Source organism: Microtus pennsylvanicus, chromosome 4 (genome assembly GCF_037038515.1).
Source record: "Microtus pennsylvanicus isolate mMicPen1 chromosome 4, mMicPen1.hap1, whole genome shotgun sequence".
In the NCBI taxonomy this organism is placed as follows: Eukaryota; Metazoa; Chordata; class Mammalia; order Rodentia; family Cricetidae; genus Microtus; species Microtus pennsylvanicus.
This window is the reverse complement of record NC_134582.1, coordinates 29,730,344-30,018,701: the sequence shown is the minus strand read 5'-3', so window position 1 is coordinate 30,018,701 and position 288,358 is coordinate 29,730,344. Positions and strand designations below refer to the sequence as shown.

Sequence of the window (288,358 nt, the reverse complement as noted above, 5' to 3'; positions counted from 1 at the left end):
AGGCAGGGAGAGAACTCTGCAGGCATGGATTTCACTAGAGTCAAAGAAGATTCTGGGTTATCTGTAGAATCATTAATGTGCGCGTGATATCTGATTGAGTTTGTTTGAGTAATTCAAGTTTGATTTTTATTCCCACAGGCAGGGAGCCGGATCCTCAAAGAGAAGATCGGATCAGTTAGAAAAACCCAGGGATAAATGTTGCTGAGCAATCCAAGTTTCTATAATTAGGGATTTTGCTCGGCATGCTTCTGCGTGCATGTAAGCATCACTCTCATGCACTTGAGTGTGTATGCACATTCCCATAACACAGCACCACAAAGGGCTGATGGATATCGCCAGAAGCAGTTATGATTCTGAGCAATGGGTAGATGGGAAGTTTCTGTTGTTGTTTGCCATTCTACCCATTCATATTTTGTCAATATAGCATAACAAATCAATCATAACTATACATACTTCATGTGCTAAGAGAATTGTTTTAAACATGCTATAGCCTTCAACTCAGGTAGCACCCTGAGTTTACATTCTAAACAGGCACTGGACCTCATTCCTGGTGTATTCTATAAGGCTCCTGGTACAAAAGGCTGATTCCTTTAGCATGTCTGAACCCCAACTAGAAAATGACATCAATGAGCCATTGGCTATAAAAATGTAGGTGTAAAACCAGTGGTGTAAGAGTGCAGATCCTGGCTAGAGAGACAGCACAGTGGTTAGGATTAGTTACTCCTCCACAACCACGTCTGCTAGATAGAACCAAAATTGTCAGGCTGTAAGAGGCTCCACCCCAAGTGAGCAGGCTAGATGCCACGTTTGGGGAAAGATCAGACGGGAGTCTTTACAGTCTCTCTTTCATCCAGTCTATGAAAAGATCCCCAGACCAACAGATTCTAGAAAATATGTATCTCAGCCTAAACTGGAGCCAATACACATAAACACTCTGAAAGATAACTTGCAACACTGCCTTCCAAGTAATTAGAGCTTCTTGGAACCGGCCTTGGTTCTAGCAATGAAGCATCCAAAGCTCTTATCTGACAGGTTAACGAGGATCTGAAATGAATACTATTACTAATGAGAGTCTTTGGAAATTAATCATATCACGCTATTATTAGCAACTGCAAAAGATGAACTCGCAGAGATTAGATTACACGGGATAATTCTGAAATGTGAACAAGCCAATATTAAAGGAACAGAAGGCTACTTCCAAGTGGGAATAAAAAAACAAGGCACTCGATAAAAATTAAAAATGGATTAGACAATTAAAATGCTCCTTTATTTAAATGTCTCTAAGTATTTAAGATGGTAATGTTTTATTTATGATCCTGTGTCTGTGTGTTGATTTTCTATCTTAAGTACCACACAAAAGAAGAAATGAACACTGGCAAAACATTCATGATGGTGTGAAAAATGAGTTACAAGATATCACAATTTGTGTTCTTCAGAAAGCTTGGGGGATGTTATTGTCATTGTTTTTTATTATTTCTCTGGGGACAAGCTAGCCTCAAACTTCCTAGGTAGCCAAAGATGACCTTGAACTTTTCACTCCTCCACCTCCAGACTGCTGGAACTACAGACAGCTACCACCGTAACAGGTTTTGTGTAGTGCAGGGAATTAAATCTACGACTTTATCCATACTAGGCAAATCTTGTACCTATTGAGCTACATCTCTGGCCCCATTGCTTGGAGAGCTTTTCTATAACATGTTAACAATTTTTATTTCCAGTTCTGTTGTTTTCTTTTGCTTGGGTACATACAGTGTTTCTAAGCTGCAAATGCCAATCTATAAATTCTCAAAGATATAAAACCCACATGGCCGTTCCCTTCAAGCGGGCCCTGTGATCAAGGACCAGTATTTAGACTCCACCCACTATTCTTTTATAGGCTTTAAGAAACACTCGCTCTTCCAGCAGGGAATGCTAGGATAGAATTTATTGGCTTGATGTCATCATTCATTATTCGGGGGAACCAAGTGAACTCCAGGTGTGCACATGGCATTGTCCTCACTAGTGAAAACAAATACAGAGATGAACAAAACAGACACACACCCTGAGCTCACGAAGGTAAAATTCTAGGAATGGAAATGCCCAAACAACAAAATAGGTTTCAGTGAATAAGAAGGAGGTCAAGAGTTGGAAAAGACAGCATGTAGGGGTGGACCAGGGTCTGCAGTGTACACATCTTGGAAAAAAAAGCAAGATCAAAATGGAAAGACCATGAGGACATCATAACATTGGTTCAGTAAGGAGGACTCAGCATTTGGGGTCTGAGAGGTAACCATGGTGAGAAACATAAATGGATTCAAGAGTCCTTAAGAAGGATAAGTATGGAACTGGATGTGGTGAAAATGGGATCTTTAATAGTCATTGTCTTGAAGAAGTCCAGGAAGAGCCTGTTGAGACTGTTGTCAACTACAGGTAAGAAATCAAAGGCTCAGAAAGGCATAAGGACAGAACAAAATTCCCAGTCCAGCTCTGGCTCAGAGCTCATGATTTCTCCCCTGAGAAAAGTTTCGTGATTGCCCCCCACCGCTTGTGAACATCCTCTCGCTGTGTCAGTTCTTGTTTTCTGGTCTCAGTTTTGCCCACGGGAACAACCCTTGTTATCATACCTGCTGTTTTAAGAGGTAGCGTGAATCCTATGACGTGTGTCTTCTCATACAACTGCTGCAGTAGAGGTCAAGCTTCCATCATTGAGTGTGTACAGGATGAGCAATGCTGTGTACCCTCTGTTCCTTCTACAGTTGCCCTGAATTCGCTAGATGAGATTCCTATTCCATGGCATCTGTCCATGGGTTTCCTTTTTATACACTGGTGAAAACAGATTCCCCCCCGCCCCCGACTCCCTTGCCTTACTCTCTTTAGCTTTCTCTGCCCATCTGTTAGATATCTCAACAACTTGTTCTAGTCCTTTGAGATATTTTAAAGTCAATTTCAAAGTCAAGGCAGGAAATTGCATTCCGAGACTTCCTCCGCCCACTGCTTTTCCTTCTTTTATTGCTTGCGCCTACTTCCCAGAGATTTACCCATCTCATTCCTTGAGCAGCAATGCCACATGTAATGCTTCCGGGTCTCTCGGAAATCTTATGATCTGGTCAATTTTTTTCAGCAACTGGAGTGGCTTTTTTGTTTGCTTGTTTTGTTTTGCTGTTTTTGAAGCAATGAAGTATATTTGCAACTTTGTAGAGAGTTCTGGAAGCTATTCATAGGCCACCAAAGACAGCCAAATGACCCTTTGGATGTTCATCAATCTTCCAGGACCAAGCTGACACATTATACATGTGAAGATTAGTGAGGGGAGGCATGGCAGCTTAGAGAATAAACTATGTGCTGGCCCTAAGAGTTCGCCCACTTATAGATCAGCCTGACTCTTAGACCCGCCACATTTTCCCCAGATCTTTTTTAGAAAGCAAATACATTGGAAGACCATTTTCTACATTTTCATTCTGCATAATGGTTGCATGAGCTCTTAACTCACAAAGGAGCCTCCCCCTTATGGAATATAGGACCCATTTTTCTAGGCAAGCAATCAACTCCTGCCCCTTGAAGGTCACAGTGACAACTTCCTACTTAGAAGTTTTTCAGCATCTACTTTCTAGATCAGTACCTCTGAAACTTGAACATGCATGTGAATCACCCAGGGTTAAAATGCAGATCCTGAATCCATAAGTCTGAGGCAAGGGTTAATGGGCTCCATTGTTAAGTTCTTGGGTAATGTTCATGCTGAGTGAGAAATCATACTATCCTAAATCATATAAAAAGATATGAAAATCCATTTTTCTATATGCATGACAATAATAGGCATCTTCTCATGTGGCGAACCTCCTTCAGACAATGGCCTTCAGGCCTTGGATGGGGTTAAGGACTAGATAGTCATAGTTACTTTCCTCTTATGACTTAGCCAAGCCACCTCTAGTATAAGGCTTAGATTCCTTAGGATACAATAATTATTAAAACATTTAATATATGTTTCTTGCTTAATATTGTTTATGCTGGATGTAATTCTAACTTTTATAGGTGGTATCTGTTTTTATTGTATATAGTTTTGTATTGGGTTTGGAACTCTCTTATTTAGACAAAACGGGGAGGAGATGGGGAACCTCCTTCAACCAATGACCTTTGAGAGGCTGGACCAGGTTGGACATGGCCTTGGGTACCAAAAAGCACATGGTTCTGCCCACTCTCTCTCTCCCTGCTAGCCACACCTAGATTCCAATCCTGTTCCCTATAGTGATCTGTGAGTCCCCTTTAATAAAGAACCCCTTATTATACCCTATTCGGAGCCAGTGTGGGATTCCTTTATTTATGTCCCCCGGATCTGATGTGTTCCTCTTCATCCTCATTTCCCTTGCTTATTAGCTGCATTTTTGTGCACTATATAATCTCTCCTGTTGGATTTTTCTCATCTCTATTCTCAAAATTGCCTAATAGATGAATTTTTCTGAAGACTAAATGAACCCATTCAGTCTACATATGAAGGGTATGCCATGGTACCTGGCATATAATGAGTGTTGTAAATTCTAGTTCTTGACTCAATTACAATTCAGTTCTAAATTCATTGACGTCAGAGGCTGTGTTTTCTTCGCTGACTGCATCCTCAAATATTTTCATCAAAGACTCTTTATAGTAACAATAGGATACAAATATTAACATTGTTGAACGATTATAGCATCTTTCTTAACTCTAAATAGGGTTTTCCTATGGCATTTCTCAACCAGTATTTGCCTATTTATGAGACCCCCCCTTTCTCCAACCTACTCATTTAAGGAAGTTAGGAATATTACCGATAGGCTTACACAATTGCATGCAAATTGTAATAATGTATTTCTCCATATTTCTCAAAACTATATGGCACGCAATATTAGATACTAACTTCAGAGATTAAAGGCAAATTGGGGTCAGAGATAGCATCCACAGAAAAGCAACTTCTATTGCTAAGTTTAAACATTTGTAGAATATAGGCGTATTAATAAGGTGTATGAATAATCCCATAACAGGATGGAGAATACCCCTGGGGACCGGAAGTCTGGCAGACAAAGCAATCCAGACTTTGAGGCGTCTTTGGTCCTTCATAACTCTAACCCGTGGACCAAATTAAAATTCACACTAAGTCACCCTACCTTCATAGACCATTTTGGCCCCCGTGGAACAATTCAGCTGTCTACTGACAAGACATGTTTCAATGATCTATAGGCATACAACAAACCACCCAATGCTCTGTGGCTTCAAACAAGTATCTTGTGTGTATTATTATATCTTGTGACTCTAGTTTGATGGGGCTTTGTGGAGTGGTCTTCCCACATGGATTCTCTCTCATGCAGCTGCAGTCAGGTGGCAGATGAGGTCTAAATTCTTGACCCAGCTGCCCAACCACAATGGCTTCTCTGCTTACATTCACTGCATTAGCTCACTGGCGCAGCAGTGGAACTGATCAACAGTAACCAGGCATTCCTCTCCTGATAAGTCCTTGCCATGTCCTCACAAGGAAAAATCCCTGGGGAGTTCATCTTCTTTGGTAGAGCTGGCTCCTCCTAGAGAAAGCATCCTAAGAGATGCAGAAAAATGGACTAAGCTTCTTTGTGTGCTTGGCAGTGAGGCCTCGGTGTTTCCACCTCTATTTAACCAGCCTAAGTTCAAGGGGTGTGGTAGCCACGGCTCATATTTCCTAAAGAAGGAGCCATCTTTGGAGAGTAGCTACCACAATCCAAGCTTCTCAGGTGAGTCTTCCCCCGTGTGCTTTGGAGGATGTATTGTAAAGATCTCCCAACCTTCTCCTTCAAGTTCATGGGAAATGAACTTAGAGGCTGCTGCCTCCACGTGGTCCTAAGAACCTTCAGTAAAATTATCTAGCGGGATTTAGAATTACACAACCAAAAGAGGACAGTCTAAAGCCAAAGAAGTTATTAAATATAAATAAAAGTATTTCATATATATTAAATAAATGTAATAATGGAAAGTAAGATGTTGAAGGAGGCAACCATATTGCCTCTTTCCTTTCTGCTCTTTGGTGGAGTTTGACTGCTCTAGCATTCTTTCTTCTGAAATGCTTACCCTTAAAGAAATGTCCAGGGAGCAAATACTATCAATTTTTAAAAGATCATCTGTTTCCTGAATAATGAAGTAAACTCAAAAGTTAAGCCCAATGACTTAACTGCTGATTCTCTCTTGCCAAAACCCCCATTAAAAGCAGGAAAAAAAATAAAAGAGGGTTCTTCCTCTGACCTCTAAGCCTCCTCCTTACTTCCTGGAGGAAAAGTAACCCAAGAACTTCAGGTTTTCATGAGCATGTCTAAGGGTTCATAAGTTAGCAGCCAAACTGTATTCGAATGAAATCACTTTGTCCAAGCAAGGGTTTTGTTTTTCAGGGAGGCTTTTGCATGCCTTATCTTTCGCTCCCATTCATAAATAGGGTAATTAAAATGGATTGCCCATCCGCTGGACATAAGGTAATATATTCAGCATTCTTTCCAAAAATCCCTTATCTTGGTTTTGCCATAAAGTAGAGAATAGACAGACACAGTTGGTTTTGCGGGTATTTATCTATGGACCACAGACAGGTGTTTCAGGCAGTTGTGGAGGTCATAACTGTGTTCAGTGTAAGCTGCTCACAGGTTCCTTCGGCCGCATACACACTTGGCCCCCACATTTCATTCCCATCCTCAGTGACAACATTTCTGCAAACTGTTTAGAGCATTTAACAAGCATTACATCACGGTTCTTTCCGTGGTTCTTTCTTCCTCTTTCTACTCAGTAGCCTCTCATCCTCCAAAGGCTGCCCTTTTCAGAGTTAACAGAACGGTCCTTATTTCCTGGACATAAGTACCCCTTGCACTATTTACACTGTTGGAGGAAGTGAGGAGGGCAGTAGAAGCCAGGAGGCCCCAGGGGAATTTTGACCCATGAGAATAATTCAGTCAGAAAACAAAGCAGCGGACACAGAGGAAAATCAAGTTGAGATCTTGATGGAAAGACGTGGAGTCCTAAGGTATCCTAACTCTAGCCGCGTCTAAAAGCGATCCCTGGGCTTTTCCATTCTAAGGGTTGATAACCCCACCCCCTTCCCCTTTAGGGACGGAATCTTTGTCATCTGTTGCTAAAGGCCTTCCTAAAGCACACAAGGGCATCATGTCCCGAAGCAAAATCAGCTCATCTACATAATAAAAGATCCAAGAACTTGAAAGATTCATCATTTTGGCAACCAGAGAAAGAATTCTCCAGAACTCTACAGTCCGTGGAGCTGTGGAGTGTTTCCGTCACTGTGTAGGTGAGCAAAGCGGCCAGGGCACTTGCCAGCCTCCTTCTGCCTATCCACGTCCCATGGTCGTCAGAACCCAACAAATGCACTTTAATAAAGTGATTCCTTGCAGAGGTGTAGGCAAGATTAGGAGGGGATGAACCCCAAGATGAGCATTAATAAGATGCTTATGGTACCCCATGTCATCAGTGTTCAGGACTGGAACCCAAGGGGCCCAGGGCTCGGAAAGCATTGGGATCGTGGAGGAACTCATTCCAGACACACAACAACACCAAGGCACAGAAGGAGCAGGGGGAAAAAAGACTTGAGCTTCTTTCTTCTGCCCTCTGATCTCCAGCCAGGGCCTCCTATTAGCCGAGCCACACTGAAAGCCAGCTGGCATAGGAGCCCGATGGTGCAGGCATGAAACAGCCCCCAGGGAGAGAGGCCTTTGCAGAGAAAGCCTAAGATTGGCAGACAAAACAGAATAATTGGGAGGTCTACCCACCCGGTGTTTGGGTAAAAATTATGTAATACCACTCAAGAGTCGTTTTGAGAGGAAATGGAAGGCCCTTTCGCTCTGATCCTGCCTTCACTGGTACCACCATGCTCTGTTTCCAAGAAGCTTCTCTCTGACTTTGCCCTTGTGAGCTGCCAGCTCCTCTGAGCTGATTTTAAAGCTTCTCCCTTTTACCGTCTCCAGAAAATGTTTGCCCTGTATTTCCTCATTTGCTCCCCGACGGCCTTCTCTTTTGGAGATAGAGACAGAAACAGAAGAGGGTAGGGGAAACTGTAGCCAGGCTTAGAAACGACAAAGAAATCCTTTGGTGTTCCTCACACTCTTTGAAGAACAAACGCGCCGAGTCCGAGCAGTCTTTAGCAAGATCAATGTACAGGCTAGGTTGTTTGGGCTTTGTTTTTTGGTAGTCTCAGCATAAATCTTCAGGCAGGCGTTTTCCCTTAATACTCTTTGCGGGAAAATTGTTTTTTTGTTTTTAAGGGTTTTTTTTTGGGGGGGGGGGACTATAAAAACACATTAGAAGCTCCAAAGGAGCAATTACACCATGTATTGTAAATGTGCGTTAAGACTAATGCACCACACTTATCAAAACCTCTGTGAATTCAGAGCTGTGGTGTCACAAGTCCAACGGTGTCGCAGATTAGTTCAGGATATAAAGTCGGGGGGGGGGGGGGCGCTCGTGGCGGGGGGAGGGGGCGTTCCTCTGTCGTGTCAATTACAATGACACAGGTGCAAAGCCAGGGCCCATTCCACTTTGCTGCCACTTTTTAAAGATGCTTCAGCACGGAGGATAAGACTGCACACAAAGGAGTATTTATTCCAGAACATTCTCCCATGGTGGATTTCCCAAAGCTCTGTGACTCGGGCTAGCTAGCCCCTGGCACCCAGAGAGCACTGTGTCTCGTGAAGGCAACACATCCATTACTGACGCTATCTATGTGCCTGGTTTTGGAGTCTACATTATTTATTACCTTGTTAAGGCGGGGTGCGGAGGACCCGAACCAGAATGCGCGCCGTCCAATGCTGCTATTGCATTCCAAAGCTCATGTGACCCACTGGATTTGATCTATTCGGGTCCATTCTGGGTTAAGAGGAAGGAAAATATGGATTTTTTTTCCTCCGTCCATATAAACAATGACGACTTGTTAGAGAGTTGTTTCTGATGTTTATGGATTTCTCTTTAGTGCATACAGCCTATGGAAAATTGTTTTTAAGCAATAAACAATAATTGTATTTGGGAACACAGAGGTACAGTACTGTGCTGTATTCAGCCCATTGATAAATTTCTCTGACCTATTTATTTTCTTATGTAGACATAAAAACACAAAGACAAACAATAAATCCCCATCCCCCCGCTGCAGCGTTTTCTGTTTCCTCTTCATTTTCCACCACGTTCCTCGTTTGATATTACCCCCCCCCCTTTTTTTAAGGGCTAAATATAAATATTCCACGATGAATGACTGTAATTAGGTTGTCTGCTCCCCTTCAAGGACTTGTTAGGGAGAGAAAGGGCTTTAATCTAAAGCAAACTAAGAGAGCTGGAAGTTAATTAGAAATTAGCCATATATCCTGGGTAAATTATTTATACTAAGCCATGTGTTACTGTAAGAATAATATACATTTACACTGACTACTGTAAACATAAAATAATTAACAATAAAGGGAAGATATTATCCCTTAATAGAATCCTTTTTGCCAAGACCAGTTTAATTTTCTTCCTCGTAATACTGAATGATAACCCAGAGCCCCTGCTTGGTGTGGGAAGCACTGAGACTTTTACAGCCTTCTTTCTGAATGGGCTCTGGCTCTCCTCAGCTCTTCTCCCCCGGTCCGTATGCACACTCGCTGCCTGATTTATATTACCCGGCAGTGTGCCTTTCTTCTTCATTTCAGCCTCCTTCTGTTTTTCCCCCTTCTCTCAGAGTTTTTTTTTTTTTTCATTTTCATTAAAAACTGGCTAGACCCCAAACAGGAAGCAAACATCTTTCTTCATCCTTTCTCTCTGCTTCCATTCCCCCCCTTTTTTTCATTTTTTCCCCTTCCTCTCTGTGGTGTGTAGTCTTCTTATAGAATGCTTATTGTTTGAGCTGCTCACAGAAAAAGAAAAGCCCTGAGGAGTTGCTATAAAATGCGGTATATTTAAATTCCATCTTCCACCTTCCTTATTCTATTAGCAAGGACATAAAGCTCAAAAATGGACCAGCCCTGGAAAGCCTCCAAAGCCATTCAGGACCCTTTAGATTTCACCCCCAAACTGAAATCCACTTGCCTCCTGTGTTGAGCATGTAACGGTACCCAATTTCACATCATTCCCCTTCGGGAATAGGGCATTTGTATTCATATACTTCTATATGCATAATCAGTATTAAGTACAATCTAATGAAGTGTCTTTGTGTCTAAACCGCAGTTACCTGAGGACTCTCCTTACAAAACAGTCATTGAATTTTTTCCCCATTCATGTCTGACAGCAATAAATGCAGTACAGTTTTTACACGCTTAGTGTAGGTGTTGTTAATATGCCTTCCACACCCATTTAAATGCAAATCTTCATGCAAATAACCACTTGGAGGAGGGGGAAAAAAGCAAGAGAATGTGTTTAGCTGAAGACAAAGCTGGGGGGGTGGATAATGGAAAGCTTGAATAGGGTGTCAGTGGAGGGCTGCACAATGAAACCCTGCTCTGCTCGGGGAAAGAAGGCACATTAGCGACAGCCCAGAGGATTTCTCAATAGGGCCTCACAGCATTGTTGTATGTAAACACGAGTCCCAGCAGGTGAAACAAAATGAATGAATTTGGAAGAAATTTAAATGCCTCCTGTAGAAGGAAAAGGTCAAGTCAGCTATGCAGAAATGGCGCCCGATCAGTGTGTGAAAGACCAACCCACTATGGGAAAATATGCACATTTTTTTTTTGAGTAATCCAAAGTCCAGAACCAGATAGATCCTTGTCCAAATGGTTCAAGTGGGAGCTAATGCTACAGGGAAGTCTTTCAAAAATAAAAATGGAAAGTGAGAAGTGAACTGGAACAGAAACATTGTCATTATACCAGAGAACAGACACTTTGAGGCTCACTTTGGCTCTGGGGAGAGCTGGGTTTCCATACCAAGGACATATCCAACTTACATTATTTGCAAAGAAAATGTAACAACAAAGAAAGGTTAGACACCCGTCTTTAAAAAACAGAATGCCTCAGTTTTTTTGGTTTTGGGGGTTTGGTTTTTTTTGATGTATGTGTGTGTGTGTGTGTGTGTGTGTTTTCTAAGTGCCTACCCAAGTTTCCCTTAGATATGAGCAAGAGAGTTGACAATAAACTAAGAAAATTGCAAACTCTCAAGGCAAAGGGCTGGTCGTAGTGTCTACAGAGGAAAAATGACCTGTTGGTGCCCCCTAATTGATAAGCCTATCTGTGGCCCATCGCTGTTTGTAGACAGGCCTTCAGCATCCCTGTAGGCTCTGTGATTGACAGACTTTCCATTTGACAGAGGCAGTTGGAGCAACAGCGTGGAAGGCTTCATCTGGACACATTACAGTAGACTCAGGAAGTATCGGACACCCACAGATTGGAGTGATTTCCGGTTTCTTGGAGCCTGCAACTAGCTAGTGTTACCTTTGACTTCCTTGGCTCAACCATCTTTTTTTTTCTTTTCCTACGAAGAAAACAGTTTATCTTTGAAATGCATTTCTCCTTCTTGCTGTAGGGGTGTAGGGGAGAAGGAGTGTAAATGGTCTCATGGATTCAGGGGGATTTAGGTCCATGGGCAGTGGGGAGAGCACTATAGAGTTAATGGTGGTAGAAGCATATGGGAGAGGCCCTTGTTGAGGGCTCAGGGCTCAACTCCAAGGTACTACAGCCAGAGGCAGAGCATCTTCCTTTGGCTTGACACATCCAGCATGAATCATAGGTCTTAAATGAATGTGTCATTTGAAAAGGACTTTTCCAAAGAGCTTTTCCCTTCCTCTCTCATCCCCCTCCTCCTCCCTCCTCCCTCTCACTCATCCCTACCTCTCCTCCCCCTCCCTTCTTTGCTCTTTAAGGTGTCAGTAGAGATTCTGAGCTTGCTCTCTTCTTCCCAGTTATATATCCCAGACGGTCTCTGTCTGTCTTCTCTTTACTCACTTTCAACACTTTCTTTCAACACTCTGACCATCCTCAGCTGACTGTTGAAAGGAGTTTGCCTCCATGGTATCAGGGAGTTTCGAACAGAAAGCCAAGGGGAACTCTGTTTCAGTGTACTTAGAAACAGACTGGAGAGAGAGAAAGAGTGGGGAGTCTGCACTTTGAACAGTCTGTGAGGTTTTTAAGTATTACATGGTTCAATGGAATAAAGAATATATAGCTAAATTTCTGTTTAATATTTTGGAACTCATCTGGAAGTCACAATGGAACCCCAGCTGACTTCAAATTCCCCATTGCTTTTTCACCTCTTGAATGATGGCAGTACAAGTGTGTAGACTTGCAATAATACATACATTAAAATTAACAACTTACGGTAAGTTATTGACTTAAGATACTTGACCCTGTGGATGAGAATTCCTGGAAAGCATTTGTGCCTACAAAGACTGACCAATTAGATCTTCATGCAATAGCATGAGGTGTTAGCATGTTGCAGACCCAGAGCCTCAATACATTTACCTTAGACTATCCTTAGCCCCCTACTTAGCCATTCCTTGCCTACCTCTGTGTCAAGCCTGATATACAGTGACTGACAGATTAAAAATTCTTTAGAGTATATGAATAGACCCCAAGTTTCCACCAATCAACAGGCTAAAAACACTGTCATCATCTGAGGCCTACTGCACTTTTTCCTGGTTTCCTATAACTTGCCTACACAATGTACCCACTGATAGACTTGAAAAGGGTCTTGATTATGTTCAGTAATAAAGCTTATAAAGGGTCTGGAGAGATGTCTCAGCGAGCAAGAGCACATACTGCTCTTCCAGAGGACCTAGGTTCAATTTCAAGTACCCAATGGTCTAGGGGATCTGACGCCTTTTCTAGCCCCATTGGACACTGTGTGTATGTGGTAAACAGACCTTCATGAAGGCAAAAACACTCATATTCATAATGATTTTTTATTAAAAACAAATTCATGAAAATGCTGCTTCATTGGAACATGCTATTTGAAGTACCCCAAATCTGTACTTTGGAGTCATGGGCACTTGTATTTGGCTCCAGAATAAGCCATGTCTTCTATTCCTTTGAGGTGAGAGCAGTTTCTTTCATAGACAACCTATTTGCTAGTTTAATTATTTGAGTATCTGTTATATGTTTAAACTAGCGAGTACAATGGTTATATTTATATTTGTGCTTTATCTTGTATGCCCCTTTCATCCTAAGAATAGGTCAAGTTGTAGAATATTCTCCTGAAAAGTGTGACAAAGCTGTAACAACATAGAAGTCCCATAATCCAATAATTTCCAAATTAGCAAATGCTTCTTCTTTTCCAGTGAACAGCCAGTGTGAGTCCAGGAGCATTTAGAAGCTGGCTACTATCCACTACTTACTGACTCTGTCCTAAGCCTCACAGGGGAGCAACTTTCTCATAACTGGACCATCTGAGAATGGCCACACCCCTATCACCCCCCATAGAGCATGAAACACAACAACTCCCAAAGCCTTCGCTAGGCAGTGACACACACAGTGTTTTCTTGAAGGCTCTTGGCCATAACTAGTCCCCAGGCAGAAAGCTGTGACATTCCTGCCTACTCAGAAAACAGAGGGAGCCAAATCTGGATGAGCCGTGGCCACCTGTAATGAAGACCACATAGCAGCCTTAGATGCATCCTCGAAACCTGTAGTTGCTAATCAGTACCTTGAAATGCAGGTTCAGATGTCCTCCAGGCCCACCTATCTCAGTTCTAAGAACTTTGGGATTTCTCCCTGTTTTATGCCTAACTGACCTCAAACAGAGTGAGTATTCCACGCTATTCTTCCTGAGATATATACACAAAGGGTTTTTTTTTTTCTTTATTTTGTCTGGGCATCAGGTCAAACCTTTAGGAAACCCTCAGTGTCTGGACACACAGACGCGATGGGTCCATGTAGGATTCAGTTCCCTGCTGCCCTGCATCAGGAAACGCTGTGCGGCACTCTTCTAAGTAGGATGTTGCCAGTCATTTCCTTTCACTGAAGGAAAATGTGAAAATGGCGCCCTTAATGGAGAGACGCCAGCTGAGCCTGGTAAACTCACTCAGCTAGAGGCTGGAAAATTGAACAGGTCCTGGTTTGGCCCTTAATGCGCTTTGGGGACCTGTGTGTTGACACCCCCTCAACTTCAGCTTCTTCAGAGAGTGGTAGGGTCAAAACTCACATGGTCTTTCTGAGTCACATGCATGGGCTGTAGGACTTAAGACATTTCTAGATATTTTCTTCAGAAAATGCTTCCATGCTTGTGAGTGAGACCTGATTTCGAAGGCTTGCCTGGCAACGGGGCAGTACACGGTACTAGCCAGAAAAATACGTTTTTAGTCACAGCTGCTTGGTGTCACCAACAACACTCCCAAAGTGTGCATGCAGCCATCTATATATTGTCCCCCAAAACTACTAACTCAATCATTATTGTTGCTAATCCTAGGAGGGCTCGGGATAGCAAAATTTGGGTGTTTTCAGCTTCTGGATGGTAAATTTAAGTTTCTAGGAGAGTCATTTATTTGACAAGGTCGATCCAATAATGAGTAAGAGGTCAGAGTTCACCACAAACTCTAATCAACCCCATTTAGACCTTTGTCTCTCTGTCTCTTTCCTCCCCCCTTTTACCCTACCACTCCACCCGTCTCAACAAGAGTTGCTTTCATGACAATAGCCTGTCATAGAAGGTCATTTCTTTCAAGCATGAAAGAAAACATTTCTAAAGTTTCTTCCAAAAAGACTAAGCCCCTTGCTGGCATCAAGGTAAATTAGCACAGCTAATACAGTCACGTTGCTACACACAACGGTGGGCCACATTCGTTCTCAGAAAAAACTGGTAGATATATAAACATAAACACTGAAGAGACCTAGAAAGCTAATGGGTATACTAACCCTAATTCCTTAAAAATATAAAACGTACTTTTTCATCTCAGTCTACCAATTTTTCCTCCATTTTTATTGTGTACATGAGTGTGCGCACGTGTGTGTGCGCACGTGTGTGTGTGTGTGTGTGTGTGTGTGTGTGTGTGTCAGTCTGTCGGCTGACATACATGTAGAGATCAGAGAATGACCTCAGTGTCTGTCTTTGTCTTCCATCTTGTATTCTGCTGTGTATGCCAGACTAGCTGGGCTGTGAGCATTCTCTTGTCTTTGTCTCATGTCTGCCTATAGCAGTGCTGGGAATACAGACGCACACACTCACACACTCACACACACACACTGCCGTGTCAGCTGCTGTGCTCTCTAGGGATCTGAACTCGTGCCCTCCACCCTCTCACAATATGCACTGTACACACGGAGCCCTGTCACGTCCCCAGCCAGTTTCTTCCTTGCTGATGCGACCAGACTGTCTCCCCCTTCTCAGCTGTTTTGACTTTTCTTAGCTCTAAGCAGAGAGCGAATTCTAGGAGCATAAGCTCCCAAATGAAATCAAAGAGGCTTAATATGTTTTCTAAATTTATTTCCACCTGTCTAAAGTCTGCTGCGCACAGTCTTTCATTTTAAACACCTGTTTGGGGCTCGCTCTCTTAAAAGAATGAGTGTGCCTTGAAAATGATACCGTGGAAAATAGAGTGTAGATTCAAAAGTGACCTGGAGGATGCCACTCGCACAAACCAGTGCCAGTGCCTGGTGAGGGGCCAGTCCTTTTTTAGGACTGAGGAGGGGTGAAGCTAGTCTAGGGTACAGATTAAAGTGGCTATGGTTATAACATTGTATTCTGGGCAGGGATAGCAAGAATGACCCCACTGTGGTGGGTGTAGCCTATGTCCCTTTCTACACAAGTAAGTGGCTGAAATTTGAAAACGTTAATTTAGTAACCAGGGCAGTTCATTCATTGGAAGAAGTGGTCTTGAAGAGATTTATCCCTGGAGACAAAAGAAGACATTGTAAGCAGGGCAGGAACAACCTCTGAGAAACTTCTAGATCCCTGCCATCCACAAGGTCTTGTGAGTACCCCTGTTCTTTCTTATCATGGATACCAACAAGAAACTTCAGTTGGATATGGGTTTAGGAGCTTAAGGGTATATACGTATTCATATCTTTTCTTTCAAGTAATTGCAAGCATTAAATCCCAGAAAGATGGAAAGACAAGGACAGCTAAAATGAAGAAAGATGCTCAGGTCACATTCTGGGACCCAGCAAGGAGAAGGAAAGACTTGAAGAAGGAGCTTATGGGAGACAATACAGGAGTCGTTCATGGGGCTAGGTAGATAGCTCTGGTCACATAACCACGAGGACCCGAGGAATCCCAGCACTACAGAAATGGGAACAGGAGGGCCCCAGGGATTTGCTGGCCAGCCAGCGTAGTGGAATTGTCAGCTTGGGGTTCAGTGACAGTTCCTGTCTCAAATAATAGGATGGAGAGTGATTGGAGACACTGTCTAATATTCACTTTTGACCTCCATACACACGTGCATGCAGGTGCATATGTACCTACACACATGTGCACAGATAAGAATACACACACACACACATAGGCACACAGGCATGACGACACATATGTGCACAGACAAGAATACACACACACATAGGCACACAGGCATGACTGCCATCATGATTTTTTTTCAAAAAGACTTATTCTGTCAATTTATCTGTTTTACTATAGACAACCAAGTTCACTATAGCTGATACAAAGGAAGAGCCTACTCAGAACATAGCACAAACTGGTGATTTGAAAAGATACACTGTAAAGCCAGGTTACAAGAAGATCTTCTGAATGTGATCCAGGGACCAGATATTTCAAAAGGTTTGGTTCTATTAGGGTCCTGTGTGGTAATTAGAAAATGCCCAGCCAAGAAACTCCTTCTGGAGCTCCCAGCCCCAGAATGGCACTGTCCTGTCTATTTGCCAGAAGGTCAGAGCCTGCCTAAGAGGTCAGTCCCCCACCTTCCCAATCGCATATGAATGAGTCCATTTGGAGACTGGAGACAAGAGGCACCTTGGCCTGCAAAGAACCTGCCAGACTTCCAGGCCAGCATGCTAGAAGGCCAATCTGGAAGAAAGAAGTCTGTCTCCATGGAATCTGCCAGAGCAATCCTCTGGTAGATGCTCATTGGCCTCTAAACCAAAGGTTGGACTGCCAGGGTATTTGCTTGTTGTAAAGTAATGTGTTTGTTCTTGAGAAATTACAACCCAGATTTCATCTTAAGCACATAAGTCAGTCTCCCGTTGGTGTTTCTTTCCTCTGCAGGAAAAAGTCATCAGCAATATTGGCCAGGGAATTTTTCTAAGAGAAAATAGGCAGGATTGCCCTGGCTGGAACTTTCCTTTCCACACTTTCTGGAGGTGTCTTGACATTAGAGAGAAGGGAAAAAAAAATCCTCTTGAGTTAGAAAGGAATGAAGGGAGGAAAGGAGGGAGGAAAAGAGAGAGAGAAAGAAAAAAAGAGAGAAAAAGAAAGAAGCTCTGTTAAATATCAAGGCAGGGCCAAAGCTTTGATGTCAGGAGCAAGACTTTTAATTAGGAGAATTTGGGCATCAAGTCACCTGATTGGAAAAGTTCTTTTTAAATTCAGGATCTGACACCTTCACACCAATGCACATAAAATAAAGATAAATAAATCATAAAAAAATTCAAAAAAAAAAAACCACCATGGAATGGCCCAGAATTGCAAATCAGAGGAAAGCCTGCTGTCAGGAAAGCGCCAGGCCCTGAGGGACAGAGTAGAGGCTGGGCACTTCATCCCTAACCTAGGCTCAGCTCTTTGGTTTCTCCAGTGACCACAGTACTCTACCTGAGCAAGGTTCCAACAGACAGCAGTGTTGGACCTGCGTTCCATCCAGCTATCTTGCTCCAGTTTCCCTGTACGTAACAAGAAACAAAAAAAAAAAGGACTTCTGGCCAAAGGAAACAGGTTGGCTGTTTCTTACTCCAGCACTATCTGCAAAAATAAGAATCCCATCATCAATTCTAACGAAGATTCATATCAATGCCTGACATTGTTATCTCTAAAGAAAGAGATTCACTGGGTTGTGATGCTGTCCTGCCTTTTCAAATACAGGTGACCCTCTACCAATCACACTTGTTAGCCATTAAGCAGAATTACCAGAAGGTAATGTGTCTATTAATTGGAAATTTGTCTCCTTAACCAAGGCTACCTTCATCTTGAAAACTGTAGGGCTCCCGAAAGAGAATCAATCTTCACTGGAAGCTGCTGTACGGAACCCAAAATGACATCACCCTCCCCAAAAACTCTTTGGCCAAAATTTTGCATTCATAATTATCAGAAGAGCTTATTTTCATCTGAGAAGATGAATTCTTTAGTTCACCAAAGGAGTCTAAAACCATGACTGCAATTTGGAAATGAGAAAAGAAACTAGGCTTTATCAACTAGGCATTGCAGCAACTATCACAGTGAGGGCCTGGGAAGGAGGCTCCGTGAGTAAGAGTGCTTCCTGTGCACACAAGAGGATCTGACATCAAATCATAAGCATGCATATTAAAAAGAAAGACACGGTTTTTGTGACTGTAACACCATTGATGGAGGGAGTCAGACAGATCCCAGTAGCTTGTTGTATAACCTAAACAAAGTAAGCTTTAGGCTTATGGAGAGACCCTGCCTCAAAAAACAAAGTGGAGATCAATTGAGTCAGACACCGAAACAGGCATCCTTCCTAGACTTTCCATGCATTGCCTGGTTCTGTTTGCCCACATATGCATGCATTCATGAGAGAGAGAGAGAGAGAGAGAGAGAGAGAGAGAGAGAGAGAGAGAGAGAGAGAAAGGCAAGGAGGGAGGGAAGGAGGGAGGGAGGAAGGGAGGGAGGGAGGGAGGGAAGGAGGGAGGGAGGGAGGGAAGGAGGGAGGGAGAAAGAGTACATTATTCATGAGGTATGTACCCAAAGAGCTTTCCAGACACTCTTGTATTATGTCTTCTACTTTGAACCTTGACACAATCACTATTTTAAAAAGCATCAGGAATTTGACATGGGCTGAAAGAGAGACACAGCAGCCCTGCAAGGCTCCATGATACCCCCTCTGCAAATTCTGAGGCAGTACATGACTATTTCAGTGGCAAGGACTTTGTTCAAATGGGGTGAAAAAAAAAGTCTGGAAACAATAATAGGATAATTCTCATTCTTGGAATTAAGAAGTCTCTGAGTTTTACCTGTGTCGTGCCCTGGTTTGCAGGTGCACCATAGACTTGTCCTGCCTCGCTTTTCCCCTAGCTGAGGCAGAAGAACCTATGGCCCAGGCTGGCTTAGCCTCCCTCTGCAAGACTCCCCTTTGTCTGTGAAGTGTGCATCTACTTGCCTTCTTTGCCTTGCCTCTTCAGTTCCTTTGATCTCCGCCTTGCTGAGCTTCTATAACCACCTGCGCTTCTTTCCCTCTGACATCTGCTTCCTACTAATATTAAACTGTTGGCCTCTTCCCAGGCTCTGCTCTTCATTCTGCTGTCAATTTACTTTCTTATCTACTCCCCAGTTTCCAGGCTCTCTGGTTATACTTTGACTACCAGGCTCCCCCTCCCACCCACCCCCCACACCTCTCTTTCTGCCTGCACCTGAGTATTCCTTCACCCTGCCAACTCTCCTTCTCCTGCCAGGCCAGAACACCCTGCCTTGCTCTCTCCATAAGAATTGAAATCCCTATCTGTCATCAATATTTCTATAGCTGGATTTTCATTCAGCTTCACGCCTACATTTTCACCAGCTTGAGAACATAATCATACCTTAAAAAAGAGCTCACGGTATTCTTCACTGAGCACCTGGTGATAAATATAAGCGAAATCAAATATAGCTATGAGCTGGATGCTCACCACATATACACATGCTGTGAGCTTTTGATAGGAAGGGTGCCTCTCTAAGAACATTGGGCTTTATGGATGCCATGATTCAAGATGATACAGCTTCAGGTGGGTTTTCTTCGTCCTGTTATTGCCAAAATAAAACAAAAATATTCAGTAGTCTGGGCATGAACATAGAAATGACTGTATCCTTTCCAGTCATCTGGTCTACCTCATTGCATGAACAGCTGGAGAGGGTAATGGGTCTTGGCAGCCACTGCTTCACTTCCATTACTGTGTAAGAAACAGGAAGGTGATTTTGGTGGGCAGTTAGCAATCTTCTTTACAGCTTATTTACTACTTGGTACCACACAGGTCAGTAATTCTGGTTCCACTAAATGTCTTTTTACAAAGAGGAAAACCCCTTATATGAAATTGCGTTATTCCTTTGCAGCAGATGGGATTTTAAATTTCTTAAATTACTCTGTACTCCCCACCTCCCCCCCAACACACCACACTGCAGTTGCTAGTGGAATTTGATGATCCTACCCAACTCAATTTTCTAGTCTGTTGAAAACTGGCTTTCGAAACCAGTGCCGTATAAAAGTGGCCAATGAGCAATAAAGATGTTTGCTAAAGTTTTCTGTTCCACTTTGATACATAAGAAAGTGAGTGACAGAGTGGGGGCCAGACTCATCCAAAGCAGTGAGGGTGAATTCATCCAATAACTACAGTTCTTTCCAAGTGTCTGCTGCAGGCGCCTGTCAGAGTTCATCATCTTCATGTGGGCTTCACTCTGTGTTACTCTTGAGTCTAAAAAGCAAAGACATTTTAAAAGAAAATGTGGGGACCTGGGAGGACTCCTCCCACCCCACTCTGTGTTTTATAGGATCTGGTGTGCTAACTCAACCATACAAGTATTGGAACAAGCTAAGGATTAAGAAGTCAGGTTGGCGGCAATGTGTGGCAGCATGCGGGATATTTATTGCCAGGCAGTTTATGTCAAATGTGCCAGGAAAAAAAAAAGAGCCAGCACATCTATCATAACAAACAACTCCTGCAAGAGAGGTTGGCGTAGAGGGGGCAGGGCAGAGACTAAGACTTTGCCAATATTTTAAACAGCTCCACCCTCTTGTATAAATAGACGCAGAAAATGTGAATGGCTACATAGAAGGAGCAGGGCTCACTACAAAGAAAGGAAGAATGCACGGGACGAAAACAGTCTCATATCTTTCAGAAAAGAACACAAGCACCTGAGTACTCCAAAAGGCCTCGCCTTTAGTGACTGTCCTCAAAGCATCACTGAGGACTGTTCAAAACATCTCTGAGAATCTTTTCTTTTTGAGACAAGTCAACTTTTGAGGATGGCATTATTCCCAACACCAGAAAGTACCCGTACCAGTTCGGGGCATTTATGGATATTTGGCCTTAATATGCAGTGTCTAGAGCATGAGAAATCTATAAGCAGGATTAGACCACAAGATCTGCTGAACTCAGGGCCTCTGGATCCTTCCATGATCTTTAGATAGATACTGAGTTAGAGTCCCAGCAAAGGGTGGCACTTGGTTTCCTGCTGTTCCCTTGACATAAGACCTCTGGGGCAAATCTCATTAGCTTAGCACATTTCTCCCACTTTCAAAAACATCTTTGATATTTATTTCGCTGCTCGGCTTCTAGCATAGCAGGAATGACTTGTTTCTATTATTTACTTATTGGAGGAGAGTTGGCTATATACGTGCAAGTCAGAGAAGAAATTGGGGAAGTCCATGCTTTCTTTCTACCATTTGGGTCCTGGGATTAAACTCGGGTCATCGGGCTTGGAGATCAGCATGTTTTACCCACTGAGATATCTGGCTAGCCCATCACTCATTTCTAAATATGAGAGTTCACTGAGAGTCACATTTGTATAACACATTCCTGTCTTAAAAATGTTCACAGGGCCTGAACGGGCGGGCAGATATCTACAGGCCTGCCTGACACTATTTGGCTTAGGCGGATGCTAGCCACCTACAGGCTAGCCTGGGTCCTTAAGGCCAGGGCTGGCTGGAAGACATCCAAGGGACCATCTGGAGCCTTTCCGCACTAGGCGGGTGAGTGCCACTATGCTGAGCAGATGTATGGTGGAGAAATGGGTGAGAAAGAGAAGCAGAATGATTCGTGTGCTATGGAAAAAAAGCAGAACGGAAGAAGAAAAGGTAATGAGGAGTGGGCTGGTATGGTGACCTGCCTGCCACCTGGGACCATGGTGACATCTGGCCCAGACTGCGGCCAAGGGCCATATCTGTATCTGTCGTTCTACCATAGCCAGGGTCTCTGTTGACATCCATGACCCATGTTGCCACCAAAGACTATAAGAATGCCCAGTGTCTAGTCTGCCACCTATGGTCATGTAGGTATCCAAGAGCCTTGTTGCCGCAGAGGCCATACTGGGTCTGAGTGGCTTGCACTGCTACCCAGGGCCATGGTGACCTCTAGGCCAGAGCTTCACCGGAGGCCCGTGTCTGAGTTCATGGCACCACTGCAGCCAGGGTCTGCACTGATATCCTTGGCTCTTATTATCACCAAAGACTCTGGGGATGTCTGGGGTCTGGCCTGCCACTTGAAGCCATGGTGGTGTCCAAGAGCCATGCTACAACTATGTCATACTGATCTGAGGGGCCAGTTCTGCCATCCGGGTAGCATGAACATGGTAACCTCTGGGCCTGGGCTTCTGTCAAAAGTCACACATGGGTCCATGGTCCTATTGCAGCTGGGGTCTGTATTGGTGTCTTTGGCCTATGTTACCACAGGAGGCCATAGGAACCCTGCCCTTTGCTGGCCCTGGGAAAGTAGGTCCTGGCCCTCCCTGGACACTACAGCAAGAAAGATGGCCCCAACCTTCCCAGTAAAGCTGACCTACACACACACACTGGCGAGAGATGGCCTCTCCACTCACCATGGGCATGGGAGAACTGACCCTGATGGCCTGGCTGTAAGGGAGCTAGCTCTCCCACTCACCTGAAGAGAGCAGCTCTAGTAACCTGGACTGACCAGCTCAGCTACCATCCAGGCCCACATCCAAGGCTTTGGGTTGCCCTCCCCACTGCAACATCTTCTCCATCTATGATGTGTGGAATCTTGTGAAGGTACTGATCCTGTGGAATGATACCCCAGGATCTCCATGACTTGCGGCAGCATTGGGATATCTGAGAGGAGTTTTGATGAGGGTCCAGTGATGATGGTGGACCAGAAACCAGAAGACTTGAACCTGACTAATGACTTGTGGCAATGAACATTTGGAAGTGAAGTTCATATACAGAAGAGTATACTTCATGGCACACCAAGGCTCCCAATGTCACTGAGATGGATGAAGAAATGTTGGAGAGGTGGGAATGAGAGAGAGGCCAAGAGGTTTCTGTTTCTTTGGTTGGTGAGCTTTATTTATTTATTTATTTACTTACTCATTTATATTTTCTCTTGGGGGTGATGCTGCAAGGGTGAAGGGCAGATTTGGGGGAATGGAACGTAAGTGAAATTGGGGTGCATAATATGAAATTCCCAAAGAGTCAATAAAGAAATTATGTTAAATAAAACAACAACAACATGTAAACAGAGATTACTCACTTGTTTCCCAGTTTCCCAGGCCTGAATAACCACACACAAACTATATTAATTACAACACTGTTTGGCTGATGACTTAGGCATATTTCTAGCTGGCTCTTCCATCTTAAATGAACCCATTTATACTATCTGTGTACCACCGCGAGGCTGTGGCTTATTGGTAGATTCCGGCATCCTTCTCCTTCAGCAGCTACATGGCGTCTCTTAGACTCTGCCTACTCTCTCTATATATCTCTGTCTAGATTTCATGCCTGGCTTTACTCTGCTAAGCCATTGGTTGAAACAGCTTCTTTGTTAAGCAATGGTAATAAAACATATTCACAGCATACAAAGGGGAATCTCACATCAACAGCAACAACAACAAAAATGATCAAAACAACTCTTTCATGGAACTACAAGCAAGAGAATTTGTTAGGTTTCACTGAGTCAGATAGGAAAAGAATTGTAGCCAGCCCAAAAAACAAACAAATAAATCTGTATTTTACAGTGCACAAGCCCAGATGAGTAGCATTTCAAAGGCAGGGCTAATTCCAGATTGCAGTAATATGGGGTTTAGGGTCATCTCCACTCATCTCTGTCAGTGTTTCCTTCAGTGTTCTTAGTGGTCTCTGCATTTGGCTGGTGGATGTGGAGGGAAAATTGGGGTGCTGTGACCTTGTTGCCCAGTTCAGCAGAGGTACTGCTCTATTACAAAATCATGGGCTTCTGAACACAGCAGCTTCTTTCATTTCAAACAAGAGCAGCAACTACTTCTGGGAACTGTATCATCCCTACACACCCCCACCAAAATTTTAAGTTTCTTCGCTGCATTCTGGGTGGCCCGTAGAATGAGAGATGAAGTCTTTGACAACCTTTTCTGAGTCTGCCATGTAAATACATTCACACTTAACGGTGTCAATACATTGTCTCATTTTTACACGGCTCCATGTGTAGACTCCCATTCTCATTGCATTTTCCGGGCATCAAGCAGTAGCAAGGATTTAACCCATGATGTAAATAGTGTTGACTGGAAAGATATTACGATGCTTTGACAGTGGGAGAATGAAGCTTGCACCAGCTTAGGGGGAACTCTAGTGTGTTGTATACATTTATCCAAAGTATGTACCTGAGCTTTTACAACAGAAGAATCTCATCTGCTTCTTGAACAGAAGATTCAATTGCAAAGGAGAGCAATTTAAATGTCAGATTTTGGATTTCTCACTTAATAAGCAAGAATAAGTCATTGACAACATATGGGGCATTTTCTACACTAAGTAGAAATTAAGTGTTCTGTCTCTTGTAGCTTACTGTACTCTGCTGTCAGGAAGAAATTTGCTCAAATATAGTTGCCTTCAGGCTTGCATTTCTCTCTCTCTCTCTCTCTCTCTCTCTCTCTCTCTCTCTCTCTCTCTCCTTTTTTTTTTCCACCAGAGATATGAGCCTATTCCACAAGCAAGAAGCTCGAGAAGGGAGTTTTCTAGAATTTCACTTGTGGGAGGCTGAGCTCAATGCTTTCTCAAGCTGAAAAGACCATCGGCAGCTGTTTCAGCGCTAGCGCTAGCAGGGAGCCTGTGTGGTGTCCTGGAAATGGGCAGCCCTTCCACAGACACACTGGTCTTAGGTATGGTGGAAGGTGCCTTAAACAGACATTTCTGGAAGCCTCTAATGTTATCATGGCTTCAAGGAGTCTTCCCAGTTATCCTTTAATTTGGTAAATGGATTCATTCAACCCCCAGTTTGAATGAATAAAAACTTGGCATACCTGCTATGCCTCTCTCCAGCATCACCTATGACCAGATCTAGCACTGGTCCCTCTAATTACTGTGCAACCCTGTTTCTCACTCTTAGGCCTCTGCCCTTGTGAAGGCTATTGTCCTACTTGAAACAGGTCATTGGGTTAGCTCCTATTTCTTCTTCCCACCCATCCGTGCTTCTCAGACACCACACTGCACATTGGGGAGTATTTCTCAGTCACAAACTCAGTTAGCTCTCTGCTCTGGGCTTCCCTTTTAGATAAACTAAAAGCCAAACACTCTACTCCACGCAAAGCTGTCCAGCCATGCCGTGGTGGCACACGTCTTTAATTCTAGCACTTGGAAGGCAGAGGCAGCTGGATCTCAGTGAGTTCGAGGCCAGCCTGGTCTACAACGTGAGTTCCAGAACAGCTAGGACTGTTACACAGAGAAACCCTGTCTCAAAGAGACAAAAACAAACCACTACCACCTGTTTGGCTTCCATATGTTTACCGTGGCCAGCCAGACACCGCAGTGGTGCCTCACGCCTGCCGTCAGAGGGCATGCCAGCTGTTTGGATCCCGTGGCAGACTTCTACTTAACCTCTGAGACCCAATGCAAGCATCATCTTCCCCACAAAATCCATTCTCCTCCCGTAATGATGAACTCCTGTCCTTAGAGATGTCTATTGATATACCTGCTCCCCCTCTTCTCCCTGATGCCCTCCGGGATAGGGACCATAATAACATCCACATACTCTGCCCGATGCCTGTTCTGAATCAATGAAGACGGGATCCATGCACACTGGGCAGGCACTTTAGTAACAAAGCCGCATCCCTAGCCTGAGGCTCAGAATCTTTAGGAATAAAACTAAGAGAATTAGTGGTTAGCTGGGAGCTGAGTTTATTGCCAGATTTGTAATAAAAGTCTACAATGCTGCTCTCTCTAGGCTGTGGCAATGGCCACTTCTCCCTTTAGTAAAGGCACTTAAAGTTGTAAAACTCAGAGCTCAATTTGGCTGCTACCGATCATGGGTTCTGTGTTCCTTATTGCCCAATATTTATACAAATAGACACCTACTCATAATAACAAAGCAACCATTGTGTAGACATTCTGGAATTAGTCAAGAGAATTCCTACATTGGCAATAGGAAAGCTTTAGTTTCAGAAGATTAAAAAGTCCATAGTACCTTCCTTTTTACAGTCACCATTTTACGGGTATGAGAACAATACGGCATTGGCATTGTGCTTTCTGTGCTAATCGCTCTCAGTTGGGCCACAGAAGAAAGTCCACTGAGATCCTAAAGGGCTGATTGTCACGTGTGTATGCTGGGAAAGTAATGTAGGAGCAGCAGGAGACTCAGGACCACTCAGCCACTTCTAGAGGGAGCAATGCAAAACCGGGCGGGCGCTTAGCAGAATGCATAGGCACATACTGCAATGGACTTAAAACTAGCACTTAGGGTTCCAGGTCATTGTTTTTGTCACAGGGAGAAAGGAGTGTGACAATAACGAAAATGTAGGGGCACATCACAGACTTTCCTCCAAGACAGGCCAGTTAAGTCTCTGTAGGCTTGAAAGGATCGTTTGGCAACTTTCTGTTGAGAGAAACGCTGCCAAACATAGCATGACAAAAATGATATCATTTGACACACCACTACTGTGACAGATTCCCTGTGACAAAGACTCCCGCCTCCTTCAGTGTGGCCCTAAACGCTTGCTTCCATGTTCCTCTCTTCAAAGCGAAACACTGCGCATGCTCTGATGCTCAGGGCTGCTACAGGTATCAACCCCGAGGCGTCAGTAGCCGGCACAACGTCTTATGTTCCCAGTAGGTTAATCAGCAACCTTTCTAGTTCGGAAAGTGTCCCACTTCACACTGGCTTAAGGCAAAGGAGGATTCAGGGCCTTGAACACATTGGGAGGGCTGGGGACATAGCTCGGTGGGTTAGGTGCTTGCTGAAAACATATGCCCTCTCCTCCCACGGTACCAGAAGTGTATGTCCTTTCTCAGCTTCGCTTTCTCGAGGTCTATTCCGTATCCTATAAATGCAGTTATTCATCAAGCCACAGCAGAAAGCCGCTGCCAGAAGCACCACCTTACCCTGAAATCCCTCTCATTTCTGTTTGCCCTTCTCATTTCTGTTTGCCCTTCTCTGCTTCGAAGCTGCTGCAGCAGATGCTTGCTCACGTTAACCTGACGTCATTAAGACGAAAATGCCATAGAGATTAGAGAACACCCACAGAATGTGTTCGAGCCCATGTGTTCCTGGAACTGGTGTTTTATAGACAAAGACTTGAGGTCTCAGTAGCCTAGCTTTTGGGCTCCTGATAAAGCCGTAGCGAATTCCGTTGTTAGGATGTAAATTATCGATGAACTGCAGGAACAGACACTCGAAGTAAAGAATTACAATAAAAGAAGCTGGTGAAGGTGCTAGGAAAGCAGAAGTTTCTAAGGATGATCTCTAGACGTTTCCTTGACTTTAAGGTCACCAATAGCAGAGCCTGTGAGTATATAGGCAAGACTTCACCCCATTTTGACTCCGCTTCATGACGTGGTTGAACAAACCAAATGGTTAATAGATGTGGTATGATTAAGACAAGCCACTGGCACTGATGAATATTAGGAACTTTGGAGAGAGGAAGTCATTGTTATTCCTAAGAGAGCAAAGAGTTCTAATGATGGAGACTTCAAAACTGAGCTGTTCCAGGGACCACGCAATGAGATGACGAACAGACACGCCCCATCTGTAGGGGCAGCAGACAGGAAGCTTGAGTTACAGTGTGTGGTCCAGGAGAATTTATTGCCCGCTGTTTCAAAACAACCTGAATATTGAGTTTTCATGAGTTGGCTGATATTAAATGCTGATTCAATTATCGTATTTCACCACGGCGCCCATTCAAACTGCAAAGATGGAACCATCACTGGACAGCTTTTGTCCGATGGGAAAGGATCCAGTCTCTTGCTAATGTTCTCCCCGCCCCTGCTCCCCCAGCCCCCCAGGGATAATTTTACTCATCAACTTATCCCAGAATGCTGCCTCCTCCCTACCGCCCCCAGCAAACAATTCACCAGTCTTCACTTTCTCTTTCAACTACTAAGAAGATTGAAAGCAGCCATCAGCCATCCCAGGACATTTTAATTGAAAGAGTAAATCTCTGCAATTCCTCCACCACCTTCCTTGGAAGCCCGTTTTCCAGAAGCGCATAGAGCTTCCAAATTCTTCCCGGTTTTGTTACCAAAGCTGAAGCCTGGGGTTGAAGGAAACCCACCCAAGGCCTCAGCGATCAAAGATTGTGGTGGGCTGTCCAATTCGGCTGCCCAGCTTCAAAACTGGCCCCACTGGCCTCTGGGCATCTACTCTTCCACTGTTTCCATACACTCAACCAAGGATACATTTTGCCTAGATTTTTTTTTTTCTAAAATGAGCTCTCCACATTCCCAGAGCCACTTCAGCTGTCTAGCCTGACCAAGATAGTGTTCACAGCCAAGCAGACAGGAGAGGGTCGTCAGGTGTTCAACTCTCATGGTGGTGGAGAGTTTTCCAGTCAAGAAAACAGCACAGTTTTATTAAGTACCTCATCCTCTCAAACAAGGCTGTGAGCATTCTGTTCCTTCACAGCCACGCTCCGTTCCTTACACCACCACAGTGTATTTGTGTGCCTGTACCTGCATTGTTGTCTCTTGAATCCCACTGTGGTGACCTTGGGATCGCTGCACTTCCCTTTGAGGCACACAGTTCTGAGTTTTGCAACAACCGAACCCGCTGTGTGCTGTGGTCAATTGAAAACAGGCCGCTCTTTGAAGCTTGTATTTTAAGGGGTCTGAATTAAGGGGAAAACATTTGTTTGGCTTATTTGCTGTGACGAAAGGACTGTTCCATTGGCTCATAAACCAGTCACATTTTGAGAAATGGTCGTTTCTTTCCAGCTTCGGAAAGTGGCCCACCGAGTACCAACATATTTTCCGTGTTGGCTCAGTAATAAAATAATGTTCGGTAAATGAAAGCCCTTGGCCCTGGTTTGGATTTCTTTTCTGAACTTTTCATACAAAACACTTCTGTTCTATTAGTATAATCCTATTTGGCTTGCTTCTCTCCGTCAAAGAAAAGAGGGGAGGGGCCACTATGAGCAAGCCAGGAACAAAGGATTTCCCACCACTCCTTGGGCCTTTGATCCCTGCCTGGTCATAACAGGCCTCAGACAACAGCCAATAACTTCCGGCTTCAAAGGCGGAGAAATAGGCTTCAAGTGAATGTGCCTCCCAGTGATGGCAAGAGGTTTGTGGCTGCTCTTCTGACCCCCACGCACAACCACTTTCCGCCCTGTGTGACGGCTACAATTACCATTTTACCTACAGAGAGATCCCCGCTACTGTTTTATGGCCAGTGAATTTGCTTGCCTGTTTCGAACACACGCATGGTGTTGAACTCTACCATTTCATACTGTGTGTGCATGAAGGTAAAGCGCTGGGAACCTTTTGTTCTGTGAAGAAAATAAAAAGCCACCAATAGATTTTGAAATGCTCTGCCATTGCAAGGCTTTGATACATGAGTTTCTTGACTGATGGAGCAACTGTTTTACCCAGAAAATGAAAAATAAAAAATCTGACACTGGCCTAGATCTTCATAAACGAGAGAAAAAAAATGGTCATAACTTGGGGGAGATTTCTCTAGCCCAGCAACTCTATCAGTGTTCAATTAACCTCGGGACTAAGCCGGATTGTCAGCGCTGTCAGTTTAGCTTGAGCGCCGGCTGGAGCCCTGAAGTCTTTAGGTGAGACTTTATCCAGGTGTTTTTTTTTTAGGCATCTCTTCTCTTCTCTCCATAGCCTTCTACACCCCCTACTCCCTCTCTCTTCTGCTCCTTCTCTACCCACTCCGTCTATGCCATCTTAATTGCGAGGATGAATGGAAGCCACCAACAGGAAGAAAACGCCTGCCTGAGAAGGTTAGAAAAAGGGAGACAATCCCCACTACCCATGAGAAGGTTGCTGCTCACAGGCGGTGCTCAATCTTTGCCAGCATTGTTTCTCTTTTCTCTTTTTCCATGAGTCCTTTCCACTCGCTGCCTGTCTTTCCCCATCCTCTTATCAAATTTCAGTCAAAACCATTCTCACTGCAACCTGCATGCATACTCTGAACCTACTTAGAAAGGCCTGTTCATCTCCGAATGCTGCTGAATTCTCGAACATAATTTAGGCATCAACTAAGACAGCGGACCGTGAACTGCCTGCCCTGCCAGGAATTCATGTGGCGTTCATTCACTGTCCAGGGTGAAAACGTATTCATGTAAAGGAGTTCCTTGGAGTGTCTCCTGTATCCTCACCATGATGCTGAGCCCTGCTCTGTAGCAGGTCTTTTTTAATGAATAAAATTTACCCCAGCAAGAAGAGAAGATGACACCTGACCCAGCATCTCTGTGACAATGCCGAGGGTGACGAGTGTCAGGAAAGATATATAAACTCATTTTATAATTCAAAAGAAGAGGCAGATGACTTCTCTCCCAGGGAATTGCTTCAAGGATTTGCTTATTGTGCCAGCCTAGAAGAGATGCCAGTCTCCATCACATTAGCGTCTGTGGTCCTGGAGTCGTCTGTCTGCTCTTCCCACTTGTTGCCTTTGCGTTGTTCACTCCCATTTGCAGATGCTTCCGTCTTGACACGCGAACTAGATTATAGGTTTACAATGGGATGGAGCCTGTCATATTTTATTCCATCGCTCTGCAGTGTCCTACATAATAGTCGTACAATAAATATTTGATTTTTACCCCCACAAATTCTTATTTAACCCTTCTCATTTTTCCATGATCTCTGGTGTATGGTATGCAGGGCAGTTACAGAAATAAACATAATTGTAATATCTATTGCCTTCATAAGTGAAGTCCACAGTCCAGTACTTTCCTCAATAAAATGCATGACACGCCAAGATGCAGCACCCTGGGAGTCAAAGCCATGGCAACCACCTCTGCAGAACAGTGCGTGCAGAGTGCGGTCCCTGTGGGAAGGTGGAGTCTAAGGCAAGTTTGTAGAGCAGTGGCAATTTGTCAGATGGGCAGATAGAAGTGTTCCTGGTGCAGGAAAGAAATGCCCAGAGGCCTGAAACAGCAGAGGAACAAGAAAGAGAAGTTGGGATAGGAAATGTCTTCATCGGTCACACTAATTTCTTACCATAATGTCAATGTGTATATGAATGATATGGATTTGATTTACAAACCATCCTTGCAGTTGAGTTCTCTTGAGGAATATATCTATCTATCTACTGGTAGGTAGGTAGGTAGATAGATAGATAGATAGATAGATAGATAGATAGATAGATAGATGATAGATTATTTTTTAAATCAGCTTACTTCAAAATAAAGTACATGGAGATTTACTCTTACTTATTAATGTCTGGTCCTAGCTTGGCTTGTTTCTAGCCATCTTTGTTAACTTAAAATTATCCCATCTACCTTTTGCCTCTAAGATTTTAACTTTTCTTGATTCTATATCTCTTTCTTTCCTTCTAATTCTGTGACCGGCTGTGTTACTGGATGGCTGGCCATTGGCGTCTTCCTCTCCTCCTTTTCTCATTCCTCCATATTCTCTCTTCTGATTACTCTCTTTGCCTGGCAGCCCCGCCTATCCCTCTCCTGTTTAGCCATTGGCCATTCAGCTCCTTGTTAGATGAATCAGGTGTTTTAGGCAGGCAAAGTAACACAGCTTCACTGAGTTAAATGAAAGCAACATAGAAGAATGCAACATGGGCTGGAGAGATGGCTCAGCGGTTAAGAGCATTGCCTGCTTTTCCAAAGGTCCTGAGTTCAATTCCCAGTCAACCACATGGTGGCTCAAAACCATCTGTAATGAGGTCTGGTGCCTTCTTCTGGCCTGCAGACATACATGCAAACAGAATATTGTATACATAATAAATAAATAAATATTTTAAAAAAGAAGAATGCAACACATCTTTGTATCATTAAACAAATATTCCACAGCAAAAATGACTGTAACACATCTTAAAATAATATTCCACAACAGGGTACCTCAGCATCAGGAGTGGTCCCACGGTGTCTGTCTCATACCAGAGAGGAAGAGAACCCAGCAGCTGCTTGGGCAGCAAGGCTGGATGCCTCAAGAGTCCCAGTTTGGTCCTAGAGAAATAGAAGGTTCCTGGAGAGCCACGGGTTCTCCATCACTGACAAAAGCCGGAAATGCTGATTCTGCTGTCAGCAAACGATTTGGCAGCATCTGCAACAGGGTGAATCTACCTGGTGGTGAGGGGAAAGCCAATCAAGCAAAATGCAAATAACCTTCCTTCTGTCATGCCCTTTTTTTTATCTTGGGTGCACTGGAAGCTGCCTCCCAAATTTGGGATGGGTCTTTCTCCGTCAATTAAAACAGTGAAGACCATTCCTCAATGGAGACTTCTTGTTTTGTGGAAGTTGACAGAACCAACCATGACAATCCTTAGGCATATCTTCCTCTTTAGCACAGGATTGTTAATTAGAGCCAAAGTTTCTTTAGATTATGGTTTGGGGTCATGAATTTCCCTTTCCTTCTGCCTCATAGGACCTCTTGATTCTGTGTCCCCCTAAAATAAGCATCCTCTTAGTCAGTTACTCCATCCTGGGGCTATGACTACTTCAGCCTGTAAAGAAGAAATAACTTTAGCCCACAGGCCATGGCTCATCAGACACGCTATGACCCCTTATTAAGGACACAGTCCAGGGATGGTTCCTTTCCATAAGTCTCGTAAATTACCACTAGAACTTGAAACTGGTAAGTCAATCAAGAGGCCTTTCCAGCAAGAGTTCTAGACAATGGCTACTTCCGTGAACCTTCTCTGAGATTTTCTAGGATTCCAGCAGGAAGCAAGCCAACTGAAAAGATGTGCACCTTCCCTGTAGTTAGGCTCCAGTGTCACTCCCTACTGCTTGCCTATGCTACCTTCCCTGCAGAATTGATAGCAACCCTCCTAACCTTATGCCATCTGGTGACTTTCTCCAGGGTGACAGAAAAATGAATGCTCTGGATTGGTTAACATTGCACTTCGAATCCCCCTCTTTTATAAGTGCAATCCTAAAAAGAGCAGCTTAGCCAGGATTTCTGAATTCCTGCTGAGTGTGATTTGAATGTAAGTAAGTATCCAATTGAAACATTAAGAGAAATAAAGGCGGGCCTCCCAGCTCATAAAAATTAAGAAACAAATTATGTAGATGATCGGTCAAGGGGAGGAACGGCAACTCACTTCAGAGGTCTCTCCTAGGTGCTCAAGGAATATTGATGATGTCAGAGGGAAGTAAAAAAAATAAATGCAGTATGTGTCAGGGCAGGGTAGGGGTCAGATGTTCACAACATAGATTTCTATTTGTCTTTTTCATACTGACAGTGCTTTCCAGGTTCCTACAAAGCAGTTTTCTCTGGATCATGTGTTTACAAGTTTGGGATAATCCAACTTGATTCTACTCTGCAAGCTGGGAACTCGATTCCTACCATGCAAGCTAGGAAGTATCTAATCCTAATGACAGTTCTGTCCTCTTTATCTCTCTTAGGGTCTGTGCCAGATTGCAGCCACAAGACAAAGCTCGAGCCATATTTTCTAGCTAAGTCTGACTTCTATGTGCTATCTTGTCTTCAAAGGCAGCCAGTGTGCCACTAAGACCTACAAAAGTCCCCACTGTTCCTCACTTCCATTCTCCCATGAAACAGTCCTCTGCACACCCCCCCTCCTACCTACAGCCCTCCTGTATATCACAGCAATGCGGCACCTTACCCAACAACTGTGATTATGACTCCCCCCCACACACACAAATTTCTTCCTCCTCTTCCCCCTCCTCCCCTGTCTCCCCAACCTCCTTACTCTTCATACTCCTTGACCTGGATCTTGGTATTGATCTCTCTAAAACATGAGCATGAAAAATTTAAGAGAAAAAAATCTTAGCCAAAAAACTTAAATTATCTGCAAAATATAGATAATTATTTGTCTGAACACTATATAACACAGTAATGTATTTCTCCATCACCTGGGAATGTGTTGGTGTTGAGGACAATAATTATAATAGCCTGCAGATCTTTGGAAAATCCTCACAAGTGGAGCCATCTGTGATTTCACAGTGGTTTGGCATTTATTGCTCTGCTCTCTGAGATTGCAGCTCTCTGTGATTTTGCTTTACTTGAACCAAAAAAGAGAGCATACACAGATTTCTAAAGAAACGGTTCACATCTGTGCTGTGTCCTGCCTCCTGAATCCATGTTGATGTCTGTGGTCCTTGCTGGTGTTGCCACCCGAGGCCATGCTGATTTGGGACCTGTGCTGCCGCTAATGCTATGATGGTACCTACAGGTCGTTCAGCAGCAGAAGGCCATGGTGATGTCCATGGCAAAGATAATGCTGAGGTTCATGGCACATACTGATGCAGGAGGTCACCTGGAGGTCCGTGCTCTACTGTATGCTCCCACTGACTGTAAAAAGCATGGTAGCTAGTTTTGCAGGGGTTCTGATGACTTCAGACTCTCAGTTGAGAAAGAGAGACATAGAAGGCGTCTGTGACAATCCCTACCCTACCTCATCCCACCCCACACCCCAAAACATAAGAGCCTAGACAGAAAGTCATTGAAGAGAACTCTCAAAAATTGTGATAAGGATGCTGAAGTGTAGCTCTCCATACCTGGTGGCTTCTGGCAAGGGTGCTGGAGGAAGGACTCGGTTACCTTTAAGGGGCTGCCTACCGGGAGTTTGACCGTGCTCCAGTGAGTATAGGAGCCACAGAAATTGGATTTGATTCTTTGTTGTTGCTGTTGTTGTTTGATTGTTTTATTTGGATTTTTGGTGTGGTTTTGTTTTTGGGTTTTTTTTTTTTTTTTTGGTTTTGATTTTCCTTCTTTTTCTTTGCAGAGGGGGAGGTCACTCAGGGGAACTCTGGGAGGAATGGGAGTGAGTGTGATCAGTGTGCATTATGTAAAATTCCTAAATAATCAGTAAAAATATTATGTTGAAAAAGAAACGAAGATTATATGAAGACATTTTTTAAAATGTGTGTGTGTGTGTGTGTGTGCAGAGATGCCTGTGAAGCCAAAAGAAGGCATCCGATCCCAGAGCTGGGGTTATAGATGTTTATGAACCACTTTTTGTGGATGCTGAGGACCAAATTCTAGTCCTCCATACGAGCAGCAAAGCAGACTAACCACAGAGAAATCTCTCCAAGCCCACTCAAGAAAAGTTTCAAGAAAACTTAGTAGTATGATGTCTTTTATAATGCAAAGTGATTTTTAATTAAATCTTTGAGAATTTCATATACACGTACAATATTTACATCATTTGAACCTCTCATCTTTCCCTCCATCTCCTCTCTGCTCATCTCTCCTTTCCCCATCACACCTCTCCTCAGCGCTAGCCCACACCATCTATCACGGAGTGGGCCTGCTCTGTGCTGGCTGTACAGGGAAACACTGAAGTGGGAATAGAGGTCCCTAAAGGTTAGTAGACTAAAGGATATTGACACATCCGCCCTGTGAGGCATGAAGAATGCTGGAAAAGGAAACAAATGGACTGAGACCAGGGCTTAGTTGGATGTCGTGACAGAATCCCAGTCTTGAAGTTATTGCTCTTCTAAAGACACACGATGAAAGAAAATGAGACCATGTCAGTTTATTTTGTCAATAATAGTAAGAATGGCATGACAGGCTAAGTTTGTAGAATGGGGTTTCCCAGGCTTTGATCTCAAGGAAGTTATAGAGTCAATTGTCAGTAGTTCGTTCACACTGAGAGCTGAACCTTCATCTCTGGGGCTTTCTTCAGGGTGTGACTTGCATGGAAATGGCTAGAGGGTCCACTGGTTGGCCCATCTGGAAATTTCCCCTTGAATCGAATGACTGAAGCCTGAAGGAAGAGTGCTCCTTCAGCTCACACAGTCCACCACAGGAGGATTTCAAGATGACCCTCCTTAGGCTCCTTCGGCCTCCCCCTCTGACGCTGGGGGAAAAAGCTTTTCAGAAGGGTCTAAGTAGCCTTGGACTTTAACTGGTTTCTCAGTGTTCCCTCATCTTCTTCCTCATAACCCAGTTAATGCTCTGCCAACATCCCTGCCTCCTAATTCTGTAAAGTCAGTCTAGTCTCCATGATTGTTATCACCTCCATTCAGCCAATCACAGAATTCCATCCAATCTAAATATTCCTTGATCCTGTTTTTCCCTTTGCCTTTGCCTTACACATGTCCTAGGCCACAGTCATCTCAAGTCCAAAACCCGACTATATAAACACACACTTCTGTTACCTGCTCCCAGACTAAAACCTGCGGATGTCATCTCATCCCTCGCCGTTAGGATATGCTGTCTGTATTTCCAGAAAACCTCTTTTTTTTTGTGGCAATTATAACACTGGTCAATGCTGGCTTTTCATGGTCCAGCTCACACCAGGCTTCCCGGTCTTGCCTTCTTGTCTTTGCTATTTATTCCTGTGGACCTCAGACCACTCCCTCTTAAAACACAGTTTCCACCATATTGAGCATGCAGCTCTTCTCTAACCCACACTCTTACTAGTCCCTACCATTGGCCTACCCTTCCCTCCCTTTCTGTCAAGGCCCTCCTTCTTGGGAGCCTTGAGTTCTAGAACTATTCTCGACCTCCCGCTAGTGAGATACACTGGTCAGAGATGTGGGGCTGGGACAAGACGACATGTGGAAACTCGCGGAAATTGCAGGGCTTCCTTCTCTTTTCTCCCCTCGCCCATCAATCATGTTCAGACATGGATCTAGCATTCATATGGACACTGCAGCCAAGTGCCCAAGCTCTGTCCACAGTCTTCCTCTGGAACTCTGTCTCCAGCCAATCCACATGCATGGCAGAGGTGACGGCATTAATAGTATATGCTCTGGAAAGCCGTGTCTAGGATGAAGCCAACTCATGTCCAAGGGACTTCTGAAAACGCGAATGCAGGATATTTTCAGCAATGAATACCCGGAGTAGGCTGAAAGCAGTGTACTTTAGGGAGGAATTATCCTCCCAGCCTCAAAACTTCTTGTATAACATACGGTGGGCCCTCGAGTAGTATATGGCTAAATGGGGGCAGCTGGCCTGACCCAGGGGGTAGGACTGCCCTTGCATGATTACAATCTCCAACTGAAACGGACCTGCCAAGTGTCATCACGACATGTTCCGCAGCCCTTAGCATAGCATGTAGTAACTGTTCAATAAATATTGGCTAAATAAATTAAATGCATTACAAATTTTGAGAGGCAACACAGGGATTCTAGAAGGATTGATAAAAATATGCTAAGTTCAGAAAACATTTATTGATCCCTCGTGAGTGAGGCACTAATGGAAGACTTGAAATAAAGGAGTTGTGGCCCCGCACTTAGCTGGCTACAACAGCAAATGGGATGGTCCTTAACATATATAACTATAGAAGCTCATAGTGAGTGATGCTTACAGACATTCATTCCTTTTTTGAAGAAATTTTTAAACTCTTTTAAAGCATATGTATACAGGTGTATGAGCACATATATTAACATAGGTGCCCTCAGAGTTGAAACAGGATGCCAGATGACCTAGAACTGAAGTTTTAGGTAGTCACAAGCCCTATGTGAGCACTTGGACATTGAACTTGAATCCTCTAAGAGGATAGTATGTGCTCTTAAGTGCTCAGTCATCTCTCCAGTTCTTGACATTTATTTGTCAAAGGAAAACATCTACACAAAGAGATCAGTAGAAAGTTAAAATATTTTCCTGGTACACAAGGGAGTTTGGTACACAATTAACCATGGTGCCGAATTTCTGTAGACTCAGAAAGATCTGTCTTAATGGCTCCTCCAGGATGCATCTATGCTGGTCAGCTTGCAATGTAAAGACTCGGTTTCTTTACCCTTTTCACCCTCAGCAGGAAAAGCCTGCTTAAATAATCCTACCCTTCCTGGGCAAAGTAGTGTCCAGTCAATGGTAACTGTGTAAGCTGGAACACTGCAGGGGGAGGGAAGCAACTCATTGTTCATTGTGTTCCAGCACACACAATGCTCATTACTATTCTTTGTACAAAACATTTGATTGACACAGACTATGGAACACAAAGGATGTGCATTTGCCGGCGACTGTTTACAGAGGAGTGATACAATTGTTCCTCCAATTGCAATTGCGCGTCTCCAGAACTGCACGATCTTGCCATGTTTTTAAAAATCGTCTTTGGTAAGCGTGTCCCTTGGCCTTGAGGTCCTTCCTAGTTAGCTCCATTTGATTACAATTGTTTGTCTTCATTAGGGACTTCACCTGTAATTGAGTGTATTCAAGAGAAAGCGCAGTGTTTGCATTCAACATACTGCAGCTTGTAAGCTTCTCCTTAGGGATCACTTCTATCCCAGGATTTTTCCTTTGGACCACCAACCAGCCTCCAAATCTGGACATGGAAACTTCTTAGTTATGAATGTTTGGCCTTCTCTTAGCTCACAAATCCTAACTTCTGCCTTCTACTAACTGCTCCCCACTTGTGCATGGTGAGATTGGTACAGTCACATTAAATAAAGCCTTCATTCTCACAGAAGGGGCCATAGGGCTGCCGTTGTTCTGTGCTGAGACAGAGGAGGCCATTAGATCGTCACTGTTCTACTGGCATATGGGTTTCTGCTACTGGTTGGAAATGGAGCCCCATACTTTAGACATAGTAAGAAATAGCAAAAGGAATATTTAAGAACATTAACATTCACCCTGGTTTTCTGTGAGGTGAGTCTGGCACCACTGAGCTGACTGATTACACTGAAGCAAATGCCCAATTGAACAAGACGATAGACGTGTTATTCCTCTGTAGGTCCTGTTAGGATGTATGTTAAGACTCTTGATGAGAACTAGAACAGAAGATTACTAAGTAAGCAATCAGAGGAGCAGCTCAAACCCATCAAAACAAGATGAAAGAATGAACATGCCTAGAGGACTCCTTGAAAGAAAGAAAGAAAGAAAGAAAGAAAGAAAGAAAGAAAGAAAGAAAGAAAGAAAGAAAACATGGCAGAAGAAAGTGGGAAGAGATTGAGAATTGTCTGGGTTCCAACAGACACCTAAACACTAATGACAAGGTAGGTTGAGGACTTTCACACTCATGCCGTGAACTTGACATTGTGAAATGCTCTCTCTTTCTCTCACAAAACCATTTCCGGGACCCCCACAGTACACAACCAATAAGGCTAATTACTATTCTCAGCCCACAGGGGGACGCGAGGTCACCCCCTGAAGAGTGTTGCTGTAGGTGCTAGCTCAGCACCAAGGAGAGCTCCAAGCCCACTGTGGACCTGGTCAGCGAGTGGGTGTCCTTTCTGGGTACTGAAGGCAATCAAGCCCACATGTGGCTTCCCTCCGCTCTTAAAGCATATGCTCCTAGTGGAATTCAACCATCTGCCTTGCTCCTGTTTCTGATCAGCCTGGCCTTCCTCACGGCATCAAGCCCCTTCCCCAGAACGTGTTCCAGAAGGGTCAAGCTCAAGTAGAAAAGGGGAGACTTCAATAGCGCAATTAGTGTGGAAGTGTCCCACTAAAATCAGGATCAATAGGGCCCCCCAGATGTCCTGTTTATAACCGTGTGTGTGTGTGTGTGTGTGTGTGTGTGTGTGTGTGTGTGTGTGTGAAGTCAGTTCTCCATTCAGGAATATCATTTTATGAAAACAAAAGTCTACTACCTCTCCAAAAATTCTGAAATAAAATTGTGAAATTGAGATACTACTAAATATTCACCAAGTGAACATGAACACTGAAATTCGAACAAAAGCCAGTTTACATTAGCATTCATCTTAACTGTATCTGTTTTTGTCCGGTTTCACTCCCGCTCCCCGAGATCTGCCTCTCTCGAAAGAAAGGGGGGGGGCTGGAGAGATGGCTCAGAGGTTAAGAGCATTGCCTGCTCTTCCAAAGGTCCTGAGTTCAATTCCCAGCAACCACATGGTGGCTCACAACCATCTGTAATGGGGTCTGGTGCCCCCTTCTGGCCTGCAGGCATACACACAGACAGAATATTGTATACATCATAAATAAATAAATATTAAAAAAAAAAAAAAAAAAAAAAAAAAAAAAAAAAAAAAAAAAAAAGAAAGAAAGGGGGGACTTGAAATAACAATAAGAGCACGAGTCACATTGCCTTTTTTCCCCTTCTTTTATTGCAAAAGAGTAATCTGGAACAGGGAGCACTTTTGTGAGGTAAACCAGATGATCCTCTAAGAGGACTGCACATTGTGTGAGCGTTATTGATTTTTCTTCCTAAGTCATTTCAGAGATACAATCTTGAGCCGAGTGACCATCGATAGTAAACGATTTCCAGCCAGACACTCAATCGTCAGGCTTGCTTCTCTTAAAGGTTTAGCACTTCTGGTGAAAATACATACAGGGATTTGGAGGCAGTAGCAGTGTGATAGGAAACCTAAACTCCAGGGGATTTTTTTTTACTTATTATAATAAATGTTATACCTTGTATTATAGAGGTAAGAAAGAAAAGGTTACTTTATTTCCTGCTATGTCTTTTTAGATGTTTTTATTCAATTCTTCAAAACTTACATTAGTAACTAAATATGTCTCTTCCTCAGCTCTAAACCTAAAGGGACAATATGAAACCATCCAGGATCCGATTTCTCATATCAATGGCCACATGAGACAAGGCAAGTGGCAATGTCTCAAGCAGTAGCAATGTCACCTCCAAAGAGCAGTGACATCGTGTTAGATGGACAACAGGATCAATGGAACAGTCTTTCCTGCTGAGCTCCATTAAAGCTCCACCTCAGCTTGTACTCAACATTACAGTCCTCGTCTCGTGAGTTTTAGAGAACAGCTAGGATTTGACCGGCAAATTCAAAGTCTCTTATGAGTGTGTGTGTTCACATGTGTGTGTGTTTATGGCTCTGCGTATACGTGAATGGTGTATGGTCACGTTTGTGTATGTGCACGCGGGGGTGTGGTGTGTGTGTGTTTGTGTGTGTGTGGTATAGATTGGAGGTTGATATCAGGTCATATCATCAGGTCACTTCTTTGGTTTTGTTTTTTTTTTTTTTTGAGAAAAAAAAATCTCTCATGGAATCAGAAGCTTACTGATTCAGCTAGGCTGGCTGCCCAGTGAGCTCCAGCAATCCTCTTGTCTCTGTCTCCCTGGTGCTGAGAATACAGATGTGCACAGCTGCTCCTGGCTTTTTTTTGTGTGAGTGCTGGGGATGGGACCTAAGGTTGGCATGCTTGTACAGTAGCTGCTTTGCTTACTGAATCATTCCCTATGCCCTGCCCCCAACTCAAGTTGCCACACAGCTCTTAGCAACACTGAACTAAGAGTTCAAACCCATGGAGGTTCAACTTATAATTTCCCAATAACACATATTGTCCTTGGGATGCTTCAGGGTCAGAATGACTCTGGTTGGGCCTACTCAAGCTCTTGGAAAATTGGTGTGCCAGTGAGCTATACTGGACCTAGCTAATGAACATCAACAGCAAGCCGAAAAAAGAGGAGGATTCTATGAGAGGGTAATGTCAGGTTCTAGAAGGCTCTCCCAACGTAGTTTGTGCAAAGAGCAGCGTTTGAGGGCTTTATCAATGAAGTTTGGCAGGAAAGGAAAGAACCGAACAAGACACACGTCCAGGGTTTGAAAAGCCCATGGTGCTAAGCTTCATCACCTGTGTAGAAAGCATTTCCACAGGTTCGTGGGCTCGTCAATTTGGCCAGCCAGGTGGCTGGGTTTTATCTGTGTTTACTGAAAGGCAAGTCTTCTTACCAAGTAGATATTCATTAGATTTGCGTGTTCCAAACAACCCATCGTCTGATATCCAGCTGATCAGCTTAAATTACCACTAACTTCACCATAATTGAGTCTCTAATTATAATGAGGCTGAAAGACTTGGGAAATTATCATGGCTTCGTCTCTTGCTAGCTTTCACCTCCCAAGTCTTAATGATGGGAATCTGCCCACCCATCTCACTTCCCCCCTAAAAAAAGACTCATCGAAAGTAAGAGGGAGGTAGAAATAATGAAATGAGGTAAGTTTCTAAACCCAAAGATTTGTTTGTTTGGAAGAACTGTTTCTTATCTCAAATATAAGAGGACCAAGAAGAGTTTGGACAATTTATTGTAAGATGGCTTACAGATTGCCAAAGCACTTGCCTGTGCCGACAGGTACATAGAAGCGTACTCAGAGATGGATCAATACATTACCTTCTGTACCTACTGGTGGCAATCATCACAGAATAGCCTGTCATGAGTCTCCATTCACTATTATCGTCTCACCTTTGAACTATAGCCCCCAATCTTTAGTTGTAAGCAATAAAATTTCTTTGCAATGTTCTCACTCCTGTCTCCGGCCTCTTAGGATTGGATCTGCTTCCGCCTGTCCTAGAACAAAGAACTGAGAATCCAGAAAGAGAACAGTCAGTGGAGAGTCTGAAAGTCACCTTTGAGCTGAACTTCAGCCAGTGAGGATGACAGGTGGGCGACAGGACCTAGGAAGCATCATCAACCCACGGCCCTATCACTACCCTTGGGCTCTGTCACCCTAACCGGATTTTACCACTTCCTCCCCTCTTCCTAAGTCAGCAGCTACAGCTGAAGGTGGTACTGGCTGTTCAAACAGTAAGTTTCCCTGAGTTTGGGCCAGGTATTTCTTTTAAATTGCCTAAGGGACTCCAGAAGCAAATGTTACACCACTAAGGTCCTTCATCTTGTTCTAATGTGAACCAGGAGCAGATCTTTTCGGTCCGCTGGGTAACATTCCTGTTTATTCCTTTGTATATCATTTGGAACCATTAATCACTCGAACAGCCGTTGCTTCTCATAGGAGATGCGGGGAAATGATAGTGGTTTATGTGAGTAATTAATCCTGTGGCAGATGTGGGGTTTCCAAGACTACGACCATTAGTGAATTGACAGGCTTCCGAACACACACTCCAGTACTGGTTAGTAAGGGTTTTACATATGCTAATCCTATGCTGTTCATAAACAAGAGACATTTGGGCCTTAAATTCCATGCAAGTGCTTTTATTTGTTCGATTTTCTTTTTTTTTTTTTTTTAGAGAAAACTGATGGCAGGCTTTGTATATTCTTGATATTGCTATAAACAGGGTCCAGTTAACAAACGGCTCGAAGGACACCATTCCTCAGTTCTACTTCTTTCTATAGCCGGCACCAGGATTCATTTTGTCCAGTGAATAAAAAATGTTCAGATGAAATAAATTGCCATTTAGGGAAGGTTTTGTTGCAGTTGTTGTGGTTTTCCCAAATAGTGTGCGTTTTGCTCTTAAAAATTCCAAAAAAAAAGGAACAGAGGTGCAGAAAGAAAAGAAAAATACTGACTGCGTTTATTTGAAAGATTTCCCCAATCATGCAAAGCTGGCCTGTGACCCAACCTGGCCTCACCTGGCAGGCACAGGGCAGCGCTGTCTCAGAGTGACATGGCATTCTTAGCTTACCTGTTTACCCAGCCTTGACACCAGCTAGTCAGGGACTTGCCTTTCTTCGCTCTCCCTGGCTTATGTTCGGTAATAATCCCCAGATAGTCCAAGTACCTTCTGTCTGCCTTTCTTCTTGTCACATTTTCTCTTTAAATATGTTTTAGTATAATAATAAATTGCTATCCACGGTATGCGTGCTTCATCATAATTTCGCCTCATCCTGTAAGCCGGCCACTGCGCTGACAGGCAGTCTGTACCGCTAACAGCCACAGCAGCCTGGTGGGGAAGGCTGTTCAAGGTCAAACTCTCAGCTGCACAGGATAAAAAGCCGGCTCTTGCAGAGTATTGTTTCTTATTTTGTTATTTATTGGCTGGTGTTTAACTTGTCAAGAGGAAAAGACTCCATCTACTAGAAAGACAATGTAATAAACATTTTTTAAAAAAAAAACACCTTAAGACAACAAATTGGACAGTATTTTGCTTGCAAGTGCTTGCACAGGCAAAGTGGGGGAAGGGAATTAATAAAAACCAAGGGACTTCAGCAAGAGTGCACATCTCCTTGCTATCCAGACAGATGGGCTCTCCTTGACTCCAACGGATCCCTCAAGGAGGGAGTGAGCTTGGCCCATTTGGTTCAAATAGCGTTTCTACATTTCATAAACAAAATGATCTTTTGGGAATGCCACCCAGGCCAACCACATTGACTCCATGACTATGGTTCAGGCACAACACAAGTATACCAGGGGCCAGGTTCTTTCAAGAAGGGATGTTTTCTGCAGGTACCTAGCAGGTCCCCCGCCCCATCATTTCCTTTGTCTTTTGGCTCAGGGAAAGGGTATTACCATTTGATTAGTGTCCATGAGCTCATCCATGTCCCCAGCACACTCTTTATTTAATGCTCAGAGCAACCTTGGGAGACCAGAGCTGTTTTCTCCATTACAGATGAGCCACAGCGTAGGTAATTAAGTTACGGCCGACCCAGAGATTCAAATCCAGTTTTGTCTGGCTCCAAATTCAGCTTTCATTATTTCCTCTTCTCATCTTCCCAATACCAATCATATTCCCTGGAAATTAGTACTGAAAGTAAAGGAGGGTAAAATTACCACTGCTTTGGAGAAAGCCAAAAGTTAGCTAACAATTTTAAAATGTATTCTTTATGTTATCTGAAGACATTTTCCCCTGACAGGATGTTTGCTAAAAGGAAACAACAACAACCAAAAAAAAAAAATTTTTTTTTATATACATGGTAACTCTTACTGAAATTGAAAAAACAAGAATAAATAAGACTACAGCTGACTTGAAACCAGCAAGGTGGCTCAGTCAGTAAAAGCACTTGCTATAAAGGCTAGCGACCTTACTTTTAGTCCATCTGTATAGTGGATGCAGAGAACCAACTCCAGCAAATTGATATATATATATATATATATATATATATATATATATATATATAGAGAGAGAGAGAGAGAGAGAGAGAGAGAGAGAGAGAGAGCATAACCACACCCACAATGAATAAATGAATAAAAGTAACAAAAAGTTAAAACAACAGAACTGGAAGTGCGGAAACTCGAGCTGACTAAAAACTCTGGACGCCCAGTCTCTTGATTTTAATAACGCTTTTTTTTTTGAGCAAAGTCAGACATCAGTTTAACGAGACAGTAGACTGCCCTACCCATACAGCCAGAAATCTTATGATCAAATTCACCAATTTTAGTGTCCATGGACTATAAGTATACTTCAACAGCTAACTCTAGGTGTGCCTCAAAGAGTAAATATTGCTACATGTCACACGTCTGAAGAAATAAGCTGCCAACTGGTGAGTCAGAATCACCTTAGAGCGGAGATTCTCAACCTTCCTGATGCTGCAGCCCTTTAATACAGTTCCTCATGTTGTGGTGACCCCAGCCATAAGATTATTGCATCACAGCTTCGTAACTGTAGTTTTCCGCTGTTATGAATCATAATGTAAGTATCTAGTATGCAGAATATCGGATATGCAACCCTGTGGAAGAATCTTTTGACCCCAAGAGAGCTTGCAACCCCCAGGTTGAGGAACAGTGCCTTAGGCCCAGCACAATCAGTGCACACCTTCATAGTGTTCTTCCACCTCATTGTCCTTCTGTGCGGTGCATGAAATTTTATGAGGTCTATTAACATGCTTTCTTTACTAGTCCACAGATGCAAACGTCTCCAGGGTTCAGTGCTGTGAGCAGAGGGAAAATCATAAGCTTGACCCCAGATAATGTCTGTGGACTCTTTGGTCCGCTCTCCCTTTAGAAAACTCACATTTCGAGTCGGTGTGGTAGTACACACTTTTAATCCCGGCACTTGGGAGGCAGTGGCAGGTGGATCTGAGTTTGAGGTCAGCCGGTCTACAAAGTGAGTTCCAGGACAGCCAGAATTGTTACACAGAGAAAAATCTGTCTCGAAAACAAAAACAAAAAAAAAAAAGGAAACTCACATTTCTTCAATATATTACTTCACTGCTTCAACAGTGAGATCATGTTGCATTTGTTTAACTCCGTCAAGCTGTGTTATTTTGCCTGTATAAAACACTTGATTAGTCCAATAAAGAGTTGAACGGCCAATAGTTTGACAGTAGAGAGAAACAGACAGGGCTGGCATACAGAGAGAATAAATAGACGACAAGAGAAGGAGGAGGAAGAAAAAAAGAGGATGATGATGACAGGGGCCAGCCACTTAGCCACACAAAAAGGAACAGAGTAAGTAGGTAGGAAATATATATAGAAAAGAGAAAGGTAAAGGTCCAGAGGCAAAAGGTAGATAGGATAATTTAAGTTAAGAAAAGCTGGCTAGAAATAAACTAAGCTAAGGCCAGGGATCCATAAGTAAGAATAAGTCTCTGTATTTTTATTTGGAAGCTGGGTGGTGGAACCCCAAAGAACAAAAAGGAAAAAAAAAACATAAAAACAAACAAAAAAAGCTATGTGTGTCTATATATATATATATATATATATATATATATATTGGTTTTGTGAGACAGGTTTCTCTGTGTTGTTCTGACTACAGAGCTCTCTCTGTAGACCAGGCTGGCCTCGAACTCACAGAGATCTACCTGCCTCTGCCTCCCAGGTACTAGGATTAAAGGGAAGCACCACCACTGCCTGACTGAAACCTAATATATTTTTAGTTAAACTGTTTCATTTAATGCAATTGTAGACTCACAGGATTTTAGTAGAAGTAACATTGGCTCATGATCCAGATTTTTAAAAAAGGGGAAAGAATTTTGGAAAATCTGTGCATCTTTCTCAAAAACTAGAGCAAAGTGTCACAGGTGAGATCACACCTGCCGGCACAGGAGTCCTGCATATTGTCCTGTGCTGACACACCCCCTTCCCTCACAACCTCCACACTGCTCTCAGCCCCTAGGAACCTGCTCTCCGTTCCAATCATGTCTCCTTACCTTCATAGCTTCAGTGAGCAAGCATAACATTCTTCTTAGATTATAATTGCTATTAATACAGCACAGAGAGTCACGTCTGCAGCTATATTTTAAACTTGGAAAGGTTAAAAAATAATAGCATAAATCAAATTTATCCTCAGCAATCGTTAAAAGTAAATAACTGCTTTGGAGATACACACCAAGTCACTGTGAATAAGCTGAGCTGGCAGTGCCTTTTATGGTAGACCAGATGGCTTTGTCTCTGTTTCAGCATCTGAGTAGACACTGACTGATACTTAAGTTATGTATCTTGAATAACCACTGTAACTGACCCTACTACTTGGAGAAAATCAGCAAACAGAAGCTGGCATGGTGGTGCACGACCACAATCCCAGGTCTTGGGAGCTGAGACAAGAGGAGCTGAAGTTCAAGGCCTTTCTGGGATGCACCACAAATCCTACACAAAGATCCTGTTTCTAAGCAGGGTCGTTGTGGTACACACCTTTAATCGCAGCACTTGGGAGGCAGAACTAGGCAGATCTCTGTGAGTTTGAGGCCATCCTGATTTACACAGTGAGTTCCAGAATAGACTCCAAAGCTTCAGAGAAGCCCTGTTTTTTTCTTTTTTTTTTTTGGGGGGGGGGGTCCTGTCTGATCCTGTGTTTAAAAAGTTGTGTGTGTCAAGGAGTGGAGGTGGGTAGTGGGTAGGGGGTGGGGTGGGGGCTAGGAGTGAGAGCAACAACATCAACAACAAAACCACCAAAAAAAAAAAGCAGTTTCTGCTTCCTGTTCCCAGTGACTGCCACCTTTGAACACCCATTGAGCTGAATGTGCTTTTCTGTCCCCCAGAGTCTTTTTTTCGTGGTTTAATGCAAGCTGCATATAGCTTACCAGTACATATGGAATTCCTTTGCTCATCACTGGAGCATTTACAGTGCACTTCACGGTTTGGGTTGAGCTCAGCTACCTCGCTAAAAATAACCAAGCGGCTGCCTGCTTCTGGGCGGGTTCTCTCTATCCAGTTTGACTTCAGCCAGCTGGCATCTGACAACTATATCTGTTATCAGAAAAAATAAAAATAAAAACACTCTTCCTTTCTTTCTCCCTTTCAGCTGACATTATCCCACTTTAGGATTGCAAGTTTTGGCACAGTGCATGAAGAATCTTATCTAAAATGCGATTTTCTGTGTACATTAAGAAGACAAAAAGGCTTGTTTTTTTTTTCTTTTGATCTCTCCTGCAGTGTAGAATGCAAACATCAATGGACAGAATGGATTCCTATACTAAGAATTTTGTTGGTTTCGATTTCAAAGACTTTGGTCAATGCCCAACAAGTCTGTAAAGAGAGAAGAGAGGAAAAGGCACACATTATTCACAAGAAGCTCTTTGGACTAGCAAGTCCACCTACAATAGGAAATGCTCCCCACAAAGAGTAGTGACCTCAGAAACTGGCTTTACTAGTGCTTCCCGGAAAATATTTGAAATACCCAAATGTCTTCTACCTTTTTTCACCCCCGTGCCTTCTAAATAATTTCCTAGTGCAAGTGGAGTGTGTGAGCTGTCCAGAATGTCCCCTCAGATTTCTGTAGTGAGTGCACCTTCCTATCAGGTACTCTGAACATGAAAGGGACTTTATTTCACATCTGCCCAGCTGTACACCCACGGACTGTTAGGAAACAGAAGCTTATATTCCATTCAGGAGTCTGATCCTGAGAGCCCAGCTATGGGGATGAGCAATCGGCCCACCGCCTTTCTGTCTCTCCCTTCCTCTCTCCCTCTCCCCTCCTTCCTAGCTTTTGCATATCTTGGTCTTAGCTCCCTTTCAGCCCACAAACCTGTTTGCCTTTTAAGATCGTTTCTATTGTACCTGCTTCAATCGTCCCACCAGATCGCAAGGTCTCATGAACATCACTCCGGATAGCATGTGTCATAAACCCCAGCACATAGTAGGTGCTCAAAAAGTGCGAGTGAGAATGAGGGCCTTGGGAAATATGCTTATGGCTACAAGTTAAGAAAGTCTGAGATGTCAGCTTTCCACAACACACAGGACCAGATGTTCGGCAATCAGAGCAAGCAGCTGCAGCAACTTTTTAATGCAGGATGAGGAATGTGGGAAAGGGGAATTCCGGTAAAGGAGAAAGACAATAGCAAAAAGCAAAGCTGAAACAAAATCAAGAGAATAACAGCATCAAATCTGAGGCCAACCAGAGAGTGGAAGAGTAGGGTGTGTTTCAGTGATACAGTGTCTCTATCCCAGGATTCAATTCGTGGCATCCCTAAAACTAATCCCAGGGCTAAACTCCAGCTCTAGTACAGGACCAGCTCAGGTGGCCAAATCTTTTGATTGCTGTAATTGGAGAACTGAGTCTGGAAACTGCATGCTAGCTAGCCTGGGTCCTCCTAAGAGCTGGAGGAGTCTTAAGTCAGTAGCCTTTGATCCTAAGCTCAGAAAGAAGTAAACTCAAGGAATGACCACTGTGAGCTCACCTCATTCGTGGAGATTCAGAAGAAGCTAGGTGCTCACGGCAATGAGAAGTTACCAAGCACTCAAGAGACAGTTCTCAGGGTATTCACCAGAAACATAAACCTGTACACTCAGGATCACGATGATTTCAATATCGGGCCTTAAGAACTGTGGCTGTGATCAGGTGTGATATAAATCTGCAGTCGCAGCACATGGGACTTGGAGACAAGAGGTTCAACGCCAGGGTTTAAGGTTCTCCAGAAGTGTGTTAGAACAGGAAGGAAGGTTTCTAGCTCTGTGTGTTTTGCATGTTATTCCCAGAACAACAGATCAGATCCTTCCATGAATGAGAGGAAACTACATGCGATTCCCCATGGCCCTAGAGATGAGTCTGGATTTCGTGGAGTGCTTCAATACACATCCTCCAACTCACTATGAAAGATAATAAACAATCCCTTCTTATTCGTTAGGCAAAAGTTGAAACATCAGGTGATATCAAGTGTTGTGCAGGATGCAGAGAAATAAGAACCTCCTGTATTTGCAGGAAAGAGTTCCTTTTGGAACAACCTGTTTAGTGAGAACTACTGAAGTTAAGGATGCAATTCCGTATAAGCCATCAATTCTTCCACAAGAAATCCACTGTAGATGTATCCACACTTGATACCACATATACAGCGTGTTTGTGTAAGAAGTCTTTAGTGTAAATATGCAAAAATGTGGAATAGTATGCAGCAACCAAAATCAACAGATTATGTCAATAGATAGCAACACAAATAAGGATGAAGAACAGCTTATGTTTTAAAAAATAAAATTAGCAAGTGTACAGTATTATGCAATTTAGTAACATTTAAATAGTAATTTGTAAAATAAATGTTGTTTGAAAAACATGAGTGTGGTTTAAAAAAAAAGATAAATAGCAGAATGTTATTGGTCTCTTAAATGGGCTGATGTAGGATACCAAAAAAAAGAAATCAGAATTAGCAGTGGCTTATACTCATTAGAATTTTGCTTTTGTTTGTCAAATAAATATATGCATATGGATATAAATAAGATGTGATGTGTGTATGTGTATATGAGGTATGATATTTGTACATGTATATAAGGTATGATATGTGAACTCTAAAGGCAAGGAAAAAACAATAAACAGAATTCTTCTGTTTTATAACTCCATCATCCTTAACACAGTCTACATGGTAGACCAGGCTTTCTTACATTGCAACCCAATCCAGCCAATGTGAAGGAGAAAGAGGCAGAGGAGGAGCCCCCTTCCGTGGCATTGTCTATACGACTCCCATCTTTACTGCACTCGTCAGAATTTAGGGATCAATAAATACAGCAGCAAACCTATTCCAGTTGGGCTGGAAAAGCGGCTCTGGGTGCAACAACACTTACCACCAAGCATCACAGCACGAGTCTGGTCCCTGGGACCCACACGGTGGAAGGACCCACTCCTCCAAGTTATTTTCTGACCTCCACACATGCACGCAGACACGCTGGTGCAAGCACACAGACGCACACACAAAGAAATCAATTACCTAAATAAAAATACACCAACTAAAAGTCAAAGATTACTTCTCTGTGTGTGTCTCTGTGTGTGCACACTCATCAGTGCACAGGGATATGTGTCTGTGTGTGTATAGTATAATTATACTACATGTGTGCATGGGGGTACATATGGGCACATGTCTTAGTTAGGGTTTCTCTTTCTGTGAAGAGACACCATGACCTCAGCAATTTTTATTTACAAAAAAAATTAACAGGGGTGATTTGTTTACAATTTCAGAGATTCAATCCATTGTCATCATGGGGGGGAGCATGGCAGACTTGGTACTGGCTACATCTTTATCAGTCGGCAACAGGAAGTCAACTGTAACACTGGAAGTAGCTTGAGCATCAGAGAACTCAAAGCCCACCCCCAGAGTGACACACTTCCTCCAACAAGGCCACACCTACTCCAGCAAAGCCACACCTCCTAATATTGCCACTGTCTATGAGCTTATGAGGGCATTACATTCCAACTGCCGCAACACATAACCAGAGGTTGACATCTGGCATCTTCCACTATTAACCATCCGCGTTATCTTTTTTCTCACTGAACCTAGAATCCGTAGACTGGGTAGGCTAACTGGGCAGTGAGTTCTAGGACCTATCTTTCTCCATGGGTCCACTGGCTCTGCCCCTAACTCTTGCACTAGGGTTACAGATGAGCACAGCCATACCTGAATATTTTTCTAAGTGGGTGGCAGAGATCTGAGCTCAGGTCGTCAGGCTTCTGCAGCGGGCTTTTTACCAACCAAGTTAGTTATCTCCCCGGTCCTAAGGGTTGTTTCTTAAAAGGAGACAGGAGTGGGCTAAAGGGTTTTCCTGTAAGTTTGGCTTACTGGTACATTTTCAAGGAGAGATCCAAAGCGAACCTGGCAAAACCTAGCCTCAATTCTGTCCTTGTGGTGACTGAAAGTGTGTTTTTAAAGAACTGTATGGCCACCAAGGATGGCCTCCCCTTCTCTTGCCCTCGCCAGCCTCTGACAAACACAAATGACTTCATCTCTCTGTACGTTTGCCTGTCCTGGACATGTGCTATGGGTGCAATCACACCGTTGTTTATTTTTAGCATGGGAAATACAGAAAATCAACACAAAAGGGAACCCCCGCCCCAGCAGGGGTTCACCTGCAGGCCTCACGCACACATTTCAAAATCGCAGCATTGGAATTGGGGTAGCAATTCCTTCCATCTTTCTCTTGTACAATTTTTAAGGCAACCATTGTATCTTATTTATTTTCTTTTGGCCCTTCTTCAGATAGAATTTTGCTGGACAGGCCAAGCTGGCCTTGAATTATCTGTAATCCTCCTGCCTCAATTTCCCAAGCGTTGCAATTGCATGTGCACGGGCCTCACATTCAGTCTATAGCTGAACATTTAATATTTATGTATTTTTTATTTTCTTTTCAATTTACTACACCATAAGTATTTCCCATAAGTTTTTTACAATTCTTATGAAAGAATATTTAATATTCTTTTAAGACATCATGCCAACAGCTAATCTACGACAGAGATACATCATGATTTAACCTCCATTGTTCAACATTACAATTTAGATAAAATTTAAATAAATATATTAGTCAGGGTGCACTAGAGGCACAGAACCAATGGAATGGACATAGATACATTATATATAATACATCTATTATATATGTGTGAGCAGTCCCACAGTAATTAAATAGCCTGATAGTTGTCCAGTTCCCAAGGCTGGGTACCTCAGCAGTCCCCCCAAACCAGGAACATTCTTAGATAACCACCAATCTTTGGCCCACAAGGGAAGCCTAGGAAGGCTGCTTTTGATATCAGTGATCAAATCAGCAGCAACAGCAGCCACAGGGTAATTCGACTTATCTCGACCGGGGCCACCTACAATCTGGATAGGTCATCCCTCATCACTTAAAGGTCACAGCACAGTTCTTCAAGTGAGGTTCCCTGCGAGGGCGATTCTAATTTGAGACAAGTCGCCACTAAAACCAACCATAATATCCTGCCATCAGGAGCTCACAGCAGTGGCAGTTGCTACACTGGGCCTGACCAAGATTGAACCTTCCAGCAGTCAGTCATTCCTAGGAAAAAGGCTCCTGAGAGCCACCCTCCTTTGTGGAGTTGTGGGCAATGGATGGATCCTGGCTGGGGACAGAAGAAGTCATTGTCTTTAATTATGTGGCTGCTCCGGGGCTGGCCAGCATCTAGTGAATCAGTTCACACCTAGGGTCACGTGAAATGCCCCTGCTAAACCTAGTGGATTACAAAACCAAGTGAATGTGGAAAAGGCTTTGTAAGGAGGAGCTGTAGTTGGTGGGGTAAGAGAGAGGTAGAAGAGTAATCAGGATGAATTAAATGTATTTCTGGATTTACCAAAGAATGAATTTTAGTACTTTTGGGAAAAGAAAAAAAAAGATGAAGGTTATTATTAGTACAGCCTCTCGAAGAATTTATTTTAGGAAAAGCTTTCCAAAAAACTCTAACTTGATTTGGTCATTCCTTCAACAAATAGTAAACACACATAGGCTCCATTGCACATGCTCTAGAAATTGAGAGACTAAGTGGGGAAGGATGCCAAGTAGACAACTGAGACAATGTGACAGCTATTGAAGGCCGCGATGTAAGCTGGCACCTGTGTATGAAATGCATAGAGAATGAAGACCTCCTCTTTCCTGTGATCTATGCGCAGTTGTTAACATCCACTTAGAAAAGCTCTCAGACTTAAAGGTTCTGCAAGACTATGGGAGAGCGGCTCCCCTCTTCTGAGGCCCTTCTTTGTTGCTCTTGACTCAGCTCTCCACAACTGCCCCTCCTTCTCCATCATCACCTTTGCTCAGGTGGACTCTAAGGATATGTTTCTTGCCTCGTTCTTACATGAGCTATCTTCAGTGAGCTGTACTTCGAGACTGTGTCTGCCTGGATCTCTCCAGTGCTGATGCCACCATGGTACTGCAGCAATGGAAGAAATTTAAAAGAAATGGAACCTGAGTTTAGGACATTTTTCTAAAACGGGGTTGTTTTCCAGGACAATGTCTCCTGGGCAGATTCTGTATGGAAAAGCACACAGAACAAATTGGATAAACTTCAATAGTGCTTGAATTATCGTTAGCCAGGTTTTCAAAAATGGACATGGTAAATGAAACCCACAGTACAGAACCAATAAATATTTGTTCAGGGGAAGAAAGAATAAATCAATTATGGAGCTTCTAGTGTCTGCTTAGCAGAAGCCTGAGCACACAGCCTTCAATACATTTATTTCCCTTGCAGTGTGAAATTATGAATGTGGCAATAGAATTCTTTTTTTAAAGCTAGATACTCCTTCTCTGGTGATGTAGGTTGATGATCTGTATAAAATATAAATTCAGTTAGCCTGGTAGCAACTTTCCAGCATGTGTAGTTAGGTCTACCCCTCGGTTCTGAGGTAACAGAAATGAAGCTTTGTTTAACAGATGCCCCACCCTAGTCCAATGTCTCCAGAGGCTCACACAGGCTAGAACCCACCTAGCGATGTTCAGTCTCTCTGAAAAATATGTCAAAGTCCTTCTGTGTGTCATCTGATGAGATTTCTCTTTAGGAAGAGATATAGTACACATACCAGGGTACCCAGAAGGTCAGAGAGAAATTCCCAATTTGCTTCCATACAAGAATCAACAGTGTGGCTGGGCAGTGGTGGCTCACGCCTTTAATCCCAGCACTCGGGAGGAAGAGGCAGGTGTAGCTCTGTGAGTTAGGCCAGCCTGGTCTACAAGGGCTAGTTTCAGGACAGACTCCAAAGCTACAGAGAAACCCTGTCTTGGGGAAAAAAGCAAAAGCAAAAACAAACAAACAAACAAAAAAGAATCTACAGTTATATGTTCTGTTTCTCTTCATACAGCCTAGAGAGAATGCTCTCCAAAACACTACCTACTACTTCAAAATGAAACAGTCAGAGGAAAGATCTTAAGAGAGATACTGAAAAAAAAATTAGGTCAGTAGAATAGGCTCTGATCTGGTACAGCTGATGTCTTGATAAGAAATGAAGATTCGAACCCAAACGTACACACGCTAAGAAAAACTGTGTAAAGACATGGGAGCAGACAGATGGACATCAACAAACCAGCAAGAGAGCCCTCACCAGAAACCAGCCTCTCCACTACCTGGATGGCAGACTTCTCAGCCTCCAGAACAGTGAGGAAGCACGTAAGACACTCAGGCAGTGACACTTTGTCATGGTAGCTCTAAATTTCCACTGGCAACTCTATAGGAACACCATGTAACTTGTTCTATTGTCAATATTATAATAAGGAACTACTGGAGCCTGTGGGCTTAAAAGATACACTAGTCACCTGGAAATCTCTCCATCCGCCTGATCACCCCTTCTCTGTGGGGCACAGTACAGAAGACCATCTCTCCCCTACCAGCTCTTGTTCTATGGCATTGTGTTATTGCCCTTGTCAGTTATGACCTATAATTATGTTGCTCACAGTCTGTCTTTCTAACAGGGATATGTGCTGCATGAGGCCAGAGGTCATCTCGAACTTGTCCAGGTCTGTATCCCAAATGGCCAACACTGTGCTGTGCCCAGAGAACTACATAATCAGTGAATCCATTCACTTTTTTTCTCATTCCCTTGAGTAAGGTTTTAGGGAAAAACCTCGATTCTTGATACAATGTTGCAAAAATAGGTTATTTTCTCTTTTATATTCACTGTGTTTTTCAAGCACTCTAGTAAGACCCTGGATTCCACTTCTTGGAAGAAAGTTGAAGTGAAAACAGATAGCACAGGCTCCCTGCTCACTAGCCTGTCTGCCAGTCTCTGCTCACAGTTTTTGGGGTACGAGAGATGGGGTTGGGGGGGAGACTAGGGCATGAGACTCAGCAGAATGATACAGCATTCAAAGAAATGTTCCAACGAGGCCTATGTTATAAATAATAGGACACACCAACGGTGCAGGTTAATGTCTAACTTGCTCTCTGGCTTCTGTGCTGATAAACCAGCCAAAGCCCCCTTCTCTTGATTTGGATACCAGAAAGAACCAGCCTGGGAGAGTTAACGAGTAATCCTCAAGGTCAACTCAATGAGGTTTAGGGTCACCTTGGGGACAACACCCTGGGTATAGCCAGAGGAACCTTTTCAAAGCTGTTTAGCAGAAGGGGGAAGGTGACCCACCCTGAAGGTAGGCGACACTAATCCGTGCAGTGGTGTTTTAGACTGGAGAAAAAGGAGAAAGCATGACTTCAGGACTCTCAGACCTGGCATCAGGACATCCTGCCGTGACAGATCACACCCATGTGAAAAGGAACCCCTCCCTTCCTCACATCACTTCTTATATGGTATCTGGGCTCAGCAACAAGAGTAGCTGATCAGACAGCTGGTGCGAGCCGTGGATCTGCAGTAACCAGACAGTGTATTTTCCAGGCGTTTGGAATGAGTTGGCAGACAGATGTGGATTTCGTGATGCCCATGTGGAAAATGAGAAGGCTAAGAGAAATGAAGTCAGTGGATGCCTAGCTCGTAAGGTTCTGGAGGGGAGAAAGAGCTCTATCAAGGGTTCAACTGGACACCATTTCTGGTACACTATGGAAAGCAATCCGCGTTTGGCCTGTGTTCTTCAGCCTTTGAGGGAGATCCAATTCAAAGCAACAGACCAATTCGGTCGGGGTAGAAAATCTCAAGTTAGGAGAGCACTGGGGCTCTGTCGGGGTTGCTACGCACTGCTCTTATCCAGATCTACTGTGAGAAACAAGAACAGAGGGAACAGAAAGCCATTTCCTAAAGGTACGGTTGAGATTGCTGACGTGGGTCAGTAAATAAGGGCACTCACCACCAAACCTGTCGACCCGAGCTCAATATTTCAGTAAGAGAGAACTGACTTCCCTAAATTGTTTTCTTTTCTTTTTTTTTTTTAAAAGATTTATTTATTTATTAAGTATACAACATTCTGCTTCCATGTATGCCCACACGCCAGAAGAGGGTGCCAGATCTCATTACAGATGGCTGTCAGCCACCATGTGGTTGCTGGGAATTGAACTCAGGACCTTTGGAAGAGCAGGCAATGCTCTTAACCTCTGAGCCATCTCTCCAGCCCCCCTAAATTGTTTTCTGACATGTGTCACGACACATGCACTTTCCCCCGCACACACGTGTACAAATATAAATAAGCAAATAAATAATGCAAAAATTACTCTAAGTTTATGTTAGAAAGGAGCATGAACAACTCTAAGGCTTGGCAAGGCTGGTATGGAGAAAAGCAGTGTAATCATTAAAGAAATTATGCTGGCAAATTTTAGCTGTTAATGTGTAATTGACTAAAACCCAAGCAGTTGGGCATGTCTGAGAGATTTTTCTTGGCTCACTGAGGTGGGAAGACTCACCCTATATCTGGTTCACACCTTCTGGTGACAGGCCCCATCAAAAGGCGTGGAAGAAGCAAGCTTTTGCTTTTTGCCTGTTTGCCCTTGCTCTTGCTGCCAAGTTCACCATCCTGTTCCTGCGGCATTCATTCACTTGTAGGTAAACCTACGTTTGGGCCTCTGAATGTAGACTGAAGAGCAGCAGCTCTCTAGTACTTGGGATTGAGAATCACATTGAAGGCGAAATTCTGGGCATATCTGGGAGAACTTCCCCTCAGGAGTTTAGCTGACGATGGAATAGCCACCTGGAATGGGTGGTGCCATTCTATGGGCTGCGGTGACGAAGCAAGCAAGCCAACCCAGCGCCAGCTTTCATTTCTCTCTTCTTCCTGACTGAAGATGTGGTGTGACCACGTGCCTCCCACTCCTGCCACTGTGACTTACGGCCCAGCTCCAATGGACTCCACCAACACACTGCCATCCAAGCTGAGCACCACCTACCTCTTAAGTAGCTTTGCACAAATATTTTGTCACAACAATGAAAAGAGGAACTAACACACCCTTCCAGTGAATTTTTACCTTCTTCTTATGAAGATTGGGCCTACATTTTTCTAGCTTACCAAGCAATGAGAATCTCACTGAATAAACTGGACAGCCCTAGATTAATATGCCTAAACCCAGTGGCCTAAAATAAATACATACATACACACATGCATATATATGTACGTGTATTACACACATATAAATACATACACATACATATATACATTCATACACACATATATACATTCATACACACATATATATACATACATTCACACATACACACATATATACATTCACACATACACACATACATATATACATACATACAATAAGCACATTGGCCTTTGTCCCCTCTCTCTGCTTTTTGTCCCTTCTCCTCACTACCAATGGCCTTCCCCATAGAAAATTTTCCACTGAAATCAAGATGATAGGAGAAAAATCTGGCCAGGAGCTAGAACAGGAAAGGAGGACAGGAAAGGAGAGCAGAGTGTTAGATAGGAATCCCTGAGAGCAGTGAGCTCTGCTGTGGCTAGTATGCTGCAAAGCCTTGACTCCACCTTTCATGATAAAGCTTAAAAAAAAAAGTACTACATCTTGTCTTAATCATGGGAGGGGTACACACACACGTAGTGCATCTGTAGACATGAAAAGACAGTTTGTTAGAGTTGGTTCTCTCCTTTCACTGCATTGGTTCCAGAGGTTGAACCCAGGCCATCAGGCTTGGCACCAAGTGCCCTAGTTCTCTGAACCACGCAGTTGGCCCATCTCACTTATAAAAATAACAAAATGTCTTAGCCCATGCAGAGCAGAATGTCTTAACTGACGGACAGCCATGAGATCTGTCCTGAGATTTTGAACAATCACAGAAGTCACAGATAATGTAGCCAGGGAAACCATGTGTATGTTTCCAAAGCTCTGTCTCCTGATGATCAGAACACTCCTTCGGTGGCTAAACATCATTGAGGTCATAGACAGGTGTAGTAATAAGGGGCGGCGGCGAGGCTGCGTCCCCAAACACCCCAGCCGCCTGCCCTGCCCGGCTAGCTTATGCCCCGAAATAATTACACGGACACTGTATTCTTTTAAACACTGCTCTGGCCCATCTCTAATAATCTATGTAGCGCCCCTAGGTGCGCTTACCGGGAAGATTCTAGCCTAAGTCCATCCTGGGTCGGAGCTGGGGCATGGTGTGCTGGGGCATGGTGTGCGTCTTCCCTGGAGCAGGTAGCATGGCGTCTCTCCTGCGTCTGCTCCGGAGAGCAGAGCTGCGGAGTCTGACCTCACTTCCTCTTCCTCCCGGCATTCTGTTCTGTTTACTCCACCCACCTAAGGGTGGGCCTATCCAATGGGCCTAGCAGTTTCTTTATTGCTTAACCAAGGAAATCAACAGATTGATATATGACACTCCCCCATCACTTCCCCTTTTTCTGTTTAAACAAAAAAAGGAAGGCTTTAACCTTAACATAGCAAAATTACATATAACAAAACAGTTATCAAGTAAAAGTTACATCAGAAACATTTATACATATAACAAAATTGACCGTAAATCTCTATCAATAAAGCAAAATCTATACTAATGCAAATTATTCATGTCTATATCATATCCCCCTTTAAATGTAAAAGAACGTTTTATAAACCATATTTGGGAACATGGGCGCAGTTTTTTCTCTCCAAACTGCTTCCTGCTGAATGGGGGCGTCGTTAATGATTTTAGGGTGTAACCTGTGTGCCAGGTTTATCTCAGTTGGCAGTTGAGCAAGGCAATTTTCTGAAGATGTTCACAGCAACCCTTCAGGAGGACGTGGTCCATCATACCAAATCGGAATAGAAGAAATCCATAGAGTCTCATCCTCTGTGAAAACAAAAGAAGAATCTCTTTTCCAAAGTATCATATCCTTAGATCCAAATTCTGAAATCATACCCTCATGATATCCGTTCTGGTTCCACTTGGCAGCCCATATAATGAAATGTCTCTCTGTACTTAGCTCCTTCACAGTCAAAAATTTTAAAGAAAACACAATGTACATAATCCAGACTCTTTGTGAAATTTTCATTTTTACGCGGCTTAGTTTTACTCTATCACTTTACTTTATTCTGTCTCTTTAAAGACTTTACTTTTACTTTTTTTTTTTAACCATTAACTTTATTCTCTATATTCTTTTTCTTCTCTCTCCCAAGCCAACGTACATTCATCCAACAGTGTGACTCGTTTAGCGGTCTGAATCTGTCCTATTGTGAATCTGCAATTTTTTACTATTCAGGAGCACTTTTGATTTGTGCCTTTAAATCACTAGGCACTTAAGAATCTAAGATGTGACATTCCTAGGTTAACTTTTGCTTTTTGAGCGTACATCTGTAGACCAGGCTGTCTTTGAACTCTCAGAGATCCGCCTGTCTCTGCCTCCCAGGCATTGGGATTAAAGGCATACACTACTACACCTTGAAGTCACAGAGGTCTATCTCCCTCTGCCTCCCAAGTGTTGGGATTAAAGGTGTGTACTAAGACACACAACAACTCTCTTCCTTTTTTTTAAGAACTTCAACTTTTAGCTTGCATATATTTTTAACACACTTTAAACCATGCAGAAATTTTCTCTGTCTTTGAATCTCTCTTTACTGTATATCTCTCTTTTTCTGACCACAAGAGCCTTTAATTTACCAAGCAATATCAGTAGGACTAAAGGCGTGGCTTTGCCAGCTAGATCCAGTCCATTCCTTAGCTTTCCAGCCTCATGGCGGATATACAGGCTGCAGCCATGTTTATAGCAATTCAAGGTCCCTGCCAGCCAGCGAGCTACAACAGACAACACTCAAGTCCTCTCTCGGTAGCCGGCCCTCCTGCCTCAAACAGTCAGATTTTGCCCTGGCAGGATGGCCCAGAAAGCCGGCATTTTTAAATGGCGCAGCTTTTTCCTGCTACGGCTGAAAACCGAAAAGCATGCATTCAGCTTTTCATCAACACCATTTAAGTGTTTCGTGGCAGGACCTCTTAATGAGCTGCAGGGATTTGCAGCTGAAGCTGAGTCAGGAAAATTTCAAAATGGAGGACGTACCATTTTGTGCTAGCTCTGGGGCTACCAGGTAGGAGCAGCACTCAGCACTTTAATTCTGAGACTGAGCGTGCAGCACAGAAATTCTTTTCATCCAAGTTACATCCAAATCTAACACGCAGAGCACGGCGCAGTCTGAAAACACGTCTCTGTATGGCGGCAGGAATTCGCCATGCTCTTCCGCCTGCCTAAGCCTGATTCTGCCTTCTGCCCAGGAGCAGGCGGGGAGCTCTGAGTCATCTTCAAGGTCTCAGAGCACTCTCCTTCCGATCCCAAGCGGGAACACAAACATAAAGCCAGAGTTTGCACTGGCGGCAAAGCCCCAGGAAGCCGCGCTTTAAAATAACGCAGCTTTTTTTCTGCTGCTGTTGCTGAATCAGGAAATCTCTCTACAGCACGCCACCAACAAACAGCAAAAATCTGTGTTAAATGCTCTCTCCCTTATTTTTAAGCCTTCTCAGGTTTTTTAAGTGGGTTTAGTTAGCCACACGTCTGGGCGTCATTTGTAGTAATAAGGGGCGGCGGCGAGGCTGCGTCCCCAAACACCCCAGCCGCCTGCCCTGCCCGGCTAGCTTATGCCCCGAAATAATTACACGGACACTGTATTCTTTTAAACACTGCTCTGGCCCATCTCTAATAATCTATGTAGCGCCCCTAGGTGCGCTTACCGGGAAGATTCTAGCCTAAGTCCATCCTGGGTCGGAGCTGGGGCATGGTGTGCTGGGGCATGGTGTGCGTCTTCCCTGGAGCAGGTAGCATGGCGTCTCTCCTGCGTCTGCTCCGGAGAGCAGAGCTGCGGAGTCTGACCTCACTTCCTCTTCCTCCCGGCATTCTGTTCTGTTTACTCCACCCACCTAAGGGTGGGCCTATCCAATGGGCCTAGCAGTTTCTTTATTGCTTAACCAAGGAAATCAACAGATTGATATATGACACTCCCCCATCAGACAGGTTGTTCCAACTAAGGTACAAGGGTATCTTCCCAGGCACATCTGGTACAAAGGGTCTGGATCCAACCTCCCTCTGTGGGCTTTTATAGAGGAACATGCAGTGAATACCCAAAAACGGAGCTGTGACCCACTGTGATTGGATCATATACTGCCCACCTCATAAATATTCATGGAGTATCTTTAAAACCTACAACAAAGAGCCCACTACGCTGCTGCCCCTCATTGGGACGGCCCACTCCACTTCTCTTTGAAGTGATGGCTTTGTTCTGTTAAACAAACTTCTGCTTAAATTTCTTTGTTTCTTTCCTTCAAGAAGAAAATAATTAAGTGTCTTAGTCTGGGTTCTCCAGAGGAACAGAACCAATGGAATAAATATATATGTTTAAAGAGAATTTCTAAGATTAGCTTCCACACTGCACACTGGAGTCCAAGAGTGACTCACAGGACATGGCAGGGGCGGAGAATCCAGTAGCTATGCAGTCCACAAGTCCTGGATTTCTCAGTGGTTCCATCTGGTATTGAAAGCCTGCAAGATTCTTGGGGGAATCAGTGGAGGAGGAGGATAAAGCAGCAAAGTCAGCCACAGAGTAGAAGCACTCACCAGCAAGGGTGAAGGCAGGCAGGCACAGAGCAACAGCGTTCCCCTTGACCCACCTTGTATCTAGATCACTCTGAAAGGTGCTGCCCAGTCTGTGGGGTGAAGGGTCTTTCCTCTTCAGTTAAATCTTCTAAAATTGCCTTTCAACAGACTCAAGGGATGGTTCAGCAGTGAAGAGAGCTATTTGATCTTCTAGAAAAGCCGAGTTCAGTTCCCAGCGCCCACACCTGACATTCCACAACTGCCTGTGACTCCAAACCTAGCGGGATTTGATGTCCTTTTCTGGCCTCCTCAAGCTCCTACCTGCATATGGTATGAAGTCACACACACACAACTAAAATAAATCTTAAACAAAAATAATAACCCTTACAAACCCACTTAGAACAAACGCACTTAGATGTATGTCTCCTAATTAATTCAGACCCAATCACATTGATAACTAAGATAAAGCCTTACACTGAGAAATACTTCACCTCAAGCGTCATAACAGTGTCCTCTGTGTCACATCCTTAGAAAAATAATCTTAGATGCAACAGATCGAGCCTTGTAAACTGCAGCAAGTATGGGGGCTCTCGGGAATTAGATGTCTCCACTGTTGTCGTTACTGTCAGTATGAGAGAAGTTAAGAGTTAAATGCAGAGCACAGAAATTAGGAAATGGCCAATCCCAATCCAGGTGCAAGTTCATTTTACAGGATGGTCTATTCCACCCACTGTCCAGTGTCAGAGGTGAAGTGGGTGACAGAGACAGAGGCAGCAGAGCCCCCATGAGCGCATAGAACAGGAATGTTGGAAAGAACGTCATCAAAACATCTGGGAGAAATGACATTTTAACCTGGTGAGCACGGACCAAGAGAAAGATTTGAATGAAGGTTACTGTTCACGAGGATAAATGTAAGAGAGACTTTTCTTTGATGACTTAAAAATATGTACAGTTCTTCACATAACACAAACAAGTAGCTTGAATTATCCTTTAAGTCAAAATATTTCCAGGGTCTGGGGAGATGGCTCATCTGTTAAAGTACCTGCCTCTCAGGCATAAAGCTTTGAGTTCAGGCCCCACCAGGCAAGTGAAAAGTCAGGTATGACCCAAAGAAAAACATATAAGCATCCTCCGAATATTAACCTTCATCAGGCGATGAAAGGAGACAGAGACCCACATTGGAGCACTGGACAGAAATCTCAAGGTCCAAATCAGGAGCAGAAGGAGAGAGAGCACAATCAAGGAACTCAGGACCGCGAGGGGTACACCCACACACTGAGACAATGGGGATGTTCTATCGGGAACTCACCAAGGCCAGCTGGCCTGGATCTGAAAAAGCCTGGGATAAAACCGGACTTGCTGAACATAGCAGACAATGAGGACTGCTGAGAAGTCAAGAACAATGGCACTGGGCTTTTGATCCTACTGCACATACTGGCTTTGTGGGAGCCTAGGCAGTTGGATGCTCACCTTACTAGACCTGGAGGGAGGTGGGTGGTCCTTGGACTTCCCACAGGGCAGAAAACCCTGATTGCTCTTTGGGCTGACAAAGGAGGGGGACTTGATTGGGGGAAGGGGGGGGGAATGGGAGGCGGTGGCGGGGAAGAGACAGAAATCTTTAATAAATAAATAAATTTAAAAAAAAGAAAAAAAGAAAAGTCAGGTATGCAGTGTGTATTTGTAAATCCAGAGTTGAGGAAATGAGAAAGATGTACCCCCCACCCCGGCCTAAGAATACAAAGCTGAGGGAATGAGAAAGATGTACCCCCACCCCGGCCTTCCTGGGGGAACTTATTATAATCGTCTACAAGACAGCCTAGCCTAATGGCCAAGCCCCCAATTCCAGTGAGACCATAACTTAAAACAGAAAGCAGATGGATTATAAGAAATACTAGTTGATGTTGGCCTCTGACCTTGCAGGTGCACCCTCTCTCTCTCTCACACACACACACACGCACATGCACATGGACACACAAAAAGGAAAAAAGGTAACTCCAAAACTGACTAACTTTTCATTGTTGCTTGGGATTCCCTTTAATATTTTCATTTTAAGCAGCATGATTGATGGCTGATCACTTAAGCATCTGCTCTGCCTGCCACACGGAATTCTAACCGATCTGCATAGTATTGTTTGGATGTGGAAGTATCTTCAATGTGAGGCGGGGCGGGAGGGAGGTCACTGACTGTTTAACACCCAACAGGAGACACAGATTCCAGTATGGGGATCCACCGCCTGTGGGAGAGGGGCCAGTATCTACATCCTGGGAGTGACCACTGTCCAGTGAGACTGTTTAAGGCAGCCGCACCGACCCCTGACCCTTTGTATGGTTGACAAAGCACATTGCATACTTCAGCCCACAGCATCTTCACCACAATCCAATAAGAAATAGACATTGGGCCTATTTTTCAGCGGGAGAAACTCTAGACTCAGCAAACTGAAATGATTTCTCGAAGCCATAGGGCTGGAAAGACATGGCTTCTACTCTTTGGTATCCTTCACACCACACCTCAAAGGCAGTTTATGCCTTCAATTCCAAAAGGAACTAAAATGTCTTTTTTTCCGCTCTTCACATTCAGACACCGCCACCGACACAACCCTGGCTGTCCCTTCTAAGCCAATGAAAGCTCAGGTAACAAACAGTTAGCGACAGCAAAATCACCCGATGCTCGCTGGAGCCCTGACAACATCGACAAAGTCCTTGGCAGGCCCGTCCACTTTTGTGATCAATGGCACGGCAGCCAGGAACAAGCCGCCCTGGCTCCGGGCTGATTTCTGCCGTGAAAATGTACACACGGAGTAAACGTGTTCGTTTATATTCTGAGCACAGGCGATGAACTCACGGGCACCGTGTCCATTTTTGTGCTGTTAAGGCAGACAGTTGCTTTGCAAGCAAAACAGTAGACTTCTCTTTACCAGCGACGTTCTGCAAAGTGCTTATAATTCAGCGTTAGCTCATCAGCGCTCCGATCTCCCACTCTGGGGAATGTGTCAACCGTCAAAAGCAGCGGTGGAAACTCACTGCATCTTAATGGTATTCGCTTCATCAGCCTCACTTTCTTAAGGGCATTTAATCAATGAGGACAAGTCGCCGGCAGATTTTTAAATAAATGTGTCACTTTAGGTTAATCCACAGCATAGTCGTATGTGTTTGTTTATGCGACTCCCAAATATGTCTTCCCCCGTTGCTCAGCAGAATTGAAAGATCTGTAAATCAAAACGTATTACAGGGAGTTTTAAACAGCTTTATTTGACCTGCTTGAGTAGAGCGGGCCAGGAGTTTCAGGTACAAGGGTGTTGAATGTCAAAGCTACGCTCCAGTGAAATGCCAGCTCCACTTACCACAAAGCCCTTCTATTCATCCTTTCTTTCCTCGCTTTTGCTAACCAGGTGAACAATGTGCTTTAAAAAAAAAAAAAATGTGTTTGAGGTGGCAATGAGGCAAGCCAAAGATGGCAAGCTCAGAAGCAAGGGGAACGTCAGGAATCTTCTCCTTGCAACCTTTGCTTACAGTGCAATGTAGAAGAAAAAGAAAAATTAAAAGTGAAACAGGGGCCACACTGCTGGGCGCATGTATCACTTTGCATTGATAATATCAAAACACTGGCTTCTGTTTGCTCTCTTTGCTTTTTACATCCGTAATGTGGTTCAGGCAAACAGCAAGGCTGTAATCGTGTAAACACAGGGCCCACGTCAAATAGAGTCCACCCCCCCCCCCATGCCATCCGTTATCAGCTATCGGAACTGTCAAAATATGATTGTCACATCTGCTGGAAGTGTATTGGCCAGGTTGGGATGTGAATGCGGCCGTGTTATTTTAGATTGATTTTTTTTTTTTAATGCTTCCCCTTAAGTGTGCCTCTGTGCAGGCTGGTGCAGCCTTTCAGTTCTTTGAATAAAGCTTGAACTGTGCTGACGTCTGTCCCCAGGCACTGGTGCCCATTTGGAGAAGGACCTCAGCTGAGGCTTTCATGGCAAATGCTTAAATAATCTCTTTCTTCCTTTTCTCTTCTGAAACAGAGAATGTTTATGAAATCAGACTGCAGCTAACCAAAGTTATTAATATTCTGTGGGCTTCAGAGCCCGAATCTATTTAATGGTTTAAAAAAAAAATCATTCAAATCCAAGGCACAGCTTTCACTATAGCTTTTTATAGATAAGAAAGGGTGCCCGGATTCATTCTCCCTCATCATGTGTGTGTGTGTGTCTGTGTCTGTGTGTATGTGTGTGTTTATGTGCATGTGTATGTGTGATTCTGTGTGTGTGTGTGTCTGTGTGTCTGTGTGTATGTGTGTGTCAGTGTGTGTTTATGTGCATGTGTATGTGTGATTCTGTGTGTGTGTGTGTGTCTGTGTGTCTCTATATCTGTGCATGTATTGTGTGTTGGTGTTTGTGTATGTACGTGTGTATGTGTGTGTCTCTGTGTCTATGTGTGTATTGTGTATGAATGTGCCTGTATGTGTGTCTATCTGTGTATCTGTGTATGTCTGTGTGTATGTGTCTGTTTCTGTGTCTGTGTGTGTATGTGTGTGTCTGTGTGTCTCTGTGTCTGTGTGTATACATGTGTGTATATGTGTGTGTCTCTGCATGTGTGCATGCGTGTGTGTGTGTGTGTGTGACATTGCAAGGGAGCCCGAGGGTTGATAACAGCTTAATAAATAATGTTCCTTTCCCCTGTCTTTGCAAACCACCGTAGAGGAAGCTGGCTCCTCTGGCCTTGGGAGGGGCTGTGCTTTGCTGATATGCATGAATGAACTCTATAAGGTGGCCTTGCTTTCCATTATGATTCACTGGACTAAAAATAGTGGCATTTAAACATAATGTATCATTTTTCTTAAGGTGTAGGAGGGTCTCTGCAGAGTCTCAGACTGTCACCTCTTGTTCCTTAGGGTGCCAGGACTGCAGAGTGTCTAAAACAATGCCACTCCTATGCACACCTATAAACAGACCCAATGCTACCTTATAAAAGAAGTGAGCCAGGATGATGCTCCCATGCCAGCTTGCAATCCTGCACAGCTTCCTTCCAATCGTGAGACAAATTAAACTCACTCTGTGCATTCTGGTGGGCATGTATAATCAGCTTTCAGATGCTGTGCAGTATTTGCTTATCATATGGAGCCTTTGAATATTCAAGGTCAACCCCTCCGGTCCCCACAACAGTCATCTGAAGTGTGTCGCTCCTATGTTACATAAATCAAACCATTCGGTAAACCGCCGTAACCTTTCCCAACCTCTCTGTGTGTTAGCTTTAACGTCATTATAACCCATTGTGATGGAAATGGACTCTCTGTAGCCAGTGATAATGAAAATAGCCACTCTGCACAGGTTCTGCATGCAATTATCCAGGCTTTCCTCAGACTCCAGAGAAATCTAAGCTAATTGCTTTGGGACTTTTCCTACATTTCCATAAATTCTTTGTTAATTTTTCATGAGTAACTGTTATTGCGGTTGCCCTTAAAACTCCCATTGTATTCAATAATGTAAAGAAGTCGTTATGGGAACAGAAGTGGTTTGTAGTGTCCAGGCCAGAGCCCAGTTCTCTTTGATTCTTGTGTATTCTCAACTAAGGAGGATCTCTCTCTCTCTCTCTCTCTCTCTCTCTCTCTCTCTCTCTCTCTGAGACAAGCCTCTTCTTCATCTGAGTTTACTCAAAGCCAATCGAAAAGCAGTTCCATTCAGCACCTACCTCGTCCTTACAGGACAGGAATTGAGTTTACTTTATCTGACGGCTTGCCCTGGAATTGCTTTCATAGCTACTCAGCAACCCCAAAGACAAAGGACTCTGTTTTAAGTGAGAGAGGAGCTGCTGAATGAGCTCCGTTTCTCAGGGAATGCTCTGAAATTACCTTAGATGCTACGTTTGATTTATTGATTGCTTCAAGCCAGACTCACAATTTCTGCAGCTCCGATAAAACACAACCATAGAACTCCTTGGGTGTACTGAAAGCTCCTGTACTCCTCTCCCCTGCCCAGGGATTTGTTTCTTTCTTCTTTCTGTTTCGGTCCAGTTCTCTCCTGTGAATAGTCTTGGATAAAAGAGCATGCCACTCTGAGGACACAGGCATTCTCCTCTCAAACAGCACCGCACTGAACATAGACCATCCTGGTGTTTAGGATGTTCAAAAGTGCACACACAGAGAGAGAAAGCAGATGGTAGCCTTACTTTATCCAGAATCAGCAAGCGGGGCTGGAGCCACATTATCCTGAGTGTGTCTGGGGTCAGAAACTAATTAGGGTCAGGCCCTGTGCATGGCAGGAAGTCCCACAATTAGCAAGCTGAAATCCTACAAAGGAAGCTCTTGCAGCTTAAGGTTATAATGCTTGTGTTTTATAGCTTGGAGTTCAAGATATATTTTTAAGTCACGTGGCAGACAGCCATAAATTTATCACCTGCACCGAAGATCTAGGTAGACTGCTGTGGGCACAGGCACCTTCACCAAATGACTTGCGGAGGGGACAAGGAAACAAAGTCAACTATCTGATCTCATCATTTTCTAGGGGTTCTACAGGCCTTGCCAGAACCCCTTCCTGTGCTTATGGGAAGAAAGTAAACATTAGGGAAGTAGCCAGGCCAAATGTGGCAGGCTTGACCTCTGAAGTGACAGGTTTGTCTTTGGTCTTTTTTTTGTTGTTTGTTTGTTTGTTTGTCTGTTTGTTTTAAAGCATTGCCACTCCCTGCTGCTTATACTTTGTTTGGGGACATTATAAGAAGGAACTTAGTTACAGTTAGGGAAAAGCACTGAGTAGTTGGGCTCTGCCCTCCATGTGGTCAGTGTGACACAGGCCTTTCTACAGGGAACGGTGGAAGGAACTGACTTTCCATGATGGGACATGAAGGAACTCTGTTTCATGAGCTCCGTGTTCTCTAGGGACACTCTTAGCATGCCCAGCGGGAAAACTGCTCATCTGCAAACAGACTCCTGTAACAGAGCAATTGAAACTGTCTCAAGTCATTCAAGCTCTCTTAAGGGAAACAGAATAAACCAGCATTTTTGCAAATAAGAATTGAACCTACTGCCTTCCAAAGTCATGAAAGCAAAGTTCTTGAAGACCGGTATCTTGGGAGTGTTTTCCCAAGGTGTAACCAGCACGGAGGTTTCCCACCAGGCAACTGGTAGGCAGCTTAGCAAACAGGCTCTAAGGTAAATAAAAACAGAACAACAAAGTTGGGCAAATCAGGTATATTCTGATGAGGGTGTCGGAGCAGTTGTCTTGTTTGCTGTCTTTGCTGGAGACAATCAAGCCGCTGCTGGAGATGAAGATATCCCAGCTTCTCTCATGTAAGAGCCACACGTGGCTTCTTTACCCACACCCTCCCTCCAAAGAGCAGGCAACAGTCTTTCAGGCACTATCAGAGCCCTCTTCCTCCTATCTTACCAGGATTACCGTTCTTGACTGTGAGCAAGTCCACCAGCTGTACCGTGTGCAACCATAACACCAGTTACATCATTTAGAGACGTGACGTGAAGTCACTGTTCGTCGTCGAAAAGGGTTAAATGAACTTGGAAAGCTGGGTGTTAAATTGAAAGAGTCTTTTCTTTTCTTTCTTACCAATGAAACCCACAAGGAACAATTTCTTACCTATCAGCATCCATTCCCCGGTCGTACCAGCAGTGTGATTTAGGAAACATCATTCCCATTGTTCAAGTGAAGGGACAGTTTAAGAGCTGGAACAAACTGCCGACGATGGCCTAACCAGTGCCAGATCCGGGACCCCGGCCTGCATTCTTCGGTGTCACATCTAAGAGCTAGTTCCCCTTTGGCAATAGTCCTCAACCTCCCTAATGCTGTGACCGTTTAACACAGTTTCTCATGTTGTGGTGGCCTCCATCATAAAATTATTCCCTCGCTACTTCCTAACTGCAGTTTTGCTGCTGTTATGAATCATATTGTAAATACCCATACCCGATGTGCGGGATATCTGGTATGAGACCCCTATGTAAGATCATTCAACACCTCCCCACCCAAAGGGTCTCAACCCTTTGTTGAGAACCACCCTTTGTTGAGAACCGCCCTTTGTGCTTGTGACCTACTGATAAGAACAGGACAGGTGGGGCCAGGATCCCAGAGCAGGTGTTCGCAGAATGTCTTTTCTGGGAGCATCAATAGGTGGTTCTGGTTCCTGGTTCCTTTCTTATCTCTTACCGTGCCTGGAAGCTATTTATGAGGACGTGACTGAACTGAGGTGGGTGACCTGGACACTGGACTAACTGGGTTGACCAGTTAGTCCGTCCACCTCACTGGGCCTTACATCAGTTTCTGTTGTAGGTCTTTAAAAAAAAAAAAAATCCCTGGTTTACACCTCAGTGGTATTGCGTGCCTAGGGACCCTTCCTGATACACAGGAGTTCTGCCTTCTCTCTCTCTCTCTCTCTCTCTCTCTCTCTCTTGCCTCCTGTGAACCTGTGAACCTTCTCCCTAAAACTCGCTCTCTGTAGTTGGTGAATTTCCCTTTTTGCATTGACAAGACAGCCACTGGCTTGGTGTGTGGGGGGGTGTGGGTGTGGGTGTGGCGGGAGAAGAGGAGGGAGTCCTGGTGACCTTTGAACTTTTCAGGACCCTAGCTCCAGAGCTATGGCCAACTGAGGGAAGAAAAATGGTCAACCCAAACATACCCGAAAGCTTCTTCTATTACTATAGTGTTGAACCATCATGAGAATTTCCCTCCTGGGTTCTGGTCTACTGTGTGAAGTTCCTCCACAGTATAATACAAGATGGCTGATTTTCCTTGTGTGTTCTGTACACTGGAGTAGTTTAACCAACCGCTGGCTTTGCCTGTTGGTCCTGGATCAAGCGTATATGTGTGCTAAGAGAACGCAGTTGCCAAATAAATGTCTACCAAGATACTCAAGTGCCCACAGGAATGGAAGAAAATTAAAAGAAATGGAACCTGAGTTTAGGATATTTTTCTAAAACAGGGTTGTTTTCCAGGACAAGACTGCAGCAAGGACCCAAGTGCTTTGCTGGTTTGTAGCCATGTGAGAACAATTTTATATTGTAGGGGCACATACCCACATTCTTAATATAATCCTTTCAAAGCGAAATAAAATGCAAGCGCACAAAGTTAATTACAGGAGTATTATTTGAAGTAGAAGCGAAATGAAAGTTTCCTTAGGTGGGCTGTGGTTTGGATCCAGAGTGTCTCCCAAAAACAGTTGTGGAAGGCCTCAGTCTGAGGCTGTTGGAGGACAGTGGGCAAATCCTAGTGGGAGGCTTTAGGTAATCAAAGGCATGCCTTTGAAGGCGATTTGGGGATGTTGTGTTCTCTCTCTCACTCTTTCCTTCTCTCTCTCCTCTCAACATAGCTGTGAGGCCAATAGATCCTTGACATTTCTCCCACCATGCAATGCCTTGTATGTGCCAAGTAACATTCTGAGACCTGGAATACCATAAACCTCTCTGTTACAGGCTGTTTGGCTAGAGTACTCTGTTTCAGTAGCATAAAGCCCACACAATCTCTTTACTGTTTAAATGATTTGATATGTGTCAATCCTGGAATACCAGTTTATGAATAGGATATAGCCCAACTGTTTAAGACTTATAATAGCTGGGTGTATTGGAGGGAGGGGGAATTTCAAGGTCAAGGCCTACCTCAGTTACATAGAAAGTTTTATAAAAACATGGGCTACAAGAGACATTTCTTTTTAAGAAATAAAAGAGAGACATAGAAAGAAAGATGCCCCTATGTATTGAAATAGCAGAAGGCTAATTGGTAAAACAGTAGTTATTACTGCCTTTAAGGGGTGTTATAGCGAGGGGGGAATGAGAAGGGACATTAAATAAGGAAATGCCTTCTTTGTATTTTATGTTCACTGGTATATCGTTGATTTTATGTCAATCACGTTAATTACATCATAATTATGCACAGGTATGTGGAATTCTTGTAAATGACATTCTAAATCCATAAACTAACAGGCAACATGACTGCCTCTCTTTTACTCTAATTACCTATAATTTTTTAATGACAGTGTGGGATCCAGAAGAAAGCACGGGGTTTGAGGTCAGAGAAATCCAGTGTGGTGTAACTCATATCCACTACTTGTAGAAACGTAAGACAATCATATCTAGGCTACCAAGCCCTTAATTCACCCTCTGCAAGCCAGGCAAAACACCACTGACTTCTGAGGACTAGCAATGGGGGTCAGGGCATTAATAAATGTGAAATACGCAATGTAGCACCTGGCACCAAGTAGGTGTCTACTAATTATGATGGATACCCCATCTTCTGACTCCTCCAGACACTGGCTTTATTTATTAGCCGCTTTCTCGTCTCCAGAACTTGGAGAATGAAAATAGAGAGAAAGCCTAACTAGTGGTTTTTGGATGATAGTGACCTACAGACAAGACTAGGAGATCAATGCAGCGCTAAAAACGTGACGATTCGCCGGGCGGTGGTGGCGCACGCCTTTAATCCCAGCACTCGGGAGGCAGAGGCAGGCGGATCTCTGTGAGTTCGAGACCAGCCTGGTCTACAGAGCTAGTTCCAGGACAGGCTCCAAAGCCACAGAGAAACCCTGTCTCGAAAAACCAAAAAAAAAAAAAAAAAAACAAAAAAAACGTGACGATTCTAGAATCTCCGGTTAGCTGCGCATTTCATGCCTGCCCCAGTGGGCCACTGGCTCAAGTTGACTTGGTAATAAGTCCTCCACCTTGGGCGCTGGGGTGGGGAGGTGGGGTGTGGGGGTGGGTGGGTGTGTGGCCTCAGTCTCTGGCAGATCAAGATACCTGTTCACCCTCTAAGTAATAATTTGCACGACATTCACCTCTCCACACTCCAGGAAAACAAAACAAAACAAACAAACAAACAACAACAACAACAACAACAACAAAAACAGCTTCACCTGAGCTAACCCGGCCCTTCTTTCCAGGTGATTTCCCAAACCAGCCAGCAGCCAAAGAAGGCAGCCTTTCCCAGCAAAGACTGCTGGAGGAAGCTTTTCAGAAACCCAGCCGAGTGCCCAGGACCTAATTTGCACGTCAAAGCCGTTTGAAAGAGCGGTCCTGCCCCGGCTGGTCCCTCCCAGGGACCAATGGAAAGGTCTGTGTGTGCTTGTGAATGCACGCCATTCTCTTTGCTTTGCTGTGCTATCTGTCACCTCGGTGGTGAGGGTTAGACAAACAGTTCCTTGATCTGTTTAAAGGAACACTAGCCCTGCCCAAACAAGGCCGGCTTGGATTTTCTCAACCCGGGGATAACGATAAAGAGATTGGACCTTGGCCTGTGCGTCCCAATCCAGGGCCTATTGAAAGATTGAAAGGGGATGCACTTTTCCTCAAAAGTGGCCACCAAATGAAAGGAAGAAACGGCTTTGTTTAGGCCTGGGCTTGTTTTCTTGCTCCTCACAAGCCTGGCTTTCATGCACTCCAACTGTGCAGGTCAGTCGCCACAAAGTACCTCCCACAGCGACTCCCTCCGCAGCTGCCCTTCCAGCCGGCTTTGCTGGCTAATGTGGGCCCAGCATTCTCCTCTCGCAAACATCAGTCCTTATTCAGAGCAGACAATTGGTTTTTTGAAATCCTCCAAGAAGCCAGCATTTCATGCTCCAGTGGCGGAGAGGGGAGAGACCCAGCCGCACAGACAAGTTTTAGGCAGTAAAAAACGCCCATCCCCCACCCCCGCCCCCCAAACCCTCACTGTCAGGACTACCCAGGGAAGCGGGGGTCCGACAACCCCTAGTACCGGCTTCTGAAGCAGTCCTAAAACCTGGGTGGCCCTGCACACCAAGCCCCAGCAGGGTGACTGTGAAGTGTCCTGAGTCTCCCGGAGATCTATGTGGTTCCTTTCTTTTCTGTGTTCACCAGGAATTTTCAGAGGCGCTGTGTAAGCACAAGAATGGTTCTTTACCGGGAGGCACTGTGTTTACGATAAGCAGCTAGCCTGTCCTTATTCAACAGCCGGGGCACTATAGTGAGGACGCCGGCCTGTTGTTTTTATTAAAGGGTTTGTCAGGATAGATAATTCACACATGGTTAGCTGCTTCATTAGGAAGACAGGAGTCCTGTGGGCCCTAAACTTGTAGACATTTAAAGACAAGGCAAGAGAAGGCTCTCCTTGTCTGAGCCAGGAAGCCTCTCCCCCCCACACTACCTCCATCAGTGGGAGAGTCTCAAAAACTGCTATTTTTCTAGGTTGGGGGGCGGGGGTTGGGAAGCCTTTCCCTGACTCTGGAGCCTAAATGTGTAAAACATGTTCACTTAAAACTGATTTGATTTAAGTTAAAAGCATTACTTTGCAATGAGCTGCGCAATCCCACATCATCCATCAAATCCAAGCCATCATGCACTGAGATGCAGAGTTACTTAAGCGTTCTCATATGCCCGAGCATTTTTGTGGAATAAAAAGCAAGACCATGAAATACACAGAAGGGAAAACATCAAAAAAATGTGTCCATGGCCCATGACATTGGCATTGCTCTAGCGTGGATTTGACTAAGCGTCGTTTATACAAACAGTGGAGTCAAAGCCTGTTTTCTTTCATAATGCATGTTTTCTCAGCAGTAATTCTGCAGATCTTGAAATGCAATATGGGGGCTCTGGTTTCCTAGTGAAATCATATGGTTGATCTGTTTTCTCTAAATACGTGTGCCATATGGAGCTGGCCCCAGGGCATGCCTGCCGCAAGCTGAGAAATAGCTGAAGATTCTGTACCTCCTTTAGATGAACCAGTCAATGTTCAATTCTGGCGATTTTTTTTCCACATGCTTTCCAACTGGTTAAGCGAATATAATCTTGCCTCTATAGGTTTTAGTTTAGGTTATAGAATCAAGTAGTTTTAAGTGCTTGACACCGTTGCTTTGCTTTGTTCGTTCGTTGTGTTAGCCTGGTTAAGACTTTACTTTTTGGTTGATTTCCAAAATGTTCTTCAAAGATTCTTAGGTTGGCAACTTAAGCCCCAGATTCATGTTAACCATTTGGAGGTGAACCGGATTAGATGAGGTCAGGTGGGTGAGGCCCCCATGATGTTGTTAGTGGCTTTTTAGGAAGAAAGATGGTTCTAGCAAGTACTATCTACTACAAGTCAGTATGCTCTGTCTTGCCTTGAGATACCCTTTGACGTGTTGGGATGCAGTAGGAAGCCCTTGGCTGTAGGTGGACTTTCTTTGGATCGTCAGCTCCCCAATAATGACATGAAAACTTATTATTTATTATGAAAGCTTGGCCTTTACCTTAGGCTTGTTCCCGACTAGCTCTTATAACTTAAATTAATCTGCTTCTATTAATCAACATTCTGCCACCTCTCCTCCATTCTGTATGTCCTGCTCTATCCGTGTCTTGCTGGTGTCTCCTCACACATGTCAGATTCCTCCAGAAGTTTTCACTTTCCCCGGAAATCCCGCCTTTCCTCTCTTGCCTCACTATTGGCCATTCAGCTCTTTATTACACCAATCAAATACCTTAGGCAGGCAAGGTGAACCAGTGACACTTCCTTACACGGTTTGCTCAAATATCCTGCAACACCCAGCAGATGCCAGAAGAGGGTGTTATGTCCCCTAGAATTAGAATTACAAAGGGTTGTGAACCATCGTATGGGTCCTAGGAATTAAACCCTGACTTTCTGGAAGAGCAGCCAATGTTCATAACCAGTGAACCATCTGTCTAATTCCAGCATTAGGTTTTATATATATATATATATATATATATATATATATATATATATATATGGTTATTTATATATGTGCACATGTTTTATATATCTCTATTTATGTACATATGTACATATATTTATATGTGTGTATGTATATATGTATATATTAGTCATCACTTTGGTTATTCACTAGGTCTTAGAAAGTACCCAAATAGGCAATTGGAGAAATCCTTTCAGAAGCTTCCAGACTCCAGTCTGAATCCTTTGAGCCACTCCCGTGTTTCTTTCTCATTATTGCTGTACCAAGTCAACTTCCCCTGCATACATAACACAAGTACAGTTTGAGTTTTCTGAACGGCCTACCCATCTTTTTTTAACATGCCCTGCTCTTCTTTCTTGCTTTTCCACTTGGACTTGGTTGTTTTAAGGGAAAAGAAAGCTACAGGAACAAACTTGGGTCCTTAGCTTTTGTTTTATTGCTGTTAAAGTCATTCAAGTCTTGATGGGGGGAATCAGGAAAACTGCACAGAATGCTTTATGGGACTGCACGCACACTATGTTAAACAAAATGCCTGCTGTCTTGTTGTACACTTAGATACTAAGCTCAGAGTACCAGGCAGAACTTAATTGATTGATGATATGCCAAAGATCCATTTGAATTGTGCTAAGGTCATTTATTTTAGTTCTGCTGACTATCGGAACGGCATGGTTGCTACCATTAAGGCCGTCTCTGGGTAAATCCACTGTCAGCCATGATGTTGTACAGGTCTTCTGACATGAGATAGGAAAACTCCTATCAACGATTTTTAAAGGAAATAAATCTCAATTTAAATTTTTCAGCCTACCCCGTCAGCTCTTATAGGCCCTTGTAAATCACTGAAGCAGCTCTCTCTTGCTTTTTAATCATTTTGTAGTTGGTCAAAGTAATCATAATCTTCAGCGGAACTATTACAGAGAGACAGACTAGTGGAGGGTCTCTGATGTGGGGTAAACCTTTAGTTGACAATGAAATACAAATCACCACCTCACTTTGACGCTTTTGTGTATAGGTCACAGACTATAATAGAGCTTTGTGTAATTCATCATGACACCCATGCTACAAAATCACAACATATGAAAAAAATATCATTAGCTGTTATTTACGAACAATCACAGTGTATCCTATCTCCTGAATCACCTCAACTCTGTTTTATCTTCCTGAATTGGCCCTTCATCTTCCCCTGCTCCATTTACATTGTGCGAGACCCGATGAGAGTGGGTTACTGAAATTTCCTTATTTTCTTCTACAGGATAATTGCGGCAGTTGCCCACCAGAAAAAGTACTAGGATGTTCTTATATCCACCACTCAGAAAGAGATTAGCCTCTTCCTTGACTTTCTACACCCCTTCCCCAGTCATCACCACTAAAGCATACACATGGACACACCACATACACACACACAAACACACACCACATACACACACATACACACATACACATACACACACATACACACACACACACAGAGAGAGAGAGAGAGAGAGAGAGAGAGAGAGAGAGAGAGAGAGAGAGAGAGAGAGAATTCAGGCCGCTAGCCTCAGTCCCGACTTCAAAACAATATTTCTGGAGAGATTCAAGTCAAATGCCATCAGTTATGTTGTTCCTCACTCTGGAGGGGCGGCAGGGAGCATGACAGCTGTGCTTGCCGATCTAACACCAATTCACCCATTTGAACACGATAAACAAAAGCCCGGACCAGCTCTCACATAATGGAAAAGGGCCTTTTTAACTCTAAGCAGCAGCTCCCAGCTTAATTGCTGTGCTTTGAGTTTGCACTGGATAGAGAGTTAGGCTGATTTTGAAGTGCCTTGAAGATGCTCAGCAATTGCGTAAAAATACTTGGCTATAAAAAAAACGCTATTCCAAACCATAAATAATAATAACATGTCTTTACTGAGATGTGTTTGTACATTTCAATATAGATAGCACAGATTATGATGCTTCAAAGATTTGTTCTTTTCAGTGGGGCATTTTTTAGAATACTAAAAGTCTATGACTTTCCTATCCTTTGAACGGGACTGTGGGAAACATTAAATAGGAACCAGGAATGCCTCTGTCTTTCCCTGTGTGTTAGTTGTGATCTTTGATTAGAGAGCCCTGGGTATATTGGAGCTGGAGCCCTGCTCTGTTCCTGGATGCCACTCAGATTATTTGTTCCAGTGTTACACGCAACCTAACTTCTCCATAAGGTCCCAGTTGAGTAGAAGCGAGTTCTGATATTGTTGAGGCTACACATCTTTGAATCTTGTCCTGATGCTTGGCCTGCCTTCCTTATGGAGGTATTCTCCAAACTTTGGAAACTTTACGGATACATCCGGGGTAGAACGTTTCCAAAGCATACAAACAGAATAACTTAATTGTTTGGGGAAAATAACCATCAAGTAACATTCAATGATGCTGTGTTATAAAATGATTTCATGGATAAGGCTTTTTGTTTGTAAACCAGGTGGCTTTCCAGCCCATTGTCACTACACAAGTCTAAACCCAGAGGAGAGGAGAGGAGAGGAGAGGAGAGGAGAGGAGAGGAGAGGAGAGGAGAGGAGGGGAGGGGAGGGGAGGGGAGGGGAGGGGAGGGGAGGGGAGGGGAGGGGACGGGAGGGGACGGGAGGGGACGGGAGGGGAGGGGAAGATGACTAAAAGAGCTTGCCACAGAAGTGTGAGGACCTGAGTTCGAATCTCCAGAAAGCGCATAAATTTGAGCACAGCAACACACATCTGCAGTCCCAGTGCTTCTGTGGGAAGGTGGGAGGGGGTGCCAGGAGAAGCTAATGGGCCAGCTAACCTGGTACAACAGCAAACAAGGAGCAAGACAAGGACCATGACCAGATGTTGTCCTCTGACCTCTTATATATATCTGTATATGATGCAGATATTTCGGTGTGTGACTTGTGTTTTCTTTTTCTCAATAGTGTATTTTGCGGAGAAGAAATTATATTTATGAAGCCCCAGATTGTCACTTTTTCTTTGTATGTCGTATTTGTGGTGTCCATATCTAAGAATGCTTTGCCTTATGCAAAGTCACAAAGCTGTCTTTGACTGTTTGCTCTAGAAGTTTCATGTTCTACATTTGGATTTATTATCCTTTTTTTTACAGGGATTATGTAATTTGAATTTTTTTTTAAAAAAGCTGGAACAAAGTTCCTACCCGATGGAAGACTGAATGAATGGCCCTGACAGCTCTGTGTCTTATGGGCTTCTTAAGGAAAGAGAACTCGGCATGAGAGGAACTGTGACCACAGAAAAGCTGGAAGTGCACATTGGGTCCTCAATTCTCCATCCTGTTTCCTTGAGTGTGGCTCTTCTTTCTCTGGGTTTATGTACATTCATGAGATTGCCTTCTGGGATCCTTAATTATCCCTTTCCCTGGGTCAGCCTTGGGGAATTTCTGAACTTTGATGACAAGAGAACTTTGGCATAAACAACTACACCCCACGAATAAGAACTCTGGGTGGGTGGGTGTATGTGAGTGTGTGTGTGTGTGTGTGTGTGTGTGCACATTTGTGTGTGTGTATAAGACAATTTGTAATTGAGAACAAAACATGAATTTTATTCTGTCTTTGAATGGTGTGTCCCCTCTATAAGTCCTGCCAGACACAGCATTGAATCTGGCCCTGTAAACAAAGATGGTCCTTTGAGATCGGCTGGATGTATACCAGTTAGACAGCTTCGCTCCACTTCTCTGTGGAACACGCAGCTGGTTGAAGACATGGAGATGAAGGAGCCAGACCCTTAGAGACTCGGGACTCACTTGACCCTGGTGCAAAAGAACCTCACCATTTGGGTGCTACTTGTTCCCAGTGGCATTTATGTGCAACTGGCAAAACTGGCCACTGGGCCTCTAGCTCAGAGAGACTTAACGTTCTCAGACTCTCTTAGGTATTACACTCCTTAGTGAGCCCCAGCTTGAGCACAGAGGCATATCCTGATTCTGCTCCAGCACCCCCACAAGCATGCTAAGCTACTTCTAGGTCCTGTAGGAATCAAGAAAGCTTGGGCCGTCATGGCAAAATACAAATCCTTGATGTTGAAATACAATCAAAGTCCCCAAAGTTTAAACCTAAAAATAATAATAATACTATGCTGAAAATGGTTTTAAATTTTATTGTAAACTTTATTATAAACTTTATTGTAAATTAAAAATCACATTCTTTAAATTTTGTGTTTGTTTTTTCAAATAGTTTATATAAAAACACGACAATATGCTTTATAAGATAATTTCGGCAATAAAGTAAGCAATGAGAACATAAGTATTTTCCCAAGCACAAACGCTCAGATATTCAAGTCCCACTGGTATCCACGGTGAAGAGGAAGCAAATGACATTTTTAAAGGAACAAGTCAAAAAGCTCAAAGCATGAAGGGAACAACAAAGCTCTGTGGTCGGCATGCTTACCAGCTTTCTGTGGACGAGGAAAAATAACCAAGATAAACAAAAACAAGGAAGGGGTCTTCTTTTCTCATCTACTCCCCACTTTTGAGGGCTGCTCCAGCTACCCAGACTTGCTCTGAGGCCCCAGGCCAGAGCCAATTTTGGCTCCTTCCAGCTGCCGTCATGATTATCTCTCCGGCCTTCCACAGCAGCAGCAGCAGCGGCAGCAGCAGGAACTCAATGAGTTGCTCCCCCTTATCTCCAAGATCCAGATCATGGAGGGTTGTGGCTGGAGGTGGAGGGTGAGAGGGTAATGTCAGTGAGTCGGTCACTGAGGGAAATGCTTCTGCTGAAGGCCAAAGGAGACAGGACCAAGGCAAAGTGAGCGCCTGGGCTGATACCGCCCACAGTCATCACTTCCAGCAAACCAGTTTCACTGAAAGGCGCATAGAACGTGCACCCATGATGACATGAAGTCACTCAAAGGAAATGCCAAGTGAGGCCAGGAGGAGGAAAGCCCTTTGTGACGGGGGCTGCAGAGCAAATCGAGCGCATTCTTGCTGATTTCAGTAACTGCTGGTCAGAACACGAATCCAGATGGGCCGGCCTCTCTCCTGGACTACTGTGATGACTGTGTGACTCAAAGTTTGAGTTTCTTTAAGGGTGGTGAAGAAGTGGAAACGTGTTAACAAACTGAGCGGTTGCTTTGCACCTGTCACCTGCCACCGTAACTGGCTGCTGCTTGTCATTCATACAGCATTCACACAACATACGTGATACCGAAGCCGCAGTGAGCTCTCTTATTTGTGCTTCATTTGAAGCAGAGACCTCCTTGTGTGTTTATGTAGGGGTGGGAGTGTAATATATACTCGCACGGGTGTGTGCCTGTTCACTGAAAGGCCAAAGGCTGGCCTACACTAGCTACCACTGTCTACCTTATTCCCGTGATACAGGGTGTCCCCCTGAAGCTGGAGCTAGGTTGGCAGCCAGCCATCTTACTGTTCCCAGATCCATAAAAACAGGGTATAGGTAGAGCTTTTTATATGGGTTCTGGGGATCCCAACTCTGATCCCAATGCTTGTAACAACAAGCACTCTAACCACTGATCCATACCCCCAGCCCTCTATGCAGTATGTGTGTGGGGTTTATGTCATTTATATTGTCTAAAATTAAAGTTAATTTAAACTCAGAAGAGGAGGAAGGAGGAGGAAGGAGAAGACAGAGGAAGAGGAAGTGAATCGTTTAGTTCCCGATTTCGGCTGGTGATAGTGTATCTCAGCAGCTTGGGGCTATGGCAGCTCCACATATCACAGCAAAGTTTGTGTGACGGGAGCAAGGCACCTCAGTTCATGGCAGCCAGGAAGCAAAACAGAAAAACAAGAAGGGCCCCCTGTCCCCATTTCCAACGCCTGCTTCCAATGACGTCACTCTGCTTTCAGCACACTAGGGCTCACGCCGCCAGCACGTGCGCTTCGGAAGACATTTAAGATCCAAACTCTCACAACTGGATACGGTGTGTTTCAGCTTTATGACTGCAGTCTGTGGGAGCACCTCTCAGTGACCAGTCAGAGCTGGAATAACACCCCTCATGCGGCTGCCTGAAGAGCTAAGACCTGGAGAGGTTTTCTCTGTCATCACTGCAGCTGGAGAAAAAGGAAGGCAATCTCTTCCCTTGGTAAAAGAGCATTTGACTAAGAATGTCATAATCACACATAATCACCCAACGCTTAAACACAGAGTCCGCAGTGCTAATGCGCTTTCAAAGAGAAACCTTACCAAGAAAAACGCATAAGTGAGTCACAGTGCTAAAAAAAAGCCCTTACTTCCAGGCATGGTCCAGTGAAGTTACATCCCGCCCCAGCATTGCTTCAGCACATCCTGTCTGTGTGTAGGTGTAAGGAAGATGCCAAGTACCTAGAACAAGGAGAAAGGCTGACCTGGAAGAGCGGTTACTCATTACAGCGTGAAACTTCAAAATACAGTGAATGATTTGTAGAGACCCCCTTGGAAGCTAGGAGTCAATGTCTGCGTCCTTCTCAATTGCCCGACCCCTTGTTTTGTGTAGGGCAGAATTTCTCACTAACTTGGAGCTTAGAGGGTTGGTTAAACTGGCCGACCAGCGCCCCAGGATCCTCCTGTCTCTGCCTCTTTAGTACTAGGACAGCAAGCATTCGGTTCTTATGCGAGCAATGGGGTCTGAAGATGGATGGGTACCCATGGATGTACAGCAAGTAGTGTCCCAAGTGAGCATCTTCCCAGGCCCCAGACTGCGTCTTTCAGAATTAGGATCCTCACTAGAGAGAAGGAAAGCTGTAGAGGCAGACTGCAGGACTTTGTGCGAACACATTAGACCGCATGCTTACCTTCCTGGTTCACGTCAGATGGCTAGAGGCAGCCAGTATCACAGCCTCCCCACAGCCCCCAGATAAACATCAGAAGGGGCGGGTAAACCAGACCTCTGTGTCCTTACCCTCCTCTTACTCATTCCCTCAGGTCAAGTATCTTCTAGCTCCTTCATAATCCCCCTTCCCACTTCTCTCTCCAAACACCTGGAGTTGGAAGAGGACCCATACCCTCTTGTCTGGCCCTTTCATTAAGGAATTGCCTATGGTGAAGTCCTTAGAAAAACAAAAGAAATCACATTAAACAATCATAAACTATTATCTTATTATACCACCGCTATAGAATGGATACTTTTACCACCATCTACCATAGTTTTATTTTCTAAGATTTATTTTATTTATTTATTTTCTGTGTGTGTGTGTGTGTGTGTGTGTGTGTGTGTGTGTGTGTGTTTGTGTGTGCAGGGCCCAAAGAGGTCAGAAAAGAGTGCACTGGATTCCCTGGAGCTGGTGTCAGAGGTAGGTATGAGACCTGGATGCTGGAACTTCAGTCCTGTGGCACAATATCACATGATCTTGCTCTTAGCTGCTGGGCCACCTCCATAGCTCATTGTGATGCTTACTATAACCTTGAGTAACTGTTAATACACTCGCCTATGTTCCCCCAGGCAGAACTGGGAAATTCCTAAGGGGGCTGAATGTGTAAGCTTTTAAATGTCCGCCTTGGTACAGTGTCAGACACATGCAAGATAGCCATTGACTACACGAATGAACTTTAGATTTTGACCCCCACCCCCAGACCTGAAAAGGGCAATCATCCTAACCTGTGGAAAATGACTGAATTAACTCTGGATAAACATTTGCTGGAATACAGTGTGCTGTTAAGTAGAAATGCTCCCTGGGGCTGATACATGGAATAGAGCAGAATGAGAAGGGGGAAGGCAGGAATACGTGAGGGGAAAACAAGAGCTGGGCATTGAGAACACCGAACAACCAACTGTTCCTTTTTAAAGTCATGGCCAAGATCCAAATGCAAGACACTTTATGCCTGAGCTGTCACCTGTCCCAAAGGGCGGTTGTAAGTGTTCAGCATAATAAGGATGTCAAGAGGTACTAAGCAGATGGAGAGGAGGCTGATCTGAATAGAAAGTTCCAGTGCACTGAATGAGGCCCCTGTTTTCGAGACAGGGTTTCTTTATAGCTTTGGAGTCTGTTTTGGAACTCGTTCTGAAGACCAGGCTGGCCTCGAACTCACAGAGATCTGCCTGCCTCTGCCTCCCAAGTACTGGGATATAAGGCATGCACCACCACCACCCCATCAAGACCCCTGCTTTCTAAGATCAGTGATCGACAGCTGCACCTCGGAGTTGTCTGTTGTCCTACGCCTTTAATCCCAGCAGAGGCAGGCGGATCTCTGTGAGTTCGAGGCCAACCTGGTCTACAAGAGCTAGTTTCAGGACAGGCTCCAAAGCTACAGAGAAACACTCACTCATAAAAACAAAAACAAAGAAAGAAAAAAGCAAAGCACTATGTCCTCTTGACTCTCTTCACATGTCTCCTGAACGACCTGCACAGCTTGATCTTCAGGGCAAATGAAATGCAGGTGTGTGTGGCTTGCCTCCTAAATCTGAAAAGGGGGTGCTCTCGTTAAGATGGTTGAAAACGAAGTCCAGATTCTGTGACAGAGCCCTTTTTTCTGAGGGGTTGAACCAATGAGCCTTACTTTACAGTCCACTGTTTTGGTTTCTATTTTGAGATTTTGTTCCGTCTGGAAAGCTAACACCACGGTCCAGCTTGGACATCAACTTCGTAAAGACAATTTGAACCAAGCAATGAGCCACTAGAGGTGTGCCCCTTGGCTCCATCACGTAGAGGTTCGATGTGGGGTTCCCCTCCGTATACCACTGGTTAATAAAGAAGCTGCTTTCAGTCAATGACTTAACAGAATATAGCCAGGCTGAAAAAGATATAGAGAGAGAGTAGGCAGAGTTGAAGAGAAGCCTGTAGCCACCACAGGAGATAGACACCTTTACCAGAAGCCCTCTGAAACTTTGCCCGTAGGCCACGACCTCATGGTGATGCGCAGATTAATGGAGATGGGTTGTTTGGGGATATAGGAGCTAGCTAGAAATACACTTAAGCTATTGGCCAAACAGTATTGCAATTAATATAGCTTCTGTGCGGTTATTTTGAGTCTGAGCGGCCGGAAACGATTGAGTGGCCTCCACCAACAGGGGTCTTCACTTAGAACTCTTGAGCACTCCTCTTAGGTGGAGAGACAGCAAAGCACTGGTCATGCCATCAAAGCTGGTATTATTCTACAGTCAAAGATGAAGTTTAACTCATGAGGCACTACCCTATTTTGTTAGCCAATATCTAACTCCCAAAAAATATCTATGGGAAAAAGAGAAAAAAAATGGCACTGTCTATAAATGAAGTTAACAAGCCCCAGATGAAAATGCCTACGTGAACTATTCTCATTAGCCCCCGGCATCCCCCTCCTGAGTCATCTTCTCCCTCATCCTGGACTCTGTCTTTTGTTCTCGTAAATCACAACTACAAACATTTCCAAAGAACTCTGAGTCTTGGTTCTGTTATTTGTAAAATGGCCTCTGGGTTAGATAGTTTTTTGTCAACATTACACAAATTAGAGCAATCTGAAAGGAGGGAGCCTCAACTGAGAAAAATGTCTCCCTAAGATCAGCTGTGGGACATTTTCTTATTTTGTGATTGATGGGAGAAGGCCCAGCCCATTGTGAGTGGTGCTCCCCTGGGCTGGTGGTCCTGGGTTCTAGAAGAAAGCAGGTTGAGCAAGCCATGTGGAGTAAGCCAGTAAGCAGCTCCCCTTCATGGCCTTCACTCCTGCCTCCAGGTTCCTGTCCTCCTTCAGTTCCCATCCTGACTTCCTTTGACGATGAACTGTGAGGTGAAAATGGCAATGATGAAGACAGCCTCTAATTCCCTTATTTATGATTATCAAATATTAAAATGTGTTTGGGTCTCATTGTACAGTACAGAACACAGCTGCACATCAGCCAGGGAGCGTTTCTTTTTCCTTCTCTGTTCCACACTGTGAGAACCCCATGCGTCATGACAGGTTATTCTTCGGTATTTACTTTTACACATATTGAAAATGTACATTTCTACTTTGGCTTTCCATATGACAACCCAAACTAATTTAGCTGCATTTGGCAACAAACATGACCATAATCACCAAAACCACATTTAGATAAGAATTGAAGAATCTCCCTTATTCAAAACATCCTATGTTGTGAGCGCCCTTTCCCATATGTATGTGTGTGTATGCATGTGGACGTATATGTATAAGTAAGCATAATGGGCATGTATGTTCAATGTATGTCTTCTAATCTTGTTTGAGGTCATTTGACGCATGATTAATAAAAACTCAGAGACATAAATTGGGGTTCAACCTGAAGGTCAGAAAAGCAAGACACCAGACACTGGCTTTTACCTCTTCCTCAGTCTGAAATGGCGATTCTGCCTCCAGGAATCTCAAAATGAGACTAAAATGTGAGATGTCTCCTCCCATTCCTTTCTAGGGCTGGGAGTAAAGGCGTGTACCACCGGGATTAAAGGCACGCACTGCCTGGTTTCTATGACAACTAGGGGACTACTGGTATTAAAGCTATGTGTTACTACTGCCCAGTCCATAAGGCTGACCAGCAAGGTTGTTTTACACTCTGATCTTCAGGCAAGTCTTATTTATTAAAATACAAATGAAATGCCACTACAGTTATTCTGTTTAAATTATATTTCTGGTAATACCTCATAAAGTAACACACATTATAGGTAGCAATAAATTCCACGGATCTTTGAATCCATTGTGGGCTACTATCTGGTCCCGCTAATGGTTCAAAAGTGTTTCTCCCTTCCATTTTTATATCATACATTTGGAAATGCAAAGGTTTTAGCGAGGAGAGTCAAGGCTATTAGGAAAAGTAGGGGAAAGCCAACCAAAAGTCAGGATATATAAAAAAAAAAGTCATGTGAAAACTTGGTAAGGTGTTTTTTTTTCTGTTCTTAAATTTTTTTTAACTTATTAGTAATATCTTTTTTTTTTGTTTTGAAAAAAGGAAAGCCTCACATTCATGCCCTACAGAGTGTCCTTCGGTGACCCCTCTCAGATAAACTCCTCCCTAACTTACCCCAAAGAACATGCTCAGCCGTGGAAGAGACAGGCCATGGGAACTCATCTGAGACCCAACAGCATCTGAAGGCTTGGCCTATGTCTTATTTAGGGTTTCTATGGCTGTGAAGAGACACCAGGACCACGGTAACTCTTATAAAGAAAAAAATTTAATTGAGGTGGAGGCTAACAGTTTCAGAGGTTTAGTCCATTATCATCATGGCCAGGAGCACACTGGCATGCAGGCAGACATGGTGCTGGAGAAGGATATATTCAGGCAACAGGAAATACACTGGGTGTGACTTGAGTATACATGAAGCCTCAAAGCCTGCCTGCATGGGGACACTCTCCTCCAACACGGCTGCCTCCTATAGTACCGTTCTCTTTGGGGGCCGTGTTAGGATCCAGGCATTATGCTGGCCTTTCCTCCATCAGCCAGAAGGATGCATCCACCTACATTCAAGCAAATACTTAGCCCCGGGACCCTACGGCTGTCCGTCTCTATGCCGTGCACTGTGTGGTTACGACATGCATTGTATGGCTGCTTACAACTCTGAATGCATGTGCAAAAGGTCCTTTATAAGCAAAGCTCAGTCTGCCACTCTCTCTTGCTCACCCCTTCTCTTTACCTGTCTACTGTCACACCCCCCCCCCCATCAATAAACTCCCATGTGAGTTTATTGTATATTGTGGTTCGTTCCCTGCCACCATGCCTGCTGCTAAACTACAACAAGCCATTTTCTTTCAAACCACCAGAGACTGTTCTGGGTTTGGGTTCATTCAGAGATTCATCTGCCTGACCATGAATAAATTTTAATAAATAAGAGGCTTTACTAAATACTGGCCAGGTTCATGGATCCTGGCCAAATTATATTGGTCAGGGGCTTATAAAGGCGAAACCCACAAGGTTATCCATTTCCTGCCTTCATCCAATCAAGGGCAAGCATACATCCTGAAGTACTTCCTGCCTGTGTGTATCCTGCCCACGTGTGATCAAACACACATCCTGTGCAGTTGGGCCAACCGAACTTGTTTACAGAGAGGAAAACTTGTGACTTGTTCCCGTCCACGCACAACAGCTCCCAGCAATACATGAAGTTATCTGTCCTTGGGCTAGTGGGGCATACAAGTTAGAGGCATGTTGTTGTTGTTGTTGCTGTTGTTTCATAAATCTCTTAAACTTATAGCATACATGTAGCCACCACAGACCTAACTTTCCCATATCTGACTCAGCACACCCAGGCTCATTGCTGCTATTTATCTTTGAGCTCTGTATAAAATAGAGATCACAGCCCCAATTTGGCCATTTTAAATGTTAGCAGAAACCAATCTGAATTCCTTGCTTTAGGTATTCATAGGGACATCCAACCAGGGAAATTACATGAAGTTTTGCCAAGAATATGTGCAAGAAATAATTATGCAGACATTCCTTTGTTATCTATTAATATCAGTTGCCGGGCACTCTATTAGCAAAGGGAAAAATAAGTGACCCTGATCTCTCAGTTTATACATTCCGAAAGAGATAAGACAAAACAATAGAGCCTCTTTGGGAAGACGCAGTCTGTTATTTTTGTGGTAAACAAAACAGGCTTAGAGTAAGTCTTGTTATCATCAGATAAAGACCAGGAAAGATTGGTGGCTGAGATTAAAATTCTAAGTTGAATTGGTAGGAGAAAGAATGAGCAGATGAAACCTGAGAAGCTGGTGTGAAATATCAGGAGAACAGGAGCCAGGGGCTGGGGTAGCGCCAAAGAAATAAAATGAGGAGGGTTGGAGCGATGCTGACTGCAGGTCCTTAAGACAAGTCAAGAGTACAGGAACCTCATCTCTGCCAGAGATGCTCAAATAACTACACAATAAATGACTAGATGTATTTTATGTAATTAATATGCACAAATCAATCAAAGTTGGTAAACATGATTTTTAAAGCCAATTATTCTTCCTTCACATTAGTGGGAAACTCTAGCTGAGTTTCCATAAAAGAGAGGAACAGCATCCGTGGGATACAGTCCTGTGGAGTCTTCCATAGATGTGGATAAGCAACCCCAGCAACACTGAGCAAGCAGCTGGGGAAAGCAGATGTCACTAGCTACTACCACATTTTGAATCTTTTATTTTCAATAAAATTCTTGAGTTTTAGAAAACACATTCACATCAGTCGTTAATAGGTTAGGAAGAAAGGTGTAGATCTTCCATACTCAAAATATGAAAACGCAAATCTTTCTTTGTTAGCAATAAAGTGTAATAGAACAAGTTCTTGTTTTTCTTTACGATAGTCACACTCTACGTAGCCCTGGCTGGTCTGAAACTCGCTCTGTAGACCAGAATAGCCTAGAACTCAGAGATTCTCCTGCCTCTGCCTTTACAGTGCTGGGATTAAAAACTTGGCTAATGCTAACAAAAAAGAATAATTTCAAAGTTCAGCTTGATTACACCCCAATATCGTGCAAGAACAAGTTAAAATATATAAATAAAGAACAAGTTAAAAGTAGTCAATATAAAAGAGAGGGAAAGAGTCAGGTGGTGGTAGCATACTCCTTTAATCCCAGCATTTGGGAAGCAGAGGCAGGTGGATGTCTGTGGATTTGAGGCCAGCCTGGTCTACAGAGCTAGTGCCAAGATAGCTAGGGCTGTTACACAGAGAAACCCTGTCTCAAAAAAATCAAAAGAAAAAGAGAGAGAGAGAGAGAGAGAGAGAGAGAGAGAGAGAGAGAGAAAGAGAGAGAGAAAGAGAGAGAGAAGAAAACTTTCGGTTTCTGATAATTTAACAAGGACTACAGGGCTGGGCGGTGGTGGCACACGCCTTTAATCCCAGCACTCGGGAGGCAGAGGCAGGTGGATCTCTGTGAGTTCGAGACCAGCCTGGTCTACAAGAGCTAGTTCCAGGACAGGAACAAAAGCTACGGAGAAACCCTGTCTCGAAAATCCAAAAAAAAAAAAAAAAAAAAAAAAAAAAACAAGGACTACAGGATGCTTAGTATATATATACACACACACACACACACACACACACACACACACACACACTCTTTTTCTATAAAAACACAATAGCCATTTATGCCAGAATTTCAGGCTCCCAAGTTGTTTATTTTTATAAAGGTGACAATAAAATAATAGTATGTTAATATTCACATCAAGGACGCAGCTAGGCAACAGATACAGACCTCTATCTCTAAACAGCCACAATGACAGCCAAGTGTAGACAGCTGTTGTTCTTCCTTTGCTTGTAGACACAGATGAAGTGATGTTGATGGGTTCACATTTCATAACTAGAAATTACCTTGAATACCATGTTGCCTGAAATGAAGATTTGTGAATGTCAGGTAGGGGATAAGGAGATGGCGCCATGGTTAAAAGTGGATATTCCTTTTCCAGAGGGCCTCAATTCAGTTCCCAGCACCCATGTTAGGTGGCTCAGAAATGCCTGTAATCCAGCTTCAGGGAATCTGATGTCCAGTCTCTGCAGGTACCCACACTCAGGTGACATACATTCACATTCACACACACATATAAATAGATAAAAAATAAATTAATTAAAAAAATAATGTTGCTGGGCAGTGATGGCACATACTGTTAATCCCAGCACTCAAGAGGCAGAGGCAGGCAGACCTCTGAGTTTGAAGCCAGCTTGGTCTACAGAATGAACTCCAGGACAGTCAGGGCTACACAATAAACCCTGTCTCGAACACAAAACAAAACAAAAAATGTTAAACAGACTTGGGGTCAGACATAGGCATACTGTGTCATCAAAACTGTACACACGGCCAGGCAGTGGTGGTGCACACCTTTAATTCCAGCACTTGGGAGGCAGAGGCAGGTGGATCTCTGTGAGTTCGAGGCCAGCCTGGTCTACAAAACGAGTTCCAGGATAGCCAGGACATTTACACAGAAAAACCCTATCTCAAAAAAACAAAAAGAAACAAACTAACAACAACAAAAAAAAAAAAAAGTGTCCTCCTTTAAGGCTTTTTCGAGGACAAAATAAGGACAAGCTGATAAATATTTCCCGGTACAAAGTACAGGCTCAATAAAGGGCAGCTGTTACACCATGGTCATGAGCGACAGTTTCAGAACTCTGGAGCGGTAACACGAGAGTTAGTCAACACTGAACAACCAGCAGAAAGTTGGGGCTTGGGTAAAGGCTTCCTGATCACCAAGAGCTATTTCCACTAAGCCATAAGCATCACTTCTGTTCCGTGCAGTTTTTAAGATTGCATTTTACAGAACTGATGAATGTGGTCTCCCATGCTCAGCTTCATCTCAGCTGCTCAGTGAAGCCGAGGGACCTGCGTGCGGCGTGAGAGCAAATTACATCTGAATGGGGTCTTTAGGGCAGTTGGAGAAATTCCTCTTGGCTCCATTAGTTTAATTATGACATAGTTCAACAGACTCTGAGAAATGTCCAACCTGGGAACACTTGTCCGTCAAGGCCTGTGGGCTGTTGGCTGTGGCTCTCCAGCCTGCTCCTCAGTCAGGCGTCAGAGAGAGCAGAGGCGTCAGCAGACAAGCAAGTTTTGGTTTAGAATACCTCCGTAAGCCAGCCAAGTGGCAAATGCGGACATCTGTGCTAGACTGGGGCTGTCCTGTTCCTGTTTCTTCAGTCTAATCTGCCGAGATAACCATTTCCCCATTCTCTTAAACAAACACAGACTTCCTTGTTTAAACACTCTAACAGTTCCAACCGAACACACAGCTTTTAATCTTTCGGTGTTAAGTACACTCGCGAGAGAGCCGGAGAAAAGAATCAAAACATCTTCAAGATAAATAGCTGATTGTGCTCCTTTGCGAATCCCAGGAAAGAGAGAAACCTGGAATTCCAGATAAAAGGAATGCAGTGGGCAGGGGAAACTCTCACGGGTTTTAAAACAACAGAGGAATTAGAAACTTGGAATCACAATTGCAAACTCAATCCAACTATGAGAGAGAGAGAGAGAGAGAGAGAGAGAGAGAGAGAGAGAGAGAGAGAGAGAGAGAGAGAGAGGAAAGGAGAGAGACAGATCATGTTTTCGTTTCTTATTCAGTAAAGGCATTAAGTTTCACAAATGTACGTCCCTGTCTTTCATTTCTCTTGTTTTGCATAAGCTTCTAGAAGCTGAAGTGAGCTTGAGAGCCCGTTCTTAGGAAAGCTATTTAAAACCAGGGCAAGGTTGTTTCCCAGTCAGCTCTCTCCTGAAAGCCCTGTAGCAGAAAGCCTTCGCCATCTTTGCGTTCTTTTTCGCTCATGCGGTGCTCTGGGTCCTTTCCTAATATTTGAGAAAGGAAGTGTGAGGCGTTGAGGAGGAAACCTTCCCAGTGGAACAGGCAAGAGCACTGGCAGTGCCGACAGGCCCCACACCTTCGGTTTTGCTGCTCTCAAGTTCACTGTCAAAATATCTAAACACAGCCTCAGACAGGGGGTTAAAACCAACATACCTACAAAAAAATCTGAAACGTTTGTTATTTCAATTTAGAGAAAAGAAGTAGATGATAAATAGTTCAGAGTCCTCATTGTCCATGCTCGACTTTGAGACTCAGCCAGCTGTGGTGACCCAAGATTCTTGACATGCTCAGGTGACTTTCTGTAAGCAAGTAAACCTTCCTGAGTTATTCGAGGGGTTCTCTGGGTAGCCATGGCTGTCCTGGAACTCGCTCTCTAGACAAGGCTGGCCTCGAACTCACAATAATCCACCTGCCTCTGCTTCCCAGGTGCTGGGATGAAAGGTGTGCGCCAACACTGCCCAGCTGAGGCTTAGTTTCCTTATCTGTGAAAAAAAATCTCTTCTGAGGTTCTTGGGAAGATGGAAGGACATTGTATTTACACTGGTGAGTGCTTTACAAAACTCGTACTTGCTAAACAGGCTGTCTTTAACACCTCATCATAATTGGACACCATTCTGGCTGATAGAAAATTTAGGTTAATAGAGTTTATATCTATATCTATATAGATATATATAGATATAGCATGAATTACCAGCTTCATACAATTAGAAATGAATTTAATATTGCAATACAAAACCTGTTTCAGAGATTTGACACCCTGAGTGTCAGTTACATGTAAAAGTCTCTGTGGAAGAAAAAAAAAAGTAGCTAAAAGATTCAGGTTTCCCAGCCATCCCAACACAGCCAGTCCACTGCTGGGCTCAGTAGGGTCCCAGACCATGAGCTGTGGCTTCTATCCACTTTGTGCAAGACTATGAGAGAATGCAGTCTGCCTGGTTGGAGAACAGTCATAGATTGATTGGAACCGGCTGTCCCTATCAGATCTTCTCCTTGAAGAAAAAGTCAAGGTTGGGTTTCATTGAAGATGAAGAAAAACTAAGTCCGAGTACTGGGAACACCAGAGGCCTGTGCTAAGGGGACATGGGAATTTGTCTGAGAGCCCTGAATTTAGATAGTCCAGAAGCTAGTCATGGGCCTTGAATGAGACTAGTAATAATCACACTTTATTGCTTTATGGCCACCCACACCACATACCCTAATTGAAGTAGGCCAGATTGATACTCACTGTCTTGTGACTTGAATTTTCAGTCCTGATTGCAGCATCTTCTGTGGCTCCAAAGGCCCTTGAATGTCCCAAAGTCCACACCAGCCCTCACCCAAGTGCAGGCCTCTCGTGACTTTCACTTAAGATTTTATTTCTGGATTCTGATAGCTGCTACCAAAGAATAAATGATGAAACTAATCAGAGTTTCTCAGGCTCAAACTGCATATTTTAATTAAATATTTATTTAAAAATTACTGCCCATAAGACGTGTTGCTAGGCATAGATAACAACTAAAATTAAAAGTTTTCTTTGGCTCTTTTTCTTGTGTGGTTGTTTTGTCTTATACCAATCTGTTTGCTTGTTTGTTTTTAAATCTTTTCATATTTTACTTTGCTTTATTATTATTTCTTAAATGCCTGTTTGTTTTCTAAGAAGAAGCTAGAAGGGCATGGAACCAAATGGGATACAGTTGTGAAGGTACTGGGAGGAATTAGGGGACGGGAAACTCTAATCAGAACATATTGTATGGAAAGAAATCTGTTTTCAATAAAAGGAAACAAATGGGGTCTGTACTTTGACCTAAATGTAAAACTATAAAACAGTGAATGGATTTGAACCTCTTTCTCTTCAGCTCTCAGAAGAAGGGACGCCCAGGGACCGTGTATACACCCAATCTTTCCTCACCAACCAGTTAGCATTTGTCCTTTTGACTCTTCGCTCACACATACCTCTGAGCTGTGATGGTTTGTCTAGCTGGAGATGGCTTACAGGCAGTCTATGGGGGATTTTCTTGGTTGTCTTCATTGATGTGGGAAGGACCAATCTAAATATGGGTGGATAGCACCTTTCCCTTGGACATCGTAAGTAGAGAAAGCTAGCTGAACACTAAGTATACATGTGTTCCTTCTCTCTCTGCTCTTGACTGGGTGTAATGTGACCAGTGACTTCAAATTCCTGTCACTTCAACTTCCCTGTAGGAATGGACAACAACCTGGAATTGTAAGCTAAAATAAACCTTTTCTTTTCTGAAATATAATGATAATAATAATAACAACAATAATAATAAATGCAACCCTGCCCCTCCTCTCTATAAGGGTTTTCCTCCCAGCAATATGGGTCAGCAGTTAAAGGCAGTGCCACCAAGATGACAACTTGAGTTCCATTGCTACGACCCATGTGGTGGGAGAATACCAGCTGATTCTCACATGTGTGTGCCTGTGCACACAACACACACACACACAAGAAAACAGGTATACACATAGGCACAGGAAATAAACAGATGTAATTTCTTTTTTAAATTCCAACTTGATGGGGTCAGTGGGTTCACAAGTATTATCAGTTAGAAGACAATAAATACTGAAACACAGAGCCAAACCCCTGCCTTCTGGGGGTGGATAACTGTAAACACCTTGAAATATACGTGAGATTTTCACAAAACAAAGCTGTACCAGGGAGGCGGGTGGAGGAAAAGGCTGGGTAGGAACAGTGGGTGTTATTTAAAGAACAGCAAGTGTAGTTGCTTGGCTGGTGTACAGGCTGCTTGCTGAGCGAGATAAAGATGAAAGGAAGTTTGGAGCCTAGGAAAGGAAGGACTTGAAATGTCAGAATGCAGAATTTGGTTGATTTAGTAGGTAACGGAGTCTACTGAGGTTTTTTTGTGCGGCAGATGATATAGGCAGGCAAGTTGGAGTCTGACACATGCTTCTACACTTGAGCAACTTTCCTAGAGAAATATGACTTTATCAAAATATCTTTATGAATAAAATAATGCATGCTATAAAATATGAATAAGCAGTAGGAACACACTAAAGACTAAGAGAGCAAATGGTGTACTATTTAGGCACAATGTGTCATCCATTCTGCCTCGGCAGAGAAAGGTGTCAACGTTCTCTCCAAACAATCACTCCACGCTGCTTTCTGCAGTCAAACTTCTCTTTCAAGAGGATGGGGCAGACTCTTGTTGTTCATCTGGCTCTTCCTCGGGCTGTAGCACGGTGTTGATTCAATGAACATGACCTGCACCGAGAAGAAACTGCAAAGTCCCTATATAAGTCCTGTCTATAGACAGATCGGCAGGGCTTGTTTGATAATAAGCAAATTGGTGTGCAGTAAGAGATATCAAGATGCACACCCACTGGCCCAGCATGCCCATGGCTAGGTGTCTAGTCTCAGGCAGGACGTTTTAAGAAACAGAAGCAGGGCTGTAAAGATGGCTCCAACGCATGGATAGTATACTCGTGTTCAATTCTCAGCACTCACATGGCGACTTACAAACTCTTCGTCACTCCAGTTCCAGAGGATCTGCCACCCACTTCTGGCCTCGAAAGGTACCAGACACAAGACATATGCATGCAAGCAAAGCACCCATACACATTAAAAAAAAAAAGAGCTAATTAAAAACAAAGTAGAAAGAAGTGATATGAATCAATAAAAGCCACATATTGTACACTGATAGTCACATATTATGTAGCAATTACAGAAGCAATTACAGCACTGATAAAATAGTGTAATGCTTATGAAAAAATGTGAGTAGGCCGGGCGATGGTGGCGCACGCCTTTAATCCCAGCACTCGGGAGGCAGAGGCAGGCGGATCTCTGTGAGTTCAAGACCAGCCTGGTCTACAGAGCTAGTTCCAGGACAGGCTCCAAAGCCACAGAGAAACCCTGTCTCGAAAAACCAAAAAAAAAAAAAAAGAAAGAAAGAAAAAATGTGAGCAGAAACTTCAAAGTTTTTAAGCAGAAGGAGTCTTAGATATTGAACGAGTATTTCACGAACCGTTATACACCTAGCTTTAAATAACTCTACAGACTGGGTAGAAAACATAGCAATGGGTTTATGTAAAGGATATACATTGTTTACAAATGATGTATACATCAAGTCATTGGAAGAGGCTGAAGTCAGTGGATTAAAAAAAAATAATAATAATAACACCAGTTGTGTCATGATCATTTTATTAAAGGCAGCAGGGCTTTTCTATATTTTATTTCCAGATCTATTATGTCGTTATTAAAGAGTAAAGAAAAAAGAGGGCAAACGTCTAACAATACAACACGGAAGAAAGAATTATATAGCCCTGAGGGGTTTTTTCTCAACAGACGCCACAGGAGCTCAGAACACTGTGGAGTTCCCCCAAAGCTCTTAAGCTGCCAAATAGTGTCTAGTGAAACATGAGTTTCACAATTTGGTCCTCTTTGGTTCTGGAGAGGAGAGGGAAAGGGAAGCAGGATGTATGTGCGGCATGTGGTTGAGAATCAGCATATGACTCAACCGTACATCTCTTCTCCAAGACTACATGGCGTGTGCGTGGCCTCCTCCGCCTCCCTCTGAAAATGAGAAACAAGAAATCAAACACCGGCAATAAAATTGATGGCCAGCTGATGTCAGCCCCACTGATTTAGACACAGCGCTATCTCTCTTTTTAAGTAAGCCAGGGGAAATAAAATGCTTTCCCCACAATGAGGCCATTAGCTGAAACAATGATAAAGACCCTTAAATGATATCTTATCATTAGATAATGGTTGGCTTCAGATGGTTATAGCATTATCTATAGAACTCTAAGAGTAATCATTTCTACAGGACTACTAATAATTCTGCGGCATGCACAGCAACTGAAAGAACAAGAAAATAAATCATCGCCGTGTACAATCCAGAAATTAAATTATTAGTTCACGATTATTTAAATATTGCTGAATAATTAATGTTCAGCTTAGACTAAAAGAGTTTTTAAGTGGAGGTCTGATACAAAGGCAATCGGTGCCGTTAAATGAAAGATTCTGCTTTGGAAACTTTAATTATTTACATGAGGTTTTAGCATCAATTTAAACGTGGCCTTTGGCGAGGCTATCTTTAATATCATATAAGAAAGAAACAAGTGTTCTCCCCTAAAAATCATTTTGTGTGTAGCTTCTTCCCACCATTGTTGGAGGGTCAGACCTGGTTCTAGGGCCTGAAGTTATTTTCTGTGTGTGGTACAAACATCTTTCAAGCTGTCTCTCCTGACTATTGTGAGGAAGATGTAGGCAAAGCTGATGAAGCCTTGGCAGGATTTCACACTTCACTCCAAGGAAGAGGCAAAGGTTAAGAATGAGGAAAATTAGGCAGACAAGCAAGTGTGGCTGGGAGAAAGGCTTCCTAGTCCGCAGATGCTGGGTCCCTGGACACCAGCACAAGAAAGGCCGGTGAATGAGATCACCTCGACTTCCTCCGCCTGCCCGGGGATGCTGGCCATCTTCCCTTCGGAAAGACAAGTCATCCGTGCAACTGAGTTCAGAGCCACATTGTAAAATGTTTCCGAACTCCTGGTGACAACATGCTGACACAGGTCCAGGGGACGAGCCCTGGAAGCCTTTTCCAGGCCTGACCTCAGAGTCCTGTGAGAATTTTTTAGAGCTAGCGCTCTGCGTGCCAATGAAACCCAAGCCTCTGATTATGCAACAGACCACAACGGTCTAAAAACATGTGCCGAGGGACCGAGCCAGCATTCTGAAGAGGAAGCCTGTCTTCTAGAATCTCAGAATGGTGTTGAGTTAGTCTGAGGCTTAATGATGAATTTTTGTTTTTCATCATTCAAGGGAAGTGATTCCGGGTATACTCTATACTCATATGGAACAGGACCTAATAAAATCATTTCAGAGATTAGCATTTAGTCAGAGGCAGGGTTTTGTTGTTGTTCTTTTAATGTTAATCCATGGATTAACTCTTCAATTTCCTTTATAATTCTGGATATAGTATTTTCTTCTCCCAAAATGATTCTCATCAGTTATGACATCAGTTCTCAGGGTAGATTGAACATCTCACCATCACGATATCTTATCTAAGAATGAAAGTCCCATAGCTAACACTACTTATTACACAATTATTTACCGGCCAACTGGCCTCCACTGAACAGTTTAGCAGTAAGTCAGATGTTGCTACGGAAATTGTACATTAAAATCAGATGTGTACAAATGTCTTCATTTAATTTTTTGGCATATATGAATTTTTTAAATCTCTGTTAAAAATAAAAAGTTGAAAAGACCCTGTGGCTTTCCCTTCTTCTTCCTCTCTCTCTCTCTCTCTCTCTCTCTCTCTCTCTCTCTCTCTCTCTCTCTCTCTCTCTCTCTTTTTCTTTGTGATGCCTGACCAGCAGCTGCACTGTCGAGATAAAAGAGGCTGGCAGAGAGACTGGTATTATTCCAACGGCATTCCCTTCCTCCTTCGATGGAGTGTTCCAGGAAGCCAGTTATCTTCACAGTCTGAGGTATTCCTTAAGGCTTCCAGAAAGAAAGCTATTTCTCCCAGGTCATCGGACAGTACAGCAGAACCTGTTAAAGAACCCTCAAGTAGCCAAACCTGTAGACTGGGTGCTGTTTTCCCAAGCCCTGGCTCTCAGCCACCACACACAGATGGCTCAACTCATCGCTAATGAATGCCATTTTAATAAGAGCAGCGCAGTGGCTTTGAGGACGTCATGGTTCTACTTTATACTAACTAAGAATAAGTTACGTTTGGGACTAAACTTGCTTATATATACACACGATGTCTTTATTATGGTAATTATTTAGTATTTACAACAAACATTAAAAATGACAGAAGAAAACATTGTATTTTCTTTGAAAGAGGTTTTTTGTTAATGTCATGTGGGTGAGAAAACTCATAAACAATAAACAATTGCTAGGATAGTGTACACATACTTTTCCTCAGGTAGATTAAAAAAATTTCTTTGAGTACCTGCTCCATCTTAAAAAGTATTGCAATTAAATTTTGTATTTTGTGGGTACACATGTGCGCATGTGTGTGGGAGCACGGGCATCATGGCCCGTGGCCAGAGGGCAGTTTGTAGGAATCTGTTTTCTCCTTCCACCTTGTGGATCTTGGGAACCAATTTCAAATGTTCAATCCTGATAGCAGGAGCCTTGACCTGTGGAGCCATCTTCTTCTTCATGTGCTAGGCCACCTTAAGTGTGGCTCCCACACACGATACCAGCACTACTTCATTTAGAAGAAACCAAAGAAACCATGCACTTGAGAAACTCAAGCAAAAGCAATGATACAAAAAAAAAAAACCCAAACAAACAAAAACCACATCAATGAGTCAAAGGTGTGAGATTAATAGACATTTCCACGCTTTTACATTAAAAGAAAATAGTTAGGATGCCTATGCCCCACTCATGATTCCACACTATTTGATTTTCTTTTCTTTGGCTTGCAAGCTACCAATCCTAGTGTGGTTTTTTTCTCTTTCCTCTTGCTTTTCCTCCAGGCTATCATCGTTGTAGATGGTACTGGGTTATACAATGCTGTTAACTGATATTTCACATCCCTTCCCCCTCCTTTCTACTTTACTTCCTCTATGCATTTTTGATTTAGTTTATCTAGATAAAATGCAGTAACCACAAGTGAGAGGAACCACGGTATTTGTCCTTCTATGACTGACTTCTTGGAATTGATAGAATTATCTCCAGGAGCGTCGCTTTTCTTGCAAGTGAATTACCATGTTCTTTGTTATGGCTAGAAGACATTCCATTGCGTCTATTATACCCAAATCAGCCAAGTCCCTCAAAAACCAACAAGGAAACCAAGTCCCGTATGTAAAAGCAAAGAGCCTTTATTCTACACAAGTTTGCAAACTCCGACTCTCAGTGTGTTCAATGTATTGGAAGGATTGGAGAGCCCCTAGTTCAGTTAGAGTTGGGTTTTTATAGTAGCAAAAGTGGGGGTGAGGGATTTCTAAGGTTTAGGGCCACTGATTGGCTGACATTTGTCTAGGGATGTCCTGGTTAAAAACAAACAAAAATAATGATGGGTGTATGCTGTCAGGTGACCCTATCTAAATGGTTGGAATGTTAGAAATTTCCTGGGTGGTTTCAGTTTGTGGTCCTTCCTGCAATCTGGTATTGCCTCAGGGGAAACTACTGAGCCTCTGGCCTCCAGTAAGCTTATCCTGGTTGGGTCGCACAGCGTCCACACTTTCCTTATCCATTCCTCTGTCGCTTGATAACCAGATTGGACCCATAACTTAACTATTGTGAATCTTTTCAGCGTTTTTGATGAATTCCCATGGCGTCTGCATTAGTTCTCACCACCTCCATCAGGTGAAAGCTTCCCTTTTGTTCGCACCCTCACCAGCGTCCGTCATTTATTTTCTTAATACCTGCTGCCCTGATTTGGGTTATACGTACTCTCCGGGTAGTTTTAATTCACATTACTCTGGTAGTTAGTGAATACAGAGTGTTTTGGGAAGAAAGAAGTTGATATCACACGTAATTCGGAAAACCATTCAGTTAAAATAGGACCGAGTATGTGGCTATGGGGCTAGACTGCAGGTCAGTGGCCTTCATAAGTCTCCAAGTTGGCTGCAGTACTACACATTGACCAGGTATAGTACTGCATGCCCGTAATCCCAATACTGAGGAGTAAAATGACAAATTCCTCAGTATTTGAGAGAAGGAGTTAAGAACAGTCAGAGGAGTAGGAGTAGGGTGGGAGGTAGCAACTTGAAAAGACACAGAAAATCCGGGAGACAAAAGCTGATGGCACCCGGCAGTGGTGGCTAACATCTTTAATCCCAGTACTCAGGAAGCAGATTCAGGCAGATCTCTCAGTTTGAGATTATCCTGGTCTACCCAGTGAGTTCCAGAACAGCCAGGTCTACACAAGAAACCCTGCCTCAAACAAGCAAACAAACAAATAAACAAACAAACAAAAAGCCGCTGAGTCCTACTTGTAATCCAGAGCAGAAAGATCACCAGGAGTTCAAGGTCAGCCTGGACTACAGTGTGTCTCAAAATAAAAACAAGACATTTAGATAGAAATGCTCTGATCTTGTAAAAAAGCAAACAAACAAAACACATACAAGTCTGAAACTTGGAAGAGAGTTCAATGATAGAAGTACAGTTTGGAAATAGCACAGACAGACCATAGCCGTTAAAGTCCAGAGGCTTGAAGAAACCTAAAAGAAATCAAGACAGAAATGGCTTAAGGGACAAAATTGTGATGGAAAAGGAAAGTTTGTGAAGAGTCACTAAGGAGATAAGAGAGTATAAAAAGCAAAGAGGAGACTTAAAATTCAACTTCATCTTAAATACCAAGGGAGCAGAGAACTGGGAAAGTGACAGATGGTCAGGGACAAGGTCTTCAGGTAAGTGTCATTTCGTCTGTCAGTCACCAGGCTCTCTGGAAAGATGAGCGAATACAGCAGAGTTCCAAAGACTGAAGATTTAGTGTGGAGTAAAAAACAAAGGTCAAGGGGCTGGAGAGATGGCTCAGCAGTTGAGAGCACTGACTGCTCTTCCAGAGGACCTGGGTTTAATTTCCAGCTCCCACATGGTAGCTCACAACTGTCTGAAAATGCAGTTCCATGAGATCTGACACCTTCACACCAATGCACATAAAATAAAGTTAAATAAATCATTAAAAAATTAAAAAGAAAACAAAGGGCAAGGACAATAGGAAGTTCATTAACTTTGATGAGCAGAAGGGAAGATAGCATTTCATCTTTGGAGGTAAAAGAGTAAACATCAAAGACTGTGGAGGATGATGAATGGAGGGAGAACTGTTTAAGATGGAGTTGTCATGAGATCAAAAAGAGTGGCTCGGGAGATGGGTGGATCAGTAGTTAAAAGCACTTGCTGCTCTTTCAGAGAGCCTTGTCTCAATTCTCAGCCCATACAAAATGGCTCACAACTGTTTGTCCCAGGGAAGCCGATGCCTTCCTATGGCCTCAGTGAGCATCAGTCATGCAAGTGGTACACAGACATACATGTAGACAAAACCCCCCATATGCTTATTTTTGTCCAGATGATCTATTATTAGAGAAAGTGGAGATTGTGATCACCTACTAAAAGGTTGATATTAATCTCTGGCTTTAATTACAGTAATACATTTCTTACGGAATCAAGTGCACCAGAGTTTGGGGCATCCATGTTTAGGGTAGAAATGTCCTCTTGGTTAACTTTTCATTTGATTAGAACAAAGTGTTCTTTAACTATTTTGATTATCTTCCATTTGAAGTTTATTTTGTCAGATACCATGATAGAGGCATCTTCTTGCTTCCTGGTCATATTTGTGTTTTTGTCCTTCCTCTTGCTCTAAAGTGATGCCTCTCTTTAAAGCTGCGTTTCTTACAGACAACAGATAGATGGATTTTGTTTCTTTATTTATCCAGCCATCCTGTACCTTTTGATTAGAGAATTAAAGCCATTAACAATTAAAGTTATTATTGAAAACTATGTGTTGATTAGTCATTGTGTTGTTGACTTTTGGTGGTGGTGGTGGTGTGGATTTTTTTGTTGTTGTTGTTGTTCTGTGTCTGATACAAACGGAGCAATTTGGGGCAGAAGAATGGATACATGGGTCTGGTTGAGCCTATTGGGTGGAATGAAGTCAAATAAACACAGGGGCTGGACTGGCATATGGAATGTGTGTTGTGTTCCAAGCTTAGTGTTTGGAGGTTGGGGCTGGTGGGAGAAGGGAAGAACCAGGTGGACTCATCTGGCTAAATTCTAGAGAAGAATCTGTAGGATTGGGCTGGGTGGAAAGGGTGGGTGTGGCTTGGAAGGGGTCTTTAGGTTGGGAGCACACAGAGTAGATCCCAGAAGAAACCTAAAGATTGATGGCAACACAAACAGGGATGGTCAAACTAAGCCAGGTTACTGAATATGAGACCCAGCCTAGGCCTACAGGGTTGGAGAGGGTGATTAGAGGCAAGGATCAGGTAGACACAGCCAGCTAGAGCCTAGAGAAGAATGTGCAAGACCTGATTGGATGGAGAGGTTGGATGTAGGGGGAAAAAGCACTTGCATAAATTTTAAAAAGAGAAAGAAACATAAAAGAGGGCAAAGACCTCAAGATTATCCTGTTATATAACAAGTTCACAAGTTCAAGGCTAGCCTCGGGTGCATAAGACCGTCTCTAAAGAACAAAACCACAAAACCAAATAAGAAAAAGGAAGAAAGAAAGAAAGAAAGAAAGAAAGAAAGAAAGAAAGAAAGAAAGAAAGAAAGAAAGAGAAAAGATAGAAAGAAAAAAGAATTCTTGTGCTTTCTATCACTGTTACAAATTCCATGAACTCAATTCACTCCAGAAATACAGGGCTTATTGTGTTCCACAGTTTCTGGCATTTCAGCCCATCATCGTGACCCCCCTGCTTTTTAGCCTGTGCTGAGCAGTGTATAATGGAACAGGAAACTGTTCCTCTTACAGCATCTGGGAAACAAAGACAGGAAGAGCCTCAGGTCTGATAGCCACTTCAAGAACTCACCACCAATGACCTAACTTCCTCCCCTAAGAGTCCAACTCTTGAAACTTCTGACCTTCCTCCTTAGCACAATGCGCTGGAGAACACCAGTCTTCCTGGGGCATTCCAGATAAAAACTAGAGCCACTCTTTCTTGAAAACAAGAAGAAGGGGAAGAAAGAGAGAAGGGAACAAAGGTGATTGAAGTTTCCTTGTCTGCTAGCTTTCATTTTTTTCTCACTAACATCTTACATAGTGTTTAGTGAGTAAACGTCATGATTGTAGTATGATTAGTTAAGGTAAGGGTTAGGGGTTCCACGAACATATAGTGGAACCCTTAACCCTTATTAGGTCATGCAATGATATTATAAACACTCCACACAACTCAAGCAAGGAAAATATCTTGTTATTTGTTTTTCAATTTGGAAAAACTTTTAACAGTTGTGTTACAGGTAGCCAGAAAAAGAGTCTATTCAAATGTGGGGGATTTTCTCTACAGAAGTCCCCCTGCTGTGCCTCTTGAGCCAGGTACAGCCAGGTAAAAAGGTATAGCAGCTAACCAGGTAGACTCAGTCATGCTCTATAGAAAGCCTGTAGCGCCGCCGCATTTGGAGATAAACATGGAAGGACTCAGGGTTGCTAGTTTATTTCTGTCTTACGTTGAAACAAGGACTGATTTTTCAGGAACATGGAAAGAGATAAACACCATGTCCACTACTTTTGGATGACACTCTCACGAGTGTTTCAGGGAGAGGGAAAGAGAACGTGTTGGTTTGAAGCATGCTGGGGGAAGGGTAAGCCCAAGGCCTTTCTTTCCCAAGATGCCTCTCCCGTGAGGTTGCCCAAGTCCCATATAGTCTCATTTCCCTCTTGCTGATGAGGACACCGTGGTGAGTCACCTCCCTTTATGAGTCACCTTTAAGAAGAGGAAAGCCCCAGAGAAGAAATTATCATTAGAACGTTAGAGATGAGTGGATCAAATTAGCCTGTTGGCTATGGAGATTTAGATTGAGAACAATTAAGGACAGAAAACAAGAGGACCAACAACCTTCTCCGCTCTAGATGAACCAGGGAGGGGCCATCTTGGGTGGCAAGCTCCCCAAGGTGGAATATCCCTGAGTCATAAACAGGGATACGAGTGCTCACCTGCGCCTTAATTGCCAAGTGACTCAGTGGCTGGTAGATTAGATCCATTCCTGAAAAGAAATTTAACAAAGTCGCCTGAATAGATCTTACCCAACCACTCCACAAATAAAACCCTAGTCCGAGTGAGAGGATTCTATGAAGTGGATGTTTAAACCTGATTACTTAGACCTCTTCTGACACCCAGTCCAGGATGCTGCAATAATACAGCTAGAAACACACGAGGCCAAACTTAGGATTTCCAGGGTTGTGATTAGCTAAGTCTGAGAGTAAACATTTTGATTTCTTTAATTAATGGAATTATTCCAGCTCAATTTTCCAATTGTTTCTTGACTGGATGCGAGTACAGTGAAATCAGAAGCTGGCAAATAGATTCATTCATTTATCCGGGTGAGAGAACCTATTCCTTTCACGTGCTGCTTAATGTTCATGGCTATTTTATTTGAAATTGAAAGTGTACTAAACAAACAAACAAACAGAAAATGAGATATATGGAGTGGCTATTACATTCTTCAAATTTTATTTCCTTACTTAATTCTCTTCAAGACCAGTTGACTTGGTTATTTACATTTTGAGACGAGATAATGGATGTCATCGAGGTGAACTAGCTCATCCAAGGACACAGAATTCAGCATCCAACAAGATTTATATATATTCTCTCTCATCCTTTGAGCTACAAAATAGATACTTTTCTACAAATCACCCTGCATTTGATGCTGAAAGTTCAATGTTCAATGCAGTTGTATAATCCAAGACCATTCTCAGCCCAAACAGGATTCTTAATAAATAAAGAAGTTCTGTTCAGAGAACAAAGTTCAATGGATTGAAATGTGGTAGACCATTCTAGAAGTTTAAGTGCTAGATAGTAAAATGAAGCTTTGGTTGTTTTGTAAGTTACAACAAAGACTCAAAGGCAAAAATGGGACAAGTTCCTTTAAGTTAAATGTATACTCTCTTATGTTTCCAGTATGGCTGCCCATGCACACCCGACTAGAATGTTTGAAATGATAATGACCCAGAGTTGAAACTATTTCTGTTCCTATCGCCTTTGTAAATCTTTATAACACTGGTGTTTACCGTAAATGTTTACTAAACTGATAATTAGATTCTCTTGAACTATAGCATCAGACTTTACTAGCAGTTAGTTATATGATCCTTATTTTTAGATCTATTCTTGGTGTGGGAGTCCTTCTGTCTATGTGTTGCTTTTATTGGTTAATGAATAAAACAGCTGTTTGAACCTATGACAGCACAGAATAGGGCAAGGCAGGAATTCCAAGCAGACAGAGAAGAGAAAAGAAGGCCAAGTTAGAGAGACACCATGTAGCTGCTGAAGAAAACAGACACTGGAACTTTACCTAGTAAGCCACAGCCTTGTGACAATATACAAAGTAATAGAAATGGGTTAATTTAAGATGTAATCATTAGTTAAGAAGCCTAAGCTAATAGGCCAAGCAGTGTTGTAATTAATATAGTTTCTGTGTGATTATTTTGGGTCTGGGTGGCAAGGGAACAAACAAGCAGCCCACGCCTACATATTCTCTGGTACAGAACAAACTAAGAAGTAGGTCATGGATTTCCTTAAATTAGCATGAAAGAGAAAAAAAGTCAGTTGTTTCCTGTATGACTTGAAAACTTTTTTAAGTGACATTGGGGAAAAAAGTGACATTGGACATTCAAGAACCAAGTTGACTGTTTTACTTCTTCCTTTTTGTGTGTGTGTGTGTGTGTATGTGTGTGTGTGTGTGTGTTTTGTTTGTTTGTTTATACTCTCTTCATTTTGGGGGGGGTTTCGAGACAGGGTTTTTAGCCTGTAGTTTTTAGAGCCTGTCCTGGAACTAGCTCTTGTAGACCAGGCTGGCCTTGAACTCACAGAGATCTGCCTGCCTCTGCCTCCTGAGTGCTGGGATTAAAGGCGTGCGTCACCACCACCTGGCACACTCTCTTCATTTTTAAAAATGGGGGTACTGCAGTGATGGGCTGAGTCCTCAGGTAGGTGTGACCTGGGGACAGCAGCTTGTGGACTATTTGAGATACACATACTTCTGTGCTAGAGGAAAACAGACCTTAGCCAGTGCCAAAGGGAGATATGCTATATGTTGTGACACACCTGACCATAGGGCTTGAGGACAAGGGACCTCTGATGGCAGTAAGAGGCACAAAGTTTCCAATTTTGTTGTGGAATCCTTGGGGGAGGGGCATTGTTAACCACTAGAGAAAATGAGACGGGGGACACCGCTATCACTGACTGGGGTTTCAGGGGTTCAGAGACTATCTCAAGTCCAGGGACCCCAAACATGTGACTCTTCCCCTGAGAAGAAACAAAGGGTGATGAGTCAGGAATTCTTTGACATTTGACCTCTTCTCCAGTACACACAGGAACACAAAAACCTGCTGCAAATCAGTTCATGAATCGTACCTTATCCAGGACTAGGGAACACATGGCTCCCCCCGACTCCCTACTCATCTGTGAATAAGCTTATGCACCCTCCATTTTTAGAATCATAAAATGACAGAGCTCAGAATCTAGCCACTTCCCATGGAAGCTGGTAAACATCTGGCCCAGAAGAGAAAGCGTGCTTTGTCCCCCAGCTGTTGACCTTTCTTGGGCATTAGCCATCCTTTTCTGCAGAGATGGTTTCCAGGTATATCCACGAGTGGAGGGAGCCACGCCAGATAGTTCAAAATTCTGAGCACACTGCAAAGTAACTGCTGTTGTTCTCTAAGCACTTTTGAGTGAGTGTCTTGGGAAATTCTCTTCCATGGTTACATATCTGATTTTATAATAGACATCAATAGGGAAATGGGATTTGTTTTTACAGGAATTCACTTTATAGCCAAATTTACTAGTGTGCATTTCATAAAGTGAGAAATGAATTTATGTATGCTGATATCTATCCTCTCTCTACATGTGCCTACCTCTCCGGGGCCTTCTTCCCGCAGCATCCGACATGAACAAATTTACTGAGAGGAGAATGTGGCTAATACGGCGAACCCACTAGGCTGGGTACCGGAAAGCACAACATGCCTGCGTGACCACCTCGCCAACCCTAACAGCTAGGGTGTAACATGCCATCCTCTCCCCAATCCCTATGTAAAAAGTAAAACGAACTAATGAAGGAGTTATTATTCTCAGTATGCCGTTCTCATCCTTTCTTTATGAATCCCAAGATAACACATTAGCAAGGCCATTTGATTTTCCTGTGATCTCTAAGTCAGGAAGTACACCAGGATTACTAGAATCTTTTCATTCCCTTTTCCCCAGTCTCCCATATTCCCTTTATCCGTGAGACAGCATCGCCGGGCCTGTTCCATCTAACCACGTACTGGCCATTCCTCTTTCTCTTGCCTATAGGCAGTTCTACTTTTCCTCTCTACCTACTGAAATCCAGTCCTGCCTTCTTCGCCCTCCTGAACCAAAGCAGATGCACGCACGAGTTCCAAGTTCTCAGAGGCTAGCTTTTCACGGATTGCCCCTCGAGTCTGTGATTAAAGTTCTTACCACGCTTGCTTTCAGGTGAGAGCAATCTTGAAGCCAAACTACAGACCTTAAAAGCACATACTTGGTGTGTGTGTGTATGTGTGTGTGTGTGTGTGTGGCGGGCGACAGACGGGGCTGGGCAGGAATGAGGCTAGACGCCCAGATGGGCTCTCTAAGTACAATTGCCACCACCGCGCCTCAAGAGTCAGGAAGGAGACCCACAGCCCGAGAGTCTCTCTGCGCTTTAGATTATTCACTTTCCTAGCTAATCAATAATTGTTATAATTAAAATTGATAGCCGCAAATAACATGACAGAAGAGTGCTGCCAGAATACTGATTGTGTCTTTGGCTTGGAAAGATAGGCAGCAGAGTGGAACACTTATTTTCCAATTTGCTTTGAGCTGTGTGCAAATTGCTTTAGCTGTATCCAGCTGATTTAGACCTTGCCTGGAGGTGCGCGAGATTAATTGGGAGCCACACATTCATTGCTTACAGAATGGACTCTGTAATTGGCGAAATTTGTTAGTGCCAGTTATAAAATAACCATATAGTTCTACTTTTAGCTGCCCTTCCATTACTCTTTCCATAAGAGAGGCCGCAGAAGGCAATTAGGAGGGCTCTGATGATGAAGATGGGCCTTTTCCACGAGGACTCAAAGGAACATGTCTACCATCGATATTTTTACCCAAGCAAAGGTGTGAATACGGTATTGATTTTTTTTCAAATGTTGAAAAAGTACTTGAGTACACGTAGGAATTTTTCCATCTTTACTATGACCAAGATTTATCTAAGAGAATCCAGTCTGTTGGAAGAGTGAGCAGGTTTCTGAAGATGATTTTTTCTTCTCTCCCAGCCTCGTTGGGTTAGATAGAACAAGTACTCTTTCTTCCTTATTGCGAATGGAAGCAATAAGAACAATCCCGAGGCTGCAGTTGGGTACCCCGCGGTTGGCAGTTTTTCTTCTCTCTCTTCTTTGTATCACAGGATTCCATGGGCCCCGCCTGCACAGCCTCCTGAGGACATGGGGTGAGGCTGAATGGACACAAGTTATTATTGTCCAGAAGGCTCCCCACCCCCCAAGAACAACAACTAGAAGGTTAACAATGAAGCATAAGCTATAATGACAGGCAATCAAAATAAAGGCTATTTTTCTTTTCTGGTAAGAGTCTCAAAAACTATTTTATGGCCAGGCATGGTGGCACACACGCGTCATCCCACCACCCGAGAGATGGAGGCAGAAGTCTATGTCACAGAGTAAAAATTGGTCGCAAAAACAAACAAACAAAAACCAAAATAAAACAACAAAAACCAAAAAACAAGTATCCTATAAGACAGACAGACATGCAAAGAAGTAAATTACAGCCCTTGGATCCTCTTGGAGTATTGCAGGGCACACCACATACAAAGGCTACTCTGTTCCCATAGATAATGAAAAACCAACTGTGGGCACAGAACAGAAATATCTAGAGAGATTCTGCCACTCAAATGGCAAGTCCCACTTCTGTTTATTTGAGTAGACAAAAAGGTATAGGGAAGGGACTGTGGTCCCAGTCACTGGGAAACAGCAGGAGGAAGCTGTGTTTGGTGAACAACACTGCATTTGGTGGCTCAAGGGTAGGTCCTACCTGGACTCCTCCACATCTTCCTTCTGTTCCTGTTTGCTTTTCTTCCCCTGCCCCCAATAGAACTTTCACCTCTGGAAGTGCCCATCATCCTGCATTTCTATTAGGTCTGTCCAACAACTGCTCTGAGAAGATGGAGCTTCTTTTCTCATGTTCCAGCAAATTCTAGACACTAATACCAAAGACCCACTGTGAATAATGGGCATACTCGCGAGCCAGCCACTGAGGTCAGGAACGCGGAGTGTGTTTATTAGCCACATCTGAGTTTATACCCCTGGAGGAACACCCTATCTGACCTGCAGTAACCTTGAATGAGGGGACCCTCTTCCTCCACAGGAACACTGTGAAGGAGGGAAGCCTTCATAGAAATACTGGGGGAGACCTTAAATGGAGAAATGGGTGCTGGGCAGAGACAATAGCAAATGACGGCCACATTAAAGCTATGTAGTCAGCTATTAGGAAAGCTTTGAAATTTTTTGTGTTTGTTTTTATTTCTAGAGACTCGGTTTCTCTATGTAACAGTCCTGGAATTCACTTTGTAGACCAGGCTGGCCTCGAATTCAGTGAGATTTGGTAACTCTGCCTCCCAAGTGCTGGGATTAAAGGCATCCGCCACTGCCCAGCTTTAAATCTTTTGTATTCAATGAGAACTTTGGGATCCAATTAAACCTAAAAACCGTTTGTTTCTCCTAGAAAATCACCTACGTGATCGCAGCATGGAAAAGGCCGCCCACTGTTTCAGAAGGGGCCACACATCCCTAAAGCTCAACCACTAAGGAGGAGAAAGTCTTTCCTAAGTGACAGACCGTCACTCTGTGGGGCTGCGGAAATGAGTCAGCAGGCAAAGGTGTGAGTGAAAGCAAGAGGACAAGAGTTCAAATCCCAGGCACCCCAGAATTGAGGGGGTTCTAGATAGGCAGATCCTAGAGGCTCCCTAGCCAGTTGGCCTAGCTGAAATAGCAAGATCCCTGCTCAAAATGAGATGGAGAGGTAAAGGCGGACACCCGAAGTTATACTGTGGGGCACGCACACACTTGCCTAATCTCCCTCTAAGTGCAAAACTTTTACGTTTACATTTCCTTCTAACTTTACCCCCTCTAAGCAATTCTTGCCTTCTTTTTTTCTTAGATGAAGTTAGGTTGAGGCTTAGAAGATATATTTTAATACAAGCTTTAGCATGAAGCTAAAGAGAGAGACATTGAGAAGAAAGTAAGACACACCCACCAGAGAGCTTGGGTGTGGGCTTCCCCAAGAAACATCATTTCTCCAAGTAATTCTGAGGATAGGAATGTCTTCTTATGTGGTTTATTGGCAGGGCCAAGCTCTTCAAGGGCAAACTGTGCCTATTCCTGTTTTGTCCAAATGATAGGGGGTGCAGAACCAACTTTTCTAGCAGAGGACTAAGAGAGGCCACACAAGTGATGCCCATTCTTTATTTGGCACAAGAAAATGAGTATTCTGAGCCACAACTTTGTGTAGAGGGTAATTTAAGCTCTCAGAATGAAGATACAGCCAGCAAATATCAAATTTGCTTTGATCTTCCAAAGTTATATAGGAATATATGTGATCACCAGGGAGGAAAATTGATGCATAATAAAGCAACTTCTTTTATGGTTAGGATCAGAGGACCTGCTTAGACATTAAAGAGACTGCTCAAGAAAAAGTATTTCCGAACATTTACCTGGGAAATGTTCATTTGAGTGCATTTAAATTAAAATTATTCTTGTGATTTGAAAAAAGTTAACTGTATAAAAAGATAAAAAATACTTTTAGAATTGAGCTGGTGAGATATCTCAGTGCATAAGAGTACTTGCTCACAAGGCCAGCTACCTGAGTTTGAGCCCCAGAACCCACACAGTGGAAAGAGAGAACTGGCTTCTCCAGCTGGTCCTCTGACCTCCACATAACACTGGCATTCTGGGATATTTGTGTGTGTGCACACACAGAAACACATACACACACACACACACACAAGCACACCATACAATAAATAAGTAAATGCTAAAAACTTATTTTTATAGGAAATAGAGAAAGGGAGGAAGGAAAGGAGGGAAGAAGGGAGCAAGAAAAGACAAAACCCTGGATATTAACAAAACACAAGATTAAAGACATGAATTAACACATGGTATAACTTCTCATACATATGTACGTAGAGAAATACTTTGCAGTTAACCATATATTTTCAATAAAAGAGTCAGAAAGAAGGCGAGGGAGGCATTTCTTCTATTTCGGTCCAGTTATCCATGACTTTGGCAATGAAAGCACTCTGTGTAATTGAAACAAGACAAGATATGAGAATAAGGGTCCATAGAACAAACAAAAGGACAATTTGGTTTAAAATATCACTTGTCTTTTTATCCTCAGCCAGGTGATAAAATATCATGGCTAAAATAAAATAAAAATAGCCAAGAAAAAGTATTCATACATTTATATATTGTTATATAATAATATCACTAAAATATCACCAACTAGTCAGGACTGTGAAAAAAAATATCCATAAAATTTATATATTAAGTATTGCTACCAGTGCCTACCCAGGAAAGTGGCTCAGCATGGACCCAGACATGTGTCTGGGGGAAATGTGTCTGTCCCCTATCACAGAAGCAGTTTTCAGAAAACCGGAAACCGATGAAAACATTTCAGAAAACTGGAGGCCGGGCAGTGTGGCTACAGCCACGTAGGCCATGGGGGATGGCCCTGACCATCAGTGGCCGAGCTGCAGAGAGTAGAACGGTGACCCCATGAGTCAAGCTGCCTGGCAGGTTTCCAGAGAGTTTGCCACATCTGATTGTGCCCTGTGCACTGATGAAAGTCACCTGAGAGATCTGACTGGAAAAGTCAATCAGGTTAAAAACTGCAGAGCTAAAATGGGGCTACTCAGGAGCTGTGAGCCACAGAAACATCTCCTTGAAGATTTCTGTTCCGGTGATGACTCCACCTTTGACCTGGTGCAGCTGCCGCATCTCTGGCGCTGCAAGGCCCCCCTAGGGAAGACACTCTCTTTGGTCCTGTGAGCCACCATCCAGCACACATGCCTCCGAGGCAGCACCAGAAGGACCTTTGAGGGACTTACTGAGCCTAGGATTTTACCTTGCCTGCTTCCCATTCCTGGCCAAAGGTGGTGGTGATTTAGTCCTAAGCCCCACCTCACGTCAGCTGAATTACTGTTTATCTTAAGAGTGACTGTAGGTGGAAATTAGCTGTGTGCGGAGAAATGTTTGAGTCAGACAGCTCGAGGCAGATAAACATTCTTGGACTAAATGAACCACTCACTTTGCCCTAATTACATAAAGTGCAATAAGCAAATACAGAAGAAAATAGAACCCGATAAAGAAAGACGGGTTAACCAAGGTCAGCCCAGCAAGACCTGGATAGTTTGGTCTACCCGGAGCAGGCATGGCCTACATCCAATGGTGCCCTGTGCCTGTTTACTATAAGTTCTCTGTCCTGGGCTTTATAGTCACGATAGATCTATCCACACCAGCCTCCTGCTTTATCCAAGGTGATTTTTTTTTTCCAGACACACTCAGGGTGGTGACTTGCGCCTTTAATCCCAGCACTCGGGAGGCAGAGATAGGTGGATCACTGTGAGTTCAAGGCCAGCCTGGTCTATAAGAGCTAGTTCCAGGACAGCCAGGGCTGGTACACAGAGAAATTCTTCCTTGAAACCCCTGGCCCCACCCGAAAAAAAAAAAAGATCTGAGAGGTTGGATGTAGTAATGCATGCATTCAGATTGAGCACTGGAGAGGCTGAGACAGGAGGATCATGGGTTCCATACCAGTCTGGGCTACTTAGGAAGACTGTAGCTTAAGAACAGACAATAATAGTAAGTAAATATAATAATATTTATTATAGTAATAAATAGTAATAAAAGATAGGAGCCTCCAAATAAGAAATAACTATTTTTGATCTTCGTTTGTTTCCAGTCCCCAATTTTCTCAGTTTATTCGCAGTTTAGATACATCCATTCTGAAAATGTGTTCATCTCCAGAAAGGACCCTTGCACATGATCTGTTTGTCTGTGATCAGTGGAGGAATGTTTGCTTCCGTGTGCACGTGACACAATTGTCATAAACTGGCCATGGGGTGAAAAATTAGTAGAACCCCAAAGGAATGCTCTTTGCTGGCTTGCTCCCCAAGGCTTATTCAGCCTGCTTTCTGATATGCTTTAGGCCCATCTTCCAGAAAGGCCTCTGCCCTCAGTAGGTTGGGCCCTCCTACATTCATCGTGAAGCAACAAAATATCCAGCAGACATGCCCAGAGGCTGGTCTGTTTAGTGGAGGCAATTTCTCAACTCAGGGTCTCTCTTCAAGTCAGGTGACTTTAGTTTGTGTCAAGAAGACAAAAACCTAACCAGTACAAAATGAGCTACCTCAAACGACTAGTAATAAACTTTCCTGAGGTAAATGAGACCTCCACATGCAAGGGTTGGGGGAATGACTCGGCCATGGGTCTTGCCTAGTCTATGGGAGAATGGGACATTCTCCGGGTTACAGCCTCATCTGACACACCTATCCAGATGTATGAAGTTGCTAGGGAAAGTTAAGTCAGAACAATCTATACTAAAACATATTCTAATATGTTTATGGAGATTAAAGAATAAACAATCATCTGTATTATAAGAAAAATGATCAAGTCATTTAAAATAAGATTGTTTTTAAAGTATGGAAGATATTTTTTTATTGTACCTCAAAATATAATTAAGTGAAAACCAAGGACTGTAAGAAAGCATAAGGACTGTATTTGTTTTATGATTTATTCTGTTCGGTTTGGCTTTGTGAAACACGGTCTCACTATGTAGCTCTGGCTGGCCGTAAGCTTAGTATATAGAGCAGATGGGCCTCAAACTCACAGCGATTCACCTGCCTCTGCCTCCTGAGTGCTGGCATTGAGAGCATGGGAGCCACTACATCGAGAAGGGCCTGAATTTGGATCCCGGCATTCCCAGGATTGCACAGAGAGACTGTCTCAACTCAGCAAAACTTAGAAAACTTAGAAAAGTACATGCACTTGTAATCCCATCTCTATCAGGGCCAAGGGAAGTAGTGACAGGAAGGACCCTGGAGCTTGCTGGCCCCTAGAAAGATGCTTTGAGTTCCAGGTTCAATGGGGGACCCTGTCTGATGGAAGAAGATACCTGGTGGCCTCTTCCCTCCTAAGTGGGCACATAGGAATGGGCACATGCAACACACACAGACACAGACACGCAGGCAGGCAGGCAGGCACACTACATACATATATGTTTAATATATATTACATATGTACATAAAATTAAGCAAAATTTGTAATGAGATAGAAAATAGAAGAGTATAAAACAATTCTCTTTACATCGACAAAGCGAGCAGGTCGTAAAAGTGTAGTTGTCACAAGGAAAAGATGGCATTAAACTTGGAGGAAGGAACATACACAGGGAAGGAAGATCATAAAAAGTAATTAATCACTGACAACAGCATGGGGCAGAGCAGTCCGGCAGCTTTTCTGTGAAGTGACCTTTGAATGAAGTAGACTTTGCTTGAGATAATTCTCGGTTTTTCTTTGTAGTACTGGGTATTGGGCTAGGGTCTTGTACATGGGAAGCATTCCCTCGACAACTGGACCCAAGTCCCTCTTGAGGCAGAATGTCTTTAACACAAGCAGAAGAATTGTGTAAAATGTCCACATAAATATCCAAAGTGTGCGTGTGCGTGTGTGTATGCAAAGTAGGGGACTTTGCAACTATCACAGGAATTGTGTTTACGGAAACAAGCAAAAATCACAACAAGATAATGAAACGGGACAGAAATAAGCTATCTTACAGAGCCATCAACAAAAATGGACTACATTTTATTTAAAGAAATCAATTTTCAGACTAGAGTTCTAAGCAACTTAGCTCTCTAGCTTGCCTAAAAGCAAGATTCAGACAAAGATGAACAAAGATACTTTGTCTACACAGTGCTTAGCCCTGTCCTACCCTTCTTTGAAAGGCTACCTTATCTCATACTTACTTGTTGTTGTTCTTTTACCGGTGTGGTAAAACCACAGTGGCTGGGAGGCAGACCAGAAAAATTAATATCCATTAGCCATTAAAGGCACTCCCCTGTCCCCAAGCCAAGCCACATTCTAGTCACCTTCCACTTGACACCACTCCACAGAGGCCTTCTTTCTATCCTGGGTCCCCTGCTTCCTGACGTCAGCCCTTTCACAGGTGTGAAGACTCATACACAGAGACAGCAGAAACAACGTTCTGAGCAAATATGAAGTCCTTATAAGAAATGACAAGGTCCTAGTTAATCTATCAATCTCCTGCCCATCTCTCCACCCAGTTCTTGGACATCAGACAGTGGATGTTTCTGAACAGAGAATATTCCATTCTTCTGTGAAAGACGACACAAATAAATGAGGCTGATGGGTGTGCATTAAATATGTTCAGCGGAGATAATTAAATTATTCACCTGGGAACTGTGTCAGAGGAACAAAGTAGAGCATAGGTGTATGAACCTAGATAGGAAGGGACAAAAAAAATTTCCAAATCAACACTAAATATTCATGATACACTAAATATACATGAAATGCATGGAGGACTGAATATTCATTATATCCTAAATATACATGAGGACATAAAATACTCAATATCCATAAAATCTTACTTTACCCACTCAATGGTGACAGTTGTGCGCGCACACACACACACACACACACACACACACACACACACGCACTCGCCTCCTACCCTGAATACTTAAATAAGCCCAAACTGCTCATCAGTCCAACACTCCAGCCCTTGACCAGGCAGTTCAGTAGAGCAGGAGGGTGCTGACTGAAGGCTCTTGAGCTTCCTCACCCTCCCCTCTGGCCCTGGGAACTACACTGTCAGTAAGAATGACTGTGGTACCCAAAGGTCCACTGTGTATCACCCTTGTGCCCCACAGAACTTGTGCAGTGTGCTAATCCGCATCATTCCTCGGCGCTATGTGTTGGCCAGAATCACTTCAGGAAACTGGGTAACCCCTGCATTTGATCTATGAGTTCTCTGATTATGGAATGGCTTCCTGGCCGTATGCTGGAAAGCACCAGCAGGTCAGCAGTGGGCCACACAGCATCTCATTCATCTCTGTCTTCCACCTGGAGCCCAGCCACTCTGGCCTCCTTGCTTTCTGTGAAACAGTTCGAGCACGTTTTCCCCTAGGGTCTCTGTGCTTCCTCTGTCCTCCACTGGAGACATTTGCTCCCGGCATCTTCACGCCTTTTCTCCTCTTTCCTTATCTTTTCCTCAAAGCTCGCTGTAAAATTACACAAAGTCATATAGATTATTTCTTTATGATTTTTATGCATGTATGTGTGCACCTGTGTGAATTTATGTACCCCCACATGTGGGCAGGAGCCCGAAAAGGCCAAAAGAGCACATGGTCCCTGGAAATAGTTACAAGCAGATGTGGGCTGCCGTGTAGATGTCTGGAAATTGAACTCGCGTCCTCTGCAAGAGTCCTAAGTGTTCTTAACTGGTGAACCATCTTCCCAGGCCCGAGATCTCATCATTTTCTAACAATTCTCCAACAGTCCACTGCCAAGTACTACCTTAAAATAGAGTTCTGACACTTCTCTCCTGCTAAGACAGATGCAACAGGCTAAGCACTCAGTCCTACAAGACTGCTCCACTTCCAGAAGCCAACCACAAGTGAGGCCTTTAAGCTGCTTCTGTGCCTGCAGGGATACGTGCAAGGCTGAGGTTTCCATGACCCTTCCCTCTCATGCCTGCCTCTGGCTCAATCATTTGCTAAACTGACACACAGAATTAAAGACCATTATACTTATAACTATGCTTTTATTGTAAGTAATAGATCCCAGGAACAGAGGAAGAGAGATTCATAGGTAACAGGGGCGCTGGGAAACAGGAGACAGATAGGCCGATGACATGGAACCCACCTTGAAGTTCCTTGAACGCTGTCATTGAAGTTTATATTGGAATCTCATTCTTTAGACATGATCGTAAATCATCAACCATTAATAACTCAACTCAATACCCGGTGTTCCTCCTCGGATATCTTTATTTTTTTATTTTTTTCGAGACAGGGTTTCTCTGTGTAACAGTCCTAGCTCTCCTGGAAATAGCTCTTGTAGACCAGGCTGGCCTCAGACTCATAGAGATCCACCTGCCTCTGCCTCCTGAGTGCTGGGATTAAAGACATGTACCACCACCACCAGGCACGTCCTCAAAATTCTAAACCACTGGTCATGTGACTGATTCCTGTGTTGTCTAATATCCGATCTGAGGCTCGACTCTTTAACATGAATCTAAGTATGGTTGGAAGTATGGTTCATTACAAATGGCAAATTAAGTCAGGAGGTTGAGGGAAGTATATTCTCCAAACAGGAGTTGGGGGGAGCCCTGACATGGCACCCCCATCTCCACTCATCTGACTGCAGTTGTGCAGTAAGTAGCCAACATAGAAAGAGCACAGTTCCCGGGCCTGACGATAAGAACAGTAACGTGATTAAGTCCATGCCTTCTCAGAGTCTCATTTGAATGGGAGGAGAAAACCATAAAAACTCTATGAACAAAGAGAGACTATGTCAGATCATGGGAAATGACGAAGCAGTAAAGTAGGGCGAAGATTCGCCGAAGGAGAACAGCGACGTTTCCAGTTTGGATCTGTAAGGTAAAAACTACATAGTTGGCTCTTTTCCCTACACCACTCCCGTGCCTGTCACAGGACTCCTAAAGCCCTTGGAATGTCCTAACTCGCAAGCCTGCTGACTGTGCTTGGCTAGACAACGCTGCCAACATTTCCCAGGCCCGTTCCAGGCACATTTGGTTATTCCAATGACGGAAACCCATTACACCTGGCATGGGATTTTGGAGTATGCACAAGAAAGCTGGGCCAGTTTGATGATGGTGCAAAGTGAGCCAAAATGAGCTTCGGAGCTACCCCAAGTCTCTTCCAATCACAGAAGCGGGTACACTGAAAGCCGGCAGCAGAAGCGGTAGGAGGGCCCACGGCTCCAGAGAATCAAGAGTGTGCGTGCGCGCGACATTTCAAGATATAAGGTTTTTTTTGAAACACCATGACTGGCCTGTCAATTCTCTTCTTGCTCTTCTATACTATGAGATGCTCTTGTAGCCTTTCAATATTTGTAAGGAAGCCAGTTTGAATGGGCTTCTGCTTCTGGCCACAAATGGTGTTTGGACAAAGGACTTAGACACAGTATTGTAGGTCCTATCCAAAGAAGCCCAAGCTAGTAGCTAATCTAGCAGCCTAGAGCTGCTTCTCATTCTTCGTGGTGCTCCATCTCCCAGCAAGCAGGTTCATCCCAGTCTACTGGACTCGCAGGCTCATAAGACCCCAGCAGGCTGCCCCCCTTGAACTTGAACACGAACACATTTCCTATTCCTGATCACTGAGATCCCCTCTGCCCTTGGATAAATCTCCTTTGCTTATGTTAGCAAGGCTCTGCTGCTTACACCTGCAAAGACTCGATGAAGGTGCGGTGGCACCAATGAGCCAAAACTAGACAAGGAGCCCTGCCAAGCGTGCAGAAGGAACAGCAGCACCCGTACAACTGTTCCCGTTGAGTCGGATAAGATTCAAGACTTTGTCGTCCAGGAGAATGCCACATTCATATTTGCTACCGATTCATCCATGTCCACCCCAGCAGGATACAAAGTGAGTTCTTCGAGTCTGCCTTGGAATGTGGCTCCGCAAGCTCCAGAACGCCCCAGGCGCCGGAGTCAGAGGACTGTCCCTGGCTCTGTAGGTCGCCAGAAAACTGCTGCAGTGTCAAGACAGGAGCTGAAACGGGCTTGGTTTCTGGCGGAGGTGTGGGTGTGTGGCACTCGCTTGCCTCTGAGCCCAAGCCTCATTCAGAAGGAAACAAGAACGTCTGGCCGACTCCACCAAGGTGGAAGAATCAGCCTCCATGTCTTTCTGCCTATGGTCATATCTGCCGCTCCCGGATAGCCAGTAACACCTGAGCTCACAGTGACATCGCATCAGAGGCCTGGTGATATTCCATTTTCACCTGACCAGAAGACAAGGCAGCCCAATACAAAACTGTTCCCAAAATCCATCTTTTATTTACACACTATTTCATTCACTCTCCTTCCCTTCCCAGGGTCTCTCGTAGCCCATGCTGGCCTTGAACTCAACATGTGTCTGAGGATGACTCTGCTCCTCCTGCATCTGCCTCTTCAGGGCTATGGCTACTGGCACCCACCACTTCACTCAGTTCAAATGATGGCTAGGAACTGGTGCAAGCCGGGCAAACTCTCTACATACTAGGCTGCACCTCTAGTTTCGTATTTGATATCTGCACGTCTTATCATTGAAGGAGTAGTACAGGTTTGAGAATATCAGGTGCACAGGCATCTGGGAATTTCTGAGGCTTACTCTTCCTTCCTCTTGTAAGAGTGTTAGTCCCTTGTGTAGGAAATCCAGACAAGGTTAGTGAAGGGAAGAAAACTGTGGCTGCTCCTTAGTCGTCTTCTCTACCTGAGAGGCTCCACTGTGCTGTCTACGAGGGGACACAGTGTGAAGGCAGAGGTGACAGATCCCTTTTGCAACTAGACCTCCCCAGGACTTCCTCCCATACGTCTTCCATCAACAGCGTCATTGCTTTCTGAGATCTCGACAAAGATCTCTCTTGACCTAAAGCCTTCAGTTGTTCAAGCCTATGACGTTAAGTCTAAAGAGCATCCCTCAAGGAATCTTCCTTGTTCCTGATACGGTATGAGTCTCTCTGTGCTAGTGACTAATCTTTCCTCCCGTTCCCCAGTTTTGGTCTGCTCCAGGACGTGCCTTGTCTACCATCCATCTAACCCCTCCCCTCCTGTCTTTGCTTCTGTAAGTTCCTTTTTAGTCTCTGGATTGAAGGTTGTTGGATTTTGGAAGAAGGGATGCCTTTTTTTGTCCTATACACAATATTTCTAAGGCATCTCTATAGGCAGGAGGTGGGGCTATGTGTAGAATGGTGTGTGTGTGTGTGTGTGTGTGTGTGTGTGATGTGTTAGGGAGTGGTTGTAGCGACTAGACCATTTCTCACAAGGTGAGTCCTAATTAACTTTGTCACAAAACAAAATGAAAACCAAACGTAACAGGCTTATGAGTTACTCCTTCGTTTTCATTTGGGAGCTCAGCTCCTGGATGTGAAGGAAGCCCAAGTATACCTGAGGCTCTGTGCGAGTTCCTCATGAGCACTATCAGCTGCCTGCTGCCTGCCCAACCCCCACAGAGTCACACCTGTGGGAACCAGGCTCCAGGAGAATCAGGTAATCCCTGTGGTCTCTAAGCAAGATGTAGGCAAAGCAAGAAAACCTGGACAACTCTCTTCTCTCATCCCAATGTAACCTTAGTTATGGGCCAGAGCCCAACCATGCCCGAAGTATCCAGGGTAGAGTCACATCCTCCTTAGCCCGTGGACATCTTAACTGACGTTCTCATCAGTGATGGTTTAGGCATGAGCATGTGACCTCACTGGAGTTCAGGAGTGATGAGGAAAGGTTTCGTCTTCATTCCTAAGAGACAGATGGGAAGACAGAATGCTCTCGGGGATGTTGATGCCTCTGGGTGGGAGCTCCACAACGGCCTTAAGCAAAGACCCGAGCGGAGGGATGGAGTCATCTGTATAAAGTACGTGTTGGAGCACACCAAGCTTCTGACTTCATATCTAGGGATAGAAGCGCGCTCCTTGTTGGAGAAGGCAGGCTGGAATAGTGTCAGTTACGTGTAGCCGAGAGCATCCAACTGTCCAGTCACCTCGCCAGACCCATGCTCCACCTCCATGGCGATCATGCTGAACGCTATCCCTGTTCCATGGGTGACCCCAGCTGTCCTCTCTGTGGAGAGTTGTGGGGAAAGGGACCACCTTTTGTTTCTGACCTACAGTCTGTAGTGACTGAGTAGGAACAGGACGACTCTAGTCCCTAACATTATTATTAGAAAGAACTAAAAAAAGAAATCAATTAGTATGTTGTGGCTCTAGAAAATTTCATTCAAGACAGAGACTTTTCATTGATCAAGAAAGGGGCTAGAAAGACCACTCAGTTTTTAATGGGCTGGTCAATCAAGAGGACCAGAATTTAGATGCTCAGGACTCAACAAAATGCTGGGTGGACATGGTGCCCTGTACTGGGAGGCAGAGACGGAGGGTTCCCAGAACAACTGGCTGTCCAGACAGCTACTCTGTGAGCTCTAAGGTTGATTGCAAGAAACTGCCTCAGAGAATAAGAGAGAAAAGTAATGGTGGGGGATTCGGACATCATCCTTAAGGCCTCATATGCGTGTAGACCCACACACTGGCAGACATGCAGAAAAGGAAAGAGGACAGAGGGAAAGAGAAAAGGGGAAAAGAAGGGGAAAAAAGTCTTAGGCCAGTTTTTGTTAATTTTTTTTTTTTTAGGCTTTTGTTCTAATAAAAGCGGTTCTAATTCAAGGTTAGGAAATTCCAGTTTAAACATTTACATTGTACAAATCAATGTTTCTCATTGCTTTGCTTCCTTTGGTGCATACAGAATGTAAAGGAGAGATCTAGTTACAGGAAGTAAGTGTAAAGTTGTAGTTTAAACATCCTCCTCTTCTGACTCGCAAGTCCTCTGGGACATGAAGAATGACATCGTTTGGAAATGATTAAGCACAAAGTTGAGAGCCTTTGTCAGCACATAGCAATGGCCTGCTTTGGACTGACCCTACAGCGGTCCACTAGAATCAGACCTTCCTGCTTCCTCGCTTGGCCTCTGAGCCCTAAGCCCGACTTTGGCATCCTAGGCTTTTAGTTCAGGAGCACATCACAGAAGATCTGACTTCATGAAAAGGTTGACAAACATAGGTCTCCCCCAAACAACTGCAGCAATGCCCTGAGCACACCCCTGTCCCCAAACTCCTGAGGAGGCCTGGGCCTGGGTTTAGAGTTTAACAGGGTTCTTGGCTCTGACATGGTCTTTGCCACATTCTCTCATGACTGGAGAACCAGACTGAGCTTCCTTCATCTTACTCTGAAAGGCATTAGCGAAGGTGAGCTGCTCTGTGCCTACTTCTCCAGGAAGTTTATGACGTGGTTTCGGAAGCAGTAGAGTGCAGATGTTATGAACTCCGTCCATTACACAGCAAGGACCTGAGCAAATGACCTTTGTGTTGTGTCTGAACACATCCAAAAGTTTAATCCCCAGCAAAGTAGTGCTGAGAGGTGAGCCTTAGTGGGTTGTGCCCTAGAGGATGTGACATTATAATAGCCATGGAGGTGGGTTTCTTCAGGAATGGATTCGTGATACAAAGATGTCTGGTCCCTTTCCCATTTATAGTGATATTTTATTTATGATTTAATAAAGCTTGCCTGAAGATCAGAAGGTGAGACAAAGCCACTAGAGGCCAAGCAATGGTGTCACAGCCCTTTAATCTCAGGATTTGGGAGACACGGGCAGATGGATCTCCTAGTGAGTTCAAGGCCACCCTGGGCTACACAAGATCAATGCAGAAACAGATCCAGATGGTGGTAGTAGATCACCCCTTTAATCCCAGTATTAGGGAGTCACACACCTGTAATCCTAGCATTAAAGAGGAATATAAAATGGAAGGAGACAAAGGATCAGAGCTCAGTCTGCAGTCGCCCAGCCTTGGTAGAGGTAAGACTTCTCTAGTGGCTTGACTGTTTTGCTTTTCTGATCTTCATCTTGAACCCCAATATCTGTCTCTTTGTGCTACACCCCGCTCTCTTCAGAGGATGTTTTCCACCATGTAACAATGGAGCCAGAAGGTTCTCATAAGACACACTCCTGCCACAGAGGATTTCCCAGGCTCAGTAAGTATAGGCCAAATAATCTTGTTTAGAAACTGTTCCTAGCAAGCTGGGTGGTGATGGTACATACCCTAAATCCCAGCTCTTAGGAGGCAGAGGCAGGTGGATCTCTGTGACTTCAAGGCCAGTCTGGGCTACAGAGCGAATTACAGAACAGACTCCAAAGCTACAAAAAGAAACCCTATTTCAACTTCCCCCAACCCTTCCCCCCAAAAAAAACTACCTTAGCTGGTGGCGTTGTATCAGCAACATTAATCAGACTAAGGCACTTTTGGGGTTTTACTTTAATCTATGGGACAGATTACTGTTTTACTTTAATCTATGGGGACATTTTGTAATCTAAAATGCTTATGAGATTTAAACTAGCAGTTTCTAACGTTACCTACCAGTTATGGCATTCTGTAAGACAGCAGTATTCCTGCGCTCTTACCTAGGCTAAATGAAAATTCTGTCAATATTGTAGACACAACGGCCCATCCGTGTGTGAGCCCTGGAATCTTGGGCATGCTAGGTAGCATGGTAGAGGGAATAGAGTTTGTAGATAGGAGCCAGCAAGATGGCTGGGTCAGTAAGGGCACTTGAGTTTGATCCTGAGGCCCACGTGGAAGAAGAAAACTGACTCCCAAAAGTTGTCCTCTGGCCTCCGTACATGCTCTGTGACACGATTCTGATTCCTTCTTTTTTCTGACTGGAAGATTACCCAACAGCAGTGGTTGTGGGGCTGGGGTTGGGGGTGTCCTTGAAAGCTATAGGGCGGTGAAGCTACCTGGTTTTCCAGAGCACGGTCTCTCACAGAGGTGGCAGAACATGGCATGCCAAGTTCAGTCTGTTCCCTGGGACTGTCCACAGGGCCGTGCCAAGGTCTCCCTCGCACGTACATGGACAGACGGTGCTGCTGGGATTGGCCATGTCCTCTGTGAACTTAGGTGACCATGTCTGCACCACCTTACAGGTCATCCTGGGTGAAAAGGCTTGACTATGGGTAGGGAAGTTTCAGTCCATAGTCAAAGCGGACCCTTTCCTGGGCTTGGAACTTGCACAGGCAAGGGTGGTATCCATGCCCTATGCTCAGAAACATCTGGAAGACCCTCAACTTCCCGTTTCTCAATCTGTGTCTAAGTGGAGAACAGACCTCACCAAAATGCACGCTGTGTCTGACAATCTCGTAAAGATTACTTTTGTAGATGAAACGAATGTCTCCATGGAAAGCAAGTTCAAGTTCAAATGGAGCAAATCACTTAAGAATTGCCCATGTCCCCCACTTATCCACCTTCATGCTGGGAGGCAATATATTGGAGGGCCAATGCAAAATAATATAGTAAATAGAACGAGGTGCAAGCTGAATTCAGCCTCATGCATGTTTTAAAAATCACACTATACTAATTATACTAACGATTGTGCAAAAGTTTAGACCAGGGTCTTCAGGATGGCTCAGTGAGTAAAGAAGGTTCAATCCCTGGGACCCATACGGTGAAAGAGAAAACCAACTCCCATGTAAGCTGTCCTCTGATCTTCATAGCTGTGTGTGTATGTGAGCGTGTCTGCAAACAATAACCTCCACACATGTACCGTGGGTATGTGTGTTTGCACATAATAAACAAATAATAAAAGGTCACATGCTTTAAACAACAATTTTTGAACCATATCCAATTCTCTTAGAAACACAGCCTGTACCAAACCTGTACAGTTTGAGCTACAGAGTAAACTCTACTGAGCAAAACAAGCCGTGGACTTGACCCAACTTTATCCACTAGCGAAACAACCTTCATTGTGTTTCTGTGGCGGTTCCTGGAGCCATTGATAGTTTTCTTATTTTGGTGGCCATGTATGTTCGTATGCACATGTGTGGGACCACGGGTGCACATGTGCACTTGAGGGGCTGAGGAAACCACCTCAAAGGATTGGTCCATGCCTTCAATTTGGAAAGGTTTTTTTTTTTTCTCATTCAAAGCAGCTGTGTGTAAGAGGCCTACAAGCTGTGGTTTCTCCTCTCTCTGTTTCTGACCTTGCCATTAGGAATTCTAGGATTACAAGTTAGTGCCATGGAGCGCCTACCCCCAGTTTTTTTAATTACTAAAGTAACAAACAAGAAAGGACTTGGGAATCTACTGTGCAGCTGGGCCTGGACAGGAATTCTATATTCCCTCTGCCAGTTGGTGATGAAAGCTTGTTGGGAAGGTTGTTTCTTATCTCATCCCGGGGAGTGTTGAACGTCCCAGAACACCGAGACCAGTTTCCCAAACAAAGCACTACCTGGTCCAAAATGTCAGCATAGCTGAGCCTGAGACCCATCCCCCTATTTGCATATTATTTGTTTACAGAACTCAGAGACGATCCATGGCGCAGGCCTGGCTCAGGGTCAGCTCGTTGGGGCTTCACTTGGCTTTCTCCCCCTCCCCCCAAGTGAACGGAAAGAAAACGGCGTTTATGACTCAGAGGGCTGCAGGAAAAGGGAATAAAATGACTGTGGTTAGTGACACAAACAATCATAAATGGCTTTGCCTGTCTTGTTTCTTTTTCAGAGTCAGAACGGGACTGGCCTGGCCAGTAATTACCATTAAACGGCTGTTTCATCCTGTCTCAATCAGCTCTATTCATTCAGGTCATTCCCGGAGCCTTGGGCTGCAACCGCGGTAAGTCGGGGTCAGAGCCAGTGTGAATGGAAAAGGCCAGCCTTTTCACTCGGCATGTGTTAATGACCTGGGCCCAACATCAATGGCAAGTTTCCATGAAAACGCCATCTGAGAATCTCACGGAGAAATAAATGGCTCTGTATAGAGCCTATTGCCTTGTTTTTAATATCTGGCATTCCCTGGGACCTCAGCTGTAAACAGCCCCTCATTCGCTTTTGTCCAGGAAGTTCATTTGCACTCTGCCAGCACAGCAGGCTTTTTGCATATGTTCAGGACAAGCTGATATGAGCAGGCCTGGAATGAATAATGTTTAGTAAAATCAATAAACCCTATTATTAGTCACTAAGGGGACTGATTTTATGTCTATAAAAGTAAAACAATTAGAAGCGTATTAATGGCAGATTCATCATAGTAATATAATGGAGCCAAGTATGCTTGTCTTTGGGGAATCTTTAATTTACCATTCGGTGCTGAATATAGACTCAGCCAGAGAAATGGCACACACAATGTCAACGAGCTCTGGCCTTTGGCAATACATGGCCTGCGTGAAGACACCAATGGTGACCGTAAGGGGGACAAACACAATTTCATTTTGCAAACACTGCAAAGCAGTCAGGAATAACATTCCAGGCAAAGCCTAGGGCAGAGGGAGGCTATTCAGATGGCCTTGTGTCTTTGGTCACGCATCCCTCCATATTTATCAGCATCCACATCCACCGCAAGCGTAGACTTAAGCTTGGTCTCATGCACCTGTTTGTAATCTCTTTAGCCACCTAAGTAGGAGCGATCAGAAGCCCGATAAATAGACACGCACGACTTTACAACTCGAGAGAAGACTGGCTCCCTGCATAGTATTTGGAAAATAATTGCAGAGCACTCAAAGTTGAGAAACCGTCAAGCATGCCCAGTTATCTCCCAGCCCTCAACAGGAACACGCTGCTTTAGCTGGGGAGGATAAAAGCCGACCTGCATTTTGTTCTAGTGTTTTGGCGGTTACAAGGCTGGTCAGGAACCGGAGTCGCAGGAAAGCCACCAACAGACAGACTAGAAAGCAACTGTTTGAACAGAGGAAACATACTCGCTTTTAACTGTAGAAGATGGCACCAAGTCTTGAAGGAATGAAATAGTCTGGTGGCTTGCAGACACAAGAACTGCGTGAATCAAAGTCCAAAGAAAAATCATCTGAAAACTACCCGAGTGATCTCTTTCTCCTCAACATGGGTTAGACTTGGGAGCAAATGACACCCCAGGTAGCTTGGCCAAAGCACAGCAAGTCTTGCTCTGCAGTGACAGTAATCTATTTGTGAAGGAATAATCAAGGAATATACCCAGACAAGTTCTGTCCGTTCCAGCACTTCAACTTAGTGAACCAACTGGTAGAAGCGTACTTAGAGGAAAGTCCCAGAAACTCGCGATTGCAATGAGTTATGCCAAGCTCAAAGGCTCCGGTATGTAGCTCAGTGACAGTAGCCTGGTGTGCATGGTGTCCTAGGTTTGAGCCCCAGCACCAGGAAAAAGAAAAAAAAAATCAACCAATCCAAGATGGAGTAAATTCGCAAAGGCAGATTTCTGCACTGGCTTTCCATCTCACTGTAGCTTCTCTCCCACAAGTTTGCAGGTACCGCCTTCTCGTCAGTTAGTGACATCATCCCCGACTAATCAAGCTACAAACGCCCACACATGCTCAGCTTCCTTCACTTTTTTTCATAGCAATTATCAGACAACCTACCATAACCATATATCTTATATTTATATTCCAGAAAATGCAAGCTCTCTGAGCACTGGGATTTTTGTTTTGTTCACTGCAGTCTCTCCCAGCTTAGGATGGTACAGGTGGATCATGAGATGGGAAGCAGAGGCAAGGAGAACAGGTGTAATTTGATATGAAATACCCTTATGTCACTCCAGTGACAACCAGCTGACGTGTTATATGTTCTATCTACTGTCCACATGTCACGAGACTTACATGTTTACTCCAGGCATGGTGTTACATGCCTTTGATATGAGCATCTGAGAGGAGGCAGAGACAGGGCATGCCCTTAATGCCAGTACTTGGGAGGCAGAGGCAGAGGCAGGCAGATGGATCTTTGTGAGTCCAAGGCCCGCGTGGTCTACAGAGTGAGTTCCAGGACAGTCAAGGCTACACAGAGAAACCCTGCCTTGAAAACAAACAACAACAACAACAAAAGAGAGAAAGCAAAAACAAACAAACAAAAAAATAAAAAAAGATTTGTGTGTTTGGCATACTATTATACCTGTGTCTATCAATTTGGGGTGCTATGTGCCCATGCCTAGACCAAATGCCCTGTACTTATGCACATATTCACAGAATTAAACATTGTGTTCAGCTGTTATACCTGTGTATCATGTATGAAGAGTTGGTATCTGTATTGTTGTCTGGGTATCATGTATGAAGAGGTGGTGTCTCTGCACAGTTGCCTTACGCATTCCCAGTCTATATGTTGTTGCTGTGTATTAGGTATGAAGAATTGGTATCTGCACATTGTTGTTTTATATATTCGTAGTATGAAGAGCTTCTTCTCTGAAAGTTAAACTTCCTTCCAGCCAACGAGAAGTAACATCAGACACACAAGAAACCATTATTTTAAAAAAAACAAAACAAAACCTTTTTTAATTCTGATTGCCAAATTATTTAAGGCAGGTATAAAAAAGGAAAGCATTCAATATACATTTTACATAAAATAAACTAGATTACAGCATAAAACAAGTAACCAGGCAATGGCGTTAAAGTCCTTCTTTTCTAAAACTGGATAATTGTAAACATTAAAGAAAAGGAAAAAAAAAAAGGAGCGCAGGGCTATTCAAGTACTAGAGCGATCACAGATGTTTCTGGTAGGTGTGCAGGCTATTGGGTTATCTGCCATTCAAGATTATCAAAAAATGATGCCTTGTTATTCACAGATGCTCATTATTTCCCCATCTTAATTTTTACATTATATATACAACACAGTTTTTGTGGCTCTGGCAACCCCATGCCTTCCAAAAGTATTTATTTCCACAATAAACAAGTACAAACAGTGACTACGGGAACATTTCACACTGATGCGTCTTTAACAGGAGCCACCAATTAGACATCTAAATTGTACCAAGTGTCACCATCACAGTTGGCCTTTCTGGGGGGCTTTATGGGAGAGAGATGAAGGATATGCAAGGTTCAGGCACACTGATACAGAACATTATTTATTTACAGTTTCAAAGGGAAAGAATGTAAGCAGCCTGTTGTGGCTAACACTTTCAACATGACAAATACATTTTTTTAAATTTCCTTTACTGAGTGGTTTGCAACTTGGCAGCAGACCCTGTGTGTGCGAGCCTGGTTACTGTTACAAAAAAGTAAAGAATATATATATATATATGTATATATATATATGTATATATACAGATATGTATACGTATATATATATATAAAACAGAAGTTTAATTACAGCAACATTTGTTACTCTGTGATAAAATCTGTAATTTACAAAATGAAATGACTGGTTTTTGCCTGCCATTAAGGCATTTCAAATTAACACCATGGAACTGATGTCTATATAAAGCGCTTCCCCATGTGATCCAGTCACATGACACCGGACACGGCAGATCCTGTTATTCTCTGTAAAAGAAAAGCACACCTTAGCATCGACTTCTGGAAGAACATTGACGGGGAAAGCCTAAAGACAGCAAGACTAGAAGGCTCCCTTCACAGCTAGTTCTATTTCTTTTGCGGAATTCCCAGGGAAATAAAACACGAAGTAATGCATTCCATCGTGGGAGAGTGTTAATTTTATTCTGGCAATCTTCTTTTGCATTTATTTTTCCTCCTTACGACAGCTTGTAGGGTAACTTAAAACACCAGGGAATAAATATAACCCTCAGCATTATAGGAGCTCATTTCTCCCCTTGCAACTTTATTTTTAACTATAATAAAATGAAGGGATTTGTGTCCTGGTATTTTATCATATAATACTGAGGCTAGAGCCTAGGATCCTGGGCATGCTAGTCAACTGCTACACCACTGAGTTACACCAGCCCCGTGAATACTGTTAACAAGTTGTAGGGATAACCTTTCCTTAAACTAAGGATGTTACTCTCATCTTAATATTAAAAAAATTATCAATCATTTCCTTACTGATGTACATCACATTTATAGAATGAAGCCCGTGGAATCTAAGTCCCATGGGAAGCATACTGCCATAACGTGTTCATTCATTACAATAATATCAAACGCAAAGCATCAAGTGTTTCATCCTCAAAGCCTCTCCCTTCCCTGCAACCCTTATCATGTCTCTGCTGGAACACTAATTTCAGGTGTTGGGAATATTTACCTTCTCTGTGCAGGAAACATTCCTGATGCAGACGCCTGGGCGGCCACCTGCTGAGAGGCAACGAGGGCGGCAGAGGTCAAGCCTAGGGAGGGGGAAGGAAAGGCGGGAAAGGTAAGAAAGAGGGACACAGGCCCAGCGGTGATGGGCACAAAACCAGGAGCAGTGATTTGTCCCTTCCTAAACGTCTATGTGAAACGGTTCACGTGGCTAGGGCAGACTACACACCACTCAGGGCAGCCAATATCTAGGCCTTTCCTGAACACATAGTGGGTTTCTGAATAGCTATTCAGAGGATACAGCCCTTCCACCTCGCTGGCTCTGCGGCTCTGCCTGGCGCTGAGCGGTTCACACAGGTACCAGCTAATGACAAGCAGCAGAAGCCAGTGCAGCAGAGAAACAGCACGCCATTGTGTTTAGAAAACTTTTATAATGGCTTCTATCACTGGAACATTTGCCCCGGTGACTTCAACATGATGGGTCCCAGAAAGTACGTGGGATAAATCAATTCAGAAAGACCTGCACTTTTCTGAGTCTAAATCAACTTAAGAAAAACAGTCTTAATCTCTAAGACAAAGGAAGCAGAGACCTGAATGGCTTCAAATAAAGAAGTATCTAAATCCCACGGAAATAGGCATGGGGGTTGTGCATGCTACTAATTCCCAAGACAGAGGTCAAGGGAGACTCAGACCTTCCTGAACTAATGCAATAAAAAAGAACAAGGGAAATGCTGTACAAGAAAAAAAAAAAACATTCTGAGGAAAACACAGTAAACAAAGCAAACAGGAAGATTTTTTTCTCTGCTTCCATGGTTTTTATCTGGATATGTTTTCTTTATCCAGGGATAATCTGAGACATTACGGCAACATACAGAAACAATGAGATATTTATTCTGCTCACATATACCCATTTACGTTCGTGATTTCATTTTCCTTCCACGTTCTCCTCGCACTTTGGGATTTGGGAGATCTAGCTATTCTGTCTGTCCATCTACCATATCATCTATCTATGTGCATTCTTTCAACAGAAAGTAACAGATGAACACAGAAGCCCAATTCCTTTATACTCCCTAAATTTGGACACATTTTTCAACATCGTCTTGCTAAGTAGTTGCCCTGTGCTATCACTGAATTGCCCCCTACCCTGCAGAGATCCCATGTTGAGGTCCAGATTCCCATTTTCATTGCATTTGGACTCAAGAGCTTATGCAGAAGTAATTAAAATGAGGTCCTAGGGGCCCGCATACTGATCTGATGGGCTTAAGTGTTCTTATAGGAACGGGTTCTAGAAGCCTTGCTTTCCTGTTATGCCCTGTGAAGAAGGAGTAGGAAGCCCCTCCCCCACACTACTAAGAAAGGCCTCACCAGAAATGGTCTAGCACAACCAGCAATAGGCTCTCCAGTATTGTGACCAAAATAGAGACGGCTACCGATGCCTTATGAGGTGACAGATGGGGCAGGTAAGATGTGATCACCTCGTGTGTCGTAAACGTGCTCTCTGTCTTTCTCATGTTTAGTGCAAGTGTCCCATCAGTCAAGGGATGCCTTCTTCGACCAGGTAAGAAGTATTAGTACTGGCCATGCTGGTTACTTGCATGGGAAAAAGAACTGGAGATATCAGAATAAATGACTTCACCAGAGTCACCTATCATGACTCCCTTCTCTCTATAATTTCCCCAAAGAAATTATTTTTGATTTTTTTTTTTAATTTGGGACCCCAGATACTAGCTGGCTGCCACCCTCAGTCGGCAAAATAACATCTCCCAGTAACACTTATTAAGTGGTAGCCACTTCAAGCCTCAATAGAACACAAATGACTTTAGGTGAGTCTCTCAGGAATACTAGGAAATAAGTGTTAGGAATCATCCCCACAGCTAGTGTTAGTCAAAAATTCAGTATTGTCATTTTAAGTTAGTGACAAGAAGTCACAGCAACTGCTTGCCCAATCAGAAGGTCACCAATGTGATGAGCTGCTGACCTTGAAAAGGGTCATATTGACCAGGGATGAGAGGGTAGCCCATGCCAACATGGGTGTGGTGGTGGGTGTGCAGGTGCCGCTGGCCAAAGGGGGAGTGGCGATCCCGGTCCCGCTCTGTCTCCCGTTCCCGCTCGGTAGAAGCTTTCTCCACAGGCTGAAAAGAGAAATAGGGCCTCCTTTAATTCACCGACATACAAACATTAGCAGTACCAAAGCGCCTTTCCTACAGTCATGATACTTCACAGGTCATTGAGTAAATACAGACTCAAAACCCTATACCAATAAAAGACAGCTTCAAAGGACATGAATTTGTCTTAATAGAACTAGGCTCACAACAGAGAGCCTACCAAAGCAAGCTAAACAGCATCAATGATTTCTGCATATAGTTCCTAAAAATGATCTCAAGAGTCACTACTCACAATTGCTGTTTAGACACTCGGTGTCTTTCAGAAACTATTTTTATATATGAATTTTTTAAAAGGAGCTTTTGAGACTACTTTTAAAGGTTTTCTGATTATCCTTTTATTTATGCTTTGTGGAGAGAAATTATCAGTAAATTTTTCAAAAAATATTATAGGTACACTTTAGTTCCACAGCTCTGAAGGCAGAGGCAGGAGGATCCCTGTGAGTTTGAGGGCAGCCTGATCTACAAAGTGGGTTCCAGGACAGGCAGGGCTACACAGAGAAATCCTGTCTCAAAGCAAACAAGCAAACAAACAAACAAAAGCATCCATTGTGTTCCTACAGAAACACACACCCAAAGTCAAATTCACACAATATACAGCACACATATTTTAATCCCTTTATACTTCTCCTTCCTGGCTGGAGTCATGAGCTACATGGCTGTGATGCAGCTAGCCTGCATGAATGTTATGAAGGAAGTTGGCATACTAAAAATATTAAGACTTGTTTTCTTGTCATTATTTCCTCAACGGTACAGTGTAAGAACTCTTACATAGCGCTTTCCTTGTAGTAGATACTTGGAGCTAATCGGGAAATTAAATTGAAAACACAAGGATGAATGTAGGCTTATAGTCAAATACTATGTTTTATAAAGGGGGATGGGGTAGCCCAAGAGGTTCAGGAACTACTCCCCTGCCCTTTCAGGGTGGGCGGACTCGACAGGAAACCACAGTCCTGCCCACATTCCAGATTCTTCATTTCTGAGAAGTCACCCGAAATGGCAGCTCTTCCTCATTGGAGAAAATTAAGGATTGTGTCTCTCACGTACTTCTCCCTTTAGACCCTTACTCCCCTTCCCTGCTCTCGGCTCCCTCACTGGAACAAAGCCTGAGTGTACAGAACGGAGGAATCACAAAACAAGGACCATGCACGGATCACCGTTTTAGCTTCTCTGTAGCGGTTGTATTCAAACTGTAAGCACGATTTTAATTTTAATCGGTCTCTTTATACACAGCGTTTAGGACCAGCAGTTGTCATTTTGCTGTCTCTTTCACAAAGACATTTTTTGGATTGCTTCTGTCGAATGAGAGGGACAGGGCAATGCATCAAGGCCACTGGGCGGGCAGCAGAAGCAGCCTTATTCCCCAGCCAAGTGACTCTGGCTTGCATGAGAGTCCCCGGACTCAAATGAATGTCTGGATAAAATCAGCTGCCATGGTGTGTCATGGACCCTCAGCACTGCTCCCCACGCGCAGAGTTCTGACTATGAATATGGACCATGGGAATACCCAGGTCAACAGAAGGATCTGAAACCTCAGGTTGGCTGACCAGCACAGGGGACAGGGTGACCTTTATCTATGTACATACTTAGACACATGAGGAGCTAGGCAGACTGTCTAGATTGGGTTTCTTTTCCCATCAGCAACTGTCACGTAATTGTGGGCTACATTTGCTACTGTCTTAACAGGAAGCAAGTCTTCTAATTTGAACAAGAAAACTTCCATTTTTGAAAGGTGCTTCTGAGGAAAACATTTGTTTGTTCGTTTTTAATTTGTATCTTTGCTGTTTGTTTTTCAGGCTAGAAATGTCACCTGGGCACATGATAGGTAAGTGCTCTACCACTGACCTACAACCCCCACCCTTAAGAAAACATTTTGTAAAAGCTCAATTTGTCTTATAGGCCAACAGTTGGTGGCCTTTGAGCCACTTCGTCACAAGGACACTATAAAACAGTCCTCCGGCATTTCCATTCCTAATGTTTTAACCACAAACATTTTACACGAGAAGTCACTATAAACTTAAATTTCAACCTTACACACCTCCTCCTGGGTAAGCAGAGAACACCACACTTTTGCAACAGAAAAGCTCCCTGCTCCCACAAAGGCTGCAATGACATTTTCCCCTCCTGTGTGACCACATCTTATATTTCAACATTCCATTCTTTATGTATTGGAATAGAACAGCATCCTGAAATCCCAGCTGGGTTCCTAAACCATTTCTCTTTCATGACTGTTCTGTTGCTTGTCCCCCCTGTCCCCCCCAAACATGGCCTTTTAACTACCAACAAAAGGAGGCTTACAGCAGGGGACTTGCTGCGGTATTGGTTGGCGTGATGTTGGAGCAGGTCCAGGGCTTTGGCTTCACTGGCTGTTTTTGTGTTGATACTGGGGCTGGTATTGACTTTCTCTGCCTCCTCTCTCCCAGACATCTTCCCATAAACAGGATAATGAAATCCTGGAGAGAGATAGGCCCCTGTAGATAAACAGCAAATGACACATCATGTTACAAGCTACATCTTAAAAACAAAACAAAACAAAAAAAACAGTTCAATTACGTGAATTTTGGGTCAGAGTCAGACACCTTAAAATAAAGGGTCACATTAAGAACGGGCTACATCACTGTTTATCTGTGTCTAGGTTCCCCGGTTTTCTTCTCTGGTTAATTCATCCTGATGAACGGAGGATATAAACAGAATTGAGCTTACAGCTACTTCATCCATTTATGTGTCCGCTTAAGTGAAAGAAACAGTAACTATAATGATTATGACAGTAAGTGCTTAGAATATTTCCACAGGCAATAAAGTATCTGTCAGTCTAAACGTCTCCAGTAAGCCATCAGGAACCAGGGAAGCTAGAGCCCGAGGACTCCTGACATTTCACTACAAAATATAAAAATCTCACATTAAATCAGTTTCATCTTGGGGACTTTAAGTAGCATTAAAAAACAAGCAAAACAAATGTCATTCCCGAAAGCCTCTAATTTATCTTCAGTTGTTAATAGCTATCATTTGAACACAGCCTCTTCCCTCCAATGTAGTTAGAACCCACAACACGTACCAGGGTAACTGTGCATTAAGACAGGAGAAACAGCCCGGTATGCAGGGTGGCTGGGGTCGTACATCTGCGGGTAAGGATAAGCATGCAAGTACTGTATGTAGGACTGATGCTGGCTCATGGGTGAGGACACAGCCGCTCTTGTCCCCCGAGAGTCCTTCCAGTTCAGCGGCGTCCTTCGATCATCGCTCTTGAGCTTGCTCTCCTCCCCTGACTGAGAGTCGGGGCGCTTGGCCTCCTTGGGCTCCTCTTTGATGTTCGTTAAAGACACAGGAAGGCCTGGGACACCACTCTCTTTGTTAGGCGTCTTCCTTGGACTGTCCTCTTTCGATTTCTTTTCTCTGTCAAGTTCTTCTGGCTTTTGTTGATCTAGATACTTGGGCTGGTACACATAATGATGCCATGTCCTTGCATCTGGATCCTGGTTTTAAAATAAAGACCTGCCTTAAAATCTCATTGATTAGAAAGCAAACCCATTCATCGACACGACAGCGCTACTTACTATTATTTCACACTGGGTTAACATGCTGTTCCTCCTATTCTGATAAAGTAATAGTGCCTGAGGTAGGCTTCAACATCAATCCTTGTACCACAGGCTAAACCAAATGCTTTGAAAGTTCAGCCAACATCAAGGGGGCACATGGCAGCTGGGCTGAAAAGCTGGAACCTTAAATAATATCCTCAGACGCATTTAATTCAATCTTTGCTTTCCTTTTCCTATCTCACGCAGGTAAAGGGGATTTCAAAAACTATACCTCAAGCTAATAGTAGGAAATGTAAGCAATTGCTACAGCTGTTAACACCAATTAGAAGGAAAAGCAAAAAAACTCTTGGTGTCCTAACACATTTTCTTCACTGACTACAGCTGAGGCTTGTTAAGCTGCCTTGCTTCTCATTAATATGCTAACATTTTAGAACCAAAAATGTCAAGTTAATGGCACGTATTATGACTTATTTATTAGAAGACAAACCCAACGATAAACCCTCCCAGATTGTCTTGTTCTACTGCAACCCTGGGAAACAAGAGCCTGATTTCGAGCTCTGAAGGGCATGGAACTGAAGATCCATACGGCCTTGCTGACTCTGCACGTTCATGGCGTTAAACCCCTGGAGGTTCAAGTCTTGAATGAGAATTTCAAGTTGGTCCTCCGTCCCAGCTCTGGCCGGAAACGTACAGAGCAGTAAGTACTTTTGTTCTGACTCACTAGGGGGCAAGCACAGGGAGGTAAGTTGGGGTGCTGGTCCCGGGGAATACCAGAATTAATGATCACAGGGCAGCAGTGAGTCGGGGAGACTGAGCTGCATATGTATGGTTTCATGGTGACTGCACTTCACGTGTTCTCAGGGTGGCTGGAGGAACGGCTGAGACGCATCACCTGCAGCTCCTGACCCCTTGCAAACCCGCAGCACAAGAGTGTTCTACTTTGGGTTCTAAACAGAACATAAAACAGAAATTCTGGCATCTGAGACCCTTTGCCAGAGACATCTGGTGCCCACAGTTCACTAAGTGGTGAAGCAGGAGCTCAGTGCCCTGGGTTTAGAAATCTTAGAAGGCACTGAGAGAAACTCGGTAAATGAAAAGAACGAGTGCTTTAGTGGAGGGATCTAAAATCTCAGAGTTCGAGAGACGTCAGAGGCCCTTTAGTGAAATGCCTTCACCTTAAGCTCATGAAGAAATTACCTCAGAGTTACAGACTTAGGAAACCCACACAGGGCGCATGCCCAGAGTTCCTCTCCACACTAATTCAGATAAACAGCGGGTCCTGTACATTTTAGAGTTGTACAGGAACTCCCAGGGGCATTATTTCAAGAGAGGAGGAACAAACTCTGATGATCGCTTCCTCCCAATGAAAAATGCCTCGCAAGATCAAGCCCAACATATGTGCACAACTCAGACTGCTTCCCTGTCTGTTGGGGCCACACTCCACAATCTTACTTGTTTAAATCTCGAGGTTGGGTCTACACCTGTCTGCTTCATAGAGTCCATGACAGACTTCATTTCTACAGCCTCCTTAATAAGCTGGTGGTTTTCCATCTGCTTAGCTTTGAAGCTGTCGGCCTGAAGCTGCTGCTGGTGACTGGAGAGAAGCTGTGATTTACCTGTCTCCTCAGTTTTATTAGGCACTGTTGGCCCTAGTTTAGAATGGTTTTTGTTAGGCTCCGGAGTAGAGGGAGCTTTTGAGATTGTGGCCGATGGCATGTTTTTCTGTTTACTGTCTTCCTTGCCCAGTTCTTTCAAGGGGAGCTCAGCCTTTCTTTCACAGTCTCCTCTCCCAGTCTGGGCCATTTTCTGCTCGGCCAGCCTCTGGTCCTCATAGTACTTCTCATACTGCTGTCTGTAGGCGGGGCTGGTGGCCATCAGAGATTTCTGGTCCATATAGAGCCCATAGGCATACTGGCCGTAATAAAGTGATTGAGCCAGGGCAGGGTGTCTTTGTGTGATGACTGACTGGTGCTGAGGCTGTAGGGATGTAGAATTATGGTCCACTTTCTTGGAATCTAACTGCTCTGCCTTGTCTTTCTTCTCGGCATCTTCCTCCGACTCCTTCTTGATCTTCATGCCCTGCGTGTTCCCACCATTCCCAGCTGTGGGGGCACCAACTTGTCCAGGGTGCATGTAACTTGGAGAATAATAAGACTCGTAGCCGTGGTAATAGGGAGAGTGGGACTCTTTCAGCTGAGATGATTGCGCTGAGGTTGAAGGATGCCCTTTCACGACACCGTCTTTATTAGAAATGATATCTGATGGGGAACTGGCCTTTGACCTCATGCCCTCCGACCTGCTGTCAGAACCACCATCATCTGCAGCATCTGATATATCCGAATAGGCTGGGCTGCTGGTCTTGGCCGCTGAACTCTCAGCCCCGTTCTGTGTCAACACATGCAGGGGGACCATGGGTGCCTGCCCGTTCACCAGGGTGCTGCATTCCATCCGGGAGGCACTCCCGATAGAAGGGCTGGGAGCGTTGTCCGTGAATGTGTAAACCTTATCGGCCTCAGCTTTGATGCTGGCCATGCGGCTCTCCTGAGACTCGGACAATCCATTCGCCAGCCCTTCACTCTTACTGAGATGGTCCTTTAAGAAATGCCCCGTCAAATCCTTGCCAGCCACCTTGGCATCTTCCAGCTTCCCCAGCTTAGCATCTATTTTGGGACCCCCAGTCTCTTTTCCTTCTTTGTCCTTTAGCTTCCGCTTCTCCTTTTTCTTTTTGTCTTTGAGCGACACCAGAGCTGGGTTCACGGTGATGGGCTCCCCCATAATTGTGGGCTTTGGTTGAATAGGCTTCAATGGAGGGCTCTTTGGTGTAGCCTGGACCACAGTGGTCGTGAGGGAGGGCAGTCCAGGTATGGTCCCCGTGGTGGTGGATGTGAAGGCAGCGGTGGGGATAGCAATCAGCTGTGGGGGCGTAGGGGCTGGGGCAGGGGCGATGGGCCGGGCACTTTTCAGTTTAGAGAGGTTTTTGTCCACTTTGCAATTGTTTGCTTTTTTGCCCTTTTCTTTGTCCCCCAAACCTTTTTTGTCAATCAGTCCTTCAGCTTCCAGTTTGGGCATTTCGGCAGCTAAGCTGCTGTCTGCTGCTGCGCAGCCGTCCAAGGCGGCTGCCATGTTGGAGATGACTGGAAGGTTGCTCAGTTCACTGTTAAGGCCCTTCTTCTTGCCAGAATTCTTCCCGGTTTTTGAACCTATGACAGAACCGGGGCCATTGCTCATGAGTTCTCTCTTTCCTTTAGGGGTCCCAGGGGGGTTCCCAGTCCCGGGTGATGCAGGTGCCTTCACCTGGTCATATGATGACACACCTGTGCTTGGCTCACTGCACTCGAGGGCCACATTACTCAAGGCTTCCTCACAGTCCGAGATCTTGTCCTCACTATCAGGCTCGAACTCCAGCTTGTTCTCTGGGTCCAGGTGCGCATGTGCCTGGTGGTACCTAAGGCCATTTATGTGCTTGTACTTTTTGTTGCAGTTTGGGTGGGGGCAATCGATTAACACTGGAGAGGAACAGCCTTGGTCCAAAAATGTCGTCTCTGGTTTCCCTTGAGGGGTGGTAGGGGTGCTTCTGGAATTGGTGCGGACCCGTTTCCCGGGTTTACTGTCCTCGGAGCTGGAGTTCAGATCCAGCTCCATCGGGGGCTTGTTCTTCCTTTTGTTGGTGGAGGAAGGGCTGGCTTTGATGTCCTCTGCAGCACAGTTTGGGGGGGTCCTTCGTCCACTGGCGTTGAGGCTGCCACGCCTCCCTTTCCCATTGGCCCCCCCTCTGTTCTTGCTCTGCAGCCCTCTGGACTCCGTGAAGCTGACCTCGGCGCCAGGGGCGGCCGCGGCGGACCTCGCTCTCTTCCCTCTGCCCCGGCCCCCTCGCATCTCCAGGTCACTCGTTGGTGATTCACAAAACCTAGGGAAGCAAGGAATGGAGGTCACAATGAGCATCTCCAAAAGAGCCAGAGGAGATCACAGGGACACAAGCTAGCACAGAGCACAAGCCACCTTGCCATTTCGAGGGCGGGGTGCAGCCAAGGGAAGGACATTCTATTTTTGCACAGGTTCATCGGCTCAAGACCAGGCTACCAAATGCATTATATTCACCCACGGAGAATCAAAGGGGAGCAGCTCAAAGAGCCGGCTTTCAATCAGTTCCAATTCCCATCTTGAAAAAGGAGAAGAAAACAAAGGAGAGAAGGGGGGGGCGGACTGACAAGAAACCCGATGGAAAAGAAAGCTAGCATCTGCACTTTACAGCTCAGGCCTAAAGGGCTCAGTTCTCCTTTGCCTGGTTTCAATTACAGGAAGAGTTTTATATATTATTCATTTCTTTCTATAGCTTCTTTGCAGAAATGGGAAAGGGGAAGCAGCGGAAGGAGCAAGAAAGAAAAGGCACCCACCTAGGAGGGGCCCAGTCGTGCTTGGTGCAGTCTAGCAGGGTCCCCACATACGTCTTGTTCCTCCACGTGACATTGACCACCAGGACACCTGTAGGGGAGAGGGGGTGGTTAAAGGGGAGCACATTTAACACCTATTACTTTATTTCCACTTCGTTTATTGTTATTATTTTTACCAGCAAAGTTCTATTCTCACATGGCTTTCAGAAGCTGCGGTTTGCATCCTTCCCCTTTCTGGTTTCAGTGACCTCAAGTAAAAACCCACAGGAAATTGTGTGTGTGTGTGTGTGTGTGTTCGTGCGTGCGTGCACACGCTCACGAATGTGGTGCAAAGGGGCGAGAGTGTGTGAGGGTGTGATCAAGATATTGCTGACAGAAGGAAATGGTTTTTGCCATGTCCTGCTGTAAAGCGGTGACATTCACCTCTTAATTTTTCTATTATTACACATAATTGCTTTCGTTTGGCAGGCAGCCAACGTAAACCAAGCCGGAGTTACCAGTGCTTAAGCCAGAGGGTGGCTGAGAGGAATCTGGTTTCCAATTCAACACTATAAAACAATGGCAACTTTTTTTTTTATTAAGAAAAGAAAAATCCCACTTGCAGATATGTAAAAATAGGCACGGCGGAAAAGGCAGGGCCTTGGGGCAGCTGTGACTTCTTCTTGACCCTCCCCTCGTTGACTCTGTGAAGCAGCGAGCAGCCCAAAGGGCTCCGAGGCTCTTAAAATAGCTCTCGTAAGAAAATAAGTGTGCACAACACATTCGCTCTTGGGGTTATCGGCAGTCAACTTTGGTAAGCATTTGCCACAGAGGATTAGGAGAGAACGCTCAAAACCGTCACACGTGTTTCCTTCCAGCCACCCTGCTTTCCCTCCGCTGCACTGCAGGCTTCACCTCGGCGCTGTGTCTGTGGGTCACTAAACCTGAGGGCGTGCAGTGTGCCAGACAGCGCTGAGGGACACATAACACCCTGCTTGTTCCTGCGAAGGACAAGTGCCACTTTAAGGGAACACACACACGCACACACACACACGTCCTTAAAGCGCATCTGTAAGGAGGCTGGATTCTGAGACAATTACAAGAGTAAGGTGAATAAATGAAACATTGAAGGGAGCCATTGTTTCTTTCAGTGCCTACCCCTTCCACCCCCAGAGACCCTTTCTCCAAGTCTTTACTGGGCGACTTACTCACCTATACTATCTACCATCTTGGGAACCTCACAAAGCAAGACCTTTGTTGTTGTTGTTGTTACTGGAGAACCCTTAAATAGAAGGTAAAATAATCTAAATGGTTGGGTCTCGAGTACTGGGGAAGGGAGATTTTTCTCTCAAAAGTCTCAAAAAGAGATCTTAAAATTGTTTTTCATATGGTCGGGGCTGCTGCTAGTTACGTGGCGGCTGACTTTACTCACTAGAAATTCCACTGGCAGTAGGCTAGCCGGGGAAGAAAAGCTAAAAAGAATGGCAAGCATCGCCTCAAATCAGGCTTGATTCCTTTTTATTCCCCCATGGAGGAAGGGTGGGGGCGTTTTTAACCGTTGAGTATGAAAAATCCCATTGTGATGAGAATCAATAGCAATTAGGCATTCGGTCAAAAATTGCACAAGATGGAACAATCGGAAAGGATTCTTTATGAGCACATCCCTTCAGGAAAGAGGGGTGGGGCGTGGAGGAGAGGGGCAAACTGGGCTGCCTTTCTCATCATCTGCTCTCTGGGGCACCGTGTGTGGTGTCAGAGACCTCTGCAGCTGCTTAAAATTCTTTAGCGTGTCAGCTATATTTACAGTGCGGGAATGTATCTGTATTGCCAGAAGGTTACTGCATTTTAGCTTCAGAGGCAATAGGCTGAAATCACTGCGTTCCAGAGTCCCTGATGTAGCACAAATGTATAATTAAAATTGCTTGAAAGGAAACATGAAAGAAACAACAAACCTTCCATTCTTGCAGTAATAAAATTAAAAACAGGAAAAGTCTGCACAGACACTTAACATTTGTCTGCAGTGAAAGGCTTTTGTTACTGCTTCTCCCCTAAGGGTTTCGCGTTTCCAGCAAACGCGGGCCGCCCATTGGCCAGTGCCTGCTGCGAACGCTCACGTCTGATTGGCTGGCCCGATGCAGCTGGCCGTAGCACAGGATGACAAGGCAAGGAGAAAGGGCAGGAGGAAGGATGCTCCCAGCTGCGGGAGAGCTGAAGCATCCATCGCCAGAAGCCCCACAAAGGCTGTGGAAGTTGGAAGCAGCCCCACCCCCACGCCGCGATCCCCGCTACAGGGCTGCACACAGCCAACAGGCCAGCCCTCATGGTACCCTGACAGCCAAATCTGTGGCCTCCAGCCAGGCGAGGGTAACTGGGCCAAAAAGAAGGAAGGGACCCAACATAAGCCATAAATCAGTGGTTATCCAGGGCCACAGGTTGAAGCGGTCAGGGAGACAGAAGTGCAGTTGCAACTTCCACGTGAAAAAACAGTTCACATCTGCTACTGCTTAGCAGCCACGTGGGCCACGTTGTTGTCTGTACTGGAAGGAGTAAAATTCTGTAAAGAAAAGCCCACTTTCAACTTCAGGGAACCTAAATAAGTCACCCTAATTTCAAGAAGCACTCTGAATTTAAAACGCTCAAAAGAAATGATCCTCTCCCAGGGTGGTTTTTTGTTTTGTTTTTTGTTTTAATTCATTTTTTAACAGCCCTCTCAAGCAGTGCTAATTAGATGCATGGCCCTGTGGTGGTCCATCTTGTGCAAGCCTCTCCTCGGAGTCATAGCAGTTGAATCTGCTCGGAGGGAGTACAGACACTCAGCTGAGGCTCCAGGTTGGGGGAGAGGTTTGGGACTCTTCCTCCATGAACTGCAATTCATTGTTTTTTGTAGGTGGTCCGCGGCCATTGTGAAGGTCCAAGTAGGCGGTTTAGCTCTGAAACATGGAAATTGCTGGGAGTGGTGGCACTGGCCTTTATTTCCAGCAGAGGCTGGTGATTCTCTGTGAGCTGGAGGCCAGACTGGTCAACAGAGCGAGTTCCAGGCCAGCTAAGGGCTATACAGTGAGACCCTGTCTCGATCAGTACATCAAATCTATAATTTTTTATGATTTTGATGAAATTATAAATTTTAAATGTTTTGTAACACAAGGCTATATGAAGCATAAGTTACAAAAGGCACAGTGAGTGATGTAAATCAGATGAAAGTGCCCAGAAAGTACAGGCTTGAACTTCATAAGCCCAGGCTTAAAGGTACGTTTCTTTCTAAATAAATTAGACAATACACATACTTAGTTCCCTGAAGGTTTGTCTTTTCAAGCACACTTAATTCTTCTGAATCCCTTGCCTGTCTCTCTTTCTCTTCAAGCCCTTTTTATGTTTATAAGAATAAGGATCTCACTGGGATTTTTTTTTTGCCCTTCCCTTTCCACCTATTTGAAAAATTCCTGAGGCATATTCCTGTTAATCCTAAGCAAATGGGGGGACTACAAGGATAGAATGGGAAGCTCAATAGTATGACTTTCTTCTTCATATTGTTGACACTTTATCCCACATACTGGTATACACACACACACACTCACACACAGAGGCTTCATAAAGATTCACGCTCTGTTTCCTCCTCAGACCCATCAAGCATTGGCTGTGTCTATTGGGTCTTTTTTAAGTACTTATTGGTTGCTACTGAATCACACTTTGTTGGAAAATCTGTTCAGCTTCTGTACTTACAGGGTCTACAGTCTTACAGTCGGGGTAGACATGCATCACAATCTAGAAGTCGAAGCATGGCTTTGCATATTACCAGTACTTAAAGAGTGTGCTCTTTACTAGACTAGAACAATCTCACATTAGATGAGAACTTGGGTGTGATGCTCTTGGTTCCTGCTCTACCCTCATGCCCTGCTCAGAAGGACGTCTTAGACCAGCAAGCTCTCATACCAGTAATCCTAAACCTAACCTCCTATCACCGGATCAGTTACTGGAGCCTGATACAGAGGCAATCAGACACATTCATGCCAGGAATCTGGGTTGGCAATGTAGAAACTTGGAAATGATGATACAAAGAGAAGTCTAAAGATCTCTGTGTTAACTAAGAGGACCAGGATGGGCAAGGGCCTCAAAGATGTAATAGCTAAGAGATGAGACAAAGATGCCAAGCGCTAGATCAACACCTCAATACTTGTGTGTGTGCCTTCTTTGGGGGGAGTTAAGTGGGGTGGGACCGGCAAGATGGCAGAGTTCTCCCTCCTGTGGGAACTTGAGTCACCCATGGCTTTCTGCTCACTAGGAATGCTTCCGTGAGAAATTCATACATGTTTGAAGATAAGATGTGTCATATCCTGGTAGGACGCTCCTTTATATTTCCCTCCATTCCTGGGCACCGTGAGCGGGTCTTTTCTAGCACTCCTTTGTGTTTGGTATGGTGTCTGCACACACATCCCTGAGAAGCACTGACCCTCAAGCACAAGATCACTCAACACTTTCGAACCTCCAGGACTCTCATCACAATCAGCGCCTTTTCTCGAGGTCTCACTGCTTCTGTATTTTTTCCGTAAGAGTAATTTCCCACTAGCTTACGGGGTAGCAGACTTTCTCTATGGAGAGATTCTGCTTCTAAGTTACTATTTCTTGTATCTGTGAAACCGCTGCCTCAAGAACTGGGCAAATGCTGATTGCCCAGTGGTTCTGCATCACTCTGCTTATATTACAGTTTAAAGACTGTCTGAGTCTTAAAAGAGCCTCATCCTTGGGAATGGGAGCATCACCAAGATACATCTGGATGGATTTGGTGTGCACTCGGGCAGAAAACACAAACCTCATTCTAATAACACCAAACTGTAACCCGTTTCTGCTGTAAATCCAAGCCCCGCCCCTTCGTGGGCTACACTTTCTTTTATTTTACTTTTCTAGAGAAACACCACGGATAATAGAAAGGCCACTGTTTCAGATCCTGGGTCCCAGTGTGACTACTGCATAGGGCGGGGCTTATCAGCAGTCCTTTGTGTGGAATTCTTCTCCAAACAGTCCCTGGTTTTTTCTGTTGGATGCTATTCTGGTGCTCTTCTCAAAGCTGAAACTGCTCTAGTGGCTCCGGACCGCTTTCCCTTCAACTAGATTCCCTTTCAGGACACAAAGTTTATAATTATTTGAGAAGTTTTTAAGTTTGTCCATAAAATACCTACCAGCCAAAAGAGTAAAATGGCTTTTCTGTTGCCTACACCAAGGATGTATGGTGCACCAGCACAAGAAAAGTCAATGTTGTCACATGACCATGAAACAGTTTTTTTTTTTTTTTTTTAAGGGAGCCCTACTGCTGGGCTGAATGTTTGAAGAGTCACTTTAACCACATCCTGTAATCAAACCATCTGGAACACAGTTCTGCGATTAGTCACCCTGAACATTGGGCTTTATCTGAACAAATAATGTATGGCAATGGAGCTTGCGAGATAGGGCAGGGCTGACAAAAAAAAGTATAATGAAATACTTTATGCCCTAGTATGCCGCCACCCCAGTCGTAAACCCCAGAGACACACTGTTCTGGCGCTAATGCACTACCTTGTGAGAGCTTAACGATTCAAGGACAGAAGGGCCAGCATTTGCTGGTCTCCATGGATCTCTGTTGGCGGCTGGAATATGCTGGCATCACTGTACCTTTGTTAATTATAACCTCTATATGACAGTCCAGCATTCCATTTTGGTGCTATTTCCAGGGCATTAGAAGCAGGGTTCGTTCTTGGCAGAGTAGTTAGGGCTGTTTGCCATGGGTTAAGGCGCATATCTAGATATTTGTTTGAGTTCTTCCAAACGCCACCATATGAGGAGGGGGGGAGGGGAAGAAGGAAGAAGAAGGAGGAGGAGGAGGAAGAAGAAGAAGAAGACCCAATCAATACTGAAAAGCAAAGACTAGATCTTACTCCATTCTACCTTTTGAAAAACAAAGTGGTCCCCCCCACTTTTCAAAATATTTCAACATTTATATACAATCTGTGTAGTTCTTATTTTAATCTGGAAGGACTTCCCTACTACAAATATATCTAATAAGCCTTTAAGAACACATGCATACATGCGCACATGCGCGCACACACACACACAGAAACCTTGTTTTCCTGTGGGCCTTATAGTTTAATATACCTAATAAGTCTTTAAGAATACACGCGCGTGTGCAAACACACACATACACACACACACACACACAGAAACCTTGTTTTCCTGTGGGCCTTATGGTTTAATATACCTAATAAGTCTTTAAGAACACACACACACATACATGCACACACGCACACACATACATGCACACACGCACACACACGTACACAGAAAGACCTTGTTTCCCCGTGGGCCGTATGGTTTAATACACAAAAGAACACAGAGCCGCTTCCATCACTGTCACCTCCCAGCTGCCTTTGTTCTGGGGCCTGATGAGCTGTATTGATTTGGGAAAATCATTGAGCTTCTTGGAAAACTCGACTCTCACTTATTCACTGCCATCTATTTCTTTCTCATGAAGACAGGTGGTCAATATCCAGCTGGCTGGTCAGCTGAAGGAAGCTCTGGCTGGTTTTCTTTTCCTGGCTTCCCTAGTAACGACATCCTCTCTCGTGTCTATGAATTACAGCGGCCTGTTAAGAAGTCTACTGGTGGAGAACAGGGAGCAGAAATGCGGCTTTCCCCAGCCATCACCAGAAACACTAAAAGGCTGCCCTACGCAGTTGCCGCACTGGCTGCCGGTGAAGATGGGGATAGACTGTCCTCTGGCCGAAAATCACCCATGCAGAAGTATGAATGAACATCACAGCAGCCTAAGATCACACCGTCTAGGAAACAGCAGGCCAACGCTGGGTGTGGTGGCACACAGCTGCGACCCCAGTACTCAGGAGAGACTAGCGGAGAATCAAGACTTCGAGACCAGGCCAAAAGACATCGTGTGTGCAAGGCCAGTCTGTGACACAAGAGAGTGTCTGAGAACAAAATCATTTCATTACTGGTCGTTACAAATAAATTCCTGTTGATTGCAGAAAGAGATGTTTCTTTTCAGCAGTCAGGACCTATGCTGTGCAAGCAAGTTTCCTACTTACGAAATGCCATAGGTTTTTTAATATGCCTCAAATGTAATGAAAACCATCATGAAAGAAAATGCCACGTGGAGATCTTTGGGGAAAAAATACGTTTAAAGCACACTCAGTAACAAAAGCATTTGCTTTCATGGTAGGCAGGCAGACGTCCCAAAGCAGTACGAACGGCTTTACAGTATGTTCTTCCTCTACACAGCAGCATGCACAGCACCACAATTACCCTTATTGCTAGCAAGTTCCTCTAACAGCTTCTGCCACGCTGTCCAGAGTCCCAGCTGGGGACAAGCTGTAAAGCAAGTCTGAGGTGATAGTGCCAGAACAGGGAAGAGGACATCTCTTGAGGGAGTTTCTACAGGACAGCAAGCCAGAGACACTTCACTGGGCACCATGCCAATCCTGCAGGCCACTTCCCACCAAGGCTCAGTCAACACAGCGTGGTAAGGAAAGGACAAAGAGACACAGGGGACATGAGGGTTGAGGGAGTCTTCCGAGATAAATATTTGGAGTCATCTAAATGCAGGAACAGAACGAGCAAATGCCACGCTATGCCTACAGTGTCTCTCTCCATTTGTGTAAAGAGGCTTCATTTCTGGCTTTTGAGTGAGCTTTCCAGTAAGTGCTGCCCCGAAGGCTTCACACAATGGAGCCCAGTGGCACTCTGACTTCCGATGCCTGGATCTGCACTTGGACCTTCCAGGCACCCTCTGGTTTATGTGAAACCTGAGTTTCCTTGATGACCTTTATGGAGCCTAACCGCTAGGGAAGGAGAATGGCTTCTCACCTTCTCACCCCTCCCCCACGGGAAGGCAGAACCCCCACCCAGACCTTGATTAGTTCATTAAGGAGATATTTTTCTTCCTTTAAATAAAAGCATTCAAGAGCATGGGAAAGGTATTTTATAAATGTTTGTCGAATCGGGCAAACTGTACTATTCCCTCCTAAGAGCCACTCCCTTTGTAAAGAGTGGTATTTCAGGACGCGGTTCTGTTCAAGCGGCCCTGGGTATACAGCACAGGCCCTGGTCTCCCCAGCGAGATGGACAGAGCCTCCCCTCTGCCACTGTCAGAGCCACTGCAGTTGGACAACTGGAAGGATGCAGCCTGTCAATCACTACTCCCATAGATATCGTCAATTCATTTGACCCTTTTGCATCAACAGCTCCTCCTTACCCAAGCTCTCCATGTCATCATGGCTTCTGCTGGGAAACAGGCAGAGCTAAGAATAGCCAATGATGATGGAAACAGTTACTCAAGGCAAAAAAGGCCCCCTCCGGGTCAGTCCCCATTAAAGGAGAGTCCTCATGGCTCAAAACAGGAGAGTGCACAGTACTGTGAATATGGGGTCACGTGACAGACAGCTTTCCCATGGGGGGGGGATCAGGTACTGGGGAGGGGGAGGCTGCAAGGAAAGACAAAGTAATTCTAAAGAACAGAGGAAGCTAGAGGTTAGAAGGAAAACTTCATCCTCAGGGCCTTAGGGAAGATGGGGTGGGGGAGAGGGAGGAGGAGGGGAGAGACAAGGAAGAAGGAAGTGGTCCTCTAGACACCCATTCTCTCGCCTTAATCAGGACCAGATTAGGTCCTGGTAATTTGCAGACTTCCAGGTCTAAACACTATTAAATTGCTTGTCAAAATATGTGTATCACCATTCAACATTATGGGACCGGGTTTTAAAGAGAATTTTTCCCAGCCACGGTCCTGAGTTATAAGGAAACAGTGGGAACCAATTGACAATTATGCTCCACATCAAAAGGCTGCTACTGATCCGTATATCTCGCTGGGACTGAAGAGCTGGGCTTCCTATAAATTAGGATGCTTTATTTAAAGTCAGAGCGCTTATTTGCTTTTGTGCCAGCTCTGGGCCCTTTTCATCTGTAGCTCGCCAGGCCCAGGAGAGCAGATTCCTGCAGCCCTGCTGCCCACCAGCTGTGTCCTCTGTAAATCATAAAGCCTCTGAAGGAGCCGTGCTTTACAAAGGCCAACAACATTTGCTGGAGATGATCACTCAGCTATTATTCCACTCGCCGAAATTTAAAATAGCAATTTACAACAGCAGCTCAGACTGGGAACTGCTGCTCTGAACTGCGGGGTGTGTGTGTGTGTGTGTGTGTGTGTGTGTGTGTGTGTGTGTGAGAGAGAGAGAGAGAGAGAGAGAGAGAGAGAGAGAGAGAGAGAGAGAGAGCAAGCACAAGGCATACAAAGAGGTAACTGTTACACAACAGAAAATGCCACCATCTTGGCCAATCTAGAATGGAAGCAAAGGGCCGGATAACAGAATATTGGACTCAGCACCCCCTTGAAGGAATGCAGCTTGGTGGAGGGTTTTGCCCATTCCTGTTTCCAGCTGCGGAGGCCATATCCCACAGGCAGCAAGAGAGTGGGTCGGATCTCTCTGGTAATGGGGTCACACACTGTGGCTCAGATTCAGAAAGTAGTATGGGAAGCTGAAGGTGTGTGTACCAAGGGTGGTGGGCAGTGAATTCTGCAGACTAGGCAGTGGGACAGCACACTGACCAGGAGTACCTTACCCGAACCCCAACAAATGCAGCAGTGCAGACAGCCCCCTCCCCCTGCCTTCTCTGGTCCCTCTGGAGCTCACCTACACTTTCCTGAGTTCCAGTTCCACACTCTGTACTGTCGTGTGACCCCCACATCTTTTAAACCCTCCCTTAACTCAGTGCACAGCTGAGGAATGGGAGACCATGTTAAAACAGGAAGAGTTCCCAGCTAAGAAGGCAAGTCTTCCTGCATTCCTTCCAGGTGAAGCAACTCTGGAGCTAAGCCTCTGTACCCATTGGCCTATGTACAGACCAGGCCACGGCTGTGACTTATCTAAGTTTCAGAATCTTAAAGGCTGCAAATTCCAACCCTGAGAACCTTTTATTGCTTCTCTACACACACTGCTAATCTCAACCAATAGGAACTTATCTCTCCTCACAAACACAGTCGTTGTTTAAGCAAACGCTTCCTTGTCTGACTCTCCAACTTGAAATCCCAGAAGCCACTCCTCTGAATTCTTTTTAAGGTAAAGGAAGCTCATTTCAAGGGCTCAGGAGCAGCTCACGTTTTCAAGGTTACAAAAAGGCCGAATTCCCAGTTCAGTGAGGACAGCTAAGGGGCCACAGGACCTGGCTTTGAGAACACAGTCCCTGGTTCTGAGCCAGCAGCACCTCAAAGGCCAGCTCATCCCTTCCAATTCCTGTCCCAACAAACCAGTTTTCTTGTCAGTGGTGCGAGGTCCCTCAGCACCCTCCCCCACCTCACATTCCAAAGTTCTTATCTTTCAGAGAGGAAAGCTTTTTTTTTTTAAAGGCCCTATGGAGTTACAAGGATTTCAATAGGCTGCTTAGAGACCAGCTCTGTTCTGTAAACAAACCTAATGAAGTGTGACTAACAGTGCTCTCCTAGTGCAGGGCGAAGGTAAAGGGGCCTTTGTTGGCACTTACTGGAGCAAACTGTCATTTTGCCGGAGAAGAACAGAACTTAGCTGGTTATTGATTGACCAGCTCTGCTCCATGTCATTGCCTTACTGTCAATTTCTGGGGGCTGTATGAATACGCTTTTGTCTGGGCATCGTGATGCATCATGCGCATGCGTGGCCATGCACAACCATTGAGGCTAACTCTAGGTTCGGCTTCTCTGCAAACCAGACAAAATCTCTCTTGACTCAAGGCTCCGTCCCTGGCCTTGGTATCACTCCCTTGGGCCTTTAGAACCTGTACCCAGGGTCACTCAGAGCTGTTTCAAAATCACTCTAATTATAACTGCCATGGTCATTACATTTTCGAGGGAAGTCTGGTCTATAATATCTGAAATTGCTGACTCTTCCTTTACCCATTCCACTGATGAATTCCAAAACTCCCCAAACTCATTGCCAACTGCTAACTAAATCCTCCACAATGACTTTTAAAGGTCTCCTTTTTAATTCCCATTTGTCTAACGTGTTATCAAACACACCCAAGAATGCTTTCTGTTGGCAGGAAGACTTGAAGTCCTTTCACAGAAAGAGGAAGGGATTCAAGTCAAAACTTGCTTTCCTTGCGAATCTGAGCACAAATTTCTGTATAAATTATTGACTGCACTTTGGCCTCATCAGAAACATTAGCCCCACAGGCTGATAAGTTCTGACCCCAGGTGGCACATCAAGCCCTCTCGGAAGAGGCAGAAACATTAGTCCTTTGCACGGAGGACTAGGGCTTGTGAGCCAATCAATCAAGCTCTCTGACAGGTTTTACAGCCTCTGAGCATTAGGCTTAAGTCAACCCCCAAGACTCCTAGGCTTGCATTATTCTCCTCTTCTCTGGTTGGATGACGTTAGGGTTAAGTCCAAGGCTTCAGCAAGAGAGAGAAAGGCTATTGTTAGTAACTCAGTCTTTATTGACTCTGACCTGCAGGGCAGCCAACTTGAAGTCTTTTCTAGAAAGTAATGCACTGTTAATTGGTGCTCATCACTGGGATGTGTTTTATACACCTCTTCACACGGAAAGACCTGACTAAACATTTCAAATGTCTCCCCAGCTTGTCTTTTCCTTCTGTCAAGAGCGAAAACACCCACACCCACACAGACATACTATAGATACACAGACACATGAATGTATACACACAGAGAGAAAAAGACCGAGGGAGACAAAAATCTGATTTCTATCCCAGATTGCAAACAGAGACTGTCTGTCTAGGCAGAGCTAACACTGGAAGCTGGCACAGGAAGCAATAGATAAGGGTTTTTTTTTTGTTTTGTTTTCATAACAAATAGCTGTGGGGTTAGTACACAGGACAGGAAAAGGCCTGGTGGAGGGATGAGGTGCAGACCTATTATTTCCTTCTGATGTCTTTTGCTTACAATAACTAAAGATGTTTTCAGTAGAAACTGGAAGCTGTATTTATGAGCAGCAGAGAGATGGCCTCAGGGGTGAAGAGAACAAGATGCCACTCCTCGGCTTTGTTTGAAGAATCCAAGCTCTCTAAGGCTGTAGCAGAATTATTGGTCCAAAGGCTTCCTGGCTTTCTTTGAAAGAAAAAGCAAGCAAGCTATTATCTCTTCTGTTCTGGGAGAGGGTGGGAAAGCGAGCGGCTGATGGAAGGTAATCACGACAGGGCCCAGCCAGGCCTACTTCCTCTTGCCTGGCCCTACAGGCCCGTTAACCACTATTCTTAGGCCCGGCCAGGCCTTTTACAGTCCTACCAAACACCTTTTGTTGTTGAAAGTGGTAGATGACAGGGCAGAATATGAGGAAAGAAATCATATGTTGGCATTTTGGAAATCAATATTTTGAATGGGGGGGGGGTGACTAACACTAAACGGCTAAATCAAGTTTGTTGTTGTTGTGTTGGTTTTTTGTTTTGGCCACAAAGCTGTTGATATTTAGCCAAAGGATTACTCTGTTTCCAGTAGTGTATTCCAGGGTATGGATTGGTACACATGAATTCGCATATTTTTTTTCAAGCAAGAAAAGTTTTTCCCAGGAAGCTGCTGTTCCAGTGCCATGCTAACATCTGTTCTGGGTGTGTGCTGGTAAATCATGGACACGCTGATTCCTAAGTTGAGCTTTAGATAAAAAGACTGGAGAAGAATGGGTGCTGCTTTTTGTCCAGCTTTTCTGTGGGGCCACTGGAGTACCACTCAACTGAACACCAGAGAAAATGAGGTCAGGGAAACTAGCTCTTTAAATGGTCGTCTTGCACCTATAGCTTCAATGCATTTGTATAAATCCTTGTGTATACCTACTGCCATAACAGATTAAACTCACAGATACAATGGCTCCCCAGAGGCCAAAATATATTCCGCGAAGGGCTCAAACTGAAAACGACTGTGTAGCCTGTTTTCACGTAGGAAGCTTTTTCCAAAAAGTCCTTTTCTGGTTTGTTTTGCTTTTGTAGGCCAAAAGTAGGTTAGCAAGAGAACCAAGTAGTTGCCTGAATAGAGTCAGAGTAGACAAGTCACCCCTTGGGATCTGGGGGACTGCTTTCAGACAGACCCCCCCCACTACAGACACTAAAAGCTTTACATATAGGGGCACAGTAATTGCATAAAACCATGGCACATCCTCTGATAATGCCAACAACACAAAAGTTACGCAAACAGTTGTGGCATTAGTTAAGTGATGTGGTAGCCATTATCTTGGTTATCAAATTGACACACCTAAGAGGAGAAAACTTCCCCTGAAGAATTACCTCTATCAGATTGGCCTGTAAGCATGGCTGTGGGGGCATTTTCTTGGGTGCTAATTGACAAAGTAGGCACCCATTGTGGGTGGTACCATCCCTAGGCAGGTGGGCCTGGGCTGGAAGCAAGCCAGTAAGGAGTGCTTTTTCATTGTCTCTGCTTCAGTCGCTGCCTTTAGTTTTCTGTTTGTATCCCACTCTGCCCTGACCTCCATTGCTGATGGACTATAAGGTAGAAACAAACAAAATAAACCCCTTGTCCCCTCACGATGCATTGGGTCATGGTGTTTATCACAGCAACAGAAGGAAATCAGAATAGAAGCTAGTGACATATTTTATGTGTAGTTGGTTGGATCTAAGGATCTGGAACTCATGCCCGTGAGGCAAGCATTTTACCAATTGAGCCATCCATTTCCCCAGCCCCAAGGCCGGAGTCTCAATTTTAGACTTCTTTGGATCCAGAACTGTGGAAAAATAATTTTCTGTGCATTATAAATTGTCCAGTTCCAGGCATTCTGTTGTACCCGTACAAAGCATCCTAAGACAGCCCTACACACATCACTAAAAATGGAAACCCACAGAAAAACTGAATCTTGATAGAGTCGAACCTATCAAGGGTGTCCACCGAAGCATCAAAAAGCCAACTTAAAATTAATAAAATGACCTGACCTTACATATCAGGGGGCTAACGTTTGCATCACAGTTGCCAGGAAGAAAGATGCAGAACAAATACAAGGAAGAATGATGGAGAACTTGCCATGCACGCGACACAAGAATCAGTGTTTGTACACAGATCATCTCATTTGTTTTCGCAGGGCTTGTGTGTCAGGTTCCTTAATTATTATATTACTAATGAGAAAATTAACTCTAAGGATGCTTAACCGATGTCCCCTGGTTAGAAAGCCAAGGACACGAACGCATCTGGCTTCTGTTGTCCTGCACCCACGGGTATTAGGTTATAGAACACGGTGTTCTAAATAGCAGAGTTTCACACAGGAGCTGCAAGAGCATGGCTGGAGATCCCCTATGGGTAGGCACCTTTGTGATGTCCAGAAACACATGCTGCAGGTACACAGATCTCAACTTTAGGTTTGGTGGCATCATCACCTTAGAAGCTTGAAAGTGACCACAGGGGTGACATGTGCACAGGCCTGGAAACGGCAAGTGAAACAGAGCAGGGCTTTCCCTCTCCAAGTCCCTTGCCAGGGTCCCATGGCTGATGCTCACTGTGGAATTCCAAAGGTTCCCACATTCATTTCTGGCATCATAATGCTCCTTGTCATGGAAAATAAGATCTAGAAAAAGCAGAGAATCTCAAACCCCTTCTAAGTCTATGTTTAACTACTTGGGAGGTAATTTAAAACCCGAGGTGTATGATTCCAGAACTCACTGTGGACTAGAGTTCTAACACCTTACAATGTGGGCTGTCTTTCAAAGGAATGAAAATTCACAGTCCAGACATCTCTTTCTGCTGAAGCTCTTACATCTCATTGGTCATTAGAGTGTGCCTACCTTTACCTCTTCATAACTCCTGTTGCCACTACTTTATCCACACCATGGACCACTTCCAGACTTCGATTTGGGTCCCACCATGATCTTCTATGGCCTCACACTTCAATGTGCCTTTAATCTTTTCCGGGATCCACTTCTTGCCCATTAACCCTTCGTTTCTATCTGGGGTCTGGAGAACTATGGCTCACTTTGCCTGACTGATTGTCAGAATTCAAGTTCAGGAGCACTGAACTCCAGTGAGCTTTTCCCCAAATCCCTCACCATTCCTGGGGTATTCCTACCCAAGAAGTTTCCCCCTGAGACCCAGGGTGCTGACACCAGTCAGCTCATCCTGGTGTTGGCAAAGAGTGAGCACTCACCATGCAGGTAAAGGGGAGGCTAGATATTAAAATGAATGAAGACATAAAAGATGGACACCCACAAAATTCCCAACTGCTGCTGTTCTGTCCCTTCTCAGAGCAAGATTCCACCCCAGGTAATGCTTCCCACTTGTCAATCAATCTTATAATACAGGCCAAAATCACTTGGCTTTTTCGATCTTTTCATTTTTCTTCTTCCTTTTAGTAGAACTTGTGTGGAATAAGCAACCTTGCATGTTTAAGAAGCCGGGAACCTTCCCCTGGGACTTCAAAAGGTATTCGTTTTCTTTCTGAAATATTCCAAAAGCACTTGGTGAGGTACATCTGTCGCTCGCCTGATGCTGAGGCTCTAAATGCAGACCATCACCCACCCAGGCATGGAAGATCCAGACCACTGGCTTCTCAGACTGCTTGCAATTTAATGAACAGTCATATCCAACAAATCTCATCCCGATAGAGCCTGCCAGTGGTTCTTCTCCCAGACTCAGGGCCCCAAAGAGAGATCTGTCATTGCCTAAATAAATTTTACAGATGTAATAGATAAAGGCAATAAAGAAACCAGAGCTTTACCTAAAACACAGTTGACAGAGCAGAAAGCTCCGTCTTCAGAATGGGCAAGTGCATTTGTGCCTACGAGGCTGCCTGTGTGTACCAGAGAGAAAGACACAATGAAGGTTAGGAAGCATGAAATGGCAGCCTCTTTGCCTTTCAGGGAACGTAAATTTTATTTGCTGGATGTAAATATTCAAAAGCTGTGGTTTCCACCTCCGTGTGTGATCAGCGGAAATTGATTTCAAGGAGACACAAAATTATTCAGCTTGTTGCTTGGCAACGTGAAGCTCACAGATCACACGTTCACACGCATCCCTATCGAACAACTCAGGGGGGTGCTTTCCTATTGTGACCAGTGTTGGCACAGATGGCTTTGTGTGCCCTTGGTGAGTGTGCTCCTGCCAGACAGAAGTGGACACAGTCATAGCTTGTCTTCAACAAGTGCCTGTGACCTGTAGTAGGTGCTCCCTGCACAGTCTGCTTCTGGGGAACCTTAAACCTTACACCCCAAATAATTCAAACATAGTAGCTTTGTTTTAAAGGCCAGGTGGCCAACTTTTTAGGAATCAGTACCTGGCCCCAATATAGGAGACAGACACGGGTAAGAAATAGTGTTAATATTCTTGTCCACATGATCCATAGTAAAGGAATACTGTTAGCTTTGCTCTAAATGTGTGTGAGTGTACTTGCTAGTGTGAGTGTGTTTAATTTGTTTAGCAAATTGTGGACTCTAATATTTAATCAGCTAATTAATTAAATTAATCTAATTTTATGTGGATGCATATTGATACGTAGATAGAAACCCTGCCATCTAGGCATATGCTACAGAACAGAAAACACTAAAAACCAGTCCTTCTAAAAGAATATGGCCGTCACAACAGCCCTGCGCAGATGCTGATGTAAGTCTGGCCAATGCTGCTCCATTCTCTTTCCAGAAGACTACAGAAATGTGAATTCCATTTACTTAATCCAATTCAAGTCCAAAATGAACTGCCCAATCTCTAGCCCTTGGTGGATTTGGGGTCAACCTTATAAAATCACCTCTCCTTGGAGATTATACCCATGCATTGGGAAGTGATGAGAGCAGGATAAATGGGAAGAGTCTGTAGTTTTTACAAAGGAATTAGCAATTTACATTTCACCTCGATCCAGAGACGGGATATGGGACCCATCAGAGGAACTGAGTCCCAGGCACAAGCACTGTTCCCTGTGTGTCTGCTACTGTGTCCCCCTAACCACAGCTTCTCCTTCACCCCTGTTGGGTACAGACATAACATGACCACCGTTGCTAGTCATGTAACAAGACCTGCACATTTGAGGAAACCTGAACCTAGGTACCATTCTGGCTGGCTAGTGAAATACCCCCTTGACTGTTTCTAGAATAAACATTATTATGTTCAGCACGCTACAAACTTTCATTTCATTTAACAGAGTGCATAAAGTGCTGACTGCGTGTTAAGCACTTTTCAAAGATTCTCGTAAATATTAACTTCCTTAATCCTACTAGCAATGTAATCCTCCACAAATAAATTAACAAAGACCCAAGCAGTTTTCAAGAACAAAGCATCTTGGGGAGTTTTCCTGAGAAGGCAACACCGTAAGGGCCCAGAGAGATGAAATGGTTGCTTGGATCTTAAGGCTAATGAGAACAGAGCTGAAACCAGGACTGAGACCACCCGGATATCTTCCACGTTCTTCTCTTCAAGTAATCCTTTGTCTTAACATGGCTGCATGGGTATAGACACCCATCTAAAGCTCTTGGTGATTCCTTCTGAGCATGAGATTTGCCTAAAGCCCAACACACCGTGGAGGCCTGGCTCGCAGTTAGAGTCCTCAGGAATCCAGCTCTAGTGAGGCCAACGCACAATGACAGGATGTTGCTCTGGAGACCAGGAGAATCAAGAGGAGGATTTTTGGACTGGGGCTAGACCTCAGTGGGGAGAGTGCTTGCTTAGCATACACGAGGCCCTGGACTCCATCCCCAGCAGCACATAAGCCAGATAGAGTGATGCACACCTCCAGTCTCACCACTTGGGTGGTGGGAACAGGAGGAGCAGAAGTTAAAAAAAAAAATCTTTTCAGACAGAAAGAAAGCGAAAGACTGGACAAAGAAGTGCACTGGGCAGGACTGAAGTCCTATGGTAGGTGACACAGGCGTCTTCACTTCATTCGAAACTTCTCAATCCAGATAGGAGGAAACTAAAACTACAGGGGGCTCTGTCAAATTTATGGCATATAAAATTATTAAAAAGGTGAGCATGGAGATTATTCATTGCAGTCCACACACAACAAAATGCTGTGTGTTTTGAGTCATGTTTAGAAACAAACAAACTAAAATGGAGAAATCAACTCAGGGAGTCACGTCTTCATGAATGAACGTGACCACAGACACCTCAGAACAGTACTTGAAGGCAGCACACAACTGTTCTGTCCCTCAAAATCACATTATGGAGCAGGCTCTGTCTGACTCACACCACGAGATTCTTGCCTACATTTGTTTTATTTTATCACAACATCTGGAAAGTAGCTCCTGATGGCTGACAGGTAGGGGTTGCATCCTTCGGGATGCATTTTGCTTGTGCTCCAAAAAACGGAGGCCAAGGTCCCCTTAGAATGGTGATGAGTCAGTATGTCAGCCTGCAACTACCCTGAAGGCCTGGAAGGCCAGTGTGAACCTCGGGATGGCCAAGCCAAATGGGAGTGCCCAGTGTGTGTGGACACTGCAGGTTTCAAGGCCCTAGCTTTGTCTACGTGGTGAGAGTCAAGGTTCCAGTTTTATCCAGAATGGACTACAAGGAAGGTGAATCTCGCCTCCCACTAGGTGTATTTGTATTTTAGCTCTAGACAAATGGCATACTTTCCCCAAACTCTCCAGGCACTAAACAGTCCCCTTAGGTGCTTGTTGAAGATACTAATTGCTAGTTCTACCCACAAGGACCTAAGGTGGCTGTTAGATTCACCAGGCTAATGGTCTTTAAAGGAAAAACGTATATCATATAAAATAAGAGAACCATACCAGACCTGAACATTTTCAGGAAAGGGGGGGGGTTATGATTTGATGAGTTCCTTTCCCATACTCTCAGGGTGACAGTGGGAATAGCATCTTGCTATTCCCTTGGGGAAAGTTACTAAGGCTTTTTCTCAGAAGCTAAGGACTTTTAACTCCTGAGCCTTTTGACAGGAGTATTAGCATAGCAGCTTCCCTTGAGTTAAGGAGAGAATTATTCTGCCATCCACACTAATCTCTTCTGGCAAGAGGCAGAATACCAACAATGGCTCCTCACAGAAGAAGACAGAGCCTCAGCCATCCTTTTCTTCATGGACAGGAATTTGGAATTCTTTGAAATATTAATATAACCTCACTTATAAAAACAAAGTTGCAGAAAGCAGTATATCACAGAAGCTTCCTATCCTCCCCCCAAACAATTGTGAACGGCATGTATTTATGGCATACCTATTCTTCAGACCCCTTACACAGACACACACGTTCATGTCAGTGTGTGTGGTGTGCGCATGCATACCGGCTATGCACTGGTCACAGAAGGACGTCAGATGTCCTGCTCCGTCACTCTCCACACTATTCCTACAGAAAGCTTCTCTCTCTGAATGTGGAGCTAAAGCTGGTAGCCAGGCAAGACCCAAGTAAACAGATTGTTTTTCTTATTTATTGATGGATTTGTTATTGTGTAGGTGTGTGTGTGGATGGACCCCTTGACTTCCTGTCTGCAGGTTCCATGGCAAAGACCTTGACCCACTTGAGTGATCTCTCTGACCCCAACTTTCCTTGTAGCTGTAAAGGATTTGATCTCAGGTCTTTGTACTTGTGCAGTAAACATTCTTAGCTACTGAGCCATTTCCCAAGCCCCAACGCCTAGGATACTAACATCTTATTGTGCTGTTGCGATTGCATGCTAGTTTGGCAAAAGTCAGACAACTGGGGGGATCATGGTGCTTGATAAACGAGCCCTGAGACAAAGCAAACAGCACTGCTGGCTTTGCACACTCACACTGGGCACGGCACCTCTGCCGAATGCTTGTGTGGGAAGGTGAGCGTGCCCCACAGACACACCATGCACACCTCCTCAGCCTCCTGGGAATCTGTGAGCCAGAACCCTTTCCAACACATTCATCAAAGACCTTCTCAGAGGACAGAATCAACTTGCCTTTTTACCCTGTTCCACAACAAAAAGCTCTGGTGAGTGCTTCAGAAGTAACGACCCAGCAAAGACGTGCCTTGGGAGCAGACCCTGCGTCAGGCCTCCGCATCCTTTCCAGAAAGCCGCCTCCAGTGAATGCATGTCCAAGGCTGCCGTAGTTACTCTTCAATAGCAAACTCCCTGGCCCTCCCCTGCTCCTCTGGAAATTTGGTAACCATGGATTGTGTATCCCGCTGAGGCTTGATACGTAGAGCAGTGTTCTACCTGCTATTAAGCTGCTGATAGCAGTGTTTCTGTTGCAATTTATGAGCAATGTCAGCTGAAGGCAGAGAGTATTGTACACACTATATTTTCCCAGCTGGAGATCTCCGTGAATGGAAAGCAAAAACATGAATACACATGCATTGTGGGCTTGAGGGAATAAAAAGGCAGGGGAAGAAGTCTGCAGGCTAAAATCAGGTGGGTGGTCTTGATTATAAACCAAGTAGATAATAAAATATTCAAAGAAGGGCCAGCTAAACGGTCAGGAAATACATACAGAAAAGCAGGAAAAGTCCCAGAAAAGCCACTTTCTATTTGTACCTTGCCAACCTAATTCCTAGTTGTGCCAAAACTCACCTTCCTGCCTGGGGTTTTAAATAGCTTACCATAGCCAAAGGTCACTTGAAACCGCAAAAACAAAAACCCACTCAACATCAAGTTTCCAAGAGCTGCCTCAGCAGGCAGCAATGGCAGTGCAGCCAATCCCCACACCTCCGCCCACGCTCTTCCTCAAAAGGCAAATTGTCTTTAGCCAGAAATATTTTACATGGAGTTCTTTTTGTGGTTAGGAAATGGATGCCTTATATTGTCCAGCTGTCCTTGGGCTTAAAAAAAAATCATGAAATACATAGAGAAACAATCAGCTCTAAGAAATCCAATGCTACAGAAAAAGGCTCAAATCATAAGTCAAGAAACTGACAGGCAAAATCCCTAGAAAGCCATTCTTTCCCTAGAAACTCTAAGGAACACAGCAGAGAACATTCTCAGGGATCTAGCTAAATAAGCTTCATTAAACTTCTAGCTGAAGAAAATGGAGAATTGCTTTATCTGGGCAGCTGGTTTCCAGTTCTGCTGTGTATCACACTTACGAGGATTTGTTTTTCTAACCATCATGTTAGAGCCTGATCCCTGAACACTGTGGTTCAGTGGTTATGAGTTCCAGGTCAGCTTTTAAAAGATACGTGTCTAATGTGTAGACAGGGCTTTCTGTGGGGATGATAGGTCTCTAAAAAACACCGCACAAGCAAATCTGAGTCCTCCATGACTGCAGTAGGCTGTGTTGACTGAAAACTGTCTTCCGACATGTAAATGGAACACTCAGGCTTAGTAAGTAATAATTAAAAGCAAAAGGATGATTCGCTTTTTTCCCCGATGGAACATAAGCCAACATTTGACGGTGTAACACTGAACCAGATCTTCAACAGAAGTATTCATCTGTCTCTTAAACCTGAACTTGGGTGGTTTTGATTCAGAAAAAAAAAACATCTCACAGTACCAACAAAATAAAATAAAAATACCGCGCCTAAGAAATGTATCAAGCTCAGAGATAAACCAGGGGAAAAGTAATTACCACTCAAATATAGCAACATGACATTCTTTGAAGGAATATCCTTTTGACGTTAGGTCTCAAATGCCAAGAGGCAAAAATCTCAAATCTTAACATTGTTCAGAGGGAGTCTGGAGAAAACAAATATGTCTTCTGAAACTGCTCTCTCTACAAAGAGGAATGAACCCATCTGTAGTCAGTACATGATCAGTAAGATTTTATTAAATAATTGCAGGTCTCTAAGAAATACAGGGAAGAAAAGGGGTATATGATGGATAGCCTAAACTCAACTGGCAGGAAATACATACTCTGAGAGACTGAGCACATGCAATTACATTTCTGGAGATCACCATCTACTAAAGGAAATCTCACTGTAATAACTATAAACTACCAGCATCCCCCAGTATCAGTAGATTGTTCATCCTTTCAGATTCGACATAAAGCTAGGGACGCTTGCTATTGAAGGTGGATTCTTTCTTCTTTCTTTTCTTTCTTCCTTTCTCTTCCTTCCTTTCTTTCTCTTTCTTTCCCTTCTTTTCTTCCTTCCTCTCTCCCTCCCTTCCTTCCTTTCATTTGTTCATTTTTGAGACAGGGTTTCTCTGTGTAGCGCTGGCTGTCCCAGAACTTGCTCTGTAAACCAGGCTAGTCTTGAACTCACAGAGATCCACTTGCCTCTGCCTCCTGAGTGCTGGAATTAAAGGTGTGCGCCACCACCTCCTAAACTTGATTTCTTAACACACACCAAATGATTGGAACTATATTAGAAATGCAGAACAGTGCCATACCTGTAGATGGAGATGGAAAAATGTCCCACTTTTTCACAATTACTTAACAAATTGTTGGGTTAAAAATGGATTTTACAGCCAGACAGTAGTGGCACACATCTTTAATCCCAGCACTTGGGAAGCAGAGCTTGGTGAATTTACGTTGTGCAAACACTTTTACAGTTAGGCTTCAACCACAAGATATTGTCATACTTCTAATTCCTTTCATAGTTGCTGACACAATGTGACACACACAAAATAATCCAATAAATTCTGTTCAATACTCTTGGGTTTTCACAGTTGCCTTTTGCCTTTTGTTTGCTTGTTTCTCTCTCCTCTTCTCCTCTCTCTCCCCTCTCTCTCTCCTCTCTCTCTCTCTCTCTCTCTCTCTCTCTCTCTCTCTCTCTCTCTCTCTCTCTCTCTCATGCAGGTGTACACACATACATTGTATGAGATCATGGAGGCCCTAAGTTGACATCTGGTGTCTTTCTCAATCCTCCGTCTCACTCTGTACTATATTTATTGAGGCAGAGTTTCATTAAAATTGAATCTCACCAATTCTGAAGAGCTATCCCGCTTGGTGCTGGGATTACAAGAGTTTTTGCTGGGCAGTGGTGACGCACGCCTTTAATCCCAGAACTCGGGAGGCAGAGGCAGGTGGATCTCTGTGAGTTCGAGGCCAGCCTGGTCTACAAAGGGAGTTCCAGGACAGGCTCCAAAGCTACAGAGAAACCCTGTCTCAAAAAACAAAACAAAAGCCGGGCGGTGGTGGCGCACGCCTTTAATCCCAGCACTTGGGAGGCAGAGGCAGGCGGATCTCTGTGAGTTCGAGGCCAGCCTGGTCTACCAAGGGAGTTCCAGGACAGGCTCCAAAGCTACAGAGAAACCCTGTCTCGAAAAAACAAAAAAAAAAAAAAAAAACAAAAAAAAAACAAAACAAAAAAACCAAAAAACAAAAAACAAAAAGAGTTCTATGCACGGACCATCTCACAGATATGTCTGGAGAATACTCTCTCTCTCTCTCTCTCTCTCTCTCTCTCTCTCTCTCTCACACACACACACATACACACACACACACACACACACACACACACACACACACTCTGTATCTTTGAGTATCTCTACAAAACAAAAGTCATGAAAATGAAATCAAGAAACTTACAAACCAGACAGCTCCAAATTAAAAAAAAAAAAAGACAACAGGAAGAGGGAACGGGGAGGAGGGAGAACCCTCAGTTATGGATCTTCTTATCAGCTCTGGCTTTAATTACCTGTGATGGCTGCACTCTTGAAAACACAACTAAAAATTTGCCATGTTCCTATGATAAATACTTATCTCAAATAGGCTGTTTATTTCAAGAATTTACACCACATGTAGTTTATGATCATTTGACTGCAGAAAGAATGCAATCATAATTGTTTCCTAAAATGGCTTAATTGACACCTTTGCTGTTTTTCTACATTTTCCCCTAAATATCAAATTCTTTAATCTTAATTATTCAAAAGTTACCATGTGTCTGCAAAGCAGGACTCCATGTTCAGAAGCAAAGCAGGTAAATTATGCAACAATTTGCTCGTAATCACAATATAGTAAGGAAGTGTTCAGATTTGCATTACAAAGCACACACACAAGCATGTGTGCAGGCACACACACGGTGGGGGGGGGTACCTGGAATCCCTAGCATTTCTCCGGATACAGACCAGTGTTCAGGAATATGCATAGTCGAAAGCATTATGAATAAGCTGTACCGACAAGTGACATAGGAAAGGGAACACTATCTACATCCGGCTCTGAGGCTCTGAAAGCTGCGTCTGAGTGTTAATGATTAGGAAACTGCGGTACATTAGGGTCACCTTGGAGTCCTTTAAATATTCTGATACCCACTCAATTTCAAGCAGTGCGTGGGAAGAGATTCTAACACTGGCATGCTGGAGTCTCTTGGTGTTTGAGAAAACAAGCACATTTATGAAGTGACATCCTGGTCTAGGTGAGTAGTTGTAAACCATGACCGTTCATCCGAGTCCCATGCAGGGAGTTACAGGCTGACAGCAATAACTTAGAAAAGATGAAAGAAGGAAAGGAGGGAGGAGAAAAAGTTATCACTTCATGTTAAGCCACATGATCACAAATATTGGGTCCAGAAGCCTGAACCAAATTTAGGAAAGCATACTTTTTAAAGTTCCTAACATGATCTGAATGTGAAATCCAGACTGAGAGAAACGTAATGAATTTTAAGGTTAATAAAACAAGCTTCAATGATTTGTTACATTTAGACAAACATACTTTCTTTGCAAAACAGAAGACTGTGTGTTGCCAAATACAATACATTAAAAAAAAAAAAGAAACAAAAACAAAGTTTCTCCTGTGGTGGAACCAAAGCTTATCTGGTCAGGTAAATAATATACGAAGGTCAAAGAACAAAAGAATAGTTCAAATACTCCATCAACAAAGGCGATACTTATAGAACTCAGAGTACCTTAAGTGTTGGAAAGAAAATACAAGTATTTCCGTCTCATGTTGGCTAAGGGCAAAGTATCCAAACATGTCCAGATTCTGCAAGAAAATGTCTGAGACTCACTTGGAGGGAAGGGGTGGAAAGAGAGTGTCCTCCAGAGCCTTCAAACCTAACCCTGTCTGTTCTTTTGGAAGAATGTCTTTTTCCTGCCGATGGAGTCTGCAACATGTTCACCTTAAAAGTCTTCAGTGACCCGAAGGGCTAGTGTACCATTGTAGAGTTTACATATCAGCTTTGTCATTTATTTTTCAAAGCTTTATTTTTAATATATTACCATTTACTACATTCCAAATCCTTAACCCCATTTTGTGGTTAAAACAAGACTGTGGGAGTTTAATGGCTTAGTTACACATCCCTTCTCCCTACCAAGATTCATTTCCATGAGACTACAACCATCCTTTACTTAGAAATATCTTCAGTCTACGTGGTACTTAGGTACCAGTTATTTCCTAAGCCTGTTTTAATGTCTTGCTCTTTTAAAGGCTTAGGCGGCACAGTGAGGGTGAACTACAGCCATGAGCAACAAGACAGATTATCACGCTAAGGAAACAGCGGCATTTTTAGGCATGACAGCCCTGAAGAAAATTAACCAACCAGATAGGGGTCAGGGAAGGGATAGAAGAAAAGGCTTTTCGGGGATGACAGTCAAGGAATGTTTCATTGGGGAAGTAACATTTGAGTCAGAAGCTGAAAACTGTGAAGCTGGAGGTCATAAAATGCTAAGGTCCACAGGCAGCAAAAGAGAGGGTGCCAAATCCAAGAGAGGCCATCAAGATACCTCTAGTGAGTGCCCGTAGAGAGACAGGAGCAGAATTCCAAAGAGACAGACAAACAAAGGCTCTGTGGATCCTTGTAGAGGTGGAAGTACCCTCGCTTTTTTTCCCATTTGTCTTTTTCATCCTAAAATTCGACTTGATTCCCCAAGCTGTGGTCTGAGCAAACATTATAACGCAATGTGCTTTGCAACAACAATGGCTTTTATCTGGATGGCTGCAAAGAGGAGGAAAGCCAAACTCGGGTGCCCTTCCACTGCTGTGTCAACGCACGCCTCTCTTTGAAGTATGTAATAGGCGACTGTTTCCTAATCTGTAATACCTGAAATACTTGGTGACGTACCCTCTTAGCCAAACAAACCTTAAGGAAAAACAGCGGCGTACTGTTTAAAGAAGATTGTTTTGTTTAAACACGAGCTTGGAAACCAAAGGACAGCAATTGAAACAGCCAAGAACTGGCCACAATCCAAAAGTCCACAGGCATAAAAATGAAGAAATAAATGAGGATGTATTCAGGCAAGTCTGATAAAGTCATTGTAATGGGCTCCAGCTTGGTGCTAAGTGAAAAGTGAAAGCCGAGAAAAGACCTTGCCTATGATTCTGAGGAAGAAAAGCTAAAGAGTGTCTTGTGTGGCGTTTAGAGGTCTGTAATAAAATATGGGAACAAAGCTACGGATTTCAGAATAGAGATTACATGGTTACATGGAGAAAGAAGAAGACAAAGACTGAAGAAGGCGCACCCAGAAGTTTCAGTAATTGGAAAATTTCATTCTTATTCCTGGGTGGAAGATGGGTATTTGTTTTCATGTTGTTCCTTATAAGTGATGCATATTAAGCCATATTTTTCATATATTTAGAACAGATAAAACAAGATTTAAGGTTCTTCCCTTAGCAAGAATCCAGATCTTGACACAAAGGACACTTCTGCTTATTCCATCTTAGAAGGTTTATAAATGTCTTTCTTGAGTTTACTCTATATTTTATTGAGCAGAATGTCAAGAAAAGGAAAAGCACTCCCATTTTCTGGAATAAAAAGAAAATTCAGAATTAACTGGCAATGAAAAGATTCAGCCAGGAGAAACTCAAGTGTGTATATCTGTCTTTTTTATTGTTGTTGTTGTCTGTTTGGTTTTGGTTTTTTGAGAGAGTCTCTCTATGTAGCTCTGGTTGTACTAGAATTCACTATGTAGACCAGGCTACCTTTGAACTCACAGAGATCCTCCTGTCTCACCTCCTAAGTGCTGGGATTAAAAGCATGTGCCGTTACATCTTTGACAAAGCAGTCTGTGGTGTTCGGAGCTAAGTGACATATGACATACACAGGGCACTCAAGAAACACTACATTCATTCAGAATGGTGTGTTTACAGGAAACTGAAGATTAATTTTCTCAAGGCTCATCGGCAAGTACTTCCAAAAAAATAATAAAATAATAATAAAAGCATTACAGATCCATGCAAATCAAACTTCACAGAACAATGGCAGCCAGCCAGCCCAACCATTTCAGGTCTGCTGTCCCATCTGCTTGGCCTGTTAACTGTCGGAAAATACAAGCAAATCACTTCTTCTGCAACTAATTCACAACAGGGTTTCTAAAAACCAGACTCCATGATGCAACGTTAATAAGACCAAACAGCTTATTATGATCAATAAAGCGGAGTCTTCCAGCAGTTCAGAGGCAAAAGTTGGCTCAAATGACTCTTTGGTGGTCATGGGGCCCAAGTACAAGCATCCTTGCCTGGGACTGGGGAAGGCCCACAGCCAGGAAACCCTCAGACAACAGGAAGCAGCTCTCAGCCTTGATTCTTCTCTCCATATGAACCCAGAGGCATTCTCTTCCTGCTAGACTTTATTAGCCCAATACATGGTAATTAATTTACTGCAGGCTCTTAATTCATAAATGGATCAAATAAAGTTTTCCGTGGCTTTTGGCAGCCACCCCTTACTAAATTATGGTGACTAGAAGTTGGTTCAAACACTGCTTCTAAGTCAGACCCTTCAGCCTGTAAAGTTCAATTAAGGAGTTCTTTGCTTATTGTGCGTGTTAAAACTTCAAAGAAGGAATTATCCATGTATTTTCCATCCTACAAAAGAAAGGAAAGTTGGCAATGAAGCAATTACAAGAATGTTGATCCAGGCATTACCAAGAAGTTAAAAACCTTCCTCCTCAGTACCCAAAGACCTGTACAAGGTGGAGGAGAGAGAAAGCCTGGCAAAGTATAATACACTAAAATTAATAATGGACTCAAACTATCAAGGAAGGTTCTGGACAAACAAACTCAAACAAAACCCTCTAGTTGCGTTTTGTCCTCTGTGTTCCCCTGCCTAATGCCCTCAGCAGATAAATATAGTCTAAGTTGGATTTGGGACTTAACTGGCAACCAGGGAAGGCAGCTTGAACTGACATCACTAGAGGACTGCTGCTGTCTCATGTATTCCAGGCTTCCCTGATCTCATTATGAAGCTGAGGATGATTCTGAAAGTCTACTACTCCAGCTTCCACCTCTAGAGACTAGGATCACCAGTATGACTACCATCCCAGTTCATGGGTGGATCACCAGTATGACTACCATCCCAGTATATGGGTGGATTACCAGTATGCACTACCATCCCAGTATATGGGTGGATTACCAGTATGCACTACCATCCTAGTATATGGGTGGATTACCAGTATGCACTACCATCCCAGTATATGGGTGGATCACCAGTATGACTACCATCCCAGTTCATGGGTGGATCACCAGTATGCACTGCCATCCCAGTATATGGGTGGATCACCAGTATGACTACCATCCCAGTTCATGGGTGGATAACCAGTATGCACTACCATCCCAGTATATGGGTGGATCACCAGTATGACTACCATCCCAGTTCATGGGTGGATCACCAGTATGACTACCATCCCAGTTCATGGGTGGATAACCAGTATGCACTACCATCCCAGTATATGGGTGGATCACCAGTATGACTACCACCCCAGTTCATGGGTGGATCACCAGTATGACTACCATCCCAGTATATGGGTGGATCACCAGTATGACTACCATCCCAGTTCATGGATGCTGGGGATTGAACTCAGGGCTCCTTGCATGCTACTCAAGTACTTTATCAACCAGCCTCAGTTCTTTCGTGTATACCTTGACTGGCTGGCCAAGCCTAGCTAAGCTCAGCTGCCAACCAAAATCTTTCCCTTTGATTCTTCCCTTCCCAGCAGGTTGGAGACTGGCCTCCAGTTCTCCTTTCTGTGGCCAGGCTGCAGTTGCTCCAAGATATGAAAAAATAAAAGTGTATTTCTCTTCCAAAACTCCATTAATTCAGAAATGCTCTGTGTAACAAATCCCCATGTCTATCAGGAAAAGAAGCATTTGGTCCTGCCATTCTATAAACACGCAGCCTTCCTGGAGCCCGGCAGCACCCTTAGATGAAGGAAGAGGAAAAGAATTCCATTGTACACCTGCCTGCCAGGGAGGCCAAGGCTCTAAATCTCCTTGAAGCTGAAAACAAATTAGCAGCTTTGCCTGCACTGACTTGGCCATGTTAGAAGCGGCTTCTCTCTGCTCTAGCATTCCAAGCTGGGCTCTTCCAAGATAACACTTTTAAAGCTATAAAAGCATTTCCTTTAGCTTCCTGACTGTCACCTCATTGACTTGACTGAGAACAGCAAGAACCTCAGGGCCTCCCACCCTACCTCTCCCCAACTCAATCACCCACTCCATGACAGCACAGACTCGAACAGGGTGGAAGAGAGGTGAGGAGAGAATAGATTTTAGCACCACTGTCTAGGTTTGAGAATAAAGTCTTGGGATAATGATATTCATCCATTCAGACAGCACTGGAACTGAGACCTTCCCGTATGTTCTGCATTGGTGAAAAAGACGGACATCTCTGCCTTAGAGGCTTCAATGTAATATTCAAATCATCATTCACAATCTTTAAATGCTTTGTTACTCTATGACGGGCAGGCAGCCTAAACCAAACAGAACCTTTCTAGACAAACAACAATACTTGAAAATGTAAGTAGCTGCATGTGTGTGGTTAAGCGAGCAAAGTTGCTCAGAGACACTGCAAACACATCCCGCCCAAGTGTGGTTTTACTCGTGAATACAACAGGGGAACTTGGTCTCCTTCAACACGTCTCTGCGTGGAGAAAGTACTCATGAAACCCGTCTCAACTAGAGCTGCATGGAAGTTCAACAAAGAAGGAAGTAAGAGTTTTGCAACAAATACTGAAAAGAGTTTTGGGGAAATAAGAAAAATAGCAGTGGTGTGAGAAACGCTTCTCATTAAATTAAAAAAAAAGAAAGAAAAGAAAAGAAAAAGAAAAAAAGAGCAGAGCTCTGGCCAAAATAATGACTGCCAAGGATCTACCAGGAGGTAGGCAGGGTAAGAGCGGCAGAAAGCTCATTCCAAAAGTCACTAACTTGCTTACTTTAGATAACTAATAATCAAAAACAACAAAGTCTGGTGACATTAGAAGTTTCATTTCCTGTTTTAAGTTCCCAAACTTAGGGTCTGTATCAAAATCAAACACAACGGAAGCCACATTTCTGGGAATAACTGGGTATAAGAATCCATGATAACAGACTGACCTTAATCCCAGCCCATGGAAATCTGAGACACCAGAACCCCAAGATACAGGCCATTCTAAGGTAGATGGAAAGGCTTCAGCTTAAAATACAAACAAGACAAATGAACAACAACAACTAAAAAACCCAAATAGCAATAATCTTAAAAAAATTGATTGCTGATGTAAGTGATAATTATGGTGGCATATCCCATATCAACTAAAATTTTCTCATGGTAGCTGCCAGACATTCTCAGCTAAGAAACTATACTATAGAGATCACATTTCAGTCCAAAAAAGAGGCAGGGGCAGGAGGATAGTAAGATTAAGCTAAATTTGGACAATGTAGAGAAAGCCTTTAGCCTTTAGTTCCCTGAAAGTGACAGCAAGAAAGATGGCAGTCAGGAATATAGTGAGAGCTTTTCTTAAGAAACTGATAAAAGCAGATGAGGTAAAAGACAACCCAGAGGCACTCTGGAAATGATCCCTTTTATCCCATCATCAAGTCCCCCAAGATACGCTCCTTAGTGGTTAGCCCTAGACAGCCAAGAAGCCACAGATGGTTGAGGGACATCGCCACTGTGACATAGAAAGCCTAAACTAGACGCAGTCGAAAGAGAAAGAATTTAAAATAATACTGAGAGAAAATAAGAAAGAGGAAAAATAGGATTTCTGGAGTAAGAAGAAAAAGAGTTATTCATGAAACCAGAATGGAAGGCTTGCGGGGACAATTCTGGGTTGTTGTTCTTAAGCTTTGAGAAATGAAAGATACATGAGAACAGATTTGTCAGGGAAAAAACAATGATAAATTTGGAGAAAAGTCTGCTGAAATAAGAAAATACATAAATACCTATAAACCAGAGTTTTGAGAAAGGAGGGAGAAAGGATGTAACAGGAGGCTCTAAATAAAAGGTCTAAAAAGAGAGTGGGATGTAAATCATAGCCATTGCAGTCTGTCTACACAGTCCCTAAAAGCACTGATTCCAGGCATAGGACCAAGCTTAGCACCGCAGATTTTAAAAAATCTCATGACAAAGAACGTCAATGAGATATGTCAGAACGCTCAAAAGAAAAAAAATGAAGGCTTAGGGGACAAGACAAGGATCAGTTACAAGAGCTCAAGTTAGGGTGATATTACCCATCTCCAACACAACAAAGGGGAGCTCAGAGCAATGAGGTACCATCTTCAAAGGCTTAAGGTCAAGCAACTCCCAATTATTCCCTCAGCTGACACAGCATTAACTAAGTGTGAGGATGGAAGAAACACATTTAACACATTTGTAGGCCTTCAGGATCTCATAACTTTCGTCTCCCGTGAACACTACTGAAAGATACACTCCCCCCAGATTAAGGGCAGACCAAGAGAAGAGGACATGCAAAGTAACAGTCGATGTTAGCTTGAGCAAGCTGTAAAATAGCAAGCCCAGATTTGTATAGACATGCATCATGTTCTTGTAATCAGTCCAGTCTGGAGCAGGTCAGAAGACTGGGGAAACTAGTCCAATACGAAAACTGTGTGGGATACTCGATGCCTTTCAATGTAATGAGAGGCAATTTGATTCTGGCAGGGTAATGCATGCTGAATTAGTGATGGGCTCAGAGAACACTAAACAAACAAAATAAAAGTTAAATATTCACTCCAGGGAGAAAGGTAGATGAGAAAGAAAGGTAATCAATCACAGTACATTGCTACGCTGTGGGTAGTCTATTCATAGCCATAATAATGTAAACATTTCCAACAGAAAACTACTTGTGGTAGGCAGCCTCTATCATGGTCCCTAATTCCACCGCTGCTTAGTATTCACGCTCTGCTTGAAATGAGTACAGCTATTAGGTCTAACATTAAGTTACATAAAAACATGAATTCTATTTGGCACTTTACATCTGTCTGTCTGTCTGTCTGTCTGTCTGTCTGTCTGTCTGTCTGTCTGTCTATCAGTCATCTACCTGTCATCGATCTATCCATTCACCCACCCACCCATGTATGTATGTATGTGTATATGTATCCACCCATCCATACACCCTACCACCCACCTCTCCATCCCTCCATCCCTCCATCCATCCACCTATCCATCCATCCATCCATCCATCCATCCATCCATCCATCCCTCCATCCATCCATCTATCTTGATGGAGAAGCAAGCTGTCACACTGTGAGTAGTTCTATACAGAGGCACCTGTTAAGATCTTTGACCTAGTAGCTCACAACAGATTAAAGCTTGCCAATAACCACATAAGTAAGCTCAAAATGGAGTCCTTTGGGTTCAGCCAAGTCTTCAGCTGACAGGAGCACTGGCTACAGCTTGACAGAAACCTCAGGAGACAGTTTGGTCAGAAGCAACCAGATAAGCTGTTTCCACACTCCACATTCCTGACCCAAGAAAACTGTGACATAATATATGTTTGTTATTCTATGGCTCAATGTCTTAGAATAATTTGTCAAACAGCAATAGAAAGCTCGTAACTCATAATTATATTGGGAGTATGGGTGAGGTAAAATATATTTGTGTTGGAGGAGAAAAAGAGTCTTTAGTCATTATGTTTCCAAATAAGAGGTTCTGTATAATATCCAAATCAGAGCAAAAAAAATTAAGAAATATTTACCAAAAAGAAAGAAAGAAAAGAAAATAGAGGAAAATTGAACACCTGAGAGTTCAGAGTAGTTAGTTGCTGCTAAAAAACAGAAAATGGATGAAAAGAAAACTGGGCTATGAAACTACTGCCCTTTGTTTGCTTGTTTCTAAGACAGGGTTTCTCTGGGTAGATTTTGGAACCATTCCAAAACTTGCTCTGTAGACCAGGCTGACCTCAAACTGACAGAGATCTCCCTGCTCCAGCCTCCCAAGTGCTGGGATTAAAGCCACATGCCACCATGGCCTGGCTAACTACAGCTTTTTTAATTGGCCTATAGGAAATTTGTGCCCTTTTGAACTATATGTGTGTCTGTGCGTGTGCTTGTGTGTGTGTGAGAGAGAGAGAGAGAGAGAGAGAGAGTGAGTCTTGGATAAGAGTTAGAAAGCAAATGAGGCTGCATTCCTATGCTCATTGTCCTGTTCACATAACATCTCTGTTTTACAGTGGTGTTCGCTCAGGTCCATTAGGCCAGGGGCTTCAGGACCTGCCAGTGAAGCTGTCTCGGTCCGGACAGCTTGTCAGATGAGACCTTCAGTGAGCTCTTTTTCGGAAGGAGTGGGCTACAGAATTCACCTTTCCCGCAGGAGTGCTAATGACTTGACACATGGTTTGAGTAAATGAAGAGCCCTAGAAATACCAGTTTATGAAGACTCAGATCGAGCCTCCCCATCCAGCAGTAACCCAGAGGGTATTTAAGAGTAATGCCATCAGCGTGGTCTGCTAAGCATTCTGTGTAGAACCCTTCAAGTCTGTGATTACTCTGGCATGAAGACCTAAGATCATTACACTGCTTTGCACCCAGAACTTCGTGTATCAACAGAAGATCATGCACTTTAGCCCACTCCATTTCACACCTGGGGAAAGCCAGGCCCGGAGCCAAGAGAAAACGGCTAAGGATGAAAATTGAGACTGTAGCCTAATACATGCATTTTCTCTCCCTGTGTTTCTTTGTGTGTATCTCTGTTTCTATCTCTCTTTTTCTCTTTCTTTTCTGTGTACGTCAGGCTAGCTTTAAACTCGCAATCCCCCTGCCTCAACTTTTCACATGTTGGAATTATAAGCATGTGCCACCAAACTCAGCACTGGGTTCTCGACACCTAAGCCAGTGCTCTTTTCCAAGGTCCCTTTTAACCACTGTGCCTTATTAATCTTCCCAAGTCCCAAGCATGGCTGACCCACATCCTGTCACTTGAGTTATGTAAAATGCATTAGCTGTCAAAGTGAACAGGGGATCATGTCTGCAAAAGCTGGGAGGCAACGAGAATACATTCAAAGTACATCACTAAGCTATTTACACATATAGGTATTTATGTAACAAACGGGGACAGAGAGATGGGACTGGCCCCCAACCTGGTCTTCCAACCACACCTTTTTTCTTTCATCTTTTTGGTTTGGGTTTTGGGTTTTTTTTTTTTTGGTTGTTTTGTTTTTTTGAGGCAGGCTAGCACACTGTAGGTGCCTTAAAATATACCATACACCTAGGTCAAACTTGTGGCAAATTCTCTTGCCTCAGGCTCTTAACTGCTGAGGTTATAGGTGTGAACCCCCACACCTTGGTTGGCCTCTCATTTAAAACCAACTTATTATCCGTACCTTAGAGCTGTGGCAATTCTGTCACCTTAGTTTTGGTTTAGTATTGCTGTTTGTTTCTTTGTTACTTTAATTTTCTTTTCTGTTGGTTTAGTTACCCATCTTTTCTTAAAAAGTATGAGACTAGGACTTGTCACACTTAGACAAGAATGAATGAGAAAGAGAGGATTAAAGAAAGAGGGAAGGAGTCCACCACTGGGAGAAAGGCTCTGGCTGCCTTGGAGCCATTTCCATGTTTCCATTTTGCACTTTAATCAATGTGATTATGCTTCCAACAGACCAGGCGCGCCTCTGACCCTTTCATCATTTTTCATTAATGACCAGAAGGAAATACGAGAGAGAGTGACATCTAACACTGAACCATAACAAGTTGGGCTGCCAGAATTCATAGCTGAAGAACACAAAATCAGGCTCCCTGACAATCTTCTCCGTAAACTGCTCTTTCTCCTTTGCAAAAGACACCCACAATCTTCCCCCAGTGTGCAACGAGGCCCACCTACCTCTTGCTGGACTATCTGCAACCCCCACAGATCAAGTTCAATGTAAAGGGAAGTCTGCTGATGGCTGTAGTCAGGGGAGGCAACTCTAGAGGGGAACAGCAAGCAACTCCTCGTCAGCAAACCCCAACCTGAGTTCCCAGGTCCCAGGCTCAGCTGCCAGGCTGACTCTTGAAGGAGTCCAATGTGGCACAGTCCACACTCTCCTGGAACTCTGAGGAGGTTCTAGGTGAACAAGAGGGACAAGCAGATCCCTTTCACCCCCCAAGCCATCACTAAAGCCCTGGAACTTTGTGCCTCTTGGATCTTGTCTTGATGGCACAACGGGTCATAAATCCCCCATACTTTCTCCAGTGAGAGAAAATAAAGATGGTGACTTTAATTCAGGCTTGAAGACTTAACAATTACATCCAACACGTAATATGCTTTGTTGAAATCCCATTCTTAGAAAACCTTGCTTGCAAGAAACTGCGGGCTCAGGGGGACTGGCTCAGCTCATGATATTTATTGCAAGAAGATATTTAATCCACAAGCTAGACATAAGATGAGATCTCCTGGAAGGTATACACTTTGGGAATTCTCGAGTAACTAACTGGGGGTTTGAGGCAAGCCTCTCCTCTGAAGTCACTAAAGACTGATGTCAGTCAGCATAATTTTAAGTAGCTCACAACGTTCTGTGTCTTTGAAAATGGACCCTTTGTTCTCCAAGTTCCATTAGGTTTATTTGTCTCATTATCAATTCAAAACTAAAAAAAAATATCCAAAAAACCCTTTGTAGCAGATAGCCTTCCAGTCTTCCTATCAAGCAGGGTGACTACAGGGGTTCAGCCATCGTGGCTGGTGCTTTCCAGTGAAGAGAATTCTGAGTCTGCACTTGAGTCCTCAAACATTTATTGAAAACAAGACACCTCTCACGTCGCCATATTGCTGCAGCCACCTTGGTGACAGGTTCATGGTGCTCCAAGTCAAGATGGCGGATCCTGATTCTGGCTCCACCATTGGGCATCTGATAGGACAAGAGATCATTCTACTCATGGACAGGAGATGTGCCACTCAGATATGACTCACTTCCTATGCTGTCTCCAGTAGGTTTGCTTTCATATTCTGAAAAGTGGCTGTGTCTCTTCAGGAAGTAGAGGAACATGGGAGAAGGCTGCCTTTGGTGGATCTTGTTGAACACGTTGGCCTCCACTGCCGCTCCAGGAAAGTAAGAGATGTTACATGTTCTCAGCCGACTTTTTTGACCTGAGTGACTTCAAAAGTTGTCTGTCAAGAAGACATCTCCATGGCAAAAACCCAGCCTGCGGGTGTCCACAGGAGTCTCTGAAGAGCTGACCGGACCCAGGCCTCCTGCCAGCCCAGGGGAACACGTGGGGCTCCCTCTCCGAGGAAAGGAGAATGGGTGGCTGTTTTGATTTTTCTTGTTGTGAAGAACAGAGCTGAAAACTACATTGGGGGTATTTTGTAAAAATATTGAGTGAATATTAAATTTAAAAAAAAAAACATTTCTCTCTATAAGCCAAAATGAGCTCCCATGTATCAGCCAAAACCTTCACAGCCAGGAAAGTGTTTACTTGGTTTTCGACAGTTTGTAAAAACTAGCTATATTTGCCCACACTCTTGGAAGCAAAGAAGACCAATTACTTTAGTTAGGAACTAGAAATTCTGAAAAAAAGTACTGCCAATAGTAACTTTAAGAAGATGTTCCGCTATTCTACAGAACTCTGAGAACAAGGGTCTTCCCTCCAAGGCTTGGGGACCATTCCAGGGGCCTGGAAAAAGTTGTAATTTGCAGAGTTTGGGGAGAACTAGTGCAAAACAGTGTCTTCTGGAAATGACAGGGCTACTCGTCTCGGGAACTTCCAGCAGCTGTGATATCCTGAACCAGACCACTATCAGATCAAGCCAGCCAACAGCCCAGTGAGGAGGGGATAGGGGACATGAACATCACTACCTGTCTTGAAACCTCTGCCCCCTCCCCACACAGAAAAGAATGAGCTTTGTAAGGGAGCCTTCCGCTTACGGACATGAGGCTAATTAGGTGGAGAGCTTGGTGCATGTGCGCGAGTTTTCTCATCACCCTAACAAAACACCCAAAGGAAGCTGAATAAATGAGAAGGATTCATTTTTGACTCTCGGATTCAGGGAATTTCAGTCCAGTCTCAGCAAGGGAGCTCTGACAGCAACAACAGCGAGAGCCCACGGCTCCTCACAGGAAATAGGACATTAAAACAAAACTGTGGGCAGGCACAGCCTTCAAAGTCCTATGTCTAGTGACTAACATCGGCCACCTGTGTCCTAAAGACTCTGCCACTCACACAAAAGTCACCACCATCCGTGAGCCAAGTGTTCCAAGTGTGAGCTTGACAGAGGGTCTCCCCAGACCAAAGGGCTTAAGGGTGCAGACACAGACACCCGGCGTGTCCTGTGTCAGAGTCTCAGGTGCCACCTTTCTAACAGCCAAAGAACGAAATGCCACAAAAGTGCCTCGGTTACTGATTGAGTTGGGAGGTTTAATTATGAAAAAACAAATATGAGCGTGCATGTGACTGCTCAATTTAGTATTCGGCTATAAGAAATTACCAAATGAGCAATCAGGGTTTTGCTTACCTCGCTGCAAGTTTTATCTGCCCCTCTCTTGAGTCTCCTAAATGCGTGATGTTGGGCCCTGCTAGGTACTCTGCGATTGTGCCCACGAGCCTAATTCCTGCTATTTTCTTTGCTGAGCACAGCTATCTGGAACATATATGCTATGCCTTCTCCCACACTACGGCTTATTTTCCCTTTGCCAAGGAAATAGCAGCCAAGCTTCTTTCTGAACAGGAAGTCTGGAGAAGGGCGCATGGGAGGGCTTTGGTCGACATGACTGTTAAAAAGTAAGATAGTTCCACCTGCCAAGGGAGGAGAGATCATGACAGGGAGCTTGGGAGGCAGGCAAAGGGACAAGGCAGGGAGGGCTTGGATGTGTCAGGGAGAAATCTGTACACTGCTTGATATGCCAAGTGACAAATTGTATATTATAAACAGGTTGTGACACTCAAGGGAATTCCTATGAATATGCTGTCCTTCCTGCTTCCCTGAGGAAGCAGAACTCAACAGAGAGACACTGGGAAGACAAGCCTAATTGGCTGTGATTCAGAGGAACTGGTGACTGGACTAACGTTTCCCCACTGTGGGTTTGAGTCTCTGCTGTCTAAGGGTCTCCTTTAGCTTTCTTCCCTTTTCTTGGGGGATAGGGTGCTACTAATGCCCTTCCAGACCCAAGCCAAAGCTGAAGCCAAACATTTCTGTGATGGACAGCAAAGGCCTCCACTGGGGCAGAGCCCAGTGAGCCTGGACATTAACACAAGCTAGACATGGAACTTGGAGCCAAATCCCACCTGTTATTAAAATGAAGGTGGGTCCAAAGCTGGGCAGCCTGAGAAGAGCATCCTTCCGTCTGGGATGTGCACATTGGCCCAGCCCATTAAAGGAAGGCATTAAACCATGTGTCCTAGTATATTACAAATATTTGTTTGCATAGACTTAGCAATCAGTTTCTTGAAACTAATACCAACACTATAGTTCCAAGCGCACAAAACAAAAAAAAGCAACCCCCTTTACATAAAGATATATCCCCCTATGAACTTACGTTCATTCAAAACTTGAAAGCAATGTGAATAATCACTGGCAAATTTTAATCAAGCCATTGTATACATTCCATAGAATATTCCATACCCTTAGATAGGTAGAAAGTGCCTTCCTTTCTGAAATAGTCTTGCAGGGTAGTGTAAGCTTGAACTCATGATTCTCTTGCTCCCAGCCTCTCAAATACTGCAATGGTACAGGCTTCCTCCACCACTCGCAGCTTTGAAAGTGCTGTAACAACAGCGGAATATCTCACACACTCGAGAGAGTAAAAGAACCAGAGGACCAAAGTCTGCTGTAAGACTGTGTCTCCTAGAAAAGACAGAATCTAGACTCAAGATACCGCAACAATATGGCTGCCTAAACAAGACCTGGCCCTACACCTGAACAGAGAACAGGGAGAATTCGTCTTTTATTTATTAACAGGGTTTCTCTGTTTATTCCTTGTCCTGGAACTCAATCTGTAGACAAGGCTGGCCTCAAACTCACAGAGATTCACCCAACTCTGCCTGAGTACTGGGCTTTAAGATGTGTGATATCATTGCCTGGCTGAGAAATAGTCTTTTTTAGAAAAAGGTTTAAATAATTTTTTAAAAACTAGTAATAAAAAATTAAAAATAAAAGAAAAGATACACATATGTATTTCTGTTTTTTCAAGACAGGCTTTCTCCTCTCTGTGTAGCTCTGGCTGTTCTGGAGCTCAATCTCCAGGCCAGGTTGGCCCTGAACTCAGAGATCTGCCTGGCTCTGCCTTCTGAGTGCTGGGATTAAAGGTGTGTGCCACCATGTGCAGCTATATGTAAAGGGGAGGGAACAGTAGAGAAGGCAACATTCAACATGACTATAGAAAACTAATAAGTGATAAGGCCAAGGCACAGGACACAAAAGTCAGTCACTCTCTCGATTCTCAGTAATAAACAAGTGGAATCTCACATTTCAAACATAACGGTTGTCAAGATGGCTCAGCAGGTAAAGATCTTGCCACCAAGTCTGATGACCTGAATTTCAGTCGAGTCCCACATTGTGGAAGAAGAAAACTGACACCTACGTGCCATCCTCCGAACTCCATATGTGTGCCATGGCATGTCCACAGGCTAACCAAGTGGGAGGGCATGCATGTGCTCAAAAAAAAATAAACATAAGAAACATTTCGGGGGCTGGAGAGATGGCTCAGTGGTTAAGAGCACTGCCTGCTCTTCCAAAGGTCCTCAGTTCAATTCCCGGCAACCACATGATGGCTCACAACCATCTGTAATGAGGTCTGATGCCCTCTTCTGGCCTGCAGACATACACACAGACAGAATACTGTATACATAATAAATAAATAAATATTAAAAAAAGAAACATTTTAAATGCTATTTTCATTAGTATCATAACACATAAAACAATTCTAATTAAACATGTACAATAGCTAATAAGGAAAACTATTAAAATTTGGTTAAAGCAATCCAAGAATTAAATAAATGAAGATATCACACTTGTAGAATTACTTGAAATAGTCAAATGTTAATTCCTCCCACTTTATGGACAGATTCCATGCAATATTAATCTGAAACCCAGGAGGTTACTCAGTGGACCCTGATTAACTGATTCTAACATTAACACGAAGAGGCAAAGAGTCAAAAAAAAAAAATAGCCAATTCAAAACTGAAGAAGATCAAAGTATATGAAGTATAAACTCTGCAGCAGTGTTTCTTCCTAACGCTTCCGCCCTTCAATCCAGGTCCTCACGCTATGCTGACCCCAACCATGATATTATTTTTGTTGGTACTTTATAACTGAAATTTTGGTACTGTTATGAATCATAACATAAATATCTGTGTTTTCCAGTGGTGACTGTGAAAGGGCCATTCAACCCCCTAAAGTGGTTGTAACACATAGGTTGAGAACCACTGCTCTACAGTATAGCTATAATAATCAAGACTGGTTTTAGCGCACACCTGTAATCCCAGCAGAGGCAGGTGGATCTCTGTGAGTTCAAGGCCAACCTGATCTACAAGAGCTAGTTCCAGGACAGGCACCAAAGCTACAGAGAAACCCTGTCTCAAAAAACCAAAGAAAGAAAAAATGAATAAAGGTATTCCAACATAACAGCACCCAGGCAAACACACACATGTCGATATAGTGGACTGATTTTTGACAAAGGCGCAAAGGCAACAGATTCAGAAAAGTTCTACAACAGCTGCACACAAAAACCATCTAGACATAAACCTCATGCCCTTCGTGCCATGCATTCAAATGGACTACAGACCTCGACGTAGGCGCAAAACTGAAAAACCGAAAGATGGCACCGAAGAAAATCTTGACGAAGACTTGACAAGGAGGGGGAAGGAAGAGAGAGGGGGGGAAACCACTGCTGACTGGGAGCAAGTGTTTGTTATCTAAGATAGGCAAGGAGCTCTTCAGCTTCCATAGCAAAAAGCAAACCGTGTTTTGAATGGTCCAAGCATCTTAACAGACCCACACCATCACAGATGACATACAAATGGCAAAAGTCCAGGAAGCACTGCCTTAACCCTCCTCAGGGAAATTCTCCTAAAACAAGGTACTCATTCCAGGGGCCAAACTTAAGAATGTGAGAGCATTAAACGCTAGCGGGTGCAGGGTCGCAAGACCTTTTATTCATTGCTGGTGGGAATGCAAAAAATGGCTCAGCCACTTTGCAAAGGCAGTTTGACATCTGTTTTCATGAACATTTTATCAAATATTTGCCCAGATTCATAAAAAGTGCATCTTGTATATGAGCTCAACTATTCTTTTGAAAGCATAGGAAAATGCTAAACCTATGGGAAGCAAAAAGCAAAACAGTTTAGTGGGACTATGTAAAACCGAAAAGCTTCCTCATAGCAAAGGAGATGTTTGGGAGGGGGGGGGTGCAGCTGTGAGCCTACATCGGACCAGCAAAGGAACAACCTTCCGATCAGCCACAGAAACCTCTGCTATGTCAGTTCTTCACATTTCAAAATCATCTCAGACTTGAGCAGACATTTCTCCAAAAGGCATGAACAAATGGCCAACAAGTACATGAAAAGATGCTCAATACACTAGCCATCCAGAAAATGTAAATCAAACCACGATGAGATGCCATCTGATGCCTGCCTGCCTGCCTGCCTGCCTGCCTGCCTGCCTGCCAGAATGGTAACCACTATATAGAAAACAAAACATCATGTTCTCTCTTGGATACTTACCCCCAAAATTGAAATCAGGATCTTACAATGAGTTTTGTACCCCCTTTTTTTCCTTTCGCTGTCAAGATGTGGAAATAAGTCTCTTGATGAAAGAGTGGATATAGAAAATGAGGTGTGTGTGGGGGGGATATTACACAAGTCTGAAAGAGAAGTGAGCCATGTGCGATAGCATGGATGACTCTGAGCATTGAGGCTAGCTGTAATCATCTTGAGAAATCATTCTCTTCTAGAGATGCTTATGCTACGTTCTACCTATAGCTAACAATCTTAAAAAGCTAAGAAAGTTAACTGATACACTAAGGGTCACCTGCGTAGTGATTACAGATTATTTTGTTAAATATTTTTCTTTATTCCCACATGGCCTTACATGAACCCATCCAGAATCCATACAGGGACACTTTATAGCCAGAAAACAAAAGCCATTTTGAGGACAATAATGAATGTATAAATCATTGCATTAGTTTGCTTATTTTGTAAGTGTAGTGTGTGTGTATGGGGGGGATGGATGCGCCATGACTTGAATATGGAGGTCGGAGCACAACTTTGGGGAGTCAGTTCTCTTCTTTTCTCATGTGGGTCTTGGGTATAAAACTCTGGCCTTCAGGATGGGAGGCGAGTACCCCATCCTCTGAACTATGCCATCATCTCTGAATGAATAACTCTGATTATGTTTTCTTTTTGTTCTGATTAGTTAAATACTAGCAAGGTGAGAAGTTAAATTACTTGTAAAATATGATTTTTCAATAGATTTTTTTTTAATCAACAATAAGCGGAGGGAGTGGGAATTCAAATTGGTTTTTTTTTAAGTAATAAAAAAGGAAAAAAATCAACAATAAAGTATTTCTAGAGCTATCTTTCATTGTCTAAAGCAAACATAATCTATAAAAATGGCTCTGAAGCTCCACTACTCCCACTCACCCAGGTATTTAGCCTGAATCTCTTTGTTCCATGAATCTATCCAACAGTCAACAAATATGTATGCCTGGGCTTCTTCTATGCCAGGCGTGGAGGACAATGGAAGAGCAGTTAGTCACACTGAAGCCGCTCTCGGGACAGTGAGGCTAGAAAGGACAGTGGGCACACACCAACCCAGCTGAAGATTGACCACTGCCAAACCAGACTCACGAACTACAAAGAACTTCCTTCACACTTCAAATAAAACCTCCAGTTATCACACCACATTGGCTCCCTCTTTCCACCCAGCCTTTTGGGAAACGCATGAACTCTGTCAGAAGGAGAGCAGAAATTTAGAAAGCGGGGTATTGTGGAGACTAAAGTCTCCAGGTCCAGGTGACCTGAGTCCTGTGTCTCTATTAAAACAGAGATGGAGACAGCGAGCTTGCTTTGGTTTCAGTGAAATTGGTGCCTAATAAACACTTAGGCACAAAAAAAGTGCTTATCAAATCAACCCTTTGTCTTATCCCAAACCCCACATGCTTACCCATAAACCAGAAAAGAATCAGGGGCAAAATGAAAAAAATAACTTCAGGAGGACTAATTTGGAGTGATGAAGAACCTCTGAAATTAATTGTAATGATGACTGTCTAACTCTAGATGCAGTGAGAAATCTATGGATCGTACACTTTCAATGGACAGATTGCATGTTAAGTAAATTATATTTCAATAAAGCTATGAGAATTATTTTAAAAATCAATGAAATGCTTCAATTGATGTGTATAGATGGGTCACTAGCTATTCTCTGCAAATAATGAGATCATTTCCATGTTGTAATTATAAATGTATGTTCAGTTCAAAGTCACTGTAACATCAAGACTCATAAAATTTCTTTATAAATTCCTCCATTCAGGAGAAAAAAGTATGTCTGTTAGAGACGCACGCACGTGAGCACGCACGTGCACACACACACACTCATGCATGCACTTGTGCATGCTTTCATCTTTTTTCACATCTAAGTCCAAAGAAAAATTTACTTTTGAATGTTTGAAGTTCTGTGTTCAAATACAGAAGTTTATCTTTGTGATAAAGTAACAAAAAAGGTGTTTAAATGTCTTTATAAAGTGAGTTCAGGGCTTCTGCTCCATTTACTTAACACCTGATGCCATCACCACAGGATAGATACAGATAGCCAAACATTAACCATTTGTCTAAAACCATGATGCTGAGTCCTACTTGAAAGGAGCATGTTACTCATACTGACAAGAGGAAAAGTGACAGTATTGGTTTTACAACAAAACACACAGGACCAACCCCTCATTGCCTCCACAGTTTGCACACATTACTTCATCAGAAAAGTGAGTGTGCACATCACAGGATTCTGTTATTACAATTCTTTTTGTGTTTTTTTTGTTTCTGTTTTTCGAAACAGCCCTGGCTGTCCTGGAACTCACTCTGTAGACCAGGCTGGCCTTGAACTCACAGAGATCCACCTGCATCTGCCTCCCAAGTGGTGGGATTAAAAATGTGAGCCACCATGCCTGATTTCCATTTTTTTTTCCTAATTTAAAGATGTTGCTTCAACACTGTGGTTCACACCTGAAACTCCAGCTACTTAGCAAGCTGAAGCAGGAGGATGGCTTGTTCCTAGGACGATTTAGTAAAAACTATCTCAAAAGCAAAACAAAACCACCACCCCGCTCTCAGAAGAAGAGATAGCTAAAGTGGTTGTGTTCAGTGAACACTAGCATTGGCTTTTGAGTTGGATTTCCCTTCCATGTCAATGTGTGCTCTGGAAGACACACCCTTAGCTCTGCTCTGCTACCAGTGATGGTGGCTTTCAAGGGACCAATCAGCACTCTCATTGGCAGCCTCCTGGAGGATCGATAAAAAAGACTATTGAACAGTTCATGGCCAGTGCACACAGTGGTGCTAATAATAATTCGTAGTTCTTTCAGCCCCTCAACACCTCTGTGGGGAGTTGTAGAAGACCAAGGCTAGACCCTTTTCCTTACCCACAGAGTAATTAAAGCATTATTTATTTCCAGAAAACATGAACTGACAAACCTCAACTGAGCACTGGTCCCTAGCTCCAGCCGCCATTTATCTCATTTGCTGGGACTGCAGGGTTACTAGTGATGGGAACAGATAACGAAGCATGCAAGTCAACAATGTCATTCCACGCCCCCGAGAATCACAGTCAAGTTTATACCAACACAGCTCTCAAAACAGTTTCTTACTCGGCGAAGCACCGCACAGAAAACGGGGCAGAAGCCTGGATTAGTCCGTAATCTCTCCTCAAATTAATCAGAAGTTTAAAAGAAATGTTCTGTTTGAAGTACTGGGATCAGGAAGTAAATGCAGCAGAGTGGGATTCTTACTGCTGTATTTGAGGCTAGCCTCAATTATGCAGAGCAGTTGCCTTTCAGTGAGTTAGCCTGAAACTGCTTACACTGCACATTTACGACTTTCGAGATCCAAGAGAAACGGAATTTAAGAACATCTCTAGCGGTTTAAAAAAAAAAAGAGTCATTTATTTCTCCAGTTAATTACCTTTTGAACCCATCATTTCCTAGATCTCTGTCTGTTTTCTCTTTTTTTCCTTTTCCTCCTTTTTCTTTTTTTTCACTTGGAAACCAAAGGCACAGAACACCAGGTAAAGAAGTTTCTTTATGGCGTTCCTCCCGCCAATGTGATTCTGTCTCATTACAATCATACTGTGCCACTGGCGTTCCACTGTCTCCTAGGAAATCCCCCATTGATGATCTAAGCAAGGTTTGTCTGCTTGCTTGTTTGTAGATAGGGTCTCCCTGGAGCCCAAGCTGGCCTCAAGCTCACATTTGTTCTGTCTCCTGAGTGCTGGAGCTACAAGTGAGATCCATTTTCTCCAGGATATATGCTACATTAACATCACTATTGGTTTCTGGCCTATTTCAAAATTAATTCAGCAGAAACGACAAAGGAATAAACCTATTGTGCCTGGCTCATTTGAAAACTCAACAGTAAGGTGCCTCATACTGTATTAGGAAGAGTGGTATCAGTCGGTTGTTCATGAAGACTGCCACTCAAATCCTCTGCGGTTCATCTGGATGGATGCTCAAGGCTCCCACCCACCCCCACTAGTAACTGAACAACTATGCTCCCCTGCCATACTTCCGCATCTTGGTAGATCTTATCAACTGTCAGGTAAAGGCAAATGTCCCAGTCCATTTTACTCTTGGGAACTTGAGACAATAAATATACAGGACGCCCTTAAAGAGAAACAAGCAAGGAGCTTGCAGAGGACCTAGTGTCCTTTCTCCTCTTTTTTCTCCTCTACCTTTCTTTCTCCTCTGCCCCTCCGATCACCTCTGAAATATTAAAACACCAGTGACAGATCATCCACTAAACCAGACCAATGCACAAACCCATGCCAACTCAGGGCCTAGGGTGGTACCTGGGCATCTGATGGTTCTAAAATCCATCCCGCCTCGAGTGACTTAATAGCACAGTACTGAGAACTCATGCTCTGTTTTTCTGTGGGTGTTCAAGGCCATCATTGGCAAATGCCAGTTTTCCTTTCTCTAAGTAACTTTACTGAGTTAACCATTAAGATCCTAAAGGGGAGGAGAATGACAGCTATAAGCATGGACAGTGGGCACACATGAACCAAGTCTTTTCTCTCCTATGTAGCCACCCACCAAAAAAGGCCCAATAAGAAACATAACTGAAGGGATGGAGAGCTGGTTCAGCAGTCAAGGATCCAATTCCCACCACACCCTGTGCACTGTAACTCCAGCTCTAGGGATCCAAACCCTTTTCTGGCTTCCTCAGCCACACCTGTGCTCATGGGCACACACCCAGAGAGGCACTCATGTACAGAAAACTAAGAATAAATAACAATTGTTAAAACCCCCACCTCAACAAAATGCAAAAGAAAACACATCGAGACACCTACAGTCAAGCTCAACACATAACAGCGCTGGATCCACCGATTATTTTCCCATTTTTGTTTTAAGAGCATATTTTCAAACAAACTCTTTTACTTTAAGTGTGTGTGTCCCAAAAGCCACGGGTAAATGTAATGGAAATTCCCCCTACATCTGTGAGTAATCTCATACAATTCATCATGGCTCCTAAACACTCACCTCAAAGGAGAAAGATCAGACTAGGGTAAGCAAACATCCACATGGAGTAATCGTTTCTCTCTCCTATTAAGCATATTCTGAAGCTGGCTAATTTTTTCCAGAAGCAACCAGACTATTAACACTTCATTCCTGAGCACAACTAGGTTTTCGAACCACCAGAAATTCACTACGGGCAGTGACCAGAGGTGCAAAGACCGACTAAAGGAAGCTGACGCTAAAGAGGGCTTCCTAGAACACGAGGCAACTAAGTGTGTAACCTAATGACAAGTTCTGGTCTCACTATGGCTCCTACCCTCCACGAGGTTGCAGGAATATCCAAGAACCCCTGGAGACCGGACTATGGATTCTTGACATTCTAGGGTCTGAAAACACAGGCGTATACAACCTCCACACGTGTGAATGCAGCATCAAATTAAATTTGGGGAAACACCACCCGTTAGGGCAGCACTGGAGGATCTGACTCAACTCAGTGTAAAGGCACCTGACAATTTTATAAGTGTGGGGACAAGCAGGTCTTTCTTTAGTGAAACCTCGTAGGACAAATTATTAGAGCTTGCTTTGCCCTCCCCTTCCCTCAAAACCGTCCGCTTTTGAGCTCTGCAAAATAATTGGCTCCAAATGTCTTTGCTCTGTGTCTTTCTTTACTTTTCCTGAAAAGAAGTTAATAGTCAATTGAGTTTAATTTTTAAATTGGTGCCAAGGCCTTAAGCACACGGTACCAAGAAAGAAATAAAAAAGTAAATGCCTCTTTCTTGAAAATGGGTGTGTATTAAATCCATGTCTTAGGACCCAGGCCTTCATAAAGACGGGTTCTTTAATTCTACAGAGGTCAGAAATTCAGCTTGTTCAGCACGAACAACCCTATGAATGGCTCTGGCTCCTTAAGGCAGCACAGTGAACAGCAGCACCCGCCATGTCCTGGCACACGTGGGGCGGCAAGGAGCCTGGACCTGCCCATGGTTGGCTACTCTGTCTTTCTTCTACAACTGTGAGTCAGTGCACAGACACCCATAGATATGCCTGGGTGGAAACCCAAAAAACCAATTATATCAGAATCTGGAAAGGACCAGGCATGGTGGCACATGCTTAGAATCCCAACAGGCAGAAGGCAGAGGCAGGTGGATCATGAGTTCAGTGTCAGCCTCCAGTACACAGTAAAACTCTGGCCCAAAAAAGACTGTTTGCTTGTTTGTTTAAAATCAAAAACTGTCTTTTAAAGGCTAGGGTGGCAGTGGTAAGGGTTTATTTCTATATTATCAAAACAGCATCTTTAAGCTCTTTAAACATAAGGTCAGAGTATCAGAATTCTACTTTAATTCATGTACTGCTTTGGCTTTTAATCGCAACCTCAACTCCCCTGCTCTAAATAATCCACTTTTATTAGAGGCCAAGGTTAAAAGTCAAAACTAAACAGGTTTCTAGGCAAGCTGAAAAATAACCCAAACTGTCCTGGAAAGCTATGGCTAATTTTCTAACAGCTACCATCCAGTGAGGTGACAGGGCAGGAAGGCTGCTCTACTCCACACTTACATAAATAAGATCACAGCAAGCAAGAAGCCCATTAGGAAACAGGAAGACAACACCTCACTTTAAAGAGTGAATTTCCCAGGAAATCTCCATTTCAAGTATATGGAAGTGAACCCACATTTTCCCCCCTTGTTGCTGAAAATCTTTCTGTAACTAACTGTGATGTTGCTAATGTCTTGATTTGCTGTCTACAAAAGAGGGGTCGACCTTCTTCACTACTCCTGCCTTACAGGAAGAACCCTAGGGCGGAAAACTGGAAACCTGGGGTGGGGTGGGGGGGTCCTGAACCAACAGGCAAGGATGAGGAGAGCTTCTATCTGCTCTCCACCATCCTCCAAGTCCCGCATTCTAGGAGGACTGGGCTAATAGGCTTTCCAGAATGGTGACAAACCCAAACTAAACCTTCAAAGATGTTTTGACTGATGCTTAGTTTTAGGAGAAGATTGAAAAAAAAAAGTCAAATAAAATTTTAGGGATCATCACTTCCACTTAGACAAGAACTAAGCCAGGAGCTGCTGTTTTTACTTCCTTTTACTGTATAACGGATTGTTTTTCTTCATTATTGGCATCAGCTGCAATCCTTGTTTTGAATAATTAAGAAACAGACCATACAAGAATACATATAATGTTATAGAATCCAAAGGTTTCTCCAATGATCTGGGTTTTTTTTTTTCCCTTGAAACAAACAGAAATAAAATTTTTTTTTTCTGCCCAGCAATAAACCCCTCATAGTGGCACACCCAGGCTTCCCTGGCATGCGTCCTACCTTTGATTTTACATGAGCACGCATGAGGATGCAAAACCAACCTTCCTCCTTAACAAGTCCAACCAATGATTCAGTCTCCGCCCACTGTTGTCAATCTCAGTCTTGTCCCGACTCTTCTCACAGACGTCCAGATATATGCAGCTGCCATCCACCTCTATTACCCTTGACCAACCTCGCTGAAGGGAGAAAGGTTCCCATGCTCATGGTCTACTGCGCCTCTTCAAACAACTAATGTGTTCCCTCCTTCAACCCCCTCTTCTCGCTCTACACGGAGCGGACTGCTCTCGGTCTCTGGGAGTTGCTTCTCAGTAGCTTCTGGCTTGTTAGTGACGCATGCCACTTGAAAGAATCCGCACACCATGTGCTACAAGACACGGCAAACTGATTTGGACCCACTGACTATCTGCATGGCCGGTACTATGACTTACATTCCCAGTGGCGATGATAGATGGATCTGAGTTTCCCAGGTGGTGGTTCCCTGGTGACTAAAGGGCTGCACTTGCCAAACAGTTTGCTGAGCTAAGGGTCTGTCGGGGGGCACAGAGAGATGACTGGCTCAACTGGGCCTTAAACCTTTGACCTTAGCTTCATTAGCTCTGAGCACCAACCAGCCTCAGCTCCATCATGACAATGGCCCTGGCTCCACACAAGGAGCACCGATACATTCAGAAGGTAGGCAGATGTAGAAGACTCCACAGAAACAGACAAACTGGCTGGCACACCACAAAAAAAATGAACTTTAGCTCCGCCTCCTTGATACCTGGTAGGAGAAAGCTGCTCCTGACCTCGCTTCTCACAGAACCTCCGTGTTAGCCCTCAGGATGGAGAAGCATTTTTAGGCTCTGACGTATTTATAAGGTAAAAGCAGCCAGGAACACGACGATTAAGCATCGTTATTTAAACCAAGTCAGAGCACCTACCAACCGCCTTTCTGTCCTCTCAAACCACAAAGCAAATAAATCCCCCTCACAGATGGACAGAGATACACCATGGAGAAGAGGGCAGAGGGAGATAAAATAAAAATAAATAATATTTACCTTCTTCTGTTTCATGCCACACGATCCCTTCCAAATTGACACTGGTCCCAGGTTCACAGGGCCCAAGACACTCTGGCTCTGTCACTACTCCAACTTCACACGTATTGACCCCCACGGACCGAGTCCGAACCAAAAGCTGCTCGACTGGCGCTGCAATATTGGATGAAGATGGGGAAAAGTAGGAGGGCAGAATCTGAGGTGCGAGACCGCTGGCAATCGGCGGCGGTGGGGCCGGCACTGTAAACAGGGGGTCAACCTGAAAGACAGACAGGCTTACTGCAGGGGTGATGCATTCTGGGAATTCGCTGTAATGCAATCTTCTTACATGGCTTCTAGAACAGATCATCATTCTACATTCCATTTGCAATTACCATAGGCTCTGAGTGCTTTCATGGGTGCCAAAATATAAGCAGAACAGAATCGAGCAGTTCGTGTTTTCAAGTCCAGGAAGGTGAAGACCGGAGCGCTCGCTTCCCGAATGAGAAGCAAGGCCTTCTAAATTCACCAACGGGACAATCTTTTAGTCTCCGGAGACGTGAATGAAACTGCGTTGTAAAATTAACACTATTTCCCACTCATAGAGAAACCTCATTTTCAAAATGATAACGTCTAAAGGAGAAACTGATAAACACTAATAAACAACAATATCTGCGTTATTGGACATTTAAGTGAAGGAGATGGACTACAATTGTTCTCAGAGTACTTTACAACCCATAATGAATTAAATCACTACTAAAATATATTAACTTACTCTGCCGAATGTATAAAATTTATAACTTGATTATACACACTAAAGCACGTAAGCTGAATATTAGCCTGTGTTAAGAATCAATTCCTAATTAAGTGTTGTAGCGTGAAGTTTAGCAGGAATTCATAAAGAGGATAAATAAATGCGTGTGCCTGCATTCACACAACCTGAGCTTCCCCACCCACAAAGCCTTCGATGACTGAGGAGCTCAATCAAGGTTTGGTAGCCCCCCTACAACACACATCCTAATCCAAAGAAATGGATACCACAGCCAAGTACAAGGCCTTGAGGTGCAAGAAATTCCCTTTTGCATCCCAGAAGGACAGCAAAGGTGCTCTGCCCAAGTTGAGAGGCCTGACTGTGATGAAACCAGAGCCCACAAATGCCCTAGACAGATCACCAGCCATTCACGTGGCTCACTTAACAACTACTAGCTAGGACTGTTATTGAGCAGCATGGATCTGACCTGGGAAACAGGTCGTCGGCTGTGGAGAAGACTCAGAGGAACACACCTGTGTACTAGGACTCCAGATGCCCTATGCACTGTGTGCAGTCAGGGCCTCATTTCAAGGGACAGCATCTCGGGCTCATGATCCGCCGGGTAGACAGTGAATGTTAAGAAGGATCCATAGACGGCTGACCTAGTAAAACTTGATCTCATCTGCTGTGCATACATCCCTTGCTTCATCAAGTCCCTTTGCAGTCTTTTGGCTACAGATTTAATATTATAGTCTTTGTTGCTTAGAGAAGACAAAAACTAATAAAATAAGTATTTCAATTGGGTCAGAAGAGGAGCTGTGCTCCTTGAACTGGGGAGGCAGTCATCTGTGTGGGCTCTTGGATGAACTGACCAGAGGATCCTCTACAATTGCATTCCACCTACAATGCTCAACTGACATGCACTTGCCTGAGCTATTCTAGAGGCCAGAGAGCAGCCCTCCACCCATCTGCATGTTAAAGAAACTTAATTTCCTGCTCTCAAGCTGCCATAAAACTTCTTTTGCACCATACTTTTTTATTGTTCTGACCGCAGAGTCCCAGAAAGAAAAGCCCCTGGCAGGACCAAGTCCCCAGAAGGTGATTTATGCCTTCGCGAAACATAGCAGAGCATGAATCAAAGCTCCCACTGAATGCTCCTGTTTAAAAATGGGGGCTGACAAATGAGGGAAGGGGTTCTGAGGAAGAAAATTAAGGAGGCGGTGGCGGGGAGGAGAGATGAGCTCAATCCTAACTACAGCTTTTATTGCAACTAAAAACCTGTGTGAGGAAAGAAGAATTGCTCTCCGAAATTAAAAACGGCAAGATGATGCAAGGTGATGAGAAGCTATCGGGACAAAGCGGAACCGTTTTACTGAAAATAGCGTCAGGTGGCCTGATCCACAGCCCACACTAAAGATGAGAACAAAGACAGCTTGAGTTGATGAGTAAGAAAATGGACCAAAGTAAAAGAAGTGAGGAGCCAAGAGAGCAGGGATGCAGCTCTGGGAGGTGAGGACTGCACAGAGAATGAATGGGACCTTTCTGGGTGCAGCATGCGCTCACTCTAGGCTCCTGGCCTGACACAGTCCTAGTCCTCTCGGAGGCCCACTTTCCTTAGCTGGGAGATGGACTCTGCAGCCTCCTGATACCGCTAGCAATGTCTGTTTCACTTGTTTCGGCACTGAATCCCCATTTCAACCCTATCCCACTTATAGACAGACCGATCGATAATACATCCCATGATATTTGTGATACTTACGTAAATTTTTAAAAAATCAAGTTTTTGTTGTGGGGTTGCTGCTGCTGCTGCTGCTGCTGCTGCTGGGGCCAGACCTAGGGCTGGAGCAGGCTCAACCCACGCTCTATCACTGCTCATATTTCTGAAAAATTTGGGTGTCCTGAGAGCAAAGGCCTCCAAATAAGCCGGCCGTGGTTGCTTCCTTGAACACAGTCCAAATGTCATGATCTAAGCTTGAGTCAGTGATAATGTGGAAACCTCATCCAACAGTTTTCAAATAAGGAAATGAGGGATCAGAGGCTCTGACTATAAATATGAACCTACTCATAAGATGATGATAGTCTAAAGCCTTTAACACTGGGTATCTCAAATATTCAGAGCTTTGATTGTCAAAGTGAAGTCTTGTCTCACTTTCTCTATAATCCTGGTTTTTCTTCTGGAGCTCAAATCTCCGGTTGCCAGAATAACTAGCCCTTGCCCTACCCTGCATTCTACTCCCCTGCCCTCTCAGTCCCGCAGAGGTGGGACACAGAGACCACCCACGTGGCTTCCAGCAGCCCCTTCTCCCCTAGAGGTCACCAAATGGAAGGAGGGTTCTGGGGGCAGGAGTTACAGCCACTCCTGGAGTGTTTTACTTGGCAGATATGGTATTTTTAAAAGCATTCCTCTTATTTACCAATCCGTAAGAGCTTAGAGAAGAATCTGAATTTCCATTAGCTCAAATGATGATTGGAGAGCTTGCTTCACGAGCCCACACTCCTCAGCAGTCACACGAAGCTCTATATGTCTGTGCCTTGAGCCTTTGCGTTGCAGCAAGAAAGCCATCTAGACCAACCCACCCAACTCTAGGGGAGCTTGTGTCCCATATATTGTGCAAGAACAAAAAGCTAGCACCAGTGTTAGCCAGGGGAGAAGAGAACACACTGCGGTGGGAGACTCCCAAGAGAATCACCTATCACGGGGAGTTAAAATGGAGAGGAATATTCAGAGACCATGGCTAGTATTTCCAGCTAGGCAATGTCCCAGTGGAGCTGTCCCTCTGAAAAGATTTAAGTTCTCCCAAGGGCATCAAGGTGTTACACACAGGGTCTTAAAGGATATTGCATAGTTAATTTCATGTTAGTTGCGGCAGGGGCTCCTAAAACAGAATAGTCTGGCTTCAATCTGGGGACTCCCCTTCTTCCATCTCCCTAGTGTTGGGATTTCAAGCTTTCACTGCCACACCAGGCCTCAGTAGTGATCAAGTCCGCGATGCCCTGATCTCTCAGGTCACTGATGCACACTGAATTTCTTCAGCCAGTGAAGTCTGTTAATGCAGAGGTTGGTAACAGGCCTGCCTGATGGGAGGCAGCAGCTTCTAAGCAGGACAGCTGGGGCGTGGGATCCAGAGTTTTGTGAGCAAGGAGTTCAGGGTTCAAGTCCTGCCTCTACCAGTTCATGTTCAGGAGACTCTGAGCCAGTGACGGAACATCAGAACCAGAATCTAAGAAATGGGGGTGGTAATGACCATCGCCCCCACTGGAGCGCAGGGAAGACGCAGATAACCCATGTAAAAATAGGTGCTCAGCTCAGGGTACAGCTCAGTACACACTGGCTTAAGGGTTTGGCGAGTTCCCAGTCTGATATTCCAGCTCTCTAAACCGTGCACACAGCCTTACAAGGCTGCTTTCTACATGCTACTATATTTAACATAAATCTGTAATCCCCTCCAAATGCATGGCTAAGTGCGGGAAAAGTGTGGTAAAAGTATAAGAAAAGGGGGCTTAACCCAGAGAAGCTCAGCCCGGGAAATGCGGCTTTCTACCACTGCCACCTGGCAGTAGCCTGCTGGCGCGATCCACCCCCATCTACAGTTTCCTGGCAATGAGGAGAGCATCCCGAGGTCCTGGTGAGTCCTGAATTACTCCAAGATCTCTCCTCCTCATCTCCAGGTTCCCCTCTCTTCCTCACATGGCCTCGCCCAAAGTACTTCTGCTCACCTCAAAGCCCTCCACACTCACTAAAGAACTACTTGATCTGTTAAACTCTGTGCGACCTGCTCCGAAAAGAATGGGCCCCAAATCCCTGTGTCCCAAGGCTGCAAGCTGCATCAAAGGAATCAATCAACACTAATTAAACAATCACAAATAGATCGAAACGGCAACTTCAGCTGTAGAGCTGTGTTCAAGGGAAGAGTGCAAAAGGCTGGACTTTAATGGTAACGAGGCCAAAGGTCTTTAGAGCTGGAATCCTAGCATGGCCATTCACTATGGGACCTCAGGCATTTGATCTCTGTGTGACTCTGTCTTCATCTGAAGAAAAACAGAAATAGCACCCAGCTAATGTGACATGGAGTCATACAAGCAACCTGAGTTCAGGGCGTAGGGCAGAGTAACACTCACTAAGTAGAAGCTAGTCCTGCCATTAATATCATTACCATCGTTGCAAATATATCTCAACCTGAATGAAAGGAAATTGATGGGTGGTTTGGTCCTGTGAGGCCAAAGGTTAGGCTTTACTGCATTCAACAGCAATTCAAGTGAGACAACTCTGCATGGCTTCCTAGAGGAAGAAACATACTCCTAATCAGATGGTCCTCATTTAAAACTCACTGTATTAATAACGAGAATTAAAGATCGGAACAAAAGTACTGGCAGTTTTAGCCAGGTTCCTTTGTCAACGCTCTTGTCTGTCATCTTGATGGGCTAGTGATGCAACCTAGCAGAGGCCAATATAGGAAAGCAGCCATCTTCCAGTTGGGGGAAGGGAAAGAAGAAAAAAAAGACTCGTAAGTCTAACAGCTGGTGGTGGCAGCCTGTCAAACTGAGGAAAGTTAATGTCAAGAACAGACGCGCCGCAGTCTCTCACTGTTATTTTTGCATGATTATTCCCAGGTGTTGGTGCACGCTGTGCAGTAGCCTGGCTATTTATCACGCCAGAGAGCCTAAGAGCAGGGGGCGGGGGGGGGGAGCAGAGAGGGCGGAGGGAGGCGGGGAACAGAAGGTTATTTACACAGATAGCGGCACTTAGTGTGTGTAATCAGAGGTGGGGGAGGGGAAGGGACGACGGCTCTGCAGAGGTCCTGGTAATATTTTCTCTCTTCACCTTATTTCAAGGGCTTCCTGAGTGCTGATGAGCCAGGAAGGCTCCGAGGCTGGAGTGCCGGTGGTGGCTGCTTTTCATCACCCAGCGTTTGCCTATGTCAGCCGGGGAGGGTCTACAGTGCCAGGAAGCCCAACGCTAAACCCGAGGGGTCTCCCGGGCACGGATGAGGGGCACTGCCGCAGACACTCTAGACCAACAAAGACGCATCCACGTGGCTCTGCTGCAGGAGGCAGCCAGGGCTGCCAGGAGGAAAACCCGGGGCTGCAGACAGGGGAGCCTCCTCACTGCAGAGACCACCCCCACCCGGATTGGCCTGCATCAGGGCTGAACCCCGACAGGGCGACGTGCCCTGGGTTCCTTCCATCTGTTCTCACAAATCTCCACGAGTCCTGTCGTTAACCCCTCAATCCTAGGATTCTCAGACTGCCAACTGCCAGAGGCAGGAGGAGTGTGGTGTTTCATTTTCTCAGAGTCAATGTTTTGATTCTCTGAGCATGCTGGGGCATGGGTACTTAAGGCTCTCATTTTCTTCAGATCCTAGCATTTGGCTGCTTTATTAGATTGCCCAGTCGCCTCTTAATTCTAAAAGCATTAGGCAGAAGACCGCTCTGCTGTAAGTGGAAACCTCTGCCTTTTGGAGGTGACCAATGCCTGCTGAAGGCAGAAAATCTGGGCTATGTATCTGCTTGACATCACTGTTTCCTTAACAGAGTGGGGTCGGTTTAAAAACATGTTCCTTAGACACGGATACTCTCGCCAAAATTAACTACGCTCGAGTTTCCATCCCAGGGAACAAACCAGAACAGATCCAACTTTGGTCATTATTCTTAGTTAGGCCTCCCCTAAATGTGGCAGACACTTCTGAGAGCCAGGATGAAAGCAGTTTATGCTCTGGAGCTTGCAGTGCAAACATGAAGGGGGGTGGAGGGGACAAACTCACGCTAATGATTTAAGGGTCCAGTTCTCTTCTAACCTGGAGTCTCAGCCACTACCAACCACTTTGCAGAAACAGAACAGGATCCCAAAGCAGGGGCAACTTATCCAAGGATCTAAAATTCAAGACCAAAGCCCGGCCTGCACAGGGCTTTCGACTTGTTTGTACAGAGTTCACACCCTGAGCTACTGTTTAACACACACGGTGTTTAGGGATTAGAACAGTTTTCAAACAGACATCGGAGGCAGGATTACACTGTGTACTCATTTTTCTTTTTCATTTAATCTTCACAAAATTGTGAGGAGGTGAGAGCGACCTTGAAGGGTCTCTTAGAGTGGGTGGCCAAGCCGGAATTTGAACCAACCTAGGTCAACCTCATCTAAATGTAACCTCATCTAAAAGTAACCTCATCTAAATGTAAAAGAGAGCGTGAGATAGAAAGCCTCCTTCGAAGGGAATTTCTGAGCTTATTTTTCTGTACACAGGAAGTCACACACCTGAAGCTTTTTTAATGCCTACAGTTTAAAACTCTCCCATACTGTGACCCCTCTAGAACCCCTCCCCCACTCCTAGGCAGAGGCCATGACTCAGCAGTTAGGAGCGCTCTGTACCTGAGTTCCAATCCCCCAAACCCATGAAAAGAATTTGGGCATGGTTGAGCACACACCTGTAAATCCTGTGGTGGAGAAGTGGGTGGTGGAAGAGAAAGAAAGATAGCTGGGGCTTTCTGGATATTATACCAGCTCAGTTCTTGTGCCAAGAGCCCTCAGGGGGTGTGCAGAAACACACCCGTGTACACACACACACACACACACACACACACACACACACACACACACACACGCTCCGCGGTAGAGCACTCGGTAGAGCATGTGTGAAACCCTAGGCTCAATTGCCTGCATTGAGAGAGAGAAACAGCCACCTGAAACCACAGCTGAGATACTGCCAAAGTCTAGCCATGACCATGGCTCTGCTCCCCTGGGGCCAAGAAGACTGCTTCCATTTCCAGCCAAGACAAACAGAAGGCTGGACACACAGAATGCCAACAATCTAGGCTCTGCTTGATGCTGCTTCAGGGGAAGGGTGTCACTAGCCATCAGGAATAACCTCAGAGGTGGCCCTATGTGCAAGCACACGTAGAGAATATGCTTAAACAACAGCATGACTTTCAGCTTCCTTGTCTAGCCTTGGCTGTTTTCCAAGCACCATCAAAGGTCTGAGTGTGTACAGGCAGTGTAATTACACCACTCAGCCCAATGCTTTCAATTGTGTTTTGCTTTGTTTTGTTCTGAAGCTAAACTAAATCTCCTCTCAAAGATGCTCACTGTAGAATTTTATAGGGATCTGGGCCTCAAGAACTCTTCCAGCACACCGTATCAGTTGTCACATACTTAGCCTCGCTTGTGCTCCCGGAAAGACTGCTGCCCCACCGCTGAGCCACAGGCAATCTGTTCTCAAAGTGCTGCTGACATTTTTCACTGCTCAGAGTGGGGTGTGCTTTAAATAGTGGCGGTAAGTGGTAGGAGTTTTCATATCTGGTTCAGAGGGCTTCTCTGGTCTCCTCTCGTCGCATTTCCAAAGATGCCGAAAACAAAAACAAACCACAGGGAAAGGCGGTGGCGATCACAAGCTGTGCTGGAAAAGCCTTCTTCCTTTTGGGAAGAGTCCTTTTACTGTCTCCTTGGTATAAAGTTGAAATTTCACCCAAATTGCATTTCTACCAATTAAGTTTCATTCCTTCCCTTGACAGAGATAGCGCAGAGGTGAGCTCGGAGGCTGTTCCTCAGAGAATGCCTATGGGAGCCAACGAGCCAGTTTCAACTCAGCTGAACAAGGCATGTGCTTCAGGAGCTGATGTGCACACTGCCTGCGGCTCCAGGGTTCCTAAATCCCTATGAAGTCAGGTTGAAAAAGGGGGACCAATGGCCAAGTCTCACCTCACTCTGCCAGATGTGGACATACTTCTTGAAGGAAGGGAAATGGGGAAGAAAGTCTATTTGGAGAAAATCCTTTTTTTTTTTTCCTGTTCCCAACTAAAATCCTTTCTCTACCCAGGTTAGGTGACTTCTTCCAACCACCCAAATGGACTCCTGTAGAAGTGTACGCATTTGAATTATCCAATATATCTGCTGGTGACAAATGACAAGGGACTGCCTGAGTCATATCAGGCCCTCAGTGTCTTGCAAAGGGTCAGAACTTGCTTTACCAAAGCACCATGGGTCAACCCACAGAGAGTGACAATTTTAACTTTGTCTACCTTGGTACCAATACCGACCTATGTTTAAGGACACAATATAATTCCTACCATGCCTCTACTGAAAGGCAGATGTGAGTCTCCTCAGTTGATTTGGAAATGAGTCCAAAAGAGAAGCTGCCTGCTCAGGTAAGAAAAAGAAAGAAAGAAAGAAAGAAAGAAAGAAAGAAAGAAAGAAAGAAAGAAAGAAAGAAAGAAAGAAAGAACGGACCAATGAAAAAAGGAACAAAGGGAAAAAAGGAGAGAGAAAGAAAGAAAACAACAAACACAGCAGAAGCCATGAATTTCCCAATAATGTCTGTAAGCACCCACCTCCAAGTTCACGGTCACATAAATTCTACTATGTGTTTGGTATTAGAGATCAGACTCACCCAGGGCTTCAAGCCTATTAGGTAAGTTCCCAGTCCCATAATACAACCTTATTCTCACAAAGTCCTACACGAGTAAATTGCAGTTCCCAAGTTCAGGATTATTTTCCCTTCTGTGAACAGAACAGATTTTTAAAAAACCCAATAGGTCTCTCTCTAGAGAGAACATTTTTCTCTGACATTTTTCAAGTATCCTCTGAGAAATGTGATCCATATATAACACATAGGACAGGAGGAGACACCTCAGCTAGAGTACTCAATGTTAAAAGCACTTGGGTCATTTTTTAAAAAAAGAAAAAAAAATCTCTCTCAATTGCTGTTGAGAATGTCTCACACTATAGCCTTAAGCTGTTCTGGAACTCACAATGTAGCACAGGCTAGCTTCAATCTTTCAGCTTCCAAAGGACTGGGATTATAGCTGTGAGCTAATATATTCAGTTTAATATATAAAGCTTAAAAAGATCTTTTCATAAAAATGATAGTAAGCCAAATTCTGGTTCAAATAAAAGCAAACACCTTGGTATAGCGGCACATGTATGTCTTCCCAGGACTTGGGAGAAAGAGGGAGATGTATCAGCACTTCAAGTTCACCCTTAGTTCCATAGAGCCTGAGTTATACATGAATCTGTCTCAGCAGAAAAAAAGAAGGGAGAGGAATGGAAGAGCTAACAAAATCCAATGCTGAGGGAGAAGGTACATAGTGAAAGATTATTATTCAGCTCCCCATGCAAGAGGTATTGAGCAAACAGAGTAAGTCCAAATTTTTTAAGGGCCTAGTTTTTGTGACAGGAACACCATGTATTGACCCAGGCCCTCCCCTTTGTAAGAGTTGCTAACAAAAGTTGCCTCACTGTTAGGGAAGTCATCCTCTTATCCAGTATCTTTCTGTCAGTTGCCTCTACGTGACAAGCATTGTTCCAGGAGAGATGAATAGTCACTGCAGAGGAGAGACTATGGTCAGGATTCAGATGGTCAGTTAAGCCCAAAGCATCATGGGAGCATCGAGGGGGTGGGGCAGGGAGTGGGTTGAGGTAGATTTATGAGATTGTGTAGGACTTGGCCTAGGAGAGGCTAGGGGATATCTAAACTATCCTGAATGCAGCAGTAGTTAAGGGATTGGCAGTTGAGAGCCAGGCATAGCTAGAGGGAATTCAAGAGTCCAGGTAAGGATAAGAACCTATGGGTTTCTGTGAGGCTAAAATATAGCATGAGAAGTTTCTGAAGTAGAAGTGTGGGAACATCAGCTGACTCACCTGGTAAAACTCACATTGGCTGAGAGGGCAAGGCTGGCTGCGCACAAAGAGAGAAAAAGAATATGAACGTGTGTTATAATGCCATGGCAGAAGTCCGATAAGAGACACAGTCAAGACTCAAGAAGGTGGGAGATGAAGAGGAACTCAAAGATGAGTCTCAACTATCCATTTCCATTAGGAGAGTCGGTCTCTGGGAAGGGAAACCTGGGCAGAAGGCTGTCTCTGGGGAAATGTTTGCTGGGTAGGCACAGGACCCAAGGAGAAGTGAGCTAGACACAGAAAATAGGAAGCCAGTGGAAGGATAAGAGGCTCTCAGTGAAAACCCGTGGAGTGTTAGGAAAGAGGAAGGAATCAGTAGACCCTGAGAGCCGAAGAAGAAAGTGAGAAAGCTCAGAACAGTGGGAAGTCCTAGTCATCAGGGGGTAAAGATCAGATTTAAGAGGAAGTTGGTCTGATGTTCAAAGCCACCAGGAACTGGCCAAAGACCTCCTTCTGTCCCTCACCTACCAGAAGAGCAGGGATGCTAGCTTTTCCAAGCATTTTTCCTAACTTCACCCAAACAGCCACAGGTCACCTAGTGTGTGGTCCTTTCGCCAGCCAGGAGCCTCCTGTCTCCATGCAGGCTAAAGAGCATGACTCAAAATCAGCACCCTTTGTTCTGTCAGTGACTCAAGGCCTTTGAGAAACCCTTAAACGCCTCAACCTTTTGTGTAGAGCTGGCAGTCAGGAGGGAAGATAATGTGATCTTCACCTCAAGAGGAGTCAAGGAACCTGTGGAGATCAAGTTATTTCAAGCTCCTGCTCCGCCCAAGATCCCCAAGGGCACTAAGCTCACAGAGTCTAATTTGTCACAAGGCTAAGCAAAAGACAGACAAACTTGTTCCTCTGGCTTCTGAGAACCAGACATTGTTTTTCAACAACGATGAAAAGTGAAACGCTTTAAAATGCCTGGAAATGAATTTATAATTAAATATTTACAGTTACTTTGAATCTGATATGGAATGAGATTTGGACAGAGGGTGATATTTTTTTCCTCTTCTAAAACCTGTATTCTGGGGAAAACCTTAGCTGAAGACTGAGGTCAGGGTCTGTTGATGTCATTTATAAAGTGGCACTTAGAAGGCTAATGACAGCTATGTCATAGCGGCACTTCTGAATTAAAAAAAGAAAAAAGATCCTTCTGAATCACAGATGCAAATAAAAACCAAGGTTAGAATCTATTTTTACTTTCACACTTAGTATACCTTTGGCTTACAGAGAAAGAAGACGCAGGAGACGTTAACAGAATCTCATTCTCTGGACATTCATATTTCCAGAATATTTCTAGATATGTTTTATTTCAGAAGAGAATATAGATTGTCACAAAGAGTTACTAAGACTCACTACTGACTGGACAGATAGCTCAGTGGTTAAGAGCGCTTACTGCTCTTACAGAGGACCCTGGTTCAGTTCCTAGCACCTAATGGGCAGCTCACAAATCCTTGCAACCCCAGTTCCAGGTGATGAGGTACCCTTTTCTGGCTTCCATGTATATTGCTCACACACGGTGCAATAAACTGCAGGGCTGGGTGCGGTGGTGTATGCCTGCCGTGGCAGGCAAATTTCTATGAATCTGAAGTCAGCTTTGTTTACATTTAGAGTTTTAGACCAGCCAGAGCGACATAAGACCCTTCCTCAAAACCAACTACAAAAACTCCTGCAAGCACACACATAAATAAAAGTACATCTTAAAAGGGAAAAAAATGAAATTAGGACTGTGGCAGGGGGCCGGGAAGGCAACTCAGTCAGTACAGGATAAAGACCGGAGCGCCTGTCTCTTGTCCTACTGGGGTAAAAAGTGGAACAGCTGAGCGTGGCAGCATGTGTCTGTAATCCCATTGCTAGTCAGCCAGTCTAAGTTCCATGTTCAGTTAGAGACCAGTATGAAATGATAAGGTGGAGAATCACTGAGAAAGACACTTGAAGTTGATCAAGTGTGCTTGAGTGTCCACCTGCCTCTGCCTCCCGAGTACTGGGATTAAAGGCGTGCGTCACCACCGCCTGGCGTGAATCAGACATTTTTACACACTGTGCCCTTGCAAAAATGACAGGGACTTATTCCATCCACTGTTATCAAACTACTAGCACTCTCGTGGCCACCAGGGTTGCCCTTATCTACCTTCAAACCCAGAGTTCTCACTGTTCCAGTCAAGACACACCTGCAGTTTTAGCAGTAGAGTCAGCTAAATTTAAATCATTTAAATCAGTCAAGAAAAACAGCTATCTTTTCAAATTAAAGAATTCATGTTTCTTTTTGCCATAATAACAACAGACTTCATAAAACTCATGGGTGGATTATTATTTCAAGATGGAGGGGACAATGTCTTCAAATATTCTCATTATTTTATTTTTAATGCCATAACTCAGCCTTTCTACATACACCTATTTTTATAATGAAAACTGCACTCCACACCTCTTCACGCATTTTTTCATATCTTACAGCTATTAGAAACTCTACACAGCTGATTCTATATCAAAATTAAATGAAGCATCTATTTAAATAGCCAAAGAACTCTCTTCTCAAAGTTAATCATGGATATTTTCCCAGCATATTAAAATCTAATAACCTTAACGCAAACAACTTACATTTAAATTGTTTTTTGTTTAAATAAAAACCAGAATTACTCTGAACCATCAATCACGGTGAGATGAGCAGCTGAGATAACTACCTTTGTTAATCAGCATTAACGCTTACCAATAAACACTCAGTCCTTGATGGCGGTGCTAACTTTAATTACAGCATTAAAATTTACTAGGAAAAGGGAATGCTCATGGCAAGCCACTGTTAGCAGATAAGGAATACATTGTCACCTAGGATTAAAATATAAGAACTGGGCTGGGGAGAGATGGCTTAGCAATTAGGAGCTTGTACATTCGGGGATTTGAGCTCAATTCCCAGAACCTATGGTTCACAGACACCTGTAATCCCAGCTTCAGGGGATCTAACACTCTCCTTTAGCAACCATGGGCACACAGACACACGAATAATTCTTATTAAATCTCAAAAAAGAAAGTACTGAAAACTTTAGCACCATGAGATCCGCGTGGTTTTGGTTTTGTTTGCTCTGCAGTTGTATGTTTTGTTGAGGTGGGGAGGGGGGGGGTGGACTGGATGGAGATGATTGGGCTGGTGAAATCTACTTTAGCAGCTTTGATATTGAGTACATTCTCATGCTTTGAGATAATTTTTAAACTGTCACAATGAACAAATACCTACTTTCCAATTTTTGTCAAGATTTTACCCTGAATAAACCTATATAAAAAAAAAGAAAAACTATTTATGTTGGGGGGGGGCATGAGCCAGTCAAATGTAGAGCCATCGAATGTGTACCTGTGGGGGTCAGAGGACAACCCGCGAGAGTGCTTCTCTCCTTCCAACAGGCGAGTCCTGCCGATCGAGCTCAATTACTGGATGGCAAGCGCCTTTCTAAATAAGCCCTCTCACTGGCCCGAAAGCTATACATTTTGGTAAAGCAATCAACTTCTTATTTTTTTGTTTGTTTGTTTGGTTGGTTTTTGGCTGGGGGAGGGAGGTGTTTGTTTTTTGAGCCAGGGTTTCTCTGTGTAACAGTTCTAACTGTCCTAGAACTCAGTCTGTAGACCAGGCTGGCCTGGAACTCACAGAGATCCGCCTGCCTCTGCCTCCCAAGCGCTGGGATTAAAGGCGTGCGCCACCACCGCCCATCAGCAATCAACTTCTAACAAACTTTAGAAGTACGTAAATTTCTCTTTAAGGTAATACGTTTTAATTCTTTTCTGCCAGGGATAGTAACTAGCACACTCCTATGTTTCCCACACTGGGGAGGCAGAGATAGGCAGTTGAAAACTCAGGGTAAACCTTGTTTTCAGGGTAAATTCCAAGCCAAAGAAGGCCATATAGGAAGACACTATTAAAACAAACAAACAAACAAGTAAACATAACACCATTCCTTATACAGGCACAGAGCCTTGTTTGTAATCCCAGCACTCAGGAAGCTGAGCAGGAGAATTACCAGTAGTTCAAGGCCAATCTGGACTACGTAGTGAGTTCCAGACCAGCCATGGAACAAAATTCTATCTCAAAAACACAATAACAAGAAAATCTATTTTAACACATCACAATTTTGATGTAATCATTTCTTTGAAATCTAAAAATCTGTGGTTTTAAGAATTTATGGATACAAGCTAGGCATGGTGGTGCAGGTGGGGGACTGAGGCAGGATCTTGGTGAGTTCGAGGTCAGCCTGTTCTACACAGGGAGCTCCAGGGAAGCTAGGACGACATAGAGAGATCCTGTATCATATACGTATGTGTCTCTCTATATATACATACATGTATATAATATGTGTATGTGTATGTATGTATATACATATATATGTATATATGTATACACATACAAATGCTTTAGCCAAAAGGATCTCAGAGGCTTTGTAACAATTCAAGAGGATTATGCAAAATTTAGAGAAAGGCAACAAAATGAGCTAAAAAATTCAGTTCTTTTGTTGTACTCTTTTAAATGTGGTAGAAGTAAGCTCAGAGCCACAGGAGTTTGTGGCCAAATAAACACCCACTACTTAGCAGAAGTTCCCAGTCATGGCCCACTGTGAACAAGCATCCTGCAACCTAGTTTCGCGTCTCCAGAGCACAGGGGGAACTCTGGGTGTGTCTATGGCCTTAAGTGTTCCCAGTAGGCGGTGAAGGACAGTAGACAGAAGTTCTGTGGCTTGTTACCTCATCCTGTAAAACCTTCTGTCTTCTTCCTCTTGGCCTTCGACAGAAGGAAGTCATACCTGACACAGGGCTCGGCACACCCTGTGACTGAATGGTCACTGTAACCTCACAGTTCTGGTTACCCTGCCCCGGCCACATGTCACAATCTGAGCACAGGCCCACATTCTCAGAACTTTCTCGGCCCTTTGTCTCTCACTATGCCACCTTGAAGGATGGCAACGCTAGTGAAAATTCCATCTGCCACCCCAGTCTGCACATCCTGCAGGAGGGAACTGGTCATCTTCCACTGCTTATCATCCTCCAACTGCCTCGTTAGCGAAACAAAACAAATTCTCCTTCGCTTGCGCGAGGGAGTCTAATATTTTGTCAGACAGAAATGAGAAATAAACCTAATCTAAGCTGTCAGAGAATCATGAAATGCCCCTGGCAGTTTGGTACGGACTCTTTGAAGAAATGAAACTTCAGTTTATCAAGCGTGATTTTATAAGCAACACTGATTTAGCTGGTAGATAACACGGCTGTCTAATCATTAGTAGGCAGACAACAGCCATGTGAACACATCAATTAGGGGCCACTGCCAAAAGCCCTTGAGATCTTGGAGATTAACAGCCAATCCTCTGTTTTACAAGCTCACATCAAAAAGAATATTAATAAGAGGAGGGGCGATGTGCAAGCTTGTCAGAGTAATTCAGCCACTAACACAAGGATTTTTTTCCCCTTTGCCTTCTTCTCTCTGTTGAACTGAGCCCAGGAAGAAGCTGGCATCAGCTACAAAGTGCAACCCTGCCAATTTCTTGGAAGATGTTTTTCACTACCATATGGGAGCTTGTAAGGGTCTGCAAACTGCTATCTGGTGAATAAGGACAAGCACGACTTCTTCATGTCCCCTTGCAAATGACAGGGTGACACAAACTGAATCGTCATTGAATTATTTCTAAATTAGCATGCACAGGAGAAATAGCCACTGTCTTACCTCAATCAGAAATTCTGTAAAATCGCCTATGTATTCCGTTCCTAATACTTCTTCCATCCACTGAAATTTAATTAAGAGGCACTACTAGCTCTAACCTACACACTAATGAGTTTCTCCAAATTAACACAGTGCTTCCCATTGTCGAAGAAATCACAATGTGTGCTAAGACGTCAATGCTTTCCCTCCAGCTCTCTCAGGAAAACGAATATAAATTCACGGATATTTCTAGGGCTAGAATTAAACCTGTTTTCACCAGTCGCACAGGTATCATTTACAGAAATGAGTATCAGAGGCACAGCACTCATTTTAGGTCTATCAGTATTTAACTTGCTGCCAGTGAGGAGGGCTGTATTTTTGTCAATAACCAGATTAAAGCAAACAGCTGGCCACGAATTGTTTAGTGGGGTTCCAGCAGGCTCCCTCATGTACAAACAGAAGCCACTGCAAAAAGTGTGGTCTGGGTCTCCCCACCACTTGCAGATTCGCTTGCGCTTGCATTTGTGAAAGGCCGTACATTCACAAAGTGTTTTCTATCATTTCATCTGTTGTTCTTCATTTGAAAGTCAGCGTGGGGTGGTGGGGAAAACATTAGGAAAGGGAAACGAAGCAGGGGGTTCCTGTTACTTTTCCATAGTCGGGCTGTTTGGTCCCCAGTAAGTCACTTAATTCAAGGGCTTGTTGACTAGGAATTTTAAATCAAGGAGTCTGCACTTGTGTTCAAATACTTCCTAGAGTCTAAGAAGCCCGAAAGTTACGGAAGCTCCGGTCTGTACTTTTGTATGTTTGTCCTTTCTCCTAATCCCTAGAGACAGGACCCAGGGATGCTCAGTTAAAAACTTAACTTGCTAACCTAGAGGCAACTGCACAATCAGGAGGTAGTTCAGACAGGGTTGTGCCACTTTTTCGTGACAGCAAACTTCAGTCAGGTGTGGTGACTCCTTTAATCCCAGCACTCAGGAGGCAGAGACAGGTGGATCTCTGTGAGTTGAGGCCAGCCTATTCTATGTGGTGAATTCCAAGACAGCCAGGACTACACAGAGAAAACAAAAGAAGGATTTCTTTGTAGGCCCAGGGTTCTGACATTCATCAAAAGCCAGAGTGTCTTTGCCTGCGATGACAGCCTCTTATGATTTCTGAAGGTTGTCATAAAAACCAGTAAGATACTGCTTTGAAAGTCTTTAAACATAATTGCAGGGGCTCCTGAAGTCAAGAAACATTCCTTGAGCAACAAAATTAAAAATTATTGTATCAAGATTAAAAACAATGGACTACTTTTACTTATTAGAAAAGAAATAGCCTCCAAGTAAGTAATGTGTCTGGAAAATGTAACGGAAATATGATGGCAGCTCTCCCCAGGTTCTGCAGATGCTATCAGCAGGTTACACAAAAGATGCAGAGACTTCCCCATCACTGGGCTTCCTCTGTTTCAATATTTCACAGCAAGAATTCTCTCCTCCACCAATATTGCTCAAACTATCTGTTGTTGTTGTTGTACCTGTAATGTTTGCCTTTGTTTTAAAAAACAGGGAATAACTGTGTAGTTATTCCCTACAGAATATGACATTTAAAATGTTTTAAGAACTTGGACTTTTCTCAAAAATAAGACATGTCTGCTTCTGGCAGCACCAATTACTTCAGAGAGGTTGACGGACAATGAAGAAACTCATTATGGAATTTGCCTTCAGTGTGACAAGGCTAGCCATTTTGAGCAAGAAACTGCTCTTGTCTAGACTGCTTGATGGTATACTGTATGAACTGGAGATGCAGGACCGACAGGAAAGTGACTACTGAACTTGTCAAAAAATGAGATGGTCCTTCAGTGTTCCTGCTCCACAGAAGAAACTGTCAGACATTCTACAGGACATAGAAGAAAACAACTGATGAACTTATCCAGTCCAAGGCAAAACAGATCTTCCAATTTCCTACTTCACTGGAAAATATGCCAGATTCTCTGGGTCTGTAGGTTGAAGATGGATGCCCCAATGTTGCAAAAGAACTTTGGGTAACTGTCCAGGTAGCAAGATGTCTCTGTCAATTGTAGAGTTTTAGAAGTTGCTTTCAAAGCATTTCCTGGTTATGTAGGTAATCTAACATGTCTTTAATGGAGTTGAGGACAGACAGTTATAGACATAGTTTTCCTTAGTTATGATAAAAGATAAATTAGAAATGAAACCTTAGACTCACAGAGATAGGATAGATGATAGCATATTTTCTTTAATTTTGCCAGTTCCAAATAGACTAAAAAGTGTAACTATAATTCTTGCTTGATACCTGTTTTGTTATATGTAATTTTATTATGTTAAAGCTAAAGTCTTCCTTTGAATTAGACAGAAAAGGGGAGATGATGTGGAATGTCCTTCTGTATGTGTTGCTTTTATTGGTTGAGGAATACAGAAGCTGTTTGGGCAATGGCTTAGCAGAATAAAGGTAGGCCAGAAGTTCAAACAAAGATAAAGAGTAGGCAGAGTTGAAGAGATGCCATGTAGCTGCTGAAGGAGAAAGATGCCAGAACATTACCTGTAAGCCACAGCCTCGTAGCAATACACAGATTAATAGAAATTTTAATTTAAGATGTAAAAGCTAGCTAGGAATATGCCTGAGTCATTGGACAAACAGTATTGTGACTAAAATAGTTTCTGTGTGATTATTCGGGTCTGGGCAGCCTAGACAAAAGCTCAGTCTCCATTTACATGTAAATCTTTAGCTGACTTTAACTTGCTAAAGACCAGGCTGGCCTCAAACTCACAGAGATCTGCCTGCCTCTGACTCCTGAACATATGCTATCATGCATACCCACCAAAACCACTTGTTCTTTTCAACCACAGTTATGGCTAATGATTACATATGTGCACAATGATGACATATGCCATATAGAAACCCTCAGATAGGGTAATGTTTCAAGTTCTTTCGTGAATTCTAGCATAGACAGAAACGGCTAAATTCATGCTTGATTTCCTAAGAGCTCATCACACTCCAGACACAAGGGCTAGCTATTTTTGTGCCTGTGTGTATATGCACCCATTTGGGTATACACATGGGCAGGGCCTGAAGCTGACTTTGGGTGTCTTCGTCAATCACATTCCACCTTAAATTTTGAGATAATGTCTCTCACTAGACCTAGACCTCCATACCCCAGAGAATACTGGCTGTACCGTTCCAGGCCAGATATACAGGTGAGCACTGTTATACCTGGCTTTTTAACTGGGTGCTGACAATCCGAATTCAGGGCCTCACTCATACATAGCAAACTTTTCACCTTGACTCATTTCCCCAGTCTTCCACACCCCATTTTTTCCTTTGCAAATCAGGCTGGCTTTAATGTAAACTTTCCTATAGGTATCTCTTTTTCATTTGAATATTGTGGGTATTTTCTTTTCGTATTTGCAAGAGTGGCTGTCCGTTTTAGCCCTGGGGGTTTTGTGGCTAACAAAGAACCCATCAAACAAAACTCTCGCAACACACAGGACAGTCACTGTGATCTGGTATTCTGACACAGCATACACTTTCTGAGTAAATCATCTTTATCTTTGTTCTTTAAAATTCAACAGATAGACCCTACCCGGACTTGGGAAGCAGATGCAGTCCAACCAATTACATAAATAATGGCACTTGTAAAAAATTATAACTACATGTAAATGCAAGACAGACAAAATCCCACATCATTTCTAACAGTGTCTATGCCTGTGATCTCATAGGAAGGACCCACGGGAGCCACACTGAAGACCCTCCTCTAACCCATGACTGCCACCACGGAGCACACTGCTCAACAAGTACTGACAGGGATAAAAAATAAGTAAGAGTGTCCTCAGGGGTCCCCCGGCTCACAAGGGGAAATGTGCACACACAGATCCCAGAACAAAATGGGAAAGGTACGCTTAACAGACTTTCATCTGCAGAGCCTTAAGCAGAAATGGGGATGGGGATTAAGGCTCTTAAGGAAGGACATTCAGAAGATGTGGTCCCAGAAAGAAAGAAAAACAGAAATAGAAAACAGGATCCCCAAACAGTGGCTTTTGCTCATTAACACGAGAGAAGTCAAAGTGCTGCTGACCAGAAGAAATGACCTGCACAGGTTAAGACTGTGGAGGAAATCCATGCCACTGAGCGTTTGGACACTGCCTAAACATCTCCCCTTGCCATGGCCAGTGTCCGAACTGCTCAGCCAAAAGGGCCAGCAAAGCACAGCCCGGCTCGGCTCATCTTTACTACATGAGCAGGTCATTTGTGCAACAGAGTTCCTGCCGCATGATTCTAGGAAGCGGGAGAAAGTGTGTCCTGGCCATAAATCTACCTGGGGCTAGACCTACATGGTCAGTGCTTCCGGCTCCACCACCCATATGGCCACATCTGCCAAACACCTTCCTGAATTGGTATTTAAAGCAGTACTAGGGAGATTTTTGTATAAGAAGTTATCTTTTCTGAAAGTAGATTCGAATAACCATTCTTAAGAGGGAAGAAAGGAGAGAGAAAGGGAATGAATCTTCAGAGTGCCTTGAATCTTCATCTAAATTTGCAGAAAAGGAGGAGCAGGGCAGGGCAGGGAGGAACAGGGAAATGGGGGAGGGGAGTGTTAAGCATTCCTTGGGTAATTGAGATATACAACTCAAGTGTTGTGTTCAAGTCAGGCGTGGTGGAACCCTTCTCCTCTGTAATCTCAGAAGCCAGGAGGGAGAGCCAGGCAGATCCCTGTAGGTTCGAGGTCTACAGAGTAAGTTCCAGTACAGTCAGGACTACATTATGAGACCACAGCTCAATAAAACAAAACAAACAAAAGGACTTCAAAGAGAGTTAGAGCACTAAAAAAAAAAGCAGTAGAAATTGACTCGATAATCTTGGAATAAGCAACATCTCCCTAAGCTGATGCAGTGCCCAGCAGCCATGAAAGGAAAATATTTATGGACTTGAATACACAGTTTAAGACTTTTTGCACCGGGGTAGTAGTTGGGAGAAGGTGGGGGACTTGAATAAACACAAACCAGTCCGAAGAGATGGGAAAAAAAAAATATTTGCAGGGGGCTGAAGAGATGGCTCAGCAGTTGAGAGCACCGGCTGCTCTTCCAGAGGACCGGGGCTTAATTCCCAACACCCGCATGGCAGCTTACAGCTGTCTGTAACTCCAGTTCCAGGGGGTCTGACACCCTTGCACAGACATATATGCAGGCAAAACACCATAAAATAAAAATTAAATTATAAAAAAAAATTTGCAAACCACTCATCATAAAGGCTTGCTAGACCTCAAGGGTGCACGAGTGTGGAAGGATCGGTATGAGCAAGAAATGGGCAAAATATTAATATGTTTAGTTAACATACATTTGAAATATCGGAAATATTTTAACATCAAGTAGTATCTGGCTTACTATAAAACCAGGCAAAGATTACAAGTTTTCAACGCTTAAGAAAATACTGAAATACAATGACTTATACTAATAAAAACTACAAATTGAAATTCAGGTAAATTGCTATCACATTAACATTAAAGCCAGAAAATCATAAGCCATGGTGGTAAATTGCAGTGAAACACACATTGTATATTCTAGTGTTGGATGATGCACAACATACAATTGTGTGGAAAAAAATTAAATTTTGAGATGTATAAATAAAAAGTTAGTTGCTCACCAGGACATTTTTTTTAATAATGGAAAAATACTGCCAATAGTTTGCATGCTAAACTGCGGAACCCAAGGTAAAGAGTGATCTTAGAACACAGCCAAGCGAAAGGCCAATGTGCAGATCAGTTTCTTCAATGCTCTCATTTGTGCAGGAGATGAGAAGTACAGACCTGTATGATTGACAGACAGGGACCACTTCAAGAAAGACACGGGGCTTAATGAGGACTGGCTCTAGGGAGCCGGCTGGGAAGGATGAGGGTTTGAGGAAAGAATGTCCCATTTCCATTATGAGATAGATAATTACAACTTCCGCTTCTCCAGACTCTTGTACTGATTTTTAAAACTTTTTAAAGTCATTTAAGAATTAGTTTAAGTCTGAGGAAGGAGAATCTCCTGTTTGAGGACAGCCTGGACCACAGACAAGGGTCTGCATCAAGCGCAGCAAAACAGAACGGCAATTTACCAAATGCCACTGATTTGCTCAGGCCAGTATCAGAGTAGAAGATGTGCTCTTCTGCTTCAATGTTTGTCTGTGACGAGGCCTCACTGCGTTGCCCAGGCTGGCCTCTGAGTTGTGATCCTCCTGCCTCAGCCTTCTGAGTGCTGGGAATTACGAACTATGGGACATCACCCAACATGTTAGACTCCACAGGAGTGTGAACGTAGAGAGTGTAAAAGACGAGACCCAAAAGATACGTCTTTATAGCATCACCCCATCATTTTTAAAGCTGTTGTTTGTAAATATAATAATAACCAATTTTATTGATAAAGTGACAGCATATAAAGTATGTATGCGCGAGTGTGTGCATGTGTGTTTGTGCATGAGAGTGCGTGTGTCTGTTAAGTGTGTGTGCTTGGGTGGTTATGCGTGTGCAGCTATGTGTTTATAAAGTGTGTATGTGCAAATGTGTGCATGTGTGGTTGTCTGTAAGAGTGCGTGTGTTATAAGGTGTGTGCTTGGGTGGTTATGTGTACGAATGCACGTATGTGTTTATAAAGTATGTGTGTGTGCCTGAGCTGTTGAGTGTGAGAGTGTACGTATTTATAAAGATGTGTGTTCACATGTGAACGAACACCTAGAACCTAGAACATACTCCCTCAGGAAAGAAGCCATCTTCTAAGGAAGGTTCTAGCTTGCCCATTCCCCGTATCCCGCAGGATTGGCAGTGTTCCGTGTGGAATCAGTGGGCATAATTCACACAAGATAATACCTCCATCTCCCTTCACCACTTAGAAATGAAAAATCAAAATGGTCAGAAGATTAGCTAAGACCACTGAGACCACAGCCTGCCTCCCCTCCCCCACTGCAGCTCCTTGTTCTCTGCTCTCCATCAATCAGCTAAAGCCACTCTGGAAACTGTATCTCCTCAGGCACACAAACACTTCCCACCTCGGGGACTGTACTCTGGGATCTTCATTCCATCCCCGGATCAAATGCCTCTTGACTGTTCTCAAGCCCTACTCAAGCACAAACATATAAATTCTCCCACCTAGCAGTTCACGCTTCCATCCTCCCCTGCTGCATTTTCCCTTACAAGACACACCACCATGAAACAAAAAGGGTTTCTCCAAAAGAAATTAGAATATTTGCTTCACAGGGGAGAGACTTGTTTTGCTCACTACTGTGCCTTAGAGACCCAGGCACAGGCATTCAAAATCCACTTGTTCAATGAAGAAAAGGATAAAGGCGTGAATGGAAAAATAAATTGAGGCATGTAGACGCACATATAACCTGAACACAAAATAGTCAAAGATCCCTAAACCACAGGAGGAATGGGGAAAAATGGATACAACTGTTGTCTACAACATCACTATTAAAGAAATTTCTAAGTTCCTAACACTGTAACAACCCGCACAGATGGTGAAATAAAATCTTCCTGGCCAGGGGTGTAGCTTCCCAGCATGCTTAGCATGTTCAAACCTGTGCAGTCTCCAGCAAACTTTGCCAGATACTGCTGGCCAGTGGTGGCGCACGCCTTTAACACCAGCACTTGGGAAGCAGAGGCAGGCGGATCTCTGAGAGTTCAATGCCAGCCTGATCTACAGAGTTAGGTTCAGGAAAGGCACCAAAGATACAAAGAAAAACCTGTCTCAAAAAACAAAAACAAACAAACAAAATATTTGTTGTTTTAATCCAAAGGGGCTGTTTTGTTTTTCAGCCACAAATACTGTTGACCCTCTGTGTGTGACTGACTGTACTCCATCTTTCTTTTTTTTTAGTTTTTCGAGACAGGGTTTCTCTGTAGCTTTGGAGCCTGTCCTGGCACTAGCTCTGTAGACCAGGCTGGTCTCGAACTCACAGAGATCCGCCTGCCTCTGCCTCCAGAGTGCTGGGATTAAAGGTGTGCGCTACCACTGCCTGGCCCTATACTCCATCTTTCCATAGACAACTTGTTCAACTACAAATGTTCAAGGCAGCCTCCAGGTGCCCAGTCTCCCTACCCTGACCCTCAGGCCTACAAAAGAGCATTTATTAAGCCTTCACTTTAATATAATTCTATCCCCCCACCCCACTTCCACAGCAGCACACAAACAGGTCACTAAAAGTTCGTCCACTTTGAAAATGATAGATGTTTATTTTCAAGACAGGGTCTCACACATCCTAGGCTGTCCTTGAACTTGCTTTACAGCTAAGGAAGACTGTGACTCAATCGAGGGGCTCTGTGAAAGCTGGGAAAGTACTCGACCAGCAGAGCTCCGGCCACAGCTACAGCCCCTCCCTGGTAAATAACAAAACGAATACTTCTGTCCTTATGTCAAGCCATTTAAGAAGTATCGATATGTTCTGATTTTCCCCACCATTTATGAACTACACTAAGTCTTTCAGTGACGTTTTGTGTCTCCCTGCCCGGTGTTTCAGTTGGACAGCAATTGTGGAGCTTAGCAGCCGTTGACTCTGATCCCCATCTTAACCTGAGTTCCTGGCACCATTTGGCACAGACGAGCAGAGCCACCTGGATGGAATTTCTAAACTTGCTTTTCAGAAACACCAGATTGCCTGGGGTTTCCTCTTCCACAGTTCGTGTGCCCCGGGCTCCTCTTAATACTCCATGGCTCAGCTCTGGTCTCTGCCTTTCCTAAGGACACTCATGTTCTGGGTGACTTCTCACAGCCACCAACTTCCAAGTCAGTTTCTTCAAGTTCAACCTAAACATCTAACTGAATGAATGAACCTCACATGCATCATTTGCCTCAGACTGTGTCCAAAATGTATCATAGGGCTGGGCAGATAGCTCAGCAGTTAAGAGCAAGTGGTTGCTCTTCCAGAGGAGCTAGATTCAATTCCCAGCACCTACATGGTAGCTCACAACTGTCTGTAATTCCAAGATCTGATACCCTCACATGGAAATATATGCAGGCAAAACACCAATGCACATAAAATAAAAATAAGTAATATATATTTATATAAAAAATATATAAATAATATAATATAAATATATATTTAAAAATATATTTTTTAAAAGTGTATCATAGCTGAGTGCACTTGTGCGTGCCTGTCAAGACAACCCTCGAGGGTGAGGGCAGGGTGATCGGAAGTTCAAGGTCATCCTCAGCTGTTTATTGTAGCCAGTCAGGAATCCATAAGACCCAAAATAAATTTAAAAAGGGGGCTCATAACTCTTGATTCTACCGACCCCACCCCACCCCATTCAGCGTTACCCTTAACTCTTACTATTACACAACTCCAGATTAATTTCTAGCCCATCTTTACCCTTGGACAATGTGACGACTTTCAACCAAACTCTGTAACTGACAAAGACATCTATCTCTCTTGTGTCTCCTGGGGGCTTCATAAGCAGTCCTGTAACCAATTTCACTGGACTTCTGGCAATCAGCTCCCCATACCGAAGAACCACCGAAGGAAGTTTTTTAAAAAGCAAAACTAAATCACGTTATTCCCGTGCTTAAAATCTGGAAGCATATTTTACTCCAACCAGGATCTGAACTCCTTAACCATGGCCTACAAGGCCCTGCATGACCAGGCTAGGCCCAGGCCCCAGTCCAATCTGGACATGGTCTGTGCAAAACACATGCCTTGTGTGTTATCTGAGGGGATTTAACAGCATGTCCAGTCAGCCAAGAAAAAAGGCTAGGAAGCACATCCAAAAAAATAGTGCTTGTATCCAATCCAATCAACTCAGATTCCAAGTTCAAGCCCCCTCGAGCTCAGCATCACTTGCTGGGTCTGCTGGTGCAGCTCTTCCTGCTCCAACTGCTCTTCCTCTTCCATCCCAAGCGTGCATTTGACAGGGCTCTTTATAAAACAGCTTCAAACCACAGCCACCTGGGCCTCAGAGATTCAACCTCTTCCAGAGCAACTTCTTGTCACTGAAAGTCTCAAACATCCCCAAAGTATTTCGCAAGCAGGGCAAATCTACCTTTTTCTAGTGACCCTCTTTTCCACTGTGTGGTTGTATGTTGATTTTCTACTCTTTTGGCCCTTTGAGGGGCCCACCACCTAGGTTCCAAATAATCACAGGGAGGTTTATTCTTTCTTATGAATGCCAGGGCTTAGCTTGGCTTATTTCTAGCTTTTCTTAAATTATTCCTTTCATCTTTTGTCTCTGGGTTTTTATCTTTCTCTATTCTATATATCGGTCTTTACTTCTTATTCCATGGCTTGCTGTGTGGCTGGCCCCTGGTGTCCTCCTCCTCTCTCCCATTCCTTGATTATTTCCTCCCAGATTTCTCCTCCATTTATTCTCTCTGCCTGCCAGCCCTGCCTATCCTTTTCCCTGCCTAGCTACTGGCCATTCTGCTCTTTATTAGACCAATCAGGTGTTTTAGACAGGCAAAGCAACACAGCTTCACAGAGTTAAACAAATGCAACATAATTAAACAAATGTTCCATAGGATAAACAAATGTAACACATCTTCAACTGATATTCCACAACACTGTGTCTTAAGATAATGCAGGATTTCTGACAGAAAAGAATGCAACCGTGTGCTCTGTCAACCCTAATTTCCATTGTCCAAGTCAAGGCTTGGGATGAAATAAAAGGTACCGCTGCTTGGACAAACCCCGTCTTCTTACAACCCACCCTGTCCTTGGGTTCGCGTAGCCTGAACTGTATAAGGCAATTCTTACCTCATCAGTAATGTACACAATTCTTATTTCCATTTCTGGAATTAATTGTAAGGTTCATGAGAAATCTCAATAATTTCTAGAAACCACACATAACTGGGTATTATATATATATATGAATATATTATATATACATAAAGTTCATAACAAAGACAAAATACAGAAACATACAGCACGAATATTACTCTCAAGTAGTCTCACAGTGCACTTGAATGACTGACTGCATCCATGCTCAGGATCTCCATTTGAATCATACTCTCTACATTAAGTTATAGAAGGTTTGAAAATTCAGGAGGGAGAAATGTCACATTCGGCTTCAATCTTACCACTTACATTCGTAATGCCATATTAAAAGAAATCTAGAGAGAAAGGACAGGGGATGTGACTCAGTGATAGGGCATTTCCTAGCATGAATGAGGTCCTAGGTTGGGGAGAAGGACAAAGGGAGGGAAGGGGGAAGAAAGAAAGAGACGGGGTAGGAAAAGAATCGAGCAAGCTGATTCTAAAATCATCAGGACAAAGAAAAGAGGACCCCTCCAAGAGCTTCAGAAGACAGCGACCACACCCTCCCACCTGTCTCTCTACCAGACACTCCCTACAGTGAGCCTCATTCTCTCTGGTCTTTATCAGTCTGTTTGCTGTGGACCTGTGAGCACTATCCCAAAATCACCATTGAGAGCCTTCCAACAGATTGCTACTGGATGTCAAAGCTCTTGATAAACAGTGGAAGAAAAACCAGACTATCAACAGATAGGAGTCTATCAGAAGATAGAGAAAGGTATTTTTGCAGGAGTTTAGCCAAGGGGAGCAAGGCAAAGATCACTTTCACATCAGAGTGGAGAACCTTCAGCTAACCCTGCTCTCCAACACCACAGAGTTCAACTTCCTCCCACACAGGAAGCACTCTCTCTTATAACCTGAAAAATCACCATACCAATACTGGCCCTTTTTGTTAATCTTCCTTTCATGCAAAACAACCTCAGTCTCAAGCCTTGGGCTGTTTCACAGATCCCGTTATCACAAAAGCAACTGGCGTAGGTGAGTATAACAGATTGATTTAGCGCCCTAGCTCACTCCTCTGCAATGTCTGGTGCATTTCTCTTCCTGTGCAAGAAATATGTCTGTGTTGCTTCCTGACAGACCATTTTCCAGAGCCCATGTCCACTTTGCTCAAACAAAACAAACATTCTCGATAACCACACGGCCTCCCCTTCTGTCCGGCTATTTCCTGAAGTCATTGATATATCATTTCTTTCTCTCCCTATAAATCTAGGTAATACAAAAAAGAGTTCAGTGTAGAATCTATTAGCCGACCAACTTCAAAGAAAATTTACTGGGGAAATGAAGGGTAATTTATGAGGTCAAGAATTAGGTCATCAGTATCCTGACTACAAAGCATGAGATAGCCCATGCCTGTGCTTTCAGGGCCCATCGGCGTCAGACGTGATGGGAAAGGGCAGGTCTTAAATAGTTTGACTCATTCTGGCATAGCTATCATATGCAAAAAGTGTGAAGAAATGGGTGCTGAAAGCAAACTTCCTCCATCTCTGGGCTACCCAGCAGCAGTGGCAGTGAAGCATGCTGGTCTAGGCTTTGAGGGTAAGTCTAAGGCGAGAGCACAATGACCTTAACCAGGAATCACCAGTGATGAGGGAGTGGGAACTTGCCAACCTTGTGAGGAAGCCTGCTGGGAGCTCAGGGAAGACTAAGCACATAGGTATGGAGCACAATCTAATGCAATCACTCCCCTTCCACATTCTAACCCTTTGTGCTGCTGGAATCGGTCGGTTCTTTAATCTTCTCCCGCCTGTATGCACATGTATGTGTGTGTTTAAGTCTATAGGAGTGTGTGTTTATAAATACAAAATACACATATATGCCATATTTAGTGATCTATGGTTACTCTTAGTTCTTCTTTGTTGTTTACTCGTTTCCCACACTTCCCCAAAGGGTACTTTGAAATCTTTCCAGTTTTTACAATTAAACCTAACCATCTGGACAAAAATCTTCACATTCACTAAATGAGTCACAGATTTTGTGGGTAAGCTGAGAAACTAAATGCTATGCTGAGCGCTAGGATTTAAACCACATCTACCACAGCAAAACACTCTCTCTCCAATAATCTCTCCAATTATGCACGCACATTCAGGCTCAAATAACAAGGAGGCGACTATACCCCACTGCACAGAATTATTTATTCAGTTAGCTTCAGCCTTTACATCCCAAAACAAGCAACAACAAACCCCAAATGAGGGCTCCAGAAACCTTTTAGAATGCATGGAGATAAACGGGAAATCATTACCTAGCTCTTTAGGACTGGTTAACTCTTGCCTTCTATTGATGTACGGTGGCGAGGCACTCACCAGAGTAAAAAGCAACTTGAGGGGCTGGGGAAGCAGCATTAAAAAACCTATACCCAGAGGAGTTAAGTTCAAGCTCCCAGCACCCACGCGGGGCTGTTCACAACTGCTGTAACTCCAACTCCAGGGGAGAAGATCCAACACCTCTGGCCTCCACAGGCAAACACACAGACACACACACACACACCTATATATATACATGTATTTTAATAAATAGAATAAATCCTTTAAAAATATCTATTTCAAGGAGTCAATATGTTCAGTGTTATACTCTAGTAAAGATGTGGACGAAATAAACAGTTCCAGTATAAAAAGTCTCTGGTTTCCACGGTGTTTACAAGAATTGTCAGAAACTCTAGGTGTTTAAGAGTTAATATCCAGACAGCTGAACTCTAACAAGGCAAGTGATCTCGTGTTGTCAGCTGATCACTGGTACAAGAGGCAGCTAGTAAGAGTTCCCATCACTCTAAGACCCAGCAGGATTAGCCCCTGGAAGTCACTGCAGCTATGCTAGCTCCGGGCCATGGAAAAGATTGGTGGGTACCAGGAAATAATAAATGCAATCTTGCAGCAGGCTGGTGGATTCACATTGTAGTCTTTCAAAGTGCACCTTAAGCCTTTAATATAAGCTAAGATAGAAAGTATTAGACTCGGTGTAGGCAGATTTATAAAAATCATTTTCAGAGCATCTTAGGCTAGCTCCCCCCCGCCCCACATTTTATACTGGTAACAAAAAGGATCCAGCCAAATAGCATATAAAACTATGCATATAAACAGGACCAGAAAGATCTAAGAGGAACTCATATATTAACATAGAGGGGTAGAAAACTCAGCACATGCCTTCCCCATTCTGTGGCTGCAATCTGAACACCTGAGTAAAACACATGTTTAGGTGATTTGTGTGTGTGTGTGTTTGTGTGTGTGTGTGTGTAGGTTTTTGAGACAGGGTTTCTGGGTGTAGCTCTGGAGACTGTCCTGGAACTCACTCTGTAGACCAGGCTGGCCTTGAACTCAAGGAGATCAGATGGACGTACTGGGATTAAAGGAGGGCCTGCGCCACCATCACCCTACCAGGTAGTGACTTCTTAAGAGCCTGGCAAGTATTTCCATCACAGAGGCAGCGACAACCGGCAAAAAGCTTTCTTTCCAGGGAAGGCTAAAGCTGTAGGGACATTCATTCTTCCGCTTCCTCTGTGATTTCACAAAGGTGAACAGAGAATGCTCCACGGATTTGCCTGTCACCATTTTGCAGGAGTCATGCTAATCGTCTCTGCAATATTCCAACTTTGGTGTGTGTACTACAGAGCATGGTTTTCAATTTCCCATTTCCATTTTGGTTTACTAAGTAAACAGACTGAGCAAACGTTAACATTTAAAGAAAGAATGATCACCAAAAAATCAAATTTAGGTGAATATTTGAAGAAGGTCATCATTTTTGGTAATATATATTTATATTTGGACAGGTTCTCTCATGTAGTCCAGGCTGGCCTAGAACTCACAGAGATCCACCTGCCTCTGTCACTCAAGTGCTGGGATTAAAATTGTGAGGCACCAAGTCCAGCAATTCTTTCCATTGAAAAAACACATTTTCATTTGGTCTGCTTGGTGACAGTGATAGCTTTGATAGAAGGGGAGATTTAAATGTCTGCAGTTTTAAAAAATTAAGTAGAATTCTCACAGCAGTGAAACCGGGTCTCTTCCCTCATTAGTATAGAATCTATTTCCAGAAAAACATCAGCTATAAATAAGAGCACATTTAAACGTCAGAAGTAGTTTGAGAATGAAGCCATCCAGACCTGATCTGTTCGACCTTCTTTGTTCCTCACTTCCTCCATCACTGTTACATACCAGTCCCTAGAAGAGAGCTCCCAAACCAAGCTACGGGTCTGCCATTTGGATGAGAAATGGTACCATTTCAAAGGCATAAAAAGTATGAAAATAGTAGCGCTAAAACTTGAGGGAGAAAACAACCAAGACATTAAACAGACTGGGATCTTGCAAGCTCAGTTGATCGAGAATGCATCCAGCGGAGCCATGGAGGTGTTTCAGTGGTTAAGAACTGAGCGGGCTGGGCATGGTGGTGCATGCCTTTAAACCCAGCACTTGGGAAGCAGAGACAGGCAGATCTCTGTGAGTTCAAGGCCAGCCTGGTCTACAGAGTGAGTTCCAAAAGAGCCCGGGCTACGCAGAGAAACCCTGTCTCCCAAAAAGAAAAGAGAAAAAGGAAAAAGAGCATCAAGCTGGAGGACCTGGTTTCCACACCCAATACCAAGGCAGCCCTCTCACAACCATCTCGTTCCAAGGCATCCGACGTCCTCTTCTGGTCTCTCTGGGCACTGAGCCTGCATGTGGTGCACAGACACAATTGCAGCCCAAACAACCCTACACATAAAATGTTAAAGAACTCATCAAGTGGTGAACGAATGGTTTTAATGTCCCAGTGTGGTGGCCTTGATTGTGGTTCGACAGATCAGAGGCCATAAAAAAATATTTGAATCTGGAGTTATCAGAAAGGATCACTCGTAGACAGAAGCAGTTTGAAATAAAGGGTTTCGCTCACGAGGCTGATGGAAAAATGTAAGCAGTAAATGAGGAAGTGTTTAGACTGACACCGCCAGAAACCAGTAGTTTATTGGAGACATCCCTGAATCTTTTTATCCAGGAGATTAGAAGGCTGAACTGCAATTGCTATGGGAACAAAGGCCATTGTTTCTGGTATTCTGGAAAGTTCATCTGTTATTTTCTAAAGAGAATCACTCTAGCTTCAGACTTCTGGACAACAGTTCTGTGGATCCTTCATTGCTAAGGCTCTTCATTGCCTTCCTGGAGAGTTCCTTTCCATTCAGAGCCATGCTACTACCCAGTGAAATAGGGGACATTTCCAGCAAATGTCCCAACAACTCTGGAGAATATGTTGAATAGGACCTGGGGAACCAAGGGCCCCCAACTATCCATCCTCTTGCCCAAACCCTTTTTCTACTCCTCAGCTAGTACACTTCCCAGTTTGACCCTCACCAACACCACCTTAACAAAATAGAAAACAAAACCTAACAAGAGTCCTCAAGTCCTTCTCTCTCAGCTACAAGAACCTTAGGATTTTAATGTCTTGACCAGGCAAGGAAGTGATAACCACCTGCCTTCCCACATCCTACCTCATTTCTTGACAGTTTAAGACATGCTCTTGGCCAAACAGTCTTCCTACCAAATAATTGAATGATTTTTCCTTTTGCTTCCTTTACACACAAAGAAGGCACCTGGGAGAAACCCTTGAGTGTGATCACAAAACACAACCCTGGCATTCAATCTCTCGGTAACAGCCACATTTTGTCACCTATCGGTCCATAGGGCTTAGTGAGGAGTAAGTCTTAGTGTGTAAACAAATGGTTTGCTCTACAATTAAACCATTCATTCGTCCTTTTTGTTGTTGTTGTTGTTTAACAGCTTGGCTGCTGCCCAACCCAGAGACTTCTAGGTTCGTCCATTATTTTGTTCTCCCAACAGTTAAAAGGGAATAAGCTCATTCAGAGTTTAGAAAGCTATGCACCATCAACAAAGGTATGTAATGCTTCCAAGATGCACAGGGGCTTCCAAACGCACAAAGAGCGGCTGTGTGCAGCAGCACCCCCACCCCCAACACAAATGCCAGGCCCCAATTAAGTACCCAGGGGGCTTCCAAAGAAGTTATGCTACGTTGCAAATACAGCAGGATCCACTTGAGATCCAACTGTCCTGTGTGCTTTTCCTCCCAAGACAGGGAGAAAGACTGGGGTAGACTGACCTCATTAAGGGATAATTAGTGAATCCCAATACCATAGGCATACCTATTGTGAGGCTTCAGTATGGAGATGCAATGCTTTTAAAGCTAGGGGAGCGCCACAATCTAAGAGGCCCAGGTTTTCAAATTTTAGGGATTTCAGTCTGCTGTTTTTCTTTTTGCTACCAGACATTAAAAGGGGAAGCAATACAAAACACTTGTCTATTTCTTTTATGGAGTTTGTACATAGTCTAAACAAAGGGCTTTAGTAGAAATAGTTTGAGTTATTTATACTTAATAGATAATAAACATAAAAAGGTTTTGCAAAATCATCTAAGTAATTTATATGCTATATATAATAACTAATGTAAAATAAGACCCGTTTAAATGCAGAGAAATAAACACTCCTGCTTGATTACAGAGATTGAAAATAGCACATGAAAAGGATGGTGAAAAAAAATCATTCAACACGGAGCTGTATGATTATATGACAATGACCTTGAAAAGACAATAGATGCATCCATTTACACGTGAAAGTGTTACTTAGAAATTGAGCACCATGATCAACATAACCACTGTTATCATCAATAAAACCCTTCACACCTCTTTAAAGCCCATCACTGCTGTTGGTATCAATCTGCCAAGATGCCTGAGGACCCAACTCTCATATAAAATGTACCAGTAAATCTCGCTGCTTACATCCTTTAACGTGAAGAGTACCACCTCTCTGCCAATGCTAAGCCACAGGTCCACTGTCCTGTGTGCGAAAACTCTAGAGCAGTATTTGAGAAAGCAGTTCCCGAGGGATGGAATGAAATAACATTCTCAACGTTTCTTTCTTGGCCAAGACTTAACACTTCCAAAAGTCACACAAATCAGGTGATCAACAACTTTATGAAAATTCATTGAAATGGAGGCAACAGAGTAATGAACACTGTTGCGTAAACATCTCTCCCACGGTAGAACCAACCTGAAACCCAGAGCCCGGCCCCTTCTCATAGTTTGTGCCCTGCTGCATGGGGGGTGGGGGTGGGGACTTAAGTCAGGAGACTCCAGGGATGGCAACACAAGGGCGCCAACAGCCCCAAGGGGTTGTGCTCCAAGGACTCGGACACAATTTTGGGTACTTGTTAGTGTCTCCAATGACATCATTAATGCAATCCCAATTATCAAACCAAGTGATGACCCAATTCCTTTACCTGGGGTTACAGCTTTTGGCCATAAAATGAAAGAATTTTAAAATGTAACATGTAACTGTATCTGGGTCAAATATAGCTGTGCTATATTTAGAAGTAAATTTGTATTTCTGTTCTATTAAAACACTCCACAAGGGCCCCTCCTTAGACAGATATCCTGTTTTGTTTATTTTAGAAAACCTACAAAATGTTTTTTGCAAAACTTACACATATGCAATACATTCTGGGAAATCTTGAAAGATGGCTGCAGGGGGAGGAACCCTAGCCAAAGGGCTTCTCCTGTTCTGCATCAAAGAGCAGAGAAGGGGAAGCTATGATCCCTGGAAGTCGTTCCTAATAGCCGGGAACTCTTCCTCTTCGAGTAAATCCAAGGGCTCAATAAATAAATAAATAAATAAATATTGAAGGGCATTAATTTGTTTCTAGATGTGTGCGTGTAAGTAAAACAGCAGTCATAATGTGGAAATTTCAGTCACATTTTACAACTAATTGGAAGCAGATTAGAATTCCGCCTCAGGGGAACGTTGTCAGACGAGAAGCTGGAGCAAATGAAGAAAGAGGTGATGGCGTCCTGAAGAGCTGACAGATTTACTGTGCTCAGGGCCATAAACGGGTCCCTGGCTGCAAGGAGGGCTCGTCCCCGCAGTCCAGGAGCGCGCAGCGCGGCCCCGGGAGCCCAGGCCACGCCCCAAGGGAACCAGGCCAGTCGGTATCAGGTCCCCTCATACAAATAAAATAAATAAATAAATAATGGGATCTGCACAGTGACACACGGGTAGACGCCCAAGTCCAAGGGAGAGGGCCTTTCTTTGCCAGGTGGGGGAGGGGAGGGAAGGGGGAAGCAGCTTGTGAGGGCTCATAGAGCCATGAAGTAATGGAAACAGCTGCTGGCTTTCGACTTCAGTGTCTGGCATCTGCTGCGCCAGCACGGGAAAGGCTGGAGAAGGATTTGGGCAAGGAATGTAAATGGAGACAATTGCCCGAATGGAGCTGGATGCAGGGGGTGAAGGGAGACCAATTGCTCGCTTCTGACATCATGTTGCTCCCTTTGGGCTGCAGCCGCACACTGGAGGGACTTAACTGAGATTGCACCTTCCAGCAGTGATCTGGGAAAGCTCAGCGCTTCTCCATCAGTTCCCAAGATGTCAGACAATGCAGTCTGCCTAGTTGACCGGGTGTCCACCGTCCATCAGCGTTCTGCCCAACTTCCACACAGCTTCACATCGACTCTCTGTTTCACTCACTTCGACTTTTTTTTTTAAATCATCACTTGTTTTCGAATTAGGTCAAAGGTCAGGTTCTTTTTGTTGTTGCTGCCTATTTTTCTCCCTCGCTTCCTAGATTTGGTCCTAATTTCATTTCCATCACAAAAGAATTGGAACCTGGGAACACAGAACCAAGCGCCACTCTGCTAATCATGAGCCCATAATAAAACCCAGATTTGATAGCATTATCCATGTACTGTGGTGAGCCACATGCAAATAAACAGTCCTCCATGAAGAATGAAAACCCAAGGCTTTGGTCCTTCCAAGCCAAACATTATTGTTTTTAATATGAGCTATCCATAAAGTCAGTGAAGGGGATGACAGGAAATTCAAAAGTAAGTTGGTCTGGCTGAGAACAGTTTGGAAAAGGAAAGGAGGGGGTAAGAGGAGGGGAGGAGGGGGAATGTTCTCCAGATCCCCGTCTTATTTTAAGTGAAGAATGAACTAAACTGTCAAATCTACACGGGACTATAAACGGTGATTTTCTGCTAGCGGAATTCAAGAGTGCGGTGAGGCTGGTACCTCACCAGAGCGCAGCCCTCCGACATAGGCCACCAAGCTCACAAGGAGCGACTTGGACCTGACCTTTGAACCTCCAGTGCCTAATGTGAAAGACACAGAGGTGTAAGGAAGGCAGCCAGCCAGAGGGACAGGCAAGCTTTCCTACCAAACCAGGGGTTTTCTTTCATCAAAAGGGCGAACAGTAACTTCCAGGACTTTATGAAAGTGTGACCAACTGGAACTTGGTCATTGCTGCTAAGTGAAGCATATAAAAGAGTCCATTTCTTAAAACACAGTGCAAACACTTCACACACACACACACACACACACACACACACACACACACACACACACACACGACAAAAACCAGAACCAAGCTCACTGGTACAAGATCAACGCAACCAAAGACCAAACTATTATTTCAAACTGTCAGGGGAAGGCAGTAAAATTGCTACCAGGTCTCCTTAAGTTACCCTTCAATAAAAAAGAAGCCATCGGGGAAATAAGAGGAAAAGAAAACACATCAAAACCTTCAAAGTCCCTTTAAGTAAAATTATCCGTCTGTGGCACCATGCCATCTGCTCTCTGGTTAACATAATGAACCCATTCTCAACCCTAAACACGGACTTTCTAAGATCATTATGAACAGCACAAAACATAACCAATATATTTTTATTTACTCTTAAACCATGATGCCTACAGTCATACGGGCATTATTTGGATATGCCTAAATGCCCCCCCCCCGCCCCGCACTGTACATTTTTCTTAAGGTGCTCTCTGACAATGAAGAGTCTCAGGAGGAAGAAAGCTAGGAAAATGAGAATCCCAGTGAATAAAAATCAGGGCTGTGTAGGGGTGATGGGAAAGAAGAGGGAGTGGCTTTGAAAAAGTTCAAAAAAGTTCACAGTGATGTCTGTTGGCCACTTTAAACCCACATGTCTTAACAGAACACCCTAACGGTCCTTGTTACAGCTACATGGTAGACTTTAAGTTTTCATGTAACTTCCCTGGGGGTAAATATCAGATGAGATCCTTATAGTTTTAAGGCCCCCTGGCCTACCAAGCACATGTATTTGCTTTGTGATCACTTCAGTTCTTGAAGCAAAACCCATACTCTTCGACTGCATTCCCAAAGGTGTTTCTAAGGAAAATTTTGCAGGCATGTAGCAGTCAGTTGTCAGAAGCAAGTGCCAGTCTCATGATCTTGAATTCCCCTGCAGCTCTTAAAATGACCTTACAAATAGCCCAGCCGCTGGTCAACCAGCTAAGGGTGGTTCGACAACTTTTCATTCAGTTGCAATGGCTTTGTGCCAGTTGCTAAAACCTTTGGCTTGAATTAGGAAGCACTTGTAACAGGAAGCAAGTAGGCCCTAAGAGAAATTTCAGTGGAAGAGACAGAACTGGAACAGAGGGAGGGGCCTCCTTTCTCTGGAGAAGAGTGATGTGTAAAATTAGTAGTACTTTTTAAAAATTACATTTTATTTATTTGTTTGCTTGCTTGCTTATGGGTGCATAAGCCTCAGGTATGGGGTGTGCCCCTGCCACAGGGCACATAAAGAGGGTCAGAGGAGCAATCCCAAGGAATAAACTCAGGTCATTAGGCTTTGTGGCTTTACCCTTTGAGCCTTCTCAAAACTTTTGGGGTTTTTTTTTTGTTGTTGTTGTTTGTTTTTGGTTTGAGAATAAAGTTCATACCACCTAAAACTACCAAACCAACATCTATATATGCCATTACATCATTTCGACTCACAGATGTCTATGACAGATCCCTTGCAGGGCTCTGATACGATCTTTACATCACTTACTTGGTGACCACCTAAATCATTACTGAAGCAAAGGTTTCACCTGTTTCCTGGTCCTTCCATATTCAATGGCCCAGGCATCAGACATGTGTTGTTTGCTGGTAACAATCTTAATAAAGAAGTGATACCCTCACTGTGATGTTACTGCCAAGGGCAATCCAATGTTTCCTTAGTTCTGGCTTCTACATGACAGGAGAATGCTATCCAGGTAACTTAGAAATAAACTGTTTGGTATTCAAGCAAAACACTTGATGTTCACGTCGCTGGCAAGTAGAGTGCTGGCGATCAAAACCATGTTGTGCTACAGTAATTACTATGACAAACTTCCCAATGCTTAATATTAAAGAATACAAGAGTATGATCCCTCCACCTCTTCTGCACCTCTAGAGTGTGTTCAACGTGGCAATTATCTTCGTTCAAGCAGCAGAGTTTAAATTGCATTGAAACTCAATTATACCCATGACTTTTTTAAACATACACTTCAAAAGGCAGGTTTCATCACACTCAAATCACTGAGCAAAATCTCTTTCCCAGCTTATAAAAAAGAGATTTTTATCCCCCCCTCCCCCCCCCCCCCCACACACACGAGACATCTTCAAATACAAAACTGACTTCCCTAAATCTCTGGGGCTGCAGAAGGAAGGCAGAGCAATGCTGAAAGACAAAGAAGGTGCCCACCTGATTTTAAAAACAAATGGTTCAACCTGCAGTTCTCCCAAACGTCACTCATTACCAAGAGCCCGGCTGCTGCCACCTTTCAAGAGCAGAACTGATAGTTCTTAACAAAAACACTTTACTTTGCTACTCTTGGAAAATGCAAAGCAACTAACAGTAGTAAATTTATGATTTAAGTGCTTATGGCTAAAATAGCTTTCCAATTATCAAGGGCCTCTTAAGACCGAGCAAGAATGCATTATGTGCTAATGACCACAACCAGGGGTCCCTTCTCCACTCCTTTGTCAGAACCCAAGCAGATACTCCCCTGCAGCTTCACCATTAACATGTCTGTTTCCTGTCAGCCCACTCAGAGATAATGTCATTTATCTCAGGAAGGCACAAACTCAGTCATTAGCTTCAATAAAAGACCTCAAACAAAGGCCAGATAATGTTTTACCCAGGGTTCCCACTAAGCCCAGAACCAAGAATCCCGGCGACTGGCCTATGTATAGTAAACACCAAGGGTCCCCAGCACTATCACACAAAATTAGATTAATGAAGAGTGATGACCGGGGTTAGCCCTGGGGAGCCTTTCCCCTCAGTAGCCTCCAGGAGGAAAATTGACAGAATCATTTAGATCTCTGAAGAACTGACCCCCTCATTGCGAGGGCCTGTAGAAACCGAATCACCCATAGGCAGTGGTCAATGGCTGAACTTCTGGAAACCCTCCAAACAAAAGTGGAACTGGTTAAAAGAAATGTGGGGACATGTGTTTTCACAGTGGAGCTCATATTACTGCAATTCCAATTTTCTATGAAGTACCACCAGGTGAGCTTTCTAAAATTAAAACAAAAAAAAGAAAAAAAAAGCACAGACATCATCAGAATTGGGGCAAATCTCAGCCATTCATTGAATCCCTGTGTTTCATGCTGGAAACGAAGACCAGATGGTACTTTCCATGTCGTTTGAATCTGGTTATTGAACACCTCTGTGGCTAGGGAGATTCCTGCTTAGCACTTTCAGCCTTCATTTCGCTTACTAACTATAAAACTCTGCTTAGGAAAAACTAAGTCTTTATAATACTCTAATTAAAACCATCTTGCACCCAAACAATTTCATTTGAAGAGCATATTCTTAACCCTAGGACATTTGAACATCCAGCCCCTCCACCTGCCTCCCCCCCCCCCTTTGCATTGCAGGCTATTTGACAAGACATTAAAGTAGCTGTGGGGTACCCTCTTAAGCTCAGGCTGGAACAATTGAGCATACTTTTCCTGTTTTCTTCCTTCAGCAAACCTAACAGATTTCAAATGCTAAACTCAGAATGCATTGACGGACCTGGTCACACAAATACTCCAAGATCCATGTGTTCTCACAGATGCAGCTGAACAGCTTCCCCCAGCCATCCCCACCCTCTACCCCCCCCCAGGATGTCTATTGGAAAAGGAGAGGCAATGCTGACAGGAAGCCACCTTTAGCTAAATCCACATGTAACTTTGCAAACTGTGCACTGTCCAACTACAATGGACTCAATGGTTTCATTAAAGCAGGTGACCTTCCTGCCCTTTCATTCCGCCTTAGATCAAATGCACTCCCTAATTCACAGGACACACTATATTATGGAGGGTGTTGGGGGGGGCATATCCACAAAAGCCATTAATCAAAATATGTTCTTAAACTGCTCACACTCACTTAGAGAATGTGTCAGGATTCCCTAGTGAAGTGTAAAAAGGCTTCTGCAGGAGAATAAAACAAAATGAATGATGTCCTCTTACAGACAGGTCCATTTATAGACACCGTCTCTAGAAAGACAAGGCCCACAGAAATGAAAAGAGTTTATGATATTACAGAAATAACTCTCCTTGCAACACGCACTGCACAGACCCCTAAGACACAACTATAAATATGACCTCTGCCTTTCATTTATTTCTGTTTAAGTATCAGCTGTTTTTAGGACTTTTTTTTCCTGTGTGTTTCCTAATATCCTAGTGACTGAATAACCCCACTGAATTTAACTGTACTCAACGTTACTGCTTAATCCAGCCCAATGGCTCCTTCTCTGGTAAGTCTAAACTGTAAGACGATGAAGGGAGATTGGGAAACAGCTTCAATGAAGGACCATTATGCTTTGCAAGGAAGGCAGAGGCAGGTGGAGAGGCAGGTTTTAACAACCAAAAGCCAACCCATCAAATCTCCTTACTCAGATATGTCACTGATGGCTTAACCACAAAATGGGTTGTAGAAATATAGCTCAAACATCTTGGAATTATGGCGTGTTTTGATTTTTTTTCACATATTAAGGGAGTGGCGACTTTTACAACATACTTGTGGTTTCCACATAAAGGAGCCAGAACGCTCATTGATTTAATTAGGTTTCATAAGGTCCAATTTATCATGTTTTACATGACTCTGTGTAGTGAAAAGACAGAATAAACAGACCAAAAACAGACATGTCGGCGTGCTGGGAAGGTTACCCAGTGACAGCAAAACTCACAAATCTTGTCTAACCTTCTAACCAGGAAAAAAACATACTAACAACACACACATTGCCCATAGATTTTTAATGTGTTCCCCCTATACACGTAAGAGCCACATGTAACTGCTGCAGGTTAATGATGTTTACTCGGGAGCACTTGTTCTTCAAGCAATGTTGAACTAACATATAGAATTAAAAAAAAAAACTTCAGATATGAAATTTTTTTTTTCAAGTCAAGGGGGCCTACTAAGTTTTTGCTTCCTAAATTAGCATCTTTAAAAGTGTTTTCTAAAGCAAAGGCTAAGTTGAAATAACCAGTAGTTAATGGAATTAGGTTTGCTTCCCTGCGTGGTACTGATGACATCTCTGGGAGCCAAGGATGGATGTGTTACTAAGTCTTTTGGGGGTTGGGGAGGACAGGGCTTAAGGAATAATGTTTGAGATCTCAAGCCAACAACACCTCAGCTTGACAAGAATGGCCAATACTGTGGGTTCCAGCACCCTGGAAACCATCCTAAGGGAATGTCCGGGCCAAGTCTAGTGGCAGAGGCTGGTGCACAGCTTCCCTTCTGCGGGCCAGTGTTCTCTCTCCTCCCTCCCCCACCTCAGCGCCCACCATGAGTTGTTTGCTCCTCTTTTATGGAATTCATACGATTCCATTTATACTGCTCTGCCTGAAGATGCGTTGCATGTGTGTGAATAATTTAGCCTTTCCACTTCTCACCCACTTCCTTCTGCGACTGGGAAGCGAAAAGAACACAAAAACTGGAGAACCGACACCACGCACTAATCTCAGTTGCCATGACAGCAGCCTTGGAGAGCCTGAAATGTTCCGATCGCCAGCTAAACAAAATTGTTGAATGTGAACATTTGGCTGGAAGATTAAAAGGCTAAGGGGAATGCAAAAGGGCAGAACCTCCCACATTCCCAGCAGCCAGGGGAGCCAATCAAACAGCTCTGACTCCTTAACCACAGCATTGTGAGCACTGGATTAGGGCAATTCATCCAGATAGTTAAAGCAGATTAGAGCTGCAATTTGAAGACTATTGGCAACAAAAGTAAATGCCCCACTGTACTAAGAAATAAGAAGATTTCAAAACGTCTTTTGGTAGAAATTATGTGAAACCACACATTTAAACTAAGAAGCAAAACCTGAGTATATTTTTTTAAGTTCATTTAAATTCACCAATGTAAAAGGCTATCTAAGAGGATTTGGATTCAAAATGTAGGCAGTGGTCTTTTGCATGTTTGAGATTGTTGTCCACACCTTTCTTTACCTCCATCAGACCTAAATCAGAGCTTTAGTCCTATGTTCTAATTTAAAACTTGAGCATGAAGTTGAAAATAAAAAGGACCAGAGAACTGTGAATCATTTCATGCAGAAATAATTCCCAGGAGATTTCTCAGCATCACTTACAATTCTGATCAAGACAGAAAGGGGGAAATTACGTCGTATAATAAGCATATTTAGATAACACATTGCTACAACAAAAAATACTACATCTGCATGCTACAACTTGTGGAATGAATCTAAACACTAATTTCATAGAAACACATCGCTCACCTCCCAGCCAATGTTCCTGATAGACACAAGCCCATCAGTTGCCAAACATTCCAAAGCAACTGCATCCCAGACCAACAAGACCCAGGCCTCCATGCCTAAGGAAGGTAACACTGGGGGCAGTTTTTCCAGTACAGTGTCTAACCACAGACTTTAAGACAATGACCAAGAGGGGTGCAAGGGTCCAAATGGCCTAAGTCAAGCACTGTTAAGTGTAGCACGCATTTCCAGCATTCCCCTTCGCTGTTGCCACCATGCCCCCTTCGGTTAGAGCGTCACATTTCAGGAACACGAGCCAAGTGTGCTTTCCAATTCTTACTTAACTGAGCTTCCGACTGCCCAGGCCAGCTAAATACCCAAGTGAGAGCATTCTTACAGCTCTAGCTGCAGACAGGAGAGAGAGTCAAAGGAGAGTCCTCACAGCCACCAAAACCATCACACTTTGGCTGTAGAGTTACGAAATCAGTGACCAACATTGCAAGACTGGAGTACATCCTTTGGCAGAACTCTTTTGGGGGAAAGTAACAGAAAAGGGAGTGCAAATAACCCTTCACACTCCTTCCCACAGAGGGAACTAGAACCCTGTTCCTAAGGACACATTGTTAACAATAACACAGACGCCAATCTCTTGAGGGAAGAAACCAGGACGAAAGTCAAGCTAGTGCTGCAGCAGGTTTTCTATTCAAAGCACGAGGACAATTTGCTGGCTGGCCAGGAGCCCTTACAAGGCGAAAGGCACTTAGGACACTCGGGACCTCCCACCCCATGACCTTTCAAACCTGGCACCACAAGCAGCAGAAGCAGCACCAGCAGAAGCAAGAGCCAAACACTGCACTCAGGATAACACCCATAAAGGATGATCGGCATAGAAATCACAGAGAACCCGAAATCACTAGGAAGTGTAAGGCACCCGGAGGCACATCCCACATCCCCAAACAGATGCACACAGAGTGGGACACACAAGAAGGCGACCTTATCCTACCTTCTCGGTTTTCAGTTTCTTGATTCGCCTGTGGTTCTCCTCCTCCTCCTCTTCCTTTTTGACCAACATAGAGTTTCCCATGAGCGCCGAATCCGGAGCACTTTTGCTAACTTCCCCTGCAGCCGCAACGCTGCCACTCCCAGCGCCCCCGCAGTGGAAGGGGCTCGCACCACTTCCATTGCTCTTGGCCCCGAAGCCATAGAGGTGACCACCGGAGGGGGCCGGGCCTCCGCTGCCATTCTGGTGGACCTGCAGCAGGTCGTGCTTGTCTTTCCGGGATCTCGCAGCATCTTTATCCCGTTTGGCGCCTCGGCTGCTGTGGTTTTTCCCTGGCTTCTCTTCCTTGCTTTTCCCACAGGAGCTTGCCCCCGTGGTGGCAGCCGAGGTCCCGGTGTTGGTACCGTTGTTATTTGGGTTGCCGCCGCCGCCGCCGCCGCCGCCGCTCACACTTTGACCCAGCGCTGAATTCATGCCAGTAGCCTCTCCAGGGCGCCCTTGGACTTCCTGCCTCTTGCCAGTGCTGCTGATCTCGGGAATTCCATACAAGGCAGCAGAAGGCAGAGATTTATTAGCATCCTTAGAAGTTTTAGCCCTTTTCACTTTTGATTTGCTGGTCTCTTTGTGTGAATTCCCCTGGGGAGCGGAGGGCTGAACAGAAGCAAATTTTAGGCCATCAGCTAAGGCTGAGGTAGCACCGGTCCCATTGGAGGCCGGACCTCCACAGTCCTTAGTGTTGCTGTTGGTAGTGCAGTTGGTGGGATTATTCATCTCAAATTTCTGTCTGTCCTTCTCCAAATCGGCGTCCAAATCAATGATTAAATTTCCAACCCCGATTTCCCAATCATCGCCACTGTCATAAGTATCAACTGTATTTGGATCCACACCTTTTCCTGCAGTCGAAACGTTCACGGACATCCTGAAGATGAGTTCTCTAGATTAAAAATCCGATGAACTTTCCTTGGGAGATGAGGGGACATTCGTTTAGCTCCGCTGGGCTTTCTCTTAAAGAAAAAAAAAATCCTTACAATCTTCTGCTTTTTCCTGCTCCAAGAATGTGTTCAGAGATCTCACACCCTCACTCCAGGTCCACCATCTCCTGTGGAGGGGGAAAAAGTCGAATATTTCTTGTCTGGATGTTACCGGCATAGAAAACGATTCATACCAGGGAGTCGGTAAGGGGTATAAGGAAGAATAGAGAGTAAGGGGCTCATTATTGTCTCCACAGTCCAATACCAGGTTTAAAGGCAAACAGGCAGACTTGAACAGCACCCCTGACAATAAGCATCTTACAGAAGCTGAAAACCCCTCTAAACAACAGGGGGATAGCCAGTTCTTTAAAAACATTAAAATATCTCCAAGGATCTGATTCAAACCCAAGAAGATTTTTGTGGCTTTTTTTTTTAAGTTGAACATTTTTGCCTGGCACATGGGCTATTTCAACCCCAGGAAAAGATCATGGACATTGAGACAAGTAAAACACGTTGTTAAACATCCCTAAACATATCTTGGCTCTTTCAGGGTAAATAACCAGGCCCTGAAAGTTCTCTGGGACCCATGTTCAAAATGATGTCACTAAATTTTTTTCTTTCTAATTTTAATACTACTTAAAATTGCCTGTGTAATGTAGTTTTGTTCCCCATAAGAAACGAGGGGGGGGGCAACAGTAGTCCCCCTCACACACACATAGATACCACCCCCCTTCCCCCACCCCCAGTCAAGCAATTCTTCCTGAAAAATATACAGACCTCTCTAAGAGTATTTCTCTCAGTAAAAAGACAGTGTGAGCAGAAAGGTTAAATATCTGCCTTTTTAGAAAAAAGGGAAATTCATCTAAACAATTTTGCCATAACCCTGGGTCACAGACCTGCTCAGTCTGTTAAATATGGTGCTACTGACTATAGGGAAACTGATTAAGACATACACTTTAGGTGATCTGCGCCACGGTGGCCTCGGTGACCACAAATGACTGTGTGTTTGACAAAGAGCAGTTAAAACAGTTTTTAAAGGGATCAGTCCCCTTTTAACAGTTGTCAAGAAAATAAATAAATACACATACACCACACACACACACACACACACACACACAATGCTTACCTTTTAATCCTTTACCATTTTTTAAAATTAGGCCCGAAAATCAAAAGGTATTTCTCACGCCACTCGGCACACAAGCCTGTGCCTCATTTTACTTAAACACCAAATGATCAAAAAGGAAAAAAACCAAGTAACACACCTCAGCCAAAATAATCACTCAGTAACATTATTCCACTTCCCCATCCCCCTTTTGGCAAAAAGGTCTGGAGTCCTTTTCTCCTTAAAAAAAAAATGTGTCACTGTGCAGCTGGGAGAGGCTTCCCATTCACAACCCAAGCACCGAAGGGTGTTTTTCCTCTTAACAAGCATTCAGAATAATAGGGTGTTGAGAGAGGGGGAGGGGAGGGAAGGGAGGGAGGGAAGAAGGGAAGGAGGGAGGGAGGAAGAGAGAGAGAGAGAGAGAGAGAGAGAGAGAGAGAGAGAGAGAGAGAGAGAGAGAGAGAGATTAGAGAAAAAACTTTTCCGAACTTCTGATTCCGCCTTCAGTTGCAGACTTCAGAGCCACCGTGATCAGTAAGTAATGATCTCATGTAGCAAACCTACAGGCGTCCTCTAGTAACGAGACAGAATGTGCTAACATCGGGATAAATTAGTGAAAGGGAAGAAAGAATAAGAAGAAAGGACTGAAAATCTGGGCTGGATTCCGCCTGTTAGTCGGGAAGTGGCATTTTTTCCGCTCGTCCTGACATTTGATTTCTCCAACTAACTTACGCAGGGGGTGAAAGGATGAGGGTGGGGGAGGAGGAGGAAGGAGAAGGAGGAAGAAAGGGAGGGATGAGGAGCTGGGCTGGTGGAGAAAAGAAAGGTGTGGAGGAGGAGGGAGCAGACGAAGCAGGGAGCTGATAAACCAGTTAGAGCAGCTTTCGCCCGGGGCGGGGGGGGGGGGCGGTGGAGCGGGGAAAATAACGGCGTCTGAAAGGGGCTGTCTTGGAAACCTGAAGGATGTGATGTTTTCCTGTTTTATGTTGTTTTTGAGAAAAAAAGAACCGAGTTCTTAGAATAGTCCCCGAGGAGGGGTTAAAATCCTCCGCCGCGCAAGCCGATCTGTCATGTGGTAATTCGATAATTAGAGTCAAAAAGATTTTTTTTTAAGGCGACCTTTTTCCAGGACAATTTTTCCCTCTCTACACGCAGCAAACAGCGCGTCTCTATTTTTTCCTCCTCTCTCCACCTCTCGCCCACCCCCTCCTGTGTTTAGTCAGATGGCCTCAGAGCTTGGCTTAGTATTTTTAATTAGCTGGCGTTTGGAAGCTAAAAGCAGTAATGAATTGTTGATGGATTGGAAGCGGAGAGTCGCTTTGCTGGAAATGTCGGGGCTGGGAGAGGGGGATGGGCGCGTTAGCAACACCAACCATCTAAAAGGAGCGATTTTGTTACAGTGCAAGCCTTTCACATCACGTGAGGATCAAGGGCTCAATTGGTTGTCGTGAGAACAAAAATGGTGACAAGCGTATCAAGAAAATACTGATCTGGTCTTTAAAAAAAAAAACTGAAGGTCTCTCCCTCCCCCCCGCCCCCTCCCCCCGCACGCCCTGCAGTGGGCGAAGCTACAAGTTATGAATGTGAAACATTTCTCGGCCATCTAGGATCTCGGAAGTAAATGTAATGGCCACAAGAGCAAAGCAGATGTTTTAAAGGAACACCTTATAAACCTATCCTCAACTGATCTCCAATTTGTCTGCTTTCCCAAAGGGGTCAGGGGGCGGACGCCTGGGGGAGGGGGCAGGATACCTCGGAGTTCCTGCGATTTTTGTGACCCCCCCCCCACTTCATGTATTAAACAAAGAAAAACATTTTGCTAGCTCCCAAACCCAGCCTTGTAATAAACACACCATTGTTACTATTTGTGGGTTTGTTTGGGTTGGGTGGGGCTCTCCCCCTTTCTCTTAATGGTGTTTTTTCTTCCTGCTTTTTTTTTAAAAAAAAAGAAGATGGAAAATGGTAGTTATAGCCATTACATGTAATGGATGAATATTCCCTAGTTTACTATTAAATTACTGAGCAGGAGGATGTGACAGGAGAGAAATCGGCTTGTTCTACCCGGGTTCCCATTTGCCTGCCTCGGTCTGGGCGGGGGTCTGCTCAGCTCCGGTAGAAAAAGGGAGGAGGGGGAAGGTGCGCTAGAGAACTCACACGGCGGACCAGGGTGTGTAACTGAATCACTCTTAAGTTTCCTTTGGGTTAGAGCCCAAAAAGGTAATTTACTCTAAGTTAGCCCAAGTGCCCAGTCAAGCTTAATTTGTCTAAAGAAGTTACAAATGCTTCACCCTCCACTGGATAAAATTCACCCTTCTTGGGTTGTTATAAATGCAAAGCCAAACCCTGTAACTAGTTCCTCATTTCAATGCATAAAACTCGCACATTCCCCTGCATGAACACCCCACTAAAGTGCTATAGAGCGACACACCACGCAACCGTACTTACGGTCTGTATGGGAGCGAGTTGACCTTTTCCTTCTAACTGCAATGAGTGTGTTTGGTGGCAGCCGCTTTATTTTGGAAATTATAATTTCTTCAATTTTTTTATTATTAAAGATGAACCAGCAATGTCACAGACCGTCCCGTGTATTTTTTATAAAAAAAATAAAATAAAATAAACAACAAAATAAAGCAAAATCCCTCCCGGTGCACACACACACACACCAAGCTTGTTCTGGAAGAGTGGAATCAGAACTGAAACACAACACACGCACAGGGGGAGTGGAGCCAAAGGAGCTCTCAGCCTGTATACCTGAAAGGGACTTTTCTTTGTTCCCAATGCCCTTTCGCATCGGGCCAATCAGAGAGCAGCTTTTATGAAACTGGGCTCTCCCATTGGCTAGCTGCTTTCTCTTGGCTACTGTAGGGGGTTGAGATATACACACGTATAAAACACACACTGAGCGCGGGTGGGGGTGCGATGGGGGGTGGCGGTGGAGACAAAGCGTTTTATTTTCCAAGCAGATTGGGGTTGCGGAACCTCCCGCAGGACGAAGGGAGGGGGAAAATGGGGCGCCTGTTTCAATTACTACATCATTCACATAAAACACTTATTTATTAAAACACATCTCAAGCAGGCTACGAAGAGAGGATGTCGGTAAATGCAAGTTTGATTGTGTTATCTTGGGGGAAATAATGTATGTGATCGCTCGGTGGCAGAGGGAAGCCAGCTGAGCCACAGGCGCAGAGCGGGGACGCCGCTCCGTGGAAACCCACGCGAGCGGTTTGCTGTTGTCCCTTCCATGTCCCAAGGACTCGGTAACCCCTTCTCTGCAGCTTCTGCCTCGCAGCCCTCCCCCACCACCTTACTCTTCCTGCAAGAAAAAATCTCTCTCTCTCTCTCTCTCTCTCTCTCTCTCTCTCTCTCTCTCTCTCTCTCTCTCTCTCTCTCTCTCTCTCCCTCTCTCTCTTCTCTCTCCCTCCCTCCCTTCCTCCCCCCCCCCACGGAAGGCGTTCGGTGATGGGTGAACAAGTAACCCTTTTGTTTCCAGCTTCGCGTCTAGAAGAACTAACGTGTGGACCCCGACGACTATAAAGCCAACCTAATGAATGGCTCTCTTAAATTAGCAACAAATCTCTTCTGATCTTCTGCGACTAAAATAAATAAATAAAAATCAAGGCCTCAGACCAGCCTTATTAAAAAAAATAAATCGATTTGTAGAAGATAAAATACACTAGGCGTATTAACCCCTTAAACAGTCCCTGTCCTTAATTTTTAACCGTCTGGATGATCTGTCAGAATTCTTTTCTCAAATCTTTAACTCTGGAGTGGACAGAGATTGTAAATTCTCTGAATACTGTGTCCACAACCCACAAACGTACAAAATTTTCTCACTTTTTATGGTAAGACAAATGCAGCCACGTTAATGGGACTCCTTTTCCAGGACAAGAGGCTAATGTGAAATAGCAACTCCATATATTTAAGCTAATGTAGTCTTACATAGTAAGCCTTTAGAACACGGTTTATTTTTAACTTCGTGTTGCCATTTTCAATTATTTTAGGAGCTAGAAGGTGGAGATTTTAAAATCATGTAGCCTGTGAATTTTAATTAACCCTATTATAGCCCCAAGTTTGAGGGAGTGGATATCACTGGAGCTTCTCACTAGACCGTTGGAGTCTGAGATGGGCCTTCGCTTAGGCAAACGGGCACACAGGAAATTACCCTTGGCAGAAGACAGCAGTGATGTAAATGTTTGGTGGCGACTTTGTGGATCAATAAAAACATTTATGCCACATGTTATAAATAATGGCTATTGACTAATGCTTGTGTTTTTAATATATTTAGTCCATTAAAAAAAATGCCAATTTGTTGTTTCACTGCCCTAGATGAACTAAACTAGATGTTGCAAACATTAACAAACAGTGATTTCTGACCTTTATCGGAGTAAGGCAGAGAATGTAATCTATAGGCGTGCTTGGCTCGCCCGCCCGAAGTCCTTTTCACTCCAATTGAAGCTGTACATTAACAAATAATCTGGGGCAGACTGGATGCCTAATGTCCACCCATCTACCATTTTAGCACTGATGTCTGTACAGTATTTCTGACTATACAAGTTTTGCTTTTGTGTATTAGTAACAGGATAATACATATGGAGTCTTAACTTCTCTAAGAAGTGTGGTTCTTCAAAGACCATCTCAGTCTTGTGCACTTCCTGTGTCCTGGGTGTGTCTGTGTGTCTCCATTTCGGGTTATGGTAACCCCATACGTTGTTATTAGTTTAGAAAAAAATTAATCCTTAGCTCTTAAAACAAAATTACTTCACAAGGTATTTAAACATCATCTAGCGACACTTTCAAAACACTACTTTCCTAAAAAAATCACAGAGTTGGACCACAGGTTTAGTATAACCAGATCCAAAATTTAACCATCGAGATGTGTACTTGAATCTAGCCCTGATTTCAACACCAAAACCTAAAAATTAAACACCACTGGCCAAAGATGAAGGTTTATGCCCAACTTGATTACAGATTTAATTCAAGTTATTTTGGCAAATTAAAGCCCTTTTCTTTCCATTTTAACATTCCCTCAGTCCTTTTTTCTCCACCCCCATCTCTCCCACTCCCCAGATTCTTCCAGGCAACTTCTGAACAGACTATTGTCACACTGGCTTTGCACGTGTTTGGCTTTTGCTTTGCTTGACAAGGGGTGGGGGACAATCAAGAGGCACCAGAGGACACACAGTTAATAGAAAACTGAAAGAAAGATAATTAGCTACCAGCTACTCTCCACCCTCACGAAACAGAAAAGTTTGGTTCTGTTTACAGAGCTGAAATGTTTCATCTTGATTATTTAATGTTTTTGAGAACTTCACGCAACTATTCTTATATTTACATAATATCCACCCTTACGTTCCGCCCCTCCCACTCCTGTGCCCTCTGGTCTCTTTCAAATTCCTGACCTCTTCTTTATCATTACCTATATTTCTTATCAAGGTAACGTGCTGGGGAGTGTCCCTGGCTTCCTAGCAGTGTCTACTGCATTTATGTGATTAGACCAGTGGACTGTTTCAGTGCACACTTGTAATTTTACGTTTCATTGGGTGTCTACCCAGAGACGCGAGAGACAGAGCAGATATCTGGTAAAAAGGACAGAATTAAGGGGTGGGGGAAACATGAGGTTAGCGTAAAGAAGGTAATTAAAGCGTGTCATCCTACCTGCAATAGTAACCACCACCACCCCTCCATGGGCGCCCAAATCAGCTCAGCACTGCGTGTAACACATCATTAGCAAGAAGGTGGAATCCTGGCAGGAGACTTGGTTTTTTATTTTGTACCTGCAAAGAGCTTAAGAGGAGGCACCACAGAAAATCAAGGTGGTCTTTATTTGTGACTCTTCTGATGTAGGGGTGTATTATTAAGGGCCAGAAATCAGTTTTACCTCCTTTCCTTTTTTTTTAAATGATCGTTTCACTAGGTAGCCCAGGCTCTGCCTTCCGAATGGTATGATGATAATGTGTCATCATGCCCCTCAGAGTTTCTTGAGTTTTAATTTACTTTGGGACAAGTCAAAGCTTTTCTAAATCTACACATACCACGCGCTTGGGCGTCCTTGGGACCAAGAGAAGAAATAGGAAGAGAAATCTTAAAATATGAATTCTATGTAGAAATTAGCTTAATTTATGGGGAAGGGAACTTAATTTAGATGTAATGAGAAGTGCACTGGCTACAAGACAATAGGGAAAGATTTGTATCTGCCTGGAGCCCTTAAGCAGTGGTCTTCGGGAAGGCAGTGGGCTAGGGACCCACTCCCTTCTAGAGAATGCGGCTTGATTCATGAAACACCCACACAAACGTTAGAAGATCTTCACTCCTTCCACCTACAGATAAGTGTTCCTAGTTGTTACAGGGACACTAAGGGAAAAAAGCAAGCAAATAAAATAACAACAACAAAAAGCCCCCCCTTAAAAAAATTGCTGCCCTTTTTCCCCAGCATACTAATCCAACTCAGGTTTCCTTGGAGTCCTTTTAGCAATGCCTAGCTCCGGATGACTGTCATCAAAAAGAGCCGCGTAGTGTTCTTTTGGTCAAATATTTGATGTTTTACATTATTCTGACGTAACCTTGAACCCAAATAAAGTGTCAAGGGGGAAAAAAGATTTTGTATACAGATTTTGTATACATTTCAAGTCCTTGGTAGAGAGAGGTGAGGGGGAGAGAGAGGTGAGGAGTAGAAAGAGGTAGAGAGAGGTGAGGGGTAGACAGAGGTGAGGGAAGAAAAACCTGATGATATTCCCCACGGGATAAACACATTTCTGGTAGACATTCCACAAATACAGATACTCTTCCACGACTTCTAACATTGCTACATTAGCATTTCAGGTGGGGTTTCTCTCCTGCTCACCCATTTTAGCCTAAGGTCTCATGAATCAAGTCACAAAGATAGAGAGAACCATGCCTTCTTGATAGCTCTTTGTAATATAGCTTAACTTAAACAACTGGGGATGATAGAAGGCAAATGTATCAATTGATTTAACATTGTAATGCATTTTAATAGTCAAGAAATAAAAAGCTAGGGGTACAGTTCCATGGCAGGGTGTTTGAGGGCATGGGTTCAATACCAAGACAGAAAGAGAAATGGGTAGCTTCTCCCTGTATGCGTGAATAAATCCTGTTTTTTTTTGTGCAGTTCCAATGCCTTAGCAGAGAAGAAGAGGCAGAAGCCTGAGCCTGCTGTGTTTCACTTTGAGAGAACCTAGCAAAACAGCACTTTTTTAAAAAGGCAAACACTCTTATGCTGATTGCCTTGAGAGAAGAGCAATGTAGGTCAGAATGAGGTGGCTGAAATCATGCCTCAGCTTGGCCCTAGGCACTGTCAGGGCGGTATGAGCTGTGGTGCCCTAGCAGGGTCTGGGATCAGCTAGCAAAGTTAGACAATTTACATCACATGCAATGAAATCATTTCTAGGAAAGGATTCGCTTTTATTCCTGTGAAGACCGGGTGCATAAAGAAGATCAAAACACAAGCTGCGTTTTTCAGAACTGTTCATTGGAGACTGCTGTTGCCGGTTTTATCACAATATGTATTTTACAGATTTAGGTAATAGCCCTGATTTTTCAAATCGACCTCTGTTTAGACACGTTTCACTTTGGGCTGTTTCTTGTCTGCAAAATTACAGTCATTTGCACGTTATTACAGCGAGTAGGAGACAGATTGTATTTAGCGCTGGGTGGGGGAAGGGTTATTATGGGAAGTGATCTGCTCCGGTCAGCACATAATTTCAGCCTGAAGAAAATTGCTTCTGAATGGCTGGTCTGTTAGCCAGCCAAGGAATGGGCACTGGGAAAGTCTGCAAAATACTTCTGCTTAATGTGCACTGCGGTGCTAGTTCCACTGGCGGAAAGAGAGTCTATGAGGGGAAATGTTTGCAAAACGGAATTTAAAAAACTTGTAGGTGCAATGTTCTCACTGCTCTGTGCGAATCAGAGTAGAATGCCACCCAGCTGGGGGAGGACAAAAGGCTGCTGGATGCAGCCATTACATTCCCTGTCCCCTTTCCTTCTTTGTGTCCTTCTGTTGGGAGAATCTCCCTATGATTTACTGAGAGCAGATACTTACAGGCATGAGAATTTGTGAGAGCATTATGAAACACACTGATAAATACATGACTATTGTACACATTTGACTATGGGAGGGAAAAAAAGAAAAAAGACAGCTCTGTTTCTGGGGATGGTGGAACACCCTTAACTACACAAGTGTTCGGTCTATTGAAAAGGATTTTCACACTTTGTGGAAGCGACTCTGTTCAGATGTCATGAAACTGGCACACTTGGGATAAAGCAGCGGTGCTCATCAACACCAGCCAAGCACATGCTCCTTGTTGTATGCTTCTCCTAGACAGTCTTCACATATTTCGTTAGAAGAAATCTGGAACCTAACGTTCCTTTTAAAGAGGAGTTCCATCCTGCTCAGCTTCTTGGCCCTTGAATACCTCTGATCGCTGAGAACAGGGCTGCTCTTCAGTTTTGTAAACGAGCCTTCCCAGAGGATGACTCGCTACAATCATTTGGAGAATATGCATAAACAACCGAGAGTTGTTCTGGTGTCTTCTCAGGAGAGTTTTTCTTTCGCATCCTCTTGTAGCTCAGCCAGCCTCCAGACTACTAGCCAATCATCAATATGGAAATGTGGCTCTCAGCCTCCTGATTGGCTGGTTCCTAGGCCTGGGTTGTGCAGCGTTCTATAACTCAACAGGCACTGGCAAGCTAGCCTGTTGGATGGGTCCTGTTCTTCCTCATCCCTCACTCTCTATCCACATTTACGCGCGCGCGCGCGCACACACACACACACACACACACACACACACACACACACCTACCTGTAAGGCATAGAACATGACAATCTTATTGGGAAGCTGTTAAACATAGAAAGTTAAGATTCAGCCTTATTTATGCACATGTTCCTGTGTGAATGCATGCCACATGTGTGCAGATACCAGAAAGGACTTCAGATTCCTTGGAACTGATGTCACATGCAGTTGGGAGTTACACTACTACATGGGTCAAAGAGGGAATTAGACTTGGGTCCTCTAGAAGAGCATCAGGTACTCTTAGCCACTAAGACACTCCTCTGACCCCTAAGAAGAGATTTTAATATACACTTCATCTAATGCTTTCTGTTTGTTTAGGTTCTCATTCTGTGGCCCTGCTTCTTAGAGGACTCCCATAAAGATTAATAGAACAAATGAACATTTACTTTAATTTTAAATATTATTTACTCTGTTCTGAAATGTTTTAAGCAAAAAATGTTGTATTTAGCCAGGCGATGGTGGCGCATTCCTTTCATTCCAGCCATCGGGAGACAGAGGTAGGCTGGTCTCTGAGTTTGAGACCAGCCTGGTCTTCAGAGTAAGTTCCAGCACAGCCAGAGGTACACAAAGAAACCCTGTCTTGAAAACAACAACAACAACAACAACAAAATCCAGTAACAACAAACAAATAAACAAACAAAAATGGATGGTAACTCAAGAAAACAGCAACTGGAAACATGTCTGACTTACATGCTCCAAAAATTCTCCTTCATTCTTCATGCACATTAATGTATTTAATCTTTACAGCAGCCCAGCAAGCTAAATACAATTCTCATTAAACAAAGGAATTCGAGATTTTCCCCAGGAGCGCTGCATGCTTCACTGCTGTTTTGCCCTGCCACAAAAGTGTGCACTGGCATCATAACCCTTTGAGGTCACCTGCAGGAGCATTAGAGGGGGTGAGTTCTGTTCCTGGGTGAAGGAATTTAAACATTTCCATAGGAAAGAAAAGTAGAGTGGTAGAGCTTCCACTAAAGATCTACACTATGTCAGGTGGAAAGCACGACACTGATCGGTGATAGGCTTTTTGTGACAAAATGTATTTTCTCAGGAGCTAAGACTCGGAAACGCCGTGTGTGTGTGTGTGTGTGTGTGTGTGTGTGTGTGTGTGTGTGTGTGTGTGGTGTGTCCGTGTGTGTGTGTGTGTGTGTGTGGCATGGAGAGATGGCTCAGTGGGTAAAAGATGAGACTAAAGACCCAAGTTTGATCTTCAAGTCCCACGTACAAAGCCAGCTCGGACAGCACACGTCTGTCATCGCAGCACTGGTTCAAGGCAAGAAAAGGCAGAACCAGAGAGAGCGCCACTGCGAATTTTCAGGCCTGGATTACGCAGCACAACCACAGCAGCAGCAGCAACAAGAATAAGTGAGACAAAGTGGATGGTGAGGACAGACTCCCCAAAGCTATCCCCTGCTCTCCACATGCATGCCTTGGCTTGCATGTGCCCCTAGGAGCTAACACCTCCAACCCCCTGCCCCCTGCAAACAAACATATACATAAATAAATAAATGTTTTCAAAGAATAAATCATAACTACCACTACTCACACAATATATGTATGAAATTCTCTGTATTAAAATTCGAAGGAAAGAAACGCCATCAGGATTTGGCAGAAGAGCACCATTTAAAACTAGAATTTGACCCTTGGCATAGCAACCTTTTTCCCATGAGGGTGAAATCATCTCAAATGACAGGATAACCTGTGCGAGCAAGCAACATATGGTATCTGAACCCTAGTCCTACACTGACGCAGCTTGGTGTGTTTGTGTGTGTGTGTGTGTGTGCGTGTGTGTGGTTAGTCAAGTGTACATTTAAGCCCGTAGATGGTGAAACTCTGTAATGTGCTAGATGAAGTTCCAGCATGCATCTCTGAGAGTAGGTTAAACACTTTACATCTCCCCCCACCCACAAAATCCATTTCAATCAAGAAGTGAAACTATCAGTCCCATAGGGGAAATAGAGTCAGCAGAAATTAAGAAATAAAGATTCAGTATTTCATTACAGATATATTATACTTCAGGATAAAGGGAAAATGGTAATTTAGATTTCCTCAGTGTGTACCTTCTTATTCCCTCAAAACATAGAAGTAGACACGAGACCAGCACTGTTCAAATGAAGAATTAAATTCTTCAAATAAAATAGCAACATGCAGTGAAAGACACTTGTATATGCAACATTGAACAGAATTTGAGTAAAGGAAGAGAAGAAAAATGTTTAATCTCTTCACAAAGAGGGCTAAGACGTCGACACTGAAAAGAGCATTGAAGATAAAATCATGGTAACAGTTACTGTTCTTAACAAATAGGATATAATTTTGTGAAATAATGAGATTATAATACAAGGAGTTGCTGATAAAACTGTTACAGCAGAAAATGGATAAATCATTAAATATAATGAGATTTAACTATCACTGTGAGAGAAATGATATGTAATTAGAAAAAGGAACAGAATATAAAAAGAAAGCTGTGTTTCCATCCATGGTTCCACATTCGGAGGAGTGTGGTAATAAAGAGGAAATTATCTGCGTCTGTTAATAAATTATAGACACCATTTTCAGTAATTACAATAACAATAGTCCTTCTAAATCCAAGCTTATGTCCTATCAACCTTTCACTTTAGTTAACAAACACCTGTGTAACAGTCTGTGCACAGAATCACACTAAACATTCAATAAATATTAACTCATTTTCCATGATTAAGTTTGAGGCATTCATAGCATAATTCAGCAAAGCTCTACGGCAATTTACGAGGTTCACAGGAGACGTGAAAAGACAGAGGACGCTGCCTCTGCCTTGCGATGATTCAAGCTTCCTATGTAAGATAAGGTGCTTGCCAAATGGAAAAGGAATTGATTTATGGTAATGAGAACAGAAAGTATGACTTGGGGGAAGAAGAAAGGCTAGCTTTATCTAAGGAATCAGTCTATGCTCTGGGGAAGAAGCAGGTTAAACTGACTGCCATACTCTGAGCAGACGGACACTATGCAGGGGAGGGAAGAACGGAGCTTCAGGGTCAGCCTAGGTTGGCTTGAAGTCTTGAAGGAGAACAACAGGGTACAGAGTGAAGTCATGTGGCAGATATGTCTATTAGGAACTGATACCAAAGTTCCCTTTGGGAACAATGGCAGCTGGCAGCTGGCTACTCTGTGCTTGCTAGTGAGCCCTTGGCTCTGTGCTGTGTCAAACAAAGACATGGCTGCCTCACGTCACAAGTCCTGCAAAGAGGAGTTTGAGTTAGTCACAGGGTGGTGGCCAACCCTTAATAGTAACTATGGGAAACACCTCAATATCTTCTCATTTACAGGCTTTTATTGACATATATAAAAAGTATTTGAAAAGGTCTAAGAGTTAGCAAACGCATCATATAATACATGTCTGGACAAGTCTTTTTAGAAATCAAGCTATTAAAAATGGTTGGTATTAATTTATAGATTTTCCAGAAGTGTAGGGACAAGAAATGAATAGCAAGCAACCAGAACGCACTGAGATATTTTTTCAGTTAATGAGTACATTTAAAGGACAGAAGATAATCAGACTGAGGATGGACCTCGGCGGGGAGAGGACTTGTCTAGCATGCTGGGTTTGCCCCCAGCCCTGAATAAACTCAGCGTGTTGGCACATGTCTATGATTCCAGCACTTAGGAGGTGGAGGCAGGAGGATCAGAAGCTTAAGGTCATCCTCAGCGAGGCAGGAACTTTGAGGCCAACTTGACCTATACCATCCCTGTCTGAAGACAAATGGAAAACCAGCTAACTCTTCTTCTGGACTAAGGAAATCCTGAATTTAGAAACTCCCAAAGCAGAAGATGCAAAGTCAATAAGACTATTCTCCAGCCTAACGAAACTAGCCAGAGCAAGAAAGGGTCTTGCTGAATGAAAGCTGAGCAGGGGCTCCCTGTACATGAAAAACATGCCTACTAAAGTCAAGACTGAAGTCATTAAACCGAGCATGAGATCAGAACTGGGCCATCGGAGAATACCAACATACAAGTATGGGGTAGAAAACATAAATCTTTAAGAAACGCAGTAGAGTGGGATATACCAACAACCACAGTACTCAGGAGGCAGAGGCAGGAGCATCACTAGGGTTTCAAGGCCAACCTCGTCTATGTAGTATCTGCTCAGAGTTCCAGTCTAGCCAGGGTTCAGGGTTCCAAAAAAAGAAAGAAAGAAAGAAAGAAAGAAAGAAAGAAAGAAAGAAAGAAAGAGAGAAAGAAAGAGAGAGAAAGGAAAAAATAGGGATTTGAACAAATATTTAAAAAAAGGTAAATTTAATCAAAACAAAAAAACAAGGAAGAAATTGGGAGTATGACTAAGGAGTAAAGGAGCAAAGAATCGAGTGTTACACACAATTCAGAATAATCAAGTGATCTGCAGCCTGAAAAGCTTCCATTGGTTTTATTTCAGGGAAGTGTAAAATTAAATGAATTTTAACATTCAGCTTTGCAACCATCACCACAATGTAATTTTAGAACAGTATGATTACCCCAAAATGAAACTGCGTGTCTATTTATAGTGGCATATGGGTTTCAAGTAGTAAAAGGAGAAACCACATTTACAAGGCATTACATAGTAGTCACACAGCAGCTATGACTAGAAAATAATAGGGCTGACAAGATTGCTGAGCAAGCCTGATGACCTGAGGTCAACCTCCAGATCCCACAGAAAGGTGGAAGAAGAGAAGCAACCCCACAGAGCTGTCCTTTGACCTCCACGTGAGAGCTCTGGCATGCACATACTCACACACACACACACACACAATATTAATAATCCTTTTTTAAGAAGAGAATAAATTTGATTATAACATATGACCATCACTAGCAAAATGTTCACCTCCAGAAAACATCTAAGTAATCCTTCATAGAAGTTGAAATGAGAAGTTCAAGCTTTCTATCCTAAGGTGAAATCCTGGCACACAGCAGACAGTAATCCCAGTTTTCTTTTCTTGGCCTCTCTGAACTCAATCAACCTATTCAATCTGCTAGTCAAGGTGGGTCTGAGTCCTTAAGATGCTTTTCCTTACAATGGTAAGCATTCTTAGCTGAAGGTATTGAAGAAGAATTGAAGAGGGAAAGGGCTATGTGTTTTGGTTCCTGCGTGTTCAGCTGGTGGGTTCCTGAAGCACAGGAGGTCTCTCCAGTACCAGGACTTGCCATTGAAAGCTCCTGAAGTGGACCAGAAGCAACAACATTCAGTCACTTACTCTCTCATACGCTAGTGTCTACCTCAGGCCCGGGGGCTGTGTGAAGCCAAGGCTTCTGATGAATATAGCCTAACATAAAATCATAAACTTAAAATATTGTAAAATATTATGAGGTGGTGTGTGTGTGTGTGGTTGGTTGGTTTGTGTTAACTTTGAAGATGAGAGTACTATATTACAATGTCGAAAGGTTGGCTCTAGTTGGGCCTTCCAGTTTTCCTTGGTATTCTTCTAGGCAGTATAGTAGCTAAATACCTCTTTAGATATACACAGGAGAGGATTTTCTAGAGACATTTCTTGCACGTTCTTCTTGTGTGGCTCCAGTGGGCAAGAACATTCCCTTCTCTAAAGGTATTATTCTGACTGAGAGAGAGAGTTCAGTTTGGACCCCAAGAACCTAGGCAAAAACTTAGTAATAAACACCTGTAACCCCAGCTCTGGGGCTAGAGGGGAGGAGATGAAGGTATCCCTGCAGTTCGTTGGCCAACCTGCTTAGTCAAATGGATAGTCTTCACACAGTGAGGGACCTTGTCTCAAGGAGGTAAAGGTGGAGAGTGACTGAGGAAGATGCCAGACACTGAGCTTTGGCCTCCACAGGAATGGGCGTACATGTACGCATGCACCCACGTTAACAGTCCAGATGCCATTTCTCACACCACACACACTTTGGTCTGATTCTGAGAGAGGGGTTGACTTTTGCAGCCCTGGCTGTCCTGGAGTTCACTCTACTGAACTCACGGAGATCCTCCTGCCTCTGTCTCCAGAGTGTTGGAATTAAAGTTATGTACCACCATGCCTGGCTACCCTTGAAGATGTCCATCACAACTTTGAGTGTGTGTGTCAAGGAATGGGTAAGGTAAGAGCATTACTCTTGGGCTTCATCCCAACACTACATTATATTGTATAACTTCGGATGTTGCATACTCTTCTTGCTATCCCTATATATATATATATCCCTGGTTTTTTTTTAATTTATTTATTATGTATACAATATTCTGTCTGTGTGTCTTGCCTGCAGGCCAGAAGAGGGTGCCAGATCTCATTACAGATGGTTGTGAGCCACCATGTGGTTGCTGGGAATTGAACTCAGGACCTTTGGAAGAGCAGCCAGTGCTCTTAACCTCTGAGCCATCTCTCCAGCCCTGTTCTTGGTTTTTTAACTGATACATGGAATACTGCAAATTTTGAACATTAACCGAATATTGTGTTTTACACATACACATACCACGTGATGCAATGTTTTAATCGGGGTAAATGTATCTGTCACTTTTAAGATTCAAATCTTTATGATAAAAACTTTCAAAATCTTTTCTTCTAGCTTTTGAAATGTATAGTAGAGCTCCCGTGTTCTCTAATGCTTTTTTGTTTGTTTGTTGTGTTTGTGGTGATGCTGGGGATCAATCTCACATATGCTAGCCAAGAGTGTTCCAGACAATTTGGGTCATTCTTTCCTTTTTCTTTTCTCTTTACTTTTTACTAATCATTCCATTGTTACTACAGTTGCCTTTTATGGTTGTTCCCCCTCTTTTTTTTTTTTTTTTGTAATCTTAAGGATCAGATCCACGCTCTGTATGCCAGGCAAGCACTCTGCCTGTGAGGTGTGCCCTTAGTCCTTGTGGGTAATTGTTTTTGAGTGAATGCTGGTATCCGAAGTGTACAGAAGAGGTTATTGAATCCACTGGCGCCAGAGTCACAGGCAGTTGTGAGCTATCTTACTGGGGTTCTGTGCACTGACCTCAGGTCCTCTGGAAGAGCACTGTGTGTTTTTAGCACTGGAACCATCACTCCAACCCATAGTCAATTATTTTTATTGCGTTTTTTTTGTTTTTTAAGATAGGGTTTTTCTCTGTAGCCCTGGCTGTCCTGAAACTCACTCTGTAGTGCAGGCTGGCCTTAAACCTGAAGATCCACCTTTCTCTGCCTCCCAAGTGCTGGGCTTAAAGGCATGAACCACCACCGCCAGGCTCCACGGTTAATTCTTTAAAGTTTCTCTGTTCAAACTGTACTTTAGTTTATCTTCTGTGATTATCCAAGGGAAATATAAAAGTACACCATGAGCAAAACCTACATCTTAAAAAAAATCCTTATTCTTATGTCATTTCCTTATGAAAAGGCTGTTTACTATATGTAGACCATGATGATAATGATGACGACGCTGATGATATCTAGACAAATGTGAATCTATCCTAATTTTGAAAAGACACATCCCAAGACTGGTTTCTGGTAGAGTGAACACTGGCCCAGTACTGAAGCAACCCTAGGAGTCTCGGCGATTTCAATCATGGTTCCTATTATCTATAGTTTCGTGTCAAGCCAAGCCCAGACTAAAAGCAAGCTTCACAGTATTGAATGACAGTAGTAAGATCATACCTCGCTGGCAGAGTTTTCTGCTCAACATGGCGCCAATGGAGGTGACTTAGTGGCTGTGAGATAGAGAACCCGTGGAGGGTCCACAGCAAACTTCCCTCACAGTCTGGTACCTTGTAGAAAGGGCACACACATTACCATCCACTACAGACACCTCAGGACTTTAGATCTCTGAGAGCAAACTGCATGGCCTTTATGAGCCAATCTTGGAAATTACATACACCAGTCATTTCTGGTAACTCTGCTTCCTAGTCAGGGCAGTACACTGGCCTTTTCCCTGCACTCCAGCAGATCACTGCGATCAACTTTTCCTCACTCATTCATTTGACCATACGCCTAATCATGATGTTGAGTTTTCTATTCACAGAAAACTTCTATTTCAATAATCTTTAATATTTGTTTTTAAAGGTTCTTGCTTGTAGCCAAAAGGTAGTAGCACACTCCTTTAATCTCATCACTCAGGCACTCAGGAGGCAGAAGTAGGCAGATCTCTGTGAGTTCGAGGCCAGCCTGGTCTAATGAATGAGTTCCAGGACAGGCTCCAAAGCTACAGAGAAACCCTGTCTCAAAAAAAAAAAAAAAGTCCTTGCTTGTTTCCATACCTATGCAATAGTTCCTCAAATATTTTGGAGTATTAATTTCTCTTTGTTTAACTGCATCCTTTCTCTTCCAGGAGTTAATTCTGATTCATGAATTCTAACTCTGTCTTCCAAGGTCTCTAAGTCTTCAAATTATTGGTCACACCTTAATCTGGGTTTGAAGCTCAGGAAGCATGTGTCCCAGATTTATCCTCTGATCAAGGGGCAAGGGGTCTCCTTGTAGTATTTTTAAATGCTTGGATAGGCCTTGCAGTGGCCACCATATAAAATCTCTCACTTCAGAGATAGCAATGCAAAGGTTTACCCTGGGCTATCTTCAAAATGTTTTGATGATTTGACTCAACACCTCAAAGCATGAGGCAGTGTATTAATCAAGGGCACCAACTAATACACTATATTGCAATATTATTAGACCACTACTAACTGTGTAAAATGGGGAACATTCCAGGAAATTTAAAACCTATTTAATTGTCTCCCTTGTGCTTAGAATTAACATTATTAGGTAAGAAAGAACAAAACAAAACAAACTATGTAACATGGCCATGGCTGAGCATGAGAGCTAACGCTCTCTCAACGCTGTCTCAAATATTTGCTTTCCAAAGGTCAAATGAAGTTCTATCATCTCTGAACACATAGCCTTGAGTTGTTGAAAAGCTAAGCAGTGGTTCTCAACTTTCCTAAGGCTGCAACCCTTTAATACAGTTCCTCACGCTGTGGTGACCCCAGGCATAAGACTATTTCATTGCTATTTCAAAACTGTAATTTTGCTGCTGTTAGGAATCACAATCTAAATATCTCGTATGTGGGATATATGATATTCGACCCCTGAAGGGGTCAGGACTCACAGGTTAAGAACTGATTTAAAAGGAGCTGTCTGCTCTTTGCCTTATTCCTTATTCGTTGATATCAGTTTACCATGTGAGGGTATTTCTTCTGACATTTACTGAAAAACTTTCTCCGTGTTAGGTACAAACCTCACCCTTTTGTTTTAACCATCTCAGAAAAGTATTCTCCTTATTTATTTAAGTTGTTAGGTCTTCACATTGTAGCTGTTTTGGCTTTGGTGGTAGTGTCGGCCATGGTGTCATTGGCAAGAGCTGTAGCATTTCTGACCCTCTATTTCTTAGGGACTGTACACTAGTATTTACTCACGTAAACAAATTTATTCAATTTTTGTTGTTGTTGTTTTTGTTTTCCGAGATAGGGTTCCTCTACGTGTAAGCCTGGCTGTCTTGGAACTTGCTCTGCAAACCAGGCTGGCAATGCTACTTGCTGGGAACTAGTAAAAGCCTGAATGTGACATGGTTCCTGGCTCTAAAGACCATTCAGATGATAAAAGCTATTATGGGCTAGGATAGCAAGCTTGAATATGAGCCCCATCCCCTTTGTTAAATTCACACGAATGTGTTATCTTTTTAAAATCAAGGCCAGAGACTGTATTTTGGCTTGGTCATTCCCTTCAACAGCTTCTGCAATCCAAGCCATTATAATATGAGTTTTCCATATGCTGCCATTGGTTTTTTTTTTCTATAAAGTGCTGTGTTAATAATCTTGGACTGCTGAGACAGACTAAAATAAGTTGTTGTTTTTACTATTATTATTATTATTTTGTAGTTATGAAGATTTAAACTCCCAGGTTAAGGTCTCTGGCTCATTTCTCTTTTCTTTTCTTGCTCTTTTTTCTTTTTGAAAGACTTTTAAATTTTTATTTCATGTCTTTGAGTGTCTGCCTACATATAAGAACACGATGTGGATGCCTGGCTCATGTGGAGCTCAGAAGACAGTGTCAGATGGCCTAGAACTGGATATCTAAATGGACTGTAAGACATCATGTGGGTACTGGGAACCAAACCCAGGCTTTCTGCAAGAAGAGTCAGTGCTCTTAACCTTGGAGCCATTTTCCCTGTCCACATGGCTCATTTCTAAGGAGGTCTTTTTCCTGAGTCTGCAAATGCTGAAGGGAAAGAGAAGAGCAGGGTGAGAAGGTCTCTGGCTTCTCTTCATGTAGGGTACTGCTCTTACAGGATCAAGTTCCAGTCTCCTAAACTTATTTAACCTGTGTTTCCTCCCACAGGGCCCCCTCTCCAGACAGAGCTAAACTGGGGAGTTCAATATGGGAATTTGGGGAGCTATCAACATTTAACATCCAAGTGTATTTTTGTGGGTACTTGTTTATTTGACTTCGTTTGCTTGTTTGTTGCTGATCCTGAATCTGCAATCCTCCTGAGACACTCAGGCATGCATCTCTACACCTGGGCAGCAGGTTCCGCTTCAGACATATGTGTCGTTCAGAAGTTCAAGTGCACAGATGTTGCCTGCTGTATCGTTTATGCTTCTTCCAGAAGGATTAAGCTATAGCTAGATGTATCAAAGATTGCTTGAACAATATATAAATAAAATTTGATTTTACTATATAGTATGTGTTTACTTACTGTTTATTGAGCTGGTGCTCAAACTTTCTTAGGTAAGCGCTCAATCACTGAGCTACAGACTCAGTCTAGGTTTTACATATTTACAACTCAAAAAACATGGGAGGAAAACTGCTCTAACACATGAGAATGAGAGAGCAATGATACAAGACGGAAAAGGGGATGGAACATTTCAGACCTCTAGGCTTCTGGGGAAAGAGATTAACAGCAACTGCCCACGTTCTAACAGTAATAAAACTGGGAAGGTATGCTTTAGTCAGTAAGAGTGAACGTCTGACTTTATGGTTCAGTCAAGGTCACAACTAGAACGCCACAGTTCAAATGGTGACCGTTTGTCACCGTTTCCCACGACCAGCAACGGTACCTTCTTCTTCACGAAATCCTGGTGCTTGGCATTGCTTAAAGCTGATTTTTACATCCTTTCCCACATTAGAGGACAGATCGGAGGAGGCAGACATACACAAAAGCAGAGCATAGCCAGGGTCTTAATCTCAAGTAGGATGTGACATGGACAGCTGTAAACCACATCTGTGTTCCTCCCCTAGCTCTTCATCTGTGTGGGAGCATATGGATGGATGTTTTTCTATGTACTGATTCAAAGACCAGTTCTGTATCCAGGAAGTCATGTAGCCAGTGGATAGGAGCGATCTCTTACCACTGTGAAGGTTTGGTGATGGGCATTTGTTAGGGAGAGTCAGATGCTAAGAATGGGGGCCGGTAACATGGAAATAACCCTCGACTGAGAGTTAGCGTCCTGGGTTCCTGTCCTACTTGCTACTAATCAACTGTAGTGCCTAGGGCAAGCCACTTCAGTTTTCTGCTGTGCCCTAGTTTTTCTTGTATAAATTGGGACAATAAGCTTGCCCTACTTATCTCATTAGTTTGTTGTGAGGGTCACAGGAGTCAGTGTGTCTAAGTGTACTTTAGGTCGGAATGCTCTAGGGGTGGGAAGGACCAATGCTTCTCCCACCCCCTCGGGAAAGTTACAGCAGACAATTCCATAGCCAAGGACAAGCTAACAAGAAAATTGCACCAGATTTTGCCACTCAGGACTTCATGCAACACAGAAGCCTTTAGGAGGGACGACTCAGGGAAAATGTCTACGTGATGCTTAGGTTTTGTGAAGCAGGGTCAGTAGGGCGGAAATGTGACTGGATACATAGGACTGGTCCTGGTAACAGGTTGAGTGGGCCAACTAGAAAGACCTGTCCAAATTTTTTTTTTTGGACTCCTTGTGGAATTTCTTCCTCCTTGGTGTGGAGCAAATCTCTTTTCTGGAATGGAATCTTATCACTTACCATCAAACAAGGGTGATCAAAGAATTTCTTTATGAAAAAAAAAAGGAATTTCTTTATGGTCACCACTTACAGAAAGTTGGAGGCCAGATTCAGGGTTTTAGGTTTTATGGCTGCTTTGAGGAGAAAGTTCTAGTTTCTGTGAGGTGCTTCAGGGAAAGAACAGAGGTTAGAAACCTGCAGACAGGAGGGGCTGGCTCACAGACACTGCTGCTGGGACCTTCACTTAGGGATATATTTGGGAGTCCTAACAAACCTACCCACAGAAGCAATGTGTTCTTTTGGTTTTTTTGTTGTGTTTCATATTTATTTTCTTTATATATTGTCTAGTGGGGTGATTAAACCTATAATCTGATGGCACTCCATCTTGACTGTTGTGGACTAATGCTAAATTGTACTTCTGGTATGAATCAATAGAGGAGTCAAATTGTTATGGATATGTGTGTATGCATATGCCAAATGGTTAGAAATCGACAGCTGTAAGAGATGCTGAGGTACAGACCAACACATACAAAACCCTGGTCAGATTGCCTAAAGTTGGCGAACACAGAGAGATGTGAGACCTAGCTACAGTAGACATTCTTTGACTGGCTAACCTGCAAAGGTATGGAAGCCAAACATTTACTTGCATTACTAGAGTCAAACATTTTTAGTTAAAAGAACACTCTTCGATTTATTCACTATTCCTCCCCGTCCATTTCCTCTGCCAGCTCTTCTTCTACACTGAGAGGCGAACACAGGGCATGCTAGGAAAACCCTTCAACACTAAACTCCCAACACTTGGAGATTCTAACCCAACCCTTCTCAGAACACACGGAAACGGGATTAGCACGTAATTTATCCAACAGCTACACAACAAAGACAGTGATAGGATTATTCTCAAGTTTAAGCAACTCGTAATTTTCATTGGAATCAGTTTTCAAGTCTAAAATAAGGAGCTGAAGGAAGGTAGAAGTTAGATTTACTGATATGATTCGGTGGGAGAGGGACCTTGAGGGCAGGTGGGTCCAAACCATGGCACGTGAGAGCTGGAGGCAGGTGAGGGACAGACCTATCAGGCAGACAGAGGTTAAAGTGGGGAGTTTTATTGCGATAAAGGAAATGGGAAAAGAGAAGGGTGGGGGGGGGAGCAAAGACTTGCTTGCCTCTTCAGAAGACCAGCCGGAAAGAGAGAGCAGAAATAGGCGGAGCTTGTCTCTTAAAGAGACCTTTTGCCCCTGCAAACAGACTAAAGTAACCTAGCAGCCATAGGGCCCTGGGCTGGCTAAGGTACTGCCTGGGTTCATTCTGCCAGGTGACATAGGCCAGCATAATGCCTGAATTCTAACATTTACAATGTAATTCCGGGGTTAAACAAGACGCTCGATTGCTGGTGGGGACATGAAAGGAAGCTCAGGTAAAGCCGTGGTTGGGCAAGTCATTCCAATAAAAAGACAGACAGCAACCAAACAAATTTCATTAAAGAAAGCCACCCACGCTAGCTGAAGGAGACCTTGAGCCAGAGAAATGTAGACAGAATGAATAGGTTTCAAAAGTTCAGTCTGGCTAGCTAAAATAGGCTTGGAAATAGCAGAAATAATAATGCCTCCAGAGTAATCGTAGTTTTTATTAAATGCTATCTACTAGTCATGATACTAAACATCTCATAATTCTCAGCTTAAAATATCAAAAAATAAATAAATAAAAGGAGGAATAATGATCCCATTTTTGGTGAAGGGGCAAACCAAGGCATTATGGGAGAGCTGGGGCTTGATGTTCAAATTCCATCACTGAGGCAGAGAAGAGAGAAGTAGAAGATGGGTAATTCTAACATCAAGGGTTGAAGAGCCAAGACTCATTGATAAGTAGACAGTGTGGGGCTCCTGCAGACTGTCAATGAGTTTGAATACAATAAGTTACCCAGAACCTACTTAAAACTGTCTTTAAGTCATAACTTAGCTTTGTTGATTTGAGGTTACTTGTTTTCATTTTGTTTCCATTTCACTGTAAAGGTAAAAAAGTGGTAGTGGTGATTGAATCTTGTCAAACAATTAGTCTAGAAGGTTAATGTTTACACAAAATAATAATCAAGTAATTTGAATAATAGTTAAATATTTATAAATTCTAGCAAATATTAACATACATATTTAAAATCTTTCAATTAATTAATTGATTCTTTTATTTATTTTCATTTTATGTGCATTGGTGTTTTGCCTTCATGTATATCTGTGTGACAATGTCAGATTTTAGAGTTACAGACAGTTTAGAGCTGCCTTGTGGGTGCTGGGAATTGAGCCCACGGCCTCTGGAAGAGAAGTCAGTGTTCTCAAACTCTGAGCAATCTCTCTAGCCTCTGAGTCTTTCAATAAATATTTACTGAGTGTCCACAGTAAACCAGGCTCCATTCTAGATGCCAGAGATACCAAAATCTCTATTGGGACTTAGATTCTAATGAAGCTGCAATATAGTAACTAAACAGCTAACAAAATATGGTTATTTCAGATGGCAACAAAAGTTATGAAAAAAATAAGAAAGGCTGGCACATCGGAGGTAGGGCAGAAAGAATTGATTTCTATCTGCTTCCCTTTCTTTAGAATATGTATGAGGGTCTTCTTTTTATAATATAGACTATTCTTCAGAATTGGATTTACTATTTTTTTTTAATTTAAAAAAGTTTATTATAGTCCCTCGGTGGTGGTGCATGCCTCTGATCCCAGCACTCAGGAGGCAAGATGCAGGGGGATATCTGAATTTGATTAAGGCCAGGTCTACAAAGCAAGTTCCAGGACAGCCAGAGCCATTACATAGAGAAATCCTGTCTCAAAAAACCAAAACCAAAACAAGGAATTGGGTTTAAAACAGACTTCAAAATTATGCTTTAATTAAAGGGAATGAATATTAACCAAGAATTGCCTGCTTCATTTGGGCCAACCCCAGAGAAAACAGGCCTGGGCTCTGTGTGCCTGAGGGATTTACGGAGTAAAGTTCCCTGTGAGGTTTCCACTCCACCGTTGGCATTTTGCAGCGTCTTCTTTCTGAGAAACTCAAAGCCTGGATCCCAATCAGCTGTTAAACATTGATGAAGTAGCTGACTGCTGTAGTCTGCTGAGTTTACACAGTAAAAGCACAGGACACATCCAGTCATAAAATGAGGCCAAGTTCCTTATACTGTATCTCCTCACCCAGCCTAAAGACAAGCGGTGGTGCTTATTCTTAAAGCCACTTGATAAGCCAAGCTTCGCTGACACCCATGGAAGGCTGTCCATCTCTGAACAAAACAGAGGAGTGGATTAAGGGAGTGGAGGTGGGGGCAGGGAGGGAATGGGAAGCAGGTGGCTGGGGAAACTGCAGTCAGGATGTAAAAACTAAACAAACAAACAAGCAAATAAATAAATAGCTATTTTTTTAAAAAAGAAAAAAATTAGACCAAGTTGAAAATCCAGACTGGTGTCCTGAAGTTATTACTAGAAAACTCCCAGTCTTGGCTGCATCTTTTCCATGTGTCCATTTTGTTTTTGTCAGCAATCAATAATACTGAAAAATATGGTATAATACTATACAATAAATACAGAGATACCAGAGATACCAAAGTCTGTAATGTTTGGGGGAATGTTGACATACATCAGCATATAAACACAAGCCTTTGGTGAAGTTCACACATGCATTTCTTGGAAGTATACAAACTTCCAAGAAATATATGTGGTTAATACAGAATTTGATTCAGGATGCTGGTATTGCCATTCACTACACGGGGTGCAAGCCTGCAACCCCAGCACCCAGGAAGCTGAGACAGGCAGACACTGAGTCTGAGGCTAGCCTGAGATGCCTAACAAGACCCTGCCACAAAGAAAATAATGAATAAAAAGCTTTAAAATTACTGTTTTATTAAAAATGCTAAAAAACGCACAGTTTGGGGGTAAACAATAAAAGGGAAAGAATGTGAGGGGGAATGGAGAGAAAGGGGGCTGCCTATCTATACAGGAAAGTGAAGGGATTACCCCGCTGGGGGTCTTGACCACGGATCCATCTTACTTCTGACAAGGAAGTCCTGCCATCAGATTCACAGAGAGATCTGGGTGGCTGTCACACCCTTTGTGGAAGCCATTCCTCGAACAAAACCAGTGCCAGGGAAGACGGCATACATTGAAAATCACACTTGGCTTGGACCAAAACCCATAGTTCCATTAGAGAGCCGTCCCCAGTGTTCGTTCTCGGAGCCGGAGCCGGAGCCGGGGCAAGCAATGCATTTTCTTCCAGTTGATCCAGAATCCCTGTGGGATACTGACTCCATCAAATGCAGATTGACATCTATTTGCAGTGCAAGTAGAAATGGCGGTCTCACTCTGAATTATTTAACATGGCAACATTTTGCACATATAAATCATGTCCAGCTTTATTAGATTAGGCCAATTGAGGAAATATATACACCTGCCTGTCATGTAAACCCCTTCATCTTGGGGAGCAGACTCCCCAGGGGGACATCCCAGGAAGTAAATTGAATGCTGAGTGGTTTACCCAGCGATAGGCCCGAGTTGAAAATTGAAATTCTTGTATGGACATTGAAATTCACATCAAAAATGAAAACCTAGGTATCTCTCCTGGTTGCCAGGGTGCTGATCACCAGGGAAGTTTAGATTGGCATGACTATGGCAGTTGGCTCTGTGCCTTTCTGCTGGAGCTGGGCCCTGTTAATGTGATAGTGTACCTCAGGTCGTCTCAGGTCTTCAGAAGAAACACGGTCTACAAACGGCAGCCTATCACTTGCATAAATCAACCACGTTGCTTGATATGATTTCCCTGCTTTGTGTGTGGGGGGGGGCCTTGTCAGAAAGGGGTAGGAGATGATAAGTGTTTAACAGCGAACTAAAGCACAAAGATTAGCAGGCAATGACTTTTTTATCAGACAAGCCGACGTAGTGATGCTCAGCTGATAGACTTAATTTCTATTACAAGAGGCGAGGGTGGGGTGGGGGCGGGGTTATGTCCAGGCCTGTGCTCACTGTACTCATGAAATCACTGCAGAGAATCTCTCATAAAAAACAAACTGCATTGCAAATTACGGTCCGTGTTAAAGCTCTTCCCAATTTAAGATCGGGGGCGGGGGAGGGTGGGTGGTGGGGAGTCACTTAGTGCCACATATGGGGACAGCGTTGGAAAATGGCATTGTATCTCCAGTCTCCTCACTCCACCCCGCCCCCACTTCCCCACCCTAGTTAAAGGGAGAGACTATTCCTCTGAAGAGAAAAGGCACTGTGAGGGGACCCAGCGCCATTACGCTGAGAGCCGAGAGGCACAGAAAGAAAAAGGCCACTGGTCTCAGTTTACTGCCACAATGGCCTTTTATGAGAGGGATTAGACACGCCAGGAGCTGGCACAGCATTCAGCGGTGCCCCTGACGACAATCTGGAAAAAAGATGATAAAATCAGTTTGTCGGAAGGTTAGATCACCAAAGACTTCCGAGATTGGCTTTCTGGAATCCCACCCCCTTTGGAAAGAAGATGAAAGAAAGGAAGAAGAAAGAAAGAAAGAAAGAAAGAAAGAAAGAAAGAAAGAAAGAAAGAAAGAAAGAAAGAAAGAAAAAGATGGGCTGAAAGCTGATTTTTTTTTCTCCTTTCCCTTCCTTCCCCCAACTCTATGTGTGCAAGATGTAGCATTCAGAAAACACGTTGAGCGGGTTGAGGCATTAAAAAGATCAGTCTTTGGCTGCTCAATGAAAGGGTGCTGTGCATGTGACTCACATACTAAACGGAACCTGCCTTCAAAGCCCGTTTTACTGCCTAATTATATATACACAAAATGTAGCTGTCTGTTTCAATCAAATCATAGGAAAAGGAATAAAACTCCTCTAAAGATGCAATTTTCATGGTTTGTCATAACCTTAGAAACACTGCTAACGCCAAAGGAGGAAGTGCAGCTGCATGGTCCAGATAAGGTGCCAGTAATTGTTTTTCTTTTAATTATTACTTTATAAAGACATTATACCTCCTCCTCTGAAGGAAAGTCGGTGTCCTCTGCTGTCTCTCTCTCGCCCCCTCCCTTCCCATTTTCACAGGGAGCTTGTTGATATGCATTTCAGCTGGGGCTGGAAGCCAGCGTAGCTATGGAAATAATATTTAAGTAACCACATAACTACAGGCTTTCCAACAGTTCCAGGGAGGAAACCATTTTGAAATTTATGTTCTAAATTGAGTGGCACTTTCCAGAACACAGATAGAGCAAGAGAATGCAGATAAAGTGCTCAGACCTCAACAAGGTCAGCAGTCAGGCTACACTGGAGTCCTCTCCACTCGTAATAACTAATATGCTTATTTTTTTAATTATTAATCACATGGACATTTTCATTCTTGTCAGCCTCACTGAAGAACGATGTAATAAAACACACAAAAGGCTCCCTCTCCCTCACATTTTCTATGTGAAGATCTTTTTTTTAACAATAACCCAAAACTGTAAAGTTTAATAAGCCATTACTAATTTACATATTTTCATAGATTCAAATCATTAAAATGCAATGATATTTTAATGGCTTAAATATATCTAATTGCACATTAGAAGTCTCTAACACTGGAGATGGCACTGACCATACCACTGAAGGCCACCAAGTGTTTATTTCAGAGCGCAGTGGCTCCTCCTAACATTTCTTGGAGAATCAGGGGTCACAGTTGGATGAGTAAACTGATTATCTTATAACAGGCATATTTTTCAAAAGTCATAATCTTAGCTACCATTCCCCTTCCCCTCTTTTTAATTTCCCTCCACCCACCCCAGTTCTAGCTCCAGCCCTGGTAGGTTTAAGATCTGAGGTCCAAATCCACAGAGTAAATAACATAATTTGTTGTGTTGATTAGGCAGACACGTTTGGTAATGCTACTCTCAACCACTCTGAGCTCTGGAGCTGAAGAGACACATGAGAAAATCAGAAAGTTAAAGGGACTTAAGGCTTGGGAGGCATTGCTTAAATCCCAGATTCCAAAGTGGAGCTTGTGAAACTATTAAAAAAGAAGTGTGCATGATGTTCCAGCATCATTATTCTCAACAGCTGAAAGTGGAGCCAGTCCAAATGTCCATCAAATGAACGATTAAACAAATTACAGTATGCACATATAATGAAATAGTATTCAGCTGTAATAAGGAGCAAAGTACTCATAGACGCTATAATGTAGATGAACCTTGACACTATTATACTAAATGGAAGAAGACAGACATAAAGGGTCACATGCTAAATGACTTCATTTATATGAAGTATGCAGAATAGTTAAAACCAGAGATACTGAAAGTGGAAAGACAATTGTTAGGGACTGAGGGAAGGAGGGATTTGGGTGTAACTGTGATGGGGGAGTGTCATATATCAATCTGTTGATTTCATTGGCTAAGCAATAAAGAAACTGCTAGGCCCATTGGATAGGCCCACCCTTAGGTGGGAGGAGTAAACAGAACAGAATGCCGGGAGGAAGAGGAAGTGAGGTCAGACTCGACAGCTCTCCTCTCCGGAGCAGACGCCTTCAGAGAGAGGCCATGCTACCTGCTCCAGGGAAGACGCACGCTATGAAGCTCCAACCCAGGATGGACTTAGGCTAGAATCTTCCCGGTAAGCGCACCTAGGGGCGCTACACAGATGATTAGAAATGGGCCAGAGCAGTGTTTAAAAGAATACAGTGTCCGTGTAATTATTTTGGGGCATAAGCTAGCCGGGCAGGGCAGGCAGCTGGGGTGTTTGGGGACGCAGCCCCGCCGCCGTCCATATTACTACATAACTGCTTAGCAGGTGTAGGGTTTTACACGCAAATGATGAAATGTTTTAAAATCTGGCATTGTAGTTATAAAACATTAGACACAAAAGAACTGTTTTTCTTTTAAAACTGTTTTGTTATGAACATTTGCTTCAATGAACCAAACAGAGTCTTAGTACTCCCTCAAACATTTACTCACTCCCTCACTCACTTACTCATATTTTAAATTTATTTTTATTTCATACACACTGCATATGTGTCCAAGTGAGGGTTTCAGATCACCTGAAACTGGAGTTACAGGCAGTTATGAGCTTGCCATCTGGGTGCTGGAAACTGAACCCAGGTCCTCTGGAAGAACAGCAAGTGTTCTTAACCACTGAGCCATATATGAGAAAACATGAGATATATGTATGTGCGCGTGCACACACATACACACATACATCTATATCACTAGGTTGTTGGGTCTAAAAATGGGGCCCCAAGACCAGCAACTTTAGCATTATCTAGGAACTTAATTGAAATAGAAAACCTTGGCTTCAATGCCATTCTTGTTGAAAACTCTGGGAATGAAATGGAGCAATCCAGATGGAAAAGAGGCCTTTGGGTGATTCTCAAGGTACCTCTAATTTGAGAGCCAGGGGTGCATTAGGATGACCCTGACCTAATACAGAAAAGAGAATGATGCTACAGAATCGATGAAGTGACTAAGTCTTCAGGAAGATTCACAGAGGTAGTAGAGGAAATCATCAGGAAGAATGAACTATTGACTGACTTACAGACATTTCACCCTGGTAAATAAAGAGATCAGTCAAAAACAAACACAACAAAAACAAAAAGAAAAAAAAAGATAAAAACCAATTACAACCTGGTGGTGGTGGAGCATGCTTCTAATCCCAGCACTCAGGAGGCAGAGGCAAGCTGATCTCTGCAAGTTCAAGGTCAACCTGGTCTACAGATTGAGGACAGCCAGAGCTGTATACTAGGCATGCACTTCCCCAGGGAGCTATATCCATTGCCTCTGTTTTCATTATTAAAAATAGAACTAGTTAAGTTGAAAGAAAATGTGATATGTTAACTACAGAAGGGTCAGAGATAAATTCTGATGACATGCTAAGGAAGAGTAAGTGATGAAAGCTGAACAATAAGTGATCTGAGTTGAGGTGTGACTGGTTAGAGATTTCTAGAGGTCTCAGAGTGGCAGGCATCAGTACTGAATCTTTCTGGTCAATATTTTGCCACCTACTTTGCAGAAGTCAGGGAGAAGGAAAGTGATTATTAAATCTGACACACCACTAGGAAGGCAGGAAGACTTCTTTGTTGATAGAAGGTGGATTTAGACAAATTAGGATGAGACGGATAGTAATGAGAAATCTGAACAAGGATAAAGATTACATATGGTATCTAATGAGAATTTACAAAGGGGACAGAATTAAGATTTGTATTGGGACCAGTTTAACGGAGAAAGTCCTAAGAGATTTGACTTTCTGAAAGTTCCATATTAATTGTAAATCTGCTCTTAGACCACACCAAGGAAAAGGAAGCAACTGGGAAATACTTCTGTCCTCTGTCATCAAATCCAGGAGGAGGATTATGTTAAGTACTGAAGGAATTTGAGGACAAGATGGCATTATGTACCAAGCTAGAGATGCCTGGAGAGAACAATCCTGAAACACCCCCCCACACACACACACACACACAAAACGGGGAATTTTGAAATGACTTGAACTGCGTTTGATCAGGAGCTCACTGGGCAATCTATAGTACTAGATGCTAGAGACAAAGGGGAAAACCAAAATTGATACTCTGTCGTGTGATACTTAAAATGGAGTGGATGAAAATAGATAATATGAGAAAAACAGTGAAACAGAATTTTCCAGAGTGATAGTAATAAGAAAAATAAAATAACAGAAGACCAGAGAAGATTGGTTCAGGCAGCATTTGATAGAGGCCAGATAACACCTTTCGAAGTAAGGACGGGGCATGGAAACTCCATTTTAGAGCAGGGGCGGCTAGAAGACAACATTTGAAATGGAGGGTCAAGCTCTCTGTGCAGAGGAAGCAGTCTAGGCAAAGGCCACCAGGCAGGCGTGGGCTTGGTGTCCTGAGGCAGAGAAAGAGGAGAAACAAGGGAAATCCAGGGGGGTAGGGAGTTATGCTGTTAGAGCTGTGGATAGGAATGAGGTCAGTCAGGCTCCTCCATCCACGTGTAGGAGTCTAGATTTCATTCCAAGTGAAAAGGGAAACCACTGGAAAGAACTCAGAGGGAAATGATAGGATCTGACTTGCATTCTTAAAACACTGACTGGGCTCTTATCTGGAGAATGGATTATGGGCCAGACAGAAGGGAAGATGGCATGAGGAAATGAGATGGGAGACAAGGTAGGACCAGTCACAACCCGAGCGTGGGTAGGTGGTAACATAGGAGCTGGTAAAGCCTTGTTCCAGGCTGTGTGCTGGGCAGTACAGCCACTCACAAATAGAAGCTGAAAATCACGTATACTACAATTGTAGCAAAGGCCTCAAATAAAAAGGGAAAAACTGAAGACCAAATTCATGGGGGAAAAAAAAAAATCACAGAGGTGGGCAGATGTGATAAACAGTTATCATGGTAACAAAAATCCTTAAATTTACACAGAAAATGATCCATTCACACGTTAAAAGTAAATACTGACGACATATGCCAGTCCCCCCAGTCCAGGAGTTCTTGAGTTTAAGGTCAACCCTGCCTACACAGCAAGAACTTGTTTAAACTATTCTTAACTCCAATAAACACAGAAACAAAATCGAATCTGCTTTCATAAAAAGGCTCTGGATGATAAAACATTATTTTCCTGGTAAGATGTCACTCTCGTGCATGATGTGAGACTTGACATTTGCTCCAGCTGTCTTTTTTTTTTTTTTTTTTTTTTTTTTTTTTTTTTTTTTTTTTTGAGACAAAGTTTCTCCGTAGCTTTTGGTTCCTGTCCTGGAACTAGCTCTTGGAGACCAGGCTGGCCTTGAACTCACAGAGATCCGCCTGCCTCTGCCTCCCGAGTGCTGGGATTACAGGTGCGCACCACCACTGCCCGGCTTGCTTCAGCTATCTACACTCCTTTCGATGGCAACACTTTGGTCACTGTCTTAGTCACTGTTCTATTGCTGTACAGAAACCAAGGACCTCTTATACAAGAAAGCATTTAAGGTGGGCATTGGTGGTGCCCACCTTTAATCCCAGCATTTTGGAGGCACAGACAGGTGGACCGCTAAATTTGCAGCCAGTCTGGTGTACAGAGTGAATTATAGGACAGTCAGGGCTATACAGAGAAACCCTGTCTCAAAAACCAAAACAAACAAACAAAAAACCCCAAAAAAGGAAAAGAAAGCATTTAATTAGGGGCAGGGTTACAGTGCATTATCATCATAGTGGGGAGCGTGGTGGCAGGCACAGTGATGGAATACTAACTGAGACCTACGTTCTGATCCACTGGCAGTGAGAGAGGGTCTAGCATGGGGTTTTAAAAACTCAAAGCCCACCTGCCCAGTTACACACACTTCTTCCAACAAGGTCACGTCTCCTAACCCTTCTAACCCTATCAGAGTTCCACTCCCTAACGACTAAGCATTCAAATCTATAAGTCTATGGGAGCATTCTTATTCAGACAACTACAGTTTCTTTTCCACAAAGGAACTACTTTGAGATATCAGAGACTTCTAAAGACCCATGATGCCTCATTTCTCTGCCAAATAAGCACCTCTTAAGTTGGCTTCTGCTCCTGCTTGTGAGACCATTAAATCTCAGGTACAGAGTGTTACATTTTTTCTCACCTACAAGTCAACTCAGTAGCCATGACCTTTGGTCGACTGCCTTGGATTTTTAACTTTCCCCATTACCCTTCCCTTCTCTGTTCTTCCTTATAGCCATATCTGTTAGGTTCTGATGAACCAATCCTGGCAGCCAGGACCAAGAAATACCATGAAGTAATTGTGAGAGCATCATAGCTTCAAGACCTGCTCCAGGGAAAAGTTTCCCTAATGCAGGTGTACCAACTCTGCTCAGGCAAGGGCAGGGGGAGGGGTCTCCAGCGAAGTTGTTCCAGCTCTGCTCGGCTAGGAGAAAGCTTTCCCAGCTAAAGTGGTGCAGCTCTATTCTGCTCTGGAGCAAGTTGTTACAGCTGGGCTCCGCTCCGGTGAAAATGTCACACTGCCCAACAAACCTCACTCAAGAGATTTAATAGGAAAGAAGAAGCCGGGGGGGGGGGGGGGGGGGGAAGCTACCTCCAGGGTGAGAAGCAGCAACAAAATGAGCAGGGTATAGAGCTTATATAGGTTTTCAGGGGTGGGGAGGCTTGAGATTGGTGAATTTTTATGGCCTGATTCAGGGGAAGCTTAGCGATTGGTGGGACTTTGTGCTCAGGATCTCAGGGATTGGTGGGATTCTGAAGTCCGACTCTGGGCAAGCTGAGGGATTGGTAAAATTTCAAGCCCTTAACCGAAGATATGTAATTTGTCCTTTATTTGGAAAAAAGCCCTTGAACCCCACTCCCCCCTTTTTTTGTTTTTTGAGACAGGATTTCTCTGCTTCACAATCCTGGCTGTTCTAGAACTTGCTTTGTAGACCACGCTGACCTTGAACTTACAGAAATATACCTGTCTCTGCCTCCCAAGTGTTGGGATTAAAGGCGCCCACCACCACTGCTGGCAAACCCACTTTTATGTGTCTCTAGAAATCAAAACAATTCCAGGTCAGTCTCCAAAGCTACAAAGAAACCCTGTCTCAGAAAAAAAAAATCAAAACATATTTGTCAATAATCCCTTTTTTATTAAAAAACAAAGTGTTTAAAACTTTTGAAGGCTCCAAGCAATTACTACATCACCTCTAATCTGAGAGGTGTCCCAGTCCATTGCTATTGGAGCTAATGGACAGATTTTCTTATGGAGCTAGCATGGTCCTATGCCAGAATGATGGTAAGGTCAATTGGCTGAAGTCAGGGTTAGATAATCTAAACTGAATGGCTTCTCCAGAAGTTGTGGAGAGCATAGCTTGTACAACAAATCACAAAATAAACCTCACTGTGGAGTCAGGAGATGAAGGATGCCTGTTGCCAAATCAGAATCCAATGTCCAGGGCCCACATAATAGGAGAGAACTGATTTGTATAGCTTGTCCTCCCATCTACATGCATGTTCTGTGATTCATACAGGTAGGCAGACGGGCACACACACACACACACACACACACACACACACATCTTAAAAGTGTGTACTGAGTCTGGGACATCACAGTTCAGCGAGTGCCTGTTGAATAAATGAATTACCATATGAATGAATGAATTACAATATGAGACCACAAAACAGTCATGAAAAGCATATGCTCCCTGTCTGGGTTTTAACATACACTTCAGCAATGGTTCTTTCCACGGGACAATAACCAACTCTTGATACTAATGAAGATGAGGCCACTACAGCCTTCTACTTATTCTTTCTAGGCCTGAAGGAAATCCAGGAGCAAAAACAAGCCCCTTCTCCTGAGACTCAGCAAGAGACACAAACTCCCAACGCTGAAGAGTTGTAGTTAAAGTGTAAACACTAACTTTGTATATAGTTTTACGACTCAATTTCCCCTTTTTTATGAGAGCATAAAACGCATTTTAAAAAATAAATAAATCTTTAATGGAAGTGTATGATAGTTGACATGGGAAGTGTCTGAATCTGTCATATACAATACAAGTACATATTTAAATACACATATTATGAACATTTAAAACAGCCATGGCTCAATATAATGTTAAGCCTCTTATCTGAAGCATTACTCTCTAAATATGAACCCACTTGCATCTTAAATACAGTTTGCCTTACATGTATAGGCAAACTGTAAAATATTTTAATCTAATGTTTATTCTAGAATTTTCTCTGTCTTTCAGAAAATATTATCCTATATGCTCAGTTTACTAAGATAAAAACATAAAAATTCCTCATCTGTACTTTTTGTCTTAATGTAAAAAATCTATCACATAAATAGGAAACAGTTTCTTTCCCATAATTCCTTTCCCGGGCTCTCCTTATTTCTATTTTATGGCATTAACATTCTTATCTTCTCTTATGAGTTAATCAAATGTAAGTCAATGTATCTGGACCCAGCGTCACTGGTGCGCGAATACCCAGCTCAACATCCCGAGAGAAATCACCACTTAAACATTCTTCTGGCCCAGTGCTTTGTACATTTAACCCAACAGACTAGCTTGCCATCACCTTGGCTTGGTTTCCCTTCATGCTCTCTAACCTGGCTCCATTCAGGAACTCAGTGGTCCCTTCCCATAAGATTCCCCTAGTCTCTCCCCATCCTGTGGTCCCAGTGATGCTGTTATGATGACTTCTCGGCATGACTGTCTCCTCCTCTTTAGAGACAGTGATTCTAGCTCCTCACTACCTGATCTGGCACCAGTCTACCCAGACCTCAAACTACAATCAGTGTCTAATACAACCAGGCTGTCCTATTTTTTTCCACATAAAATTCTTCACAGACTTCTCACTGTTCTTCAAGGATGGTACATGTTTGCAAACCTTTATGAACTGGCTCCGACCTCCTCTATAATCCTATCTTAGGCTACTTCTTCCACTTCTTAAACAGGGGCTTTGTCCCCTACCTGCCCTATGTCAAAAGGAGAGCAAACAGCATCACACGCCCCGCTAGCGCTCTATAGTTTTTTTTCAATTCCCTTTGCCTGATTGTTTTTTCCTTCCTCAGCTTCCAGGAAAGTGTTTTCTGACTTCCCATCACATTAAATAGTCCTCTTCTGTTTCCCCACTGAACCCCATTCCCACTGTACATGCCTGGTGTCAGTCCACCTGCATGGACCATACTGTTCCCAGAGGAAGGGAGGAAGAGGTCCATGTCTCCATTTTTGAATAGACAATAGCTAGATGGTGCCTGCTATTGTGTATGTACTGATAAAAATGTTTGATGAGTGGAAGTTCATTTCAAATCTTCGGAAAGACCTGCAATTGGCCTATGCACTTCCAGAAACAGGAAAAAGGGGGCTCACAGGTTCATATGACCTTATATGACCACATACAGTAAAAGCAGGTCGGCTGTGTCCAAGACAAACTGCAGTAAGTTAAACCCCTTTTGCCTGTCTCTCCTCTGTGTTTTAACACATGTCTAATTTTAGATCCCTCTCACCTGCTCCACTTCCAAGGTTTAAAGTTCATGATTAATCTGTTTGCCTTAATGCCGCTGAGAATGTGCCAATGACCTCAACTGAACTGGGAAATATGAACTGAATAAGGAATTAAAAACAAAAAACAAAACCAAAACCAAAAAGACCCTCTAGATCCTAAAGAAATACATTCATGCAAGATTCTGTTGTAGACCTTTGCTCACTGGAAAACGTACCCTGATTCCAAATAGCAATGGTGGGCTGCAGTAAACAACATTAAAGGGCAAACAGTCCTTGTTAAAGAAAATGCTGTTTCAGGCTAAAGTCCCCGAGATCATAAAAGATACATGATGTGATAAACAAAACCAACCAGACAGGCCTGTTCAGTGACTAACCACTGATTGAATTTTCCAACGCACATGGACTGTCTGAGAGATAAAGCATTCACAAAAGGTCCATGTTAAATATTAGGCTGTCAGGTTTTTCTGTTCTTTTTTTATGTTTCTACTGAGGTCCAGGAACAGTTGAACATTTTCCTTCCTCTTTCAATTTTCTTCCATTTCTGACTCTTATTGGTTGTTTGTGTTTTTGAATTTTTTATGATGTGTGAAGACTGGCAAACAGTTGCTATGATTGTCAAATGCCTTAAATCAAGAAGAGAAAAATGCAATAAAACAGTTTCCATGGTAACCCACTGCAACTTAGTACCTCTGGATTATGAGCCAGCTCACATCCATGATCATTACTTGTTGACAGGCATAAATGGAGCCTAAAAGCATTAATTTTAGAGATAGAGCTGAGATATAGGGCTAAGTTATAATAACGTTTCAATATTTCCAAGGCAGCAACAGCAAACGGACACCAATTGTGTCACAGTTTAGATGACGTTAATAAACTAAGCAGAAAATTTTGGAGAAATTGACAAGCTTTCCTCTCTAGGTGGCATAACAAATGTGCGCTCCCCTCTTGAGGCTGCAAGTAGTAGCAGACACATGTTTGATGGAGTTAAAAGAAAGCCAATGCCAGAAATCATATGGAATGCTAGCTGGGTATATTAATGCAGGAAGAGCTCCAATATTGAATGACTCTTTAAAATGTGGGTAGCAGAAACTCTCTTAGAACATAAATAGGTATATTTTAGTAGGCACAATTCCTTTCCTCCTTTTCTTTTAGTGATTTTAAAGTGTGTGTGTGTGTGTGTGTGTGTGTGTGTGTGTGTGTGTGTGTGTGTGTGTAGAAAGAGGCCAGGAGAAGGTATTGGCTCCCTTAGAGCTTACATGTAGTTGTGAGCTACCCAACATGAATTCAACCAAACTCCCATTCTCTGTAACAGCCTTAACTGCTGAGCCATTTCTTGAGCCCCCTCTTCTTTCTTTTTAAAAGATTAGATTGAATTAAAATGTGAACAACTATGTGTTTTTCTACATATTTACACCAATATTCCCACCAATAGCCCTCATGCCAACATCAGACATTTTAATGCTTTAAAAAAAAAAAAAGATACACTGAATATAGCTGCTTCTAGCTGGCTTCTGTAGTTCCCACTCACCAATGTAATCAACAATTGAAAGACAACGCTTTTCAAAGCTGTGATATTTCTAAATATATCTTTATGACAACCCATAAAATCTATAACGATTTAATATAATAAAATTGGTCCATTTTCTTAACATTTAGATTTTAGCTAAGAGAAAATTTCATTTTTCTGAAGACATATGAGTTCCCTTTCCCTCCAAACATTTTTAATAAAAGATGGGATTTGGGGCCAGCAAGAGAGCTCAGCAAGCAGAGGTGCTTGCCACCAAGCCTGACGACCTGGGGTCTATCTCTGGGATCTCCATGGTGGAGGGGGAGACCTCCCATAAGCTATCCTCTGATGTCCACATCCATGTCATCGCCTATGTGCACAAAAATGGAATGAACAGAAAAAAAAATGGAATGAACAGAAAAAAAAGAGAGAGATAAGCTGTTACTGCTGGACACGGCGGCTCACGCACTTAGAAGGTGGAGGCAGGCTGATCAAGTGTTCAAGACCAACTTTGACTATTTATCAACTTTGTAGCCTGGGATACATGAGGCCCTGTCTTAAAACAGACTGTGTCAGACATATAAGTGGTACCTTTAATTGGGAGGCAGAGACAGGATGATCTCTGTGAGGTCAAGGCCAGCCTGGTCTACAGAGTGAGTTCCAGGACAGCCAGACACAGAGACACAGAGAACACTGTCTCAGAAAAACAACAACAACAAAAATCAATAGCAACGACAAAAAACCGAACTGTGTCCGTTGGAGAAAGGGGAGAAGGAGGAGGCAGAGTAGAACAGATTGTTTTTCTTTAAAGTTTGGTTTTCATTATTTTAGAGGGAGGAACCAGTATACCTCAGTTTCCACTTCTGTCCTCTTGGGTTTAAAGTTTCAAAGAAGGCTGCTACAATCACTTACTGAGATGGAGGTATGTCAGGAGCCATACTGAACAACACTTGATGCAAATTAAGTTTTTTGAGTAATGCTATCTGCTGTTACTACCACCAACCACTACCACCACCAGCACCATCACTACCACCATCACCAACACTGTCACCACCACTACTGCTATCATTGTCTCTTGTGTCCTCCACTGTGTTTCAAGTCTACATGTGCCTAGAAATATTTGCTAAACTGAATGTCTATTTGTTAACTGGATGTTAAGAGTGCTTTCAGTGACTAGCTTTGTTAGAATCTGTGAGATTTTTCAGGAAATTTGGTTTTGTGGTCTTTCTTCACAAGCTCTGGACCCTCGGAGATTCATAAAGCACTCGTTAAGGGAGCTCAAGTGTTCTGTGCAGGAAAGCTATCTCCTCGGATTGCCAATTTGTAGAATTAAGCCCCTCAGAATACTGTAGGGCCTCTGAACCAGTGCAGCACAGACCGTGTTTAACCTACTGACCTGAGCGGCCACAATTTAAGAATTCTCCCTATTTTCAAGCAGTGATTTAGAAACTTGCTAGCTACTTCAATGTTTTCAATTATTTTTCTTTGCTTCGCTTTAAAGAATATAACCATTTCCAACACAAGTAATTTTCTTCCATTCTAAGACTGTGGATTATGTCAACATAATATTCAAATAGCTTGTCTAGAAAAAAAAAGACACTGGCCCGTTCCTATCCTTTTTTCAGTACTCGTTAGTATCAGGAATCCTTTCCATTACTGCTGTCGTCTCTGTTCGCCTTCCCTGGTATAGATTCCTCATATGTAAACAGTCTCTCTGTCTGTCTGTGTCTCGTTCCCTGAGTCCGTGTCCTTGTTCTAGGAACACAGAGAAAATAAAGGCTATCAGGTTCCAGCTGGATCCCCAGTCTCCTAACACGTAAGAACTTGCTAGTGCATGGTTGTTGCCAGCTTTCAAAGCTACTAAAAAAATGTTTGCCCCTTATCTGAAGGAAGACGTTGCCTAGTTTAGAGCAAAGGGCTTTTTAAAATGTTATTGTTTGTCTTCTCCCTATTGCTTTGTTGGATTTTTGGCATAGGGTCCCACTGTGCAACTCAGGCTGACTTCAAACTGGTCACCATCTTCCCAAGTGCTGGCATCAGAGTCATGCACGGCCACACGCCAGTGCTAATGCCATGCAGCTTTGGTCTCTTGTCTTCACTTAGCACACTTTATAATGGTTTGTTTAAAAAAATACATTTAGAACGTAGTCTGTGTGTTAGGTGCCCTTACTGCTAATGCACCTTCACCTAGCAGCCAGCAGCCCCAGGTGGTTTCTCACGGCAGGCACTGCCTTTTTCTTGCCATGATTTCTTCATAGTCACCAACGCTCTGTCTTATATATATTTAAAATGTATCATTATCTTTTGGGAGGGAGTCAACTTCACACATTATTTATTTTTAATTAGCATACAAATTATGAGGCCTCATTCGGACATTTTCAAGCCGTGTTTTGTCACAGTTGACATTTTCTCTTTTCCGCCTTTCTTTAGCCTCTCTTTTTCAACCTCTTCCAGCTCCTTTTTCTTTTTGAGGCTTGCTTAACCCACAGCCAAATGTTTACACTACAAGCTAGGATCCACATATGAGGGAGAACATGGTTTTTCTTCTGTCTTTGTCCTTCTGATTTTGGGTCACCTCTCTTAATGCTTCTGGATAGTCTTCCACTGTTGCGCATATCCCTTGCGTAAATGTTCTCCATTGTTGTTATCCATTCATCCACCCATGGCTTCTTGGCTTCACCCCATCTTTATAGAACTTACGTCACAGTTCCTTTGGCTGCCTGTGTAGGAAGAAGCTCAGGGTCGTCTTTCAGCCTGAGAAGCTTCACTATCAGACACAGCGTGACTGCGCTGGCGTAGACAGCAGAATCATGGGAACAGTCACCCAAAGTGATGCAGTTTCTGACTGAGTCCGAGATGAGTGACCTTAGTTTTGGGGTGCTGTTCTCTCTGGAGTCCACTCTCCTTTGCCCAGGGAGGGCATGACCTCAGGTGGCAGCAGGAAGTTGAGAGGATACTAAGCCTTTCCTGGTTTGGTCAGCCTGTCCCCAAAGACTTTAAGAGGTTCCCTGCAGACAGTGTCTTTCTTACTCTGCATCCCCATGTTCTTTTCACTATATGAGAAAGACTGTACTTAATGACTGCATTCCCCTTACCAGGGGATGCTGATCACGCTAGCATTCTCTGCCCTTCTGCTATGCTCGCACAGGTTCCCTGTTATGGAGACTTTGAAAGTTTGTAATGAAAGGGGGAAAAGAAAAAAGTCACCGTGGCCCAGTTTGCCTGTCAGACTCTGTTGAGACTCAGAAAAATGATCTCTGAAAACTGACCTCTCCCAACTTCAAAAGGGCAGCAGATGCAGGCAAGGAGAGGTTCTCTGAAGTTTCCTTCCTGATGGCAGAGGACAGATCTTCCTGGAGACAGTCAATTGCTGTGACTCCCTTCCCAAGGTAGCTCATTAGCAGGGGAGACTGATGTGTATCTTAAGAACAAGTGGAATTGAGACCACACCCAGAACCCAAAGAAATTTAACCCAGGTTACACCATCTTGCTTCGGGCCCCTCCAGCTCCCCTAAACCACGTATCATTTCTCTGACCTCATCTGTGTCTGTCTCCTTTCACTCTTCCTTTCTCAAAAGGCAAAAAAGCATCTCACTTTCTTTCAAAGGTTACTTTTCACACTGCCTGGTAATAAATTTGCACCCTTCCCTCCTGTTTGTCTACTGCTGTGTTATTTCAGCAGGTTCAAGGACTGACACACCAGGGGAGAAAAAGATTGTTCACCTCTAGACCCCTGCCCTGTATTCTAGCTTCTGCACCCAGAACCGGCCCCTAGTCTTTGACTTCTACCGGGAAATGACACAGTTTCCTATGAGGACTCTGGGTAAATCCCTTCATTTCCCTAAAGTCAATGCAAGACAGGAAGTCACTAACTCCGGTCTACAATTCTCTATACTGTCTTACCACTCTGCTACCAATCTCACTTAATCATTTTAATCATCAAGCTTCTATTTGAATTAGTTTTATCACTACCTGTTATTGTCTGGTTGGTTTTTAAAACTTATTTTGTATGTATGAGTGCTTTGCCTGCATGCCTGTAAGTTTGCCACATGTGTAACGGGATTTCCATGGAGGCCAGAAGAGGGCATGGGTAACCTAGAACTGGAGTTACTGATGGTTATGAATGACAATGTGGGTTCTGAGAACCAAACATGGCACTCCCAGGTACATTCAACTTAGCAGACATCTATCTAGCCCTTTTGTTGGTTTTTGAGGCAGAGTCTCCTTGAATTGCCCAGGTTGACCTTGAACTCTTGATCTCTCTTTTTCCTCCTGAGCTGGCTGGCACCAGGAAGCCTACATTAACTTTCTGCCTTCCTAGTCAGAATTTGCTTTTGAAAATGACAAGACATTTGTGTTGTTTACTATTTCCACACTACAGACAAAATATCTAATACTTAGTGATAATTGAATTAAACTGCTCTGGATTATATATATATTTAAATAAGTACATTTATTACTTATTGAATAAGGCTGATGATGTCAGATTCCTTGCCTGAATTCCTTCCTTTAGTGGTGTGTGGGAAGTCCTTCTGTATATGTGTTATTTTTATTGGTGAATGGATAAAGCTACTTTGGCCTACAGAAGGGCAGAATACAGTAAAGTAGGAATTCCAAGCAGAGAGAGGAGGAAAAAAAGGGGAGTCATGGAGACAGATGCCTAGGAACCTTATCAGTAAACCAAGAGCCTGGTGGTAAAATATAAAATAATGGAAATGGGTTCATTTAAGACAAAACAGCTAGTTAGCAATATACTTAAGTGATTGGCCAAGTAGTGTTTTAATTAATATAGTTTCTATGCGGTTATTTCAGGTCTGAGTGGCAGGGAAAGGAACGGTCTCCGCCAACACTTTAGAAAAAGAATTGGTGGAATTCAATTTGTATTCTTTCTGCAAATTTGGAAACAGCTCCACCATCATTATGAGAAGAAGCAGAGAGGATTAAAATGCAGATCTATGGATATTAGTGGAGAGAAGGAAGACCAAGTCTCCCTGCATCTGATCACGCAGGGAACAGGATCTCAATGGCACAGGAGCACATCATGGAAAACTCCCCATGTAATAAGGAAGTGAACAGGAACATCCCCACCCCATATCATGAACACAGAAATCGTGGACATTCTGAACTCATTCACCTCTTTACTTAGTCCAGCTTTGTCAAGATAAGCCTTTTATTGCACTGTTCCAAGGCGTTATAGAGGAGGTAATTTACATGGCAGTAATTATGGTGCTATATTTAGAAGTATGCTCTTTACTCTTTCCTGCTAACTTGCATTTGCTTGAACATTCAATGGGCTTTTAAAAACTGAGAAGGCATGTATATGTTACTCTTTAAAATATGACATTTTGATGAAACACAAAGTTGGTATGTCTTCTGCACCTTGGAGGTTCTGGGAAAGACCAGAAGAATACTAACTCCAAACTTCCTTTGTAAAATAATGTAGTATAGAGAAAGAAAAATGCCTGTGCTTGACAAAAGCTAGAGTTATTTGAAAGGAGGGAACCTCAATTGAGAACAAGCCTCTATAAGATTCAGCTATAAGGCATTTTCTTAATTAGTGATTGATGAGGGCAGGTCCAGCCCATGGTGGGTGGTGTCATCCCTTGGCTGGTGGTCCTGGGTTCTATAAGAAAGCAGGTTGAGCAAGCAATAATGAGGAAGCCAGTAAGTAGCACCCCTCCATGGCCTCTGCATCAGCTCCTGTCTCCATGCTCCTGTCCTGTTTGAGTACCTGTCCTGACTTCCTTTGATGATGACCAGTCATATGGAAGTGTAAGCCAAATAAGCCCTTTCCTCTCCAACTTGTTTCTTGGTCATGGTGTTTCATTACAGCAATAAATACCCTAACAACAATGCCCTTTCCTCAAGTATTTATTTATTTTTCGGCAGTGTATCATGATGTAGCCCTGGTTGGCCTATAACTCAATGTGGAGGCCAGGCTGGCCGTGAACTCACAGAGATCCACTTACTTCTGCCTCCCTAGTGCTGGGATCGAGGGCATGCACTACCACCACATCCCACTGGTAACAGAAAATTTTAGATGTTGAAAAGCAGAGCATACACCTTTATTTATTATGTGTTTAATGCAATATGGGTACTTATAAGGAAATGAAACAGAGAGTTCTAAGCATTTTAGTACTGGGTTTGTTGAAGAAGTGGGTAGCTATGGAGAAGTATGGATAGACCAAAAATAATGGAAATGAAGTGGGGAAACTGAGTCACCAAACTTGTTCTCTGAGATTTTTCTCTAATTCTGTGGGGCTCAATGGGTGTCCCTTATCTGATATCCTACAACCTGCTTCAGAAGTTCAAAATTCCCCAGGCTTTGTGACAGGCTTCAGAGAAGGAAAGGATAAAGTCAGAGAGACCACCTTGCTTCTGAAATTTTCTGAACTCTTTTTACCTTAAAATAGTCAACATGTGTGGTGTTCTAGGGTAGCACGTCTGGACCCCTACCCACGTCTGATTATAGGGAAGCTTCTACGGGGTCACTGGTTTTTCTCTTCAAGTATTTTTATTACTATTATTTTGAATGTGGTACCTTCAAGTTATCACAGTTTTTTTGCTTGCTTTGCTTTTTGCTTTTTTTTTTTAAATATGAGGTCTCAAGACGCAATGGTTTATAGTTATAATCCTCAAACTGGAGAGCTTGAGGCAGGAGTATCACAAGTTTGAGGTCAGCTGGGGCTATACAAAGAAAGTCTGTCTCCAAATAAAAGCCAACCTGACATTGATGCATTTTTCTTTATCCCTGAGGTTCAAACAATGAAAAGGAAAGCAACTATTCTGTGGGACAATTTATCTGGAACTTTGACTTAATGCAGGCCCTACTAACATTTACTTCATGGTGCTAGTTTGTTTAACCTTTGCACTTAGCAAACACAATCAGTGAGGCCCACCGGAAGTTGACTGGCCATCTGTGCTGTGTCATATAGACGAAGCATGGGGCTTTTCTTCCTCTTCTGGTGTCACTGGTCTCAAGGATTTAGTCAAGATAACAGTGCTCCTCTTTTGTGTTGATGTATTTCAGGGTCAGAGCCGGTTCTGGGGGGGACGACACACACAAACGTGCAGGCACGTCTTCTCTCCTTATCTATCATCTGTGTCACAGTCAAGGCTTCTATGACAAAGTAAGATCAAAAGGAAAGACCAAGCACACTTACTCCCTACATATTTCATGTGACACAAGTGTCTTCATAAGGAAATGAATGAACAGGTTAACTTGTGTCGTCTTGTGCTTGGACTTAGAAGGGTGTGCTGTGGTGAAATAAGATTGGCGGATGAAAGGGTATTTACTAGTCACCACCAGGCCTGTTGTTTTGGTTTGAATGTGAAATGTTCCCAAAAGTTAGTGGGCTCAAACATTTGGTCACCAGCTGGTGGCTCTGTTTGGGGGTGGCTGTGGAAACTTCAGGAGTTGGAGGCTCATTGGAGGAAGTGGGTCATGGGTCACTAACGTGGACCTTGGAGTCTTGCAACCAGGTCCCACTTTCCTGTTTCTTGAGTGTGGATGTCATGTGACCAGCCAGTCTCTTGGCCCTGCCACCATGCCTTTCTTTGCCTGCTGCTTTGTCGTCCCAGGCATAAAAGACTGTATATCTACATCTGAGCCAAAATAAAACCCTTCCTCCCTTACGTTGCTTTTATTAGTATTTTATTACAGCAAGAGACATGTAACCAAGACACTTGTTAGCTTGGATTTTTATAGGACCTCTCTGTATTTAGGGACAAGTGCCTCTTTCACCAAGGTACCAGGACAGTTCCTCTCATGTGAGGATCCTACGACCTTTAGAGGAATCCTTCCTAGGTTTTATGACCTGGTTCAGGAGAGAGACCTTCCTATTCTACTCTCTCAAATTCCTTCAGCTTAAAATGTTTAGTAGGCCAAGGTGTTACGTTTCGAGTGTGTCATTGATCCCATAAGGCCTTTTCCATTCCAAAAGAAAGGAAACTGTGCTTCACTGGGAAACTAAGCATCTCTGCATTCCTTGCCCATCAGGTCAGGTGAAGCTCTCCCTCCATTTCCTTGGAGCTGGTCTACATCTTTGTGGGCAATTTATAGACACGCAAATCTTACCTGTCTGGTAAAAAACTGAATTGACTTCACTATCAGTGGTGGAACACAAAGAAAAGCAGCCCACAGTTTTGTTCTGTCCCATCTTTTCAGTCTCGTCTTCCCGTGTATCGCTTTCCGTTTGCTTGAAGAGGTGACAGTACCTGCCAGCTCCTCGTGGAGTAATGACCAAGATCAAATCTTGAATATGTGTTCATTTTTTTATACCTGTAGGAAGTCGTGGTTTTACCCTTCTTCTGAAAATGACCTTTTAATACCTTTACCCTTGACCTTTAGCTGTCCTGTTTGCCACCGTGGTAATTCTTTATGGTTTTTAAATAGGGAGATGTTGTTTCCTAAATTTGATAGTTGACGAGGATAACCATTTTTGTGTGCATGGTGGTCTACAACCCTAGGGCCTGCCAGAAAATTTGGAATTGGTGGTTGCAAAAACAGTATTTATCATAATAGAACTAGGAAGACAGAAAATGCCTCAAGTTTATCTGATCTCTGTTGCAGAACCCAGGCCAAACAAAGATGAGAGAAATGGAGACGATTTTAAAATTTGCACATATTCTGAGTTGGGTGTGGTGGCACGTGTGTACAATCGCAACACAAAGGTGGTGGAGGGAGGTGGTAGTGGCAAAAAGAATCCATAGAGTTCAAGGCCAGTCTGGACGTCCCTTGTGAATGTAAACTCACTGAAGCTTTGACTGTACAAGGTCAAGCTCAGCATCATTTCATCACAGAGGAAAGGAGGTTGAGAGGCCCAAGGCTTGCTGAAGGAGTACAGGCAGGGAATGGGTGCTGGGAAAGGAGGTATCTTTCTTCTCCAATGCTGTAACCTCTGGCAAACTGTTCTACTTCTGTAACTAGTCTCCACTAAAATCAGTGGAAACAAAGAAAGCAACATAAAAGTAGGAGGGACTTTGTGGGGGAAGGACTGAACTGGGAAAGAGGACTAACAGGAGAGGGAAATTGAAGGCGAAAATGAACAAAGTCTAGTATAGATGTATATGAAATTATCTAAGTCCAGACCCAAGGGCATCTACTCCCTATATTCTGGCCTCTGGCCACTTACATGCACATACGCAAACAACCGCTCCCACACCTATATATCAACACACAAAATAAACAGTTTTTAAAAACCATGTGAACTAAATACCCACACAAGACAAACAAGCAAATCGAAGTCAACAAAACTGCACCGGGGTTCTGGTCGGACACAGTTTTTCTTTGTCAAACCCATGGGAAAACTTCATTGCCAACGTACCAGTATGGAGAGCGGTCGGTGTTGCAAAAAACGGCGGGAGAGGGACCTTGGCGGGAAGGGGCCACGCGGACAGTGAGAGCCCGTGGCAAGTGAGGGACAGAGGTGCCATGCAGGCAGAGATAAAGGGAGTGGGGGAGGGAAGAGTGAAGGAGAGACAGGTACAGAGAGAAAGAGGAAGAGGAAGAAGAGCAAGGACCAGCCAGTCTCTTCAGGAGAGCGGAAAGAGAGCGGAAGTGGGCGGAGCTTGTCTCTTAAAGGGACCTTTGGCACCTGCGTAGGGACTACTAGTGAAGGACCCTGGGCTGGCCAGGGCACTGCCTGGGTTCATCCTGTCAGGTGGCGGGGATGGGGTGGGGGATGGGTAGGGGTGAAAGTGGGGGGGGGTGGGGCAGCATAATACCTGAATCCTAACAGATGGGATCTTTAAGAAGTATTAGTCATGGGGTCAGGATCCTTATGAGTGGCTTAGTGCTTTTCTCATGTGGCTGAATTCCCTCCTGAAGAAATTTAGGCAGCTCCTCTCTGGACCCTGTACCTGCTTGGCCATGCCGGTGAGACTTTCAAGCAGGCACTGAGCAGAGGCACACCCTCCATTATGGACTTTCAGCCTCTCCAACTGCGAGCAAAAATACACCGACTCTTGATATTCTGTTACAGCAGCAGAGCACAGACTAAGAACTCAAGCCAGATTAATTCAGATGTCAAAGTCGAGAGTGCCACAGTGAATTTACTCTTTTGAAAGTGGGGAATTACAAGACAAACGTAAAAATTGTCGGACTTTTCCAACGCCACTCCAAGTCTCTGGTGCTCTCTTGGGTACAAAAACAAACTGGAGCGGTAAAGAGAATGACGCTTTTATACGTCGGATTGGTCTCCTTAGGTGCACTTTATATTTCACTTATGATTCCCATAATGCCGAAGTCCATAATAAATGCCTGGTAACATTTCATTGAATAGACTTGATTGGAGTCAAATTAGTTATGCAAAGCAACCTCAGCTGATTTGAAACAAAGCTTCCTTCCACGGTAGCTCTGGAAGGAAGGCGTCTGCTGCTTTAGTGGCTGGTTCTAGCTTTGCCTTTATTCCAGCCACACATTCTCAAAAAGAGTCCCAGCGGGTGAGTAGTGAATAATTTAGAATCTAGAGCAGTTGTTGTAAGTGAATACCTGGACCTACTTTCTGCCCGAAAAAAATCCCTCTACGTTCTGATTTGCATAGGACTATTACCACAAGGGCTTCAGCATAAGCGTCATCTACAGCGGTCCCCAACCTGTGAACCCTGACCTTTTCACAGGGCTCGCTTATCAGATGTCCCGCATATTAAATACTTACATTAAGATTCGTAACAGTAGCAAAATTACGGCCATGAAGTAACAACGAAATAATTTTATGGTTGGGGTCACCCCAATACAAGGAACTGTGTGTATTAAAGGGTCACAGCACTAGGAAGGTTGAGAACCATAGCTACTCAGCAAATCAGTGGCTGTACTTACTCTCAATAGTCCCTTCCTTCCCCAGCAAATGTTCCCAGGTCAGAATTCAGCTTACAGGCCTGAGGCAGGGCAGTCTTAGCATACCGAGAGCCCTTTAGGTGTGTGCTAACAATATTTTGATGTACTCGGCTTCTCCTTCCCCCAAGCTCTTTCCTTCCCTGCCTGAGCTGTTTGGTAATGTCTCAACTGCTGCTGCTGAAGTCTTTTCTGGCAGGCTGCCCAGGGAGCAGCTCGGGCTAGATTCCGCCTCTCTCCAGGAGTTGCCTGCTCTCGGTATAATGGGTACCACTGAAAGCAGCAAGGCGTTGGGGCGACAAGGTCAGGGTGCCTTTCATTCCTGCAATAATCAACCACGTAGCTTTTCCTCACACACACACACACACACACACAGAGAGAGAGAGAGAGAGAGAGAGAGAGAGAGAGAGAGAGAGAGAGAGAGAGAGAAGAGAGGAGTCAAAAGAGCAATTACATTTCACACTGACTCCAGAAAAGGCTTGAATCACTAGACAGAAAAGAAAAGGTGGATTCTAGCCTCATTCTTAGCCGGTTCCCTTCTGGTCATTTTTGTGATTGACACATCTTCAAGGCCATAGCGAGTTTCAGCTCGATGACGTGAGAAACGCCTTCTCTGCCTGCAGATGAGACCCTTCCTAGACATTTAGCACTGTCAGCACATTGCAAAAGAATGCAAATGAGCTGCAGGATCTATAACCAGAGACAGTAAGCAAAGGCCATTAATTATGTTTTTTAAAAAATGTTAACCCTAGCAGACTGTATAACAAGCAATTGTGCTAATTTCAATCTGTAATCAGTCCCTACATTAGCATAACTTTATTTATTTATCATTAAGGCAACCATTTAGAGAATATAATTTGGTTGGAAATGTCAGTAATTTTGCAGTGGCAGATTGCTGTTACACAGCTACCTCTGTTTGACCTTACAGCTGCCAGGACTAATTACTTTAATTGCATTAATTGCACTGACCATTCTGGTGGTTAATGTAGTTGCTGTTACTCTTTCACCGTTCAGCAAATCAGCCTGGCTGCGTTCTTAGCAAAATGGGCCCATCCATGCCGGTAAAGGTCTCCATGGATTCCTTTTGTGTTTGAGAGCCCAGATGAGTCACTTGTTATTCCATCAGGGCCTCTCATCGACAGCAGGGATTTTGAAGAAAGCCTCTGAAAGCTGAAAAACCAACCCCAAGCCCTCCCAAACCCAAATCACAGCAACAATAACAAACACGCGTGCGCGCGCGCACACACGCACAAGCAGAGCAGAGAAACTGCTATAGTTCTAACAGATTCTCCTTCCTTATTGGAAGTTGACTCAAGTACGGTCAGCTCACTAATGGCAAATGTTTAAGAAATGATTCACGCACTTTTGATAGTAAATTAAAACTCTCTCATCAAATGCTTCAGAATGAAGGCTTCTTGAAAACTCAAGGCCGTTTGGACCTTATAAATTGAACAGGTAGCTTTCCTGGGAATTAGACTCAGCAGAGATTTAAATATTTGACTATGATGTGACTGAAGGCCGGTGGTCCTGAGAATCTATAAAACAGATATATTCTCCTGCCAAGAGGTGTTCCTCAGGACATTTGATAAATAATTTACTGGGAGGAACATATCTGTTAGTCGAAATGAAGTCCATGTGAGGTTACTGAATCTGCAAGTCAGAAGGCTGGATCACCCCCACGCATTAGCTATCCAAAGCAGGAAACAACCTCCTGTCACCTTCAGGTAACCATCTAACCTCTACCTAAACATCAGGTGCTTCATTCTTATCTCAATTTTGTTTTATTTTTGCACTACTAGGGAATCAAACACAGAGCCTTGTGCATGTAAGGCAACCACTCTAGCGCTGTTCCCAAACCTCCCCAGTTGTTTTTAAGTTGTATCATTCAATAAGTTGAGTTGCAAAAACATAGTTTGGTATGCCATGACATATGCTTATCTGTCTTAGTACAACTTTTACGCATTGGCTAATGAGAAAAGTTGACCTGTACCGAGTGAGTGCTGGGTTCCAGGCCTTGTTTAGACACTGCCACCCCCTGACCTTGAACCTTTGATTCTCTTGCCATCACCTCTTAAATCCTGGCATTATAGGTGTGTGCCACCATTCCTGGCTTGTGTGGTGCTAGGCACTGAACCCAGGGCTTTGCACAAGCTAAGCAAGCTTTGTGCCAAGTAAGCGATGCTTCTAGCCCTGTTTTTGTTTCTTGAACATATTTGCTTAACCATTCCAACAATCTATACGAAACACAGCATTCACAAATGCTGCTAGACCAAGGAAGTTGTGTAATTCATGGCAGGATCGGGCTTCCCCAACCCTTGGGGAAAATGTTTATTTAAAATTTAATTTCATATATTATTTGGTGTGTGTGTGTGTGTGTGTGTGTGTGTGTGTGTGTGTGTGTGTGTGTGCACGCACGCATGCGCCATGGTGTGAATGTGAAGGACCAAGGACAACTTGATGGGGTCATTTCTCTCCTCCCTCCTCTCTGTGTGCTGGATCCAATCCAGGTTATTAGGCTTGTCTGCTGTGCTAGATGGCCTCACCGTTGCACGAATTCTTCCTGTAAGGCTGCGGAGAGCTGATGAAACGGCTCTTCTCCTCTGCCAGTAACTCCTAGCTAGCTGTCTCTGGTTTCTCATCTCACGGAACTCCAGTTTGGCAATACGTCTCCTTAAGGGGAGACAGCTGGATCTGAATGAATCTAACTCGTGGAATGCCTGTGCTGTTGCTTCAGGCTAAATTCTACTCATCTTCCCGTTTTCAGGCCATCTGTCACTTCCTTGAGAGAGCCTTCTTTACCTCTGGTCTATCCCCGAAAGCTTCATCATAAGTTCCAATAGTCATGCTCACAGCCTGCAATTGAATAATTAATGATTCTAGTTCTTTGCCTTTAGCTGGGAAAAAGGGATAGCACTGGCTGGAGTTTTACTGTTACCTAGTAGATTAACTAGTTAACTAACTAGTTAAGCAACTGGTTAATCACTACACAAAGCTGAAAGAAATTCACAAACTCTTCCGAGTGTACTCTATAGTCCACCTATAGTGTTGCTACGCTAGCTTGTTTTGGAATGCTGTGATACAGGCCATACCCAAAGGCAGCTTGGGGAGGAAGCTGTTTCTGTGGCTTACACAACCCTATCGCAGTCCGTCAATGTGGAGCTGAGGGCAGGAACTCAAGGTAGGAATCTGGACATATGAACTAAAGCAGAAACCATAGAAGAATGCTACTTACTAGCTTGGTTCCTGCTGCTCACTCAGCCTGTTTCCTTATACCATCCAGAACCACTTGCCTCGGGTGGAACCACCCATGGTAGGCTGGGTCCTTCCGCATCAATCCTTTCTCAAGAAAATTCCCCACGGACTTGCCTTTAGGCTAATCTGATGCAGCCACTTCCTCAACTGAGGTCCACTCACCCAGATGACCTAAGCAAGGGTCAAGCTGACAATTAAACTAACCGTCACGTCTCTTCCATGCATGTGTGGCAGGCTTTGTTGCTTGTTTATTTCCGGTTTTGTTTTGAAACAGGGTCTCACTATGTAGCCTTGTTCCTCCTAGAGCTCACTATGTAGACCAGGCTGGCTTAATGTTCCCAGAGATCTCCCTGACTCTGTCTCCTGAGTGGCTAAAGGCGGCTGCATACATACTTAGTTACATGAGGAGAAGATACACCATGAAGGGATTTCCGGAGGCAGGAGCTCGTGTAGCTCAGGCTAGCCTGGATCTGTTGCTGATGTTGACTTTGTCCCTATCCTCTTGCTTCATACCTTCCACATGCTGGGAATACAGATGTGTCCTACAGCTGGCTTAGGTGTTGCTAGAGGTGGAACCTAGGATTTCAGCCGGACACGCACTCTACCAACTGAGTTACATCTTCGTCTCACGAATGGCTTTTGCTTAAAAAAAAAAACAAAAAACAAATCCACCTCTCTGGGCATAGTGATGACTGCCTGTAATCCCAGTACTTGAGGGTTGAAGCAGGTGATCGTGACTACTAGACCAAACTGGGATGTTGCAAAACCTTATTTTAAAAAATCTAAAACTTGACCAGATGTGGAGACCTCAATATAGGCTTTCAGATAGAAAGCAAGTCCCTTAGGCCTAGTCTTTTAGTCTTTCCTCTATCGCCCCTTTACACACAGCTAACACCTTGGTTACGTCTTGTGATTCTGTCAGGTCTGGTGTCAGGTCACGGTACCTTAAACACCTCCCAACATAGACCAGGGGCAGGGGGCAAGAGAGCAGTACACTCTTTGCATGTAGAGAAAGGCCACAATGAAATACATTAATTTGAACAATTAATAGGTGTTTTTTTTAAAAAAAAATTATAATACTCCAGGCAGTGATGCGTGTGCCTTCAATCCCACCATCCGGGAGGAAGATGCTGACGAATCTCTGTGAGTTCGAGGCCAGACTGCTCTACAGAGCAAGTTCCAGGACAGGATCCTAAGCTGCACAGAGAAATCCTGTCTCAAAAAAAAAAAAAAAAAAAAAGAAAAGAAAAGAAAAGAAATCACAACACAAAACTGAAACCAAACCAAAGTGGGGAAGAGACCACCCAACTTTCTGTCTCCATCATGCTTGGGTGTGGTTCCTTCGAGCTCTTATTTTCCACACCCTTTCTGACTTGCACATCCAAAGGTCCTGGAGTCAACTCTCCAGAATTCTCAGAATCTCGCTTCTCTCCCATCTCTCTATCACGTATCGTGGTTTCCCTCCATCCTTCATTGCCTGGTCCATGTGCCAGCTTACTATTTGCTGTTCCTGCCTCTCAGTTTCCACTTCTGTGAGCTTTCATACAGCCTCACTGCATTCTCCACGGAGAAGCACCACAATCCCCTGACAGCCAG

The 288,358-nt window shown here is 43.6% G+C and overlaps 1 protein-coding gene, 1 long non-coding RNA gene and 1 other non-coding gene across 6 annotated transcripts; 1 reads left to right on the top strand and 2 right to left on the bottom strand.

Annotated features, from left to right (window-relative positions):
- Positions 1 to 128,525: 128,525 nt before the first annotated feature.
- Znf608 (zinc finger protein 608) lies at positions 128,526 to 238,360 on the bottom strand. 4 transcript variants are annotated; one of them, XM_075968641.1, is made up of 10 exons: positions 238,057 to 238,360; positions 233,542 to 234,637; positions 190,213 to 190,468; positions 140,342 to 140,429; positions 137,400 to 139,854; positions 135,467 to 135,884; positions 134,710 to 134,882; positions 132,228 to 132,381; positions 130,254 to 130,335; positions 128,526 to 129,541 (listed from the first exon to the last, which is right to left on the bottom strand). In XM_075968641.1, the coding sequence occupies exons 2-10, from the start codon at positions 234,454 to 234,456 to the stop codon at positions 129,535 to 129,537; spliced, it is 4,548 nt and encodes a 1,515-aa protein (XP_075824756.1). In that variant the 5' UTR covers positions 234,457 to 234,637; positions 238,057 to 238,360; the 3' UTR covers positions 128,526 to 129,534. The 4 variants fall into 4 exon arrangements, with proteins under 4 accessions (XP_075824756.1, XP_075824755.1, XP_075824757.1 ...); XM_075968640.1 differs by lacking the exon at positions 238,057 to 238,360 and adding an exon at positions 235,636 to 236,425; XM_075968642.1 differs by lacking the exon at positions 238,057 to 238,360 and adding an exon at positions 235,636 to 236,090 and having other exon boundaries at positions 233,542 to 234,670.
- On the bottom strand, positions 220,555 to 220,656 carry LOC142849099 (U6 spliceosomal RNA). Its single transcript, XR_012910503.1, has one exon. It is a non-coding gene; the product is annotated as a U6 spliceosomal RNA (small nuclear RNA).
- Positions 238,361 to 254,278: 15,918 nt separating the features above from the next.
- On the top strand, positions 254,279 to 254,996 carry LOC142848641 (uncharacterized). Its single transcript, XR_012910443.1, has 2 exons — positions 254,279 to 254,402; positions 254,657 to 254,996. It is a non-coding gene; the product is annotated as an uncharacterized LOC142848641 (long non-coding RNA).
- Positions 254,997 to 288,358: the final 33,362 nt, after the last annotated feature.

What these genes read in the sequence shown, in the direction of transcription:
- Znf608 (XM_075968641.1), bottom strand. Translation starts at nt 234,456, where the DNA reads ATGTCCGTGAACGTTTCGACTGCAGGAAAAGGTGTGGATCCAAATACA. An exon ending in GTGGCATGAAACAGAAGAAG is followed by an intron (nt 140,430 to 190,212) that starts GTAAATATTATT and finishes TCTCCCCTACAG; the next exon opens with GTGTCCTGGTGGTCAATGTC. An exon ending in TCAATATGACCCTTTTCAAG is followed by an intron (nt 130,336 to 132,227) that starts GTCAGCAGCTCA and finishes CCCCCTCCCTAG; the next exon opens with GCTTGACCTCTGCCGCCCTC.